Source organism: Acanthochromis polyacanthus, chromosome 13, assembly GCF_021347895.1.
Source record: "Acanthochromis polyacanthus isolate Apoly-LR-REF ecotype Palm Island chromosome 13, KAUST_Apoly_ChrSc, whole genome shotgun sequence".
NCBI classification, from domain to species: domain Eukaryota; kingdom Metazoa; phylum Chordata; class Actinopteri; family Pomacentridae; genus Acanthochromis; species Acanthochromis polyacanthus.
Window position 1 is genome coordinate 6,529,937 of NC_067125.1, and position 266,325 is coordinate 6,796,261.

Here is a 266,325-nt window from a genome sequence, read left to right on the forward strand (position 1 = left end):
GCCTAGACATGAACGAGTGGTAAAAGATTTAAAATTCCAAACTAGCTGAATATGAGTCAGCAGCTTTGAATTGATGTCAAAAAGGTTTTATTGAAGGGATGCAAGATACTGCATGTTGATATATATTCTAATTAAACTCCCTGAGATTTTGCAGCTGCCCTCCAATAATGTGACTCAGTGCCGATTCCTTCATTATTAACTTTAGGAATTAATCTACATTAAATAATAATCTTCAGGCATCTCATGTGTAGACATACTTAGATGTAATAAAAATATTTGGCTGAGCTATTGGAGGTTCTACAGAATTTTTCTACCACTGGAGGAACATCGAAGTAGCACAGAGCCAATATGAAATAGATTGGTATTTACCTGATGGGTAAATTAAGCACTGGTTCATTTCTAAACCGCTATTTTAACCACAACAGCTGCTTTCTGGTTAAAGCTGTTGTCACTGCTGGGTTGGCTTTTATCAAATTCATGAGTAAATGAAATTTCTCCATACAGTGTTGTTACTGTACACTCGAACTGTGTGAGTGCCTGTATACAGCAGTAGCTGCTGGGACCAAGGTGGAAGCGATTATGGAACAGGAAACAGCTATTCCATTTTGAAATGGATAGTCCTGGCCTTGTAGTGTACATGGAAAATATCGCTCCCTCACTTAAATGTTACCACATACTGCAGGCCAGCATGAGCAAAATAAATGTATATACATGCACATGCCCACATGAATAAATTTATGGACGTCGCTGTGTGTGTTTTCAGCTGTGTCTACTGTATGTTCTGAAAGAGAAATGGACTGTACAGAGGAAGAGGATGGGAGGGGGCAGTGGACGAGAAACAAGATATGAAGAGGTGGGTGGTATTTGGGTTGAGATGGAAATATCTCCCTCTTGTTTTCCTCTCTCCTCTCCCATCCCTTCCCTCTCTATCTCCCTGCGCTCCTCCCCTCAGCCGGCTGCTGAGAGTGCTCCAGGTGGCCCTCTGCAGAGCCTCGCTCAGAGCTGGACGGACGGGGCCTTCATGCCAGGCGCTACCTCGAGGTCAATGGGTTTGTTCTGGCAGGGCCCGCAGCAGTGAATGGGCATCATTACAGTTTCATTACAGCAGGAACTGGCTGGAATGAAAGCTGTAACATCCAGAAGAGCCCTTGCAACTACTTGAAAGCCAGAGGGGAGAAAAAGAAAGGCAGAGAGAGAGAGAGAGAGAGAGAGAGAGTAAAATAAATCTTGATGGGACGCGAGAAGGACGTCTTTTCAGGTATTACATCTGGAGAGGCCGGTTGGGGAAAGGACACTCAGTTTCTCAGGTGTGAAGAGGAGCAAAGTGAATCACAACACTTTGCTTTGTTCTGGCCCAGTTGTGGCCCACATATCACATTTACAGTGCAGAATGAGACACAGCTGGATCAGAACCACCACAGAGTTTAATAAGGGCCACCACCCTCAGGGGGTGACACATTCAAGGAAAAACCTGAATCCTTGACCCCTACAGTAAGGGGATCCGGTGGCTCTGTTCGGCTGTGTTGGGCTTTTAACTAGACTGGTTTGGATCCACGTCGAGGGAAAGATCACTGCAACTCAATACAAAGTTGTCCTGAATGAACACCTTTATCCCACGATGGAATATTTCTTTCCTGATGTTGGTCTCTTCCAGGATTACAAAATACCATCAATAAAGCCCAAGGGGTCACTGAATGGTTTGATAAGTATGAAAATAATAATGCTATGGTCATCACAGTCACCAGAAAGTTTATTAGTTTTTCCATACATTTGTAACAAGAAAAGCACCAAGGCTGCTCAGTTGTTGTGTGGTTTCCAACGACTGAAATCTTGAAAAAGTTTGTGGCAGAAATCAAGGCACTGTAGAACGTGGATGTTTATAGATGTACGCACAAACAAAATGACCTTGCACTGAACACAGACGTGTGTTATGCATGTTTACATTATGTACAGAATCACGTGACCTAAATTTGTAGTGGGCGGCGGGAGTTGATGGGACTCAGAAACACCCCCACAATTTAATCAGTTGTTCCTTGTATCATTTCATGGATAAGTCCCGATAAGTCTGCAGCGGTGGATTTGATGCCGTGCCGCTATCTAGCAATTATACAGAAATGTTTAACCCGTTGCGCTTCAGTTGCGCTTCAGTGTCCCGCCCGCGGTACACTTTGAGATCTCCATAAGCAGTTTGCTAAATGTCTGAAACCGCAAACACGATTATACAAACACTATACACCGATGGAAAGCTTAGATTCTCATGAATCCGCCGGTATAAACCACTTTCAGATGTGATTACCACAGTGGGTAATATAAACACATTTGTCTGACAAACAACGAATATTCATCCATCCTTTCTCTATACACGGCTTCAACGCACACAGCGCGACTCACATTTCTGGGTTCATTATTACACACAGATGAAAATATTCCACAAAAAACGGCCATAATCCAACCTTTTACATCCAGATGACACAAGCCAGTAAACTATTTTGTCCAAAACATGTCCTGAAGTCGGTATAAAATCCACGAATAGGTCGTTTTCGAGGAAATGCACCTCGTGATGCACGTCCAATATTCCCTGTATTTCTCGTCATATTTTTATTTACAAATAGAATATTAGCGATTTTTTGTACTGAAAATGGCTGGAATTGACTGCAGCTTAAAGGGTTAACAAACCTGTGGATCCAGACTATAAGCCGCATCACTGCCAAAATCTGATCACTTGTTCCTTGTGTCATTTCTGACCTTTCCTGAAATTTTCATTGAAATCCATTAGACTGTTTTTGAGTAATGTTGCTGACAGACTGACAAACAGACAGACAGATGGACAAACGTACACCGATCATCACATAACTCCTCCATGTTTCTTTGCTGAGTAATAATAATTAGGTCTGAAACAAAAAAAATGAACTTTTGTTCGTCGAAACACTTTTGAAGGTTTTCACTGGGATCTATAGCTCAGTGTGGAGTATGGGTGATGCAATTTAGGTAACCAATGCTAGAACAAGACAACTTACCCCAAAAACACACCAAACAAGTGGCACAGAGTGTTGATACAATAAGCTCTTAAAGCCTGCCATTGTAGTGAGAACTCAGTGCTATCTGCTAACTCTCTACTGCATCAGAAACATGCTACCACCATGCAGTTATAATAACTTTTTTCTGTTTTCCCTTTATGAACTGTTAACTCTCCCTTTGTTGTTTGCACTGCACAATATTTCACTAAATATTGAATGAATTGTTTACCTTTTATTTTGAGCTTTACTTGTCTTGTAGCAGCGAATATCATTTCATAGATCTGAACTTAAGCTACAATGTTACTCTTCTGAATCTGCTGAATTTGATACACTAAAGTAAGTATTAAATTTCTTAAGTTTAAATGAAGTGCCTATCAAATACTTTAAGAGCATGCCGTCAGTACTAGTTAAACGACTGTCAGACGAAAAAAAAAGACATTTACATTTACAAAGTGCGATGTTAGCGAGAGCCTCAAAATAACCTTTATTAATCAGCTGTGTGTCTCGATGTGTTTTTGCGATAAGTGGCCCTAAATGTTGCCAAGTGCTGCTCCAAGGGAATGTTTGGATTCATTGGCTTTCTCTGTAATTTCCTAAGGTCGTCACCTGAATATGTGAAGTGCCTTGAGAGGACACAAGTTGTGCATTGGTGCCATATTACCAAAACAGAACTGAATAAATTGCAATGTAGATTATGTAAAGTGGTGTTGCTTCAGGGTTATGGAAATCAGGGTTAAAATGTGTTATGCTAATCTCTGTTGCAGAAATGTGCATCTGTAAGTAATTTACTTGATAATTCACTGTATATATCACTTTTGAAAATATTATGACTTTAAATGTGCAATATATGAGATGTTCATTTTAAATATTGCACTGATATAGCAGCACACAGCTAACGGCTATGTACAGATGCAGAGAAGTGTTAGCGTCCTTAGCACACAATGCAGTCCACTGGCGTCCAGCCCAGTGGTACGTGCATGTTAGTGCATGTGAGTCCCTCCTTTTGAAACTGTTGACCCTCCTTGTGCTTAGAAACAGACTTTGAATGACCTCACACCCGCACTGGAAATGCTAAAGTACAATTTACAGCATTCAGTTGAAGCTCCAAATCCAAAGAATGTAAAATCAAAGTATTTAATTTATGTTATTTGTTTCAGTTCAGTGCGAGGACCGTGCTGCCGTTTTGCTGCCCTCCTCCTCTTCTATCGCACTCTGAAATGCCTGTTTTGCTGTCAACAGCTGTTTTAATGTTGCAGTCCATGTGTCTGTGAAATCTTGTTTCCTCTGTTGGGCGTCATGCTCTCACGGTGAAACAGACACAAACAGACCAGAACACAACAGACGTTACAGGACTGAAGGAGAGAAAGGTGAAGTGACAGTAAATGTTTGACAAATTGACAACAACTTGTTACAACAATTCAGAGAGTTGAATATTTCCATTGTGCTAATAGACGTATTTTACAGACATTATTAGATGACACTTCTCCGGAGCAACATGGCAGCCATGTTTATGCGCTGTTGCAGTGAACAGCAGCAGAGGCCTCCATGGGTATACATCCATGCACTAATGGAAAATGGCACTGTGTTTTATAAATACGAAAAAATAAAATAATAATTCACTGCTAGCTTAAGATATTCATTCATATTTTTTGTTAGTCTATAGACCCCATAGTGGGGGACTGTTGTGATCTTTATATTACAGGAAGCAGGAAAAAGCTCACGGTGAATCAGGCCAGGCAGAACTAAGGCTGAGTGCCAGACAGACTGCAAAAATATCTGTTCAGTCTGAAGGCAACTTTTAAAGTAAAATATGAATTCAGTGTGAAATCGTGTCTTTTTGTCTAAGGGACGGGACATGAAATAACATGACAATTCACTACTTCATTCAATTTATCCATCCGTAAATGTTAATCTATATACCTCGTGGTTATTAAAGTGATGGATAGGCGATAGAGCTTATTAAAGGTCAGAACATCTATTTAATATTGTAGTTCCTATGCAGTTCTTTTCTGGATGAGTGGGTACATTTGTGAATTTACTCTCATCTTTTGGGTAAATATATAAATGCATAACTAAATGCTTAAAGGTTCATACTCTATAGCATCTCAAGAGCGATGGTTGCATGAACTAGAGGTCATTCAAAAGCTGAGAAGCCAGATAACTTAACAAAATGCCAAGCATCTCCCGCTGCCCACTGTAATGTTTGTAATTTTTTATGTATTATTTCACTTTCATTGTTCTTGACTTTACTGTTTCCTTAATCAACCTACAGTGCTGTATTTTAAGAACTTTCATCAGCACCACTCATACTGTACCCATTACAGGAAGAGTCCAGGAGTCCTCATCCCCTTTCCCAAACCCTCATTTCTCTATTCATAAAAGCATCATTTTTGGTCCTTGCATTATTCAGTAGCAGAAAACTGTAATATCCACATGATATATAAAACAACTGTTGGCATGTGCAGACACAGTTCTTTTCCTTTTGGCAGGAAGTATCGTTTCTGTATTGAATATGCATTGTTTAATCTCAACCTTAACCTTTAGTAGTTTAGTTGCCTAACTTTACACATTACTATGACCCCCTCAGCTCCCTTAACTCAGCAGAGTGTTTTAAAATGTCTAAACATGATCATTAATAGCTTAAATAAGCTTTAATTGAGATTTTTCATTTTGGAGAGAAAATGCTAGATTCCCCAACAAATATATTTAGGTAATGCTAAATAGATAAATGGTCTTAGGAAACCATTTTAATATACATACAGTACAATACAATAAAATACAATAAAATACATTACAATGCAATACAATACAAGAACTTTATTATCCGAGAAGGGAACTTCAATATACTTACACTATTCAAAAGTGCTGACATCTCTGACCTACTTATTCATTTTGTTAAACACTTTGTTCAATCACAACAGAATTTACCTGCACACTGCCCAGACTAGGATGTGATGCCAAACTTTATATCTAAAATATATAAACTGTAAAGAGTGTATGAAGGGAGTCTGACTCACTGGAGGTGCATTACAGGTATAAAAGTTCCATTTCTTCTGCACATTTATTGCAGCTTTCTCCTCCTCTTCCACCACATATTGTTCAAAGGTTTTATGGCCAGACAATTTCACATTTTCCATGAAAACTCACACTTTTATCCATGTGCTAACATAACTGAACAAGGGTTTTCTAATCATCAATGATCCTTCCAGCACCATTACCTAACACAATGTAGCATTAGAACACAGGAGTGATGGTTGCTGGAAATGTTCCTCTGTACCCCTATGGAGATATTCCATTAAAAATCAGCTGTTTACAGCTAGAATAGTCATTTACCACATGAACAATGTCTACACAGGATTTCTGATTCATTTAATGTTATCTACATTAACATTTTTATTTTTCATTTTAATACCTAAAAGAAAATGCTTTTCTTTCAAAAATAAGGGCATTCTTATGTGACCCCAAACTTTTGAATAGTAGTGGATGTGTGTGTGTGTGTGTGTGTACTTAGATTTATTTTTAAAACAATCTGAGTTGTATTTACTAAGTGACATTCTGGTAGAACTTTGCATGCTATAAGGCAACCATGCAAAGTCACAACTGAAGCTGCGCTATAAAAAAGAAGCAATTTCCATACTGTTGTTGAATTAAAAGAGGAGAAAATCTGCTTCTACACAAAGACATGTAATCACTGTAGCTCATCATAATAACCTATTAATTATAATGAATAATGTATTCTGTAACATTTAGTACAAACTGCCAATTTTTAATTTCCTTACCAAATTTTTTTATTATAATTCCTTATAATATTTTTTTCAAATTGTCACATAATTTTTCATATGTTTAGAGCATAACTGAGAATTCAGGAACATAGAATTAAAGTAAAAAAAGACTTAAATCCCAGCTGATAATGCTTTCCTGAGCTGTAGACACAAAGAAAATTGTAGTACACACAGTGTCTGATATTTATTGCAAAATTCAGCCATCAAACTAACAACTGTTTGTCTCATGTTCAGCAATCCATTCCAGTTAATGTAGGAAGACAGATGTGAACATGGAAAACAAATCCAAAAATCAGAAAGTGAGCAAAGTTTAGAATTTCAAGGCATTCTGCTCACATTTCATCGATTCAAACTACTCATCCTTTAACTTAGCTTCAGTGGGAAAAAATGTTGTGTGATCAAAAATGTTTGTCAAAGTATAAAGAAGGAAATATTAAGCATTAAAAAAAGAAGGACAAATACATGTAAGCTGTATGTGAAACTTTAGGGAAGCAATGTCCATGATGCATAGAAGCAAAAACATGTACATTTCAGAAAGCACATTTCAAATATGTATCTGCAGATGTGAGTTAAAAAATGATATAAAAAAATTCAAGAAGGATAAAAGGCACGGTATAGTAATTTATCCATAATGAAGTAACTTGTATACATCAACAATAAATGTGCACTGGCCTCAGAATGCAGACATGGAGCAGTCAGACATGAAAACAAATCCACGAGGACAGATTCTTCCCTGGTTAATAATGTTTGCTACAACTAAAACACCTAAAGAAAAATCTGTGAATGCTGCCTTGACTGTCTGAGAAATTTAACTGATAGTAAATAATAAGAAAAGAACATAAATCTTGTGTGTGAAGCCTGAAGAATGTCTTTTTAGAAGTCCAACAATTCATTTGTTACTTCAGGCCCGAGGCAGACGGTTACCGGATGCTTCAAAATAAATACATGTTAACTTTGATAATAGCAGAAGTTGGCACAAAAGAGGCATACATTTTTATAGGTTTTGTTTTTACACATTTGAACAGAAGCAGAAGTTACAAACATTCAGCTAAAGTACAGAGCTACATACCAGCCATGCTGACTTCTCTTCTTTGCTATTGAATGGACTTCCAGGCCTTCGTGTCAGTTTTTTTAAAATCTGAAGTCATGTATTTATTCTGGAATATTTTTTTATGTTTAGTTTTGTTCAGATTTTTTTGACATATATAAAATATCCTTTTAATTTAGCTCAGAGTTTCAAGGGTAATTTTATTGTTTTAATAAATGTTTATACATATGACCCCTGTCTAAATGCATCTGTGTGTTAAAATGTCCTAATTGAAGGCAAAAAAAATTCCATTTAAATATCTACAAATACACATCATAAATTGCAGCAAATTCCCAACAAAAAGACATCACATCTGTTATGTAATCTCAAAGATTATTCATGGTTAAAAAAAGAGCCGAAAAAATCCTAAAGAGGATTTAAAGGTCCAATATGAAAAAGTCATAAAGATGAATGAAAAAAACTCATCCTTCATGTCCTCTGTCAGCTACTTACTGTCATTTTCCCCTCACGCGCCCATCCCTACCTCCCTGCCTCGCTCTTTCTCTCCCTCTTTCTCTCCCTGAGCCCTGTCCTCAGATGGCTTTTGGCCTACTTTCGGCTGCAGAGAACTCCAGTGTGTGTGATCCAAATCTCAGCATGGATTTACAGGCAGAGCGCGCAAGAGATGGAGGGATAGGGAGAGCGACAGAGAGCGAAACGAGTGAACAGGGGAAAAAAATCACGTCAAATGAGATAGAGATTCAGCTTTCCGCTGTCGGTATGTTCTCTCTGCCTCTGCGTCTTTGTTCCAGCAGTCGTGGTTGACATACAGATCTGATCAGCTTTTGTTGCGTGTTACAATAATCCTAATTTTCTTTGCTAAAATTCATTTGAATCCTCACTATCAGAAATACATTTGATCAGCTGATTATATTTGATCATTCCCCTTTGTGATATGAAAGCAACTGTAGTTGAACCACACAAAGTACTGATAGCTGGACTCAAATATATGATTGAAAACACATTGACAAAGCAGTACAACCAATTTAAACTTCTGCTGCTGTCTCAGGTTTCCTCAGACAATTGCTTTGCACAGTGCTGTATGCTTTCTATAATCAGAGGGCTCCACAGTGACCATTCACAGAGTCAACACACACGACGACTGCTAATAAGAATCATGTCGAGGTGAGAGATTTGGGAAATGGAAGTGTTAAGACAAAGTGAGATGCTGTCAGAGTACACTACATGCATGCTCTCAGTTTACTGCAGGCTAGCTCCAAGTTATAAAAAAATATGTGTAATTTACATCAGATAATGGTAGCAGGAGAGTTGTATCTGTAAATGAAATATTTATTTAGTTTGCTAGGTCTATAATAGTGCTGGTTGCAATGGGATAACCTACCTTACTGTTGTCGTTTCTTTTAAAGAAAGACATTCATGTCCATCCTCAATGAGCAGAAAGCTAAATTGTTCTTGAATGCTGGTGGTCAGTGTTGATAAAATATATTTTTACGAGCAGCACCAAAAACAGATGCATGTCCTTTGATAAAGAAGCATAAAAACTCCATTACCAATTTCTCACAGACTTACTTTACTTTATTCAAAAACTAAAACTATTTCTTTAGAATGCAAAACACATTCAGGATTTCCTTTTTTTTTTAGGACACATGTTTATTAGGAAGCAGGTAAAGTTTATAATTTATTTGTGTAAATTTACAACTCACAACAAAGACACAATCTTATTTTATTATTCTTTTGCAAATGCATAGCATGGATCCATGCTGCTGCCCGTAGCATACTGAAGACTTTAATATGCTCCTCTGTTTTATCCAAATCAAATAAGCCACATGCAGAAAAATTAACTGCATACGTAGTGTTAGCCAGAGCTACCACATATAAAGTACTGTAGAAAATGAAACCCGAAGTAAGTTCATAACATGATCCATTTATCTGCATTAGACTTCTTTTTGCATGATTGTAATCTTGATTTTGTGAAGAAACCGATGGACTAATACAACAAACCCGATGAATGAGCAAAAAACACACTGTGAACATTAAGTTTTTGTGCAGTAAACCTCCTCCTATCATAAACATTTCCCATAAAATGATGAAAAGTCTATCTTGGAAAAAGCAAAAGCAAATTAATTTTCCAGCAAGTAACCATATTGCAGTCCAACTACAGGACATTTTGATAGGATGTAGAAAAGGTGTAGTAGTCTTGCTCTTTTACACTCTCTTGCAATTTCACCTTTATGTTTTTTTAAATTATTATTTGTATCTCTGTTCTTATCACCATCTGATGTTAAACCAAAAGCCTGTTGTGGGAAGTCCAGGGGGTGCAGAGTAATTCCTGGAAATGTGGTGAATCACTGAGGTAGAGGAGGAAGGTAGAGGTTAAATAGACACCACAAAAAGTTGACATTTCATCTCAAAACAATTCCAGAAATTTAATCAGTGGGTTGATCATTTGCAACATTGTAAAAATCACCGTTGAGGAAATTTTCCTCTACATGTAGTACTGGAGGATTCTGAAATGTTAGCATGAAGTGTTGGCTACCAGATGTTAGCAGAAAGCCCAACAAATGTACATAATGCTAATATTGTAGAATGAAGCAAACCAGTATTCACTTAAATGACAGCAGGAGGTTATGTTTCCCCAAAATACTGTGCACTAAAATGTTACCATGTAGTGGTTCATGCATTGTTTTGTATAGTATTATGGCATCTACCACCAATTAACATCGTGCTCACAGAGAGGTTAGCATAGCGTGTACCATTATGGTCCAAATACAAACTGGAAGCCTAATGAACATATTGCATGTTAAAATTATGTCATGTACAAAATAGTATATACTAAAATGCTAGCATGTAGTGTGCTATCACATAGCACTGTTTATTACATTGGCATAATAATGTCATTTTGTGATGTTGCTAGTAGCACAGAGCCTTCTGGTACGGCGTATGCTAAAATACTGACTTGGAGTGTCGAGTATTATTGCGCTGCTAAAGAAAGTTTCAGCAAGAAGCCAAAAAAATTTGCTTGTGCTAAAATGGTAGGATGAATTAACATTTCCCAGATTAGTAATGTTAGCATGCAGTGCACCATGGTATAGCATTGTATATTTTGGTTAGCATAAAGCCTGCTGGATACTTTGTGCAAAGACGTTATCATGAAATGTAGCATTGCAATGTAAAGTGTGAAGAAGTCTATTAGACATAGTCTATGCTACAATGACAACATGAAACAATATAGTATGTACTAAAATGTCAGCATGCAATATGCATAACATAGCATTCTTTTATTTGTTGACATAATATCTCTTAATATTCTGTGTGTTACATTAGCATAGATGCTGAAGTGCCATTGATATTACAAGCACAGCACAGTATACTAAAATGCACATTGACACAAAATAGTGTAGTATAAAGTGTTCACAGAAAACCTAGTGTCAGCTAATGTATTAGCATGGCACAGTCATTTATTTGAGCCCAACTGGCAGCATGAAAGCCATTATGTTTAAGTTTTAGCATAAACCTAGAAATTATACAACATAGTAAATAAGTGTTAACATGAAGGGTAAATATGAACACTATGTGAAATACACAGTAGATCATATATCAGCATGCTTCAATGCTGTAAATAACAAAATGATAGCATAGAACCTTGGTGCATATCTTGAAAGAATACGAAACAAACACATTTGATTAATATTTTATTACATATTTTTGTATTACAAAGATATTTAAAATATTTTAAAAACAACACTTGCTGTTTCATAGTCAGGATGTGAGTGTGTGTGCACATCAGTACGCCCTGGTCAGGCTCAGCACACCACAGAAACGTGCACACGAGTGTGCATGGGCAGCTGAAGTTTGCTTCGGTGTGGTTGTCATATCCGTCTCATGTTCATGCACCGATCCCCGGCGTGTCCTGACCTGGTCTAACAGGCTGCAAGAAAGACAAAGACAAAGCTGTTGAGCAGCTGTTTCACAATGAATAACATGCACAGTTCAGAGCATTAGCAAAGCACAACGCAGCTACTGAACTTACTTCTTTTTCTCTTGTCTAAATTAGCGTGAACACATGTCGAGCAGTAAAAGTTGACTGTTGCGCTTGAAGCATAAAAGCATTTATGGATTTCTGCATGCTTAGGACGAAACAAATTAAATAAATATTTACTCCTAAAATAGGACTAATTACCATGACAAGTTCATTAATAATGTGTTAGTGTGGTACGGACAACAATTTAATAAATAACCATTCACAGCTGCATACATCCTGTTTTAAACAGACAAATTACTGCAAGTATACCAGAAGCTGACAACTTGTCAGCTGTCTTTATTAATATCTTTAGGTCCATTTACTGCCTAATGTCTTTGTGGTAAGCAGAAGAGATGCTGTGATATGTCTTGGCAGCAGCAAAAAAAAAAATCCAAAGAATTAGTTTTCAAGCTTTCAAAAGGTACAAAAATATCTCCAAAGATGAAATAAAAAGCATGTTGGTTGGCAAAATCCCACAACTCAGTGAGAGCTTCTATTAATAAGCGTGGCAGTTTAAAGAATTGACAGTCATGTGAAATGACAGCAGTAAGACTTTATTTAGACACCACTGTAAGACATCTCTATCTCAGTACCAGGCCTTTAAAGAGAGCACTGTACTGCTCTCACATCTCTGCTATTTATTAGAAGAAAAAAAAAGACCACAGGATCTGTACTTCACAAACTTGGTACATAGATTCATTTAGTTTTATGGTAGGTTTGCAATCCACTTCGTCTGTAGTTATGATCTCCTCTCATGGAGCTGTACATCAGGTTACATGTTAACATGACGTAATAAATGAACATTCAAACAAACAATAAAACCAAAATGACAAAGTTTTCATCAGAACAGTAATGAAATATGCAAGTGACAGTTGTGTTACTACTACATGTAATATTCAGGGTCATTGAGCTGAACGTTATGTCACAAGTGGATGGCAATACACAAAGTAAACAGATTCAGAAGGCAGAGGACACATGTGTCAATGAAACACATTAACCGGTGTGAAAAGTGTGCTTTCAGCTGTGATTTCAAAGCTGAGAGTGAATTTATTGATATGAGCTTGTTAGGCAGGTCACCGGATGTCACGTATTTTATGACGTCTTTCTAAAACGCAGGCAGGACATCAGTGGCTTCCATTTGGTTTCGCAGCAAATCTGCGTCTCATGTCAGGTACTGTGACCATCAGATCATGAACACAGCAATAACCTTGACCCCAACCCTAACCAAAATATTTAGCATTTACAATCAAATTTAGAATCACAAAAAAACATTTGTGATCCCACAAAGGGAGACTGAAGTGTCACTGTAAAAGAAAAAAGTGTTATACTCAATACAAGTGTCTACTGTACACGATATAAATGATGTTTGGACACAAAAGGCCTTTGCTTTTTGCTTCCAGCTTCCCTGGACCTCAGTGTTCGTGTATACAAAAGTACAGAAGGTACATGACCAGAAGACATGCAGCTACTGATAGGACAGCAGGATGAGGATATGAAGAGTTTGTTTGCAAAAACAGGTAACTCCGTTTTATAAATTTTCAGAAAACTGTTTTTTTTGTTTACTTGAGATAATAGTAATAATAATAATAATAATAAATAACACTAATAATTTATTTTTTCTCCATTTTGCCATGTATTTTTCCACTGAGTCAAATCCACTCAACTTCAGTTTGATTGATATCATCTGAAGTAAGCAATAAAATAAAACGTTTTCTGAAAACTTAGCAAAACGGAGTTGTCTGTTTTTACAAATGAACTCTTCATAGATACATTTGTAGTTATAATACAAAAAAGTGATTCCAGCTTACAGTTGTTTAAAATGTTACAAAGAATTAAATTTAAAGGAATGGTTCATTAAAAGCCAGAAAAGTAGTTTTATTTCAGCATCAAAATCAAAATTATGTCTTGCATTGTGTTGCTTTGTCAGTCCACATGTCAGCCACTTGATTTACCACTAACATTAGAAAAGATAATCAATTGCCTGTCAAACGGTTGCCACTCAGTTGACTACTCAATTACTCAACAAACCATTATTAAAGATTATCTGTCTCTGCTGTGCATCTGTGCCTTTACTATCTTTGATCGCTGTGACACTGAAGTTTACCTGTGTGGAATCAGAAAGTGCAGCTAATAATGATCGATTCATCGTTGTGTACAGTGCTAAAAAACTGTGAAAAATGCTTATTACTTCCCTGAATACAAAGTGAAGAATTTAATAAGTGAAAATAAAACAAAAAAGTCAGTTTTACAATTTTAAGAATGTAATTTCCATACTGTCACAAACAACCTCATGCTGCAGTAGGAGCCTCCACAACAGAAATAGCAGGTATGCAAATGATTGAACATCTTCTTTAAGATCCCAGATAAAGTCAAAGACTTCAATTCTGAGATTGCTTTTCTTTATCTCATCCTGATCCAGCCGCTGCGTGACTCTGCCATCACCATCAAATAGATTACTGATATCATCCTTCAAAAACTTGCCAGCTCAGTTGAAAAACAAAAAGAAACCAACTTGAAAAAGCCAAAATCTAATCGCCCTGTGCAGACACACATCTGCACAGCTTCCTGGTATCCAGGCTGCTGAGGCAGAAAATTACCCAAAATGTTAACCACTGCCAGCATGCTTAAGCTCTTTTTCCTTCAAAAAAATGAAAAAGAAACATAAGTGTGCGGCTTTTTTGGTTGACGTGGCAGCAAAGTGTTAAATGTTGACTCATCAGGGGATTTCCAGCTTGTCTTTAAGTCCAACGTGACCTGCAGCAGGATGACACTGAGACGGGCTCTGCCTCGGCCTCCAGTCATCAATACCTGGGCTTCTATTGGATAAAGAGAATAGGAAGAGTTTTTAGTGTGTGTGTGTGTGTGTGTGTGTGTGTGTGTGTGTGTGTGTGTGTGTGTTGCTGTCTCTCAGATTAATGAGGTTAGTATATAGTCTGGTTAATCTGCTGGTGTGATGTGGCTGCGCACAATCCCCAAGCTCCTTTAAACTGGCCTCATGCACACACATGCTCATACACAGACAAATGATGCTGAAAAATCACTCGTCCGCCCCACCAGCACATTTCAAACGGCCCAGATGGTAGACAAAACAGCATACAGTTTGGCAGCTGACACGCAGACTGAATGAAAAAACCAACAAGAAAAACAATGAAAGCACTGGATCTGCCCCAAATCCTAAATCTCTTAAAGTCGGCCAAGCTACAGTACCGAGAAGAGCCTCAGCAATTTCAGCTATGTGGTGAGTAAATAGGACCCAGGTGTGCAACAATTACAAAAAAATGACCTCCGCTGCTTTAGTGTGTGCCATAGGTAGTGGGCATTAGCCGAGGGAGGACCCACGTGGAGCTGCGACGCCATCTTGTTTCACCAACAGACTAGAAGGAAGGCGCAGTGAACCCCTCTGCAGTGAGAAGAACTGCTAGAGACACACAAACACACCATTACACACATGCTTACAGATACTGGAAGAAGCACACACGTGTGTGCTGACCAGCTCTGGTTATTGATGAGTGAGCTTCTCCCTCCTGCAGCTGAGAGCAGGCTGTGTGTCGAAGGGAGTGGCAGAAAAAACTGCAGAATGGTGACTGAACTCAACACCGAGGGAAACGTCCCTGCTGCCACAAAGAGACTGAGAGGGAGGCTCAGCGCCAGCCGTCTGTCGCCTTCGTAGAAGCTTTTTCATAACGTGCCAATTGATCTTTCCGATCAATAGTTTTCCTAATATTTGAATATAAGCGAACCCGATATCAGAGAACGTTTCCGCGAGGCAGTTTGGGCGTAACCCTGCAGCAACCCACCCTGCATACTCTCTACACTTCAACCTGAACTGAACTGTCACCCACTGAACTCCTTTTTGATCAGTCAAACAAGGTGTGTCCACTGCACCTTTCACAGTCCACCTTAACAAAGGTCCACCTTAAAAGCGATGACATGAATCAACAGCTGCCTGCTTGCATTCACAATCAAACGATGTGGGAAAAGCCGATATCCAGAGGCGCTAAAGCTGTATTTCATGAGTCTGAAAACTGAAACTGAAACCTACTTTTGGCTGAATCGCTGCATTGTACAGGAGCTTTGTAAGGAAGGTGTCATTCCTGACTTAAACAACTGAGGCTGCTGAGGAAAACCGTGCATCGAAACACGTTTGTATCCATATTTGATCAGATCTGATTTGATCTCGCAGGCTTCCCAGATGCAAAGCAGTCTAGATGATGTTGATCGGCCAATTATCTTTTTGCCAAAAATTTGAGCAGCATCAGGGTGATGAAGCAGCTTACTGCAGCGGGTACATGCCCACCAGTTTGTCTGTCTGAGTGTCTGTCCTCCATGTCTGCCTCAGCCATGGGGACACAGTGTACAGACAGCATTTGGAGCAGCTGAACAATGGAGAGCAAGCCTGCAGCCCCTTTGGAGCTTACCGGCTAGACACTAACTCGCTCCAGGTTACTGTTTGTTCACTGAGCTGAACAAATAAAAAACGATTTTGAGGCAGAGAGATGGAAGAAAAAGATAGGGACGAGGCTCACAGAGGCATTACATAAGAGAATTGCTAAAGCAGCAGATTAGCAGCGCAGAGGGGGTCCAAGTTAAAATCCATATTGGCTCATTAACAACAGGATGGAAGCATCTCCTGATCAGAGGTGATACACCAAGACCCAATGGAGCTTGAACACATCAGTGCATTACATCCAGCTGTTATCAGTATAATAAATGTCACTGAAGGCCAGAGGTAAAAGTGAACTGTCCTACAAGCGATTTTGAAAGAGACATTTATTGATCAAAACAAATGAAACTTTAGGATCACACTGATTTCAGTCTATACCATGGTCCCACATAAATCTTCTTAGGTGTATGATGTATGCAGTATGTGACACGACACAGCTAAAGGACCTTGCGGCTGGCTGATCCATGGCCACAAACATGACTAATGTAACACATTTCCATTTTCTAAAATTTTTTGGATGCACAAGTGCACGAAGTTTAGCATCCACTTAAATGAAGGGAAGCAGCCAAGAAGACAAGGTAACATCAATATCCTTGATACGCCCCATTAAAACCAGATATTAGATGCAGTGAAGTACGTGTGAAGGAAAAATATCGATGAATCACGCTGTCATAGAGCTGCTGCTGCTGTTAAAATGCGTGTCGCAAATGGATCTCAGGAGAACGACGACACTCCTGATAGCAAACTGCAAGGTGGAAAGACAGAACAGCATGGTAATGATCCCCCAAAACACCAGTTAGGCAAGAAAGAACCTACAAAGAGCCACCATGTGCTACTATGCCCAACCACATTGTTATTCAAGTCAGGAATCCTTGTTACTATCGTTGACAAGGTGTGCTGCCACTCTGGTTGCAGCTAGATACCACAGTCAAATCATTGGTTGCATATTCACAAGGACTTTTGAATCATGGACGGCAGCCATGAAGTCATCTGGCAGCAAAAAGCACTTTGGTTGTTCCCAGCGGATGTCTCTAGCTGCCCTACCAGTATTTTCCCACTGTCACCTATACATTGTGTTGGCATGAGTGAGTGAGCTTTAACATCGCCGAGGGTTCGCTGAGGTCAAGCACATAATGTACAGAGCTGTCATGGTTACGCTCTCAACATTACTCTGTGCTGCTCTCAAGTCATAAAGGCACACAGACATGCAGGCCTGCTGCAGAAACAAAGAGCTCTCACACTGACAGATGCTTCTTTACTTAACAGTGTCCACTGGTGTATGAAGAGGTTGATGTTATCACCGCAGCATTAGCATTATCTCTCATAAGCTACTGCTGCTAACCAGCTGTTAAGCTATTTCTCTATGAGCACAGAGCAGCAACATCTATTACTTCACCTTGGAGTGTGTAAGACTGCCAGCAAACACTGGTTTCCTATTAGCATTCCAACTGAATATGGTTTTAAAAGCTACCTGTGCAAGTAATCAGTAACTGCCAAAAAATGCTATTCCTTTGAGGTGGGCAGTCTTTTCAGATCATGTGACACACAGAAAGAGACATTCACATGTCTTACTTATGTGGATTTTAATTAAAATGCTACATTAGCATGAAGCCACATTAGGGACTTTCTATGTGACCAAACAGGTAGAAGCACATTCAAGGTTGACAATATATAATAACTGATATTTAATGGTTAAACTCAGGCAAATAATTAGCGTAACTGTTGTGTCGATGGTCAATACTGATGGACTCAGGCTGTACTGTGAAAGGATCCATCTACACAACTTTAACTCAGCCGGCTTTAGCCCTGTCACATGACCCTTAAAACAGGATTCATGCCGCTACGTCCTCATCATCCAAACCGCACAGGTTTCACTAGCACATGTTCACTGCTTGATCCATCATATGTGATTGAGCATGACAGTAATGCAGAAAGGTTTGAGAAACATCCAGGTGACATGTAGCCTTACAGCAGGGTGTGAACCAGGCTGAAAAGAGTGACACCGTGAGCGTACGGTGAACGCCTTAGCTCACTGCGCCATGGCCTTCCCCCCTCTGATCGCCATTGTTCGAGACAGGAGCGTGCGTGAGATAGTGTTGGCCGTGCATCCCTCTCAGCTCCCGAGAGCCTAACCCGTGGACATGAAAGCACAACGTCACAAGTTAGGGTCTCAGGGACGGCGAGAGACACATCTGCAAACTGACTCCCCTACCTCCACCACAGCTGCTTTCAGCCCTCTCTGGATTTCTATGTTTGCTACTTAGAAGTCTTGTATATTCCTGCACGAGAAAAGCATCCATGTACAGAACTGGTCTCTAAGTCAAATGAGGACTCGGAGCATGCGAGCATCTCCTACATACGGAGTGAGCTCAGCCGTACAGACATCAAACACACGCTCCGAAATGACATGCATTAACTGAGCATGCTTATTGCAACCTCCACTGTCCCCGTATGTCTTCGTGAACATACAACAAGTGCAAGCCTCAGCCAGACACAACATTGGCCAGCCCCCCCCAACTCTCCCTCTCTCTCTCTCTTTCTCCCTCTCCCCCTCCCCCACCTCAGCTGAACAATACAGCACTTTGAAAAATGCCTCCTGCCATCAGGTACAGAGCCTGCTGCTGTACAGTATGCTCACAGATCTCCCGCAGTCTCCCGGAAAATCAAAATTAGCCCTTCAACGCTAATTATTTGCGGCAGACGCACGAGACAAAAGCCCTGCATGGATGCATCAATTACAGCATCGAAATCTGAAGCTGGGACCGCACAGCGTCAAACAATCCATCTGACACGATGACTTGCACACTCGTCCGACTGACACATCTTTCACAGTGCAATAAAATCATTCAGTGTACGCTCAACGGTTACCAGCGCTCATCCCCGTTCAGCATGAGGTTGTGAATCCTCTGGAGAGGCTGCACGGAGAAAAAGACCGGCCAGAAAACAAAGCTCTACGGCTCCTTCATGCTACCATGGTGGTCTAAAGCTTAGGAAACAGATGGGGAGCTGAGAGGGAAGCAGAGAGGAAGAGCATTCGCTGGTATCGACTCACCCTCCCCTTCGGATCCAGGATGCCCCATCGCTCGTTGTTCTTGCAGCTCGCTGCCTGCTCAGGGAGGGGAAGAAAAAAGGAGACAGAGAGAAAGAGAAAGCTCAGATTTAAACTTACAGCATGGCAACAAGATTCCAGTTATGCTCAGAAGTAAAAGAAGGGATTTAAAATATTAAAAATGGAGGAGGGGAGGCGGCACGAGGAAGAGGCTGGTGTGTCCGGCGAGCTGCTCAAAGTCAGGTGAAATAAACAGCAAGAGAGCGACGGACGGAGACAAGAAAGATGAGTATGGGTGGTAGGACCAAGCCGGAATGAACCATGTGCATGCTCCCTCTCCCTCTAGCTCTTCGCTCTCTCTCTCTCCCTCTCTCTCTCTCTCTCTCTTTCACACACACTCACACACACACACACACAAACACTCCCAGAGCGAGAGCAAGCAGTCCAGGGAAGAGAATCGCAAGAGAGCCGGCCAGACGATTCCTCTTCCCAGAAATTGTAGCGCTGAAGGGAACTGATACCTAAAGGTCACACAGAACAGGTAGACAGCCAGGTAAAGAAAGGGAAAGTGACGGAGAGAGACGCAGACGGAGATGAAAGAACAGAGCTATAGCATCGAGCCTCAGAATCAGTGCTTGCAACCGGGGCCACAGTGCCAGTGAAGCATACCAGTATGCTGCCTCACCGACGCAAGAGAGGAGGGGTGAGAAGGGGGTGGGGGGGGTGTATATGGACACACATGCACACGCGCACACATGCATGTACTGCATGCACAAATCAATGACACACTCTTTTGCTGTTACTTGCACCCGAGCCTCTACTTACTTTGTATCTGAACCTACAGGTCCGAGGCAGGTTGGTGAGATGGAAGAAAAATGCACTCTCGCATTCTCTCTTTCTCACACACACACACATGAGCACACACACACACACACACACACACACACACACACACACACACACACACACACACACACACACACACACACACACACACACACACACACATGAGCACACACACACTCAAGTCCAAGTTAAAGGACAAAACGAATGCGCCTGCTGATCTCTTGTCTCGCTCCGCTTTCTGTCCTTCTCACCCTTTTCCCCCGCTTTGTTGTCTCTCTTTTTCAATCACATGCAGAGGTGGAAAGGAGGGAAGACAGACAAGAAAAAAAAAACACACACACCCCCACCCTCCTCTTCTCCCCACTACTTCAACTATATTCTTCATCTCAGTCTTTCCTCTTTTACCCTTTTCTTCCCCGCGTTGATCGGCAGGAGAAACATTTCTGAGAAAAGGAGAAAGAGGAGAGGGAAAGATCATCCATTAATTTGCCTCACAGCTGTAATCGCTTACAGCCAGAGGCCCACTTTTCCTCTGTATCAGACGAGAGGGAGAGAGAGGTGAGGAGGGAGGGGGGGGGGGAAGGTAAGGAGAGAAAGTAGTCCTCCTTTCGTTGTTTTTTCCACCTTGCTGTTGTCCTTTTTCCACCCAGAAAACAAATCCTCTCTTCTCTTCTGCTTGCATGCAAAAAACCCCAACAAAAAAATCCACTTTTCCAGTCTCTTTCTTTCTTTCTGTCCTCTTAATCTGTGCCTCACACGGGCCGACATCATTCAGACTATCCTTTCAGAAAGAGGAGAGGCCGACAGAGAGAGAGAGAGAGGGAGAGAGAGAGGGAGAGAGAAAGAGTGTGAGAGAGAAGGGGCCATAGAAACATTGCTACATGATGTGCTTTGGCTTATAGAGGCTACATTTAATCTCCACTGGCTCCCCCAGGCTTTGGTATAGAGAGAAAGAGAGAGAGAGAGTGACAGAGGGAGGGAGGAAGGAGAGAAAGAGGGGAGATGATGGGGGAGGGACAGATGGAGCGAAGTGAAGGAGAGTGACGACGTACAACCGACTGTAGGCTCAAATCAGCGACGGGGCCCAGAGAGACTGGGAAGGGGAGGGGAAAAAAAAGGAAAAGAAAAATCCCCGAGACCACACTGCCCTCTTGCTTTTCTTCTGCTCCCTCCCTCCCTGACTGACTGATCGACCAACTGTGTCTGCACCCCGGCTAATCTCCAATCCTCTTTGACTGCTGTCTGGCAGACGGCGCATTGTGCCATTTTTCTGTCTCTATACAGCTGCGGTTGCTGTAGAACGCCGTACATCTGGATCTACAGCACGCTTTGCCTCTGTGTATACCCCCCCACACCACAGCCCCCTCTGAAAAGCACTGACACTACCAATTTTAAAATCTCCCTGTTGACGCACACACACACACTCCCATTCATATCTAACCCCTAACCCTTACCCCAACTCTAACCTTAACCAGCACCAAAACAATGCCTAAACCTAAAGAAATGTTTTTGCACTTTCACATTTTTTAGTAACAACAACATGGCCAAGAAAACACTGTTGCCACCCATGGGGACCTCATTTTAGGTCCCCACCGTAAGACGAGTTCCCACCTATATAGCACAGAGTCAGGTCAAAGTCCCCACCGGTATAGCAGAAACAAGTACATACATACACACACACACACACACACACACACACACAGTGCAGCTATCCTCATTTATCACCTGCTTTGTGTCCAGATAGAGCCAGTCCTCGGCAAGGCGCTAATATTAGCCTGCTTTGACGGTGAGAGCCTGCAGCAGGCAGACAAAGGCTCACACACACGTGCATACTGAGGCATCCGTGCACACACATGAGCATGTACACATAGCTAGATGCCGTGAGTGCAGAAACAACACAGAAGTTTTTTATGTATGTGAAATATAGGTGATTACTTGGGTTAATTTTCATACAAATGGCCACAAAAGCCACTGCATGCACTTGGTGAACGATAAACTTTGCGTCCCGCTAAGTGACAGTTCGGGCGCCATTGATTTACCGATCCCATTTCACTCTCTTTAAGTATTCGTTATCTGCTGGTAATGGCCAGGAATCAGCATCCGGCTAGCCAAGTAGTACGTCAAGAGAGACCCAGATCTGTCACGCTGGAGCCCACGCACCCGAGAAAACAGCAGCAGGACTGCAAATAAGCACACAGCACCGGGTCTGCAGAGCCGGAGAGGTAGCAGCAAACACACACCATGGACGCCGGGCTTTGTGTGTGTGTGTGAGTGTGTGTGTGTGTGTGTGTGTGAGTGCATTGAGGCAGGGCAGGGTGACAATCAGGACACGCTAGCTGGACGGCTGAAGCTGTGCTGCTGCTGCTGGCCAGAGAGATTGATTGACAGCTGTCACATCTGACTGCCACATCTGTCACATCTGAGGTCACGGGGGTCATTGCTATGGCAACAGCAATGATAAAAAGTAAGGTTTGGGTTGTTCAGATTGCTGACGAACACTGACCAGATTTGTGCAGTAATTTTCATCATTATTATTATCATTAGAATTAGTATTTTATGCTTTAAGATATGCTTATAATGTTTTCTCTTTGTTTTGATCACATTTTTCACATTCTCAAATGAGACAAGTGTAAGAAATGTAACAGGCTGACTTATAAACAGAGTGCTAAACAGTCCTTTAAACAGTACCATTCGGCAGAGTAGGAATATCTACGAAATTGAGTGAAACAACATTGTGTATGTTTGGCAAACCCCCCCCCCACACACACAAAGGACGGGTAAAAGAAATGCTGTCTGTACTTTCAAAAAGCAGGGGAAACGAGGCCCCATAAAACTCTGGATTCTGCTCTGCTCGGGTATAATGCGTCAAAAACACACACATGTATGCACACAGTCACAGAAAAAACACACGTTCAGACATCTCACTAGCATTCTACCAAATCAATTGTTGCCAAGTCACCAAATCTGAGCCTCCCACAGCTGAACACTTCACAGAGTTGACCAACAGGGGGCAGTCTTTTGCTCCTCTACCTATTACCTCCTCTGAACACACATGTTGGGGCATAGATTGCCAGGCCTCAGTGTATGCTTCCTGTATAGTGTATAAAGGCCACTGCACACGTGCTGCTGCTGTAAATCCAGCAGAGAAGGACCAGCTTCATTACCACACTACTGCCAGGAGACAGAAGAAAGACAACGGAAAGAAGAGGCTCTGTTTGATAGTAACATGTCTGCTGGTAGGAGCAGACAGACATCGAGGGAAGAGACAGAGCATCAACAGTTGCTGTGTTTGGTTTCAGCAGGATTTCCCTTCAAATGAAAATCTTGTACGAGATTTCATCCGCAAGTTTCAAACCAGTCGGGATCCATTTTGAAGTGTGAGAAGCCAGTGACGTGCTGTATTATCCGAAAAATTATGTGTGCAGCGATTGTTCATTTTAAGTAGAATTTCTGTTCCTCCCTGAGTGTCACAATATTTCATGTGTCAGATATTATGACAGCAGAAGTTTCCACGCAGTCTGCATCTTCCGATAGGAAATATTGTGACAGTAATTGTTCACTTTGACAGCTGATTTAGCTGCTGGTAAACGGACTGGGATACTGCTGTCTGGGGCTCCTGTTCAAAACTCAAAGTTTTCCCCTTTTGATATCCTTCGCTATCACACAAACAACGAGACTTGAAGCAGCCAGTCTTCTTCTACACAATCATCAGCGCGATGAGGTTATTGTTGAGCGGATAATAAAACGTCGCGCCAGAATGGAAACCCACTGATGTTTTAGCGTAGTTAACAGCTCTCGCACGTCAGTCCTATCAGCTCTGCAACAACGCAGTGTGTCTGATCTCACACCAGCAGCACTCCCGACTTCAAATCAAACACAGCAGACACACACATGAACACACCTCTCACAGTTTAAAATATACAAAATAATATAGACATATGAAGACAGTAGCAACCAGTGATCAGCCAATGCAAGCTGTGGACCTTCAATACATAATTACGATATCATGCTAATACAATTATAATAGTATACAGCAATAATAATACAAGCTGAAATAATTACAGTAATAAAAATGAGTAAAATTGTGTATTAAAACAAAAATACTGAAAATTTGATCGTTGCAGTGTCTTAGATAGTGTCTTTGGATTTTGGACTTTTGCTCAGACAAAAAAAGCAAAACACTATCTTAAGCAATTTTGTGGTAATCTACGATTTATAGCAATAAAAAAATGCATCGGTAACGAAACAAATGACAGCGACGTAAATTAAAAGAGACATAAAGACTTCAGAGGGAGATCTTGAAGGCAACTCTTTTGAAAATAATTTAAAAACATAATTAAAGCTTGCAATATTCAAACTTCAGCAACGGAAATGTCAGTATCAGTCTGCCAGTGCCCTATAGATCAACCCATGATGTGCAGCCACACACGTGTTGTGCAGTAACACACAGACCCAAAAGTGCTGCTCCATCAGCAAACAGCCTGAAATGTTATTGACCACGGTGAGTGTACAGCGTCTCGCTTTAGCAGGCTGCCAAATAATAACAGTGGACTGTATTGATCCAGCTGTGCAGAGTGCCATGCGTACCTCAGGGAAAGCTAGGAGGTTGTACAGTTATCTCCCGGGGTGTAATTCTCAACTATACAACCTACTACCTCAACCTGGGAGCAAGCAGACCTGAGGGGTGAACATTTGAACCAGAACAGGAAGCTACTCTCGGTTCTAAAGAAATGTTCAGACTTCAAACTTGATGCTCTCTGTGGGTGACATCATCAGTCGGAGCAGCACAACTTTGTACCTTAGATACAGTGTCTATACACAAAGCAGATAAACACGTTTTACTCCAAAGCTTCTCCGAACTCTCTTCTGCTCGCTGACCCCCAAACACACACACAGGCACCCCACAAACCCACCCCACAACCCCCACCCAAATCTTGATCAGATTTTCTCCCTTAAAGTGCCCCTCCAGTCAAAAATGTGTTTCGCTTCTTGTTCCATGTGGCGGTTTGAGCTTCAGTGTGCAGAAAGCTACAGAGTTCACATCCAGCTGCTGATGGAGGAAGGTTTCTCTGTGCCCACCTCACATCTGGCTTTAACACGCATATATACAAGAGGGTTTTGTAACATCACAGCTGGTTTAGGAGCCAATTACAGCCCAATAAGGGACTTGAAGCCACCAGTGTACATATACTGAAGCCGTGTCCGAAATCACTAGTGCACTACATCTATCATTTTTATTTGGGAATTCTCAAAAAATCCACAATGGAACAAATAAAGTACCAGCTATGGCTTGTAGCGTCTTTTTGGTGACAACGACTTACTGCCGTTGAGTGATTTCACACACTAGACGTCTCGCTTTTGAGCTGAAAAACATTTGAATATTTATAAATTCTGAATTTTTCAATCAGAATCCCTGTGCCATTTAAACCTTTTTTTGTGGGATAATTAGATTTTTTTTTGTTTTTTAAAAAAAAACAGTACATCACATGAAAATCATATTTCAAAGCGGAGTATTTCATATGTCTTGGAAAATGTCTGGAGGGAATCTTTAAAGAAAAAGGCTTGCAGTTGCTCATTTTAAACTGTCAACATGTGGGAGGTAATGGCCGTTTGTGAGGAAACAAGCATTACCAACTGTCATTCGTATGCTTTCTCTAATTGGGCCGATGTCTACCTCATTAACACTAGAAAGGCCACCCTGCAGCTAATTGACTGCTGACTGAAAACGCTGTCTCCTTGTGAGTTTTCTGCAAACTAACATTTGGAATACACACAAGGAAATTAAAGCTGTAATTACATTTTTCCTTTTAATTGACTTCTAGTTGGCCTTCTCTTAACCCCTCAAAGTCCAATTACTTGTGCAGACAAAATGTGCAGAAAGCGTCGAGGACCTTAGAGAAAACCTGTCTCAACTTTGGGGCATGTGTGGGGAGATTTTTCTACTTAGTTACAGTGATGGTTGTTTGATGTATTTGGCAGAAGTTTGAAGTAAAGAGCAGGGATTTAAAGCACCCATTTTCAGCCAGCTACAGTTTGATCCCAGGACAGAGGAAGCTTTCTTGATCAGTGCTGCTGTCTGTGACAGAGAAACAGTTAATGAAGTTGGCTGGAGGAGCTCGTGAGCGGCCCCCGCTGCTTTTCGCTGATGCTGCTCGGGTTGTTGGAGCTGCACAGACGCAGACCTGTAGATACAAGCTTGTGGTGTCAGTTAACACAAGTTCGGATCTACGGGTTCGGGGCTGCGAGCAGATGACTTCACGAATCCATCAGCGTGACCGTACGGAAGAAATGAATGAGTATAGAAGGAAAGACTTTTTACAGAAGCTTTCTTTCTCTCTCTCTGCGTGTGTGTGTGTGTGTGCGTGTGCGTGTGGGGATATGTGCAACAAGTCTGATGGTTTCACGAAGCAGAACAGGAATTTAGCAACAAATAACAGAAAAGTTTGATTTAATTGATTAAAAACTTCAGACATTGACAGTGCTTACTGCTTTAAATTCAGTTCAGTTTGTAGCTTAAGATTCACAAAGATATCAATTTTATTTTAGTTTTGAAAACTTCATGGTGTGTGTATGTCAGCAGAAAACAAATAATACACTTCATTATTATTATACATACTTTTCCAGAACTCACAAAGGGCATTTTTTATCCACAACATAATAGAACATAATCACAGAGTCCACCAGTCTCTCCAGTACGAACTCCAGCAATTCAGCTTACTTTGATCCCACAATGCACCGCATCACAATACTCACAGGAGCTTAAATCCCCCTTATCAGACTACAGGTAGATACAATGCACTCGCTCTGACAGTCATTTCACTGAGTGATAGCTGAAAGAATTAAAGTGGCCTGTGGCTGAGCTCAAATGAGACAGAAATAATATCCGACGTTCCAAATAAATTATAAGAAAATTGTTTTTAGAAAACAGTGTTTTGGAGTAATGCGTCATAAATGCACGCGGATATATTTATAACTTTTTGGTGACATGAAGAATTGTGAGGGCAATGTAAATACTGCACAATACTGATCTGTTGGATGTTTGGCTTAGTTTGAATTTAGGCCAATTTAAATTTAAGATGATTTGAGATGATTGAATTAGGAATGATTTTAAAGGCTGCGGTTAATAGAAGGGGTCCAGAATAATGGGATAGATGTAATTTAAAAAGCAGAATTGTGTTAGCAAAACCTCACGTGCAACAGCTACAAATATATAAACAGAATTGTTAAATTGAATTTCTTTTTTTTTTTTAAATTGCGACAATTCTTTAATATTAAAACCAGTTCACAATCTTTTCACTGGACAGAAAAGCCACCCTCAAAGACACTATTTTTTTTTACAATCAAATATTAAAAGCACACAAAGGGCAATGTTTCAACAGCCTCCTGTCTAATGTTAATAGAGTTGTCGCTGCGCAGCCCAAGCAACAAAGTAAAACTTGTAAAACTCAGAGATGAAAAAGAGAGTGAGTGGTCCAATTTCAACTTTCAGACTCCATCTGAAGTTCTTTCTCCTTCTCTTCCCCCTGCCTGAATTTAAATGAGATGTCTGACTTTGAAGCTGTTGCCAAGTTGCTTAAAGTATGTCAGTGGGTCTTTGCCAGCGAGCTCAAAGACACCTTGAGATTGGCCGAACAAAGAGGTCGGCAGGGTCCGCAGCCCCCTGCCAGCCAGCGCCGCCACCGCTGCAGCAGTGTGTGTGTGTGTGTGTGTGTGTGTGTGTGTGTGTGTGTGTGTGTGTGAGTGTGTGTGAGAGAGAGGAAGACTCCAACCGCAAAACTAAGACCAGCTAAAGGCCACCACCTGCATTACTCGACATTCAGCTGCGCCAGCGGCCAAACCCAGCGGCGCTTCTTGATCATTCTACCCAGCAACAGAGGTGGTGTGTGTGTGGAAGAAAGGAAGGGGGTCAGTAGAGGTGAAGAAGTGAGAGGTGAGGAAGTGGCATGTCGTTAGCACTTCATAATATCACACAGTGTAAACAGATAGCCCCGGCTAGCCAACAGGTAGCATTCGGTTTAGGCCCCTTTCACCACAGCTAATATACAGTAAACATGACAGGACAGGACACAACCAGCAACCACACAGCTGAATATTAACAGCCACAAAGCAAAAGAAAGATGTTTCAGAAAGAAGCAAAGCTTGGAGCACATTGGTAGCATGATGACTTACCGATTTGCCTTTACGTTTAGTTTCCAAATGTTTCTTTGCTCTAGACTGCAGGGCCTACGGTGCTTTGGCAGAAGGTATAGGCAGTCATGTCCACTGTGGCCCATCGAAACAATCAAAAAAAAAATACAAAAACACAGCTCAAACATGCAACTACAGTAACAAAAACACCCCGAAAGGCAGCTCGGGGAGAGGGTGAGGAAAGAGTGAGACAAAAGAAAAAAGGGAAGAGGGAGAGAAACTAGTGAGGGGGAGAGAAGGAGGGGAGAGGAAAAAAGTAAACGATAACAGAAAAACATTCGTTTTTTAGGTGTTTTTACAAATTCGGTTTTCCGCGCGCAAGTAGTAGTAATAACTATGAATAAGCAAGAGGTAATCTTTCAGCCTGTTAATTCTAGAAGCTGCTTCCCTGCACTACGAGCAAATGACAAGCAACATCTGTTTGTAACACAGCCAAGATCCCAGCCTTACTGTAAAAAAAAAAAAAAAAAAAACGGAAAAAATTGGCTTGATTTTTCTCTCTTTTTCAGTCTTGAACTGCAAAACTCTCCTTGTGTCTTTGACTCCCTCCCTCGCTCAGCTGAATAAGGCAAAACAGAAAAGAGAAAGGGGAGTGTGGAAATTCGGCGAAGGGAAAATGCAGCCATGAAGCCGTCCTCCTGTCACCCTTGAACCTCTCCCCTTCCCTTCTTCTCCTCTCCCTTTTTTCCCTCCTCCTCCTCCTCCTCCCTGCACACTCCTTCTTCCTCCTTCTCCTTCTTCCCTCCCCACTCAAACGAAAGAGGGACAGTAGAGTCCAGGTATAGCTACTACTCACTCAGTCCTTCTCTTCCCAAAACGCCCCACTACTCCGACACATAAACACTTGGACGCACACGCACACACACACACACACACACACACACACACACACACACACACACACACACACACACACACACACACACACACACACACACACACACACACACACACACTTGTATCCTCGTCTCCCAGAGCGTCCCACACAGCCAGAAGCAGACTGACTGGCTTGCACGTACACACTCATTGATGCACTAACAAAAGTGCATATACAGAAATACACACACATACACACACATTTCTTGGAAAGCTTCCCTGCACCAAAAACAAATACCAATCTTTAGTTAGCCTCAGCTGCGAATAGAAAAGAAGGAGTCATTTCGGGACTTGGCTCTGGTTTACCGAGGCACAGATACAGACCATTTCTCCATATGCCTGCCTTTCACAGCTCGGGAGCAGCTCCAGATTTGACTGTATCATAATACTGCGAAAAATGTCCGCTGTCACTGATATCTTTTGATAACATCCAGCTCCAGTAATAGGACCGTGAGAGTGGCCGACATTCGGCAAACCAGAATTGCTGGACTTGTTTGTCGTGTTTTTTGTCGTTAACAGGTAAGGTGGTGTGGTTGTCCAAACGCTGGTGACAGCACACAAGTTCTGTTCCGTTATAGGACATAAGTGGGTGCCAAGTGAATCAATACAGGACACACAGACAAGGAGACAGCTTCAATTTTAGCTGCAGGAGCAGAGATACAGATACCCCACTGACAGACTGCAGGTTTACCCTGTTTTCCCAAATGAAATTCAGGCAGAACATGTACATACGCCCGAAACTGAACTCCAAAGATCCACAGAAAGCTGGACTCACTAAAATTAGCTGTTTTGCTCCCTCATGTCTTTGGTATTCTTTGGTGTGAGGCGTCACACACTGGCTGCTTTGGTGCACTGGGCATGCTGCATGCTGACATCACATTACAGGAATTCTGGGTATTCAAGTGTAAGGAATAGATCAACCCAAAATAAAATGCATCTACTCATCTGGGTAATTATGGATCTTATTGCAGTTATGGGCAGAGACCAAAGAGCTCACCAAACCTTAGCTAAACTACAGCCATTTAAAATTTAACCCTGCATTTAAAACTGTCTCAAGGCTTTAACTAAATGTTTGTTTAACCGTATGCCACATCCTTAAGGTTAGCTTGGTTTGCCATGGTAGGATCATTTTGCCGTATCTCATCATTATTCTGCAAACCATCCTTAATGTGTCCTCTTCCTTATTCCATTATCAATCCTCGACAGAACACATTTTTTATGGCAGTCAATTTTTGTCACTGAATCTTGGGTAGTTTTTTAAAATTCTGTGGAATTTTTTTTTTTTAAAGGGCCCATATTGTGGTGTTTTGGGGTTTTCCCCTCTGCTTTAAAGTGTCGTAGCTTATTTGTGCATGTTGATCTGCAAACATACAAAGTCCAGTGTCCCCGCCAAAGACAGTTATTTTCTCCCACATGTAAAACAGCCTCTTACTGGTCTGACACGTTTTGTTTTAACTCCAAGCTTTTCTTCCACTTCAACTTTTTGTCACAAAGCAACAAATTTGCAAAACACCTGCCTGTTAGGAGTCACACCCCAAAACAAAAAATTAGCGGCTTCCTCAAAGTCCGCAGACCACCCAAACCTACTGGTGGAGTCTGGGATTCATCCTTTTCCTCCAAAGGTATTGGATTAGAATCACTCAGCATCTATTGTCTAATCATTTTAGTTCTTTTCATTGTTGTTGTTTTTTAAGGATATCTGACTTGCTGAGGCCTGGACTCCACAAACCTCTGTAGAAACCCCTGAGGTGTTTTGTGCTATCAGGTAGCAAGATGTTAACAGTAAGCCCTTGAGGTTCTAGAAGTTGCATGTTCTAGAAGCAATGAATCTTATTCTGTCACTAGTCCAGGATTTGCCCTTCCTCAGACCACTGCTGAACAAGAGCAATCCACAGAGTTTGCTGTTTTGAAGGTGCAAAGAGTAGGGCTGGCCCGAATAGTGGTTTCTGGCCTCTGAATATTCGGGCCCTATTAAAGACGAATATCCGAATATTTGTTCCGCCCCTTAACGTCCGACTGGGGGGGGGGGGGGGGGGGGGGGGGGGTCGGCTTGTGGCGGAGACGGCCCGAATATTCGGATCCGTTCGTCTGGTCTCCCGGGTCCAAATTTTGCCTTCGTTTCGTCTTCAGTTAAACCGAAGAATTCCCAAAGAGCAGAGGTCTTCAGCATCTTGTCTTGTGTTGATGCAACGAAGTGAATCGTGACGTCGGAGTCAGCAGCAACCTGGCCATTCGGGTGGTGGTAAGAAACACGACGGGATGAGCCGATGTGGGCCGAAGGCGAAGGTAAGAGACGAGCTCCGAATATTTTCGTCTGGGGGGAGGAGGGGGTGATCACATAGACATACGTTTATATGTCATAGATATATCCAAATATTCGGATACCAAAATTAATATCCGGATACCGCTGTAGCGAACGAATATTCGGGATATTCGGGATATTCGGGTCCAGCCCAGGCAAAGAGCCAGTTGTTTGGCCATAACCTAGTGGACCTATCGCTGAGGTCTTTACACCTTCCCACTTCTCCAACATCCAGTATGCTAACTGCAAGAAATGACAGTTCAGTTACACATTACAGGATATTTAGTGTTAATCTGCTTCATGTGTGAGAGGTCACAATGTTGTAGTCTCACTATGGACCATGAAGACTTAATTTGAAATAATTAAACTTGTACTCAGTAACCCTTTTTATTGAGTCTGCATACTGTCTTTGTCTGGATTAAGATGTACATTACAGCTGAAACCTCAGTAATGATTCAGTCTTTTGAGGGCTTTCATGCTCATATTTCTTCATACTCAGCTGCTATATTAGCAGGTGTGTTCTGGTGAAAAGGAAGGGTGCATTTAAGAAATTACTCAGTTGGTCATAAGTCTTCCAATATCTCTGCTGTGCAAATAAAGAATAGTTATGATTAGGAAATCGCAACCATTTGGGTAAGGTTTGGGACACTGGTAAATAAAAAGGTGAAAGCTGACTACATTTAGTATGACTATGAGATGGGAGGTAAAAGGTGATGTACATCTTCATAATTTTGTCAGCTAACTTTTCGCTTTCACACATGCCCATACAAGTTCACTTCTAGCTTTCCAAATGGTGTGTACTTTGGTCATATCATGATGATACCTGAATAAGTCCGACACCCTGTAAAAAGGCTAAAGGATATGTTCCAAAGCTCAGGAATTAGGGTGAATGGTGAGTATGTAAATATTTAATGACAGACAGGTTCCCGTGGTCTAATGTGCACATAGTAGCACTAATGTTGAAAATATTCCCCCAAAACAGAGTCACCTTGGCTTACTTTGAATTGAGAGTTTTTATATTCAAAATTAGATGATTTGCAGGGCTCAAAAAAGAACAAGTCGTCCTCCAGATAACCAGGGTTGGACCACTGATTTCTGGACTTTAAGATATAGACTGCATTAATTTGTCACTTGGGAGATGTTTAATGAGCTGTTTGGAATAATTCAATAACCGCATTTTTCCTTTTTGGAACTTAAAGAGCGAGTTGTGAACAGAGAAACTTTTCTGATACTTCCACTCAGGGTGAATAGTCACAAAATCTTTACTCATGGGTACACTTTCTCTAAACAGTTTCCAAACGGTTACCTCTTACTGCCATCAGCAATGAAAATAAAACTAAGTAAAATACCAGGACAAATATATGAGTAGGAAACCAGGAGAGCAGCTGACCGACCAACCCAGGACTCTGTGTGAGGAAGCCTCATCTGTAGTCCATCCCTCAGTGGCCTTGACTAACTGACTCTGTTGCAACCTCTAGTGTAGAGATAACTACCATAAAGTTTCCTTCAGGGAATAAAAACAAATCCATGCCTTAAACTCAAAGTAGATCCACAATAATCTTGCTGTAATGAAATTTTACTGTGTCGAGCCTCTAGCCTGAGTCTGGGTTCATAAGATGTGTTTGCTGTAGTCCTCCTAATCCCTTCAAATTGCTTTTCATGCAGAAATGGAAGTTGTGTGGTGCCATTTCATAGATCATGGATTATGGGTTCTGCCTCAAACACACCTGATGAGTCCAGGTTTGAGTTATACTATCCTCGCTGACTGGCCTGACTGCAGCAGCTCTCTGCAGCCTGTCTACACGCTGCTTGAAATAAGCAGCATTATAAACATTAAACATTATAGCGTGATCACCTGAGCTGGAGCATCGTCCACCAAATTCGAGACTTCAGCAGTAATCCTCATTCAACTTTAAATTTGGGCAGCTTGTTATAATCTAAACTACATGCAAATGAGGACTGTATAAGAGCGCTGTTTTACATTTTTGTTGAAGTTTGCTGGCACTTTTTTCATGCAGCATGAGCGGCTTGTCTTTAGTGTCTTCAGGCACAGAATATCACCCTTTTCCAAAATTCTGTGTCTGTACCCTTTCCATCTTCTCTCCTCTCTTCTCTCCCTTCTCTCTCCGTCTGATATTCTGCTCACGCACAACTGCGGCAGCCCTCCTCCAATCGCTGGCATTAATCCACACCTCAGACCCCCCAGACACACTGTCTGCTCTCCCACAATGCACCTCAACTCCAAACTTTCCCAGACACATTTGGCCTTCTCTCTATCGCTTACCTCTCCCTCCCTCTTCAGCCCCTTTTCTTTCACTCGGTCTCCCCATGGCTCTTCATCATCCAGTTTCATTTGCTCTGTCTCTTTCTTTCTCAAACTCTCTAAATTTCCCCTTTCTTTCTCTCTATTCAGGACGGCCTGTCTGACAAAAGTATCTCCTAATCTTCCCCAGAGTCCATTTGACATAAAATGGCGGCGCTGCAACCGACCAATACTGCTCGTCCTTCCAACATTGGAGAGTAGAGCTAAACCCTGTCTCACTTGTTTTTTTGTAGTTTTAGAATTGAGATGCTCAAACATTTTCTGACAGAAACACCAAATACACCAGCAGCACAGATGTGGATCCAATTTGTCTTTACTGCACCAAACCTGAGTCTCTAGTTTTGCTAATTAGAAAATAGGTGTTGGTTGCATTTTTTCACACGTTGATCTTGTTTGGTGGTTTATTTTTTCTCATTCCCTTCAAATCACTAATTAGCCTAATTTTAATTGTTTAGGGTCGATATATAGATAGATGGTTGGCTGGATCTATATATACATAGAACAGAATATGAAACATCCGTGGTAATGGTCAACTTTTGAACTTTTGCATCAGCTTCTGAAGGAGTAGAGGTTCTTTTCTTTGCAATTATGCACTTATATTTAACAAAAATACATTAAAGTGTCGCAGTATGGAGACCAATCTCTTCACAACAGAACAGGACATTCAGCTAAATGCATGAAATCATTTCTTGAAATGGATGTGGTGATTTCAAGTACCAGGGCTTGTCTAAAACAAACTACAATACACTACAGTATGATTTACCGCATGTAACTTTTGGAAGGTGCTGAATGTCAAATGTTGAAATGAATTTAATGACTGAAGGACTCCTGGATGCGAAGAGAGGACAAGTAGACAACCCAGTGTTTAGAGTTTAAATGAAATTGACTGAAAACCCTAAACCAGAGCTCCAAATATGTATATTGTAAAGATAGAGATACCACTCGATTATTTAAAGGGGACCCAGATAAGAAAGTCATAAAAGCAGAAGAGCACCTGCTGAGGACCACCACAGAATGAACTCATTAATTGTTTTTCTAATCTTCGTTGGGATGCCAAGCTCCTTAACATTCTTCTACTGCACGGTCACTAATTTATTGCATGGTCACTAATTTATTCCTTGGCAGTCAAGTCCTAGGAAAGAAAAGACCCCTCTGCAAAGACCACTAATCGGCATCTGTTGGCTTGGACTGCTACTCTCCCCTCTGACAGTGTTTTCCTCATAAGGGTTTTAACATTTATCTGTGATCTCGTTTGGCTCCGGTCTTGGGAATCTTTCTGTTGCGCTGGGAAAAGACAAAGCTAAGAGGATTGAAATTGAAGCTGCAGGCAGACATGATTGGAAGGGTAGATAGAAACTGGAATGACTCAGTCCTCCTGGTAGATAGAGATTCATCCAAGACACAACTAATGAGGAATGAGTTTTATTTTATTAAGATGTGATTACGAGGGGACTTCCACTGACCACTTTGACTATACATTCAGTTCTCAGGTAGTTTGATGGCCAAACAAATGAGCACCATCTCCATTGGCCTGCTATATGTCACGGTAAGAAAACCAGTCCCAGCCAGGTGGAGGGAAAAAGCCCAGTATTCACATGAAATTATGTCCACAGCAGACAACTCTGCCCATGTCCTATGCAAATGTACCAATGCATGAAAAACCAAGCTGAGTGTGCTATATACAGCAAAACAGAATAAGGGTGCAATGGATGTAGCATGCAGTGTGATGGAGCTCTCACTGCATAGTTAACCACATCCCAATCAATGAAATTAGTGCCTTACCAGAACTATATCATAACTGTTGTTTTTATTTTTGTTGGCATTGTTGCAATATCAATCTGGCTCTCTACAATGTCTGCACATTCAACCTGCAGTATGACGAAGGAAAGATGGTGGTCTTGGCAAGTAAGGAAGAGTTTAAATGGTGAGGACTAGAACACTTGAGTCAGTGAGTCGGGATATTGACAAAATGGACTCACTGCTTGTCTCCATGTCCATATTTTTCTGCACAAGCAACGACTACTACGACCTGAGGATGAAGCAGATTAAAGTAACTCATGATAGCTTATGTTTGGAAAGATGTCAGGTAAGCTTTAGAAATGCAGACAAAAACTGCAACTCTTCAAACAGCACCGGTGCAAAATCTTACAAAGTCAGCCATCTTGCACAAATCAGGACTTTCCATTATTGTAGTGTAAATTTGACATGAAATGCAGAACTCATAATGTTAGAGACCATTATCTGGCATCAAGTTCTTACGGTCTGCAGAGAAAGAAAGTTTTATAAGACGAGTCTTTCTTTTCCACAGAAGACACCGACACTTAAAGCAAAGTGTCAGATTCAGCCTTGTCAGTCAAATATGATGTGATGTAAGCAATCTGAATCACATTTATTATAATGGAGGTGGATGATGGCTTCATGTCATCTGCATTTACCAAAAAGTCCACCCTGGCCTCGTATATCGGCAAACAGATTCGTCGGTCTAACCCTGCCGCCCAGCCTTTTGTTTCAATTCCTTGCCGTCCTTTTGTTTCCTGCATCGTACTAAACGCTCCCTCGTTCTCTCCTCTCCTCCTCCCTCCCCCCCGTCCTCACAATCCCTTTTGCCTTCCTCGTCTTTCTTCTTCCTCTCTCCATCTCCCCGCCAGCCACCCTACCCCTACCCCTCCCCTCGCTGTTTGTGTCCTCATCTGACCCTGCTTGGCCTGAATCACAGTCGGTGCCCATTTGGATCGGGCACAGCTGGTGCTGCCGCTGCCATTACCGCCACTGTCTACTGTCTGTCTGCTCTCTGTCTGTCCGACAAAAACGTCTCCATTATGATTACAGCCCGATTTCTCCCGCTTTCTTCTTAGCGCTTTGGTACACTAGTTTCACTTACCCCTGCATATTTTCTGTGTTGATTCCCTGTTGTATTTTTCTGCCACAATGACCCCGTCCCTCTGGGGTGGGTTTATCTTATTTGCTCTGCCATTCATTCAGGAAATTTGGAGAAATTAAAAAACAAACACAAAGTAAGAGTGGAATAATAAACACAAACGTGTCAGTCATTTCAGAAAAGGACGATACAAAGCCTGGATGGGAGGAAGGGGGCATCGGCGTTTCTCTCAGTCCAATCAGATGTCACGGGTCGATAAAGACCAGGAAGTGGAGGGTGCGTGTTTGCAGCTGATTGGACGGCACCGCAGCAATGGCTCACTTTGTGGCACTTGCCGATAAGCTTAGTGAAAGCAAAGGAGCAAAATCAAAGCCTGCTGTGCAGAGCAGAAAGCTGGAAGGAAGCTCCCCTAACACTTTTTGAAGCAGTGCTCAGAGGATCACGATAAGAACAATAAGTGTACGCTAATTGTTCTCATCAAATGTAGTATTTGACGGTGCATATGTGGAGTTAATGACATTTCTCTGTATAGATATAGATGATTATATTGTAGAACATTAATCTGTGCTCCTAATGAAATTAGAATGTTTAAGAGTGTTTTAGCTCTTCTTTGATTTAAGAAAGTGGTGGATTTGCTTTGAAAGTAAAAGCTGCTGTAAACTGAACCCTGCCCAGTCCTTGTTCAGTGCTCTTCCATATCTGTCAGGAGGTATCTACAGCTGCAGCCTGTTCGACATACTTTTTATCACATGCAGAAAACAGGGACCATTTGCTGGTAAATTACAACAACTTTGTTGACGATGAAACCCAAAGGAACAGCATGATTTCAGGAGGTTTGGAGGTGAAAAATCTTGATTTTTGCATCTCTGCACATCTGCTTGAAACAGAGATCAAGGCTTTCAAAGCACAAACTGGATAGTTTCATGGAATATTTAGCTTCTTTCACAATGGCCTCCAAAGAGAAAGAGAAAATTAAATAAAACAAGGGAAACAAATTGTTGCTGTGCAGATGAACTTCATGCATGGGGTTTCTACTTCAAATTCAAAAGAGAAATGATAACCAGACAGGCTTGGGGCTAGGTAATTCTGATTGTTTCTAAGAGTTTAAATGTTTTAGGTTTTGTGATATTTAGTCAACAAAATGCTTCCAAAGGTGACATGACATATTTAAAGCCGAGAAAGACGTTTTTTTAATCACAATTGGGCAAAGATTTCACACTAAGTTTTCAGGATTTTAGTTAGACTTCTGCACCTCCTCTCGGCTCCATTTTCACATTTTAAAAAATGTAGAAGATTTGAACTAATTACAGGAGTTTTTAATCAGAGCAGGTGTGATAGTATTAATAGACAGAAAGTCCACCATGAGAACAGGATGTGAAAATGTGGCATCATCATCTGATTTCCTTAGAAGAGAGAGGTGGACTCTATATATGTTTTAATTTGGCTATTCTTTTGCCTTTTTTAGATTTCTGCATACTGCAACTGTGATATTAGACAAGTTCTAGATTGAGTTTGACCGGCAGACGTAGTTTGGTTTGAAGTAACCTGATAGTATAACACTTTTAACACAGGTGTTAGATTTTTATAGTAATTTCATTCAAACAAAATGAGAACTAACCAGTTAGTGGTATCTGCCAAACTCTACCACCACGCGACCAAATCTGACAGTGGAATGAGACAAAGGCACTACAGTCAAAACTATTATTTGTTGCATTGAAAATCTTCTAAATTTCTGCCAGCAAACAGAACATATTTGTTTGTGGTCATAATTTTGCCTTGAGAGTAAATGCCTAGCCCCTTTGATGAATAGTAATTTGGGTATTTCACTTTTTTAATTTAAACTCTTAAAACTGGAGCAATAAATGGAGAAGAGCTCAAGTCAAGGTGAGTAAATTCACTGTTCACTCGATTTTGAAGAGATAGAAGAGACAACATTCTAAAACATTGAAAAATTATTTACCATTGTCTTACTATTGAAAAGACTGGTTTCCTCCAGAATGTGAATCCAGTCAACAAGAGAAAATGTTTTTCATGGTGTTATCATGTGAAGAACTGTACTGTTATTAATTATTATTATTATTATATGGTGTTGTAAAGAACCTCTTGCTTCAGTGTTCTGTGGCATCGCTGTGAAGAACCGTTTTTAGATCCAGTTAGCTCCTTAATTGTTCTGACTGCAGGACATCAGTTTCCTCGGTGGACAGTCACTTGGGTTATGCTGCCGCCAAACCCTTTGAATGCAAACTTTAATGCTATTTTCAGGAAGCAAGAAATCTGCCCATTCAGTAAGGTGCTAACAGTTTATTGAGTCTGCTGGTAGATGGAGGACGGTGCCTAACAGCCACTTCTGCCAGAGTATGCAGCTGATGACCGTCATTTATTCGCCTGACAGCAATCCATTTGGGTGGTTTCACAAAATGAAAAAGAAAAATACAAACAAAAAATATTACAACAACCTAGGTAAACAGGGATTTAGAAATTACAGCATTTAGTGTGGCCTACCAGAGGAGGACAGCAATGACTGGATAACAAGTGAAATTTCACCAAGAGACTCCACAGTATGATGTCACAGTGATAAAATTAGTAAAGTAACGTATTTCATTTCAGTCTGCAGAGCTGCAGTCCTTTGCAGACAAAGATTTGTGTAACTATTTGTCCAGCAGACATTTCAGGTAAATTGTAAGCTGTGATTGGGCAGCGAAGCTCACATTGCTGCGAACAAATCTGCCTGTGAGCAGAGTCATGCAGACCAGTGTTTGAGGCACACAGCTGCAGATGACCAATGAAATCCCAGGCAGAAATTTCACCACTGTCCAATCAGACAAGAGAACTTTGAGTCAACTTTAGAAGCAACTGCAGATTGGAGAAAAGTAGGAGGCAGATAAATACACCCTGAATGTAGCGTAACTAAGCATGGATGAAATGGACAGTGCAGAGCTGGACTCTCCAGGTTCACAGTCTGGCCTGGCTGCAGCCACACGCCAGTCTGCTGCTGTAACATACGGGGGCTACATTTCCAAAAAATAAATGCATAAAAATAGCAAGTCTCTGCCTGATATTTTAGGAGCTTCTTAAAATTGTATTGACAATGTTCAAATTGTTGCAAATCACACACCATCAGTCAGAAACACTGTTGCATTTGACTGCCAAAAGATGTGAATTTCTACTTGTGATTTATCCAATGTAGTAGCTATAATTGGAGTCTGTTAAAGGGCCAGTAAAGACCACTGACAACACCCTGTCGCTGCTGTCCAGACACGCAGCGATGACGTCAGGTTGCTGTGACCACACCCTGGCTTTAAGATGACACCTGCAACCACCGCAGGTCAACAAACATACGCTGCTGTTTCAATATTTTGTTGTAAATGCTTCTTTCAAATTTCTAAAATACTTGTTACTTGACAGTCCTGAATATTTTCATTTTCATTTCATTTTACTAACTGACAGGCTAAATAATGAATAAAAAGTTTCACATGGACTCTGGTGGGAAAATGCTCGAGAAGAAAAGTCAAAGCGTCACAGTTTGTTCATGTATAATCATTCCACAGAACAACATATGCAGTCAAACACCTTTTGTCTAAAACTCTGTCTTGCACACTTACTCCCACACTGCTTAAGCAAATGATAGTTATTTCAGCTCATGCATATGTAATATTCTTACACTGTTATTTAGTAAGCATTTCGCATGAGTTTGTAATTGTCTTTAGCAGCAGTTCTACAGGAACAATCAACATGTTGTAGTTAACTTAGGGTCTGTGTGCCAACTCCCACTGTTTAATTAACATTTGTAAAGCATCTTGATTTCTCATTCAGTAATTAGCTTTTGTGTACTACAGTAGATGAAAGTGGTTTTACAATGGGGTCCTGTGGGGTACAAGATACTTTAAGCAACTATGAAGCGAGATCATTTTGGCCACCTACTAATGAAGTAGATTACAGATTGGTCAGTGTTGATCACCTCTCGTGTGATGGTTTGAGACAACAATTAAAACTTATTTTCATTACTCATTAATCGACAACATCTCAGCAATTAATAAAATAATGAAGAAATGTCCATTAACAGATTTCCATAACACAAGTGGGCACACGGAAATTGATTTTTTATTTCCAACCTTTTTTGTTTTTTGAAAAATAACTGAAGTAATCACCCACTTATGCTCGCTGCTCATTAACTGAGACTTAACTGACGAACCAATTAAATGTTGAATTGTCTCAACTTTCCACTCATTATATTTTATTGCATAATAATTTTAAAAAAACAGTACACAGGGTGTTCACAGGAACACACCGACTAAATAGAACACAGTATTTTAAACTACGTGCACATCTGCATGAAAGTGTTTCATGACTCTTAATCTAAACTGTAAAGAAGAATATGGAATTTATAAAAGCACGTTTAGAAAACCGCTTAGTGTTTATCTGAGGGGAACCAGATTAAGAACTCATTTAACCTCATAATTACATGTATCAACAAGAAAAGAACTCAGAGAGGTCAGTACTCCTCCAAGGCTGCTCAGCTGTTTGATTTCTGACGGATGAAAATTTTAAACAATTTTTGCTCCGCAGCGGTGGATTTGTAGTAGGATCACAATCATGTGATTATCAGCAGGCAGCTGATGTAGTGTTCACTTGTCGTCATGGTTACAGCGATGTTGTGTCATTATCTCGCAATGATACAGAAATCTTTAACAAATCCGTGGATCCAGACTTTAAGTTGCATCACTGCCAAAATCTAATCACTTGGTCCTTGTGTTATTTCTGACCTTCCCTGCAAATTTCATCCAAATCTGTCTGTCCATTGTTGACTAATGTTGCGAACAGACAAAGAGACAGACAGACAGGCCAACACCGATCATCACAAACTCCATTGCGTTCCTTGGCAGTATTTTTATGCTGCTGTTGTTTGTGTTATTTTCTGATCAGATATATTGGTATTTAAACTTGGTTCCTATTTCTCCATGAAATTTAGCTTCATAACCATAGTAAAAAAGAAAAAGAAATTTACTGGTGTGGGGTTTCAGAGGTTTGTTTTTATTTGACGAGACGTTTTGAGTAGCAGAACTCGGGTATCATTGGTAGCTGTATTTAAGAGATTGCAAACAATAAGCAGGTTAAAGCACAGAAGTAATCACTCAAACCCAATTATAAGTTCACAAATTAGTTATTACTTTTGAAAATCTTGCATCTGATTTGTTTGTATTTTAGGCCAAAAGAAGCTGAATCCACTGAGACAACAAACACTAATTTTGGCTCCAAACTTTGAAGGACAAACTGATGAGTGCTTGAAGGTAACGCAAGTCAGTGTGCTTTTTCTAGAACTGTTTCTTTTTCAGTGTCTGACCTGGTTCCTTTGTAGATTTTTGCAGGATTCAGGAGTACTTGAAGTAACCCTGCCCTTTTTCTGTCCTTCTCTCTGTCTTCCTCCTCCTCCTCTCCTTCTCTCTTTCTGCCGTTTTCATTTACCAATCCCCCCATGAAGGACGGCCGCTGTGTGCTGACAGCCTGGCTGCCTGCCATTCGTTAGTCTGCCAGTCGATTTTTCTGCCACTCCCCCCTCAATACACACACTCTGCACCCGCCACACCAATACCCATCATGCATTTGTCAGACACTGTCTGGGTGCTGCTGTTGTTGCTGCTGCTGCTGCAGAGCAGTGAGATGAATACAAGAGAGAAAATCTGTGCTTTTGTTCAACCTTATGTTCTAAGATGAGATTTGATTATTGCTTTAGAGCTCTCTGGTAAAGATGCTGCCCATATCCAACATGGGTTACCTGCTGGTTTTCAGAAAAACTACATACTTATAGCATCTAAAACCTCTCTCACTAAAGAAAACAAAAAAATCCCACAGCAATCAGTTGCATTGGCATTCATCGGAAAATACAATGCGACATTTGGGCTACAAGTATGCTGACAAAAAATTCCAGTGTCTCTGGTACTGACCCAGACAGAGAAGCACAAAGAAAAATACGTGATTGTCAGCAAAGTGAGATGGGCATTCTTTCAATTCTACAGTTTACTAGAGTGAGCTGAGACAAGGTTTTCAGAAAAGAAAGCAATCCTTGAATGCAATCGCCCAACAAAGTGATCAAGAAGAGGGCCTGGCAGCTCTTTCCACTGAGAAAAATGGTGAGCCCAGTTTGTTGAGTATGTTTCTGGATGTCTGAGGCCGTTTTTGTCATAACTTATCAGGACTACTTGAAAAGGAATTCCTGCTGAAAGGTTTACCAAAGTTGATGGAACCTAACAGAGGTTGTCCATCCATAGAGCATCTGACAACCTTCTTACTACCTTCATGGCTTCCCCTTTTGTGAAACAAAACATTATGACCTTTGCGGTTCCTTGTGTTCTGTCAAAACAGGTCCAACATGCAGTGGCCTAAACTTTACAAGACCTCTGAAAGTGTCCTGTGGTATCTTGTAGTAGAACCATTCAGTTCTCTAAGCTGCATGTTGAAGCTGCCAACCTGCTGCTGGTTTGCGGTGTGTCCCTCCTCAGATACTATCAGTGGGAATTCACCACGGCTGGCTTTGGGTACCCTATAGTTCTGGTGAGGCTGATGATCCAGGCATCAGGCCAGAACAATTTGGTCTCTGTGTGGCCAGTAACTTAAACTACAGGTATGCCAATGGAAACACTTTAAAAAAAAAAAAGCTGGAATAGGCAGGGCTCGGTGGTTAACACTGTTGCCTTGCAGATTGAAGATCCTTGGTTTGCATCCTGGCCTGGGCCTGGGATCTTTCTGCGTGGAGTTTCCATGTTCTCCTGTACATGTGTGGGTGTTCTCCAGGTTCTCCAGTTTCCTCCCACAGTCCAAAAATATGCTGAGGTTAATTGGTGATTCTAAACTGTCTGTAGGTGTGAATGTGAGTGTGATTGTTTGTCTCTGTATGTAGTCCTGTGATAGACTGTTAAATGTCCAAGGTGCCTCCTGCTTTCACCCTAAGTCAGCTGGGATAGACTCCAGCCCCCCCCCCCCCCCCCCCCCCCCCCCCATGATCCTAATGAGGATTAAATGGTGTATAGATGATGGATGGATAAAAAAAAGGCAGTATTTAAGTGGGCAAAAATTCCTTACTAACCCTTCAGCATTTTCTAATTTAAGAGATGAGAGGCAACTAAACTCTTACAACTCCTGGCTTAGGCTTTAGAACATCTCAACTGTGAGGGGAGATTTTAGCCAATCACAGAGCTTTTAACCAATTGGACGATACAGTATAAGTAGCAACAAAGTGAGAAAAGAAAGTAGTTGCGTAACATGTTTGATGGATAACTCCAACTCAGGAGGTTTGAATTTCAAGTGAAGTGACAATGAAAATGCCTGCTTACTTCTTGTTGTATCTGCTATTAGATGTAGCATGTGTGCTAAAGGAAATTGTATTGAGTAGTAATCGCATCTTTGTGCATGTGAAGTGCAGGCTCTGGTGGTGGGCGGGGCTTAAAACTGATTTCTACTGACTACAGTTTTAACAAGAAAAACACTCAGAGAGAGCAGTATTCCGCCAAGGCTGCTCAGTCGTATGATTTCCGACGGCTGAAATCTTGAAAAAAATTGTTGCAGAAATCACAGCAACATATAATGTGGTCATTTAATATAGATGTACCCACAAACAAAATGACCTTGCGCTGAGCACAGGTGTGTATTATGCATGTTTACGTTATGGACGGATACTGAATCCTGTGACCTAAGTAGTTAGCAGCCAGTGGGAATTGATGGGACTCAGAAACACCCCCACAATTTAATTAATTGTTCCTTGTATCATTTCTGATGGATAAGTCCTGATAAGTCCTCAGCGGTGGATTTGTGGTAAGATCATAATCATGTGATCATAGTGTTCACTTGTTGTCATGGTGACAGTGACGCCGTATCGCTATCTCGCAATGATACACAAATCTTTAACAAATCCGTGGATCCAGACTGTAAGCTGCATCTCTGCCAAAATCTCATCACTTGCTCCTTGTCTAATTTCTGACCTTCCCTGAAATTTTCTTTCAGATCCGTCAGTCTGTTTTTGAGCAATGTTGCTAACAGACAGACAGGCAGACAGAGAGACAGACAGACAGACAAATCAGCACCAATCGTCACATAACTCCGCTGCGTTCCTTGGCATAGCAATTAGGCACACTATAATCAGCTGCAGGTTTATATAATCTGCAATTTTATAATCACATTGCTACATAAACACTAACTACACTATTTCCTGACTTGGCACGGAATTTTGTCATTGCTGAATGTTATCACAAAGTAGTTAAATCACCATTTCACTGTTAATGGGGCATTATTATTCATCGATGCCTTCTTAATGAGCAAAGTCTCTGTGAATGGCCTCCGTGGTGTATCCAAATCAGGTCTGCTTTAATCAAACTGTGATACAGTAATAATACAGTGTGAGACTTGACTCAAGTCTTGCCAGAAAGCCCTCCCTGCAGATCTGAATGGCAGAAGGCCCCAGGATGTGCTGGGAGGCTGTCATTACAGCAAAAGGGTGGCCGTTGCTAAATAAAACAAAGGAGAAAGAGAGAAAAAATAAATCACGCATGGACAGCTACTTATTTAGTAATGAACATTGCCTGCTGTGGGCCCATTCAGAAACACGCGATGATAGACATGTGCATGACTCAATGCAAGAAGAAGATATTAAAAAAGAAAAGTTACATCCGTTGTAAAGAATTTTGGGTCTAGTTTTAAACTTTAAACTACTTCTGAAAAAGATTTGCCAGGATGTGGTTAACAAATAGCATTTCATTATTATTGATATTATGTATACTCTGTCTGCCAACACTTGTTAAACCAAGCCTTTTCAAATATGATTTCCTGAACTCCAACATAGCTCTAGGCAATATATGAGGCACTGCGGCTCTGTAAGCTGGCAACACCATCAAATGCAAGTCTACAATGTTTAAATGTATGATCTAATCCAAGTATTACTACTGAAATCAATTCTCACTGCCTCCATTAAACCTACACTTAGGACAATAAAGCTGGCACAGACTGCTCGTTTTGCTCTACATGAAAAATACTGGCTGATAGAAGTTCAAAGCATATTATGTGCGCTTTAGAATATAACCATGGAGGTTGTGTGAGGACACGGCGTAATTTATGCTGCTGGATTGTGAGTGGAGACAGCCAGCCGGAGGATGCCTGGCCCAGAGAAGAAACATGCCAGGAATTTTAGAGGATGGCTCAGCAGCGACTCCAGATGTAGGCAGAACAGGAGGCTGCAGAACTTATAGAAAAATAAATATGGTGAGCTGAAAGGAAGGTGGAATAGGGATGCTCTCTGGTATGAATGGAGCAGATGATGGGAATGGAGAGAAAAGGAGACTGAGATTGAAAAAGGAAGGCATACTGGAAGTGAGGTAGAGCAGGGAGGTGGAGGAGGAGAGAGTAACAGAGGAGACTAGAGGAGCAGGTAGAGGAGGTAGGAAAGGAAAGCAGGAGAGGAGAAAAGTAGGACAGGTGCATCTAGAGTAGAATGGTGAGATGTGCAAACTGTTTCTTTACCTTTGACACAACAAACTGGACATTCAGTCTTACAGTTTTCCTTCCAACCGCCTCAAATCTACAAACATGGAAGTTTAGATAATCTGGCAAAGCTACTGGCTTTTTTTAATTTTACGACCTGTCTGTTTATCTGCTATCCGTTTCTGCATAACCACACCTTGGTTATTATTTCAGTAAAGTAGCCAGTAAAGAATTCTGTTCTTTTTGGCCGGTAATGCATCTCAAAATGTATCTCAAGTGCCATTACTCAGTGGCAATGCAGCTTGTCCTTTATGCAGCATAGCAGGATACAAAGGATGGTGAGGGATCAGGAGAAGAATGGGCTGGTCAGGGACTGCTGTATATTGCGACGTACACTACCATTCAAAAGTTTGGGCTCACTTAGAAATGTCCTTATTTTTGAAAGTAAAGCAGTTTCTTTTCAACAAAGACAACAATAAACTAGAAAAGCACTCAGAGAGTGCAGATCTCTGCCAAGGATAGAGAGGAAAACAGGAAACCCATGCAGTAAAGGATCATGAGCTGGAATCAAACCTGCGTCTCTGACACAGTTCTGTTTATAATCACCTTCTTAACTAGTTGAGCTATCTGGACACCTTGCTCCAATTTGTTGAACGACATACTAACCTATGATTTTTGGTTTGTCATATTTTGGACCACATACTAGAACATACTAAAAAATTCAAAGTGATCCAGAATCCAGGATCCTTTCCAGATTGCCACCAAAATTAAATCAGCTGTTCCTCTTACCATAGTCTACATCCCCTCCAAATTTCATGTGAATCTGCCCAGGCGTTTTTGAGTTATCTTGCTAACAGACAGATGGACAGACGGACAGATGGACACACAAACGCCGGGTGTCACATAACCTCCTTGGCGGAGGTAATAAATGATAAATCCAGTGTAGACATTGTTAATGTTGTAAATGACTATTCTGGCTGGAAACGACTGATTTTTAATGGAATATCTCCATAAGGGTACAGAGGAACATTTCCAGCAACCATCACTCCTGTGTTCTAATGCTACATTCTGTTAGCTAATGGTGTTGAAAGGCTCATTGATGATTAGAAAACCCTTCTGCAGTTATGTTAGCACATGGATAAAAGTGTGAGTTTTCATGGAAAACATGAAATTGTCTGGTTCACTCAAAACTTTTGAACGGTAGTGTAGATGTGAAGGTACAGGGTGACACAAAAAAACAGGAACTTTTTAACAATCCAATAAAGCCAAGAGTGATGGACGAAAAATATTTTATTCATAGTAATTGAAACCTCAAAACATGCCATTTAAGAAACAATGACGGAATTTTCATTTTTTTTAAATTCTTTTTTAAGATTCTTGAAATCTGCTGTTGAGATTCCTCATTGACCGTTGCAACATCTCAGCTGGGATACTGTGAATTTCATCCTGAATTCTCTGTTTTAACTCATCCAGAGTTCTTGGTCGAGTCGTGTACACTTTACTCTTGAGATAGCCCCAGGTAGATTTCAAGGATGCATTCGCACAGGAGGACGCCATCTACAGGAAGTAATTTTTAACAAGTGTTTGACACTAACGTGTCTATGTCCCCCGCCGCAATGTTTAACAGATGTTATTGGAAGAAAATGTTAGTAATAACAGACAATTCCTTCGTGAGATATGGCGCAGGCAAGGATTTCAAAGTCAGAGTCAACAAACGCTCGGTGGGACCTTGAAAATTATGCGAAGGTCACCCAAATTGACTGGTGTCAGGTGATCATCCTAATACATGTTGACATCAAGTTTGAAGAAGATCCGACAATTCCTTCGTGAGATATTGCGCAGACTCAACGGGAAAATTGACAAAAGCTCCTTGTGACCTTGAAAATTGTGCGAAGGTCACCCAAATCGACTGGCGCCGGGGGATCATCCTAATACATGTTGACATCAAATTTGAAGAAGATCCGACAATTCCTTCATGAGATATCGTGCAGACAAGGATGCGGGACGTATATACGGACGGACGGAGGTAAATACTAGGTCCCCCTTCCCCGCCACGGGGGACAAAAAATGAAAATTCCATCATTGTTTCTTAAATGGCATGTTTTAAGGTTTCAATTATTATGAATTATTATTGGCTTTATTGGATTGTTAAAAAGTTCTCGTTTTTGTGTCACCCTGTATAAAGACTTGAGCGAGTCTGACAAGGTCCAAATTGTTGTGACCAGACAACTGAATGGGAGCATTTCTGTAACAGGAAGGCTTGTGCTCCCGGTCAGTAGCGGTGATTAATTATGGACAAACTATTACCTGACGGCAAGTTGGTGGGGAATATACTGAACAAGTCTGAGCCATAGAAACTCTCTCTAACAAGACTTAAAGAAGCTGCTGCTTGAGTCTTGGTGCTGGATAACACAAAGATCTTCAGAGCTCTAGTCGAGCACATGTCTCAGTCTCAGCAGGTAAGAGCACGGCACACAAAGGACTGACAGCATATCAGGCAGGGGCGATATACCATACTGTCTCATCAGAGTACAGTCATGCATACAGGATGTAACCCACACTGACAGCATGATGTTGTCAATGTAGAATTAATTTGTCTTGAGTAGACAGTTTTTATTAAATGAAACAAAACAGCTATTCTTCTATGGCTGTGCCCTGCCATTGTCTCCGTGGGCATAGAAGCTGAAAAATGAGAGGTCTGGGCAGCCAACCACTGTACACAAGCTGTTTTGGCTTCAGGATTGTATCTATATACAGCTGGCTGGCAAGAGCTATCAGCATGGAGGGATGTCAGTGCTGCTGTCCAGTACTCGTGTAAGTCAAAGAAATCCAGTCAAAATGTTGGGAGTGAACAGGCAAACTGATACAATGCATCATACTGACCCTATAGCCAACAGTAATTAATTCTGCAATAAATATTGTCAATAAACCTTTCACACCTATCATTTCCAAGGAGAACAACGCTGACTGGATGACACACTTCTTCATAAATGTCTGATATTTGCCCTATATAACAGAAAGCCAATTTATCACCAGAGAACGTTCAACAACTGTACCTGTTCTCCAACTGTGGTGAATCATTTATCATGCAAAGTACTCAAGATCTTTGGTGCATTTGGCCAAATGGGAACACTGAGCACTTTATGTCATAGACGGATGATAATGGGTGAGGGAAGACGACAGAGGCCAGAGGGAGGAAGAGGAGGAACACTATAACACACTATAACATCCTCACAGTCATGGTTCCTGTGAATCTACACAAAACACTGAAAAGTGGCAGGGAAGATAACGGAGAAATGCAGTATACCTATGTGTTGCTCAACACTTTTATTTCATGAAAAGGACTGCATGGAAGAAGCAGCTATCCACTCAATGTGTAGCACTTGAGAGCACTGGCTGTCAACTGAATGATGTAAAGGTTAACACAACGTTGATGCTGTAGTGGTTGATGTGAATGCTGTTGACAAACTGAAAAAGGCTTGTTGTAAGAGAATGTTTAAAGTGACAAAAGTGCAAGGCAATGCAAACAGTGGTGGTCAAATTGAGCGATGAGATGCACATGTAGTAAGACTACAGACAGTAGCAATGGAGGTTGATCAAACCTTGGAGGCTGGTGCTAACAAATCCCACAGGTGTCCCAACAACCCCGCCTGTCTGCATCAAAGTAGTGTTGGAACACTACCCTCAAGAGTAGTAGTAAGTACGACTGTAGTCCTGAAGCCACTCAGGGAACTGAAATTAGCTAGAGCGAGGATAAATGCTTCTGAGTAAAACTTCTCATTTATAATAGTAAGAATGTAATTACTTGTTTAAAAGTTACACATACACGATCAGTCAGAAGTTTGGACATTTGCAATTTTCCAGACTGACTGACCTTTGGTTCTTAAAGTCATGATGGACTGTCATTTGTCTTTACTTAGCTGATTGGTTCTTGCCATAATATGGACTCTAACAGTTGTCAAATAGGACTGTCAACTGTGGACCAACCTGACTTCTGCACAACACGTCTGATGGTCCCAACTCCATTAAGAAGGAAAGAAATCCACAAATGAACCTTGACAAGGAGCACCTGTGAAGTGAAAACCATTTCAGGTTCTACCTCATGAAGCTCATGGAGAGAAGACCAAGAGTGTGTAAAGCAGTAATCAAAGCAAAGGGTGGCCATTTTTAAGACTCTAAAATATAAAACATGTTTGGACTTATTTCACACTTTTCTGTTTACTACATAATTCTATATGTGTTTTTTCATAGTTTTGATGCCTTTAGTGAGAATCTACAATGGAAATAGTCATGAAAATAAAGAAAAACATTAAATGACAAGATTTGTCCAAACTTTTGACAGTAATGCATAACCTGAAGGGATGTTAAAGCTAACTATTCAAGTGAAAACCTTCAGAACAGTTGGAAATTTGAACCATAAACTTCACGCCAAACCTCCAGAGCATTTTAGTTTTTATTTCTCCTACTTCTTTTCCTCCTCCAGATCTCAGTTCTCTCATTCTCGCCTCCATCCGGCCTCAGTGTGGAAGGTTTTAATATTTTAAATGGGACTAATGCTGGATCCTTATTGCTCCCCAAGAGGGCATGGGCTCTTAGTGCCCCCACCGTACACTGCTTCTGTGCTTTCTCTCAGGGAATGCCATTGGTATGAGGTAAGAAATCTTTGTACTGTACAACACCTTTGGGCCACACACACACACACACACACACACACACACACACACACACACACACAGAGCCACACACACACACACACACACACACACACACACACACACACCAGGTCACATGGCATCGCCGGGCTTTGTTTGTATTGTGAGCATTTTCTACCTCTTCAGAGCAGATTAAAAGAGACAAGTCCAGCCTTGGACAGTTCACACCAAATCCAGACAAAGGTTTAGTTTCACAGAGAGACAATGACTGTCGCTGAGATGTAACAAACCTTACATGGAAGTCTGCCTACTGAACAAAGCGTCTCAAATTCCTTTTGCACTTCACTGTCTGTCTATTTATTCATGTTTATGTGTTAAAGCAGGATAATTACAAATGAAATGAACTTGTCTGACTTTCCAGTTTCAAAATTCTGCACACACTTGACCAAAAACTTTACTGGGGCATCATTTAATGCTACAGTCACAAAATTTCCTGAAGCAGGGATTACTAAGGTGTAACATTATCTCCCAAAATCCTCATCTGGGCGCCAATTGCTCTGGTGGAACCACAATTAGGGGAACTAAGTTCCTCGTAGGGTCCTCACAGAAAGTTCTAGTGGTGCTAATTTGCTACATATTATGGCTAAAGTAATACTATTCAAAGTAAAAATAATGGCCGAATGACTGCTAGCTTCAAGTTGCTCTCATCAGTCCACCGGAAAATATGGGCTCAGTGGGAGAGTTAATATTTACAAGGATGTTTTACAAGGTAAATTTGGTAATGAGTGAAGCAGTAACAGATAAAAAATTCAAAGTAGCAACTTCTTTCTCTTAAATCGTACCCTGTTATTACTTACTCTGCATGATGGTTGGAGACCACAAACTGAACAATTTCCCCCTTTTCTTCTCAATTGCTAACAGGTGTTAGCAACAGTCAGTTAGTTTGGCTGTTTAAGACAAATTCTGAGGTAGGAGGACTAACTTTGGAGGCTTAAAACAACTCTGTTTTTGCACAAGTTCTTCATGTTACATTAGTCTAAGAGCAAAGTGACGGCTAGTTTAGCGCTAGCGATCTCTGACTGGAAAGAAATGCAGGCAGTTCAGATGAGGCAAGAAATCCATTCATTTTCAGGTTTGTATAAGCCAGCATTCAAAATCTAGTAATAATGTACTTCCAAGGTTGAATGCCTACATGTTGGTGGATCATGTGCAAGCTGTCAAGAATGACCCTGCCAAAAGTGTCACATCCATATCAAAAGACAAAAGAGATTGAGATAAAAAGCCAAACAGAGAGAGATTTCCAGCCATTCAATACGTTGAAAGTAATTTCCTTACCTTTTGTGTATCCACTCACAGGTTGTGAGCCCTCCGGAGTACAGTCTTCCATGAATAAAGCTGTGAAAGGAAGCAAAGTCAGAGTTAGAGCACCCAGAGAAGACACCACACAGGGAATCACCATTTTTGATTTGCTGTCTGAAATACCACAATCCGCTTTAATACCAAGAAATCTAATCACAAAAGTGGACAGATAGATGTGGATGGGCCAACCCTGGAGAGGAAAGGAAAGACATTTTGAAGAGTTTGGATGGAGGTCCTTAGATTAAACCTCCTTTCAGCTGTTTTGGAAGTACTTGACCTTCAATCACTGTGCAGAGCTCCAGCACACTGTTCACTTAGCTCACCACTGCCTCGATCAATTCTCAACAGGTTCAACAGACCTGCAGTCACTCTTTCATCAGAGCTCATTCAACTGCCACCCATAATCACACCGGAGAAACCCTTCAATGCGTTAAGTAGCAAACAGGGTCTGCTCTTCTTTCTACAACTGTTGTGGGCCAGGCAGTCAGGTCTATTATTAAGAATGCAATTCATATTCATTATAGAGGGAACTGGAGAGGATGATAATGGCAGAATGAGGAGGTTGTATTCACGTCACTCAAAAAGCTGGGGGGGGGGGGGGGGGGGGGTGATAAGGAGAGCAGATACTTTTATTCAGCTGTCCTCTGTGTTCTGCTGCATTTTACAATTTAAAAGCTGTGTTAAGCAGTAAAAAAAGTATTTTTTTTATCTTAAATGAAAAAATATTGTATCAGTTTTTGGGCAGTTAAAGAAAACATCGTTTGAAATCTATTATAGACTTGGGGTGGGAAGACTCAAAAAATAGAATTAATGGAGGAATATGTGTGTGTGTGTGTGTGTGTGCTTGTGTGTGTGTGTATGTATGGTATAATATGGATATTACATATTTATTATTTTATATTATCTATATTTGGTACCAGTCAAAAGTTTTAGAACGCCCCAATTTTTCCAGGTTTTTATTGAAATTCAAATAGTTCAAGTCCAATGAATATCTTGAAATGGTACAAAGGTAAGTGGTGAACTGCCAGAGGTTTTAAAAAAAGGTTTACCAAAACTGAAAAATAATGTGCATTTCAAAATTATACAAAAAGGTCTTTTTCAAGGAACAGAAAAGGGTTAGCAACTTAAAGCTGTTCTCCAACAAAGGAGGTTGATGAAGCCTTGAAAGTTGGTGATACTAAATCCTACAGGTGTCCCAACTTTTCTAGATTACTTCCAACCCCCTCTGTCTGCATAAAAGTAGCGTTGGAACACACCGTGGCTCCAAACCTTCCAGAGCATTATTAGAACAGTATTATACTGCAGAAAGTAGTGTGTTGATATAAAAATGGAGAGGAACAGACAATTAACAATAGAAGAGAGACAGACCATCATACACTTAAAATGTAGGTCTTTCCCTTAGTTTAACTGTGAAGAAAGTCAAAGTGTCAATGAGTACAGTTTTCTTCACCATTGAAAGGCTCAGAAACTGGAGGAAACTCTGACAGGAAGAGTTCTGGAAGACCCAAAGCCACAAAAGAATCAGAAGACAAGTTTCTGAGCGTAAACAGCTTGATGATAGGAGCTCACAGGACAACAGCTTCAAGCACAGTTTCATAGTGGTCATAGTAAGAACTGTGGAGACGTATGTGCGCATGCGCATGCTACTTTCAAAGTCATAGGAAATTAAATCTCCTCGAATGCCTTTAAGACTTGGCTTAGATTAGGTCTGCGGTCTGGCATTATGGCCGAGTGAGTTGTGACAAAAATAGACAGACATTTGTATATATGTATATTTGTTTCTTTAGAGTCTTATACTAGTATTAAGGACACCTGGATACTGGACATCAGCCATTCCCACGCTGACCCCATCCACACTGCTCAGCCAAATTACTAAATTGGGATGATGTCATCAAAGCTCACTTAACTGTGAGGGAGTTTTACAAGCATTGGACCTCCATGGTTTAAGAATTCCTAATAAAAAATGTAAAAAAAAAAAGAAAAAAGAAACAAACAAACAACCTTGCTTGCAGATTCAGATGTTCTGTAAATAGATGACTGTTTTATGATGGCTTTTTAAGGCTTTCTGTGGACGTCCACATGATGCCTAAACTTTGTGACTTTGTGAACTGTCCTCACTGCAACCACACCGACTGCACATACATCAGGAAAAGAAATAAAACAAACCCCTATTATATCCATGCATCTAGTCCACTGTCAAGTGTGTTCATGCTATTGTTATCTTTTATCATTCCTACCATATGGGCACTGCTTATGGGTCAAATTCTGGTCAGCATCATGACAGTTATGTTACATTGATTGAAAATGAAAATCCCAAATCCACCCATTTCCAACTGCTAACCTGGGTCAGGGTCACAGCAGCAGGGAATTTAATTTTGCATATTTGAGTCTACCTTATCTATTATTTCTCAGGATAAGCAGTGAATGTTTGAATAACAAGTACTATGAGTACTAAATGTGTTTCTTGTGTGTGTTATGTTAGCTGGACTTAACGTACACACAAAGGTTAAAAAGTTATTGGCAAAGCCTTACAGGACAACATTCACTGTGAAAATTAGATTGACACATGCTGAAGGACTACAAACAGTGTTTGTTTTGTCAGCATTACTGAACATACTTCACAACTGACCCTTGAAGTGCCAGCAACAATGATGTTGGATCCATAAAGCAGTGACCATTATATTAAAGCAGATAGAATGAGGACAAGACACAGTATGAATCCCGTATATTCAGGATCAAAAGAAAAACAGCAATATTTTTAGCTGTGATAAAAGAGCACCAATTCCATTACTGGGCTAAGTATAACAGGAAACAAACAGTCTTTTTATGCCTCTGTAGAACCTCTCATCTATTTTATATTACAAGAGGGCTAAATGAACTTTGCTGACTTTGTATTCTTACAAAAAAAAAAAAACAAGAGTGGAGATCAGCAGCAGCTTGCTTTTTGTGGTCCCCTGTCCCTTTAAAGACAATGACCTGACCAGCAGGGCAGCTTGGCTGGAGATGAGAAAGTAGTTATTTCCAGCACCCTCCTCATTTATTTGTGTACGTGTTTTAAGAGACCTAAAGCAGCAGGCTGGATGCCTGGGTGCCATGCTGATAAAGCAAGAAAAGGACTCTGTACACTTTACCCGGGCTCCTGAGTGAGTACAGGGGCAGTATGGGGAGGGGGCTCGGACAGGGGATCAGGGCTCTAAGCCAGACGGATACACTCGGGTGGATAACATGTCTTTAATGCTACTGATGGACTGCCCAACTGGCGCCCTGGCTAGCTGGCACCATGCCCAGCGTTCTTCCACTGGCTGAGCGGCTGTATAGTTTGGATGACTGAGACAGAGAGGGAAAGTCAGGGATGACAGACAGGCAGACCGCAGACAGACAGACAGACAGACAGACAGACAGAAGCCAAAGGCAAAGGCAAAGACAGACTACAGATGAGGAGAATCAGTGACTGACAAACTGAGTGGAACATAGTGGGGGCACATACCTAAACCCAGTTCACACCATGTTTAAGCTGAGATATGAGATAAAGTGATGCATCACGGAGGTAGCCTGTTCCATCAAATTAAAGTTACAGGAGACTGAATGTGGGCTGCACAGTGGTGTAGTGGATAGCACTTTCGCCTTGCAGCAAGAGGATCTCCGGTTCAAATCCCAGTCTGGGCCTGGGATCTTTCTGCATGGAGTTTGCATGTTCTCCCTGTGCATGCGTGGGTTTTCTCCGGGTACTCCGGCTTCCTCCCACAGTCCAAAAACATGCTGAGGTTAATTGGTTACTCTAAATTGCCCATAGGTGTGAATGTGAGTGTGATTGTGTGTCTGTATATGTAGCCCTTAGACAGACTGGCGACCTGTCCAGGGTGTCCCCTGCCTTCGCCCGAGTCAGCTGGGATAGACTCCAGCACCCCCCGTGACCCTAGTGAGGATAAAGCGGTGTATAGAGAATGGATGGATGGATGGATGGATGGAGATTGAATGTTTGACCTCTGATGTTTCTTTGAAATAATTTACACAGTGATGTTAAGAAAGGTATCATGGAGCAGGCAGATTAGTAAAATGTCACTATTACTGGGGCACTTCTCAGTGGATGTCAACCTACAAGATTTCCCAAACTTTTCTCAACATGCCATCTGCAATGATAGAATGTAAGAGAATTTGTGCAACTACTGTAGTTAGTTTCACTTCAAAGTGCAATCCCATTCTAAGTTGCTAAAATATGAACTTATGTCTTCTTCTTTCCTCTCCTTTGATAATTTCACAGTCTCTCTCATTCATCTGGCAATGCTTTGAAGGAACCAGACCCATATGTTGAGAACCAGTATACTTAACTTCATTGATGTTTCAGTGTTAACAATCAAATAATGGCACAGACAGTAAGAAATTGGTCAAAGAACAAGTACTTCTTTTCAGTACTGTAATACTTGTGCTAGTAATACTTTCTTACCATTGTTCTATTTTTTTTTTTTAATCAAGCAGTAAACGAGCTACAATCCTTTTTCCTGATTTGGGGTGTTGTGTAAAACCAATGTGTTAGAAGAGCGCATTGAGTCTGAGGAAGGCTACAGTATCACTTTCCTGGCAGATCTCATGCTTAATGTGCTCAGTCAGCCTTGAGCTGCAGTCTGAAATAACAAAACTGAGAAAAATTGGAGGGAAAATGCAGATTTCAGGGCTTGGAACGCCATGTATCAATTGACTCGCATTAAGTGAAAAGTGAACCAGTAAGGCTGACTGCAGCAATGTCAAACATTTCAGTTTTCATTCAGCAGAGATATGAGTTCTTCATGGTCCAATACTTATCTTAATTAACATGTACGAGTCTCTGCCTGTACTTAACATGGAGGTCAAAACCAGCATCACAGCGCTACTTTTAGGTTTTGACTTTAGTCAAAAACATCCATCCATCCTCTATACACCGCTTTATCCTCATTAGGGTCGCGGGGGGTGCTGGAGCCTATCCCAGCTGACTCGGGCGAAGGCAGGGGACACCCAGGACAGGTCGCCAGTCTGTCACAGGGCTACATACGCAGACGAACAATCACACTCGCATTCACACCTACGGACAATTTAGAGTACTCAATGAACCTCAGCATATTTTTGGACTGTGGGAGGAAGCCGGAGTGCCCGGAGAAAACCCACGCATGCTCAGGGAGAACATGCAAACTCCATGCAGAAAGATCCCAGGCCCAGACCGGGATTCGAACCAGGGATCTTCTTGCTGCAAGGCGAAAGTGCTAATCACTACGCCACTGAGCAGCCCTAGTCAAAAACAATTTACACTAAAACGGATAGAGGAAATATGTGAAATAGTTTAAAAGGCACAAATCAGGAACTTCCAACAACAATATATCAAGCAGCTCCCTCCATTTGTCTGGCTAGGGAAGGTGAATCAGGGCTGTCACCAGCTGGACAGGAGGGGTCAGTCAGGTGTCAGTAGCCAGTGTAGACATTAGGGTCACAACAGTACAGACAACCACAAAGATGTTATAAAAGAAGTTGCTGGTGTATGCCACGGTGAAACCAGCAGTTCTGACTAAGCACACATGTTAGTAAAACTTTGGAGATTTTGAGTTGTATTCTTTTTAGTGCTAACAAAGGAATGATTGCTTGTTTTGTTCAAGTCATCACTGGTTTGAATTCTCAGCCCTGAATCCTGAAAAACATGTAAATGTTATGCAATTTTACACCTCACACGTCATATCCAATGCCAACATCTGCAGTCAGTAGAGTAGCAGTGCAGTGTGTGTAGTGAGGCAGAAATTACGTTTCTGTTCTGTCACAGATCTGCATTTTTATCAACCACTCTTTTCCTAACATGTAGCAAATGTGTTCGCTGCAAAACCCTAGTCTGAGGCTATCCCCGTGTCAGGATTTTCAGAGTCAACTCAGAGTTAGCATCTGAGACCAAGTCTATGCCAGAGTCTGCAAAATCCACTAGTGAGCCTGTATCTCCTGCCTCGTGTCTCCGAGTTTTCCCTGGCTGACTTTTGTGCGTACATTATGATTTTAAATGTAAATGCATGTAATGTTTTAGGTTTTACAAGCACTGGAAAAATTGTGACTCTACATACTATAGATATCTTCCTACTTACATTTTTAATTTGTTTCCATAATTGTCGCCTATTTGCTGTGTTAACATGAGAAGAGCAGATTGTTTTTGACAGAATCTGTCAAATCTGACATTGAAATAAAGTGATTTCAATGAAATATAAATGTCTTCAGCTTACATTTGTTAAGAGCAGTTCATAGACTGCAGTTCTGTCTGAGGTTGTGTGTTGAGACTGGAAATGAGACTGTTGAGAGTGGACAGGAAACCAAAACAATGACCTGAAAAAGGCCAAAAGTCTGTGCACAGTCACATTTTAGGCTTCATCAGGACAAGGCACTCAATTAAACATTAGTTTGGTGAAATTTAGATGATGCTGGTGAGTAATCAATGGCCCCCATAGTGTGATGTGTTTTGTAAATAATCTTTCACTCTTATTTATTAGCTGAGGGTCTGGATATTCTCATCAAATTTATTTGTCTGTGTGGTCTTTGACAGATTATTGTAACCAAAGCAATAGTTTCTTAGTGTCTGTGTTGGTGGTTTCCTCAATGGGCAGGGCCACACTCCAATAACTCCCTTCTTTCCAAAATGTAAGCAGAGCATGTTTAGGAAGTCTGAATGGATTGAATATGAAGATACCTGCTGCCACAAATACCAGCGCACAGCTTCATCCGAAATTATTTACTCAAGACCAATCGATCAGCAGCAAACTTTATTTAAAATGGGCAGAATAAATACACTGCATACAGTTTGCTCTAACAGGACGGAGTGTTTATATTTGCAGGGCTCTTAAGGAAGTCAAGCTGTGTTTAGATTATAAGACATTTCAGCTGCAGCAGGTTATTTAATAAATAAACAGAAGGAGCTGTGGGTCTTAAATTCTGTTATGTGTTTGGTTCAACATCATTTGAGTGGTGTGGTCAAGCGCTTACTATATATTATTATAAACCCTCATCTCGAGAGTCTGCTTACTTGATAGAAACACAATTCCGATTGTTATTATTTGTGTTAACCCTGTGAGCCCTAGGCTACGTTCAGGGTGACTTCACTATCTTTACTTCTAGGCTCTTATCTAGGTGGTTAAAAGGATAAAAGGACTGCTCATTTATCCTGCATTTTGTTTTCACTAAAGTCTTGATGAGCGTGTCATGTGCTAACATAACTGCACAAGGGTTTTCTAATCATTAATGAGCCTTTCAGCACCATTAGCTAACACAATGTAGCATTAGAACACAGGAGTGATGGTTGCTGGAAATGTTCCTCTGTACCCCTATGGAGATATTCCATTAAAAATCAGCCGTTTCCAGCTCGAATAGTCATTTACCACATTAACAATGTCTACACTGGATTTTTCATTCATTTAATGTTATCTTCACTGAAAAAACTGCTTTTCTTCTTTCAAAAATAAGGACATCTAGAAATGATTATAACTTTTATATACCACCATGATACGATACGATACGATACGATACGATACGATACGATACGATACGATACGATACGCAAAATGATTTACGAACTTTGCTCAAAAACGGACCAATGGATTTGGATGAAATTTTCAGGGAAGGTCAGAAATGACACAAGGACCAAGTGATTAGATTTTGGCAGTGATGCAGCTTATAGTCTGGATCCACGGATTAGTTAAAGATTTCTGTATCATTGTGAGATAGCGGCACGGCGTCACTGTAACCATGACAACAACTGAACACTACGTCAGATGCCTGCTGATGATCACATGATTGTGATCCTACTACAAATTGGCCACTGCGGATCACGATATTTTTTAAGACTTCGTCCATCAGAAATTACACAGTAACTGGGCAGCCTTGGTGGAGTCCTGCGCTCTTTGAGTGCTTTTCTTGTTCAGTTTGTTTGTTTTGCAACAAGGAGCTACAGAAGAATTCCCAGAAGTCTCAGTCTCCTTTAGCATTTATGCAGAGAGAGATATCTGGCATGAATTTTCTAAGTCGAAGGCCAGGATTGTTTTGCGTGGTTGCACAAATGATGTAGTAAAACGGCCATTGCTTTTTTAATATGACAGCTGACTAATTTGTTTTAACTTTGCAAGGGTTTTAGACACAGATAGCAAAGGACTGAGGAATCCTTTGGCTCTTTGTGAAGCTCACAGATATTACTTTTGGGACTTCTGGTAGAAAAGTGGCCCAAAATAAATTATGTAAATGAACCTTGTCACAGCTCACCTGATTTGCATAAAGTCCCACAGAACAGCACCTGATGCCACACTGTTCTGACACGTTTAACATGTCTGCCACGTATCGGAGCACAAACAATTTCTGACGCTGAATTTGAAATGTTGGTTAAAAGTATTTTGAAATCCTGCAAGAGAAAAAACTGTATGAAACAAGGTAATTATGTATTTGTATTATATATTATGAATAATTGTTTTGTGGTTTTTTTTTGGTACAAATGGTGGAAACACTGAAAATTTAAAAAGTGTTTTCAATATCAGTTAAAAAATGTATAGTATGGAATTTCTTTTCAGTTCTTGTCTGAAATTTTAGGCTTTGTTTTTTTTTTTTTTTATAGGATCCAGAATGTATATTTATGATGAATTCTCAAATAAGGTATGTAGAATAAAGTCATTTGGATAAAATATCACACTAAATAGTAATGTGCCAACTTTTTATGCCATCCTGAGGAAAAGTATGTATACTTTTATGTGTCGTCTTAAAGTGTCAAGAAATAGGGTCATTATGGCCCTAGCGATGCCTGCACGAAGTGACACAAAATATATGTCATGCTTCTGGAAGCACTGGAATAGATGCTTATATGTTTTATAATTGGTTTGTGCTGTTTTTTTTAATGTATTGTTTTTATTGTCTGTGTACTTTGTGTATGGACCTGAGTCTGGAATAAAGTTTATTATTATTATTATTATGGCTTTCCGTCTATGATCTGGATAATTCCCCCACACATCACACATGAGCCAGACAGTTGGACATCCAATGATTCTCTCTGTGTTTACAGTTTCTGGCACTAAATATGCTGTAATTTTGGCACTGTTAAAGATAACATGGCTTTCGAACCCGCTGGTGGGTTTTGAGGCTCAGAGGTTTAATAAATAGTTACTCCAGTTTAATTTATAGCCACTTGACTGGACCTGCTGCGACCACTTCAAAAACCTACTCAAGTCACTGTAATAAACAGAAAGGCAAAGTCAAGTGGAAAATAACAGGTTGCTGCTGCTCTTTAGTCTCCTGCTATGGTGCTGAACGGAGAGTTCCTGTAAGGTAACTTCATAGCACAGCTTTTTCTTTTACTGTAATAATCGTTTCTCTCTCCACAGTTAAGAAGTTACCCAATTGCTGTCTGTCATCCCTCCATGTGAGTCCAACAAAACCTTAAAATTACATTTCCTATATTTGCATACATTCCTATTCTCTTTTCCTGTCAGTGAAAATGCTCAGAACAGTACCACCTTACATATTATATTGCACATTTTCTTTTTTTTTTCTCTTCTTAATTTTCTTCCTGCAGAAGCTTCAGATCAGAGAGGGTGGAGTGGTTAATAAAATATGGAACACACCATCTCCCTGAACTTAACCAAGACTGTATTGTTTTAACTATGACAACAAGGCGTCATTCTGACTCCAACCATAACCCCAAGTCTTTTTTGCGCTTAAACCTAATCGACCTTTAACCATAGCTGTGTAAGCTTTAAAAACAATTTTTTTGCAATGATGATTTTGAAAAATTTTGAAAGGCACTGATAAAAGAAGTCATTATGCTGATAAGGTCATCAGCTCATAACCTTGTCACGCAGTGGATTCACAGGTATTCAGGCCTCTCCACTTTTTGTACACTGTATTGTGTTGCAGATTGAATTTTAACTGGAAAAAGGCCATGCTTGCCCATTAAACTGTGAATATAAAGACAAAGTCAACACATTTTTTAAAAACTTAAAATCTCTAATTTCCAAAAGCATTCAGACCCTTTGCTTTGACACCCCAAACCAAGCTTCACCCTGTTTGCTTTAATTGTCCTTCAGACGTGTCAACAATTGTTTGGAGGCCACCTGTGGCAAACTAGTTTTCAGCTTCAGCAAATACCTTCAACCTTATCCACTACAACAGAGTGGCGAGTTTCAATCAAAAATATATTAAACCAGTATATAACGTTTTATCACTTTAAATTCTATTATGCCGTATAAAAGGAAAAGTTATTGGTACTTGAACACAGAAATTATTTTTTTGCCCTGAAGTGAACCTTCAGAGCAGCAGGCTCTTACAAAGGCAGGTCTTAGGTTCTAGATAGCTAAATTTTAGGGTCATGCTTGGATTTAGAAGCTGCCAGTGTCTGTGGAGGAGGCCTGAGAGGAAGAGGACAAATGCATCCCCTGAGCTTGATAAACACACTGTACGTTGGCAGGACCCCAACTGGCACTGCACGGACATGCTTTCTGCACTATGGCATATGCTAACTGCATGCTAGCAAAGTGACAGAGCCTACTAGCAGACTGCAATGCTTACTATTTATCGGAAGACTCACATGGGCTTAATGGAATAAGCAGGCCAGGACCTATTGTTGTTATTGTTACTGATGTGGGGTCATGGCATGTAGCCGGGCTGGTGTCTGTTGGGCGGTTGGGGCAGTTGAGAGGTGGCCTCCGAGCTGTTGGAGTGGCTCCGCCCAGATAGTCGTCCTATGCAACCCAGGGACTCAATACCTTTCTTTCCCCTCCTCACAGACCAGATGGAGACCATTACAGTGGCCTGAAAGACCTGAGAGAGAGCCAGAGCGAGCGAAAGTGAGAGAGAGATGTGGGGTAGGTGGCGGCGGGGGTGTCTCGCCTTTCCAAAATCTCTAATTACCACAATTGTTGAAATCTTTTCAGCCTGCTTTTTTCTTGCTTTTCGGATACAAAAAGCTCCCTCCCAACATGCACTGCAAGCCCTCCTGAGAATTCCTATAAGAGACCAGACTGTTTCACACAAGACAGAAAGACGGAGAGAGAAAAAGGAGAAACGCAGAGAAGGGAAGGAGAGAGGAGAAAAAAGCACATTAAAGATATGCAAATCCAACTGTCTGGGGTGAGGAGCATTAACCAGCGTTAGTAGGATAGCTGCCTCTATTTTTAGTGTTTGCCTGTGTGTGTGTGTGTTTGTGTGCACATGCATGTGTGTGTCTGTCTCTCTCTGCCGAGGTGTGTGATGACTTCCTTAAGCCTGGGCTTTCATGTTCTAGTGAGACAGTCTGGGCGTCGAGATATGTCGGCAGAAATATTCCGCCTAATTGAGACACTTCACAAATGAAGCTGTCAAGCCCGAGCTTCAAACAGAATACACAACAGCAGTTAAAAGAGAATTTCTAGGACAGCAGTGTGAAGGAGTGTCTTTCTTTCTACACAAGTACAGTGCATTAAATGATTACAGGTTAGTTTCAGGACAATCATCAGAGTTGCCAAGGATGTTTAAAAAAAAAAAAAAACTTTGATGAGAGTCAAAAATAGCAGCCATGCCAATCACGTCCTCATGAGATAAAATTAAATAAGTGAAAGGGAGGGATGCATTTAACTCATTTAGTGCGTACACATGCTTTTGGCATTACCCAAGGCCAATGTCGAACCCGTTCAGAGCAGAAAGCTTTCAGGTGATGTAATGCAGCGTCTGCCAGGATGTCGGTGTTTCTTCGTGCCTGGAAGCAGGACGTGTCCAAAATCCCTCCCCGGTTCACTCTTTCACTGCTCCCCATTCACCGGACACTCGCTGTTCACAATAGTGAGCGGTAAATACTTATCACAAGCCACGCATCTACAGTGCTCATAGCTCTATTGTGGATTTCTTTAGTATATTATAGTGGATTAATCTACATCACGAGTGTCAAACATACGGCCTGCAGGCCAAAACCGGCCCACCAGAGGTTTTGCAAAACATCAACTGCTAATTGTAAATTTGTAAAACCATAAATTTAAAACAGTTTCTAGATCTTGTCACTAAATGTTTTGTGCCTCTGTAGATACTCAGTGATCTGTACGTTTTAATGCAAATGTTTAAATGCTAATACTGCAGAAATGGAACTTATTTTTCACATTGTTCATAATGTTTTGTAAAAAGGTAGTTCTTTAAGTATGAACATTTTGTGAATGTGCTATTTTGCACGAAAACAGAGGGGAAAATTAGGAATAGTGGTTATTGATGGGTTACTATGCTGTGATTCAAGCGGTGCGACCCACTGGGGATCCAACTGGGATGTATGTGGCCCCTGAAGTAAAATGAGTTTGACACCCCAAATGTAAAATGTTAAACAAATATATGAATCTCATGAAGCTCATCCAGAGAATACCAAGAGTGTGTAAAGCAGGAATCAAAGCAAAGGGTGGCTACTTTGGAGAATCTAAAATAAGAAACATGATTTGACTTATTTCACACTTCTTTTACTACATAATTCCAGAGGTGTGTCCAAACATTTGACCGGTAGTGTACAAACAGACAAACAGAGACAAATCAGCCACTGCCTTGGAGGAATATCACTGTCTGATTGGATTAGTTAACCCATGTTAGTATATTGTGCTATGATGACGGTATCATTGTCTTCACTAGCATTTTGGAATTGAGCAGACTTAAATGCATCATTTTCAGTCTGGTCCACACCTCTTCATTTACACTGCAGCATTTTGCCAGCTTCAGATTGGCTGATTAGCTCAACTTGTCTGCGTATGTTCTGGGAAAACAACCATGTTCTCTTCATTGTTTTTCACATCGCTGATCTGCATCTCACTTAAGAACAAACAGAAGGAATGAGTAAGTCCCGGGATTAATGACGGCACTCGTTCTGAATCATCCTCTGTTAATGTTATCCGGTGATTTAGCATCTTCTCTTAAGTTAAAACCCATAGAGTAAACAGTATTTTAGCGAGAGTGAATCATCTTCTGAATCAGTTGAACAGCCACCTGCTCCATGGAGAGAACAGGTAGCTGTGGCAGGGACAGAGCTAACACTGGGTGAGCAGGACAGACAGAGAGCGAGCGGTAAATGAGAATGCTAACTGGACTTACTGGGGGAGGGTCATAAACAATGTGCCGATTTAGCCTTCTCCATTAACCTACCCACAGATGAAAATAGCACCTGTTACCATGGCAACAGTGCTTGGAAGACAGCAAAATTAATAAAAATTATAAAAATAAGACAAACTGGACTAACATGTATGTCTTTATTGCACAGTCTTTCCTAATTTTTATAGAGAGTTCTGTCATGGCAACTATGGCAAAAAAACAAAAACAAGAAGCTTGTGGCGCTGAATTTTCTGCTATACCTACGAGTGTAATGATTTTAGCTGCTAAAACTGATGGTTGTCACTGACTGAAACAGATGAAAAATGACTATGTTCACATTAAAAGAGGCACACATGTGTAGTTTAGTCTTTTACAATGACTTATACTTTAAAACGTAAAAACTAAAAATTTGCCAACAGCTCCAGCTACTGCATTTTTTTTTAACAACACTGACTCATGACAACATTAAAAAGATCTGTCAACAACTTGTTCTTTGTTTTCTGTGTGCAAGAAAAACTTTGTTATTCCAGAAGGACCAACAGCTGACCGTCTAAAGCCATCAGTTATGAACAGCATGACCTCCTGCGGGGTGTCCTGGGGTGCAGAGGATCATGCACATGTCATAAACTACAGTGTAGGAATAGAGTATAAGGCCTTTGTTGGATGTCACTTCCTTTCCTTGGTAATGTTTTCCATCTACTAATGGCAAGAATGCCAAAAACATCATCTGTGAAGCTTTTTGTTACTGTAAACTTTGCTACCAATTACCAAGATTTCATGTGATCTGCTTGTTTTGCAATTAGCATCTGCAGAATGTGCATTGTTAGACCTGTCAGCGCCTTGAACCCTCAGATTTTAAAGGCATACTATCTTTAAAAAAAAGTTGCAATGAGTAAAAAAGCAATCATCAGACTTTTGAACAGTCCTTGAAATAATACAATATGCAGCATACCGTTCAGTCAGGAAAACTATCTAAATCTAATTTTAAGACTGTGTAACACTGCACAGAAGACATTTTTAAGTTATCTGCACATTTAGTCTTGTCTGTGATGTTTCCATAGAGGTACAACACACACACACACACACACACACACACACACACACACACACACACTATGCTACTAGCAAAAGTTTGGACACACCTTCTCATTCAATGCTTTTTATTTATTTGTATTATTTTCTACATTGTAGATTAATACTGAAGATTAAAACTTTTCTGTTTACAACATTATTCCATATGTATTATTTTATACTTTTGATGTCTTCAGTGTTAATCTACAATGTATAGAATAATTAAATAAAAACCACTGAATGAGAAGGTGTGTCCAGACTTTTGACTGGTAGAGTATGCAAACCGCCTGGGCTTCAGCGGGTTCAAATAACTCCAATTTAATATGCAGTCTAAGTGTGTTTTGAGGTGGGAGTCAGCTGTCAGCTTAATGCCTGGCATCTCAGTATTAGAAATGAAGTCATTGTAGAAGTCAACATCGATGCTGCACGTAAGAAATTTCATTGTTTTTATGATACATGATGTGTTGTCAGACGCCAGCGTGCTTACATGATAAAAGTCTTATCATTCTGCATGTGGAACACAGATGACAGGAAATGTAGCGAAACAAATGGGATTCCTCCGCCAGACCGACAGTTTTCAAACATGTTTCTTATGTGAGAAACTTGTAAATGTTAACATGATTTGATCCATCTGGCTTCCCGTAATGCAGACGGCAAAACATCAGGTTACTATGACAGCGTGTTGTATCATGGCAAGCTCAATTTAGAAACAGCTGACCTCACTACTGAAACATACTCGTTTTTTATTTGGCTTTGTTGTGAAGAGAATACACTAGAGTCAATGCAAAATGCCTTTTCCTTCTATTGTGGTAACTAACTAATGCCTGGGTTAAGGATTTAATAGGCTGTAGTGGAAAAGTACAGATGATTGCATTAGTCTTTAATAAGCCAGTGCCATCCAAATCTGTTGATCTATTTCTTATTATTTCTACCTTCTTCTTATTTGTTGCTCAACTTGTCATGTCCATGCATGTGCCATACAGGTAGACGGAACAGTAGCAGAGCTTGTTTAAAAAAAATACAACATATTCTTTAGTGTCTGTAGATTTCCCTGTCAGGATAATTTAGCTGCAGGATACTTCAAGGCTATTTTAATTGAGAATGTTTCTCATTAATATGACTGACATACGCTTTGATTTCAAACATTGCATCACTTCACACCTTTACTTCTTTTCCATGAATCTCTCCAACAGAGGTGGAGTTCAAAGTGAGCATGGAGCCACAGTAATGGGAAATAAGGCAGGCTGAAATAAACCTGAATTACCCCATAGCAGGGCATGTGACTCATTTTAAACGTGGATAACGGCTTCCTGATCAAGACTCAAAAAGGAGCAGAACTCAGTCTGTTAAAATATGTTTTTTCTTCACAAAAAATGTTTCAAAAAAGAAAATGGAAAGAGTAACAGATTATGTTTTAACACAAGAACTGAAAGTGTCTAATACATGATAAAAGCCAGATGAATTATGGGTAGTATAGGATTCTTTTTTTCTTAAAATCTCTCTAAAGTCCCCAAACTTTACTCAAGTGCAATAGTAAATCAGTGAAGGAAAGCACAAGCAAGAAGTCAGTTTGGCATAACCAACTAGACTATTATTAAGGCTGGGAAACGAACGGGGAAACTGAACAATCTTGGAAAATGAAAATTGAAATTATGCAAATAGTTTCATTCAAATTAGTGTTACACTGCAAAAACTCAAAATCTCACCAAGTTTATTTGTCTTAGTTTTAGTCAAAATGTCTCATCCCACTTGATTTAAGATAAATTCACTTAAGTGACATTTCACAGGATGGAGGGACTTGTTTTAAAACAATGTATCTTCAATATCTTGTTAAGTCAAACGATCTTGAAATTATCTTGTTTAAACCCTCGTGTCGTCCTGTGGGTCAAATTGACCCATGCTACAGTTTGAAAATGTGGGATAAATAATATTTTCACAGTGAAAACTTCCACATTTCACACATTTCAACATTTTTGGGGAAATTTTTGAACATTTTTTTAATGGAAAAAAGAAATATTTAAAAAAAAATGTGTTTCTTTAAGAACAATCAGGAAAAAAATCAACTAAAATCCAGTGATTTTTGCTGGATTTTAGTTGATCTTTGTCTGAATGTTCTTAAAGAAAATGCTAGAAGTTTTACTGATAAATAACTAATCACTTTAGATATTTTTAGGATTTTTTTGGAAGATTTTTTTCATTTTTTTGAAAATATTTTTATTTTTTTTCCCTTCCCAAATTTGGTGATTGTTTTTTTTTTTAAATAAAACTTTTAAGAGAAGCTTTTAAGGAATTTTTGGAATTTTCTTCCTGAAAATTTTGCAAATTTTTTATAAATTTGGGGAATTCTTTTGCTGAATTTTTGGATTTTTTTCAGACAAAGAAACAATATTTTTTTTGGTTCCCATAAATGAGGACAACAGGAGGGTTAAGACACCTAAACTTGACAGTCCTGGTAAAACAGAGCTTAAAATAACTTTTCCCAGCTAATTGTAAGATCTTAATATTGTAAATATCATATCTTATTTCAAGAAATCTTACCAAGCCATTTTTCACTTGTTCTATTGGCAGGTGGGTTTTTTTTCCACTTATTTCAAAGTAAAAGTTCTTTGAAATAAGTATTTTTCTCTTGTTTTCAGAGAGGCTTTTTTCCTCAGTGTATACTAACTTCTTGTGCTGTGTCATACTTGTAAAATGCATTGCAGCTCTGTACACTGATTTGAAAGGCAGCCTTTGCCCTCATGGCTGATGGCTGCAGCAAGAGTTTGTGGCTACTGTGATGGAGGAGCATAGCAGCATGGAAGGTGGATCAGTAAAACAATATGCGAGTCTCTGCTCTGAAACTTTCATCATGAACTCTAATACTTGACTGCGTTTGTCAGTGCAGTCTTTGTTTGGACAAGAAGAGCCGAGCCCTGAGAACAGCAGGCTACTGAGGGCCTGCCGCAGAGTGTGATACCAATGGCTACGGATAGCATATGGCACTGGGAAATAGATACAACACAAACAAACACAGGACACAGGGATGGGCAGGCACAGATGATGGAATTACATAGACCTTATACCCCGTGTGTAGTTTTGAGTGTATGTGTGTGAACCATACATTAGGTGTATGTGCAGCTAACAGTGTCCACTCCGAGTGTCAGTATGTTGAAACTGTGATGTGTTAGACAGTGAATGGCTTCAACAGATGTGCCTGGAAGAAGAAATTCCATTACATTGTCACTTCCACAGAGCACATAGAGAACATGTAGACAGAGACAAGTAAAACATTAATGAGACTGTAACAGACACATGGGCCCATGGCTGATGACACTTGATTGCAGTTGTTAGCATCCAGTCCCTAATTTACATGCATAAGATGTGTTGAGGCATAAGAAGGTAATGGCCAATGCAGACAAAGAAAGTTATGATGGATGCTCCTCTGATAATCTCCTGCACTATTTACAAGCCTATCTTAAGGATCAGTAGCAAGGCCAATCCAGACATATAATACATCAATCAAACGGCCATCTTTAATGACTGACGTTTCACTGCATCTCAGCACCTGTAGTAGAATGCAAAATATTGCTGTATAAACATTCAGAATGATGCTTTTCATTTAGGTTGGGTTCACATTTACATCTGTTTCATCTACACAAACAATCTATTTTGGGATCTTGGTCTGAACTGATGTAGGGTCTAGATTAGTACTCCACCAAGGAACGCAGTGGAGTTGTGTGACAATCGGCGTATGTTTGTCTGTCTGTTCGTTTATCTGTTAGCAACATTACTCATAAACTGACTATAGGATTTGGATAAAATTTTCAGGGAAGGTCAGAAAGGCACAAGGACCAAGTGATTAGATTTTGACAGTGATGTCGCTTATAGTCTGGATCCACAGGTTTGTTAAACATTTCTGTATCATTGCTGGATAGCGGCACAGCATCACTGTAACCATGACAACAAGTGAACACTACATCAGCTGCCTGCTGATGATCACATGATTGTGATCCTACTACAAATCCACTGCTGTAGACTTATCAGGACTTATCCATGAAATGATACCAGGAACAACTGATTAAATTGTGGGGGTGTTTCTGAGTCCCATCGATTCCCGCCGCCCGCTGCATATTTAGGTCATGTGATTCGGTATCCGTTCATAACTTACACATGCATAACACATGCTTGTGCTCAGCGCAAGGCCATTTTGTTTGTGGGTACATCTGTATTAAATGGACACATTCTATGTTGCTGTGATTTCTGGTCATCAATAACTAATAAACAAATACTGCATTTCTAAAGAAAAAAAACATGCGGGATATCAACAAGTTAAAATCGGGATGGCTACAGTTGCCACAGAGGCACCCAGAGCAGCAGATACTGTTGCCAAGCAACACTAAACATCACCACAGGTACTGAAACAGTGAGTTAAAACCTCAGCACCAGCTCCCTCTGAAGAATATACAGCCCATGCTGACCACATCTTCCCTACAATTTTCAAACTTCCTTAACCTTCTGGTTTAGTTTTCTGTCACTTCAGACTCATAACTTTAAGAAAGCTGTTTTTAGTTCCTAACATGGGGTTTGGTTGTAGCATTTGGACTCTGACTTTGGCTACTTTCACCTTTGGATCTACCACCCAGTAGTTCTGAAACCCTGTTCAACCAACTCTCAAATGACAGTTCAACACTGGGTTTAAGCTGAATACATCTGTTTGATTCACATTTTTTGACTCTGATAAAGACACAGTACTTTGGAGCATTATTTGTTGGCACAGTTAAAGGCTGCTAGTTAATCAGGCTGTTCCAGGCCCATTTGCCCTGACTAAAACTTAGTTTTGGTCGGTTTGTGTTTCTTTGGAGTCTGCATGCTCCTAAAGACTGCCGGTAAAAGAAGCATCACTCTGTAATTCTGCTGTTCAACTGTACTGCCTCATCAGTATCATAAGTCGTAATCTTCTCGTTAAACTTCTCTGAAGTAAGTTCAGTCAGTTCAGCTGATCAGTTCAGCAGTTTTGAACCACTATTCAGTTTTGAACTTCAGTATTATGATCAGATAGCTCATGAAAAAGAAGGTGTGTCAAATTTATAAGACCCAAATTGCTTCAGCGTGTCAGTTAAATATTCAATGACCATTTATGTAAATCTAAGTTTTAGATTGAACTATCCAACTATAAATGACTCAGATCAGGATTCAGCCCTAAAACAAATGATCATAATATCCCTGCTGTTTACTTCACTTGATGGGTTCATCAAGTTTTTCTTCACTGTCATAATACTTCTGTGTTGTCAGTTTACACTTACGCACATGCTTAGTCAGTTTTCCAAAATATAAGCAATATATCCTAAAAACTGATTCATGCTGCACATAAACAGTGAAATTACCATTATCCTTTTTGTTTCTTGTAAATGGTTACACAAGTGAAGACGTTTAAAGTTTAATATGACATTTCCCAAGTTGCTCTGTGAAGAAAGACAATTAGAATGACATTCAAGGTCAAATTCTTTCCATTAAATCAGTTCACACCTTCACTTTGGACATCATGCCATATTTTCAACAAATCATCCAAAACTGACCTTTGAGGATTCAACCAGGAGAGTTCCAAATGTCAGTCACCTCAAACTGCTGTAAGCAATGAATGAGTGTTTTACTTCTGCTTTCCATGCCCATAACATAAAAGTTTGTAAAATGGCAGGAGCTCTGCTGCTTGAACTGGACCCAGTCCAGCTAAACTGATGCCAGGAGCTAAATCAAGTCCAAGTTAGTACATAGCCTCATTACTGATGTTTTTTCTCTGTTGTTCAAGAAACCGTCTGTATTTTTGTCTTCTGACAAGCCTTTCCTCATGCATTTTTGACGATCGAAATCAAATTGGAAAAAAAGCAAAACGAGTGGAGCTGTTTTAAGGAGCTGTCGGGAGAAGGATTAACATTAGCTGGAGCTGAAGTCTACTAGATCGTAGCCAGAGGAAAGAAAGGCGAGTGGGGTCTGACGAAAAGCAGGAGGCCCAAAGTCAGCCGGGCCTGGAGCAAAAGCTGCAATCCACAGGGACGCAAACACACTGAAGTGAGGCTCAATTCTCTCTTGATAAACAATGAGAAAGAAAACACACACATGTGGGCAGCACACATGAGCATACATGAAAATACATGCAGCACACACTGTTTGTGGAGGAGACACTGCAGCCACGGGCCTGTTGTACAAAAGGATCCTTTGTTCTATTACAGCAACACACAAACAGCATACACACACACAGAAGACACAAAAAATACAAAATAAAACACAAGTGCTCCGTGCATACCAGACAGAGCAGAAAGGCTGCAGGTTCAAGACAGTCAGGGACTGTTGGAAGTCTGAAAGTTGCATCTATCTCATACATCTGTGTTGTCTCACTGCAGTACATCTCCACTGCAGATCTCCTCCACATGTACCCAGTGTTTCATGTTGGAGTGTGTGTCTGTGCACAGTGAGATGGAGACTGTGAGTGCATGCTGTATATGTGTCGGGTCATCTTCCAGCAGCTTCTGTCAGGAGGTGAAGATGAACTGTTAGGAGAGAAGTGTCTCTCTGTCAGTTCTTCAGTACGGCAGCCTCACCCCTCTCCCCCCTGCTGCCTTACATCTCTCACAAACACTTCTCTCTGTTGAATTCTCACTGCAAACATGTAGACATCACAGGAATATACAGGAAAGTACAGTAAATCAAAATGCCACCACAGATGCATGTTTTCTTTCCTTTTGAGTTGGAAAAATCCGTCCTCTGAATGTGCATTCAGTGCCATACACTTAATCAATTAGCAAACAAGACCCCTGTTGACTAGACTGGCAGTCTCTGTGAGGCACTGCAGTGAATTCTACATTGGTTGCCAATAGGTGCGATCTGCCAGGACACCTGCCAAATTGCTTTCCAGTACATGAGGGAAGTCGACGCTGTTCACTTGGTTTCAGATTTTACGTATGCACATCTCAGTGGCAGCTAAACAAGCAACATTGAAGGTAGAACTCAGACGGAAACATCTACCGTCTCACCAAACTTAATTAATTTGCATCTCCATTCTAGATGTCCCTCTCCTCAGTAATATTTTCCTGTTCCTCCTGGAGTTCCCAGGCCTGATGAGATATGTATTGCTTCTAGCAAGTTCTGTGTCAACCTTGGAGTTTCCTCCCAGTTACACAAGCCTACAATTTTTTCAAAAGAAGGCACCCAGGAGGAGGAATCCTAATCAGATGTTCGAACCACCTCAGCTGGTTCCTCTTGACAGGAAAGAGCAGCAACTCTATTCCGAGCTTTCTCTGAATGCTCAAGCTCCTCACCCAGTCTCTAAGCCTGAGCTCAGCCACCCTGTAGCAGGAACTCATTTCAACCATTTCCACAACCTATTCACAATCTTTTTCTTTTAGTCACTACCTTGACTTAATGACTGCAAGTGAAGTCTTGAAACAAAATTGACAGTTAATCCAGAACTTTGCCTTCCAGCTCAGCACGACAGTCCAATGAAACGTTCACATTACTGCTGTCCTGCATCACACCATCCATCCATCCATTCTCTATACACCGCTTTATCCTCACTAGGGTCGTGGGGGGTGCTGGAGTCTATCCCAGCTGACTCGGGTGAAGGCAGGGGACACCATGGACAGGTCACCAGTCTGTCACAGGGCTGCATCAGACCATCAGGAATGTAATTTCTCCTAGCTTGTCTTAGCCAGAGTGACAGGTTCCTTCCACTCACTTCCTATTCAATCAGCTGTTCAGCTCGTCTGTTTCATCTGCAATTGTCAACAAGAGAAAGCAACAAATCCAACAACCAGATCAAACATAAAGGTGGCTTGTCCTTACTCTCTGAATACGGCATACAGGAATTAATATGCATAGAGAATTGTATTTACAGGGGGACAGCAGTGATATCACATCTCCACAAGTTGCTGCACCACTAGCTTCTATAAGTCTGTGTAATCTCAATGTGTTGATGAAGCAAATTGGTTGAGACGCATACTGTGTAACCGCAGCATTTCCCAGCTGGGGGACCTCTGTTGTATGCCATACCCCTCTCTGTATGGTCTTGTTTCTCATCTCTCTCTAGACTATGAAATCTGTTCTTGTTTTCTTTACAACTTTTAACAGTTTCTTGAGAGCACAGAGAAGACTACAGCTCCCACGGGACAAAAAAAACTACAAGCATAGCAGCATGGATAGCGCTGTCACTGTAACTTGGTTTCATCATTCATAAAACTCACCAGCGCTCTCCTCTAAAGTCATTTTTTCATCTTTCTAGTTGTCATCCTGTCTGCCATCAAAAACTTCTATAGTGGTTTGTCTTTTCCGTCCAGCTGTTACGACAGATATGTGAACTAAACAAACCCTGGACTTGTTCATGGGCCGGAGGTTAAACCATAAATAAGACTACTGAGACACCAGAGCTGATTGGCCTGTGGTGGAAACTGAAAGGATCTCTTCCTTTACATTTCGTGAGGGAAGTCCTCAAGTATTTCACCTGCTTATTTCACGACTCATTAGCATCTCTAGATTAGTCATCTTCATTCCTTCTTGGGATCCTTGAAAAAGGGTCCGAAAAACATAAATATTAAAAGATAGTTGGTTTGAATTGAAAAAAAATCTTGACATATGAAGAAAGACGTACACTACCGTTCAAAAGTTTGGGCTCACCCAGACAATTCCATGTTTTCCATGAAAACTCACACTTTTATCCATGTGCTAACATAACTGCACAAGGGTTTTCTAATCATCAATGAGCCTTTCAACAGCATTAGCTAACACAATGTAGCATTAGCACACAGGAGTGATGGTTGCTGGAAATGTTCCTCTGTACCCCTATGGAGATATTCCATTAAAAATCAGCCGTTTGCAGCTCAATCAGTCATTTACCACATTAACAATAGTTGGGTTTCCATTACAGTTTTTCGCAAAATAAAAGTGATATTTCCAAAATTTCGACAAAGTATATTTGCGCGGATTTTCAATGAGGTTGTCCCACGTCTGGAGTGTAATCCGGAAGTTCATCATCAGAGTTTTTTGAAACACTACAAAAAAGCTCCCCAAAAATCTGAGGGGGCAGCAGTTTAAAGGTCTGAAACCACACTAACACTTGTCATCAAATTCTGGCGCAAATATTATTAAATTCACAGCAATACAGACTGGGTACATATTGACCTCATAAAGTTCCAAACAAACTCAACATATCTAATGACTTCGTTCACCTCCTGACCTTTTCCAGTGAGCCACTAAAACTTTCAGCCAATGCATTTCTGGATGTACATGGCAGACTGCCATAAAATGTACTGCCATCTTGATCTTTATGACCCTATAACCTTTCCTTTTAAATTTTTTGCAGCGCAACTTGTAAGGCTGTAAAAACAGGAAAAAAAATGCATTCAGTCCAAAGAAGAGAAATTTGTAACGAAGCTTATAGTTATTTCAGCCTTTGGGACCATTTGATGCTTCATTTCAGTTTTTACCTTACTTTACATTTAGAAAACACAGAGATCACTGTAACTTTCTCAAGTATGCTGCGACAAAGACACAGCATTTTCTTTATTCATACTGGAGGCAACAAGCAGAGCAAGCATTCATCTCTGAGGTAAGAAGTAAAAGCTGCCTTGAATATGAACAGATGATGAAAGGAAACTATGGAAGAGGCAGCACTGGGTCAAGGCCCTGACATAACTGAATAGATGAGATGAAAGGCGGATAGAGCTAGCAAAATGTGTAAGGTCTACCAATTCAGCCACAAGCATGTAGAGGACTACACTCACAAGATGCTGGGGCTTTTCTGGACCTTAACTTATTAAATTATAATAAAAGGGTTTGAGCATGGCTGCACAGTGGATTGGTGGTTAGCACTTTTGCCTTGCAACTAGAAGATCCCCGGTTTACGCCCCAGTCTTTTTGGGATCTTTCTGCATGGAGTCTGCATGTTCTCCCTGTACATATGTGGGTTTTCTCTGAGTTCTCCGGCTTCCTCAGTCCACAAACATGCTGAGGTTAACTGGTGATTCTAAATTGTCCGTAGGTGTGGCTATAAATGTGACTGTCTGTCTGTATATGAAGCCTTGTGATAGACTGTTAACTGTCCAGGTGTCTCCTGTCTTCACCCTCAGTCAGCTGAGATAGACTCCACACACCATGACCCTAATGAGGATTAAGTGGTGTATAGATGATGGATGGATGAATGGATGTATGGTTGGATGGGTTTGAGCATTCATATATGGAGTGTAAATGAATTAGTTGTTAGCTAAGCATTTAAAACAGGCTGCCCATATAGATGCCAAACACAAACCTTTACAGAAACAAGAGTCACAAAGGGAATACATCCCATGTGTTTTCCTGCTCTAGCCATAGACTGTATATACTCTAAATGATGGACTGAGCAGGTCTGGACCAGCATTTTTTCAAATGCTCAACAGGTTGTGACTCCTCTGGTTCCAAAGGAAGTCTGATTGTATAAAAATCTATTAAAAAAATTACCCTACTTTTCAATGATCTGTTTGCTCAGTAAACATTGTCCGAATAAGTTCCTTGTATCAGTCATTGTTTTTCTTCCACACAGTATGATGTCCATCCAGTAAATTATGATGCCATCTGAAGTAAAACAGATGATAAAGCAGAGTACGTGTCAGGGTGTGGCTACCAAATCACCCTCTGTCCTTCCTACCGGAGATGAAATGACCAAATGTCAGATTTAAGGCTTCAAAACAATGGTAAAAGATACAATGGGTCGTGGTCACTATGTCTATCATTTATAGACCATCTATGGCTCTAAAGTTAGCAGCAACTGTCAGCATTTCCAGCTAGTAAGCAAGCATTGCTACCAAGGACAAGAAGCACAACTACATTGCAACAGCTGCATCACAGACATCTCCTCAACTGAACGCCTGGTTTCCATGTGGCAAGGAAAGGACAGGCACATCAGAGCTGTCACTTTATTTACAAGGACTGTTCACTAAATCATTTAATTTAATGTGATAGTCTATAATGTTGACAATTGAACTAACAATATTGATATAAAATATGCTAACTTAGCATACGAAATCTAATGCAGGTCAGTACAACAGCCCTGCCAGCAATTCTACTTCTACATTTTGAGTTTGTGTTGATATTGTCAGAAAGGTTCAAATTCTACCTTTTTTTGTTTATTACTGAGATCGTAATGGGTGATGATGGCATACAGGGCTGTGTTATATTTAATAGTATTAAAGCATAAGTGTTCCTAATAATTTGTCCAGCCCATGGACACAGAGCTGTAGCAATAGTACCAGTCTCATCTAACTGGGATAAATGGTTTTGCACTTGTATAATAAATAAAACCTACAAAGGCTCGTTTTATACTTAAAGCACTTACTTAACGTGCTAATATTGTATATTGTAGCTGTCCTTTGGCTGTCATAATGTCTAAAAAAAACAATGATTTTTCCTTCACAAAGCATTTTGGCACAAAAATATTTAGAAACCTCTCCACAGGCACAGATTACTGACACTTCATGTTTTCTATGTGCTTCTTCAACCACTGCACACTGTATATACACAAGCAATATCAGCGCTTTAGAAAATCAAATCAAATCATTGGAGCTTTTAGTCCCTGTTGGCATATCAAAATAGCACGAGCACGCCTGTGAGCTATTACTAATAATATAGATGGGATAATACATCTGGGAATGTGTGTTACTGACAATCAAAGAAAGAGCATTTACAACAGCAGTGAGGTAACGCCTCCCTGTCTGACTGTCTGTCTGACTCTGTCTGCTCCCCTCTCTTATTCTTCTTCTGCTTGCCCCACCCCATTCACACAAAATCTCACTTTCCGAAGGCATAAACACAGAAGAAAACCGTCTGATGTGCATGCACTCACATTTATATGAAAAGAAAATTTAATATGGTCACACACACGCACACACACATTCACACATACACTCACATCCAGTCCCTGGGCATCCGTTCTGAGTCTGTAATTACCTTATTTGACACTCAGTAGATGGCATTTGCTTGCATGCATTCACACCCGCCCACACAAACACACAAGCAGCAAACCCATATGCATCAAACCAAAGGTGCACACACACATTCACACTCTCTACCACACACACACTCCAACGCTGCATCCGTCCTTATCCACCAGCTCCAGTGTCTGAGATGTGAAGAGGACAGTTAAGGTCAGACAGACCATTAAAATTAAACAGTTGGATTTAATTATTATTGGATGATTAGCGTTTTACTGCTGATTGAGAGAGGTAGAAGTGGTCAACATAATGTGGTCTAATTCTGAAGTTATAATCCTTACGGTTTTTATGTTATCACTTGCTGTTTTTGATACATTTTATGGCTGGAAATGACCAAGAAATTACCTCTCTGTATCGGCTGGTATCACTAGTGAAGTATGTCTTGCACGTGCAAGACTATAAATTCATACCCACTCACAGCAAACGATGGAAACCTGAACTGGACAGGACTGGAAAGACAGAAGCTGGTGCATGGATTCATGTGGCACTGAGCTCATGTGACCATGACTTCACAATGCTCACTTTTTTTTTTTTTAAAGGCACTGAATGCTCTCTGTTCCACAGTTTGTTTGACTGAGTTTTAAGGCAAACCAGCTGCTCTTTTTTCATTACGGTTTTTGAGTTGTTGCTGTAGATGTGATTGCTGCCCCAGTTACCACCAGTAACCAGCGTCTTTAACCATTTGATGCACAACATGGGTCAGAAGTGACCCCAATCCAATGGAAAAGGGGTATCTCCTGACCCACGCTGCACATCGAAGGGCTACAGCTTGATGACATGAATTTCTGCTTGTGTCATGAACATGAGGAATAGTTACAGTACGAAACAAGATAATGGCATACAGTGTTAGTCAGTGAGCTGTAGAGGTGCTGATAAATCACCTTTTGGCAGGTGAGCTGGTTCGTCTGCTTCCACTACAAATGCTCCTGCAGTCTCTTGCGTCATAATTATTCTTTTCAGACTTCTTACACAAACTGAAAATGTGGAACCATTATTTTAATGCACTTTTATTACTAATTAATATAATTTTATTGCAGCATTCATGAGCTTTAAAAACTGCTCTGATCAATTTTCTTATTGCAACAAACATTCACATGATCCTGTAATGTGAAAAACCCAAAAAGAATTTTCATCTGCTGTATTGTGTTCTTCACTGTTGATGCTTCGGTTTTCCTGACTGCAACGTCCAGCCTCTTCAACCTCAGCAGACAGTGAGTTCAACCTCTGTCATCAAAAGAATTTATTTTGACATGAGTTACAGGGATATTATGCATATATAGTATAGTACAGGGATATTATGCATATATAGTATAGTACAGGGATATTACATATATACAGTATAGTACAGGGGTATTGTACATATATAGTATAGTACAGGGGTATTGTACATATATAGTATAGTACAGGGGTATTGTACATATATAGTATAGTACAGGGGTATTGTACATATATAGTATAGTAGAGGGGTATTTAGCTAAAAGTCGAAGACATGAGGAACCCCACATGGATTTAGTTGGTCATGCAGAAATTTCATAAATATGTTCTTATGTTTGGTCCATTTAAACTGCTGCTACTGCAGCTAATAGAACACAAAAAAGAAAACTGATCAGTTTATTTGTATTTATTACAAATAATATTCAATCAGTAACTTAGAACTTTGATTTGGACACAAAGTAATTTAAATATACAGAGTTTGATAGTTTTATTGTGCAGCAATTATCAATAATCAGCACTGATCAGTAAAATAAATATATTAATGCACATTTAACAGTTTTCTGCCAGCATTCCTGTCCTACAAAATTTCCAGTTGCAGTGCTTTTTATCATCGTGAAGTTTTATGTTACTCATTGTTCTCTCTGAAAAGAACCAGTTGGCAATCGAGTTAAACAGTCGTTAAGCTGTTTGTGTGACGAGTTTGAAGCAGAAAGTTTGAGTTAACAAAGAAATTTGATAACCGCCTTGATACCTGTTAACCCTGACAAGTTTTAGATTTGGTCGAGCCGATTTACACGAAGAAAGTCTATGTGACTGACTGCCATCGTAGTTCAGCCTCTGATAAACGCTGTAAACTCTAGAAAAGCTGTGCCGGTTCAAATAGAAACCTACATCCAAATTTAAAATCCCCTTATAGTTTTTTAGTTATATGTCCGGGTCTGTATAAGATGAAGTCTGGGTCCGTACTCATTTAGTGACCCGGGGTCTCGTATGCAGTGGATCAAATGAAGCCGCGATTCAGAGAATTTTATCTCGATTTTAACTCGATGAATTGTTTTAGCCCTAAAACATTTACCTTGATGGAAGAATGAGCAGATTCGGTTTTGAAGGTCAAAGGTCTTGTGCACCCTGAATGTGCAAATGATTAACAGTTTGCTAACTAGTACACCAGTTAAGTGTCAGTGTTCTGCTGCCCCCAAGTGGTCAAAAAATCAGCTAATGCAGCTTTAAATATTAGTGGCAATTAAATATTTATGTCAAATTACAGAAATGTTATGCATAGCTAAGGTTAAAGTATGTACATAAAAATTAAATGTATCAATAAAACTACTTTCACTGCATTGTCAGTTGAAGAGTTTGACGTGAGCAGGCTGGCTATTCAGCGTCGGCTGCTGCTTTGGAACGTTGCCAATCCAAGCACTGAGTTTGAATGCAGAATTTCCATTTCATTGTGTAATTTGCTTTTCATCATTTGGGATCTACATGTCAATCAGTGATTCATTCCTTCAGTTGTGCAAATTATTGCAGTTAAATGAGTCTGACTTCAAACTGTGTCTAATAATTTGGACAGCAAATCAGTCCATGTTTTGGCGAATCCCTTTCATATTTTAACCGCACTAAAGCAATACGATCAATGATTCAGCTCTTGACAAACACTGTACGTCTCCTCTGCACACACTCATCAGCGCAGAATTCATTTTCCTAAACAGTTTTGCATGAAAAGTTTGCTTCTTAACTTCTCGTGTTATTAGATTTGACTAGCTCATTTTTCATCTTGACAGCTTCATTAAAGCACCCAGAAAAGGCTCAAAATATGTGTGTGTGTGTGTGTGTGTGTGTGCGTGTGTGTGCGTGTGTGTGTGTGTGTGTGTGAGATTACAAATACAGTCTCCTCAACCACTTCTTTCAAGTCTGCTCGTCCCTGTCGCTATTTCGAAAGCAGTTTTTTTTCCTTCCTCTCAGTTTTTCTTCCGATCTGTCTCTCTCTCTTTCAATATCGCCTTCTTTCACAGCCATTGTCCCTTTTTCCTCCCTCATCCATCTCACCCTGCTTCATTACCCTTCACTCTTCCTATCATTTTCTCTACATTTTCACCCCTCTCTCCTTCAGCCTCCATCTTATCACTTATTCTTCTACTCCTCCTCTACGGTACTTTCTGTTTTTTTCACCAAAGGAAAAAAAAGAAGAAGAAAAAAACAGCACTTGTCTGCTGGCTGCCGGTTTGTCTCCAGCCTCTCCAAACCTCTCCCTGCTTTGGTATTGGCTGGCTGGAGCATCTGCTGTGTTGGTATTGGCTGGTTCCAGCAGGTGAGGCATAGCTGTGCCACTTAATCAATGCCCTGCAGTGGGGGAAGCATGTGCCAGACACACAGTGCAGCGGCAGCAGCAGCCGTCAGCATTGGCAGCTCTCCATGAAGCTGAGCATGGGGATGATATGACCTTCAGACGGCCAGGACCAGCAGGAGAAAGACACACACACATGCACACACACACACACACACACGCACACACACACACACACACACACACACACATGCAAGCTGCGCATATTTTCCTTGCCAATCACGCTCTTCCCCAAAATGTCTGCAGGCCACACCCAGCACTCTACCTTTCCACTGCAGAAGAGAAGGCTCAGCTTCTCACAATGGGACTGTGAGCCTGGCAAGTAGGCCTGGCCTTACTTTCTGAAGGTCAGGAAGGAGCTCAGGTAGCACATGCACACACACACACAAGCACAGACTGCAGAGGCTGCCAGATGAATACAAATGCTGTAAAAAGAAAAAAGACTTTAACACCAAGAAAAGAAATGGAGACTACAAGGACACCTGACCATGGCCTTAAGGTGTTTTTATACCTGTAGCTCTGCTCATTTGATCTGGACCGAGGGCAAAATATTACACATCTTAGCTCCCTTACTAATGTTGTCTGAAAGCACAAAGACCTGCAAATTGGTCACATATTGGCCTGTATTATGAGAAAAATACAACAGACCGCAGTTCAAACTGCTTTTCATTGTCTGATCTCCATATAATCTGCTCCATGCTGCTGCCGTTGTGGCTGTTCCCTCTCTATAAATGGGTTTTCTTGAACTGACTATTGTACATTTTTTTCTTATTATCCTTGCATCAGCTGTTTTGGATCGCAGCTATTTTTCATTGCTTGATATTTATTTTCAGATGAAATGTTATGCACTATTTCAGTTTTAGCATTTGTATTTCGTAAAGCCCATTTCAGACGTGGGGTACTGCAGCCTTCATCAGTCTGTTAAAGTCCCTGTTGATTCTACTCTTATAAACTCCTCTCTGTGTATCAGTTACATATTGAGAAGTTTTTATCTCGTTCTTTGTTAAAATGGCTTGAATATAACTCTTCATCGATGCTTGACAGCTCCGTCCCTGTCTTTCTCCCCACTCCCCATTGGCTGGAGCTCGAGCACACCAGCTCACCACCAACTCTGTTCAAACACTGTAAAACTACTCAGCGCTACACAATAACGAGTTAATACATTGGAGGAATACAGTTATACAGGTTGAAGGTGGGAATAGATGAAAAATGATACGGAAAAGCTCAAACTATACACTACTGTACAAAAGTTTGGGGTCACTTAGAAATGTCTTTGTTTTTGAAAGAAAAACAGTTTTTTTTCAGTTACGATAACATTAAATGAATGATAAATCAAGTCTAGACATTGTTAATGTGGTAAATGACTATTCTAGCTGGAAACAGCTGATTTTTAATGGAATATCTCCATAGGGGTACCTCATTGAAAATCCAGTGCACATTTTCAGCTACAAAAATGATTAACCATCGAGTGTTGGAATAAAAGCTTAGTATGACATACACTAACATTTAAAGGTTGGGATCACTTAGAAATTTCCTTATTTTGGAAAGAAAAGCATTTTTTTCCAATGAAGATAACATTAAATGAATGATAAATCCAGTCTAGACATTATTAATGTGATAAATGACTATTCTAGCTGCAAACGGCTGATTTTTAATGGAATATCTCCATAGGGGTACAGAGGAACATTTCCAGCAACCATCACTCCTGTGTTCTAATGCTACATTGTGTTAGCTAATGGTGTTGAAAGGCTCATTGATGATTAGAAAACCCTTGTGCAGTTATGTTAGCACATGAATAAAAGCGGGAGTTTTCATGGAAAACATGGAATTGTCTGAGTGACCCCAAACTTTTGAACGGTAGTGTAAGTAAACAGGATTAGCTCTTTAGGCTTGTCATGTAAGAATATCTGAAGCGGTGGTTTTGAGCTTATACAAAGCACTATATGTATAAGATAAAGTAAAAACTTGATTTTCATTGGGGAGGGTCAATGCATAATTCAGACATGACTTAATGTACTTCACAGCTTCTACTCGATTGTCAGAGCTGCAGCATGCAAACGACTAAATCTAAATCCACTGTGTTACAAATGATTTAACTGCTGGTTATAAACTGTGACTGTGAATGACAGTTTACCTTTCTAACATGAGGTGAGGACACCGTCTGACCTGCCACTAGATCTTCATCAATCCTGTCTTCATGTCAGGGATTCATATTTTTTAATGTGTAACTAATGAATGAAGTTGCTGTTGTTTTATGTGTGTAAATGCACTTTCTCATTATGGAGGCGTTCATCCTGCAGCTGTCTAATGCTGCACATATTCAATAAACTAAGACGAAAGAACCCTACAAACAAATGGAAATTCATCACTTCTGCACACCTATCCATTGATGCAACAGCAAGCAGTTTAGAATTGTACCATTTAAAAGTGATGTCTGACCGAGTAAGACGGATTTTTAAGGGAAAATGACGAGCGTTCATTCAGACATGAAACACGTTGTCTGCAGGATGTCTGCAGGTCTGAAAGGGACTTTAGTACCACATTTTTAGCGAAGTCAGATTTTTTGGATTCATGAGGAGCAGTACAACAGCATGGCTCATTTTTGTGTTTTCAAGTGTTGGAATGATAGGTGCTACATTCAGGACATCAGGAATCCAGTGAATGGTCAGTATATCCAGTGGATTGCCGAAGTCAGCATGTGAATTACTTTTGAATTAATAGCTAAGCTCAATAAGTGGGTGATTTGTCTTATACCATGATCCTGCCAGCCTGTCAGTGTCCACCACCAGTCTCTCATTTACTGCGACTGGCCTGTCAGTCGCTCAGTGAGCCTGTAAACCTCAGGTATTTCTGACAGCTGCCTTACTGAGAGAGATTCCCAGAAATAAAACAAATATGGACGCATCACATCAGCTAAAGACTGTTTTTCAGTGAAATTACTGTAAAGGGGCTGTCCAGTGGCTTGGTGGTAGGACTGTCACTTCCCGGCCTTCCCAGGATCTTTCGGCATGGAGTTTGCATGTTCTCCCTGTTCATGTGTGGGTTTCTACCATAGACTGTATATAAAGATGGACGTAGCATCTGGCTCCAAAACTGAAGCCCACCCGGAAGTGTCAAAAACTTGCAATATCCCGCCGTCCGCTAGGGTTGGCTCCAAAAAGCTTTTGCTCCATAGACCCCAATTCATCACCGGAAAAAATAAAATTTGATAGACTGATTTTCTACAGCTCAGGATTTTTTTCCCGTTAGTTTTCATGGTCAAAATGAGAGATCAGGTGGCCGATCTTAAAATAAATTAATACTGAATTTTAAATAAATTGTTAAAGTTGGCGGAGCCAGGGGGCGTGGCTATACTTGATTGACAGTCCCATAGACTGGTCCTGCCCCGAGTTGCTCTCCGGTCCAGCCTGTTTGATGACGCTTTTTACGTCACTGGCTCCAAAAAATCCAAAATGGCGACCAGGAAGTAGCAAAATCCGGGCTTCATTTTCTCGACGTTGAAACCAACGGGTGATGTCACGGTTAGTTCACGCCTGGTTTCTCCAGGTTCTCCACCCACAATCCAAAAACATGCTGAGGATAACTGGTGATTCTAAATTGTCTGTAGGTGTGAATGAGAGTGTGATTGTTTGTCTGTATATGTAGCCCTGTCACAGACCGGTGACAAGGTCCAGGTGTCTCCTACCTTCACCCTAAGTCAGCTGGGATAGACTCCAGTCCCCTGCGACCCTAAGGAGGATTAAGCGCTGTGTAGGTGATGGAAGGATTACTGTTAAGCCAAAATAAATATATATGTTGTCATGTTGTCTATAAGTAGAATTTGAATGCTGTACCATTCAACCATTATAAAAGAATCTTTCTCGTCTCTGTCATCAATCCTACATTACATCTACAGAAACTGTCAATTAAATATAAATCCATTCACACTCTGTCATTCAGGAGAGATGGGAATACATGCTGTAAAGTACACACACTCATTTTCACTCCTCTCTCACCCCGCCCTGCTCCTCCTGTCTTTAACACTCCTCCCACATCTTGTCCTCCCCCCTGCCCTCTGACCTCCCCTCACTCTCCCGCCTTCCTCTCTTCTCCTCTCCTCTCCTCTCCTCTCCTCTCCTCTCCTCTCTCGTGAGCCCTGTGCAGAGTCGGCAGGCCCCCCACGTCGCGGGTCTATTAACAGTCCTCGGTTCACTGTAATGATGCCTCTCCTTATGTCTGTGCAGCTGCTGCAGCGCTGAATGGGGAGGATAAATCTGGGATCCTCAACATCCACATCATTGTTTCACTGCCACTCTCTGCTGTCATGTGTGTCAGACAGAGGAGGGAATAGCTCCAGTCCACTCTCCCTCCTGCTGACCACTGGCTTCTGCTTTATAAAACTATCATACCAAGTTCACCTCCGACTTTCTGGTTCCAACAATCTTTAGAATTTTAAAAAAAGATCAAAAGAGTTTGGATTGCTTTTCACCATAAGAAAAACACGATTTCTGATAAAAACTTTGGTGGAATGAAAACAGTCATGTCAGTAATAAACGAAGACGCAATCACAAATCACAGAATTGGACTTTACACTGACAAGATAAGTGATTGGTTAACAAATATGTAAGTGTGATGGATTTAATGTAATCGCACTAGCCTGAATTATCAAGATTTCTTCTGATTCATGAACATAGAGAATTAGGGTCAATAACAAAACAGGTGAAACTGACAAGAATTCCATCTAAAGAAATAAAGAAAAGAAGGGAGATATTCTTGTGCTGGACTGATACTGGGTCACTTCCCACTCTGTGAGTCTATGAAATGCCTTTACAACAACAAACACATTGCATGTGTTTTTACACGGTTGTATCTGTGTGTACATTACGTGTCCATGTGTAATGGGACAGCAGACAGCTGCAGGGTCCACAGTCAGCTGCTGTATTTACAGGGTGATGACCACAGAAAGCTAACAGCTGCATCACACAGGGACACAAAGTGAGACGGACATCTTTCAGGAATCTCTTTGATTGTACCAGCGCTCAAAGCGGCTGTAGTACCTGATAGATGGTAACAGGAATTCAAAAAGCCTCCTGTAGGCACATAGAAGGCAGATAAAGCCGGAGTGACATCCGTAACATGCTCACCCCAGTCCTGAAGGGAATAAAGGGTTTCATATAGAGAGATATAGATTTTATTGCATTAATCAAATCAAATCAAATCAAAACTTTATTTATATAGCACCTTTCATCCATTTAAAATGCAACACAAAGTGCTTCACAAAATAAAAGAATAAAACAACAGAGAGAATAAAAAAATAGTGTAACCAACAATATATATACAAATATATACACACACATACACACATATATACATATACACAACATACAATGTATATACACATGCGCTCACACACACACTCACAAAACACACACACACATACACACAACACGGTGCTGAGACACGGCAGGGCACTGAGGTGCATATTCAGTAGATGCTGGTGATCTTGAATGGATATTTATTAGTGAAAAAGAATTGATGCTGAAGGCTGAAACCACGGTTTACAAAAATGAAAAAACTAAAATTATTGTGCTGGGTGTGCAAAACTTAGCACTTTCTGAAAAAACCTCATTAGCTACATACAATAAAATGTGAGGTGTAGGAAAGATCCTGCTTTTTCCGTGTAACTGTGCAAATGATTTTGGTACCTGAAATGAGGATGCTCTCAAACACAATTCACCAGATCGATTTTATATATCAGGAAATTAAATGACAAATGGTGCTGAGGCATCCCGACCCTAGACAGTCACATTCTGAGGGGGGTATGCCATCTGCTGCAGGACCACCTGACACCTCCCTGATGCTGCTGCACGACAGATAACAACTCAGATGTCTACAGTGCCTGCAACGTATGCACAGTCCTGTAATATTGATCTGCTGCACGACAGCACATGTTGTCGGAATTCACATAAATACCTGCTAAGGATTTTCACACTTAAGGCCACAGCTATCTTCCTGATCGATTAATCTTTCTTTGTTATCTGATCATTTGGTTGATAAAAAAAAAATTCTGAGGAAACAGTGTTATCATGTGGCTTGTTTTGTTCAAGCACAGGTGTAAATCATAGGACAAAAACAACTGTACTTGTAGAAAAAAAGCTCCTTACAGCATGCTTGTGTGGCTTACCTGAACACTTGATGGAACTGCAGTCATCCTTAATGTAATTAGTTTCATCTGAGCTTTTCCCGCTAAGGCAAATCAAAATGTCTGACAATGCTCTACTGATCACAAAGGTGCTGCCTGCACCCACAGCTGTTTTTACCTTTAGACTGATTAGATCTCTGTTCAGGTTGAAGGTGTTCGCTGTCTTGGTTTAATGTGTCAACTGCAAGTAAGTAAAGCTGCAATCGCATGATGTTTCCAGTCAGCTAATTGTTACTCGGTTTGCAGTTCACTTCTACTGCAGTCAATCTGACAGAAAAATTCAAACATGCATGTCAGCTCTGGTCAGGGTTTACCCGTGACTCCCAGCAGAATGTGCATAACTGGTTTGATTTTTAACCAACTGCAATCGACACAGGTGGAGCAAAGCAAAGGATGCAACAACCTTATGTATAATATTTGCATGAGGTGAGCACTGCAATCAAATTAACATGTTTGTTATACTGCAAAATGTGAAATTTTTAGTGTAGCAGTTTGCTGCCCTGAGGTTGTTGTTTTTGTGTACCGTAGTAAAGGAGACGTTAAAAACAGTAACACATATGCTACCGTTCAGAAGTTTGGGCTCATTTAGAAATGTCCTTTTAAAAAAAAAAAAAAAAAGCCGTTTCTTTAAATGAAGATAATAATAAATGAATGATAAATCCAGTCTAGACATTGTTAATGTGGTAAATGACTAATCTAGCTGGAAACGGCTGATTTTTAATGGAATATCTCCATAGGGGTACAGAGGAACATTTCCAGCAACCATCACTCCTGTGTTCTAATGCTACATTGTGTTAGCTAATGGTGCTGAAAGGCTCATTGATGATTAGAAAACCCTTGTGCAGTTATGTTAGCACATGAATAAAAGTGGCAGTTTTCATGGAAAACAGGGAATTGTCTGGCCATAAACCTTTGAACAATAGTGTATGTGGTGGAAGAGGAGGAGAAAGCTGCATTAAATGTGCAGAAGAAATGGAACTTTTATACCTGTAATGTACCTCCAGTGAGTCAGACTCCCTTCATACACTCTTTACAGTTTATATATTTTAGATATAAAAGTTTGGCATCACATCCTAGTCTGGGCAGCGTGCAGGTAAATTCTGTTGTGATTGAACACTGCGCTTAACAAAATGAATAAGTAGGTCAGAGATGTCAGCACAGTGTGTACACACCCACACAGTCCTGACATGAGGCCTAATCAGAAAGTCAGTGGAAACACCTGCTTTACTTTAGCTGTGTTGGACCTTCGTAGATATCTAAGTTACTGCCATGTAATACAGAGCAAAGTAGCAAATCCTGGCAACCACACACCTGGAATGCAATAATGAAAATCAATCAATCAATCAATCAATCAATCAATCAATCAATCAATCAATCAATCAATCGCGTTGCTATTCAGCGTAGGCAATCATTTCTCTCCATCTAATCTCTTGCTTTCTGAATTGTGACTGTTGCCCGTTCCATGTGTAGCCATGATGTCAGTCCGTCTATCATTTTCATTCTCCATCTGACTCGTCCTCTCTTCCCATTCATTTTTCCAGTTGTGACGATATATTCCAGGGTCTCTTTCCTCATGATGTGTCCAAAAATGTTGCTTGCCATTTCCTAATTTTGTTCAATTGTGCATAATTTGTGTTTAGTAGATTTAAAACATCTTCATTGCTTATCCTGGCTGTATACAATATATGCAGCATGTGTGTGTAAAACCGCATCACTGCTGCAGTGAGCCTGTTTCACATTTTATTATTTATGTTCCAAGATTCACATCCGTATATCAGAACTGGTAGGATGTAACAGATGAGTGTCCTCATATGGATGCTAATTGCTATGTTCCTATTTGTCTGTGTGCTTTTCATTTTCATAAATGCTGTTCTTGCCGTTCCTACTCTACATCTGATGTCTGTTTCACACCTCCCATCTGATGTCATCCATGAACCGAGATATTTGAAATGACACGCCTGCTTCAGTGTTTCTTGGTCTAATTCTATGTTACAGGTCGGGATGAAATTATCATTACTTCAATGTTCTTTTTCTTTAAAGACAGAACACTCAAGATTTTGGCTCTCTGTATTATTTATGAATACAATGGTTTGCAACTTTTCTTCACTGTTTGCTATCAGCACTGTGTCATCTGCATAGCGTATGTTATTTGTGTAATAACCCCTGATGGATACTCCCAGTAAGCCTTGTAATTTCTTCTGCTCAGTATTTTTTCTTATTTCAGCAGTTGCACTAGTGTAATTTGCAGGAGCAGACTGGAAGCATGGAAAAGGCTGCAAAGAATTGGACTCCATTAAACTACCGTGTCACTCTTCTAAAGTCGTTGTGTCTTCAGAAAATTGTTTATGTAAAATACATTTCTTTTGCATACACTGCTTCTAGACCAGTATGTGTGCATCAGGGTATTTCATAACCCGCAGAGCCATCTGTGTTGTCTGGCTCTCCTAATGCATGCCTTAGCACTACATTACAGCAATGGAGGTCTCAGTAACAAATCTCAGTGTGTAACACAGCCTGCAGACCACCAGCATTGAAAAGTCTGTCCTCCCCATCCGTCATGCTCCCGCCTACACAACTGCATACAGCACCCAACACATCACTACTTACAGACTACTGCCAGGTGTCACCTGTAGGTCCCAGTCTCATGTCCTGGCAGCTCCTGAGGACAGGGAGAGTAAAGACAGGTCAGTATCTAAAGTTAGTAGCTAAAGTGTTTACTGTCAAAGGATAATCATTAAGCCTTGATTTTACTACTTTACAGACAATAAAGACACTAAATTATTCCATACATACGCAATAGGTTATATAGTTATTTGAATTGTGCCCACTACTGCCTTTATAGTATAGTCACAGTCCACACAGAGACAAATACTGGGCTGTAGACTTAGAGATATTATAATTAAATTATTATATTATGTCATGCTAACCCTCATTTACATGAGGTATGGATGCCAATTCATGGTTTCTATGTGACAGAGGTAGAAATTGACAGCTGTTGTATCTTTACCACAGTAGGTACACATCGGCCTGTTACATAGATATTTACATTGTCTCTTATATCAAACACAGAAAAAAACACAGGAATTCTGTGGGTTTTTCTTAAAGGCTGTAACTTTGCACTCTTTACAGGATATAGCAGCCGGTTACAGATCAGACTGTTGCACCGTGTCAGTGGTTATTAGATATCTGCAAGAATTCCGACTTCCTACTGTGTTTGGTTGATGGCATGCATGTGCAGATCAAAGCACCTCAAAAGTTCTGCAGCGAGTGCTTCAATTACAACTCTATGAATTACGAATAAAGGCGTCCATGATGGAGAATCTCCTAGTACAGCTTCTACTCATAACAAGCACCATTTGCTCCCATCGCACATGTGCAGTTGGACAGTCTGCAGAGAGGTCCATGTGGACCCTCACTGACTTAGATGAATAACAAAATTTATGTTGAGTGTACCTTCGCTGAAACTTTATCCTGACTTGCCTTGTTAAGACCATTTATGATGTAATAAGTAAAGACAATAGAAAGACAGGTTTAGGAATATCTATTTATCGTCTTTTCTACAAAATTCCAAATAAAATAAATAAAATTGAAACTTAGGATGAGAAATGCGAAACAAGACCCCAAAGAGACCAAATTTATTAAGTTGAATGTTGATGAAATTTACATAGATAAATAATCTGAGTATTTGCATTGATGACATATTCTATCCCCACTGGAGGAACAGACTCCGGATCTAAATACAAAAATTTGCTTGATGAACGAAAGAACACACTTTGTGAACTCATAAATGTATATTTGAAATGGGCCACTAAGTTGCCAAGGATAAACTACATTCTGGGTGAAGTGTTCAACTGTCTCAGATCTCTAAAACTCCAGAGATCCTTAGAGCTCCTGTGTGTGTTGACTGGTTTGTGGTATTTTTGTTCATCAGTTTGTTTGAATTTGTTCAGGAATATACACCAGTGAAGCTCAGTATGTGATGATAAATCTTCAAAAGTGGGTCCAGCTTTGCTACTACACTTTCACAGCTCTGCACTGCATTAACATCTTTGCTTTGAAGACATCTGTTTGTACTCCACCAAGGAATGCTATGTGTGAAATTATGTGACGATCGGTGTTGGTTTGTCTGTTTGTCTGTCTGATAGCAACATTACTCAGAAACGGACTAAAGAATTTGGATACAATTTTCAGGGAAGGTTAGAAATGACACAAGGACCAAGTGATTGGATTTTGGCAGTGATGCAGCTTATAATCTGGATCCACTGATTTGTTGAAGATTTCTGTATCATTGCAAGATAGCACCATGGTGTCACTGTAACCATGGCAACAAGTGAACACTACATCAGCTGTCTGCTGATGATCACATGATCCTCATGTGAGCTACAAATCCACTGCTATGGAGCATGAATTTTTTTTAAATTTTCATCTGTCGGGAATGATACAACGACTGAGCAGTCATGTTGGAGTACTGCACTCTGAGTGCTTTTCTTGTTTCAGCAATGTTTCGATGTTGCATGTTCTGAACAAATGTTAATATTCCTTGTGTGAGAGCAGTTTGGGTCTGGCTATTCAGTGGCTTTTCAATTAGTTTGGTGGTTGCTTTTTGTAAGACTGGCCAACTACTGCTGCTACACCCTGCTGAGACCTGATCACAATATGAGATGGACCACCTCCAGATGCAGCCTGACAGGGGTGTTCCAAATGCAACGCACTGGGAATGCATTTACACCTGTATCAACATGTGCTTTTCAAGATAACATCCAACAACTATGTACGAGGTCCAAATACAGATTAAACATTAATAAAGATGTAAATGAGACAGGTTTTTTGCTACAGAGATGTTAGTGACAAACCAGTCCAATCTACTGACGGTGTCAAGACCAAGACTGATCTTACAGCGCTATGCAGACATTCCAGGCAGTAAAGATGTTAAGCTCCTTAACCAATATCGGATGCTGTCTGAAGCATGTCTAACTGTCCCAAATCCATTCACAGTGCACCAAAACAACACAAACCATAGTTACTGGATGTACTTCAGTTCTGAGAGCTCGTAGGAAATAGAGCAATGGACAGCTAGTTATGTTAGCCTATATCCTGAATATATAAATTATGCTGTTAATTGTGCTGTTAGAGAGGAGAGGATTGCTACCTAAATTATGGCCCTTACTTTTGAAATCATCCTGACTTAATGACTAAAACTTGTGCACAATATTGCATTATGTAGACGGTGTAGATGTGACTAATCTACTTTTAATGAAATAGAGCTTCTTCATCAGCTGCCACTGACACAGATCAGTCATGGCAGGCAACTCAGTTTTTAACACCACAGCCATCCCTGACCTCATGTGACCTTCCATAACAATAATCCCAGTCAGTTACATAAGGTACACAGATTTTAAATATGGGACAAAGAGATGGCTGGGATCAGATACAGGAATAAAAAGACAGGCAGATACCCTCAGGTATCAGAATTGGTAGTTAGAGACAGAGAAAGTTACATTTTCTGCTGCTGTCACAAATTAAAATAAAAGTGAGCTAACTATGGAAGACAGACAAGGCTTCACTTGGTGTTATTTGAAGGTCACCAGTAGAGACAAGTGGACTCATGACTGAGGCTGTTGTGTTAAATCACAAAAATAGCTGTAAGAATGAGCAGGGGAGGTAAATCAGGACTCCTTCATATATTAACATATGCACATGGCAAGGTGCCCTTCAGCATGGTGACTGCTCCTGCAGGGCTGCACAGCAACACATCATGGCTCCATTAGGCAGCCCCAGTGTGAATGTACGCAGATGTGAAATTGTGAAGCAGTACGCTGCCGGAAAAAAGCTGGGCATTTAGACAAATTTCACAGTATAAACAAAGGTTGTAAGAAAGAAATAATGTTAGTGTCTCAGTTCTGCTGATATTGAATGAATGCTTAGTTTAACATGGAGTTACTTTGTGTGTAGCGCTTTGATAATTCAACACACCACGGTCATGGCGGTGATGCTAATTGATTTCTAATAACAGACGGCTCCTCTGTGGAGCGCACAGCCTTTGAAATGAGTGCAGAGTCTTGTTTATCATGTGTACGAGAACCTTAATGAGGCTGATTACAGCCATGTTGCTGCTGCAGGCGTCAGCAGCAGCAGCAAAGAAACGGACAGGAAAACGACCGCTGGGTTCAGCCTCTCAGTCACATCCCGTCCCGGTGTATCCCATTAAAATATGATACATCCCATTGCATGCGCTCAGTCTACTCGGCTTAATTGCCATACGGTCCAAAGTTGGCTTTGAAGCATTTAAAGGTTGGCAGAGACAAAGAGGCAGTGGGGGGGGGGGAGAGAGAAAGAGGGTTCATCCTGAGTTTGAGCTCAGCTGTGATGTAACTGTGGACGATGGCTGTGCCGCAGTCAATTTAGGAGACGGTATCCTCAAACGACCTCAGCTCCCTCCCACCTCCCTCCTTTCTCTCTCTCCATTTCCTCTATCTCTTATTTTCGCCTCTCTTCGTGCTGGTGCAATTTATCTCTTCCACACCCCATCTTTCTTACATTTTTTTTTTTTTTGCTACAAAAAGCTCCAGCTACCCTTTCATACCCTCATGCAGGCTCTAATATTATCTCCTCTCCTCTCTTGCTGTCAGCTCGTCCATGCATCACTGCCTCTGCTCTCCATCCTGCCCAGCATCCCTCCTCTCCTCTCAGGCTGCAGCACTTACGCACATACATAGACGCACGCAGAAGATAATATCTCCCGTTAAATTCACTTCAACAGGACTCTGGCGGCGCGAAACGCGTTAGCACGTTGCAAACTGTCCACCCCCACAGTAAAGCTGCTTGTTGGATAACCTTACCGCTTTTAATAACAGTATATCCCCAGACGTATTTAGCTCTACTATATGTTTATGGCCCCTTCACACATCTCAACCTCTCCCTGCACTGCTCTCATCATCGCTCGCCTTTCCACTTGCCTCCCTCCTTCTTCATTTTCTTTTTTGCTTCCTTTCCAGCTCTCCTTGTGTCTGCCTGTCGATTCAGGGGTTTTGTGTGTGTGTGTGTGTGTGTGTGTGTTTACTGCTGTGGCTGCAGACAATATTGCTATTGCCAATTCACATTTAAGCTGATTATTTAGACTATCAGATCTTTTAAAACCCTACTGTGAATGTTGTGTAACAGCTTCATGTGTGTGCCCATACATTTATATATGTGAGTCTCCTCTCCTCTCCTTTCCCTGACTGATGGAGGGTGGGGTAATCTGCACCGGTTGCCATGACACCAGACAGCCCTTGCTTGGCGAAGGCACGTAGCTTCCTCTCTGCTCTATTTCCCCGGAGCCCTCCGCTCAGGAGCGTGCGTGCATCTGTGTCTGTGTCTATGAATCTGGGAGAGTCATATATGATGCACATGATGCACAAAGCTTAAAAGGAAAAAGAGCGAGGAGAGCTCATATTTACTGTCTCAACACATCAACGAGAGGCAGGGGACAAAGCAAACAGCACCTATCTAAAAGGCAAATAAAAGTTTTCAATGCAAATATTTTAGATAAACCTCTAAAAACAGCGTCATGGCCGGAAATTATGACTATTGCTGTTACTGTATGAGACATTTCATGAATTATAGTCGGCTTCATCCAGCCCTCTGTACGGCTGGACACCCTGGAACCCACTCACGGACCCCTGCACTCCCCTCAGCAGACGTTCACTACATGCGCCTACCACAAATCTTATTTTACGAACCCGGTCGTTTCCCCCTCTGACTCATTTTTCATTTTTATTCAGCCTCACTGTTGAGACAACTAGTTTTGAAACCTAAATTTCAGAGGACGGCTTTTTCAGACAGCACGGAGCGTCCCCATTCACCTCATACAGTCAGTATTGTCAGAATTAGGAATTAGGATATTTGTAATGACTTTCTATTATCACTCTGCAAACACGGGACAGGCAGCTGAAATATTCATTTTCATGCTTTTCCAAGTAACACACAGTATCCGCAATCACCTCCACAGAGTCAGTACTGAGTGGCGTTAAAGACTGGTACATTTGTTAAAGGTCTGCTTAATTCACTGCACCTAAAGAAGGATAAAACTTGTTTTTTTGATGTATAAGTTTGTGTAAGAATATCTGTCCTTATTTTCTGTTTCAATTTAATACTTAAGGTTTAACTCCTAGCTGTTCCAGACTTGATGCAATTACTTTTCTTAGTCCTCAAAAGGCAATCACAGTGTTTTGAACCACTCTCCTCACAGCTCTCGGAATCCTAATAAAAGTGTCCATGCCAGCTCCTATCCATCTATCTATCCTCCAGACTCCAGCCTAGATGAATAATTTAGCAGGCTATATTTCCAGCCATCTGCTTCCCTCTCTCTCTCTCTCTCTCACTCACATTGCTTTCTCTCCATCATTCTTCTTCTCTTTTCTCAGTAAAGTCTCTCGGATCAGATTTTGCTCCTTTTCTTATGCTGGCCTGTGGCTGGTGATGGGGTTCCACATGCAGAATCCAAATTAGAAAATGTATTTTTCATAATAATTACAGTTTTCCGCCCTGGCCACCATCCTTTTTACCTGCCAGGTGACTGACTGCTATATGATCCATACTACAGAAAAAATCAGAGTACTCAGGGTCAAAACAGTACGTGTTTACATGGGAGGTTGTCATCTGAGAATATGTAAGAATGCTGACGTTTAACATGAAAATGACTCCATAGTTGCAGCTGCCGAAACTGAAGCTCTTTGCTGGACAACAGCAGGATGCAGCCACCGACACTATAATGATCCCCAAAGTCTTTCTATGGTTAATAAAAGCCAGAGCGACCTTCAGAATACATACACATCCTCAATCAGATTATTAATGGTGATCACATCTGCAACACTGCCTGTCAGAGCCCAGCAGAGGTCAGCCAAGTTCCTCTTTCCTGTCAGCATAATGAGGCAAAGGACCACATGCTCCTCCACCAGCATCGCTTTCATTATCTGTGTGCAACAATTACACCGCCTGAGTAATTGATGATCCTCCCATGCTCGCAGCCACAGTATGAATAAGCAGGCAAGAATCACAATCTAAGTGAAAATGAACGCATAATTACATATGTAGCGAGCGGCTGATTGCACGGCGTCTGGGAGTGATGTAAGCAAATAAAAGGAAACGTCTGAAACGGCTGAGGAGAAGGCAGGACGGAGGAGACAGAGGGACAGTAGAGGTTAATGTTAATGGAAAGAAGATCACGAGGGAGAATCAAGTCAGACTAATGATGCAGGTGATGATGAGGAAGAGGAGGATGGAAAAGTTTGACTTTTTTCCCCCACAATATCATCCTCAGAAGCAGATTTTTAACTCACCCAGAGTATTAAAAACTCATGGGAGTATTCTTCCAGATCATGTGACCAATAGATCACAAAAAAAGCTTAATCACAGTGGACACAAAATGAATAAGCAACTAGAGATGACAGATCTTATAATACTACAAACATCTTTTTGGAACATTTTTCACGCATTTGAATGTACAGGTACGTATTACAGCAAAACCTTTAATTTATTTAAAGGCAAAGGACTGTTGACCCTGTTGTCCTTACATACTGATTGTGGCAGTCAGACTGCTTGTGAACTGTAGTCATCCCCCTGTTAGTTTGCTTCTGGTTTGAACATGTGTCTCCTTAGCAGTTTCAAACGTCATAAAGCGTACGTGTTTTGTATGATTGACCCTGAACTTGTGACTGACAGCAGATAAGAGCACATCCATCATTGGCCTTAATTTGCTCGTTCTATTCTTTGAGAGCAAATGTAGTTCTGAAGAGTACAAAAAAGACTTTTATGTCTTGTTCCTCAAGGAACCCTCTCTGGCTGAAAGCTCCCCACTCTCTTCCAAAACCAAACATTCCTCCTCGGTTAGTACAAACTGAAGAGAAGAGACTGAATAAACTGCAATGGACAGATCTCTTTTTCATATCTTATTGGACTTCATTGTTCTGCTTTGCTTACGCTGAGTTTGATGAGGTGAAGTGAGGTTTGAATTGTGTGTTTTCTCAAGTCGTGTTCTTAAACTGCCATGTTTGGGTATTGGTACTTGGTTTGATTATTTCCATTTTATAATAATACTCCACTACATTTACCTAGATGCTACAGTTACTTCTGAGGTTTAAAAATACACAGAAAGCCTATACATTCAGGGTTAAAGTACCCAGCAGTAGCTTATATGAAGTCTGGTGATTACAACAAGCTCATTTGAATATTAAAATGCTGCAAAGCTTTGATACATCAGTAATGAAAATCTGCTTATATGATACATGATAGACCAGCTTTATGATGGCAGATGCAATTCCACTGCCGAATGAAACTCACTGTGAATTGTGAGACTTAAAGGGCATTTTCAGATGCTGGTACTCCGAGTAAAGTTCTCTTTGCAGGTATACTTCCACATGGTGGGTACTTTTACTTCAGGAACAGATCTGAATAGTTCTTTAACAGTGATGCTCACACTGCTTTGCACATGCAGCATCAAACGAAATACAAAGCTGTAAAATAGTGAGTTGAAAGCGTAACGCAGGCCGTTTGCACTGATACTTTGGAGTGTATGGATTTGATTTGCATACTAAATTGATGTGCTATGACCTGAAAGAGCCCTCCACACACACACACACACAACACACATGCCACCTTCTCTGATCTATATTCAAGCTTTCTGCTGGCTGGCTGCTGACCCTGCTGGTCTGGTTAGCTGGCAGTCTGACAGACAGACAGACAGACTGGCGATAAAAACTGGCCGACTGGTTTGCCGGCTGATCCCGTGTAGCCCCTGCAGCACCAGCAGCGTCTATTACAAATATACAAACACTCTCTGATTCCCCAGACGCTCACATTCAGCGTGACCTGCGATGACCGGCTGCGTGTATTTATAATCTGCTCTATCCTGCGGCAATTAAACTCTGTGAACCTCTGCAAGGCTGAAAGCGCCAATGTCGGGGAAAACTGCAAGCAGCACATGTCAGTTCTGGCCATCACCTCGGTGATCAAACTGACGAGCGGCCGGATGCACTTGTAACCCCTCGCTTTCTGTTCTTTCAGACACCTCTCCCAGCACAGAGACGCTAAAGCTGCTGGCTCTCAGTATCTCGTTTCTAGGAAGTGCACTGTGGCTGAGGTGGGGTAGGGGTGGAGGAGGGGAGGAAAGTGGAGCACCGGGTGGGGGGGGGGCTCTGCATGTGTGTGAGGCTTTGCATACAATGGCGTCAGCGCAAGGTGTGTGTATTGGACATGATGGAGAGGTGTGCATGCAGAATAGAACATGACTGCAGCAGCAACATGCTCTCAGGTTGCTACCAGGTGAGTTCACCGCTGCCGCTGCTGCTGCAGGATTTCAGTCCAAATGATGTCAGTTTGGACTGTGATGTGCCAGTCAAGTCTGAAGTGAAGCAGACGTAGAGAAGATAGAGACACAACGCACCGCTGCACTGTGAAATGACTGCAAGGTAAAGTGGAAGTTGGGAGAGACAAAAAATGAAGAGGAGTTGTAGCGAGGAAGTCAGGAGAAGGGAGAGAACAAGGGGAAAGAAAATAGAGGCTGTGTGCTGGGGGGAGTCGAGGAGTGGCGGTGAGGGACAAGGACAAGGAGGAGAAAAAGGGGGAAGAAGAGAAAGGAGGAGGAAGAAGAAGAGGAGGAGAGAGGCGAGGAGAAAAAGCGATGCAAGGCGGGGAAAAATAGAGCGAGAGCGGAGGGAAGGGGATCTGGAGGGGAAGGTAGGGGGGGAGGAGGGGAGGGGGTCTGCTGCTGCTCCTGATGCCGGAGCACAGCGCGGCCAGGCTGAACCGAGTGAACTGCAGCGGAGGTCAGGGAGTCCAACATTCCTCTGGAACACTGTGTTTACACTGCGTAGCAGAGAGGAGGGAGGCTGGGGTGGGGGAGGGAGGGGGGTGGAGGGGGAGGCGCGAGGGGGACGACGCACAGGGAAGGAAATCATCTCCCGGAGACACTCCTTTCAGGGAGGGAGCGTGAGTGTGTGTGTGAGAGTGAGAGTGTGTGTCGCTTATCCTGTAGCTGTGTAGTGCGTTTCTAAAGCACCACAGTAACTTGATTCCAAACTCCTCTCTCCCCCCTACCTCCCCCTCACCCTCCCTCTCCCCCTCCATCTACGCTGTTAAAATCAGCCTTAATCTTCACCTATCTACGACGACCGAGGGCCGTCAGTGAAACCAAAGGCTTCAAGATGAAATTTGAAAACCTGACCTGCATGAATTATGTGTCATTTTAAAAGGGATTAATACCTATGAAAAAGCTGCTTTTTAATGAGAGGGTATTTGGGGTATTTAGAGAAAAAGAGCAGCTTTTTGTTGTCTCTTTATATTCATAAATGCTGAATATAAATGTAATAATACTGAAAAAGGCGTTTAAAAGTGGCTGAATTTATTGCTTTAATTTAGAACATTTAAAAATAGTAAGTAAATGACAATTACAATTCTGATTTTAAAGAAAAGAGTGAATTTTAGCAGCTCTTTATTGCAAAAACTTTTAGTGCATACCCTGTGTTTCCAGGATTTGCACGAAAAGAAGCCAAAATATTTTCCTGGACTGTTGTAATTTCCATTTTGTCAATAATAATTTAAATTACTACATATTAAAGTTGTAAATTGACCCAAATTGTTTTTACATTTAAAATGAAAAATATATGCGTAAAAAATAAACAAGATAGAAGTGTATGCACTTTTAAAAACTAAGACTGTTTTTGAGAAACAACACATATTTTTCTCAATCATTATAATTTTTCTCAAGTATTTTACTGCTGTGAATTTACTGTAACATATTTAATGCTCCACTTTTTCTTTCAGGACAACATTTGTAATTATCTGCAACAAAAAGAAGAAGACAGAAACTGAAAAACTAAAAACACACATTGTTAAAGATTTAAACACCAACAATTTGACTTCAACAACACCAACAAAAGTTGTGTCTGTAATTAGCAGCAAAGCGGCGAGCGGCCACAGCACACACTCCGAGCCCTGCAATCCCGTCCAGCCAGCTGCTGCACTTCAGCATTCATCCCACAAACACGTTTCCTTTCCCCATCTGCTGGTACAGCAGAGGAACTGCAGCAGAGCTCACAGCGCTGACTCCAGCCGTTTAACAGAATCACTCAAATCACACTGATGCAGTAAATCAATACACAGGTTGATCATTGGTTGTAAAAGATGTTCTATATTTGCTGATTAGGATCCAACTGTTGGCAACAATATAGAAAAGAAAGTAGTCAAGCCTGTGTCATTAAACTCAATTCAAAGCAACAGAAACCAGATTTCCTCCCAGGCTCGTCCTCATGCACGACTGTTCAAAAGTTTGGGGTCACTTACAAATGTCCTTATTTTTGAAGGAAATTCTTTTTTTTTTTTCAATGAAGATAACATTAAATGAATCAGAAATACAGTCTAGACATTGTTAATGTGGCAAATGACTGTGATACAATTTTGTAGATATCCAAGGTCCCCAGAGAAAGGTTCAAAGGGACTTTTCTTCTGGCACCAAAAGCAGATTATTGTTTGCAGTTTTCCAGTAAACAGTTTGGCATTGGATTGTCATACATTATTGTACAGACCTTCATGGTCCCCAGAAGACGGTTCAAATAAGACATTTGTGGTTTCCAGACACTGAGTTGTCATTTATTGTAACTGTTAAATGGGTTGCCATTCAAAATAACAGACAGTTATGTTCTCCTCTGTGATCACTTTTTCATCTAATTTCAAACATACCTTTCAAAGGTTTGGGGTCACTTAGAAGTGTCCTTATTTTTGAAAGAAAAGTATTTTTTTCAAGGAAGAAGACATTAAATGAATGATAAATCCATTGTAGACATTGTTAATGTCCTAAATGACTATTCTATCTGGAAACAGCTGATTTTTAATGGAATATCTCCATAGGGGTACAGAGGAACATTTCCAGCAACCATCACTCCTGTGTTCTAATGCTACATTGTGTTAGCTAATGGTGTTGAAAGGCTCATTGATGATTAGAAAACCCTTGTGCAGTTATGTTAGCACATGGATAAAAGTGGGAGTTTTTATGGAAAACATGGAATTGTATAGGTGACCTCAAACCTTTGAATGGTAGTAATGTCTCAGAAACAACTTAAAGTTTTTCCTATTTGTATGCAGCAGTATGAGTCTGGCTGTGATTCTCCACATCACTTTGATACTAGTGTTACTATTTGAATCAGATTTAGATGCTGACTATTCCAACTCTGTAAATATTTAGTGGGTTTTTTTTTGTGCCACTGAAGGAATTATCCCCTCTGGCATCAGTCAGAATGACATTTCAGCCAATCAAAGCTGAGCTGGAGACAATTGGCTGTCTGGGCTTTGGGACTGAATAATCAATTTGTCCCCAGACTGCTGCATAGCAACACTTCGTCGCAGAGGAGTAACGTATACAGCAGCATAAAGTTTAGAGATATGAGAGTCTTTAACTAGATTAAAACTGAAACCTTTGCCCTCTATTGCTTGTGCCCGACGCAGCAGGCGTTTCATTCCTCAATACTGTCAATGGACGGCAGCAGCTTCAGCTTCAATAGCCCGCTAATCATTCAAACACAGAGCAGATCAGCTACAGTTTGACATCAGTTGTCAACTCTGGTTTGTAGTCTCCAGTCAAGTCATGGGCTTGAACTTTTGTCTCGAAGAGCTGACTGTCATTTGACAACAGACTGACTGACATTTGACCAGGATTTCCCAAAACTTTTCAAATCGAAAGGCTGTTGCACAAATGCTCGCTGACAGCAGGAAGTCTTGCTACTGTACCCTTGCCAAAGCAAAGAGACGTCTACAGAGGACATAAAAAAATAGGACTTTCTGTAGGTGTGCTACTTCACTTGCTACTACATCATGAAAAGGAGTTTACATTATGCGATCATATGGAAACTCTAGTATCGTCCAGCAACACGACACCAGAGCAGAACGTATATAAACTAATAAAGCTGAGCGTTCATTCTAGGCCACTCTGACTGTCCAGGGTATCGGTTACTGTGTTAAGTGTCTCTGAACCAGAGAGCGCCAGGTTGTGGAGCTGTTACTGACTGAATTTGGGGTTGTTTTTTTTATGTAGAAATTTCAGAAACCCTAGTCAAATGTTTCTCAGGAGTGTAGATTCTAGCTATAATCCTGCTTAACCTGAAACACTTCAAACTCTTTACCAGTCAAGAGTTGACAGTTTGGGGGAATATCTAACTGTAACTATTTCTGACAGATTTTATGATTTCATTTGGGATCATTTTAAAAGTTAACCCTTACAAGGCCATGTTTCCAGAGAAGTACATATACTAAAACCACCTAATCCATAAAAACATGGATCAAGTCTCGCGAGGTCACATTGTCGTAAACGTTGGCCATTGTGAATTTCGGCCGTGGTATTACGGTACGCGGCCCCGATAAAAGCTTTGTAATTACGGCTTCGTTATCACGGCTCATACGGCTTTATCGTTTGAAATAAGCAAATTTGGGGCCAATGTTTATATCTTACCATTGGTCGACTTAAACATACGGGTGTGTACATATTTTATGTTAATTAGCGAGCAGAGAATGTTCGGTTTCGACTGTGTGTACGAGTAAGCGCGAACCGAGTATACTCGGTCCCGGCTTTTTAAGGGTTAAGCTTCAGTTCAGTTTTCTCTGTGAAATTTAAAATGAGATGTGGAGTTACCAAATGAACTGTCACACAAAGGAGGAATTTCTAAAAACACTGACACACAGTTCAAAATCCTGGGATGCAAAATGCACAAGGTTTGGCTATTAAATAATTAGACCAGGCTTCTGTCTGTATATGACAAAACCACGGAGTGATCAATGGATAAAAAGAACCCCTTTATTTTTAAAAAAAAAAATCTGCTTGAATTAAATAAAATTGAATTCCAGCATTACTGTCATTATTTAACAGCCGCATCGAGTAGATCCTAATTGCACTGTCTTGAAATGCAGTTTTGCTTTGAAATCAGATAATTATGAATCCCTATTACCAACATAAAACCGGTTTCTACATTCAAAGCCCAGTGAGGTCAGAACGGCCTGCAGCTACACACAGAGCTGGAGCTACATTCAAACTCTGATGTCAATTAAAATGTAAAATTAACAAATCAGTTGAGGGTTGCATAGAGAAGCTTATCATATGTGAGTTGTAATGTTATACTTTTACAGCGCTGCCATGGCTGCATAAGAAAAAAATAAAACCAAATTAGCACAAAATTGCTCTATTTTGACTACAGTATTTTGCAGTACTTTGCCACCAGATGTCTGCTTTCTGTACCACCCAAGTGTGAATACTGGTTGCAGTCTGGCTAATACTATGAAAATTGTCAGGCTCCATTGCATAAAGGTATGGAGTTATAAGCAAAATGTATTTAAATATGTGATCAGCTGGTGAATGTGTAGCTGAAATTCTTCGTCGTTTAATCCAGTGGCTCCCAGCCTACAGTAGAGGTCTGGTCCCAACAAAGAGTTACAAGATAAACAATGACTATTATCTCTGGTTTTTCCCTTGAAAAATGCTACTAATTTAGCTTTTGAATAACTATATATTCTCATGTAAAATGATTATCCCTAGAGCAAGTTAAAAGAAGAGAAGACAAGTGCTGCAAGTGGAGTGTAAAGTAAGCCGCTGGGTAAACGGAGAGAAGTAAAAAGAGCAGTGTATCCGTCTGAACTGCAGTAGAGTAAAATTACTCAGGTAAAGAGAGTACCTCGGTGTTGTACAGGACTTGAGAAAATGTAATTTCCGCATAATTTTACAATGTGACATCACTGAAAAAGAAAAAAAAAGGCACTTTATGCTTCCCTTGATCCCGATCTGTATGTGGCAAACCGCATGAAGGGACTGGGGCAACTATACTGAACTACCCCAAACTTTGCACCCTACTGGAGGCACCAGCACCCCCAGTGGGGTATTAACCACCAGTACCAGAGGAGGAGCAGATAGCGCGGTATGCCTCTGAGCTTTAAAACCGCCACGCTGCTAAACGGACGAACAGCTTCATGCCTGACATCTGTCGCATTTCCCTCTTTTCCTACATTCCCGTCCCTCGCACCGGGAAAGACTGCGGTGGCCCAGCGAAAAGCGCGGACATAGAGGAAAATCGGCGTTGATCGGGAGCGAGCCCACAAACAACAATGGATAGCCACAGCTTTGACAATGCCTTTCCAACCCTGACACCCGACTACCCCTCCATCCCACCACCTCCCCTCCCGAGAGCCAAGACCTTTGCTCTTTCTCCATGACAGGCAGCATTCTTTTGTCTGGGACTGCCAGACTCTGGCCGGACCCAGACAAAGGCAAGAGCAGAGAGGGGACAGAGAGAATGACAGAGCGGACAGAGGGGTTGGTGGAGGGGGGTGATAAAGGGAGGGATAGATGAATGGAAGGGGTAAGATCGGCAAACCGTGCTCACCTTTTGTCCGAAACTCTCTCCCTTTCCCTGTCTTTGTGTGTGTGTGTCATTCATTTTCCGAATTTTTGCACGGTAATCCAACAACAAAGTTTTTTTTTCCTTTCTTTTTAAAGTGAGGGTCGCGAACGCCCACAGCGTGATTATTATTAATTTGGCATGTTCATTTATCCATCGACTTTTCTGCATAGTGTCCCCCCCCCCCCCCCCCCCTCTGCTGTCTGCGGTGTCCAGCGCCGTCCACGCCGGTCCTGGTTGGTAATGGCATTAAGAACAGGAAAGGAGAAAGGAGAGGAGAGTCAGGTGATGTTGTTTAGTTGCTGGTTTCAGTACTCTTCTGTCTGCTTTGCCTCCCAGTTGCATCATCAAAAGTTTCCTTGTTCCCATTTAACCTTCCTTTTCTGCTCGCGTATACTTCCACTTTCAGTTCAAGTAGGTGAACAAGTTCAGCCGAATTTACGAGGTCAAAAGTGGATCTTTTTTAACATGTGCAACTGAGCATACGTGTCTAAGGACATCCAGCAACAGTTGAAAAACAACCACAAACACTGGGGAAAGGGGTTGAACTGAAATCATCTCGAAGAAACATTAAAGATCACATCCAGCAGTGTTTGAAGACATAAAAGGATACGTTACACTTGAATAATTACAATTTAAGCACGATATGTTTTTTCTTTTCTTTTCCTATAATCTTAAACATAAAAATCAAAAAGAAAATATGGTTTTCTTGGACCCACACATCAAATACTGTCTAGCTCAAACATTAAAAAGACACTGATTTAAAGACATTTAAGGTAAATATTAGGGCTGGACCCGAATATCTCGAATATTCGTTCACTACGGCGGTATCCGGATATTAATTTGGCTATCCGAATACCCTCCGCCTCGCCCCCCCGCCGGACATTACCGGGCGGAACAAATATTCGGATATTCGTCTTTAATAGGTCCCGAATATTCGGAGGCCAGAAACCACTATTCGGCGCAGGCCTAGTAAATATAGGACAGCCTTTCAGAGTATGACACAGCAGGACAAAAATGCAACTGCATGACTACATAGTGATTACACAATTAGCTACATGTAATCGAAACTGCTTGTTTTCTTGGATTAAAAATAATAATAACGTCTTAAAAGAAAAATAATGTTTGTCACAGAAGTATTTTACCTGTTCACTAGATGTTAAAATGAAAGAAAGGTTTTCGTGTGATTGTCAATCGAATTTGAACCAAACTTTTGAAATGTAGCACAACGTTTGAAACGAAACAAATGAACTAGACATATTTCTGTGACCTACTGGTGCAAATAGACTGTGTAATGTTGTCAGAAAGTGGCAGTATCAGCGTCGTTATACATTACTGTAATAATCAGAGTAGAAAAATCTGGAAACCAACCCAGTTATTTCTAATTGCTGGAACATGACTATAAAAACTGTTTTGTTTCAAATTTTGGGCTTTTTTTTTTTTTTACATTTTCTAATTTTAAATTTCAAAATGCCCATAAATATTTTATGGAAAATTACTTTTTGTGCTCAGAGACAGCTAAACCATGTGAATAGCTCTGTACAAAAAACATCTAAAAATCACACGAGTCAACAGAGCTGTATATTTAGCCAATAGCAAATCTAAATCTGTAGCAACTGGCCAGACACACAAAACAGTTCTCCGACTCTGACCAACATGCAGATGCCATCAGTTTTAGACTTGCAATCATCAGGAAGACAAAAAAAACTTGCCTTCAAATTACGGTTAACGTCGCAGGATAAATGCAGTAAAATCACAAACATGCCAAAAGTAAATTAACGCTTTCTGTCTCACAATATCCACACCAATCTTACACCAAATAACATGATAATAGAAGAAGTTATATAATTTAAATCCTTCGCTCACGCAGGTCCATAAACAAGAAAGATAGAGCAAAGAGGACAGTCATCAGAGGCACACACACCGACTCACCTATAATGAAAGAAATCCACGTTTTGGCAAAACCTCAACACGAGCTGAAATGTGATTTTGTGCTTCCAGCTGCTTGTAGGAGTCTTTCCTCTGAAATGGATAAATATCTTCAGCCTCAGACAGTAGCGGGTTCTGTAGGAGTGTCTCCAAACAGGGAGAGAGTTCTACAGATGTGTGGATGAATTACACAATTTGTCACTTACACGGGGACAGAATCAATCAGGATCTAACTTCAAGCCAGCCCGTGTGTCTGTCAGACACAGTTTATAAGTTACTGTTCAATCATTTGTTACATAGTTGAGTTCTCCATCACAGCTGTTGGAATATTTACATTTTCCAGTTAGTAAAAGCTAAATTTATTTTCTAAAGAACTACATATTTTTCCCAGTCTCAGCTAGATATTTGTAATTGTGATATTATGTGTATGGATGTTTACCCTAAGTGCACAGAGAATACAAACTGTCTAATCACCAAAGTAGCTAGAAAAGCATGGTGACAGGTAGTGGAGGAACTGCATTTGGTTGCCTCGCTTAGACAAATAAACGTTTTGGAGGTTTCTTCCTGCTTGAAGGAAGTTTATTGTTGTCCACAAGTGCTGCTCAAAGACAGCCACTGGGTTATAAGGTCCGGTTTTTACTGTATACCTGTATGTGTCCTGCAGATGACTTTACTTGTGAATCAGAACTATATAAATACATTTTAATTTAATTCCAATGACTACAATGCTCTGTGTTTTAATCATAACTAAACTAAGGAGTTTCCTTCCTATGGATGAAATAAGTTTAGCTTAAATTATTCATATTTCTTTTGTTGCAGCACTCTAAGGATCAATGATGTAAATTCCACATATAAACAAAAATATTAAGCTCATATGTAGGCTAAATGCTATTAAGATAAAACAATTTAGTAAGTAATAGCCTCTGCACCACAGTTGGCTTTTGTAATTTGTTTTAAAAAAAAAACTGTTTTAAACGGGCCATAAGTAGTTTTGCTCATACTTAAAAGTGTTACCCTTTTAAATGCCAGATTTTACTGCTGGGGAAGCGAACAAATTCAGATATTAACCATTAAATATTTGCTAAGACATCACAAAACTTAGCCTAATAAACTTTATACACATTTTTTTCAGCCTTACCATTAACTTAGTTTGTATGAGAAAGAAGGAGATGCAGGTAGAAGGCGTGTACAATTCTTCTAACTATAGAATCACTTTGTCTACATCACTGTGAGCTGATGTGGGAACACGTGTTTTCACCTGCTCATTAACATTCTCAAGTCAATCAACAGTACCATATAGGACCTGGGAAACAAGGCAGACACATGGGGTCCACAGAGTAATGTTATACCCCTAAGACACACACACACACACACACACCCACACACACACACACACACACACACACACACACACACACACACACACACACACACACACACACTGCATTGTCACCTCCTCTAGTACACCACTGACGGAAGACGCCCCCCCTCTCCCTCCTTTGAGCGTGTTCCAGCTCCAGGCTCTCACAGGGCTATAACTCATAAGTTGCTATAGTCGCCACAGTATACCGCACCTTCTGCTGGGGCACATATAGAGCACCGCAGTCAGTGTTTCTTAACGGCTCAGCAGAGAGGAAGCCAAGAGGAAGTGTGTGTGTGTGTGTGTGTGTGTGAGAGAGAGAGAGAGAGAGAGAGAGAGAAAAAACAGGCAGACGGACAGGAGAGGACGTTTTCCACTGAAGGCGGTAAAACAGAGACAGCAGCCGAGGAGAAAATGGAGTAACACGACACAATGAACGCGATGAACTTCAAGTGGAAAATGGCTGTTTGCAATTCATCATCTGAGATGGAAACCTTGTGATAATCAAAAAAAATATTAAATGAATGCAAAAAGCCGTGTTTATGGCATAGTCAGTTTTGCACTTCACAAAAAAATACTATACTTGCTTATTTTAATTCTGCAAAGACACAGTAAAAAAAAAGATGCATAATAAGGACAAAGAGAAGTAACTGAGGAGACAGAGAGATGCGCAGAGCAAAGATTTAGTAATGCAGTGAGAGTAAGATGTCTAAAAGAAGAAAAAATGAGAAAGAGAGAGAGAAAATGAGTTGTCTGGTGCCCAGAGGAACCGAAGAGCTGGGTACTTCTAAAGTCTTCACTTGTACAGTATGTATTATTTATGCTCTCCTCGGCTGCTCCCTGCCATGCTGACTGGCTGAACGGCTGCTTGGCTGAATCATGACTGGCTGAGCAGATGAAACACTGACTGACTGACTGCTTGGATGACCTGACTGACTGTGATGTGTGAGCTTCTGTAGCAAGTTGGTGCCTGCCTCACACTCACTCATTCGCACTAAAAGGCATTTGTTTGCTTCTGAGATTTTCTGTCAATCAATCAGATACAGGTGATAAAACAAACAATTCCTTATTTTCTGCATTTACTGTTTCTCCTGTAACACCATGAGATTTCCACTATGCATTTATGTCTTCTTACGCTTACTGTACACTAATGACAGAAATACAGACACGCATACAGACGCTGAGGATGCATACTAGGGTTTAAGCCCAGAAACGGGAATTCCAGATTCCAATGTCTAATTTGAAATCCCGATATCCTGTCATGGGAAAAAGGGAAAAAAATCGGGCGTGTGTTTGCTTCATTTTGCAACTGCTGCATGTACAAAAGTACCAAAAATGGAGACAAGCAAGATCACAGACTTTTCCAGGAATGTCCTGTCAGTGGCATCCCAATTGTGAAACTGGTACATTCTGTGTATGAACTTGAAGTACCATCGATGTATCACCATTATATTCAGTTGATAAAACTTCACATGCCTGTGTGCACAAATCACTTGCAGTAAGTTGCAAATAGACACCTTGTGACATCCTGTATACATTTAGCCAGCCTTGTAAGAAATGCCCTCTTGACAGAATGCCTCACCTGCTTGGGCCTACTTTATCCACCAAGGTGGGGATGAAGCCAAGTGCAAGAAATGTTCTAAGATCTTGCCGACGGCAGGGGACTCAACAGGAGGGCTGGTGGAACATATAGGGTGGGGAAGCAAAAATGTCCTATTGACAAATTTGAATGTCCTGCCCAAATGGTGAGGGTAATCAAAACGATAATTAAAATCGAAGTTCCTTACCTTTAACCAATCTTTTTAGTATTTGTCAGACCTTGGTGCATTGTGAAGTGAGCAAGCAACAAGCAAAATGCAATAGGGTTTGTGATCTCCTGGATGCTCAAATCCCTCAGAAGGACATTGCCAAGATTGTTGGCATCAGTGAGAGGACCATTCGCTGCACCCAGCATGCCAGACAATCCAGTTTGGGCCCCAAGAGATCTCCAGATGGTCCTGGGAGTCTTGGGCTCAGATGGCAATAAGATGCCCCCCTACTTCTTCAAGCCAGATCAGAAAATTGGGGCTGATGTGTACTAACAAAGTTCTGAGATACACTGCTTTGCTCTGGCTGACGGCCACCTATCCTGACAACAACTATGTGGGGCAGCAAGATGGAGCTCCTGCTCACACATCAATCAAGGTCCAAAAGTTCAGTGAGTAGAATATGGCGAACTTCTGGCCCAAAGGCATTTGGCCCCCGAGCTCACTTGATCTAAACCCCCTGGATTTTTTCTGATGGGGCGCCATTGAGTTGAGGACTAATGCCACCCCTCATGCCAATATGGATTTACTTAAGGCTGCATTCTCCAGGGAATGGGAGGCCTACCCCAAGGAAGATATCAGGAGGGCCTGTGCCTCTTTCAGAGGCTGTTATGAGGCCTTCATCATGGCTGCTGGAGGACATATTGAATAAACATGTTCTGAAAGCTTTAAATTTGTGTTCTTCAAGAAATCAGTTCAGAATTCCAAAGAATAAAAAAGTTATACCCATTTATAGTTGTTTTTACCTGACAGGACATTTTTGCTTCCCCACCCTGTATTAAGTTGGTTCATGGCGTGGACATAAAGGGATCAAGCGGGGAGGTCAATGCATCAACCTCGTAATATTCGCAACCTATGATGAAGCGCCAGGCGTTGATGGAGGCAAAAACAATTACTGGCTGAAATTGTGGCAGAGCTCACATCCCTAGACGGATTTTCAGTGCACACAATTTGCAACACTGACTACATCGATCAATGCAGAGTTCAAACTTTTTGACGGCAACAAGAAACTCACTCCCAATTTGGAATTCCTAATGCAGGCACTGCTAACTGCACCACAGACCTCAGTTGAATCAGAGTGAAGCTTCTCCTCTGCTGGGACCTTTGTGACCGAAATCTGATCAAGACTTGAGGATAAGGCTTTGAATGACCTCATATTCCTCAAGAACTACTTTCAGGCAATGAAAACCAACACAAAGAAGAATTAGGTAAAATCTTTGCACTGTTGTGCTTTGCAGCTTTGTGTATAGTATACGTTGCAACTGAATAGACCAAAGACATGTTTTATTGAAGTTCTAACTTTTCCTAAAGTGCCTGCACTTCCATCGTTGTCTGTTGTGTTGCTTGTGTTTTGCAAATTAAGATAAGTTTTGAATAAAGAAGTTGATTTCTCTATGAGTACTTGTTTGTCGGTTTTTACTCTTATTATTCTTTTCCACTTCATGAAGGCCATGTGCACAGCCCACTCTAAAATTCATGCCATCTTCCAGCAAATTCAGTAACTGCAATATGCATAGCTAACTACATACTAGTTATAGGTTGTTTGTTTTCTTTTTGCAAAGACTCGTTTTGTTTATGAGCTGTAACAATAGCATAAACTTACTAATTTCACTAGCCTGAGGTACCCCAGAACCTCAAGAATACTGCTGCTACAGTTTCTAGCAGCTGGGCTATATGAAGTTCAACAGGTGTGGGCTCACATTTGGACGAGGCTGGGGACAGAACTCTGATACTTCACCCTTCATTTGCTACCACACAAACAAAATAACCTTGCACTGAGCACAGGCATGTACGTTATGTACGGATACAAAATCGCGTGACCGAAATGTGTAGCAGGCGGCACGAATTGTTGGGACTCAGAAACACCCCCACAATTTAATCATTTGTTCCTGTCTGATTTCCAATGGAAAAGTCTCAATAAGTCCATACTAGTCGATTTGTAGTAGGATCTCAGTCATGTGATCATGTGATCATCAGCAGGCAGCTGACGTAGTGTTCACTTGTTGTCATGGTTACAGTGATGCTGTGCCGCTATCTCATAATGATACAGAAATCTTTAACAAATCCATGGATCCAGACTATAAGCTGCATCACTGCCAAAATCTAATCACTTGGTCCTTGTGTCATTTTTGACCTTCCCTGAAAATTTCATCCAAATCTCTCAGTTTGTTTTCGAGAAATGTTTCTAACAGACAGACAGACAGACAGACAGACAGACAGACCGACGCTGATCACCACATAACTCTACCGTGTTTCTTGGCAAAGTAATAAAACCCAAGTTGTTCAGTCAAGACTGAGTTTTTGCAAAACAGGAGATGCTGTGGCTCCGACTGACAGTAAAGGGATAAAGCTAAACTAAACTAATCCATTAGATTCCACCTAAAGAGGTAATTAAAGCTGTAGATCACAGTTTAATAGATGGTGTTTCATTAAGGCAGAAGGAGACTTGAAATGAAAGGCTGAGTAGTGATTCAGGGCCTTAAAACAGTGGAGGATATATGCAGATACATGCATACAAAAGGGACAAAATCTCATTATAGTGTTTACATGCTCTCCACTACACATAAATCATCTGTATTTGTCTCTGTGTCAGCAGAAAAAAAATATGCTAAAATGGGTATTGCATGACAGTGTTTAAGAAATTGGGGAAAGTTGAGGTGAGACTAAGAAAAGAAAGAGCGTGACGGTCCAGTGCAAATATTTGACAAAGCGTCGGTAGCACCGGTGCATGTAGGGGTACACTGCAGCTCTGCTCTTCTGATGGACATCTCATCTTATAATTAGAAACACTAATTAGTAGAATTATGCCACTTACATACAGAACCACGGCTGTGTGAAACCATCAGTTTTAAAGGCACAGCTGAAGATGATGACTGTCATCCATTTTATTTTTTGCACCGACATGACAAGTACTTCTCATTCAGTCCAGTTCCTTACACACTTTAAACCTGCAGCTTAGTACTTACGTGGTTATATGGAAATAAAGGGAGGCTTTTTGGGCAAATGAAGTAGGAAAAGGTTATTTTCAGTTTTCGCACTGCTGGAGTGAAACATCAGCACTGCAGAATCCCTCGTTATCTTCAAACACTGATCACCTCTTCAAAGTGTCTCGACTGACAGAAACCGCCAGCTTTATACTTTCTTTGCCCGCAGTGATGAGTAGTACTTTTTACCGCATTATATCAGGCCCCTGGTGTATCGTCTGTTATTTCAAAGTAGCATATATAACTGTCTTGTTTCATTTTTGTTTACACATATTCTGCATTATCTGACTCTGTGCATGCCTTGTGTTTGTTTTATTTTCTTGCTCTAGTTTGTAGATGGACTCTGATGTTTGACTTTACACATCAGTTCGCTTCCATGATTACGTGCTTCATGCATCTTATGTCAAACATAAAGAACATACTAAATTCCATATATGTTATAAACCTTATTTTGGCACATACAGAACCAAATGTAGATCAAAGATTAAGAGGCATTTCACATTTTGCCTGAAGTATGGAAAAAAAAAAGGGCCATCTTTCATCAGTCTTGCAAATGAATCGCTGAGCATGTCTAATAGATTAACACATTTAAATCTTTGAGTGGAAAATGATGCGTCTTCAAAAGCTCTGATCCCTGCACTTGTGCTCTTGAGATTCAGCCCAGCTCTACAGTGTGTTGTTCAAAAACAGGCACACTGTTGTCTTGCAGCAAGGTGACTAAAGCACTGCAATAATTAGCATGAGAAACCACTGAGGTGGCCATTGGGTGCTGATTCCATGCAGCGATGATCTGTTTCTAGCTGTGCCAAACAATCAATACTGTGAGATAAAAACAGGGAGGCCAGCTGCATGTGTTAAAGCATGTCTGCACTCACTTCACATGCCTGTGTGCATTTCCAATATTTGCACTCACAAAGGAAAATGTGTATGTACGTGTATATACAAATCTGTGGATCTCTTCTTTTCCTGTGTTAAAATATGCTACATCAAAATAATTTCTATAATTAAAGCAAAGCATTTATACCCACTGCAAATGTATCTAACATCTTTGGCCTGAATACATACATCTATCCACACTTTTTCTGGCTAATTCATTTTAAGTCAGACTTGAGCTTTGTATAAAATATTAGGAAAGTGCTACCAGACATTACAAGGGCCAGGTGCCAGGCAGAATTATAAAGGTTGTCCATTTCTAACACACAAGTAAAACTTAAAATTCTGCAAAATATTATACGTACCAAAGGCTACAAGATTATTCTATGTACCAAATTTACCTTTAGTAGCAATCTTTTGATCTAGCAAAGGGTACAATGTATACCTAACGCTATTGTCAGGTAATGCTTTTGAGGCATTAATCTTTATGAAATCTGCGTCAGCAACACAAATCTGCATTTCTGAGTTGGTGCTTATTTCACACATTTTGCCAGCCTGTATTGAAGAAACACACCCCCGCACTCACCCACCACCTGGATCCAACCTCTCCTAAAACCTCCTGCTGTCTGCCACGCCCTCCTAAACCCTTCTCCCTCCATTCTGCCATTATGTACAAAGTCCGGGTGGAGCCTCAGCCTCTAGGATCTGAAGCTCCCGGCAAGCCCCTCACATCACAGCATGGCTGCCCCACATTTCTCACACTTATCTGGGCTAGCTGAGCGCAGATGGCCCCCTGAGAGGGGTTGGCAGGGAGGCTTTAGGGAGGTCTGCTGCCCGCCAAAATAATTACCTGTCAGACAGGGCGATAGTTTGTGGGGGGAAGCGATCATTTTTACACCATGAAATAAAGTAATCTTGGGGATAGTCTACTTATCCCTCTTCTCTAGCCCTGCTTTAATTTACTGCACTCTCATTCGCCTATCTTCCTCATTGCACTTCCTCTTGCTGTGCTGGTCTCTCACATTTCTCCACAATTCATTACCAGCTGTCAATCATCTGTCCAGTCAGGCAGGCTTACACATGAAACACTCAAGCAACTACAGACACGAAGAATGATGAGCAAGAAAGTAAATAGGATACAGAGAAGCCCGATAAATGATCCCAGCCTCTTGTGTAATTTGAAGCAAACCTCACAGTTCCACTTACACCTTAGTTCATTTTATTATGATCTGAAATTCGAGTACATAAAGGAGTGAAAACATTAATTTCACTCTGCTGGTAACTTATTTTTGAAGGGCTGGTTATGTTGGTGAACACTGATTGCACCAACTTTACATTGCTAAAATCTACCAATTAGCAGAAAAGGGCAAGCGGCCACATCAATAAGGAGAGATATTTTGTTCTGGAGATACAGTAGTTTAAGACAGTTTCCAATGAGAACCATATAATGTCTTATTCCACATGCAAGCAGGTCGCCAAGGCTGATGCAGGCTCATTATTCACATGTTGTGAGCCTTGCTTTCTCATTATGTCTTTATTATTAGTGTAGTTATTGTAGATAAAATGACTAATTCTTTATCTCAACGCTACTTTTTTAGTTTTAGCCTTGTTTATATATATATATATCATGACCGCCTGCCTAAAATTGTGTTGGTCCACCTGTTTCTGCCAGAACAGTCCCGACCCATCTAGGTATGGACTCCATGAAGGTGTGCTGTGGTATCTGACACCAAGATGTTGGCAACAGATCCTTAAAGTCCTGGAAGCTACGAGGTGAGGCCTCCATGGATCGGACCTGTTTGTCCAGAACATCCCACAGATGCTTGATTGGACTGAGATCTGGGGAATTTGGAGGCCAAATCAACACCTCAAACTCATTGTTGTGCTCCTCAAACCATTCCTGAACCATTTTTGCTTTTTGGCATGGAACATTATCCTGCTGAAAGAGACCACAGCCATCTGGGAATACAGTTTCCATGAAAGGGTGTAAATGGTCAGCAACAATGATTAGGTAGGTGGTACGTGTCACAGTAGCATCCGCATGGATGGCAGGATCCAAGGTTTCCCAGAAGAACATTACCCAAAGCATCACACTGCCTCTGCCGGATTGTCTTCTTCCCATAGTGCATCCTGGTGTCATGTGTTTTCCAGGTAAGCCGACACACACTCATCCAGCCATCCACATGATGTAAAAGAAAGACCAGACCACGTTCTTCCATGCACAGGGGTCAGCATGGACACCCTGACTGGATTGCAGCTATACATCCCCATACACAACAAACTGTGATGCTCTGTGTATTCTGGCACCTTTCTATCAGAACCACCATTAACTTCTTCAGCAATTTGAGCAACAGTAGTTGGTCTGTTGGATCGGACCACATGGACCAGCCTTCAGTCCCCTCATGCATCAGTGAGCCTTGGCCGTCCATGACCCTGTCACTGGTTCACCACTGTTCCTTCCTTGGACCGCTTTTGATAGATCCCGACCATTGCAGACCAAGAACAACCCACAAGAGCTGAAGTTCTGGAGATGCTCTGACCCAGTCGTCTAGCCAGCACAGTTTGGCCCTTGTCAAACTCGCTCAAATCTTTGTGCTTACCCATTTTTCCTGTTTCTAACACATCGAAAATGTTCACTTGCTGCCTGACACATCCAACCCACTAACAGGTGCCATAATGAAGAGAAAATCAGTGTTATTCTTGTCTACATCTTCAAAAACATATGGCATACATAAGAAATGTGTCAAATGTCCACTGTAAAGTATCTCTGCATATTAATTCAGCTTTTGTGTTCTTGTTGACCTGCCGTGCTAATTAACTGAATTCAGTAACTTAAGTTGTTATTAGCAAACCTACCAGTTCTTGCCCCTTACGATAACCAGTACGATAACCACTGCTTCGACACCATCAGAGACAAGAAGGTCCTCACCAAGGATCTGGGAGGAAACTCGAAGTGCTCAGAGTTTACAGCTGATATCTGCCGTCTGATGGTGTCGAAGATAACCAGTACCAGATAGTTAACAAAACCTGTTAATACCCATTGGAAAACATAACCAGTTCTTGCCTGCTAGATAACATAACCAGTACCAATTAGCTAACAAAACCTGTTCCAGTTAGCTAACATGACTGGTTCATAGTACACCAGTTGGCTAACATAACCGGTTTTTACCAGTTGAATAATATGACGTAAATGGGGCTTTTTCCACTAAACGGTAATGCTTGTCCTCTGCAACCAGAACCTTACTAACAATCAGATATTTTTGCTTTTAATGTAATCATGTATTAACTACAAAATAAATTATAGTATCAGTTTAATCACTGAAATTGTCATCACTTGTGTGAACTAGCTATGTCTGTCATCTGTCAGCAACAATTCCAATGAATAAGCTGCACAAGACAGATGTCGAGGAGTAATTTCTAAATCACATGAAGTACCAGGTTATCCTAGTATCAAGCAAATAGGTCTAAAACTGAATATAATATTGCTAGACTAATATGATATTGGAACAAAATACAAGCGTTAATGTAGTGTAGTGTATTCTATAATTCTCAATACCAATGTCCTAAACTGGAAAAATGAGGACTGTGTTGGTCGGTTCTTGGGGCGAGGTATCACACATTTGAAGCAACCATCCTGAGCTGCCAAGTCAGAGTGGTGGTGAGTGAGGCACTGGGGGATGGAGGGTTAGAACCATGAAGGAAGAATATTCATTTCAGTCCATGTGCACCTCTCACACAGCATGACAAAATAAACATTGTGGTGCTCGGTCTCACAGCAGCATTCAGGGATAAATGAATCCATCTCTCTCCAGCACTCCCATGTCGCTCTGCTGTCACATCTATCAATGCAGCTTCCTCAGAAGGAGAGGTCTTTCCTAAACTTCAGATACTGGACTGGTCGGCCCTGTGTCATCAGGAGACACGGCAATGTACAGCTGTGTATCATCAGTGTAGTTATGGAAACTGATGCCGTGTCCCCAATGATGTCCCCAAGAGGAAGCATATAAATATTAAAAAGCATTGGACCTAAAATTGACCCTTGGGGAACCCCACACCTAATTTCATGGGTTCCTGAGGAACACGTATCCATACTTACATAAAAACATCGGTCTGTGAGGTAAGAAGTGAACCAGTTAAAAACAGTACCAGGGAGGCCAACCAGGTGTCTGAGTCTGCTTAATAAAATGTGATGGTCTACTGTATCAAAAGCACCGCTTAGATCCAGTAGATCTAATCTATTCCATTAATCTGATTCCAGTTTGGGTATTACCTGACCGGGCTTCAAGGCCTTTTATGAAATAGTTCCAACTGGGAAACTGTTAACCTGAACTACATTTTAATTTAATTTCACATATTGTATAATATATTTTTGTACTCAATATTCAGTGGAGAATTTCAATGTCTTACAGTTCACCATGACATTGTGTCAAACTCTGAAAATGTTGGCACGGAAATGGAAATACTGTAAGGGGGTTGGAGAAATCACAGACTTGGACTGAAAGTAAGATGCTGGAATGACAGACATCTCAAGGTCAAGGAAAGGAGTTAAAAGGGCGTTTTATAGGTTTGGAGATGGTGAGCACAGCTACACTAATAAAAACCATTTTCATTTAAAGCAAGAGCAAAGATGTAAAGCTGTCAAAGGCTAAATTAACGTAATATTATTTACTGGTAGAGCAGTTACATAGGCATTTATCATTCTGAAAAAAGGTTGCATTCCCTGCAGTTCAGCTTATCATTACAAAAAAACTGTAAAAAAACAAAACAAAGCATACAATTCTATAGGATCTATAAATGAAAGCAAAATCTAATATCTATTACCACTGTATTTGAAATGTATGTTGATATGTTGATGTTGATTTCTTTAATATGCATAATTTTATGTATGTCTGCATGCAACGTAAATGGAGGCAAGTCCATTGAATATACATCCACTACCCTTCAAAAGTTAGTGGTCACTTAGAAATGTCCTCATTTGTGAAAGAATAAATAAATCCAGTGTAGACATTGTTAATGTGGTAAACGACTATTCTAGCTGGAAACGTCTGATTTTTAATGGAATATCTCCATAGGGGTACAGAGGAACATTTCCAGCAACCATCACTCCTGTGTTCTAATGCTACATTTTGTTAGCTAATGGTGCTGAAAGGCTCATTGATGATTAGAAAACCCTTGTGCAGTTATGTTAGCACATGGATAAAAGTGACTTTGAAAATTCCTGGGTGACTCCAAACGTTTGAACACATTATGTACAAGTTGTTGTTTTTCAGGTTCTTTCTGTAAAGTACCCCATATTTTAAAGGTTGTAAAACTGAATCAGATGAGTACTGGTAATATAAGAGATGTCAGTTTTAGTAATGAAATCAGAAATTCTCACCAAACTCTGCAGGTACCCTCAGCTATGTGGAGCTGTTCCGTGTTTTAGTTTTATGAATTTGTTTTATGGCCTATAACTTTGTGGTGTATTCACACTGTCACAGAAAAACAGCTTTTTCATGCACTTCTCCATTATTGTCTATGTAACCAAAGAGCAGTCGGGAATTTGCTGTGAAGCTGCCCTAATTTGATACACCAAATCTGATCTGAGACATGTTTATTGATCATTAAATCATTAATTTAAAAAAAAACAAAATGCACAATCTTGTACGTTGTGTTGTTTGTACAAGACAAAAACTAATTTTCCATTTCCTCCTTCTTTGCCTGTCAGAAAGCATTCAAGACTAAGTTATTCTGAAACCTAAATTGACAGAATAAATTTTTTTCAACAGAAGTATTTCAAATATTGGAACATACTTGCCATTCATTCTATTTATTGTAATGCAACAATGAGAGCCTTGAATGAACATTATCATACAAAACATGACTTTTCCTTCACAGTTAAAGAGTCACCCAAACAGAAATGATCAAATTACTATGTTTGTTTTACTCATGTACAGTTACATTTTACACCATGTTCTCTCTTTTCAGTGTTTAGACAGAAAGTGCTTCTACACTGATTGAGTTCTACATACTTTCCGGTGTGATAGCAACTGCTGCCTGCTGTTAGACCTCCCCAGCCTTGCCACTGTACATATGATGACTTACTGAATATCTATGGGCATGTAGACTATTGTCCCCAGAACAACACAGATCGAGTGGGAGAACTTGCTGATGGCCAGTCTGTACCTGGACAGGTATGTTGCAACAACTCTGCAGATGTTGAGGACACTTGGAAAGTTCTTGCTCTGATTGTGAGTGCAGCCAATCACTACTGACTGCTGCCTGAACTGCAAGAATACAGTAAAAATACGTAGATTTTGTGTTTATAACTTGTTGTATGCCCCAAGAGGTGAATAATCAATCAGTACATGTTTATACTGCCATTACCAAGATAGGATTCTTTTTCTCTTTATCTTTTATAAAGTAAGGATCAACTCAGCAGCAGCTGTTATTTTGAAATCCATACTGGTGCAGGTAGTAGACAAGCAGCTCAGACCCTGGCATCTCCTATGGGATCTAGCCCTGAAGCTCCCCTGCTCAGCCCTTCACCCACACCACGTTCAGGATTCATGGGCGTGTAATCATATTTAACAATAGTGCTGGTTTACTTTTCTTTCCACCAGGAGTTGTGAGCGCCCTGTAATTGCTTCCATACTCCCCCTGCACTGAACAAGTGTAAATACATGAGAATGGCAGGTAGCGCGGGCTCCTCCTATACAAAACACAGGCTCCAACTGTAAACAGGATTTTTGTTTGAACCCCATGCACCCTCCACACTCCCTCCTGACACCTAATTTATAACGTGAGTGTCTGTCTCTCAGGAATTCTTTGAGAGGCTTGATGGATTTTACTCAGATCACAACTCCCTTTGCTAAGAAATAAACAAATATAATTGAATTATGATGCAAGACACCTATGAATTTTCCAACACACATTGGTCTTTTTTCTGTCGGTCTCAGGGCATGTTGCTGCTCTCTGAGGCCTTCAACAACATTAGTTCAGCTGTAAATAGCCGTCTCCTCTTTCCCAGAATTGCTGCCGTGGGTGGATGTTGAAAGCAGTTTGAAAAATGGCACCTCTCATTTCTTTGTTTTTCCTGAAACAGGACACTGAGCAGGAAAAAGTGACATAGTCAAGCAGACCGACTGCTTATGAGATGTGTACACCTCAGTCGGAGCTCAACATTTTTGCTGCAATTACCACAGTACTGAAATTTTGTTGTCATTGGATGGTTTTGATTTCCTGTGCAGCTGGAATAAATTTCCAAATAGAACCCACATGCCTTTACCACTCCACACACTGGCAACTTCAGGTGTTTAACACATTTGTGTTGCTAAAATCTTCTATAACTGTGACAAATCCAGCCCAAACTCGCGCTAGCACGAGGCACCAAGGACACAAGTGCATGTTTTTGACACTGGGATGGAGAAGTTGAATTCAAATCTCTGTGAAGAAAACAGACTCTCAGTGCCACTCAAGGTTACACACACAAAACGAGAGTCTCTTCATACAAATCCACTGCTAGTTTAACAAGGTCAAAACTATCTGAGACTTATCTACCCACAACCTTCAGTATTTTATTACTCCTGCACGGTTACTGGGCTGGAGATTTCAGGTGTAATTTGTCATTTTCAGGCATGAGTGAAAGAATAACAAACTGTATATGAAACGAGATGCATGATTAGAACATAATTCAAGAAAATCGCCCCTGATTGCAGGGCATGGCAAAGTGTTTAATCATGTTTACCAGGTCATGCTGGACGGAGCGAGAGGGTAACATTAGAGGTCTAACTCCAAACTGACAAGCCTCTTTCAAGCTCTAAATTACAAGCATGTAAGCCAATGAGATATTTCTCTAATCAGCAGCTTGGCTAACCACTACATCAACTATTTTCTGAACTTTTGGGAGCAATTTCTGCAAGTGCAGAGAGCAGTAAAAGGTCAGTGTGGTGCAGTACAGTGGGGCTGCAGAAAGGAGGAGACTTTTACTCATCACATTCTGTTCTGAAATGGATCTTAAACTGCAAAATCCTGTGTGCAATATGAAAGCAGTTTCAGTGTTATTTGGAAAAGCTAACAAATAATGTTGGTTGCGGCTCTCCAAAGGTAATGACAGTTATTCACAATGCATCTTGCAGAAAGCACCCTGATAGGCCATTTTGAGACAGTAAACACAAATTGTTCACAAGATCATCAGCAATCATGTCAGTATATCTGAAACTTATCTGCACTGATTGAAAAATGTATTTTGCAAATCCAAGCAACACAAACCAAATACTACTCTCCTGAAGTAAAATTGTAAACCTTGGTAAATCACATAAAATTGAAAAATGTAGAGATAAACACGAGCTCATGCTCCACAGAAGAGGACAAGGAGGTGCGTTTTTTGAAGGTCTGTCCTTTTTAAAAGTTACTCAGCCAGTCCTCGGCTGGTGTCGAAGCCTTGGGTCTGCTCAGATTTCACGATATATTGGTTTGCCAACAGAGACGAGGTCTTTTTCCCTCAAGGTGTCTTAGTCTATAAAACCTGCGATAAAGCTTGTTTCACCCTGCCCTGAGGCACTGCAAACACACAGAACAGTTCAACTAGACTGCTTTTTAATTAGTGCAAATTCAAAGACATTGTGTAATATTTCACAATTATCCCTCACATAGTCTCACTGGAGCATATGCAATGAGGTGGAAAGTATGGGTGCTGGGGTGGGTGGACGGGGGGAGTTCAACTTCAAGAATTTGTGTCCTTGCTCTAGTCTGCAGTTAATGCTGGCTTTCTCTTGGCCAGGTGACTTGGGATGGTAATGCTAGCTGGTCTGCCTGAGTGAAATATCTCAGCAGCTACTGGGTTGACTGTGGTAAAAATTTTGTAGATATCCAAGGTCCCCAGAAAAAGGTTCAAAGGGACTTCTGGCACCAAAAGTAGATTAATGTTTGCAGTTATCCAGTAAAACAATTTGGCATTGGATTGTCAAACATTATTGTACAGACCTTCATGGTCCCCAGGAGACGGTTCAAAAAAGACATTTGTGGTTTCCAGACACTGAGTTGTCATTTATTGTAACTGTTAAATGGATTGCCATTCAAAATAACAGACAGTTATGTTCTCCTCTGTGATCACTTTTTCATCTCGTGTTGGTATCAGTTTCAAACATACACTACAAAGGTTTGGGGTCACTTAGAAATGTCCTTATTTTTGAAAGAAAAGTATTTTTTTCAAGGAAGAAGACATTAAATGAATGATAAATCCAGTGTAGTCATTGTTAATGTCCTAAATGACTATTCTATCTGGAAACAGCTGATTTTTAATGGAATATCTCCATAGGGGTACAGAGGAACATTTCCAGCAACCATCACTCCTGTGTTCTAATGCTACATTGTGTTAGCTAATGGTGCTGAAAGGCTCATTGATGATTAGAAAACCCTTGTTTGTGTGAGTTTTCAAGAAACTGTCTGGGTCCCAAACTCTTGAATGGTAGTGTATATTTGATGTGATTTATTACCTTCAGATGTTCACATGCTAATTGAGGAAACTAATATAGGAAACTTTTGGAGTATATCATCATTCTGTCATTGGTTCAAAGCAGCACTGTGGCTAAGTACAGACTCCCTGAACCACCGCCATGTTTATAGACTCTTAAGTCTTGATTACACTCCAGGTGCAGATGTCACAGATGCTCAGTTATACTATTACACTACTTTCTAGTCTTCCCTAGTGCTCTTTGAGAATTTCATTCCATACACAAACAGTAGCTTGTATCTACACTGTTCTTGCATGCATACTGCTGCTGAGCACGTACACTACTGCCCTTTGTAGCATAGTTGCTGTGTGGACTGTCACCGTGGACATTTTGGGCTACATGAAAAAAAAATCCCACTAACCTCACACAAACGCTAAAAAACTTTCAGACACTCGCGAATGTGAAAATTGCACCACTGGCCTTAGTGTTGTTTAACTCAAACCATGGTCCTTCAAGTTTGCTGTGTCCCAAAACGTAATCTAGGGTTTTGCAGAATTGCCCACTTTTGGACCTAAAGGAAGAGTTTAGACTGCACAAATTTCCATTTGATTGAAAAGAATCGATTTCAGATGCCTTTTTCCTCATTTTAATCATTATAATTCTGTCATGAAAATTTGAAAATTGTATACTTATGGTATTTTACACACAATATGGTCTAAATCAAATACTAATCAAGTACTGGTAGCTTCCAGTCCAAAGGTTTGTGGTCTCTTTAACAGACATGCCAATCAACGCTCAATGGCACAGTTCCCCTCAGCTCTGGCTAAGTCTCAGGTTTACTAAGCCAACATCCTCTAACACCCAAGAGCTCTGGCCATACAGAGCCGTGGTTTACACCCTACACCAAGGCCAGTCCTGCCCAGTCTAGCACAGTCCAGCCCAAGGCCAGACTCACTGGGGAATTTCAGCTGAATTCAATTTCACCTCTGGCCTCTGTCGCGGCAGCTTGAGCCGCGGCTACACAAAGGGCCAAGTTTCACATTGAACGTGAGAACCCCCTCATCTCCTGACCCCTATTACCATATGAATGGACCAGAAAATGGAACGGAGAGCAAAGAGAGAGAGACAGGAGGGAGTGAGTCGAGGCGAAATGGCTCAGTTCAAAGCACTTTGTTAATTTCTCGCTCGCCGGGAGTACGAATCTGTCTCTTCATGTCGCTCTTAGGCAAACACGCATGTACCTAACGGGTCACTTAGAGAGGATACTATAGATGACCTGATGCTGTGAATTCAAACATCCAGCATTAGTCTCACTTACCTTGAGGCTGAGCATTCTTGACCAAAATCATGTAGCAGCATTACCAGTTGTAATCAACAAGAAACTACAGTAAAAACTCCAGCGCCTCAAGGATCAGTACCTTTTTGTCTGGTTAAATAGCCTCTGACTGGGACGACCTGACAGCCAAGTGATGAGGCCCTTAGCAGAGAGTCACTGGTCGAGTTACAGGCTGGCTGGACTACTGCTGCTCCTAACTCCCACACTTACTGTCTCTATTAATTGTCGGTGTCAAATAACGACATAAAAGACACAAAAATGAATCTTATTTACGGTCATCACAGCTGATGAGAACTTATTTCCCTTTAGCGACAGATTTTGTTCTTTCAGTATTTGTCCGTACTTTCCCAGTGTCACACTTCTCTCTTCGGTCATCACGCAATGCCAATGACGAAAAGAAGAATACGTAGCCAGCTTTCATTGTGGTGTGGTAAAGTATATTTATCTGCTCTTCTCCTGAATATTGGTGTGATAGAAGGCCTAATTATTGCCTTTACTGTAACTTCTATTTAAGATGAGAGTACAAAGACTAAGATACAAAGTCCAAAGACTGAGTTTTCTGATACACCATGTCAACATAAGCTGAACGGTCTGCTTAAATCCATTAAAACATATTTTCTTAAAACAGCTTTGGTTATTTTTTTATTTATTATTTTTTCATCTCTTTTTGGACCAATCATAAGGTTTTCTTTCATAAACTCTTCACAAAGAAGTTTGAAATATAACTGCTGTGTACTGGGTTATGAATATTTAATTGAGGATGTTTAAAATGTGTAACTACATTCATAGGGGCTTTTAAATCCATAATATATAGCCTTCGAGCTAAAATCTCGTTTTCCTGTCAATATTACTGGGACTTTTTTTTCTTTTTCACACAAAGCGATCGAAGAGAGATAAAAGATGGCGAATACTGGCAGAAAATATCAATAAGACAACAACTTTAGAAAAAAATATTTGTTATTGGCTTTCCAAAGAAATCCTATCGCTCAACATTTTAAAAAAGGAGCTTTTTTAGTCCAAACATAGTGAATGATATAGTCAGTATCAGCCATGTCCTCCTTTAACCCTGCAGCACAGATGGAGGACAGAGGGAGAGGTGAAAGTCAAGGCGTGGGGTGAGCAGGTGTAGAGATGAATAAAGGTGGTGGTGGGGAGGGGGGGTTAGAGCGGAGAGCTGTAAGAGGAGACAGCAACAGTCAGCACTGAGCCGAGCTGCAGGGTGAGCAGCTCGCTAACCTCACGTACAGTTACAGCATGGAGAATCTGACTGAAACGTGGTTTTATTGTGGGTTTGAAGCTAAGACAACGGTGTCAGACTCATTGTAGCTCAGGGGCCACATTCAGCCCGATGTGATGTCCAGTGGGTCAGACCAGTAAAATCACAGCATAATAACCTATAAACAACCACAATTCTAAGTGTTTCCCTTTGTTTTAGAGCAAAAAGTACATTCTGAAAGTTTTCACATTTAATGTACTATCCTTTTACAAAACATTATAAACAACCTGAAATTTCTTAAGGAAAATAAGTTCAGTTTCAACTATATTGTGCCTCAGTTTATCATTTGTGCATCCTACAGATCACACTGTGTCTGGAACTGAACAATATAATATTTCACAGCTTGCCAAGATCTAGAAATGATTTTAAATTCACATTCATTTCTACATCTGTGTGGTAATCCTGACCAGCTGAACTGACACCACACAAACTAAAGTAGGAACTATGAAGGAAAAGGTTAAGTTGTCCCCTGTCTTGCATGCATAAAAGTTGTGGCAGTGCATCAACAATAGAGTTCCACCAAACTAAACTCTGTCATACTGAAGCTGCTGACTAACATTATATTGCATAATGTTCAATGTCTAATTATTTTCACGTTAGGTATTCATTTTCATCCCTTTAATCTTTTAAGCTACCCTAACCCTCTGGCAGGCCAGTTTTGGCAAGACAAAGAAGCAGAAATAATGCAAAATTCCTCAATTATTTAAGTTTTCAATCTGCCTGAGGTGAGGAGGCGGTGTGACTTTCAGCACATGTCCAGGCTGCATGTCGTTTTAAAAGTGAGGCAGCCAGTGCTGCTCATCTTTGTCCTTCAGCGGGAGGCCACAGCTCAAGTGGAGCAGCCAGAGAGCGACACTTGATCTGTAACTGAGATAAAAAGATAAGGGACAGACACCGATGGGAACAGCACGTCAACGGCGTGAACACACCATATGTTCTTATAATCTCTGATCCGCAAGACAAGACCATCAAGTGCTTCCATTTCCACCCTGCAGCACCTCCTCTCAGCTCTTCTCCTTTATTTACTCTGCTGAGCTCTGCATATATACACGTCTGATGCTGAATGAGGATACATGAGGCACAAAGTCTCATCCAGTTAACGATCATAACAATTTTGAGGCAGGTGGACTGGAATGGGATGTGCCGCAATTAAACCAGGACAAGTTTGGAGACATCATTTTGCAGGCAGGAATGATTCTTTTATTTAACCATAAATCCCTCAATGCACATGCAATAAAGCAGCATCTGACTGATGAAGCAATGCATTTTCACTTCAGCTCACACATATCCCCAACAAAACCACAAATTTTCAGAAATTGTGAAAAAAAAAAAACACCCTTTTTTCGTAACAAGCTGGGAATTTTCTGGTTTTGCGACATAATGACGAAATTGCAGCCACACCTAAGTAAGTTAAAAGTCAGGTTCAGGGGTTACGGTCAGGTTTTGGTTTGCATTTCACTTTAATGTGAAAAAAATCGGATTTCCTCACAATTAAATAGCACCTGAATTATTGCATTTCTTGTGAGCTCTTACATTGATTCATATTTCTTACTTTTACAGGATTGCATATAACTGAAATAAATGCATAATGTAACAGTTATTAGAGATTCCGAGTCTACAAAGTTAAAAGCCCGGGAAGTCTATTTTTATGAAAGTATTAAACACACTTTGTGGTTTGCTTGATGCCGGCTACGGCCTGGAGGTCACACAGAATGCTGGGAAACAGAAATGGGTACAAAATAAGAGGCATATGAAGCTATTATATGAATATATTCAGCAGTGGATGTTGCAGCTATCTTTTTCTGCCGTTTCATTTCATATGAGGCAAAGTCATTTAGGCAGCACAGTGAGTGATCAGAGGCAGGGTGAGCAGCCAGACAGAGCTCTGCCTCGCCCCTCCTTCCTCCTCGTGCATCAGAGCCCGTGGTCATTATTGCCCTCCAGACTGCTTTTATCATCTCTATAAATCTCTGCCGGCTCAGACACGGTGTAATGAGGAGACCTGCGAGGCTGTCAACCTGCGACTCTCACCCCCACCGAGGCACAACGGAGAGGGCTGTGAAAAGAGGTGGAGGGAGGGAGGCTGACGAGAGGCACGCAGAGATGAAGGAAGAGAGGGAGTTAAAAGAGAGAGGGCAGGAGTGTCAGTTCTACGCACACACACACACACACACACAACCACACAACCACACGGCCTCAACATGATATTAGAGGCCGGAGTCAGTTCAGAATAATATTCTTTCAGATAAAAGCTTTCAGCACTAAAAGAAACAATCTCTGACACTCTCATATAACCGTCCGCTTTCCAATGACTGCATACATTTCTGCTTCGTTTACAACACACACACAACAAGTGAGTGAATCACAGGAGAAACTGGCAGCTCCTAAACTGACAGGGGATTTCTGAAAAGCGAGGTATCACACAGTATGACAGCTCATTTGTATTTAGGAGGGAACCGCTTTGATAAATCACCAGTGAAAATACTTAAAATTGCATTTGTTTTGTTTTTTTTTAATTGTGAATTCATACACTGAACAGACTGACTTTGTTTAGCTATTTGTACCCTCCAGTACTTGGTTTGTCTTGGTATTCAATTGTTTGTTCTCTCATGTCACTGGATTGTACTAAATTCATTCCTTTAATGTAACAGCTTGAAGCTTTACTCCGTCTGTCACGTTCACACAGCTGCTACGGACTGTTTGCTTTTAATACAGTTTCTGTCGGATCCTGGACTGAGATAAGCTTGAAGTCTGGGCTGTGAAAACCCAAACATATTATCTTCTCCTAAAAATATTTTATCAGAACAATGCTTTTAACTTTAGAGCACTTTCTGATTATATGACTAGCATGGATGTCAGCTAATAAAAACCTAAGTACTCCAGTAACACCAGAATGCAGCACATGAACAAGAGAGACTGCCAACCAGACCGTAAAAACACAGGCTAAAGATTACACACAAACTGGCAGTTCAGATTTAGAAACTGAAAATTAGAGGAACACATTCTCTCTGCTGACACTAATTGGGATGCATACTTGTGACTAAACAATGATCAAAGTTATATTTGAGATGGAGAATGTTAACTGATTTATCAGACATTCCAAACTGATCCTTTTATTTGTTGGTTAGATTAATTACATTATTAAAAGAATATTGTCTGCATGCTGTAAAACCGGAATCAGTGCGCATGTATGCAGCTTTGGAGGTAATAATTATTCCACCTGATCGCCTTTTTCTGTCTCTTCCTTTGCAGTTCTTGGTGTTGCTCTGCTGTGTTTTCCTCTCCAGGTTGTATTCACTGTTTTGTTGATTCCAAGCTGCCTCGCAGTGCCTCTCTGACTGCATCCCTCCTCACTAAGCACCAAGATGGCCGTTTTCTCCTCATCTCACACTTCCCTCCCCTTAGTCACCGTTTAATGACCGTTTAGTCTGGATTATCGGTTGACTTTACGTGTACAGTTTGCACACAGTGACTAAAAATGTTTTCAGCCATCTACTGTGGATTTTGGGGGGGAAAATCCATCATATTTTTAAACAGAATTTCTTGCACGTATTGGACTATTTCAAGACTGTTGTCATGTCTTTTAAAAGTTGTTGTATTTATTTAAGTGATAAAATTCAGACAAAATGATCAGTGTTGAAGTGGTAGTGCCGAAAGAGTCACAGAGCCAGAAACGTACTCACAGTGGTTAGATACAAAGGAATAAACAGCTTCAGTCAGCTAACACCGGGCTCTAAGAGGCCGTACTAGACAAAGAAATGCTGTGGCAGCAAGAACCTCTACTCAGTGTATTAACTTCAGTAAGAGTTTGTTGTGTTTTTTTATTACTGATTAACTTCACATCTCATTTTTTTTATTTTTTGTCGTTGCTGTCGGTCTAACAGCTGGAGAAAAAAGTTGGCCAAGCAGCTGCTCAGGGACCCCATCATGATTTTTGCATTAATAATGTATTAATATCGGCATTACTATAGTTTAGGAGCCAACTAATTATTGGCCTCGATTGGATCCATTTTTGTTTTTACTTTTCTTTACATTTTTCCCCCAATCCTTGATCAAATGAATTCTGTTAAAATGTTCTGCTTTGACTGTGAAGTGGCTGCTCCAGTAATATCCTGCCCACAGCTCCGTCTGATTGGCTCCTCGTCACTAACACCAGTCTGAGAGCACTGAAGAATAAATGCCAAGAAGTTATCTTTAAATTAATGTAATAAATATAAATAAACAAAGACACCTCAGTTAAGTTTTGTGTTGGAGTTGTCTGAATTTTAATTCCAAAATTGTTACTGCAAATATAAACTGGTTCCAAATAGAATGTATTGATGCTGCCGATTACTAACAATCAGTGTCAGTCATCTATTCGTTTTTATTTAGATTTTTTGCACTTTACAGACACTGCAACCTTACAGTAATCACAATAAAAACTGTTCAGACTGGACATTATTTACATCTATATGTATTATTTTTGATGCTTTTTACTCCAGCAATGTAACAACCACGACATGTAACATTCAAAGGCTTTTTCTTGTTTTTACTTTTATTCATTTGCACATAGAAACTTCAGTTTTAAATTTAGTAACATACATTGTGTTTTAGTGCTGCATTGTTGTATCATTTTTGTTCATACATTTTTTACAATGTACACAATATAAATCATACTTTCAATTTTAACTTAGGAATGTCCTGACTTTTTTTTTTCAGTGAAGGTAACATTAAATTGTTAATGTGGTAAATGACTATTCTATGTGGAAACAGCTGATTTTTAATGGAATATCTCCATAGGGGTACAGAGGAACATTTCCAGCAACCATCACTCCTGTGTTCTAATGCTACATTGTGTTAGCTAATGGTGTTGAAAGGCTCATTGATGATCAGAAAACCCTTGTGCAGTTATGTTAGCACATGGATAAAAGTGGGAGTTTTCAGGGAAAGCATGAAATTGTCTGGATGAGCCCAAACTTTTGAACAAGATTGCAATTTTAAAGTCCCATTGATTCTTTTTTTTTACTGCTATGTGCTCCTGCGAGGGCCTTTTTCGTCTACTCTCACTCGGTATACAAAAACAAATCCAGGAGAGTTATGTGCTGTGGTGAGGTGTGATGACAATCTGTGTTCCTAAAAACTGTCTCACCCGTCAAAACCCTTTAAAAATGCACTCACACTGACCTTGTATACCACGAATAGGTCTTTTTTTTTTTCTTGGAACTGCACATCCACAGCAGCTGGTTGGTGAAACTGCTTGAGGGAAAAGTAACAAGCAGCACCTGAGAGACAGACCAGCGCTGACCTCGGTGACAGTGATGTGTTTTTTTGTGTGCGTGTCAGAAAGAGAGAGATGGAGCGTGCATGCCAGATAAATCCTTCTACCGCTCTGCTCAGAGTGCTGTTTCTGATGTCGGACGGAAGAACCTTGCGTCTCTGCTGACGCCTGTGCAGCCAGTAAAGCAAATACGCTTTCTGACAGCTGATACATAGTATGGACTTTGACCCACGCTGAACCTCACAACAACAGCCCCGTCATCCAGCGTCAGCCCGGCGCTTCCTCGGTCCGGTCTGATGCCCTCCCACACTGTCAGGAGTCGTCTCCAAACCACCCACACTCGGTTATGTAAGGGGATAATCCTGCGCAGTCATTAAAATGATGCATGGCACTGGAGGTGTAGAGGCACATAACTATTTGATGCCTATGGTGAAATCAGTGCATTAATGTTTGATAATCATAACACCTGGCAGCAGATTAGACCTCCTTACACTGCCAAAAAAAATCCTCTTCTCACTCACCCCTTTGCAACCTGGGCTGTAACTAAACTGAAGAGGAATATTTGAAGAGCTGCAGCTCCTCTGACACTTTAATGACCCCTGCTTCTCCAGACTCCCTGGCTCTTTCTCAGACATCTCAATCACCTTCCTCTCTGGTTGAATAGAAAAAAAAACTCATTTCACATGAACACTCGCTGTGTGCCTCCTCCAACAGAAACAAAAAGGCAGCCTCTCCATCATCCGGCAAACCATAAGCTTGCCTTTATCTTCCCTCCCTCATTAAACTCTGAATAACTCAGCAGAGAGGCAGAAAGATGAGAGAGAAAAGTGATTGAATTCTGCTGGAGGAATAAAAGCCCCTTGAGGTTGCCATTTTGAATGTGTGCCATGTTGAACAGGCTGGATCCAGAGATGCCCGAGACAACGGGGAAGGGAAGAATAGTCTATAGACGGAGCTCCAGGCCGGCTGACCCACTGTAGATAATGTACCATGGATGTTGTGTCATTGTGCTGAGAGGCTGGAGTCATGATGATGACCCATCACGACCTCAGAGGGAGGCGGAGGAAGGAGCAGTGAAAGGAAGGTCAGGAAGAAATGGTGGCTCCAAACTTGATGTCTCTATTCACAAGCTGCACTGGCAACCTGGTCGCACTGAATGCAGCCCAATTATTTCAATACACCAGCAGTCCTGGGAAGGGGAAGACCGGAGAAAGGGGACACGAGAAAAGAAAAATGAGTTTGACATTCAGGCAGGCGGGCTGAGGGAGGTAACAAGTTCACGGCCCTTTCAGAAAACATGGCCGCCTGCTGTGTGATGGATCACGGAGCCTCAGATGGGCCATCAGGGGTAGGACACGGGGAGGAACGCATGGGAACCCAGTCTCCCAGGAAGAAGGGAGTCATCCTGCTAGTTAAATAAATGAACTCCTGATGTTCCGATGTAAGCTGCCTCTATAGCTTCTTGAGTTGCCCCATATGGAGCCACAATGCTGCCGCTAGGGAATGACAAGGCCGATGCTTGTGAGGCCTCTGTGCACACAATGCATGCACTTAATGCATTTCACGTATCTAAAATATAGATGTCGAAATGGGCACAGTAAAAATCCTGACAGACTTCAAAAACCTTGAATTTCCTGGTGAGCAACTCAATCGGACCTTTTATTAAGCCTCAGCACTCGTCTTTCAAACCTCATGTGACGCATGTTTTGAAAAGCTCCTCCACAGCCACAGAAAACATCGGTACATGAGGAGCATTAACCATGACGAGTAAATTCATGTCTGCGTGTGAAATCTTTGGAATGGCCATTGTTTAGGTTGAGATATTTTCTCCACGAAGGCAGTCACAAATGTTATATGTCATTCTATAATATTTTTCAAACTGGAAAAAAGTGTAATGATGTGAAAGGTGTTTTTAGTGAAGGCCTGAAAAGAATTACCAGCTTTAATCTGCAACATCTCGCAGTTTTATACTAAATTTCAGCTCATCGTTTGCCTCCATCTCGATTGTTTTGGCTCCTTCTCACTGATCTCATCACATCATTTGCTGCTGGCAAGGACACAGTTAAAGACTAGCTGGTGAACACAAAGAGCATTTAGCGGCTAAAGAGCAACAGATCTCTTTCAGGAGTTGGGTGAGACCAAAGGCAGTTAAAATGGACTGAATATTACAGCTAGTTTGCCAGGTGTCCAAAACATAGCAATGAATGACAGCAATGTGGCTTTGTAGGTGCTGAATGTGTAAATTGTTACAGTAGATGGATGCCTTTCAACACCATTAGCTAACACAATGTAGCACTAGAACACAGGAGTGATGGTTGCTGGAAATGTTCCTCTGTACCCCTATGGAGATATTCCATTAAAAATCAGCTGTTTCCAGCTAGAATAGTCATTTACCACATTGACAATGTCTAGACTGGATTTATCATTCATTTAATGTTATCTTCATTAAAAAAAAAAAAAAAAATCTGCTTTTCTTGCAAAAATAAGGACATTTCTAAGTGACCCCAAACTTTTGAATGGTAGTGGATGTGGTTTTAATATATTATTTGTTGTTGAAGAACAAAGAACTTTGTAGATCAACAAAACTGCCACAAAAATCTTATTAAAATGTGACTTAGTACTTTAAGAATCATCAGTTCATCAGCAGCATGGGCCATTTCACTAAAAGGTGTAGCCCTTAAACCATCTAAATATTGAATAAATAATGAAATGTGCTCTAAGTCACATATGAAACAAAGCATTTTCACATCAAGGAGACCTTGACAGTAACATTAGAGGCACATACACAAAAGTGGAAACTATTAGAGGCAGTTCGTGAATACGAGCAAAACTGAGGGAAACTCCCACTGAAACCATTACAATATGAGGATGGAGCAGAGTGGGTCAGCTACAGTTTGTCTGGTAGGACAGAGATGACGGCAACACTCACTACTGCTGTAAACACACCAAAGTAGTGTTTATCACCGAGAGGAAGGGGTGGGGGTCATTTAATCCTGACAAAACCTGACTTTTTCTCTCGCCACAAATGACAGAATACATATTTGTTAAACATACATTTTGGAAATATATAAATCGCAATATATTTAAGTGTATGTATTTATTATGTCGTATTTACAGCTTTGCTTTTGTGCTAGAAAATTATAATGTTTATTTTTCAGAATTTCCTGATATTTTGTCGATAAAAGAATCGATCCAGATAACAATTTTATTGAGTTAAATTAATTCAATCTAAAAATAACAATTAACCCTCTTTCTAACCTCTTTTTTGTCCCTCTTTCTAACTTCCTGATTTTATTCTATTTCTGTTTTTTTTCTCTTCAGCTTCTCTCTGAACCCTCTTATGTGATGTCATCCTTTACACCAGCTTTTAATTAGCTATCCATTCAGTACATTTTTTTCATTTTTTATGTTCTACCTGTCAAAGCACTTTGTGAATGTTCTTCCTAAAGGTGCTATGCAACTAGAGTTATTATTATTAATATTAATAATAGTCTATTATAAGCCTAAGTAGCTGCTTCAGGAGTGTTTGCCCAATAGAAGAAAACCTGACACAGAAAGCCATCGGAATACAGGAAATAAATGGAATATTAATAATTGCTACCACCACTACGGCTAATAAAAATAATCACAATAATAATAAGAAGAAGAATGAATATGATAACAGGTTGTAAATACAAAGCCTCTCTCCCCTTCTATACAGCTGTAGTGTCTGTGCTGTGTCCCACTTCCACAGCTCAGGAATAATAAACGCATCAACAACAAAGTCTCCTGGGAGGCCACTGCTGACACTTGGTTGTCAGTGGCAATGCATGCTGGGATAGCTAATGGGACAGGCCCTCAGGGGTGCCTCGGACCGAGGACAGCTGCAGACAGGTGAGCGGCCTGACAGCTTTCATATAACATAAATAATAATCAACAATAGCCTCACACTGGACTCCAAATAACAAACTGATTTCAGCTGTAAAAATGTCACTTTTACTATTGCTATTATTATCATCATCATCATCATTACTAGTACATTATTAATTATTATTATTAATAGTAAATTGGCCATCATTTAGCAGAAATGCAGAGTGAGCTGCATTTCTTTTAAAAAAAAAAGCTGTGTAAATCTGGTAAAATTCTCACAGTTAAATTAAAAAAATGGGAATTTTGCTGTGAAAAATACAATCCCAACAACCATGCTCTGCATAATGAACACCCTTTTAACGTCATGCATCAGAACCAGAACAACCACGGGAAAGAAGTTTTGTCTGCAATGCTTTAAAAGCCCCTTCACAAAAACGAATCGCGTCTTTGTGCCTCCACCACAACTCAGCCACATGTGAGTGAGAAGGAGTACCCAGCCTTCAGCACGTCTCTGTGATTTCTCCCTTATCGTAACCACGTGGCCACGTTCGTCGAGTTTGTCCTCCCTCGACACGTGCACGCATGTGAACATCTGAGCTGATCCACTAAAACACTTCCCATATGTAGTGCTGAAGGGAGCAGCTGGAGTTTCAGGACTTTCACTGCGGCGTGCCTGACACCGGCTGGATGGTGCTGGGAGGAGACGCTGTACTGCCTGTCAGTCAGCCGTGTTAACACAACTGCCCATGAGTACACACACTATGTTTGAAAGTCAGAAAAGCAGCACGTGTAAAAGCACTGAATGCGCACTAAAGTAAGCAGGAGTTTGCAAGCACAGAAAGCAAGTAAAGGGAAAGAGTCATGGAGTGTTTCCTGGGCACTGACCTGGACAGCATAGCAAACACAACGCCGGTCAGCCTCTCATCTTGCTTCTCTCCTCACGTTTCACACTCCAGCTCCCTCCTGACTGCCTTTTGAAGTTGGTCTCTCCGCTCTTTCTGAGGTAAAAGTCGTTGGCAGAGGAGGGAGTGAGGGAGAGGAAGAGGAAGATGGGGGTGAAGTCTTTCTCTCATGTCTTTTCTCCCTCCTCCTCCTCTTCTTCTTCTTCTTGCTCTTCTTATTTTCTTCACTTCCCCCTTGTTGCATTTTGTACTAGCTGAAATTCAGCACCTCCTCTTGCTCTTCCATAGCAAAAAATCTCTCCACACACTCACTACTGACAGAGGAGGGAAGAATAACATTGAGAGAGAGAGAGAGATAGAGAGGGAGAGAGAGAGAGAGAGAGAGAGAGAGAGAGAGAGAGAGAGAGGGAGAGAAAGTGGGAGAGTCAGAGGGAGAGAGCAGCAACAAAAGTGTGCTCAGTCACCTCGTCTCCCTCCTGTTCAAATTTAGAGGCTGGATTTCAGGCTGCAAGGCGAACTCTACTGGGCATGCCCACAACCGAGAGGCACACTTTGTAACACTCACTTCCTCTCTTGTTCTTGCCCCCCCACCCCCACCCCCACCCCCCACCCTCCTCCCTCACAGCTCTTTCTCTCCCTCCCTCCCCTCTCCCTATAGCTCTCAGTTCAGCAGGGATCAGGAATGCTGCTGCTGCTGCTGGTGCTGGACCAAAGTCCGCTCAGCTCCGAGGGGTAAGCCCCACACTACCGGAGAAACAACAAATCACACACAGAGAAGCAGGGCACTGGAAAAAGAAGTTTAAAAATCCAAGTTGTATCAGGCACATACACCATATAAGTCACTTCACTGCTAAAAACACCAGTAGAGTGGGCTGACTGCTTATTCTCAATCCATGTAATTCAATCATGTGCATATTAGACGCCTGTCTAGACTTCAGTGATGTAACATTTAATCCAAAATGTGTCACTCAAAATGGCAAAGAAATCCCAGTCAATTCTGATAATGAAATGTGTTCATGTGAAAAATTTGCTGAATGACTTCTGCTTGAGAGATAAAACTACTACATGGACCTCTGTGTTGGGCCTCGTCACTGGTCCACCGGTACACATGGTGATACCGCTGAGGCAGACACACACCCGACAGGTACGGGAGGTATGTGGAATTTGCTGTTTTAAACCTGCAAAGCCGTATTGTTATCTCCAGTCTTTGTACAGCGATATGTGACGTATTTCTTCAGCGAGTCAGCCTCGTGCCTGTGCTATCTCAGGCTCCCCACGCTGACCCAGATTCTCCCCAGCAAACTATCAGGACATTATGTATCTAAACCAGGCTGTGGAATGAGGACAGCGAGTTCAGGGAGCGACAGACGCAGAGTGAAAGGGAGACAGGCAGAAAGTTCCCCGGCATCCGTAGTGTGCTCCTCTAAAGAGACAAGGGACAGTTCATATTCAAAGCTGTTCTTTATGACCGCATAAAAGCTGCAAATTCAGGGCTAGATGGAGAATTTGAACCATGATAACAAAAATGATTTTGTAGCCAGAGCTGGGACTGAGACCTTCAGGACGCCTCTCTGTTGAGACAACAATGTAATCCTGTAGATGTCCTGAGCAGAGAGAAATCCATCTGGAGCATCTGAAGGGTGGAGATAAGAACCAGGTGGATGTGGAGGAGGAGCAGGAGGTCCAGACGGCTGCAGGCTTGACCTCAGCAGGTTAGAGGTCATGGGAAACAGCGGGTCAATACGAAGATGAGAGGTCAATGCCACGGCTGGATAAGCCAGAGCCGCATGTGCCGAGTTGATGGAAGGATGGGGGAGCGGGGGCGGGAGTGTAACGAGATCAAAATTAAAAGCTAGAGTCAAACAAAGGAACAGAGGGGCCAGTCAAGCTTGGAGGAGTCACAGTTGAGTTACACACGCAGAAATGCTATTGGTGTTGATTTAACTGTGGGCGTGTAAACATGAAAGAAATGCCAGAACGGCAGATTTATGACGCAGTAGTCAAGAGCTTAATACGTAACAAGGTAGCTTGGATAAAGTACCGCTGAAGCATGTCTAAAGGTTTATACCTGCTCTGACGCACGCTCACATCCTCCTTCTGGCTGCATCCCACCTGATATCTCTCCAGAACTCGGTGTCTTTTCATGTCTTTACGCAATCAGCCGTGCAGATGGAGATATGAACACGCACTTTGGGGCAGTCTCTCCTTGAAGGTATTCATCGTGTCGACGTCGGCTGTGCTCGTGAAGCCTGACAGAAGTGTGAAGAATGTCAAAAGAACACTAAAAAGAGATTCCAGCACCAGAAATAGGTTTTCAGGACACTATTAGATAATAACTTTTGCATTCTAAGGCCTTCATACTGTCTATGGACCATCTACTGTGGGTTTAAAGGGTTGCTTAAGCTAACAAGACAGCTTCCAATATCTCAGCGACAGTGTAGCCCCGCACTTTGCATTCACAGATCTATTCAACCTGTAACTGCTAGTCGGTTTGAAAACAGACAGAGGAAGGAAGCAGCCACACTCTCCGAATGGCACAGATGTGTGTTGTCTATATGTGCCAGAATAACTAAGACTTAACCCAGGACCTCTGTCAGGCTTGGCCCAAATAATACACTACCATTCTCAAATTTGGGGTCACCCAGGCAGTTTCATGTTTTCCTTGAAAACTCACACTTTTATCCATGTGCTAACATAACTGCACTAGGGTTTTCTAATCATCAATGAGTCTTTCAACACCATTAGCTAACACAATGTAGCATTAGAACACAGGAGTGATGGTTGCTGGAAATGTTCCTCTGTACCCCTATGGAGATATTCCAGTAAAAATCAGCCGTTTCCAGCTAGAATAGTCATTTACCACATTAACTATGTCTAGACTGGATTTATCATTCATTTAATGTTATCTTTATTGAAAAAAAATGCTTTTTTTTTTCAAAAATTGAATTTTTTAGTGACACCAAACTTTTGAACAGTTGTGTATTTATTCAGCCCAGTAGGATCGGTTCCATTTTATAAACTGTTGTCAAATCGTTAATTATTTAAGTCACGTCAAAGTAAATTTGATGTGATCACAGATTGTGGCACGTCACAGGCATTCCGGACAAAACTTGTATTTCAAACCTTGCATAGTGACAGATAATGCTGCTGCCAGTGTCGCCACCTATTTTGGAACAGTTAACAGCACGTTCACACTGTGTTCAAGTCGGTTTTCTGCTGCTCCCTCAAGACTTGAAGCCCCTTTGACTCAAGCAGACCTCCCATGCCTTATTGTTCTTTCCACTTGCTTGGATCAGTCTGAAGTTGTCTGAAGCTCCAGCTTTTAAACAAAAAAACACCTGAAAGAAAAAGCAATGTATGCCAAAGGCTGGATGATAAAACAGCACCCCAGTGGCTCTGCAGCTTATTGCCAAGAACATAACAGAGAAACCAGCCTTGACCACGTTAGTGCCTCAGCGGCCACGGCTGCCGACCACACCGGCCTGCTTCTCTTAGCTCACTGCTGACACATTAGCCCTCTCACCCTGGGTCTCTGAGGACCTGTGACCCCGACTATTGTCTGGCTCGGGTCTATCCTGGCGAGAGCCCCAGCGCCAAACAAAGCCATGTCATTAACTCTGGCTCGGCTGCCCTCTCAGCCACAACCTGCAGCCCCTGCAGCCTGTCTGGGATGAAATGAGGAGGGTCAGACAAACACGACGCACCGTTCATCAGCCTTAACCCCCTGAGGACCACCCGGCCACCACTCCCACCATCTAAAGAGGGCAGGGAGTCACAAGCTGTTTGCAGGCAATAGAAGAACAGTGTCCATCCACCTGCTCCTGTGCAAACGCGTGTGTGTGGTGTTGGTGAAGTGCAGCAAGCCAGCACTAAATGCATTGTGAGGGGGAGTTGAAAGCAATAATGGTGGCAAGGCAGTTGTTTGTTTTCTCATTCCCCCAGTCAATAAACCAATAAGAAGTAGCTAAAGAACACACAGACATGTTGAACTTGCTAAGCAGTGCGGTGCCTGTATGTCGCTGCTTTGCGCTGATCTTATATTACTGGTGTAAAATACGGAATGCATTCGCCTCACTAGGATCACTTTTGTAGTAGATGTGAAAAACAAAGCAATTAAAATCAATGAGAGCTCCTCCACCAAGCATTGCATGGTTTTATATTTTCATCCAGCAGCTACTGAGGCAGCAGAGAAAAAAAGTTTTACTGTTTTTATGTCATTAATGTTTCCCAAGAGGCAAATTTCAAATTATTGAAGAGCAAATGTGTACAGTGCATCTTCAGGCCTTGGGGATCAATTTTAGGCATCTATTAAAATCGCTATCACCAGGAGGTTTGTACAATCTGTGGATTTAGTGGCCTGTTCCTTTAATTAAACCAATTAGCTTGGGACTATGATCAGTTAAGGTTTGGAGATATATTTTTCCGCCAGCAGACAACATCCCCTAAATGGACTGAACTAAAAGCAAGTGGAGCAAGGACAAAGAGCAATTACGCCGTTCAGACTGGACTAATTGTAAGAAGATGTGAAATTTAAATAATCCTTCTGAAACACTTTCACCCATTGATAAAGCAATTAATTGATTTTGCAGACGTATTGGTCTGTTTTTTGCCAGGTGTTGATGGACGTCTTTATAGGCTATCAAATTGACAAAACGTTCGAAGCATCATTAGCAGTAAATATCTTTTTTTTTCCAAACTTCAACTGCTATCGGTAACGAGACATGTGACGAGGCGTGATGGAGGCTTAGCAGCAGTGTACAGGACTGAATGATAGCGGTGACTCGGGTGAAACGATCCGATATAAAGCATGTTGCAGCCAGTGAATCAAGGCTGCAGACTGTGGAAACTGCTAAGACAGGATGGAGGGCATGGCGCTCATGATTTCCCTCTTGTGCTCTGCAGAGGCTGTTAAACAGCCCGCACATGCCCAACAAACCCGCACATGGAGCACTAGCACCCCCATTTGGATCTCAGACATACTGCAGTCCAGACACTTTCTCCTACAGGGGGTTTGTGGTAACAGGTTAAACGTGAAATTACTTAAAAGTTAGTATGTATACGAGAACATGTTTGGCTTTGGACGATGCCGTTTCTGTAGAGTTCAACCACAAACCAAAAACGCAAGTCATTTCAGACTTCTCAAGAAAGCTAGACAGCAAACAAGTTTTCAACATTTGGAAGACCATTTTGCTGCTGTTTTGTCTGTCTATGCAGGTACCGCATCATTTTATTTTAGAAGAAAACAACAAATACACGGATTTATTTCAATATTAACTGAAAACACAGCAAATAAATATAAAATACAAGCTTCTGGTTTGCCCTAACAGCTGCAATTCAGAACAGTCCAGTGTTTTAGCCATCCCAGTGATGCAACGTTACAAGTTACTAAGACTTGCACAAACAAATCTTCAACTCACAGTCTTCCATCTGCACCGACTATGCTAAATGGTCCGATGCATCGCAAAACTTCCGTTAAACGTCTAAACCAGCTGTTGTTGAACTAAAACCAGGACAGATTCGGCAGCTTATTTCTCACCTCAAATACTTTCAGAAATGCTTTTCACTGAATTGTTTTCGTAATAAAAAAGAAAGTTTAAAAATGAGCCGCCATTTTGGTCCGACGTTTCTACTAAACTGAAGGTCTGAAGGGCTGTCACGTGACCGCCTAGTGGCCCAGTAGTGACCTGTCCACCAAGCAGGACAAATTCAGATACTCCACGTTTTCATGCGAGAATAAAATGGCCCTGTGGACACGTAGCTCTGAGCTACATGTTTTACACTGAGGTGGTACTGGATGCTTCAAGTCTTGCGGTGATAAGAAAATTCTTTGCTGCATAATTTGTACACAACCACGCTTTTATACAAGGCGACATGGTGAGGTTTATAAAAGAAAACTTTTCATCCAAGAAGCTCAATGGGGTCTCGTCTTCCTTCACTGTTTACCAAACTTTCTTGTGTGTGATACACTCAGGGCCTCCTGTGTATCTTCTTCTTGGCTGGCAAACAGACTTTAGGTTCATTACCGCCACCCACTGGGCTGGAGTGTTCATCAGTGTTACCGGTGTGCCAGAAATTGGGGAACTGAGAAAGGTGCAATTAAATGCATTTAATTAATTAATCAAAAGTAATACGTTCCCTAATAGTAACTAATAATAATAAAAATATATCTAAAAACATCTACAGCTCTGCCCTCTTCCCTCTAAACCAGGGGTGTCAAACTCAATTGCACTGGGGGCCAAAACTCAAAGCACACTTTAGGTCGTGGGCCGAACAGGATAAACATTTATTGAACACACTAAAAGTAAATGTTTTTGGAACATAAATAGGAATAAAAACAGACAAACTTTATAGAACTTGAAATACTTTGTTCTCTATCAAAATGTCTCTTGTCAAAATTATAAAAGTTAAAACTATGAAGATGCTGCAAAAAAACAGGAAAAAATGAAATAAAAATGATGCTTTTCTACAAAAGTAAAAATAACAAATCAAAACATTCAGTTTTCTTTGCTCTTGGGCCATTTTATAAAAACAAACTTTAAACATTTCCTTAAATTTATTTGAAGGACCTTCAGCAAAGGGCCATGAGCTGGATTTGAACCGCTGACCACTACGTATTGCTCCTGTTTATAAATTTATAAGTTGTCTGTTTAACCTGCTGAACTTCAGGGGATGGTAACTATTGTAGGTCAAGATGAGGACTTGCCGCTCCTGGTATTCTGGGAAACCTTGTGGGTTTTTTTTTTTTCCAATTTTGTTGTACCAACAACAAATTACATTTTCAGCTTATTCACAATTACAAATGTAGACATATTGAGGTACACACGATTGGTCTGATGTGTATTTTCATGTCAAGTAGTACAGCTATATTCATTTTCAAACAAATCAAAATACCAACTCTGCTGAACAGACTGTAGTTATCTTTTTTCACAGTGCACGAACTCACAAAATTCCTTGTGTAGCTCAAAAACTCTATTGAGAATCTTTCCTGGACTCAGCCAACACACCTCTGTATGATAAAGAATGTCGGCAAATTCTGAATCTATTTCTCACCAAAAAAATGAAATTGCTGGTGGTTCAAACCCTTAGCTTGGATAAAGTTTACGGTTTGCATTACAGTGCTCATTAAATGTTCCATTTTAACACTTTAGCACACAGTGTTTCCTGATGGATGATGCAGTGATATGCTGTCTACTCACCAGTACACTTCTCCTCCTGCATCTTTACTCGCATCCTCCCCACTTTTTTCACCGCACATCGTCGGTGCTCCATCTGTTGTAAGTCCAAAAACTTTGTCCCAGGGCAGTTTCACGTCGGTTACACGTTTTCAAAAAAATATTTTCCTGTCGTTGTCCCATGCATCGATTTAATGTCCAATATTTCCTCTGTAACGCTCAAATCGGAGTCCACTCCACGGATGAAGACGGCTAGCTGTGCAGTGTCCGTCACGTCAGTTCTTTCATCAACAGCAAGAGAGTATGCAATAAACTCTTTGCTTCTTTCAGTCAACCGTGTTCTTAAATCAGTGGCCATCTGACAAACCCGATCAGCAACTGTATTTCTACTCAGGCTTACATTTGCCAACATGTGCTTTTTATGTGGACACCTTCAGCATACAGTTCTTCAGAAACTCTCCCTCGGTAAATGGCCTGGTTTGGCTCTCTCTTCCATAAAGTTTCACTTTGTGTTTTCGCGCTGGTGAAAAACGTCTGCTGAGATGTCAGATTCTTCTTTAACTCTTCTACTTTCTGTAACTTCTGGTCTGCATGCAGGTTTTTCAGCTTGTCCTGATGTTTTGTCTCAAAGTACCATCTTAGACTAAATTCCTTAATTACAGCCACATTAGCTCCACAGATAAGACACACGGCTTTATCGACAATGTCAACATACATAAACTCAGCCTCCCATCGCTTTGAAAGGCTCCGTTTTCAGAATCAACTTTTATTTTCGCCATCGATAAGGGCTAGCTTTGACGTTACAATAGGGTTGCAGACAATAACAAACACTTGACTTAAATGATGTGGAAACGTTCCCAGCTAACCTATCATTGGGCAAGGCAGCTGTTGCACTGCATTATGGGATCTGTAGTTTGTGTGTTATCAGCGCTTCATGTCGTCGGGCCATTAACAATAATAATAGATCAATTTAAAATGATCTCGCCGGCCAGATATAATTGTATTACGGGCCGGATATTTGGCCTTGAGTTTGACACATGTGCTCTAAACCATCTAATAATGTTTTGTCTGATCAGTCACATGTCCTGTGAGGAGGTGCTAAAGTTTAATTTCCTCTTAGTTGACTTTAATTACAATATGTTGAAAAATTAGTGTGCAACTTTAGCCCAATGATGCCACAAAATACTGCCTAGTGCAGCTTTACAGTTAGGAAATAATCATGTCTTTTAAGTGTGGTGTGTGAAGTCACTGTGCTGACTCGAAGATTGGGTATTTTTGCAGCTGAAAATATAAAGTCAGTGGACATTTACTGATACTTTTAGCATTAACATATCTGCAACTTGTAGGCACAGAAATGCACAAAATTTCTTCATTATATATAGAAGTAGCTATTCGTTTAACCTGGTTGTTGCCTTGTTGACATCTTTGTAACAGTTGTTTATAAACAGAATTTTTCAGGGTTGATTTGAAACATTCTGAGATTGCTACAGCTTACAAAACAGTGGACAAAATCCCAAATCAGTGACAATAAAGCTTTGATCTGGACTGAATGAAAGGGTTAGAACCAGCGAAGTGACTCATAACTTGCCCCTCTGAAACAGCAAGACCCTGCAACCAGGAGAGCCGAGGAGAAGGAAGTCCTCGTTGAAGTTGTTAGTTACACCTGCTTTTCATGCTGTGACAAATCAAAAAGTTTGCTGTGAAAATGCCTCACAGGACCTTTTAACGAAATGTTTATATGCTCTGCACCTCCTGTGTAATTCTGCCAGGAGGATGAGATCCAGTTTAAATAACCTTCTTCCTTTTTATACGTTACACTGCCACTTTAAGCTCATACAGCATCAACAACAGCTCTTAAATGATATTAGTTGCAACTAATGAGTTTTTTGTGTTGGCTTTTGATCAATGAAATGTTAACGGAGGTCTTCAACTTTGTCTGACGAACAGTACAAAACAAAAATGTTTCAAAAACAGTCTGGAAGTTCAATTTTCAAACAATAAATAATCAGAAAAAATGACTCTTTGTGGCTCCAGTATTAATTAAATGCAGCAGTTCTAACAGATTGCTCTCATGTAAAGTGGCCCTGAAAAACATGCACTTCTTCTAGCTTCCATTTCACCCCATCTTCATAAAGCTCCCTTCAGGACCTTGAAATCAAACAGCCATGATCTTACCTGCAGTGTGTGGAGCTGGTGAAGCCCTCAGAGCCTCCTGTGGAAGCAGGACAGCAGCTCTGAGCAGCATCACCTCACCAGCTCCACTTTTATACTCTGGATCCTGCTGCACAGCGCAAATTGAGGGAATAGATTTCCAAGACAAAACCTGCGCCGCCATTGATCCGACCTTGAAAGAAATAAATAAATTGTCATCGATGATGCTCTTTGTTAATGCTGCTGTTGGCGGGCCAGAGAGTGATTCTCATCCGAACAGCCAACATCAATGGGAGCGCTATTAAGAGACACTCCTGTCATTACGCACAGAAGCTTATCAATTCCATGTTTCTGATCCTGCACCGCAGTCGATACAAAGAAAAAGTGGAGCTGCAGTTATTTGACGTTGCTGAGGATTGAAGTTCACCAGCTGATTGGTATGGACACATTCCTGGAAATTATGATGCACTCCAACTGCTTTTGATCATTAAAGCCATTTACCTGCGCCCAGACTATTGCACCGTCCACCAGGTGTTATCGGGATTCCAGTGCTTTATTGTTGGGAGGCTCCACCTTCTGTATTGGGGGAAAAGGCCACCATGATTATTCAAACGTCTTGAGGACTATTGAGCAGCGGAACCAGCAGCAGAATGGACCATTTGGGAGGAGGGGGAGGAGGAGGAGGAGGAGGAGGAGGAGGAGGAGGAGGGAGGGGCCCGGCTGTCTCTGGGGGTCCCGGCACCGATAATTAGCGATCAATCACGAATTAGTTTAAAAGCTTGAAAAGAACACTGAGAGCACTATTAGACTACAAAGATTCACTGCTCTCCAATAATTGCTTTGGATTTTTTGCAGGGAACCAAGGAGTCCAGTTTGTTTTATCAGCTGGATGTGATGACGGATCAGTGCAGATTAACACACAGCAGATAGTTTCAGTGAGACTCTCAACTGAACTATGGAGCTGCTTTTCATCTGCTGCATGAATCTCTTTCAGACGGCTAAGAACAGGCTGGGTTTTCTGGACAGAGCTGCAGCAGGCTGTGTATATGGGGAACCAAAAAAAGTTGCTTCTTCACATTTATTTTTAGCAAAAGTCACTAAAACCTAGAGAGAAACCTTGCCCTTACCTTAATCAAACGGTTGAAAACTGCCATTAGAAGGGACAGGGTCGTTCCAGAATGGGAGGACATTTGGGTTTCAAAATGCACAAATACTGCATTGGTGAGTTAAAGACTTGTTGCTATGGAAACGGCTCCACATTAGTTTAAAAATGAAGATAAATCATGAACCATCAAATCCAATAATCTTGACAATTTCAGTTACTTTAAAAGCTATCGGCCTGGTTGGTGAACCACTCTGAAGGATGTTGTTGTTTTGGTTTGGGCAGGTTTCAGCACCGTCTTTCTTCTGAATTCTGTGGCAGAATATTCACTTGTTTATTTTTTTCATAAAACAGTCAGTTTTATAAAATAAAACTGTCAGTGATGCCCAGAAATTCAGGTACATAAACATTATCAGAGTTCAGTCCTGTTGTGTGTCCTCTTGCTAATGAGTGGCTTCATTTACTGAGTTCACTCCATAGCTTAGGCATCATTCTTTTCATAGATGTGATAGATGTGAATATTTAAGTCTCTGTTCAGGATGAATCTTTCATATCTGATGCCACCAAGTGAGATCAGCTCTGAGAATTTCTCAACAAAACATTCTGCTTATCTTGGTGGCCGATACGATGTAACGATGAGTGCTGATACTTCTGCTTTGAGTTCAACAACAAGATACTCAGATGATGTAAATTCATCAAGGTCAGTGTCATTTCACACAAAATACAAATGAAATGGCTGCAATCTCTCCTGTAATGTTTTGTGTCACCCTGTCCTGATCCGTGTAACGCTGCTGTGGCCGATCACATCATGAACCAAAAAGATTTTTTATCCTGTGATCTGACATTCAGAAGAGCTCATTTCAGCTGCAGGGATTCAGTCACCAGAATAGAGACTGAATGTGGATGAACATTGATGACTGAGACATGTGTAGATGTTCTGTAGTTCCTGCAGCGTGTCTGACCATGGTACCGTTTGTTTCAGTCACTTGGATACAAACAGAGGTGGTATCTCTGGTCACACCTGAGTAATGATGTCTGTTGTTAGAGCTAGTCAATAAGTTCAAGCTGCCTGAGTTTCTGTATGGCAGATTTACAGACACTGGTAAAACTCAAGTTTATTCCTTGGTAACATGTTCACATGATGGTGTTTTTTATATGATAGAAGACGTAGAGAGAAGCAGGGATTTCATAGATCTGCAGATTCTAGAGGAAGCAACAGTGTTCAGTTACATTGAAGTCACTTTAGTCCATGAAGGGATATTTCTTTCAAATAATACATATAAAACATTAGTATACAGAGTTGGGTTTCTTTGATTTAAATGCCAACCACAGATGGAATGTCACTAATGGTTTCACTTGTGTCTATGGTGGGGAGACATACAAGTTATCTGTCTGTGTGTTCTGTCCTCAGTGCTTATCTTCATATGATTGCTTTGGTTTGGCATCCCAAGGACATGATATAAGTTGGCACCAAGTAGTCTGGATGTCTCCATGATTCTCATCAGGTTTTAAACAGCCTTTACAGTCTCAGCAGATTTTGAAATGATCAAAAACCTTATTGCCTGTATGAAGTACTCCGATGTCGGCCATGTTTTTGGACCACAGAGTCCGCTGAAAGATCAGATTCTTTTCTCCAAATCCAGTTGGGGCACAAGATGACACATTCAGTGATTTAAAGGTGGTTGATTTCTACACCTGCAGGAAAAAAGTATTTTTTGCAGCATCTCAGAGCCAGTTTTCTGTTGTAGACACAGTGTGGACAACAGTCCTCATATAAAAATATTCATGACTGTCCCAAAAGTTAAATAGAAGACAGTCGGTGCACAGGCTTTTTTATTTCCGCCCACCGTCTTTATGGAATGCTCTTCCCTCTGTCATTTGGCAAGCTTGCTCAGTAGAGGTGTTCAAAGCAAAGCTAAAGACCCACTTGTTCTCTGCTGTGTATGAATCCTAACTATGGGGTTCTTAGATATTGTTCTTATCAGTTTCTTAGCCATTGTTTTTATTTTCTGAGCCATTGTTTTTGTCCGTTATCATCTTATTGTATTTTATTTGTGGCTTGCTCTGTGAAGCACTTTGATTTGAAAGTGCTATATAAATGAAGTTATTATTATTATTATTATGTGTCTTGGATTTGTACACAGGATGCATCACATCACACTGGGGAAAGGGCTTTGTTTCTTTTTGTGTTACTGACTGTAACACTAATGCCTCCCACTGATGCAGAGAAATAACATCAGTTACAGACTGCTTAATGCTGAGAATATATCCTGAATGGTGTTACAGCATCTGACAGTGAAGCTGGAATACTTGCATGTAGTTACAGATTTGTAATGTTCTGTTATTGTTCAGACAGTGTTGGAGAGATGTTACAGCTCTGAATGTCGTGTCGTCCACTTTTAGTAAATGCATCTGTGTTACTCTACAAACTGAATGAAGTTGGGGGAACAAATCCACATCAAATATGACTTGAAATGATTTTTTTTCTGCTTCAGACCTTGTCTGACTAAATAGTTTATCATATGCTTTTATTTGCAGCCAGTTTTATGCATCATATTAAACTGTATAAGATCTGTAAATTAAGGACTTGTGAAATTTCTAGAAGTCCAAGGAGGGGGTTGCATGATGAGCAGGGGTGTGTTTGTGTGAGAGGAGCTGGGCTGGGTTTCTGTATCAGCAGCTATTTAACAGATGCTGACTCTGAGGATCATCAGTCAGTCATGGGTCGTCCTGGGATTCAGACGTGGACATGGGCACTGTGTGCCTTCTGGATGTGTGTGAGCCGAGCACTGGCTGGGCCGTAAGTTTATCTTTACTGTCTGAGGAAATAGCATAATTTGTTTAGTTTTTATTGAATGAATTTTTTAACTTAATCACATGAATACTGAGCTGAGGTTTCTTCCACATCAGAGTGAGAGTAACAGCTGTATATGTGTGAATCTGTGTGTCTGTAGGCAGTACATGGTGACGTTTCCTGCAGTCCTTGAAGCTGGAGTTCAGACCAAACTGTGTGCAAGTCTCATGCAGCCCAGCGAGACTCTGCTCATGACCGTCACTTTGATGTCGGAACGTGAGAACACAACTCTTTTCCAGCGGACGTCCAGCGCAGACTTTCATGAATGCTCTCAGTTTACGGTCAGCTCCTAACATTGGTTTTGATTTATGTGCTCATTTTCAAAAACAGTCTTTGAAAATGTCTTCATTCAAATCCAAAATTTATTCAGTTGGAGAATATTTTGGGGATTTTATAACATTTAATGCCAATATATTGATACTACTTTAATACAAAGAAAACAGCCGTGATTTTTTTGCTTTGCTATTGACTCTGTTGACTGTTGTTTAAATGATCTTTCTGTCTCAGACTCCTGCAGTGCTCAAGGAGGAGGTGCAGAATGTGGAGGTGAAGGTACAAGGCGACACGTTTAACTCAAGAGAGGTCAAGAAAGTCTTGATCAAAGCCTATAAACCAATGACATTCGTCCAGACGGATAAACCAATCTACCTCCCAGGACAAACAGGTAACAGCAGGAAGCAGGAAGGAGGAACATTTTGTTAAAGAATGCAACACGGATAACAAAGGGAATCGTAGTAGTAAATTATATTCCTTCTAACCTTCTGTGATTTGCTGAGATGTAAAAATGTGATGTAATCTCTTTGAATTTCTTTCAGTGCATTTCAGAGTGGTCACACTGGACACCAAGTTTAGAAATTTTGATCAGCTGGTGAGTGACTGAACCGTTGCTGTTTTAGAGCTCATTTACTAAGTGTTTGTGATAACGGAGCTGTTCATCATTTGTTCAACTCTGCTAGCTGGAAAACGTACATCAGCTGGCAGAGTTGAAGAGAAGTTATGCTGTTAAGTGACTGACATGGGAGATCAACGTAGATGTGCACTTTAATCTGAGCGGCGTTAGGTCTGCAATCAATCACCTGTTGGTCATTCCACCTCACTTCACCAAATGTCCCATGCCTGACCATCTTCAATTTAACAGATTTTTGTGTGCATTTACATCATGTAACTCGTTTGTATAATTCTATCAAAGCAGGGTTGTGTCTTTGAAGACCAGATGTTCAATTTCAGGACTCAAGCTACATATTTCTGAAGTTATGGCACCCCATCATCTTTAAGACTTTCAAACTCACAAAATTACAACACCTGTAGCCAAACATTTCACACATTTTACTTAGTAACATAGATATCCTCAGATAAGTAATCAGACAAATGTGAAATGGTAAGGCATGAACTTTTCTTAAAGTTGGTGAACTGAGGTGGATCAATAGTAGCCTACAACCAGAGCCTCTTCAGGTCAGCATTGACTGCACTGAAGCTGAAACAAAGGAAACTGTCTCACACAAACTCATTAAGACGCTGAATGATGAGAAAAAGATCAACTCTTCTGTCTTTTGACAAATCTCTGTCTGTCCTTTTTGTTTTTATTTGCAGTACAACATCATTGAGATCGAGGTAAGAAAACCATTTCTGCTCTCATTCTGCATGTTGACCTCATGCATTCTGTGTGATCAACTAAAATAAGTGCTTAGTTCAACAGCTGTGAGACGTGGATGTTGATTCTAATGTCAATATTTCACAGTTAGCAAGGACTCCTGTCACTGTTGAATATCCATTACATACTGGACTAGATTTTTTTACAGTTTGTCTTTCAGCTGTAAAGTGTCCATATTCTGCGTTGGGGTTTTCTCTCTTTCAGTGTGTTATGTAGCTGGTTTTCATTCATGTTAAAGTCTGCAAACTCCAGAATAGTCCAGAATACAGACCACATTAAAAGTTATTCTCTCCTGCAGAAAACACTTTTCTTTAGCTGTCTGAAACACCTTATTTGAATTTCAGTCTTTTCCTGTGTTACTTATTGACATCATCATGTAACACGTTAGCATAACGCCTGCCTAGTGGCTAGTCTGGCCCTCAAAGAACAAACTGCTTCCATGCAGTCCATCATCATTTCTTCATTTCCACTGCTTCTGTTAGAGCTACATCTCTGCCTACACTCAGAAATCTGGAGTTACTAACAAGCGTTACCTCATGTCAGTTGAGCCGGCTGACCAATCAGAGGAGACAAGGTTTTTCATGAGGGAGGCTTTACAGAGACGGGAGCTAAAAGGAAGTGTTTCAGACAGAGGCTGAGAAGACGAGCTGCAGCATGTCCACTATGAGTAAAGTATTGTGTGTGTTTGAACATTATAACATGGAAACATACACTAGTAGACCCTCAAATGTAATTTTGAAACTACAAATGAGCATCATATGGGTTCTCTATTGTAAATGTGTGGAATAACAACAGTGAGTTAATTCAACCTGTGTGTTACAATTCATTCTTGACTTTGGAAAAGCTTCCTGACTTAAAAGTTTAGTTTAGTTGAAATTCAGCCTTGCTGTCTCATCTGCACTTCTTTAGAAAGAGAAATCGACAGCAACAGCTTTGTATTTTCATCTGTATTCACAACTTCCCTGTTTGTGTCATATATGCCTGTTGCTTCTCATTGATTTCACTGAACAGGATCCTCATAAGAACAGGATTGGACAGTGGCTGAATGAAGCATCTGATGGTAAAATACTGCAGCTTTCTTACTCCTTGAACTCTGAGGCCCGTGAAGGATCCTACCAAGTCATCGTGTCCATTGGTGAAGATAAAATACGTCACACCTTCAAAGTGGAGAAGTATGGTACGTTTGGGATATGGTTTATAGGTGCCAGTTGTGTCCACTTATAATGAAGTACAAATGCTAACTTGAATGTTTTGTCCCCAGTTTTACCTAAATTTGACATAACACTAAATGTAAGTGAGGAAATAAGTGTTGGGGATCAAGAAATCAATGCTACAGCATGTGCAAAGTAAGTAAAAGGCTTTTTATGACAAAGAGAATCTAAAGGCCCAGTTTGAGACGTGAATAAATGATTAAGTGTTTCTTTTTTGTTTCATTAGTTACACGTTTAGACAGCCTGTGCCAGGATATGTCACAGTTCAGATGTGCCGACCTCTTAATCGGTATCTTTCTCGTCCTGGCCTCGAGGATGTAGAATTAACTCCTCCCTGTCACAAAGAGACAAAGCAGGTACAGTTTCTTTTCTTTTTTTCCTTATAATAAATATTTTAATTTAATTTTAAGATTACAGGTACAAACATGAGAACATAACAAAACATTTCCCTCACAGACATCAAAGTATTAAGGATGAAACATAGACACGTGCAAACATGCAGATGGCATACAACACAGGCGCAGAAGTCATTGTGCAAAGTAATACCTCAAGGGGCATCAGATACATTGACCAGGTAGTGGTGAGCTAAAAGTGGAGGTGCTCAGATATTTCAATCCATGCTAGTCCATATAGACCCCTCTGTAGAGCCTGGGCCCCGTCCTTGCCCATATAGCCCAGAAAAGGCTTCCACATATTGAAGAATTTAAATGGATTGTCTTTCAGCCAGAAGCTTTTTGCTTCAAGAGGGGCAGGTACAGTTTCTATTATTACAGTCTCCTCTTTCTGCTAAAGCAACGAGCACATAAAGCGGAAGCTATGTCAATTCATCATTCTGTACAAGTATCTGTACTAAACTCACCATTTAACATCACCTGTAATACGTATACTCTACAACTAATAAATTAGTGTCCAAGTCAGTCTTTGTTCCACCTACATAAATGACTTCTAACTTTATCTTCATCCAGAAACTCAGTCAGCACACTTGAGGAGATGACAAAAATGATATCACACAGACACTAACAGACCTGAGCAGACCGTCATGCATTTTCATAGGAAAGACTTACCCAGAAGAACATGAAGCAATCTGTTGAATTCTCCCACAGAGCTCTATGTTCCTCATAGTGACATGCATGATGACCCACAATCCCCCATTTAGCCGTCTAGCAAATGTCAGAGACTTGAAGGTCCTGGGTCCAAATCTCAGTCTGGGATCTTTCTCTGTGGAGTTTCCATGTTCTCCCTGTGACTGTGTGGGTTTTTACCGAGTGTTCTGACTTCCTTCCACAGTCCAAAGGCATGCTGAGGTTAATTAGTGATTCTAAATTGTCCGTAGGTGTGAATGTGTTTGTTTGTCTCTGTGTGTAGCTCTGTGATAGACTGGTGACCTGTCCAGGGTGAACTCTGCCTTCACTCTAAGTCAGCTGGGATAGACTCCAGCCCCCTGCTGCCCTACAGAGGTTATAACGGTGTATAGATCATGGTTGGATGGATGGATTATATTCCATGACCTCCATGTCACTCCATCTGATAGCTGAAAGTTTGCAGCTCTGATCTCTGACATAAATCCTGTATATTATTTTGTATCTTTGTGTTTTTTTCCTAATATGTAGGCAGACAACAGCGGCTGTGCCACTTTTTCCTTCAACATGTCAACTTTCACTAAAATTGCCGGAAAGGCATTAGAAGATGTGCTTGATGTCACTGCTGAAGTGGAAGAGGAGGGAACAGGCTAGTATTATTATTATTGTAATAGATTATTTTATTTAATCGATCACATTTCTAATCTGAAAGGAGAGTTACTGTTTCAAGACAATATTATGTAATTCAACAATCAGGCATTCAGTGTTGTAACATGGAGGCTTTTCATTTTCAGGTATTTTTCACTTCCAAAAGAGCAGAAAAAAGATTTCATATGTTATTGGAAGGCTGTCTTTCTTTGACACACCCAAGATTTTTGAGCCAGGATCAGTTGTGGAAGGAAAAGTAAGTGAAAGATGTTGTCTTGTGTTTTTCTGCATCATGTACTGCACAAAGCAGCCTAAACCATGTGCATTCTCAGTGATACAACTTTGTGCTTTCAACAGGTTAAAGCAGTTTACTTCAATAATACACCCATTCCTGACATGCCGGTGTACCTGTTTGAGGGTGAATCGTGGTCGTCGCGGCGACTGCAGAATCTCACCACTGACAGCAGTGGTGTTGCCAACTTCTCATTAAGCACAGAGAACTTAAATGGGGATATTCGCCTCCATGTGAGTAAAAAGTGGTACTGCACCCTAAAAAATGACGTTTCAGCAAAGAGAAATAAATGCAACAGTTATCATTTTATTTAAGACAAGTTTTAATAAAATTCTGTTCAACCAACAGACTACATTGAGTTTAGGGGTTAGCTTTTCTTCTGCAATCAAAAGTATTTTTAATTTAATGAATGTCAGCGTTATCAAAGGTTTTTAAGTTGACACATGAACAAAGTAGCTTCAAATAAGTTTCCATGTTATTTCAAAGAATTGTTAGTGTTTTTAGTGTATTGATTACCATAATAATGATCACATGTTGATGAGCATTTAAATAACTGAGTGGCTCCAAATAGACTTTGTTCAGTAGTGTTTTGATTTTCAATACTTTTTTTTTTTTACATTTTAGCACTTTTATGAAATGAATGAATTCATCAACAAGATTTTTGTTTTTGTACTACTTGTTTTTATTCTCATGTCACATTTTAAAATATTTGTGAAAACTTTGCTTTGGTTGAATTTAATTGCAAAAGACACAATGTTGAGTTATCAGGTTATCAAGCCAGTTTCATTAAAGCTACCTCAATCTGAATTCAGGTTTAAATGAACAGAAGCAGAAATTTGAGTTTAAATTCTACACAATATAGCAGCTGATGCAATTACCAAAAAATTCACATCATCCCAACTGATCAAAACAGTGTTTGAAAGCTAAAAGGTTTGTCTAGTCAGTAAAATACTGTTTTTATCTTGCAATGATGCATTTAATTAAGTGATCAGAATACATCCCTTCTACTTGTTTTTTTAGTCTGAAAGCTGCCATGAAAGTAACAACACAGACTAAAAACTAACTGTAGAATGATCTCTTAGTAGACTGCAACTGTTCAAGATGCTACCATTGTAACTAGTGACCATATTTAAACTGTTTGTTTTCTTTATCTCCCTTTTCCTCCACAAACAACCACTAACAATATTTCTTTCTTCCAATGTAGATAAGCAGCTCACCAACACTGGAGTACGTCCCATATAAAACTCCTTTCTATGAGTCTGGATCTCACACGCTGTCTATAGCCCGACCTCCATCTCTTGACACTAAAACAGTCAGCTACCTGAAGGTGAAGGCGAATGATGAAACACTTGCCTGTGATGCAGAGGCGGACATCACCATCCAGTACGTTGTAGTGGGAGAACGCCAGGACACTGTGGATGTCATGTATCTGGTGAGTTGGTTATCAACTTGTCACCGGTTCTCTCTTCCAGAGACAATGAACAGTTTGAAGATGTTTTTAACAAATGCTTTAATTTCATTTATTGACACGTAACTTTAATGAAGATATCCATTGAATTTAACTTTCATATGATCAGTGGGACTATTTTAGTGTGGAACAGGTTTATTTCTAACCTTTACCAGGACCTGCCAGCATGAAGCCTGGTTGAAGGCTGAGCAGAATGTGGTCCGGACCAGGTTTGGTCTGCAGCATAAGTTTAGCATTGTGATCTAGTCAGGTTAAAACAGAGACGCCTCGTGACGCAGAAAACTCCGGTTTTATGCTCAACATACCTGGCTTAGTAGAATGCCTACGTCCCTCAGCTGTTCTTAAAAAGTGTCCTGATATGTGTGCAGGGCTGCAGCTCCTACAGACACAAATGAGTTTACGGCTACATATTAGCACAACAAAACAACATGTAGTAACAGGATGAGAATAAAAAGTTTGTAAATCGGGTGACACGTCAGCAGATAGGCTACCCGTTGCAACAAAGTATCAAACACAGGCCTAAATAACTTCCTAAATGCGGGATAACAAGATATGGACTAGAACAGCGTCGTATTTTGTGGGAACGAAGTAATATTTCGTGTGCACGTTATAACTATGTCATGGCCACAATTTATTTATTTTTTTACCATGTCATCAGAGAGGCTCCATAATTTTGTACTGATGCAGCATTATTTTTTTTATGTTTGCATAAGGTAGAAAATAAAGAAAATGAGATTTTGCATAACATCCTACTGTTGGGGATTTTCTTTAATCTTAATTTCATATCGTGAGTATTTCGTATCGTGAGCCCTGTTTCGTATCGTTTCGTGAGTTGACCATTTCGTTACACCCTAGTCACACAGAATACAGACTAGAGTGAACAGGACAACTAAACCTTCAAATGGGTGGGCAGAATAATTACACCAATACAGAGTTAACCAGAATGAAGGGTCTAACCCACGGAAGGTACTACCTATGCAGGAGAGCAAAAATATAAGAATACTACAAGGGAATACTATGGCAGGAAATCTACGCTACGTAGAAACAAGAATCTGAGGTGCTCTGCTAAACGGGGCGGCTAAACAACCCTAGGAATATCCTAGCAAGAAGATACAACAACTACAAGTACTAAGCAAGGAATACAAAAACAAACAGGAGCTGTACAAAGCGGCATAGCAGTACACGACTATACCAAGTACGCAGAAGCAAATACAATAATCCAAATCTAACAATACACAACAGAACTACCAGCGTGGCTCGGGATTGGGGACTTAGTTGACAGGTAACCGAGTGGGAAACTGGGGAAGTCGTTGGCAGGTGCAGACATCGGTGGTGGTGTGGCACTGAGTGGAGCAGAAGGTGGCGCATGGTGGCCACAACTAGGTGAGGCGTGAATGGTCTGAGACGGGGAAGGATCTAGGAGACAGAGTGGCAATGGATTGATGTAGGCTGGTAAAGGAGCACAGAACAAGAGTTAGCTGAAGAATAAATCACAAGGAGCTGAATTGAACAGACAGCAGAACAAATGGTTGCTTGCTCACAGTCCGGCAATGAGTTGAGGACTGCTTTTATGGCCGAGGGAGTAGATTGCCGAGGCACTCCCACCTGCTCAGTCCAGATCAGCTGATTGCAATTCAGAACACCTGCCGCCTCCTGCTCCAGCTGCACCTGCCAGTTAGATTCAGGAAGGGAAGGGAAGAGTACTGCCACTATCTACAGGTGCGGGTGTAACACAGCCTTACAAACCAGTACAAACATGATGGATTCGTTAGCAGACTACTGGAAATATCAGAAACGTTCACAGCACAAGAGTGTCGCATTTCTGTTATGAAACGGTCTCTGTAGTTGAAAAATGATTGTTTACGTACTCTGACATTTAGTACTGTTTGTTTTTGTGCCACATTTTAGTCTTGTCTCATTTTTCTATCTTTAATGTTGATATCATATCGGTACTTGGAGGCCAAAGCCATCTTTTCGTACGGTTGCCATGGTTACAGGTGTTATTCTCATCTATCGTGAGCTTAGTGGAAAATGCTCAGTGTCCAAATTCCTCTGCAATGATAGAGCAGACAGATTTTCCTCAGCAGATCCATTTGTTATTTAAAAAGTCTGAACCGCTCTGTCACTGTGTCTGTTAGCTTAGCATTAGCATTACTGCAGCTACATGCTCTCTCCACTGAAGTGCAACACCTGATGTCACAGATGATTCATTTTCTTGTTCACTGAAGTCCTTTTTAGTGCCTGGTCTTAGCAGCATGAAAGATATCCGGCTGAAGATATCGTAAATATTTCATCCTCATCAGTTTTGCTCATACAGCCATGGCCATAAGTTTGGACACAGCATGACTTACTATGTCTGTTTTGATGTCTATTACAGAACATAACTAATATTTTTTGACAGCACCAATTTAATTAGTCAACAAATCAACAAGGGATATAATATTATCAATAAATTCCAACAATTGGAACAACTTTGTTCCCAAAACATAATATTAGAAGAAAATAACAAAAAAAATGCAGTATTTTCACAACCGAATTTGATGAGAATAACAAAATGACACCAAACTCGTTTGATGGTTTTTTTAAATATGAAACTTAATGTAGTTCTCAGGAGTTGTGTACTGTATTGTAAGTGACAATTTTGTGGTATTTTCTAAGATTCACAAGCGTCATGGTACTTGTGTCCAAACTTATGGCCATGGCTGTAGACTGAAACACATGACACAAACTGGCTTGAGACAAACTCCGGACTGTTTCATGTGCACAATCTCTCAGATTTAATAATTTAATGATCGAGCTGGTTAAAGAAATAATACGTTTAGTGAAACCAACAACCTCAGACAGATCAAGTTAATACCTGATCAATGGACAGAAATGAAGATGTTACCAGTCCATTCCTCATTCTATGTGTCATTTTCTCTCAGGTCTTGTCCAGAGGAGCCATCGTCAGTCAAGGACATAAACAGGTTGAATTGAAAAATAAACAAGGTGTGTAAAGATTGGCTTGAAATTCCAAATCTTTGACCTGTTAAACTGATTTATGGAAGCAATTGTGGAAGATGACTGTTCAAAGTAAAGTGATGTGTAATATTTGGCTTTCTGTTCCAGTGGATGAGGGTGAGGTGTCCTTTAAGTTGCTGGTGTCTCCAGAGATGGCTCCAGAGGTCCAGATTGTGGCTTTTGTTGTCCTCCCCAGTGAGAATGTGATCGCCAACAGTGCCGACTTCTCCACTGAGAAATGCTTCAGTCACAAGGTCAGTGTGGCACCGACAGCACTGATGAGATTTAGGTATAAACACAAAGTTGATTTTAGCTGGTGATACAGAAGATTAATATCTTACCATTTATTGTCTGTTGAAGTACAAATACTTTCATTCAATTTTGAAGTTTAACTGTTGGAGCTAAATTTCATAATTTTTGATATTTATGCAGTTCCTTTCACTACTAAAATCCACAACGAGTATCCTGACTCCGGGCTGGTTGGGACTGTATGAAGTGCAACTGAGACAGCATCCTCTATAGATCTGTTCATCTGATACACAAACTAATGTCTGTCCAGATCTGTAGGGATGCTCTCTTGATATGCGCAAACACCATCTTCTCAAAGCACTCCATAATGACCTGGGTGATGGTGACTGGGCGGTAGTCATTGAGGGTTGTAGTGGCAGACTTTTTGGGCACAGGAACGATAATGGTCGATTTGAAACAGGTGGGGACTGCAGGTTATTGTAGGAGAGGTTAATGATCATTATGAACACTCAGGGAGCTGGTCAGCACAGGTCGTCAGTAGGCAGCCTGCCAACATTGCTGTTGGATGTACCAGAGAAGTAAGCAGAACATTTGACCACGCTCTCTGTAGCAGTTTGTCTGTTGAACTATGTACTGACCAATAATCTGCCCTGAAGACGCAGAGCTCAACTAGTGTGTTGTTGCATGCATAAAAGTTAGAACTTATGGCAACATCATTAGTTTACATCTGTACTAATAAAGTGTGACTGGTTTGATGTGTTGTGTGTGTGTCAGGTGTCGCTGGAGTTTTCACCGTCCTCAGCTGTCCCAGGAGAGGACATCAACATGCAGTTGATGGCAAACCCAAACTCTCTGTGTGGTGTGAGCGCCATCGACCAGAGTGTCCTCATCAAAGAGCCAGGGAAGACTCTGAATGCAGAAAAGGTAACTGCTGGTGTTCACCACAGATAAGACAAATGAGCCCCTTTCAGACATGCACTCCTTCCTGATGACATCATCTGAACTTGTTGGCCTCATGTCTGAATAAGCACTTCGCTCACTTTTCCTTCAAGGTGTCAATTCATTAATTACTCATAATTCTAAATAAACTTTGACATGGAGACAGGATGGATCAGAGTCGAACAATAAATCACACTGTGTTCTTTTCTTCACCTCAGGGAGGTGAGCTGGCACAAAGGCACAGTTTATCAGCTGCAGTTCAGTTATTATTGCTGTTATTAGTGTATTTTATGTATCGTACATCACTTGATGTTCTTGTCCAATCTTGTATGTATAACAAATGTCAGTTTATATCTTTGAAACTTTTTTCTTTTTCAGATATTTAGCTTGTTGCCTGTCAGGAAGGCAACCTTTATCCCATATCAGGTTAAAGACGCCACAGAATGCCTGCATGTGAGACCAAAAAGATCCATTTTTCCCTTTCCTGGTCAGGATACAGACGATGCTCACACTGTGTTTGAGGTAATATACAATACGAACGATAGATAGATAGATAGATAGATAGATAGATAGATAGATAGAAGCCATCATTACATGTGACAGTTGAAGTTGTTGAACCTGTAATGAACTTTCTGTTGATGTTTCTGTTTTGTTGGATTGTCTAGAATGTAGGACTGAAGGTGGCAACAAACTTGCTCATTGAAATACCTTCATGCCTCCAGTACAGAGGAAGAGAATACCATCATAACCGCTTTGGTGACTTTTTTTTGTTACTTGTTTTGATCCGTCCAGTGCCACATGCTTCATAGTTACTGAACTTAAAATGTGCTTTCTGGTCTCTGTTTCTGGTAAAAATGTTTCCTTGTTTCTGTTCAGGTATTGTTTCAAGGAGGCGAGGCTCTTCAGCACCCATACTGGAAGCAGCACGTGGAAAAGTTGCTGCTCCTTCTTCTCCTGATGCTGCACCAATAGAAACAGTTCGCACCTTCTTTCCTGAGACTTGGATTTGGGGCCTAGTGGAAGTTGGGTGAGCTTGAAATGAGGCAAAGTCAGAGCACCTTTGAGTACATTCATGGTCCCATATGCACTTCCAGCTTTCTCATTGAAGACATAAATGTAATGAAGGTAATTTTGGTCAGCCACTGAGACGTTGACTTTTAAGGATGTCTGTGATACTTTGGGAAACGTATAAAATATTCTAGAAATGGTTGCATATGGGAAAAGGTCTTTGTGCATCATGTTCAGAATTCTAGTATTTCTTCATATATGAGAATTATTGCCCGAATTTCTTCAACAACATGGAATTGTACTACTTTCTGAAAACACAGCAGGATATTCTCAGGGCACAGTAATTCACCGTTAGATTTTAACAAATCTGTTTTTTATAAGGATGCTTCACCATCTGACTAAATGTGTTTATGTGTATCTGCTGATCCAGATCATCTGGAAAGAAGAACGTGTCCCTCACTGTCCCAGACACCATCACCACCTGGGAGACAGACACTTTCTGTTTGTCTCCTCATGGTTTTGGTTTGGCTCCTCGTAAACAAATCCCCGTCTTCCAGCCCTTCTTCCTGGAGTTCACGCTGCCCTACTGCATCATCCGGGGGGAGTGGTTTGAACTGAAGGCAACTGTTTTCAACTACCTGTCAAGCTGCATCATGGTAACAAATCATTTATTTTGGTCTGAATGTTTTTGGCAAACGCTCATGAAGACACATGATGATAGAGTGTGTTAGCATACTGTCAGTGCCAGTGTTAGCATACTGCTAATTAGCATCACACACAAAGCACAGCAGTTAGCTTAGCAAGTATGTGTTTGTCATTAACTGAAGTGAGCGGCAAACTGACTCAAACATGAAAAGCCAGAGGATCACCCAAGTTCCAGATGAACCAGTGGTGAAAATACATTTATGTACCAACTTTCATGTAAAATCATCCAATATTTAATGCCATTTGTGATTCATTTTTCAATTGTGATTCACCAATACTTATATACTGTCAGAGCTTCTGTCCTTCCAGAGGAATGAGAAAATTCTGAAAAGAATAATGATACAGAAAGTTCCAGCCGGCAAGTTAACAGGGTACAAGTCTGTAAATCTGAATGCATGTTTCTGCAGTGTGAAGTTAATTATGTCTTCCAGCATATCAATCCACTATACGGACATGTTAACATCGTAGATGGGATAGGAGGAGTCTTTAAAGTACACAATGACTTTAACACTCAATGACTGTGGTGATGTTCTACATTTATGCTGTGACTTAAGTTTGATTTATTGTATTATAGAAGTGTTTAGTAATATATTGTTGTGTTTGTTGAACAGCTCAAAGTCACACCAGCACTCTCCTCAGATTACACCCTCACCCTCCTCCCTGGTTATGAGTACACTTTCTGTCTGTGTGGCAATGAGCGCAATACCTTCAGGTGGATCATGAACCCCACAACCTTAGGTGAGTCTCAGCCTTTAATCCACCCTGGTGTGAAGGTTTAAAAGAGTTTGGGTGGAAGAACTGCTGCCTCTCTTTTCCCAGCACATCTCTTTCTCATTTCTGTGAAATCAGTGAGATTCGTCTAAGCTACAAAATGTGTTGATACTGGAGTAATTTCCAGCGCTGATCTTGTTTAGGAGCTGTGAATGTGACTGTGAAAGCTGAGGCCGTGACATCTCCTGATTATTGTAACAATGAGACAGTGAGCGTCCCAGACAGAGGTCGCATCGACACCGTCTCTAAATTTCTCATAGTAAAGGTTGGTACCATGTAAATCAAATGATATATATATATATATATATATATATATATCTTTATATTTCAACATTTTGTCTTACATGTTCAGGGGATTTAATAAGGTTTGCTTTTACTCATAAAATTGACGGAATCTCATCATAAACATTATGTCCCTTTGTCAGGCCCAGGGAGTTGAGAAGACAGATACGTATAACTGGCTGCTCTGCACCAACGGTCAGTATGATTTACTGCAGACATGAGTGGGGGGGGACCTGCAGCAAAGGGCCATGGGCTGGACTCCAACCTATGACTACTGAGTCGGGGGACTGTAGCTCCTGTTTATGGGTCACCCACTGGCCCATCAAATACTTAGAGAAAAGAGACCCAAGTGCTAGAAGTCTGAAGACGTCTACGTCTACTACTAGACGTCTATTCTCTGATAGAATAAGTGATGATGCCTAGAGACCTCTCACTTTGTTGGCGTCTAATTATCAGTATGGCTGTTTACAATTCATGATCCATTGGACATTGCTTTATAATTGACTTGGATAATTGTCTCTGTCTTTACACAGGAAGAGCTATCACAGAGGAAATAGAGCTACAACTCCCTGAACATGTGATTGAAGGATCTGCCCGCGCTTTAGTATCAGTCCTGGGTAAACTGAATTCATTTGACCTTGTTTAAGCCAACCAATCTATAACAAGTTAAACAGGCTCCTTGAAGCTGTTCCTGGAAAAATCCAACAGAAATATACCATTTTTCGCAAACTGATGTTTCCTTAGAGGCAAAAATAAGACTCAGAATGAACAGCAGGATATTATATAATCTTATGATGTGGTTTACACAACAGGACACAAAAAATAGCTAAGAATATTATTCCAAACTTTACACTAATGCCTTTAAATAGTTTTTTTCTCATTTTTTTTCTGGCCGCACTTTTTTGTCTTATTTTCTAAAACATATTAGTTAGAATACACTTTGTTGTTTTCCATATTTACCTTTGAATAAATGTTCCCAGTTCATAAAAATGTAGCCTGCCTTAGCCCGTACTGTGCCCTCTTGAAGGCGCTACAGATGCATTAAAGCGAGCACAAACAGACTTAAAAACAGCTTCTTTCCGAGTCATCACCACCTTGAATGCTCACATGTCCCATGTCCAACACCCAGGCAACAATATAATGTAAAATGTGCAGTATACACCACTACCTCATTCACTTTGCTATTTATATTCAACTGTTATTTAAAATATATATTTGGAAATAGACTGCTTTGCACTATTAGATTTTCTTGCACTGAAAAGGAGAAGCTTTCCGTTATACACTGTATAATGACAATAAAACATATTCTATTTCATTCTATTCTAAAGAGGCAGAAATTAAAAATGTTTTTTATCAGATTAATTGATTAATCAAAAAAAATAATTGACTAATTAATCCATTATTAAAATAATCGTTTGTTGTAGCCCGACTCTGAATACATGGATTACTCTAATCCATTTCAAATCACAGACTGGGTTAGTTTTATCTGCTGTGTCTGAGTGATTTGGCGTTTTTGTACAGGTGACATCCTCGGCCGGGCCCTGAAGAACATAGATGGTCTTCTGAGAATGCCTTATGGATGTGGAGAACAGAACATGGCGCTCCTGGCCCCTAACATCTACATCCTTCAGTACCTAGAAAACACAAAGCAGCTGACTCCAGCCATCAGAGAGAAGGCTTCCAACTTCCTGACCAGTGGTGAGTCGGACAGTTAAAGCATTCAGGACAGTCAAATCTACCATGTGACAGTCCTATAACAGCGCTCATGATTCCAGTTAATGGCTACAGATGGTTCCAATCACTGCATTTCTTATTTGTGTTTGTTGAATGTCATTCCTCCTTGCTCTCCATTCATATCTTTTTGCTTTTCTTTTGTCAGTCAATGGCCCCAAATTGCCACCAATTTTTCTTTACATCCACGGACAACAAAAACAAATCAGCTCAGAACCTACACTTATCAAAAATTCTGCTAATCTGACAATGTGTGTCGGTAATGTCCTAATTAGAGTGTTTCTCTTGTCACACAGGCTACCAGAGACAGCTAAACTACAAACATCAGGATGGTGCATACAGCACATTTGGTGCAGGAACAGGAAACACTTGGTGAGAAAACTGCTGATCAGTCATCCATTACATTACACAGACAGACAGACAGACAGACAGACAGACAGACAGACAGACAGACACAAACACACACACACACACACACACACACACACACACACACACACTCCTGATGCTCTGTTTCATATTTACATAGTACCTCGGAAACAAAAACAATTATACCAGTAGGAGAGACTGTGATAGTGACTAGTGATACAAAAGATAAACAATTGGTACAATAATTTGAAATAAGAAAAGTCATGCACCTAGTGGTGTTGACATAGATGTCACTGATTGTGATGAGCAGTCGTGACAGATCTACAGTGTGTTACTTGAATGAATGTATTCAGTTACATCCAAACACTACTGGTATTGCTAAAACTGCATGAAGTAGCTGAACTTACAACCTTAAGTATAACTTGTGTTCATTACTCAAGGGATATGAGTCTGTATGTGTATTTGTAACTTTATGTTTTTCCTTAGGCTGACTGCTTTTGTGGTGAGATCTTTTGCCAAAGCTAAATCATTCATCTACATTGATCCCACAACGATTGAACAGTCCAGGAAGTGGCTGGAATCAAAGCAACAAGAAAATGGGTGTTTTGAACAGTCAGGAAAACTTTTCAATAACAGAATGAAGGTAAGATGATGGTTGCTGTCGAGTTTGTACAGAACAGAAATGGTCATTTTCACAGAGGAACATCTTGCTGTAGAAGAACCTGAATCAGCTCCGATTTCATTCATGGATCTACAGTAAATAACACCAGCCTGGATCACAATTACAATGTGCAGGCAGTGATTTTCAGCATGAGCTGATTCCCTCTCAAGGTGTCTGTGTAGATAGATGTTCAGTCCTCCAGGTCATCATGGTGATCCTAAGTGCTTCAGTAGAAGGCAACTGGACTTCATTTAGGTTCTTGAAGACATTTTACCTCCCATCCAAGATGGTTCCTCGGTTCTAACCAGTGTATTTACAGAGGGACAGACCATCTGTGAAGTCATCTGTAGGTTTTCTGAGCAGCTGCTTTTAAGCTCAGTGTGGTGATTGCAGATGTTGCCGTCTTAGCAGTGCCTGACTCCTCATAACTCCGGGATAATTCAAGTATGAGCAACTATGTGGCGTGTGAGTGGACCTGAGGTGTTCATACAAATGTCTATGAACTATGGACTGTCCAATGACTGCACCCCTTTATTGTACATATTTTTGAGAATTATTTCAAAATAAATGGGTGAGTTCTGAACAATCAAGCCTCTGTACTGTTGTGAAGAATGGGGAACATAAGCGAATGAGGTCAAAACACTTTTTGAACCCGGCTGTAAAATGTTTATACTGCTGTCAAAGTGGAGTAAACCTCCCCAAGTGGACATTTAGGAAAATGCAGATTTTGGTACATTTCATTTTTCAGCCCCAGAAGTTGCAGCTTGGATCTGATTCAGTGGTGGGGAGTCCCAGATATTTCTTGTCACGCTCCGCTCACAAAAGTTCAGGCTTGTAATGATCTGAAACCCAAAATTCATCCAGTTACCTTCTACTGAAGCAGTCAAGTTAGATTTTGCAGGTTTCAGCTCTGTCAACACGACTTCTTTTTTTCTTTTTTGTTTTTGTCTGCATTTATTCTCATTGTTTAACTCCACAGAAGGGTGTCGACATTTTATGAGATTAATGCATTTTTAGTCTTGCAGCCAATTATTTTAATATTTAGTGTATGCGTGTGACCATCACCAGCCCTCCCTGAGATTCTAATATCCTTTATTAGAATTCGCTATTCAGAGCCAGGGAGGGCAGTGCTACATCTCAGTGATGTGCAGGGGAAACAAAGGGTGGACAGGACAAAACAGGACGGACAGGGATAGGAGCTAGCAATCGGTGCTATTACAACTGAAGAGTGTCAGGTGCTGTGTTATTCTCGACTATTCTCAAGGCAGGGCCAAGCTGACAGAGTCAACACGACTTCTGACTGAGCATGCAACAGCTTTGTAGGACTCGCAAAGTTGTTGCAAGTCTCTATCATCTGTGAAACCAACTACCGCTCTTTGCAATATGCATTAAACAGTGTTCAATATGACTCTTGGGATTAAGTCCTTGAAATCAGCAAATACACTGATGACAAAGTCTGCACGATGTTCTCTGTACAGGGCGGTGTGTCTGATGAGGTGACTCTCAGTGCATATGTCACTGCTGCCTTCTTGGAAATGAATGTGTCTGCAAAGGTGAGTAGTCTAGAGGTACAGGTCATCTGTTGGAAAACAACACAGGTAACATTATTTTTTCAATCATTTATTCAGCAAAAAATATCAGTAGATGCAGCATTTGTGTTTCAGTGGCCTCAACAGCTCGTATTGCCCCCTTAAACATAAATAACTTTGTACAGATGTCCGCTGCAGGCTCGTTGACATTTTTGACACCTCTCAGACAAAATCCCTTCAGGTCCAAGATGCTTGAGAGTTTTCTGACTAGTTTCAAATGTCCTCGCAACAATCCGGTGAAGTGTTTTATTTTGTACTGGCCCATTTCAGAAGTCACTTCTTCTGCAAGCTGCCCAGTCCCCGTTAGTGTAGTGCTGTCACCATCATCCATTGGAGCTCTTTGCCAAAAGTTTCCTGGAATATCAGATTTAGTTACCATAGTAATCAAACACAAAGTCAGCACTTTAATTCACCCCTTCTCTGCCCTCAAAGATTGAATTAAGTTTCCTTTTAATCCGTTAAAGAATCCTGTGGTGAAGAAGAGCCTGTCATGTCTCAAGGAGTCCATCGGTAATTTGAGCAACACCTACACCACAGCTCTGATGGCGTACGTCTTCACCCTGGCAGGAGACATGGAGACCCGTGGTCTCCTTCTGGATCACCTTGACAAGGTTGCAATCAAAGAAGGTAAATTATCCTCATGCAGGAAATCTTTCAGGCTTTGTTCCTGTGACTGGAACTTACTCTGTGTGTGTTTGTGGATGGTTGTTTTTAGGGGGTTTCCTGCACTGGTCTCAGAGATCAGCAGAAACATCAGCCTCTCTGTCTGTGGAGATCAGCTCCTATGTGCTGATGGCCAAACTCAGCGCCTCCCCGACTAATGAAGATCTGGGCTACGCCTCGGGCATCGTGAGGTGGTTGACGAGGCAGCAGAACTATTACGGAGGCTTCTCCTCCACACAGGTACTGCACAGCTTGGATGGCCAAAAGCAGGACTTTGATGTGTACAGAGTCTGAGACAATGAACAACAATGAAAACCATGTTTATTCACCTGTCAGAGACCAGTTGAAACCCTGAATGGAAACGTTGCTGGCCTGTCTTGTGGTGTCCAACTAGCTCCAAAATGCCAAGTATTCTTGAGAAACTTCCTTTTTTAATGTAGCTCTCAGTTGATTTAGTGATCTTTTACACATTTTACGTTATGAAATGGTAGCTTTGTCTCAGTCTAGAAACTAATACTCTCATCCTTCTATTAATCAGAAATTGTATTGGTTTGACAGAACAGCGGAGTTACCTCATCTTTTCTACTTGATGCATCCAATATGAGACTTGCTCTTATTGTCAGAGAAAGTAGAGGGGAAGACAGGGAACCAGACAGGACATGTGCAAGAGTTGACAATCTGGAAGAGTGAGTTGGAGCCAGGTTTTTATTGTGTGTGTGGTCATTTGTGGCAAGTGAGCCGGCCTCTGCTCGGGTGTTCACATTTACTGTTGATTCAGCAGCAGCTCACCGAGACCAGGAGGAGGGAAAGGAGAAGCAGAGACTGTCAGCTGATCAGGGGCTGGGGCAGGGATCCTGACACATCTACAATGTTTACATTTGTTTGAACTTACAGTGTTAATAGCAGCTGCTGATTTGTGTCTCTGTGTTGTAGGACACAGTGGTGGCTCTTCAGGCTCTGGCTCTCTACGCCACTCTGGTGTTCAGTCCTCAGGGTTCAAGCACAGTGAAAGTCCAGTCTCCCAGTGAACAGCTGACGTTTAACGTGAATCAGGACAACAGACTGCTCTACCAGGAGAGAATCCTGCAGGACGTGACTGGAAAGTTCAGCCTGGAGGTGGAGGGCACCGCATGTGTTTCAGTGCAGGTCAGTGAACAGTAGACTCACATAGCCAAACCAATCTCCACAGCACTAGGTCAGTGCTGGAGAATGGACTGACTGAACCTCATTATCATTCTGCTCTGGCTAGTTTGTGTCAAATAGTGGGACGTGTCCCCCTGGGAGGGTGCAGAGGCATGGCAAGAGGTGTGTGTGCAATTAGGAAAATATCCATCTACGTGGAACTAATTTGCTGAAATAATAAAAATCCTGCTCAAGTTCGGGTACCGATAAAAGATTGTCGACAAATACATTTTTTTTAATCGGGCCTGAAGTAACTTATGAGGGGTCAAGTCAGGGTTTTTCCATGATTCTGAGTTGATTGTTAGCATTTCTATTTCACCACAAACACTCCATTGTGGAAAAAGGCCACACTCACTTTTACATTTACATACAGTGCCTTGTGAAAGTATTCGGCCCCCTTGAACTTTTCAACCTTTCGCCACATTTCAGGCTTCAAACATAAAGATATAAAATTTTAATTTTTTGTCAAGAATCAACAACAAGTAGAACACAATCGTGAAGTGGAACGAAATTTATTGGATATTTTAAACTTTTATAACAAATAAAAACCTGAAAAGTGGGGTGTGCAATATTATGCGGCCCCCTTGCATTAATACTTTGTAGCGCCACCTTTTGCTGCAATTACAGCTGCAAGTCTCTTGGGGTATGTCTCTATCAGTTGTGCACATCGAGAGACTGAAATTCTTGCCCATTCTTCCTTGTAAAACAGCTCGAGCTCAGTGAGGTTGGATGGAGAGCGTTTGTGAACAGCAGTCTTCAGCTCTGCCCACAGATTCTCGATTGGATTCAGGTCTGGACTTTGACTTGGCCATTCTAACACCTGGATACGTTTATTTGTGAACCATTCCATTGTAGATTTGGCTTTATGTTTTGGATCATTGTCCTGTTGGAAGATAAATCTCCGTCCCAGTCTCAGGTCTTTTGCAGACTCCAACAGGTTTTCTTCCAGAATGCTCCTGTATTTGGCTCCATTCATCTTCCCATCAATTTTAACCATCTTCCCTGTCCCTGCTGAAGAAAAGCAGGCCCAAACCATGAGGCTGCCACCACCATGTTTGACAGTGGGGATGGTGTGTTCAGGGTGATGAGCTGTGTTGCTTTTACGCCAAACATATCGTTTTGCATTGTGGCCAAAAAGTTCAATTTTGGTTTCATCTGACCAGAGCACCTTCTTCCACATGTTTGGTGTGTCTCCCAGGTGGCTTGTGGCAAACTTCAAATGAGACTTTTTATGGATATCTTTGAGAAATGGCTTTCTTCTTGCCACTCTTCCATAAAGGCCAGATTTGTGCAGTGTACGACTGATTGTTGTCCTATGGAAAGACTCTCCCACCTCAGCTGTAGATCTCTGCAGTTCATCCAGAGTGATCATGGGCCTCTTGGCTGCATCTCTGAACAGTCTTCTCCTTGTTCCAGGTGAAAGTTTAGAGGGACGGCCGGGTCTTGGTAGATTTGCAGTGGTCTGATACTCCTTCCATTTCAATATGATTGCTTGCACAGTGCTCCTTGAGAGGTTTAAAGCTTGGGAAATCTTTTTGTATCCAAATCTGGCTTTAAACTTCTCCACAACAGTATCTTGGACCTGCCTGGTGTGTTCCTTGGTCTTCATGATGCTCTCTGCACTTTAAACAGAACCCTGAGACTATCACAGAGCAGGTGCATTTATACGGAGACTTGATTACACACAGGTGGATTCTATTTATCATCATCAGTCATTTAGGACAACATTGGATCATTCAGAGATCCTCACTGAACTTCTGGAGTGAGTTTGCTGCACTGAAAGTAAAGGGGCCGAATAATATTGCACACCTCACTTTTCAGTTTTTTATTTGTTAAAAAAGTATAAAATATCCAATAAATTTCATTCCACTTCACAATTGTGTCCCAATTGTTGTTGATTCTTGACAAAAAATTAAAATTTTATATCTTTATGTTTGAAGCCTGAAATGTGGCGAAAGGTTGAAAAGTTCAAGGGGGCCGAATACTTTCGCAAGGCACTGTTCAAAGTAGCTTTTATTTCACATGCTTACTTACAGTTTTTTCTCATTCACAATGCCAGAGGCTTCAAGAGTCATTGTCTATGTCTTCTTCAGACTCAACAACATCATGACTGTAGTTTCTACATGTAATGCCTGAGATGCACGTGACCCCATTCTTCTTGCAGCTGCACCACTGGTTGCTGCAGTCTCCATGACAATTACAGCTTGTGAACTTCAGTTGCTCCTCAGGAACCAGAGTCAAAGAACAAAGCAGGCCAACCTTACAGCGTTGTAATTCATTAATGAATGGCCTTTATAACTTTCTACATATTCTAGACATATCCACATGTTGTTGTATCGACACTAAACTGTGACTCAAGCAACTATTTTCACTCCTTAATTAAATCGCTGGATGCAAGATAAATTTTCTAACGTACTAATTTACATCAAGCTTTTAAGTTGCTGACATTATTTGGTGGATTCTGTTGATCTAAGATGTTGGTCATTCCACCAGTTTAATATTGTGTGAAATTTCAAATCAGATTTCTGCCTTAAAAATTCAAATCGAGGTAATTTAATGAAATTGGCTTGATAATTTATTGTTCTTCACATTCAGGTTGTTTCTTTTTTTAATCCAGAATTTTTTTTTCAGTGTACAAGTGACTGTTACTGTGGGTTTTTTGTTTTTCAAAATAAAAGCCCTGACTGCTATTCTTGTTTCTGCTAGCAGCAAAGATACATTTTCTAAATATTGATGCTGAAGAATCCCCACTGAACTTTACACCTCTGCTTCTCTGCTTGATGCTTTTGTTCACTTCTCACAAATCTCAAACCTTTCTTGGTTTCCTGCCTCCCAGATTTCTCTTCTCTACAACATCCCACCTCCTGCTCAGTCCAGTAATTTCAGTGTGGAGGCTACAACAGAGGTCAACTCCACTGGGGTCAGACCCAAGTTCATTCTGAAGCTCAAAGTCCAGTAAGTAGTCAAGAAACAGGATGCAGATGAGATGGAGGAATTCAGTATCCACCAGTGAGCACCAGTTGGTGGATTAAAAAGCCTCTTTTCATACAGTCCATCAGGTAGCATCACATTCTTGTGGTTCCATTACAGATACAACGGAAAGGAGAGCAGTACAAACATGGTGATCCTGGACATCCAAGTACTCTCTGGATTTGTCCCAGACTCAGAGTCTTTGAAAAAGGTGAGCTCTCACAGTGACTTTCACCTAAATAAAATTGTGGTGAGAATGTGGCATTTATGCTGACAGTGATGATGAGAATAAGAATATCATCTCCTCACAGCTCAAAGATGCCGTGCTGGTGGACCGTGTTGAACAAAAGAATGGTGGCGTTCAGGTGTACATTAGAGAGGTGGGAGAAATCCACAGTGGAGAAATCTACATGATGCTCTTTGAACTTGGTGCTGATTGTGTTGTCTGTTTTTTCTGTCCTCTTCAGTTAGCACAGAGCACACCCGTCTCCTACACCTTGGAGCTCAGAGAGGACATCCCAGTGCAGAATCTGAAGCCTGCTGTGGTCAAGATCTATGACTACTATCAGCCAAGTAAAACCGGCATTCCTAAACCACATTGAAATGTTTTGAACACATAGGCAATCTTTTACTAATACTTTTTCTTTTCCTCAGGTGACCATGCTGAGACAGAATATGCCTATCATCAGAAAGGTAACAAACTGAAATCACATCACAACATTTCTTCAAAAATGTGGAACAATGCATCATTTTTTTTCCTCAATGTTAAACTCATGTCTTTAGTTAACACTAAGAAATCTGCCTAACATGCATGCACTGCATTTTAAAAATCAATTTAAATTTTTAAAATTGAGTTCAAGCAAAGAACTAAGGTCATTCTTGAGTGAGTTATTTATTGTTACTTTCTATTCTTTTCTCTGCAGCTTGAGGAGAGACGTGGGATCAGTCCTGAGGTCATCACTGAATCCAGTACGATGTTAAAACCAGCATTTCATTAAAGATTCAATTTCAGTACATTGGATATCTCATTAACATGTACAAACAGTGTAACGTAATTGACTGTTAGTATTCTGTCACAAACCCCACACAGCGTTGTAACTGCTGTTGGTGTTCAACATGAACTTCAAGCATCAAGAAAAGACACAAATAAATAAATAAATAAATAAACAAAATCATCTGATCACTGTTTCTCCACCACTTCATCTGCCAGTACAGTTTGACAATTTTACAGTTCTTTCCTTGCTTGTGTATTTTATCCACCAGCCAGAAACAAAGTTATGCAACCAAACTTGCGCTGTAGAGTTTCAATATGCTCCATCAATAAATATAAGAGAACCACTTCCATTGGCAGCCATACATGCCCACAACATTATACTACCACCATCATGCTTCACTGATGAGCTGATATGCTTTGGATGAAGAGCACTTTCTTCCCTTCTCCAGACTCGTCTCTTCCCATTATTCTGGTACAAGTTGATCTTCATCTCATCTGATCATAGGATGTTGTTCTACAACTACACAGGTTCTTCTAGACGTTTTTTTTTTTTGACAAAGTCTAATCTGGCCTTCATGTTTTTGAGGCTCATCAATGGTTTACACCTTTTGGTCAATCCTCTGTATTCACTCTGGAGAAGTCTTAGTTGTTGACTGAGACAGATATGCCAACTTCCTGGAGGTGTTCTTGATCTGGTCAACTGTTGTGAGGAGGTTTTTCTTGACCAGGAAAAGGTTTCTTCTGTCATCCCTACACTGGTTTTGCATGGTCTTCCAGGTCTTTTGGTATTGCCTAGCTCACCAGAGTGTTTCTCCTTTTTAAGAATGTACCAAACAGTTGATTTGGCCACACCTAATGTTTTTACTATCTCTGATGTTTTGGGGGTTTTTTCAGCCTAATTTTCAGCCGAGGAGAACAGATTTTTTGGGGAATTCCAGACCAGACTGTCAACCAAGTAGGCCTACCCCCTCATGGGACTACAGCTTGAACGCTTTATATAAAATTCAACATTGATTTATTTTCAGATCAGCCACCTAGCAATAGAAAAGCAGTCTTTCGAGTTTTCGTTTTTGCCGTGTAGAACTGGAATCATGGCGCTTTTTTGAGTGAGAACCTGGTTACAAAGATCCTGGAAGACTTCATCAGGGAAAAAGTGCCCCATGTCAAAAATGTTTTTTTTATTTAATTTTATTCAATTTAGTTATTTTTATTTGTAAATGTGTGTTTGTTTGTTTTTATGTCCGGATGGGGTCCATGACCTGACATATCACTTCCCCCATTGGGTCCAATTTTTCCTGTGGGGCCCACGTTTTGGATCCCACAGGCACAAGCATTGCAATCAATAGAAAATGTTCTCCTGATATGCCTCGTGTGATTTTTTTGAAAAAAAAAAAAGGACCCCATGGAGTCAGATTTTTCACAAAGTGTGTGTCGGACAGCTTCCCGAGTGGTCATTAGTGGGTACTGCAGTGTGCAAATCTGCACCAGTGGAGTCCTTAATGGAGATTGTGTGTATGTGTGTGTGACAAAAAAACTTCATATTTCATAAAGATTTATGTATTTTCAAGTGATGAAACTCAAACATTATTGAATTACTTTGCCTAAAATCAATTCGGGAATTCATTTAATCACTAAAGCATCCTGTCAAAGCAGTCAATTCTTTTTATTTGCAGGATTGTCACAACCTGGCTCAAAGGAAGGACAAAAGATGGAGATGACTCATGACATGGGAAGTCAGGTCATCAGTAGTGGGTGCAGTGAATGGATGTGTGATTATGCGTATGAGAGAACAAAATAGCTCAAAACAAATCAGACAAACCAGATCACAGGGAAACCAAGAGGAAATAGAGGATGAGCACCATTTCCAGCTAAAACACCAGTTTATATAGGAGCCAACCCAGGTGTCAGCCATCATGTCCAATGAGCCACTCTCCCAGCTCCTAGCAACCAGCAACCAGCTGAACAGGAACAGGTCCTCATGTATTAGCCACAAAACAGATCACACAAACCATTATATCATATCAAACAGTCCGTTCCATTTGATAACCAACCCATGTAATCCATCACCATTTTCATTTTCCAATCATTGCCCGCCTGCCTGCCTCCCCAAAACCTGGTCACCAGCAGTAAATTCATGCCTCTCTGCTCTACGGTCAAACAACCATTTCATTTTCTTCTGGGAGACTTGTAGATTTTGTTTTGCGAATTCTCCCGCCTCACAGTCTATGCCTGAAACCATTGACATAAGTTATCAAATTCTGTGGAGGGTCTGTCAGCTTCCACTGATCACACACCACAGACAAAGGACCACGGACAGTATGTGCAAAAACGAGTTCATTGGGACCAAATCCTGTACCTTCTTGAACAACCCCTCTAGCTGCCAACAACAACCACGGCGAACCCTCCTCCCAGTCTGCCTTCAACTCTGTGCAGTAAGCACGCAGCAACGATTTTAAATGCTGATGAAAGCGTTCAAGAGCACGGTACTCTGAGGCCATGTTGTGCTGTACTCGGAGTTGTTGTAGAACTTGTTTAAACAACCGAGATGTAAAATTTGATCCCTGATCAGTCTGTATTATTTTGGGGATCCCAAACACAGAAATGAACTGTCTGAAGGCCTTGACTACAGATTTTGCTGTTATGGTACGTAGTGGATAAGCAACCGGATAGCGAGTTGACTGAGACATTATCGTTAACATGTAAGAGCAACCTGATTTTGTTCAGGGCAGAGGGCCCACGCAGTCAATGATAAAATGCTCGAAGGGGCTGACTCACTGCAGATATTGGATACAAAGGAGCAGGTTTTATAGTTTGACTAGGTTTGCCTGTAACCTGACAAGTGTGACACGTCTTTATAAATCCAGAGACATGTTTCAAACGGGGCCAGAAAAAATGCTGAAGCACCTGAAAATATGTTTTCTTCATGCCCATATGACCCGTAACGTTATCATGAGCCATCTGAATAACTGACGTCCTAAATTTTGATGGCAGCACAATTTGCACAACAGGATCACTAGCGAATGCATCTCCATAAGGAGTCCACATCCTGAGCAAGAGGTCATCCTGAAGAAAATATCCCTGCTTGGCTTTTCTAACCTCAGACATGGGCAAAGCCAGACTATACAAGTCCTTCAGAGATGGGTCCTCCCTTTGCTCTTTCATCAACTCTGAACGAGAAACACAAAGATCAGCTGGCAATGAAAATGCAAACTGTTTGAACTCACAAGTCTTGTCTGAATCCACATCATTAACAGTACAAGCAGCAGTCATAGCATGAGTTACAGCACAGACTGTAGATACAACTTGCTCTAGATCATCCACCTCTTGTGGTTTCATAGTACAGATTCTCAAACCTACTTGGTCAGGTTCCAGTACCTCATTCGGATCAGGAAGTGAAACACCAGTGTCTGAAGTTTGTATGGACACTGATGTTTGTACCCTGTCTGGTCTCACATCTGCCCACACACTAGCTCCTGCCAGGTCATTTCCCAAAATAATATCTACTCCCTCCACTGTCAGTGCCGGACGAACAGCAACCTTCACATCCAACCAATTTTACCTTTACCATGCTGTTGCAACTTTGGGGATAAATAATCTGCTGTCTGGGATTGGCCCCTCTGGTGCCACTCACCAAAAATGCACTTGTGTGTTAACACATATTCATCAACCAGCACAGCAGCCTTATGTGGACAAGTCTTCCGCCAGCCCCGGAAACATTGACGATAATCTTCAGGAACTAACTCATATGCCTTCAGGACAGCTGCTTTAACAGTCTTGTAATTTTTACAGTCTTTAAAGGAGAGAGTGGAATAAACCTCTTGTACCTTACCTGTAAAGACACATTGCAACATTAAAGTTCGCTGCTATTATGTTTCACCCCCTCCCCCCAGGTCTCAGACAAATTAAATAAACTAAGGTTATTCATGGGTGAAACGAACAAAAACTGCACAAACAAACAGAAAATGGGGTCTGTGGTCTAAAAGGTTTTCTCAAAGGGGATAGGGTAGGGTTAAATACCACTATCCCCCACTAAATCTACCAAATGTGGTAGAAAAAACAAAAACTGAAACCCCTCAAAAGAAAAAACATTCTCTAAAACAAAAAGAAAGAAGCGCTGGGTTCTGGGCATTAATGACACAAAGACATTTAGGTTTCTGTAGTGATGTTACGCTCGAGCCAGTTTGCTCGACACAGTGCCGAGCTTTTGAAGCGAAAGTGTTCCGAGACGGTGTTTCGATCCCTGCTTCAGCACGCCCACGATCACGTGACTATCGAGAACGAGGCCTCGTTACGTCACATCACGTGTCGCGGTGCTTCGCGCAAACTTTGAAGGGGTGGGACATTTCAATCTGTCCAGGTCTTAAAAGGCATAGGGGTCTGATTCACTCCTCAAATTGCGGGTTTTTGAGAGGAGATCCCGCTAGTGCATTTGCCATTTGTCATTTTGAGAGAAGTTAGGGAGAGTATACATTTAGTTAGAATTTAGTTTAGATATATCTAGTTGCATTTCATACATTAAATAACACACAGATACATACGCATAGATTCACTCATACACAACACACATTCATTCATAGAAACACATTACACATATATGCACTCAAACATACACATATAACGTTTTAAAACATTTATTGCAAGTACAAAGCAGTGTGAGACAAGCAGTCCTGAGGCTTTTTCAGTTTTTTCCACTTAGATGCAGTTCTGACACAGGACCAGCAGATGTGACTCTTCTGGTTGTGTCAAATGCTTCGAAGCAGTGTGTCATTCTTGAAGCAGATGTGTCAAAGCGGTTCATTGCTTCATGAAGCTTCGATTTCACCATCACTAGGTTTCTGGAAAGAAGGCTGACTGATGGTGTCAAACCTTCCAGGTCGCCTACCCACAACCAACTGAGCAGCTGGGAGATCCCTCCTTATATCCCCGCCCAGCTGACTGGCAACAACACACAGCCGAGCTCAATCACACAGGTGCAGCAGATTGAGCCTGATCTCAGAGTCAGGCTGTGAACTTTCTAAGGCAGAATGTAATTGTAGCAACAGACAGCATCTCAGCTTCAAAGCATTCAGTCAGGAAAATCATGCAGGAAAAACGATTGATCAGTTTCTGCCAGTTGAATAATCACATGCAGGGAACTGGTAGGACAAAAATACATGCTTATAGTGCACTGGTAAGGTCCATGTAGTGGCTGTTTTTGATCATTTCATATATTCTTAATGAGCAGGTGGATTTTCCAATTCGTTATGGAATTGTAGGCGTTCCAGTTTGTTATTTTTAAAAGAACTTTAAGGATTTTTTTTCTTTCCATATTGGTTCTGAAAGATGAGACTCATTGACTCAAAAGCATTCCATGACAACATGGAGTTAATGCCACATGACCAAAAGCTCCGCATCAGGACAGGTACTGAACTGATGTTCCAGACAACACTTTGAACCTCTGCATTGGTATATTTTTATATAATCATTGTCATTTTTACTAATCATTGTATTCAAGGATCAACAAGTACAGGCGATGTCAGCGTTTGATGGTGGATTACAATGATATTGCAACAAGTGGAAAAATCTTTTTTCGAAAGTCTTTTAAAACCGGTCAGGTAAAGCTGTCAATACTTTTTTTGTCAAGAAATGCTACAAAACAAGACAACCAGCTGTACTTTCCAAATAACCTCCCATGTCTTTTCTTTTTTCGTATTAAATAAGTTATTTTTTAACAAATCTTATTGTTAGCTATTTAAACTGAAGGAACAATGCTCCACGAACAAGCAGGAAGTGAAGACAGCAGCAGTAAAGGCCTTACAGATCATCACCAGCGACCAAACCCAGTGTCTGGTGATGTCTGTGGGTTCAAGACTTCAGACTGTCACTGACTGCAAAGGATTTGCAAGCAAATATTAAAAGTGACAATTTTAATTATGATTATGCTAGTTTGTCCAATTACTTTTGGTCCCATAAAAAGATGGCGGGCACATAATGTATTTCTTACACCGTTCACCTGATTTGGATGTAAATACCCTCAAATTAAAGCTGAGTCTGCACTTAAAGTACATTCTTAATGTTTCATTTGAAATCCATTGTGGTGGTGTACAGAATCAAACATTGTGTCAATGTCCAAATATTCACGGACCTGACTGTGGAAGATTTAACAGTTAAAGAGCATGCTACTATTGACTATGACTGTTTGCTAATATGTTACTCTGTTAACTGACTAATCTAAAAAAGTAAGACATTCTTCTTTTGTAAGCATATTGAAAATCTACAGCACAAGTTTAGTTGCATAACTTTGTATCCGGCTGGTGGATAAAATACACAAGCAAGCAAAGAACTGCAAAATTGTAAAACTGTACTGGCAGATGAAATGGTGGAGAAACAGAGACCAGTGTTTAGGAGAGCATTCATATAAGTTTATTGTTCATTTTGCTTGAAGTTCATGTTGAACACCAACAGCAGTTACACAACTGTGTGGGGTTTTTGACAGAATACTAACAGCCAATTATGTTACACTGTTTGTACATGTTAATGAGATATCCAATGTACTGAAATTGAATCTTTAATGAAATGCTGGTTTTAACATCGTACTGGATACAGTGATGACTTCAGGACTGATCCCACGTCTCTCCTCAAGCTGCAGAGAAAAGAATAGAAAGTAACAATAAATAACTCACTCAAGAATGACCTTAGTCCTTGGCTTGAACTCAATTTTAAAAATTAAAATAGATTTTTAAAATGCAGTGCATGCATATAAAGACCTCTACACACCGTGCAATTTTATCAATGTTATAAGTTCACAGCTTGCTACACTGTACGACATGAATCTAACAATCTTTGGGTATGACGTGAAGTTTGCTCTGTGCAGATTGCATGATGAAAATGCAGCTGAATCACAGCCTACCATGTATGTGAGTCGACATGAATGCGCAAGAATAAAACGTCACAAGCATGCACCGTCCATCCATGAAAAATAAACAACTGAAGCATAAACGGAGCTCCTACAATCACATGGAAATCATCAACGGAGCCCTCAAGCTCGTGACACTTATGTGTTTGTGTGTGTTTGCTAGCAGCTAGTGTTAGGTTATTAACCTGGGAGCTGCAATTCCGCTGCTACATTCTTCTATGCTTCGTCTTTTTTTGTCCGGCTGTAGTACGAGCTGGAGGACACGTCAAAAAGGCTTCTGCTGCCACAACTCTGCTAAGCTGTCTTGTTTGTTTAAATCCCAAATATTTGTTTTGATGTGTCTAGCCACTGTCGCTGCAAATCACCTATTTGGGTTTAGTGTCACAGTTCTCTCATGATTGTTATCTTTCGTCTGGGATGGCTGAAAATCACACAGTGTGTACAGACCTTTAGACAGATCTCTCAGTGTTAACTGAAGACATGATTTGAACATTGAAGGAAAAAATTACGCACTTTTCCAAATTTTCAAAGAAATGTGATGTGATTTCAGTTTGTTACCTTTCTGATGATAGGCATATTCTGTCTCAGCATGGTCACCTGAGGAAAAGAAAAAGTATTAGTAAAAGATTGCCTATGTGTTCAAAACATTTCAATGTGGTTTAGGAATGCCGGTTTTACTTGGCTCGTAGTAGTCATAGATCTTGACCACAGCAGGCTTCAGGTTCTGCACTGGGATGTCCTCTCTGAGCTCCAAGGTGTAGGAGACGGGTATGCTCTGTGCTAACTGAAGAGGACAGAAAAAACAGACAACACAATCAGCACCAAGTTCAAAGAGCATCATGTAGATTTCTCCACTGTGGATTTCTCCCACCTCTCTAATGTACACCTGAACGCCACCATTCTTTTGTTCAACACGGTCCACCAGCACGGCATCTTTGAGCTGTGAGGAGATGATATTCTTATTCTCATCATCACTGTCAGAATAAATGCCACATTCTCACCACAATTTTATTTAGGTGAAAGTCACTGTGAGAGCTCACCTTTTTCAAAGACTCTGAGTCTGGGACAAATCCAGAGAGTACTTGGATTTCCAGGATCACCATGTTTGTACTGTTCTCCTTTCCGTTGTATCTGTAATGGAACCACAAGAATGTGATGCTACTATGCTTTTAAATCCACCTGCTGATGCTCACTGGCTGTGATGAAGAACGACAGGAAAAGACCTGCTCAACAGAGAATTAAGACATTGGCCAATCAGACGCCACTGTGCTCTGCTGCTCTGCAGAGGAGAACTCTCTTTCCATGTTTGTGGAAGTTTCAGAAGAGAATGTTTGCTGGGATTGTTCAGACATATATTTGGTACTGGGTGTCATTTTTCTCTGCGTGCGTGCATTCTACCGGAAGGTTGAATATGCTCTTTGTCTACATTTATAATGATAGTTGCATGCTTATGCAGTGTTGTGTACTTATTGTTGGCTTCTTTCTATTTTTTTCTTGTTTACAGAACCACACATAGAGACACATCTGTGTAACCTCTGTTACAAATTAATAAAAGAGAAAAAAGGAACACCTTGTATTTCATTCGGACCGATGCCCCCCTGGCGGCCACAACCCTATTGACCGGTGAAAATTTATACAGTCTTTGAATCGGCAAAACACTGGAAGATTCTAAATTCCTCCATCTCATCTGTATCCTGCCTCTTGACTACTTACTGGACCTTGAGCTTCAGAATGAACTTGGGTCTGACCCCAGTGGAGTTGACCTCTGTTGTAGTCTCCACACTGAAATCACTGGACTGAGCAGGAGGTGGGATGTTGTAGAGATGAGAAATCTGGGAGGCAGGAAACCAAGAAAAGTTTGAGATTTGTGAGCAGTGAACAAAAGCATTAAGCAGAGAAGCAGAGGTGAAGATTTCAGTGGGGATTCTTCAGCTTCAATATTTAGAAAATGCACCTTTGTCCGCTGCTAGCAGAAAGAAGAAAAACAGTCAGAGCTTTTCTTTTGAACAAAAACAAAACAAAATAAAACATAGTAACAGTTATTTATACACGAAAACGATGTTCTGGGTAAAAACAAAAAAACAGGGTCAAACAAAACAACAAGAAAATAGTTCTTGTGTATATTAATATTGTTGAGTTATGACAACTTCTGATGAAACTATGTTCAACCAACAAATTAATTAGGTTTGTTGAGGGAATTGCCTCTTCTATACAATCGGAGGCAGTTAAGTACAGGGTGTCCCAAAACATTTGACATAATCTCATCACCGAATAATTTGTTTCAAATTTGTTTGCCCCTTTTGCTCCAAAAAGTGTATGGATTGGTTTGGCTACATGAGTCTACTGTTCACTGACCTGCACTGAAACACATGCGGTGCCCTCCACCTCCAGGCTGAACTTTCCAGTCACGTCCTGCAGGATTCTCTCCTGGTAGAGCAGTCTGTTGTCCTGATTCACGTTAAACGTCAGCTGTTCACTGGGAGACTGGACTTTCACTGTGCTTGAACCCTGAGGACTGAACACCAGAGTGGCGTAGAGAGCCAGAGCCTGAAGAGCCACCACTGTGTCCTACAACACAGAGACACAAATCAGCAGCTGCTATTAACACTGTAAGTTGAAACAAATAGAAACTCTGTAGATGTGTCAGAATCCCTGCCCCAGCCCCTGATCTGCTGACAGTCTCTGCTTCTCCTTTCCCTCCTCCTGGTCTTGGTGAGCTGCTGCTGAATCAACAGTAAATGTGAACACCCGAGCAGAGGCCGGCTCACTTGCCACAAATGACCACACACACACACACAATAAAACCCTGGCTCCAACTCACTCTTCCAGATTGTCAACTTTTGCACATGTCCTGTCTGGTTCCCTGTCTTCCCCTCTACTTTCACCTTGGCCAGCCACTGCCTGTTTCTACTACCATGCAGACCAAAACCTCCAGACTCTCAACTAACCTTCAGGTTTTCCTGCCAGTCCATTCCAGGCCCAATCTGCCAGCTAAGTGTGCCGTGTGTTTTGTCAGTTTTTATTCCTTGTAGCTCTCCTGTGAGTTTAGTGTTTTTGGTTTTCTGTGTTCACGTCTCTCTGGTCAATTTGGCCTTTAGTTTAGTTTGCTTGTTTTCTCATTTGTCCTAGATCATTGCCCTGGTTTGTTTAGCCTACCTTGTTGGATTGGTTTATAGTATTTCCTCCAGTTATTGCACATATTGTTAATAAACACCGTGTCACCAAGCTTCTGGTCCATATCAGTGTCTGTGTTTGGGTCCACTCCAAGCAAACTCTGACAATAAGAGCAAGTCTCATATTGTGAGACATGTAAAAAGTATTTATTCCATCAAAGTACTGCAGCACAGATCACATATCAGTTTTGGGAATGCAGACAAAATTTTCATGTCGTCAGATTCAAATATCTCTAGTCTGCTCAAGTCATTGTTATTGGTTTAACACATTTAAAACAGCTGTTGTACTAAAGTGTTTTCCAGTGTAGGATCAACTGGAACCCAGTGGAGCAAATATTTTCCCTACACCAGTAAAAAACACAAATAAATATGTGATAGATGTTACTAATTAACCAAACTAGTTCAAATATTGGAAGTGTTAATGTCCTCTGATTTGTTTGTACAGATGGTCTGGAACACTTCTGTTGTCCTGGATGCATCAAGTAGAAAAGATATGAGGTAACTCCGCTGTTCTGTCAAACCAATACAATTTCTGATTAATGGAAAGGTGAGAGTATTCATTTGCAGGCTGAGACAAATCTACCATTTCATAACGTAAAATGTGTAAAAGATCACTAATCAGCTGAGAGCTACATTAAACAAGGAAGTTTCTCAAGAAAAGTTGGCATTTTGGAGATAGTTGGTTTTCAGAAGACGGACCAGCAAAGCTTCTGTTCTGGGTCTCAGCTGGCCTCTGACAGGTGAATAAACATGGTTTTCATCATGTTTGTCTCACACTCTGTCCACATCAAAGTCCTGCTTTTAGCCATTCAAGCTGTGCAGTACCTGTGTGGAGGAGAAGCCTCCGTAATAGTTCTGCTGCCTCGTCAACCACCTCACGATGCCCGAGGCGTAGCCCAGATCTTCATTAGTCGGGGAGGCGCTGAGTTTGGCCATCAGCACATAGGAGCTGATCTCCACAGACAGAGAGGCTGATGTTTCTGCTGATCTCTGAGACCAGTGCAGGAAACCCCCTAAAAACAACCATCCACAAACACACACAGAGTAAGTTCCAGTCACAGGAACAAAGCCTGAAAGATTTCCTGCATGAGGATATTTTACCTTCTTTGATTGACACCTTGTCAAGGTGATCCAGAAGGAGACCACGGGTCTCCATGTCTCCTGCCAGGGTGAAGACGTACGCCATCAGAGCTGTGGTGTAGGTGTTGCTCAAATTACCGATGGACTCCTTGAGACATGACAGGCTCTTCTTCACCACAGGATTCTTTAACAGATTAAAAGGAAACTTAATTCAACCTTTGAGGGCAGAGATGTAGTAAATTAAAGTGTTGACTTTGTGCTTGATTATGGTAATTAAATCTCATATTCCAGGAAACTTGAGCCAAAGAGTAAAGAGTCAAATGTAAATCCAAATGTGTGAAAAAAGCAAACACTACTCAATCAACAGTGTCTTTAATATTTCCTGACTGTAAATATGAATATTTTAGGAAACAGGAAGAAGCCATAGATTGAAAGGATTCAATAAAAAAAAGGAAAAAATAACTGATGATTTGTCTAAATCTTCTAAAGTTGTTTCCAAGCAATATAAAGAAACTATTTGAGTCTACTCACCTTTGCAGACACATTCATTTCCAAGAAGGCAGCAGTGACATATGCACTGAGAGTCACCTCATCAGACACACCGCCCTGTACAGAGAACATCGTGCTGACTTTGTCATCAGTGTATTTGCTGATTTCAAAGACTTAATCCCAAAAGTCATGTTGAACACTGCTTCTATGCATATTGCAAACAGTAGTTTGTTTCACAGATGATAGAGACTTGCAATAACTTTGTGAGTCCTGCAGAGCTGTTGCATGCTCAGTCAGAAGTTGTGTTGACAGAGGTGAAACCTGCAAAATCGAACTTTACTGCTTCAGTAGAAGGCAACTGGATGAATGTTGGGTCTCAGGTCATTACAAGCCTGGACTCATGTGAGGTAGGAGTGACAAGAAATATCTGGGACTCCTCACCACTGAATCAGATCCAAGCTGCAACCTCTGGGGCTGAAAAATGAAATGTACCAAAATCTGCATTTTTAAATGTCTACTTGGGGAGGTTTACTCCACTTTGATAGCAGTATAAACATTTTACAGCCGGGTTCTGAAAGTGTTTTGGTCTCGTTCACTTATGCTCCCCATTCTTCACATCAGTACAGAGGATTATTGTCCATAACTCACCCATTTATTTTTGTAATAATTGTCAAAATATATAAAGCAAAGGGGTGCAGTCATTGGACAGTCCATAATCCACAGACATTTGTATGGAACACACCAGGTCCACTCACACTCCACATAGTTGCTCATGTTTGAATTAGCCAGGAGTTATGAGGTGTCAGCCACGGCCAAGACGGCAACATCTGCAATCACCACACTGAGCTTAAAAACAGCTGCTCAGAAAGGTAGTGTCTGCAGATACGGACCGGTACCCGTAGCCTGTGGGCTACGGATACGGCACTTTCCATTTGCCAGACAGATACAGACCCGTACGCGAGTCTCGCGAGTCAATAAGCTGCTAACCACTGCAAACTGTTGAAAGGTAAGCAAAGGTTAAGGTTAGGGTTAGTGTTCGGGTCAGGTATAGGGTCCGTACCTGTAGTACCGATGCCACGGGTCCGTATTCCAGCGTCTACCGGGAGTCACATGACCAGATCTCGCGCATCTGATTGGCAAATGGAAAGTACGGGTCCGTACCTCTAGCAACTACCGCTCAGAAAACCTACGGATGACTTCACAGATGGTCTGTCCCTCTGTAAATACATTGGTTAGAACCGAGGAACCGTCTTGGATGGGAGGTAAAATGTCTTCAAGAACCTAAATGAAGTCCAGTTGCCTTCTACTGAAGCACTTAGGATCACCATGATGACCTGGACGACTGAACATCTATCTACACAGCAGTGGCGGCTGGTGAAAAAAATCTTGTTGGGGCTGGTGTGCCAACAGATTTCCCTGCCTAATCTAGCATAAGCATTCAAATGAACAGTCGGAAAATGACTACAGGTCCACAATAATAATTTAATTTCAGTTTCCAGTTTCACAGAAGAAGTAACAATTTACATACATATTAGACGTTATGCTATCAATGTGGGCTGAGTTATTTTTGAAGAGAGAATGAAAGAGAACATTTCCTATAAAAATGTAACATACAAAGAATTGAGAACCAACCAACCAACCCACAACTATATTTTTATTACATACTGCCCATTGAATTAAAATAAACTTAAAAGACACTCTGTCTCTGCTCCTGTGTGTCTCTGTTCCTCTGTGAGTCTCTGTTCCTGTGTGTCTATTTTTCTGTGTGCATGTGTTTGTCTCTCTCTAGGTTTTATTAATACAAGAATCTTCTCCCTCCTCTTTTCCTCCCGATGTAGGACGGAGTCTGGGAGTCGCACTACGAAAAAAAACTATCGCTGGCTCCTCAAGTAGCTCTAGCGATCATAAACGTTCACGCTTTTTACGTAGCAGTTGGGGCGACGTTTCCAGTGCCCCATCGGCGTTAAAATTGGCGACGCCGATAGGCCAATTATCAGTAATTTTCCCCTAGCAACCATAACCTGATTGGCTATTTAGCTGCAGGTCAGGGGCACTTTGCCGAGCGCCCCGTGGGAGAATGACATACGGTAGTTCGGCGGAAATTCGGTTGTCGGTTGGTGTTAATGTTGTTTAAATGATTTAAAATACATGTAGGCACACACATACTATTAAGTAAAACTGAAGCTGATTAAAAAAAAAATTTAAAAAAGAATTTAAAAAAAAGAATCCCCTCCACAGCTGGTGGGACGGCGCCCCAGCGCCCCCTATGGGCCAGCCGACACTGCTACACAGACACCTTGAGAGGGAATCAGCTCATGCTGAAAATCACTGCCTGCATGTTGTAATTGTGATCCAGGCTGGTGTTATTTGCTATAGATCCACGAATGAAATCGGAGCTGATTCAGGTTCCTCTACTGCAAGATGTTACTCTGTGAAAATCTCCATTTCTGTTCTGTGCAAACTCGACAGGGACCATCATCTTACCTTCATTCTGTTGTGGAAGAGTTTTCCCGACTGTTCAACACAACCATTTTCTCGTTGCTTCAATTCCAGCCACTTCCTGGACTGTTCAATCTTTGTGTCATCGATGTAGATGAATGATTTAGCTTTGGAAAAAGATCTCAACACAAAAGCAGTCAACCTAAGGAAAAACATAAAGTTACAAAGACACGTGCAGACGTACATGATGCTGACAAAAGTATTGGGACACCCCTCCAAAAAATTGAATTCAGGTGTTCCAATAACTTCCATGGCCACAAATGCATAAAAGTAATCACCTACACATGCAGACTGCTTCTACAAACATTTGTGAAAGAATGAATCACTCTCAGGAGCTCAGTGAATTTAAGTGTGGTATTGTGATAGGTTGCCATGTGTGCAATAAGTCCATTTGTGAAATTTTTTCAATACTAAATATTCAACTGTCAACTGTCGAATAAATGTGGAACAACAGCAGCTCAGCCACGAAATGGTAGGTCACATAAAATCACAGAGCAGGATCAGCAGATGCTGAGGCACACAGTGCATAGAAATTGCCAACTTTCTGCAGAGTCAGTAGCTACAGACCTCCGGACTTTGTGTGGACTTCAGATTATCTGAAGAACAGTGGGTAGAGAGCTTCATGGAATGGGGCGAGTAGCTGCATCCAAGTCTTACATCACACAGTGACTTATAAACCATTGGATGTAATGGTGGAAAGCAGCTGCCACTGGACTCTAGAGCAGTGGAGACATATTCTCTGGAGTGACAAATCAGGCTTCTCTGTCTGGAAATCCAATGGACAAGTCTGGGTTTGGCGGTTGCCAAGAGAATGGTACTTGTCGGACTGCATTGTGCCAAGTGTGATGGAGGGTGGAATTATGGTGTGGGGTTGTTCTCAGGGGGCTCAAGTCCAGTGAAAGGAACTCTTAATGCTTCAGCATACCAAGACATTTTGGACAATTTCCAACTTTGTGTTAACAGTTTGGGGATGACCCCTTCCTCTTCCAACATGACTATGCACCAGTGCACAAAGCAAAGTCAATAAAGACATGGATGGCAGAGTCTGGTGTGGAGGAACTTGACTGGCCTGCAAAGATGTCCTGACCTCAAACTGATAAACACCTTTGGGATGAATTAGAGTGGAGACCTAGAGCCAGGCCTTCTCATCCAACATCATTGCCTGACCTCACAAATGAGCTCTTGGAAGAATGGTCAAAATTCCCATAAACACACTCTTAAACCTTGTGGACATCCTTCCCATAAGTGTTGAGGCTGTTATAGCTGCAAAGGGTAGGCCAACTCAGTACTAAACCCTGTGGATTTCGAATGGGATATCATTGAAGTTTATGCACGTAAAGTTGGATATTCCAATACCTTTGGCAATACAGTGTATGTCCCTTGAGAATTGAACATGAAGCATACCTAAAGTTTTAAGTTAAGCTATTTCATGCATTGCACAAATACATTCACTCAAGTAATGCACTGTAGAGCTGTCACGACTGTTCAGCATAACTGGAGACATCTACGCTGACATTAGTATTTTTCAGTGGTGCATGACTTAGTACTATTTGCTGTAGCAAATGTAGGATGTAAAAAGACAAACAACAACAAGAAGCGTCTTTGTAGCGGCTCAAAGCTTTTCTTCGTTATTTTGATCAAAGGTCTACAGTGTAATCAGGCTGTTCCAAGTGAATTTCTGCACTCGTACAATATACCAGAAGACATAGCAAGGTCACCAGGCTCTCCATGGATTGCTATCAACCCCAGCAGGTGGTGAAGACACAAAGCAGAAGCGAGGATACCAGTCCGGTCTACTTGCAAGGCAAAGGAAACAACCATACAAAGTCCCACTACCAAGCATCTTTCTGACGAATGGTGGATCGATCACCAGCAAAATGGACGAACTAAAACTACAAATCTCCACAGACAAACTCACACAGGACTGTTGCATTCTGGTTGTAATGGAGACTTGGCTTCACTCACTCATCCCTGATGTTGCCATGGAACTAGCAGGAAGAACAGTGTTTCATTGGCACCGAGATAAAGACTCCAGTAAAAGCAAAATACTGGGATTATGCATTTACATTCACAACAACTGGTGCACTGATGCTAAAATCATAGACAGCCACTGTTTTCTCATGTTTTTGGAGTATTTCACAGTTTACCTTTCACAATAATTTACTATTAGTATAGTCACAGCTGCTTACATTTCACTGGTTTGCTACTACAAGCATACTTGCACAGTGCCAAAACCTCTCAACAGAACACATATCCAGTGGCAGTTCAGATAGCTGACACATCAGATGTTCCACTAGAGGGGAAAAACACTGCATAAAGCCTTCCAGGGCTTCCAGACCAAACTGGGGCCAGCTAGCTCAATCAGAGGGCTCAGGCTTGAGCTAACCCGTCAATATATTCATTATGGTCTGCCCAGCAAGCAGCGGGGAATTCAACCAGTAAAGTCATTGTTGGACTCAGACAAAGCCGGGTCCCTCAACTCGGAGAGGAGAGGAGAGGGTTGTGTGGTGTGGCTATGGTACCCAGCACCTTTTCCAGAAACATAACCTCTACAGCAGTGGTCGGCAACTGGCGGCCCGCGGGCCAAAACTGGCCCGTCAGGAATAATACCTGGCCCGCCAGACGATTTTGAAAATTTGATTTGGCATGGAGCCAAGCCAGTCCGTCACCGCAACACCAAACTCGCGTGGTCGGCTGCTGCCAGGCATTTCCGCGTTTGCACTACTGGTCGGACACGGTTGTGCCAGCCAGATTTCAACAGTGTGTGCAAAACGTGTGTGTCTCGGGAGTCATTTTTAATACATCTGTGATCAGAATTGAGACGTGTGTCCCAAGCAGCGGCAATCAGCTGTAGCCGCTTGCGGTATCGCCAGCCACACCCCCACATTGCTGGCGTGCAGCAATGATCACACGTTAACGTGCGCATGAATGGGAGGCCATTATAAGTCAATGGGGAAATTAGATTACACGTCAGGCGCGGTTTGCTGCACAGGCGTCAAAGCACGCGTGTGTGACACGTGCAGCTGATAGCTGCGCACGCTTTTAGAATCGATTCTGACGCCATAGCGTGCGTGCGTGTGTGCATGCGTGCGTGCGTGCGTTTGTGTGTAATGTATGTGGATGACTGATCAGCAGTTTTCTCACCAAGTGTTTCCTGTTCCTGCACCAAATGTACTGTATGCACCATCCTGATGTTTGTAGTTTAGCTGTCTCTGGTAGCCTGTGTGAAAAGAGAAACACTCTAATTAGGACATTACTGACATGCATTGTCCAAACAACAGAATTTTTGATAAGTGTAGGATTTGAGCTGATTTGTTTATGTTGTCTGGGGATGTACAGAAAAACTGGTGGCAATTTGGGGCCATTGGCTGACAAAAGAAAAGCAAAAAGATATGAGTGGAAAGCGAGGAGGAATGACATTCAACAAACACAAATGAGAAATGCAGTGATTGGAACCATCTGTAGCCATTAACTGGAATCATGAGCACTGTTATAGGACTGTCACATGGTAGATTTGACTGTCCGACTCACCACTGGTCAGGAAGTTGGAAGCCTTCTCTCTGATGGCTGGAGTCAGCTGCTTTGTGTTTTCTAGGTACTGAAGGATGTAGATGTTAGGGGCCAGGAGCGCCATGTTCTGTTCTCCACATCCATAAGGCATTCTCAGAAGACCATCTATGTTCTGCAGGGCCCGGCCGAGGATGTCACCTGTACAAAAATGCCAAATCACTCAGACAAAGCAGATAAAACTAACCCAGTCTGTGATTTGAAATGGATTAGAGAAATGCATTTTTCAGGGAAATTCTCCAGCATACAGGTGGTCTAACACAGGTCAACATATTCAGAAAAAACAGTTGGTCGAGCACAAAAATGCGCAGAATTACTTGTAATTTTCTCTATACGCCATGATGATTGTAATAATCGTAATTTGTTTTAATAATTATTCAGTGTACATCAGATTTCAGTACGGGAGGAGAATATGAAGTTTACTGTTCATATTGTGACTAGACTTTCCAATGACACTGTGTTTTTATACAGGGTGTCCCAAAAAAAAATGTATACACGCTTCAAATAATTGTAAACTAGTTTTTTATTATTCGTTTAATTTTCAACATGTAAAAGAATTTACAAACATCATTCTATTGTTTTGTCACCGCCTGTTTTCAAACTGATGTCCGTTCTGGTCCAGACACTGCTGACAACATGAAGTGATGGAATAGCACACATCATGAAGCAATTCCCTTGGGATTTGCGTGCATTCACGTTCAATGGTTGCTCTCAATTCAGTGACTGAATGTCTGTTGCTTTTTTTTGTTTGTTTTTCTGGGGATTTTTTTGCGGTCACAGTTCGAGGACAAAAAAGGGAGATTTGTACAGAAAGACATGATCACCACCTGATCTCACCTGCTTCCAGCTTCTTCATCATCCCACAGATCCTTTGCCTATTGTTTATTTCAAGATGACTTTTTTGACATGGTTGCTCTCAATTCAGTGACTGAATTGAGAGCAACCATTAAACGTGAATGCACGCAAATCCCAAGGGAATTGTGTATGATGTGTGCTATTCCATCGCTTCGTGCTGTCAGCAGTGTCTGGACCAGAACGGACATCAGTTTGAGAACAGGCGGTGACAAAACAATAGAATGATGTTTGTAAATTCTTTCATATGTTGAAAATTAAACAAATTATAATAAACATCTAGTTTACAATTATTTAAAGTGTGTATACATTTTTTGGGACTCCTGTATAGTGTCGCCACTATAATCAACACTAATTTATTGTAACTGCTGCCTGTAAATTCTGGTAATTTTCGGCTTTTAAAATTTATTAACTGTGAATTACTGACATACAGTGGTGGATAAAAGTTTTCAGACATCCCTTGCATTTTTGAAATATAGCATTAAGAATTGCTCTCAGGTTTCAGCCAAAATACTAAATAAATCCTTAAAAAGCCATTAAAAGCGTAAAATTGATTGGTTCCTTAAAAATCCATAAGAAATTTGGAGTATTGGATCATTTTGGTACCAGTGATCCACTAATGAAGGTCGTACTTTTTATTAAAACAAGGAAGTGGCAGGCTCAAGAAGCCGTCACTAAAGCTGAGGCATGATTAAGGCGACTAAGGCACTAAATACTGGTAGGCACCATGGCAATGGGAAGAGCAAGTCTGAGTTGTTTTCCGAAGCCACGTTACGATCTGACTTGTGGAAGCGCCATCTGATCCAGGACAAGATTCAAGCAGAGGTGGAAGAAGAAAGCTACAGCTAGATCGCAAGCATGTCCAAACAAGGAGCGTGGACCAGGTGGAAGCATGCACATTCCGACAAAATCACCTGGGCAGAGCTCTGGAAAGCAGAACCATCACGCATCAAGTTTCTCGTCCAATCAGTTTACGACATCCTCCCAAGCCCGGCCAACCTGCACACCCAGGCCTTGGTAGACACTCCCGAGTGCAAGCTGTGCCAGAAAAGGGGCACCCTGGAGCACATCTTGAGCAGCTGCTCAAAAGCGCTAGAGGAGGGGCGGTACCGCTGGCGCCATGACCAAGTTTTAAAAGCTTTGGCGGACTCTATCTGCACAGTAATCCAGAACAGCAAGATCCAGGCAGCCCCCAAACAGTCAATCACTTTCATTAGAGCAGGGCAGAAGGCACAACTCCATCAACCTAGCTCTAGAAGGGGGCTCCTCACCACCACTCGTGACTGACAGCTTCAAGTCGACCTTGGAAGACAGCTAAAATTCCCAGCCATCATCACAACCACTTCACTTCGCCCAGACATGGTACTAACGCCAGAATCCACCAAGCAAGTGGTTATCCTGGAACTGACTGTGCCCTGGGAAGACAGGATCGAAGAGGTCCAAGAGCGCAAGAGGACTAAGCATGCAGAGCTTAGCACAGAGTTCTGGAACAACAGCTGGAAAGCCCGTTGTGAGCCAGTCGAGCTCTGGTGCCATGGCTTCACTGGCCACTCATTGCTGCCAGCCCTTAAACTCCTTGGAATTTTAAGGATTGCAATTGAAGAGAGCCATCAGGAACATCTTCAAGGCCACAGAGAAGGCCTCACAGTGGCTGTGGATCCGTAGTGGGAATCCGTGGAGAAACTCGCCACTCGGACACAAGCCAGGGACTGATCACCCCCGGCTGGGTCACCCGGGTGAGGGTGTACAAGATTAGAGACCCGAAACATCCTATGACCCAAGGTTCTTCACTGACGATGACGTGTCCGAGTAGCACCAGAAGGTGTATCCAAACTATGAAATGCATGTACCTCTAAAACACTTAAACTATGAACAGTAAGGGCGAAGGCAGGCTAAATTTTTAGGAACTGGGAAAATTTATTTAAAGCTAACGATGTTAAAAAAAACATGACAAAGTGCATTCTACTGAATATAGAAAACAAGAGAAAAAATGCAGTTAATAGAAAAAAACTTATTTAAAGGCATTAGTGTAAAGTTTGGAATAATATTCTTAGTTATTCTTTGCGTCCTGTTGTATGAACGACATCATAAGATTATATAGTAGCCAGCTGTTAATTCTGATTCTTATTTTTAGCTCTAAGAAAACATCAGGTTTTACAATATTTAACAGTATTTTGGAAAAAATGTACATTTCTATTGGATTTTTACAGGAATTCATTGCAGTGATGGCTTCTAGGAGCCTGTTTAACTTGTCATAGGTTGGTCGGGTTAAACAAGGTAAAATGAATTCAGTTTACCCAGGACTGATACTAAAGCGCGGGCAGATCCTTCAATTACATTTCCAGGGAGTTGTAGCTCTGTTTCCTCTTTCAAAGTGTTTCCTGTGTAAAGACAGAGACAAATATTAAACAGAGAGAAGCTCCAATACAAGTCAGTTATAAAACAAAGTCCAATGGATCATGAATTGTAAACAGCCATACTGATAATTAGATGCAAACAAAGTGAGAGGTCTCTGGGCATCATCACAAATGTTTAAAGTAATTACATCTAAAAGAAGGTGATAAACCTCTCAATGAACTTTTATGAATCATACAATGTACTGGACCTCTTCAGACTTCTAGCATTTGGGTCTCCTTTCTCTAAGTAGTGACAGGTCAGGGTGTCTGTGTAGCTCAACTGGTTGAGTGGGTGACCCATAGACAGGCGTTATATAGCCATCCATCAATCCATTTTCTTCCGCTTATCTGGGGCCGGGTCGTGGAGGCAGCAGGTGTAGCAGGTCACTTCAGACATCCTTCCCCTCGCGAGGCTTTCCAGCTCTTACTGGGGGATCCCTAGGCCAGACAAGATACATAATCCCTCCAGCGCATTCTGGGTCTGCCTCGGGGTCTCCTCCCAAACGGACGTGCACGGAAAACCTCCAGAGGAAGTCTCTTCCCGAAGGGATCCGAGTCAGAGGGTCAAACCACCTCAACTGGATCCTTTCGACATGAAGGAGCAGCAGCTCAACTCTGAGCTCCCTCCACATGTCTGAGCTTCTCACCTTATCTCTAAGGCTGAACCCAGCCACCCTAAGGAGGAAGCCCAACATAGCTGCTTTTATACACGATCTCATTCTTTCTGTCACTATCCAGAGCTCATGGCCATAGGTGAGGTTTGGACTATAGATGGACTGGTAAATTGAGAGCTTCGCCTTACGGCTCAGCTCCCTCTTCACTACGACAGTTCGATACAATGCCCACATTACTGCTGATGCTGCACCAATCTGCCTGTCCATCTCATGCTCCATTTTCCCATCACTCGTGAACAAGATCCCGAGATACTTGAACTCCTTCACTTGGGGAAGCAACCCCCCACAACCCAAAGGGAGCAATCCACCGGTTTCCGGCAGAGGACCATGGCCTCAGACTTGGAGGTGCTGATCCGCATCCCCGCCACTTCACACTCGGCTGCAAACCGCTCCAGTGCTGCTGAAGGTCACGGTCCGAGGAAGCCAACAGAACCACATCATCTGCAAAAAGCAGAGATGTGATCCTGAGATCCCCAAACCAGACACCCTCCTCTCCCCGACTGCGCCTTGAGATCCCATCCATGAAAACCAGGAACAGGATCGGAGACAAGGGACAGCCCTAGCGGAGTCCAACGCCCACTGGAAATGGGTTTGACTTTGTGCCAAGTATGCAGACACAGCTCTCATTTTGGTTGTACAGGTACAGAATGGCTCGTATCAGTGAGCCCGGTACCCCATACTCCCATAATACCCCCCACAGAGCCCCTTGGGGGACACGGTTGTAGGCCTTCTCCAGATCCACAAAACACATGAAGACTGGCAGGTTGAACTCCCATGACCCCCTCAGCAGCTCCGCAAAGGTAAAGAGCTGGTCTGCTGTTCAACGACCGGGATGAAATCCGCATTGTTCCTCCTGAATCCGAGGTTCACAATCAGTCGGAGCCTCCCTTCCAGCACCCAAGAGTAAACGTTCCCAGGGAGGCTGAGAAGTGTGATACCCCTGTAGTTGGCACACACTCTACGGTCCTCTTTTTGAAAATGGGAACCACCACCCCGGTCTGCCACTTCACAGGTACTGTACCCGATGCCCATGCAACATTGTAGAGACGTGCCAGCCAAGACAGTCCAACATGTCCAGAGCTTTCAGCATCTCAGGGCAGATCTCGTCCACACCTGGTGCCTTGCCACCAAGGAGCTTCTTAACTACCTTGGCGACCTCTGCTATGGATATGGACGAAGATTCCCCTGAGTCTTCAGGCTCTGCCTCCCCCACAGAGGACATGTTTACGGGGTTCAGGAGTTCCTCAAAGTGCTTTTTCCACCGCCCAACGATATCCCTAGTGTAGGTCAGCAGTTCTCCACTCCAACTGTACACAGTCTGAGTAAAGCCCTACCTCCCCTTCCTGAGGCGTCGGACGGTTTGCCAGAACCACTCTGAGGCCAACCGGAAGTCCTTCTCCATAGCCTCCCCAAATTCCTCCCACACTCAAGTTTTTGCTTCTGCGATTGACGCAGCTGCCGCCCTTTTGGCCAACAGGGTACCCTTCGACTGCGTCAGGACACCCCCCAAGCAAGCCAAGCCCGAAAGGCATCCTTCTTCAGCCTGACAGCTTTCCCCGGGTTCTTGGGTTGCCGCCACGACAGGCACCAGTGACCTTCAGGCCACAGCTCCTAACAGCCGCCTCTGCAATGAAGGCTTTGAGCATGGACTACTCAGACTCCACATCCCCAACCTCCCCCGGGATGCAGGAGAAACTCCTCCGGAGGTGGAAATTGAAAACCACATGGTAGGGCTGGGCGATATGGCCAAAAAATAAAATCTTGATTTTTTTTAGTCATCTTGGACGATTACGATTTTAATCGATTTTTGTTGTTTCTTTGCAGTCTGTTTGCCGCACTCCCGTAGCTGCAAGCACTCTTCCCATTCTTTAGGCTGCCTCTGCCGGAGGTGCTGGAAGAGGTTAGTTGTGCTGCTACTCTTCGTTTTCACAGTACTTTTGCAAACCTTGCACATGACTGTAGTTTGCTCTGTGTCAGTCTTGTCAAAGCCGAACCACTTCCATATAATCGATGTAACATGAGGCCCTTTTCTCGCGACCAACTCTTCGTCTGCTGTTGTGTCCGCCATGACGGGGGTGTGAGTGTTTTGGCGGAAGTAGATGAGAGGCGGAAGCAAATGCCAGTGCACAAATTGTGAAAGGCAGAAGGAGAATCTGTATTGTTATATATTTAAGCTTGCCTCAATTTTACGATTTGGCAAATTTTCAAATCATCAGGTTTTAAAAACACGAATTAATCAAATTAATTTGATTTATCGCCCAGCCCTACCCCACGGACAGGGTCTTCTGCCAGATGTTCCCAGTTCACCCTCACTACACGTTTGGGTTGACCAGGTCTGTCCGACAGCCTTCCCCGCCACTGGATCCAACTCACCACCAGGTGGTGATCAGTTGACAGCTCTGCACCTCTCCTCACCCGAGTGTCCAAAACATGTGGCCACAGGTCTAATGATACGACTATGAAGTTGATCATAAACCTTTGACCTAAGGTGCTCTGGTACCAAGTACACTTAAGAGCAACCTTATGCCCAAACATGGTGTTTGTTATGGCCAATCCATGACTAGCACACAAGTCCAATAACATAACACCACTCGAGTTCAGATCGGGCAGGCCGTTCCTCCCAAACACTCCCCTCCAGGTTTCTCCGTCATTGCCCATGTGAGTGTTAAAGTCCCCCAGGAGAACAATGGAGTCCCCAGGTGGTACCCCTTCCAGGACACGACCCAGAGACTCCAAGAAGGCTGAGTACTCCGAACTGCTGCTTGGTGCATAAGCACAAACAACAGTCAGAGTTTTCCCCTCCGCAACATGAAGTCGCAGAGAGGTGACCCTCTCGTTCTCCAGGTAGAACTCCAACAAAGCAGTCCTCAGCCAGGGGCTCGTGAGTGAAGTAAACAATACTGACCTTTGGGGCAGAGCAGCCAGCTATGCGTCTCGGTCATCTCAACTCCCTCAGCCTGACAAAGGGACATAATGTTTATTTTGAGATTCAGAGTCAACTTTATGAGTAAAAGAACAATAATAAATCCACTGCACATGCAAGAAAAATGGTTCAACAGAATTATTTTAAAAAATAAACTCATGAAACAGGCCTGGACAAAAATGATGGTACCCTTAATATTTTGTTGCACAACCTTTTCAGGCAATCACTGCAATCAAACCATTTTTGTATCTGTCAGTGAGACTTCTGCACCTCTCAGCAGTTATTTTGGTCAACTCCTCATGAGCAGACTGCTCCAGTTGTCTCAGGTTTGAAGGGTGCCTTCTTGGCTGTTTTTAGCTGTGTGTTTTGGGCCATTATCCTGTTCCAAGACCCATGACCTGTGACTGAGACGAAGCTTTCTACATTGGGCAGCCCATTTCTATCTAGAATACCTTGATAGTCATGAGATTTCATTGTACTTTGCACAGATTATAGACACCCTGTACCAGATGCAGCGAAGCAGCCCCAGAAAATAACAGAGCCTCCTCCATGTTTCAGAGTAGGGACAGTGTTCTTTTCTTCATATGCTTCATTTTTGCGTCTATGAACATAGAACTGATGTACCTTGCCAAAAAGTTCCAGTTTTGTCTCATCTGTCCATAGGACTTTCTCCCAGAAGCTTTGTGGCTTGTCAACATGCAGTTTGGCAAATTCCAGTCTGGCTTTTTTATGATTTTGTTTTGTCTCCCATGACATCCACTTTGGCTCAAAAAATGACGGATGATGCGATGGCACACTGATATACCTTGACCTTGGAGTTTTCCTTTAATGTCTTTAGAGGTTGTTCTGGGCTCTTTTGCTACCATTCGTATTATCCGTCTCTTTCATTTGTCATTAATTTTCCTTCTGCGGCCATGACCAGGGAGGTTGGCTACAGTCCCATGGATCTTAAATTTCTGAATAATATTTGCAACTGTAGTCACAGGAACATCAAGCTGCTTGGAGATGGTCTAAAAGCCCTTATCATTAATATGCTTGTCAATAATTTTCCTTCTAATCTCCTGAGACAACTCTCCCAATGGCTTCCTCTGGTCCATGTTTAGTGTGGTACACACCATGTCACCAAACAGCACAGTGACAACTTGTAACCCTATAAATAGGCCGACTGACTGATTACAAGTTTGTAGACACCTGTGATGCTAATTAGAGGACACACCTCGATTGAAGGTGTCCCTATGGTCACATTTCTTTCAGTCTTTTCTGGGGGTACCATCATTTTTGTCCAGGCCTGTTTCATGAGTTTATTTTTTAAAATAATTCTGTTGAACCACAGTTCAAAAGCAATGTCATTCATTCATTGATTAATTGTCATAGAATTTTTATTTATTACTACTTTTGTCAGATTCAAATTATTTCTGTGACCATTGTGGGGTTTTCTTTCATTAACTGAGGGGTACATATTACCATTCAAAAGTTTGGGGTCACTTCGAAATGTCCTTATTGTTGAAAGAAAAGCATTTTTTTTACAGTGAAGATAACGATGAATTAATCAGACATACAGTCTATACATTATTAATGTGGTAAATGACTATTCTAGCTGGAAACGACTGATTTTTAATGGAATATCTACATCGAGGTACAGACATTTCCAGCAACCATCACTCCTGTGTTCTAATGCTACATTGTGTTAGCTCATGGTGTTGAAAAGCTCAATGACGATTAGAAAACCCTTGTGCAGTTATGTTAGCACATGGATAAAAGTGTGAGTTTTCATGGGAAACATGAAATTGCCTGAATGACCCCAAACTTTTGAAAGGTATTGTGTTACATATATGGTACCAACCTTTACTATGAGAGATTTAGTGACCGTGTCGATGCGACCTCTGTCTGGGACGCTCACAATCTCATTGTTGCAAGAAATGTCAGATGTCACGGCCTCAGCTTTCACAGTCACATTCACAGCCCCTAAACAAAATCAGCGCTCTAAATTACTCCAGTATCAACACATTTTGTAGCTTAGATGAATCTTACTGATTTCACAGAGATGAAAAAGAGATGTGCTGGGAAAAGAGAGGCAGCAGTTCCTCCACCCTGACTCCATTTAACCTTCACACCAGGGTGGATTAAAGGCTGAGACTCACCTAAGGCTGTGGGGTTTATGGTCCACTTGAAGGTCTTGCGCTCATTGCCACACAGACAGGAGGTGTACTCATAGCCATCGGTGAGGGTGAGGGTGTACTCTGTGGAAAGTGCTGGAGTGACTTTGACCTGTTCAACAAACACAACAATATACTACTAAACACTTCTATAATACCATAAATCAAACTTAAGTCACAGCATAAATGTAGAACATCACCACAGTCCTTGAGTGTTAAAGTCATTGTGTACTTTCAAGACTCCTCCTATCCCATCTACGATGTTAACATGTCCGTATAGTGGATTGATATGCAGGAAGACATAATGAACTTCACACTGCAGAAACATGCATTCAGACTTACAGACTTGTATCCTGTTAACTTGCCGGCTGGAACTTTCTGTATCATTATTCTATTCAGAATTAGTTTCTGGTGTGAAACGTGAATTACTCCAATATCACAACTTGTTACTGTGTACCGTCCAGTAGTTTAACAACTTCTTCTTCTTTGTCATGTTTCGTCCTTTACAGGGTTGGAGGATATGGTAGTTCTCCACGTACTTCTATCTTCGGCTGTTCTTACTGCCTCACTGTACTGCATTTCTGTCCACTTCTTTATATTGTCTGTCCACATTGCTCTTGGTCGTCCTCTTTTCCTTCTTACATCTATTCGTCCCTCTAATAATATTCTTGATATGTTATTTTTTCTTATGAGATGACCAAAGTACCTGAGTTTTCTGAGTCTTAATATGTGCTCTAATTGTGTGCTCTTATTTTTTATGTTGTTTAAGACTTCTTCATTTGTGATTTTATCTGTCCAGGATATTTTCAGCATTCTTCTATATGTCCACATCTCAAAGGCAATAATTCTTTTCATGATGTTATGTGTAATGGTCCAGGTTTCACATCCATATAACATGGTTGACCAAACATAGCACTTCAAAATTCTCTTTCTGGTTGGTAGTCGTAGATTTTTATTTGTCAGAGTGCTTCTCATTTTGATAAACACACCCCTTGCTATTGAGATCCTCCTTATAATTTCATGATCATTCTTTCCATCTTCGGTTATCTGTTGTCCTAAGTATATGAATGTATCCACTTGATCTATAGGCTCTAGACATATGAATTCTTGGTGATGGGCAGGTCTTTGATATTACCATTGATTTTGTCTTTTTGGCATCCATTTTCATACAGTAGTTTAACACCCTACTGAATTTTGACTGATGATTGTGTCCTCAAACCTAATGCTGTCAGTTATCACCAGTCATATCATGTTTCTTGAGGTTTACTACTGAGGATGTGTTCTGTAAAAACTGCATTCTCTAACAAGTGCCATTGCCTGTAGATCATAATATTGTGAGTCTTAAAGCAGAACAAAGCTGGTTTTTCCATATACAGCTCTCTTAGAGTCTCCTGGAGGCTGTGATACGTCTCTTTGGTCACGTTATTCACCCAGCTAACTCTCGTAAATACCTGCTCTGTTGAGGTTTTTCAAACCTAAACCAACAGGCTGTTACAACCTTAACTCATCACCATAAAAGACCTAACTTTTAATATCTAACAGCTTAATTTACATAAGATACAAAGCAATTCACCGGGTAGTAGGGGAATGGAGAGCTGCAGATGATGTGTTGGTCAGTGCATTGCCTCGGCTCCCCCAGATAATTTCCTCTGTCTAACCCTGAACCCTACACCAGGAAGGGATGGATGGAGAGACAGGCAGGGACTTCATAGATCTGCATGGTCTATAGACAGCAGTCACAAACAGTGTAGAGTAACACTGAAGTCATTTAAGGCAGAAAGGGACTGTTTTCATGGAAAAAAAAACCTTCTAAATAAGTAACTTTAATGCACAGATATGAGATATTAGGAGTTTGATCAACAAGTATGGAGGGAAAATTTACAATCAGGACTTGAAGAAATTTGAAGAACGGCACTGTTGGTCTTAATAAATTATTGTCTTTTAGTATAGAAAAGTAGACTGAATTGTCTGAAGGTGTATTTTGCAAAACCACTGCGTTCAAAGTCAGATATGAAATTATCAGGTAAAAAAAATTACACAGTTCTACAATTTCATTGAGCAGAATGACCTTGCTAATTCAAGACTGATAAGGAGAAAATATCACCATTGGTCAATAAAAATAACTACCGGGCCACCACAGTGAGAGCAGACACAATACTCTGTTATTATGATGTTCTCTGTAATAAGATGGAAAAAAATGCAAACATTGTCAGAAAGATTTAGAAAATATCCGTTTGTTCCATTATCTCCGGCTCTGACATTTAAGGTATTCATCCATTTAATTCGGAGTGAAATCATTCATGTTCATCACTGATCAATCTCAAGCTAATGAATAAAGTCAGCTTTTTCTCATTCCTCTGGAAGGACAGAAGCTCTGACAGTACATAAGTATTGGTGAATCGCAAATGATAAATTAATCACAAATGGCATTAAATATTGGATGATTTAGCCAAGGCAAGGCAAGGCAAGTTTATTTGCATAGCACCCTTCATGTCCAAGGCAATTCAAAGTGATTTACATAAAACACTAATAGCATCACAGTGAGGTGTGGATAGTTAAAAGATACCATGCAGGTTTCATGCATAGGCGCATGAGATAAGAAATGTTTTTAACTTGGATTTAAAAGTGTCTACATTTGGTGAAATTTTAATCTCCACTGGCAGTTTGTTCCACTTGTTTGCAGTGTAACAGCTAAATGCTGCTTCTCCATGTTTAGTCCAGACTCTGGTCTGGACGAGCTGACCTGAGTCCTTGGATCTAAGAGCCCTGCTAAGTTTGTATTCTCTGAACATATCACAGATGTATTCTGTGTAATGGCATTAAAGAAGCAAGCATTCCTGATTATAGCATGTCCAATAATTAACCCTCATCAGTACACCTGAAGTCCATGCAGACCCCAAGTGTATATAACTTGTCATATTTTTTTTATTTGCAAGTTGGATTTTTCATTCCTTTTAGGTCGCTGTCACGCACATAGTTGCCATCACATACACCAAAGTTTATTTGATTCCAACCAGGTTTGTGGTGTGTATATATTTAAAAAATCGTTTGGGGTCCATGTGGACCCCAGCCAGACTGTCCATCCATCCATTATCTATACACCGCTTAATCCTCATTAGGGTCACGGGGGGCTGGAGTCTATCCCAGCTGACTGAGGGTGAAGGTAGGGGACACCCTGGACAAGTCTCCAGTCTGTTACAGGACTACACAGACAGACAAACAATCACATTCACACCTACAGACAATTTAGTATCACCACTTAAGCTCAGCATGTTTGTGGACTCTGGGAGGAAGTTGGAGAACCCTGAGAAAACCCGCTTATGCACAGGGAGAACATGCAAACTCCATGCAGAAAGATCCCGGGAAGGCCGGGACACGAACCGGGGAGCTTCAAGCTGCAAGGCAAAAGGGCTAACCATCACACTACCGTGCAGCATGCAGTGTGTGTTTTATTTAATTTAACATTGTTTTGTGAACTGATGATTCAAGTGTTTTCTGCTGGACCCATATTTCCACTATAAACATCATTCTACTATCGCGGTGTCTGCTTGGACCCCAGTGGCAAAGACGTCAGTTTTAATCAAAAGGGCGATATATATGCTATTCTCCTATGAACGATTACTATCTCATTACTTTGTACCATCAGAGGTATAATGACACATGTTGCATGATTCTGCACCAAAAATCACAAAAGTATGAAAATAGTGAAAATGGTGTTGCTCTCATTTCATTTTCTCTTGAATAAAAACATCATAAGTCAACCAAGTTTCATTGTTTCTTTCATATTTGTATCTACAGACTACACACGTTTTAAGAAAATATATACTGAGAGGATATGAACAGGTACAGAAATGTGAAAAGATGGAATACTACTGGGATCCAGCAGGAATCCATGTGTACAGAATAATAGCAGCATTTCCTCCACATTCATTTAGGAGTGGCAGGCTGCCATTCCTAAATCCTAGCCGCCGTTCCTTAAAATTTCTTTCTTTTTTAAAATTTTTTTTTTTGTCGCAAATACACCACCGACACCTCTCCACCTTCACAGCAGAGTCCTGCAATGTGCCGGGTACTCCCAAGTACGAAGGTAAACTACAGATAACTATCTTGCTCGGTGTCTACTCTTTGATACACCGGTTTAATACAACATTAATTACTCATGAGAGCGCAGCCTTGAAAGTGACATCAAGTCAAGCACCCAGGCAACCAGGTCATAGAGTCAAAGGAGGGTCGTTTGGAAAATAGGACAGCGACTTACCGGAGAAAAGTTATTAGCTAGTAACTCATAATAGACTTTTCAAGTTAAACAGGCATTCGCAAAATGTTGATGGCCAGCTAACATTACGTAAAATATCGGTAGCTTCAGTTAATTGGGTCCGGTGCCAATTCAGTGTCGCTAAAATGAGCAAACTAATTGATAGCATTAAGTTAATATCTACACGCAGTGATGTAACTCCTGACTGCATTTTCAGATGACCTTGTTCAAATTAAAAAAATTTTTTTTAAATGTTTACATTGAGGGCTGCTCAGCGGAGTAGTGGTTAGCACTTTCACCTTGCAGCAAGAAGATCCCTGGTTCGAATCCCAGGGTGGGCCTGGGATCTTTCTGCATGGAGTTTGCATGTTCTCCCTGAACATGTGTGGGTTTCCTCCGGGCACTCTGGCTTCCTCCCACAGTCCAAAAACATGCTGAGGTTAACTGATTATTCTAAATTGCCCGTTGGTGTGAATTCGAGTGTGATTGTTTGTTTGTGTATGTAGCCCTGTGACAGACTGGTGACCTGTCCAGGGTGTCCCCTGCCTTCGCCCAAGTCACCTGGGATAGACTCCAGCACCCCCCGCGACCCTAGTGAGGATAAAGCGGTGTATAGAGGATGGATGGATGTTTACATTGAGCCATTAAAAACCTAATTTCAACTGGCTATTCATTAAATAGGTTGTAAACGTAAAATCTGTTGTTAGGTGTCATTTGTTCACACCGCCACGACTCCCAGAGAGCCTGCCGCCACTGCTGAAAAAAAATCCTTTCAGGAAACACTGAGCGGGTTTTGCCAAGTGTACTGATGAGGGTCAATGTGCTGAGAGGGAACAGTGGGCAGGGTGATGGAGTGTGAGGACCGCCAGGGCAGGTTCGCAGAGGATTGTCTGTCTCGCTCTGCATGGACAACGATTTACGTTGCAGAGTCTGCACAGGTGCGTGGTGACGGAGCGTCTCAGCCCAGGGAAAAGGTCCAGAGTCCTTCATGACAGTCTCTTTCAGCATCTTTGAGGAAGATTAGCAAGATTCCTGATCAGTATAAGTGACAGGTGGAGCAGAGTCAGCCGAGACATGAGGAGCCTCCGACAGGGTGACAGTCCACTTTTCAGCTGACATCATAGGCGACCTGTTTACAGTCAGACTGAGTGGAGGGGGAATGCCGCAGTGAGCGGGCCCAATGTTGTTCTGAGGCCACAGGCTATGGGGTAAACTGCACACATCTCGGCTGTGAGAAGGAAGCATGGCATCTGGAGCTGTGGTTACCAGGTGGAGCATACAGTTTGGACACAGCCGAGGGGACGCCACCATCGGACTCGGGGGAAAGGAGGAGAAGTGAGGACCGGCGAGTGGAGGAAAATTCTGGTCATCCAAGATTGAGAACCTGTTGGTCAGCTGGAGGGCCTTAGGTGAGAGAGGAGAACAGGCAAGTCTCCCACCCTGTGTACCTTTGTGAGCCAAAATACACTGCTCTCCCCGGCTTGGAGTGGAGTCGCCCTGAGCTCGGGGCATAGCACCCATCACGGCCCAGTGGTCAGCAGAAGGAGCAGTAGATTCTGGACAGGGGACCGATAATTCTAGTTCAGTAGCAGCTGTGGTAGAGACACCAGGACCCAAAATGATCAAGGAGTCCAGGATCCTCTCATGTTCTCTGATCTGGTACAGGATGGATATTCTCCCTTCCAGCTTGGAGATCTTCTGGGTCAGACGGAGACAGCTGTCACATCCGGATGGTGAGGTGAGTGGAGGCATGACTTGATACAGCTTATGCTAGCTAGCTTCGAGCTTTAAGTCAATACAGTACTCAAACACTTCAAAACTGAGTTTGCAAGCTGTAATAACATACAAGCTACACTGACAAAACACTGTCAGTGTAAGACATATGGGATCAAGTCTTGTCCACTTTCCAAAGCCACTGTTACGGGAGCAAGAAAGGCAGCTCGGTGTCGGTGTACCGCTCTGATGACAACCAGGGCGAAGTGGAGAGAGGTGGATCCCTGGGGCAGACAGGGAGGCTCCCCACTGCAGGCCTTTGGTTGTCAGCTAGCCAGCAAGGGTAGCAGGTTAGTTCCAAAATGTTAGGTCCAGAGCCTAGCGGGTTAGCTCCAGAAGCTATCTCCGAGCGACCACTGTTGCAGAAAACACGAGCCAAAGTTTGTTTAAAGTCTGACCATCGCAGTCAAAAGCAGTGCTGTAGTTCCTGCTCAATGCTGCAGAGCAACAGGCTGCTGTTGCTCGTCAGCAGTTTGTTTAGCAGCTAGTTGGCAAGTCAGAAACCAGCTTGGCAACTTAGTGCGTAATCCAATCCACTGTCGAAAGCCAGGCAGTGGTCATATATTTACCAAGGGTCTCAGCAGCTAGTCCAATGTCCTTAATCCAAGATCAGTGGTCGATAAATCCAGAAAATGGTCAAAAGCCAAGCACCAAAACACACAGAAACATGAAAACACAATGTGCCAACTGTTCAAACTGCACCGGAAGCAGAAGCTACGTCAGCGTCTCAAAGATTTGCCAGACATACATATTTATTGGTACATAAATGTATTTTCACCACTGGTTCATCTGGAACTTTGGTGATCCTCTGGCTTTTCATGTTTGAGTCAGTTTGCCGCTCACTTCAGTTAATGACAAACACATACTTGCTAAGCTAACTGCTGTGCTTTGTGTGTGATGCTAATCAGAAAATGGCAGTATGCTAACACACTCTATCATCATGTGTCTTCATGAGGATTTGCCAAAATGTGTCGATCAAATCAAATTATTCATTACCATGATGCAGCTTGACAGGTAGTTGAAAACAGTTGCCTTCAGTTCAAAGTGCTCCCCCGGATGATGGAGTAGGGCAGCGTGAGCTCCAGGAAGAAGGGCTGGAAGACGGTGATTTGTTTACGAGGAGCCAAACCAAAACCATGAGGAGACAAACAGAAAGTCTCTGTCTCCCAGGTGGTGATGGTGTCTGGGACAGTGAGGGACACGTCCTTCTTTCCAGATGATCTGGATCAGCAGATACACATAAACACATTTAGTCAGATGGTGAAGCATACTTTAAAAAACAGGTTTGTTAAAATCTAATGGTGAATTACTGTGCTCTGAGAATATCCTGCTGTGTTTTCAGAAAGTAGTACAATTCCATGTTGTTGAAGAAATTCGGGCAATAATTGTCATATATGAAGAAATACTAGAATTCTCAACATGATGACCTTTTCCCATATGCAACCATTTCTAAAATATTTCATATGTTTCCCAAAGTGTCACAGACATCCGTAAAATTCAATGTCTCAGTGGCTGACCAAAATTACCTTCATTACATTTATGCCTTCAATGAGAAAGCTGGAAGTGCATATGGGACCATGAATGTACTCAAAGGTGCTCTGACTTTGCCTCATTTCAAGCTCACCCAACTTCCACTAGGTCCCAAATCCAAGTCTCAGGAAAGAAGGTGCGAACTGTTTCTATTGGTGGAGGATCAGGAGAATAAGGACCTGCTCCCCTTAAGCCAGGATTTAGGAGACCAGGAGACCCTGCTTCATGCACTGTCTTCATTCTGGCCACTGGATAATTGTAGGCAATACCACCACCTGAAAAGAAACAAGGAAACATTTTTACCAGAAACAGAGACCAGAAAGGACAAAAATAAATATTTTAATTTCATTAAATATGAAGCATGTGGCACTGGACACATCAAAACAACAAGAAAAAAAGTCACCATAGGTAGGATAGTACTGTCTTCCTCTGTACTGGAGGCATGAAGGTATTTGAATTACCAAGTTTGTTGCCACCTTCAGTCCTACATTCTAGACAATCCAACAAAACAGAAACATCAACAGAAAGTTTATTACAGATCCAACAACTTAAATTCACATACACACTACCAGTCAAAACTTTGGACACACCTTCTCATTCAATGGTTTTTATTTATTATTTTACATATTGTAAATGAACACTGAAGAAATCAACATTCTAAAAGAATACATATGGACTTACGTTGTAAACAAATTAGCGTGAATCTTCAGTATTAATCTACAATGTAGAAAATAATACAAATAAATAAAAGCATTAAATGAGAAGGTGTGTCCAAATTTTGACTGGTAGTGTGTGTATATATATATGTATATATATATATATATATATATATATATATATATACATACAAAGAGAGAGAGAGAGAAAGAGATATTTTATACAGTGCTTAACAAATTTCTTAGACTCCCTGTCATAGAAACAGGAAAACACAAATACTGTAGAAAACTGTTAAAAATGTATTTTTTGTATTGTTATTTATCAGGCAAATAACAAACTGGAGCAGCTAAATAGTCCTTATTCACATATATTAACCAAAATCCTAATATTTTGTATGACCTCCTTTGGTCCTGATAACAGCTGCATCCTTGCTGTCATTGTTTTTTATGGACTTTTCAACAATCTCATTTGTTATTGAGTTCCAAATAGTTTCTAGCTTTTCCCAGAGACTTGCTTAGGATGAATCTTTCTGTTTTTAATTCAGTAAATCCCAGATCTGTTCTATAGGATTCCAGTCTGGGACTTTGACTTGGCCAGTCCATCAGTTCTAGTACTCCAGATTCTTTTTCTTGGTCCAGTCGTATCTGCACAGCTTTGAAGCCTGCTTGGGGTCATTGTCTTCTTGGGCTATGAACCCACACCAATCAGGTTTAGTCCAGAAAGTATTCCATGATGTACCAACATGTTGTGGTAGACCTTCTGTTGATGATACCATCTATTTAACTAATTTGCCCATGCTGTTTCCACAAATACAACCACAGGCTACAATGGAATTTCCACCGTGTTTTACTGTGGGTGCAGTACATCTAGCGTCAAAACGTTCTGTAGCTTTCTGAGGACAAAACGCGATGATGCTGACCGAAGACTTCAAACTTGGACTTGTCTGTCCAGATACCTTCTTCCAGCCCATCTACAGTCAGTGTTTGGTGCTCCTTCGCAAATTTAGGCATTTCTGGACGCTTACAGCCTCAATAATGCTTCATAGCAGCTATTCTTCCCATTAAACCTTGTTCCTTCAATCGTCTGCTTATGGTCATTCTGGAGACTTCTCATATTCTGATCTGGAAGCATTAATCTCTGCTGAAGATCAGCAGTGGTTATTCTGTCTTGAGTACTTCAATGTTAAGGTGTCAGATCTGTTTCAGTTAGCTTTGGCTCTTCCTAAGCACACTTGTAAGTATGCAGTTCTCTGCTAATCTCGTCCACGTCCATACTTTGATCAACACAGGGGGACACTTATGTCTTCACTGTTTGTCCTAACGACCATTCCAGTTCATGAAGTGGTTAATTCAGACTCTGTCTTTCTCAGTGAGTCCCCTACGCTTCACTTTGAACAGGAGTGAGAAATTTAAACTGAATTCACCATTTTTTAACTAAATTTACCAAAACATGGAAATTCTATGAGAAGTCAGGACGATTATCAAGGAATAACATAAAACCCACAAAAACAAATTCAAGTTCACGAATGCAACAAATAACCGTATTTGGCATCTCTGTCAAAAAATAATAATGTGCTATACTATGTTTCTGCTTGTTGTAACAGTAAATTTGAGAATCATGGATAACAAAAATTATATTTAGCGTTGAATATATCATTGATTAAAGAGCTTGACATACTGATTGACCTTTACAGACAACATAAGAATTAAATAAATATTTGGTGTAATTTAAGGCAGGGTGGGAAACACCTTAGACTGGTTGGTGGTCTAATGAAGGTCTCTCTAAATACATTTGTTAAGTACTGCATATCACACACACACACACACACAACCACACACACACACACACAACACACACACACACACACACTGTATATTACCTTGAAACTGCTGGAAGCATCGTTTATGTCCTGACCAGGATAAGGCAAAATGTATCTTTTTGGTCTCACATGCAGGCATCTGTGGTCTTGAACCTGATATGGGATAAAGGTGCCTTCCTGACAGACAACAAGCGAAATATCTGAAAAAGAAAATATTTCACAGCTATAAACTGACATTTGTTTGGACAAACATCAAGTGATGTACGATACATAAAATACTCTAATAAAACAATAACAATTGAACTGCAGCTGATAAACTGTGTCTTTGTGCCAGCTCACCTCCTTGAGGTGAAGAAAGAACACAGTGTGATTTATTGTTAGACTCTGATCCATCCTGTCTCCATGTCAAAGTTTATTTAGAATGATGAGTAAATTAATGAATTGCCACCTTGAAGGAAAAGTGAGCCAAGTGCTTATTCAGGCATGAGGCTAACATGTTCAGATGATGTCATCAGGAAGGAGTGCATGTCTGAAAGGGGCTCATTATCTTATCTGTGGTGAACACCAGCAGCTACCTTTTCTGCATTCAGAGTCTCCCCTGGCTCTTTGATGAGGACACTCTGGTCGATGGCGCTCACACCACACAGAGAGTTTGGGTTTGCCGTCAACTGCATGTTGGTGTCCTCTCCTGGACAGCTGAGGACGGTGAAAACTCCAGCGACACCTGGTGGAGAGGAGGTCGGACATACATCACTGTGGGAAATACAGAGCTGCACAGAATATGCATGGTTGGAGTTGTGTGTGTTCTTTAAATGCTAAATGGTTGTATTTATATAGCGCTTAACATGATACATCTCACTGACCCATTCACACACTGATGGCAGAAACTGCCATGCAAGGTGCTAACCCCAACCCACCAGGAGCAATTAGGGGTTCGGTGTCTTGCTCAGGGACACCTCGACATGAGCTCAATAGGCCGAGGATCAAACCGGCAACCTTCCAGTTACAAGACGGCCGCCTTACCCACTGAGCCATGCCGCCCCGGTTGTCAACAATGTTGCAACCTGTGAGTTGTCAACAATGAGTGTTTGTGTAGAGTTGTATTCTTGTGTTGGAGTTAAAATGCTTAAGTACATTGCAGATCTTGTCTTTGCCTGGTTTATCTTGCTGTTAGGTTGTAGCTCATCACTACACACAACTGTTAAGTAATTGTGTGTAGTCCTCTTTGTAACTAATTGTACGGCTGTAACTGTTAGCTTGTGCATTTATTTAGATTGATGGGCTAGGCTACAGAGCAGTTTCAGCAGAAGAGCAACATATTGTGTTGTCTTAGACCAGCAGACGACAGTATTGATTGCATTATGGTTAAGTGTCCACAGTTAAAGCAGGAAGAAGGTTCATGGTCCATGTTATTGAAGTTACCGATTACCTGGATGCAGTTGTTATTTCATTGTTGTTACTATATACATATAAAGGGAGATCATCTCAGTGTTTAGAATTTGGTGTGTGTCTCTTTGTAGAACCACATTTTACAACTTCGACTGAAAGTGTTACTTCTGAAGCAGCGCTCAATAAAGCTGTCAACTACAGTGGATCTCCTTGTGTTTCTGTACGACACTTGCAGTGGGACAGACATATAACCACCTCAACATTGGATAGTGATAAGATCCTGAAATCACTATAACAAATTGGTCCTTCGAGTTGGATTGCTGACTCACTGCAATTAATTATGTAATTCGAGGAAGAGAGTTACTGGGCATGTCAGGAGGCCTTTCTACCCTCCCTGTCCTTTTAAGAGACTATGGCCTCGGTTATGAATGGCCAAGAAGATCAGCAATGCCCACATTAACAGACACTTCCAGAGGAGTATCGAAGTCGAGCTTGACAGGACTCAGAGATCCTCACAGTCAGTATCCCCTACCCTCCCAGCTGAGTTATTGGATGTCTGGATGGGACCTCAGAGACCGATGGGACGATAGGATGGAACGACTGCAGGAAGAAATACCCAGATCGCTCTTTTCGAGTCCATGGACGAACTGAAGTTACATAGTGCAGAACTGCGGCAGCAGTTAAGGGATAGTGAGTACAAATTGGAGAAATTTCAACAGCATACAGCTAAGAAGACAGAGCAGCTGCGTGCACAACTCAGACACTTGAGCAGCATTTTCAGCAGCTGGAAGGTTCTCATCAACCGCAAGCTCAGCAACTGCACATAAAAGATGCAGCAGTGAAAGCAGACAACCCAGAGATTTGACCCAGAAATTTGCTGAATTTCTGCTGCACTTAAGCTGAAATAAGCTTAAGTTTCCTGCTGAAATAAAGGCCTAAATTGAACTTAAATACAATTTAAGCCTGTATTTAACACAAATACATTTACAGCACTGTGAAGTGTTGTTTTTTTGCTCATCCCAATCGGGGTCAGCCATAGTACAGTGCCCCTGGAGCCGGAAGGGTTTGACCCTCTGACCTCCTGATCAGTAGTCCAGAACTTCACCGTTGTGCTACTACTGCTGCCCCCTAACACCTCAGGACAAGCCAAACCTGGTGCTATGTAGGGAGAATATGAGGACTCTCCCTGCTCAGAGCGCCAGTTTCCCCGTCCCCCAAGAGACTCCACGCGCTGGGAGGAGAAGAGTGCAAACCTGAGAGAGGCGCAAGTTTACCTGGTTCCCAACGTTTGCAACAGCAACAGTGTAGCAGTTCACATGACAGCTCATATCTCCACAGAGAGGACACCATGCAGCCAGGTGTTGCCCTCCACTAAGCCAGGATCACTCTGCTCACCACCGGTATGCCAGGTACCGCTCTCCAAGTCCTGCTGGTCGTTGGAAACAGTATTACAGAGGCCCTACTATCCCAGATCTGGTGCACCCAAATCCACGTGAGTTTGCAGTGTTGAGGACTGCACTGGATAACACTCTTCCAGATGATGCAACAGAACACTTCAAGTTCCAAATACTGGTCGATCACTTGAAGCTTGAGGAAGCCTTGCTAATAGAAGATTTCTACTGTAACTCCAGGCATCCTGACACTAATACAATGGCCGCCCTGCACCACCATATGGTCAGCCTCACCACTTGCCCCTACAACATGTTGCTGAACTCATGGATGTCCCACTGTTACGTCAGGGGACACCAAAGCATTCAGGGTGGTTGCTTTGAAAGTGCGCTCACTGGTGAGTGTGTTGGCACAACTGAGGAGGAAAGGATATGTTGAATTAGAATGTGGGTGCTTCCTAGGGAAATTGCCGCATGATATGAGGTCCAGTTTTCGGCAATACATTCATCCTCTACACATCGCCATCCCCACTCTCAATGATTTCTCGACTGGCTCGAGCATGAGCTGCAAGGTGCAGATTGATACCACCAAGGTTCAGTTCTAAGAGAAAGATGCTTCAAAGGAGAGGGACAGAAAAAAGTCTAACAGCAAGACGATTGCCATCCTGCTGAACACTGAACAACCAGCAGTCAGTCCTTCCACCATGGAAGCAACCACAGCTTAAGGGAAGAAACATGCCTCGTCGTACTGTACGTCAGGATTTCCAGGTTCTTCGAGGTGAGACTATATCCTTCAGCATCTCCACTGCCTCGCAGCCTAAGAGAGTATCCAAATCCAGCAGGCATTCACTGCCAAGTCGCTGGGTTTCGCTGAACATGCACATCCTGTGAACGCTCTTAAAGAGAAGTATCATGTTTATACCTAAATCTCATCAGTGCTGTCGGTGCCACACTGACCTTGTGACTGAAGCATTTCTCAGTGGAGAAGACTGCACTGTTGGCGATCACATTCTCACTGGGGAGGACAACAAAAGCCACAATCCAGACCTCTGAGCCATCTCTGGAGACACCAGCAACTTAAAGGACACCTCACCTCATTCACTGGAACAGAAAGCCAAATATTACACATCACTTTACTTTGAACAGTCATCTTCCATAATTGCTTCCATAAATCAGTTTAACAGGTCAAAGATTTGGAATTTCAAGCCAATCTTTACACACCTTGTTTATTTTTCCAATTGAACCTGTTTGTGTCCTTGACTGACGATGGCTCCTCTGGACAAGACCTGAGAGAAAATGACACATAGAATGAGGAATGGACTGGTAACATCTTCATTTCTGTCCATTGAGCAGGTATTAACTTGGTCTGTCTGAGGTTTGGTTTCTCTAAACGTATATTTCTTTAACCAGCTCTATGATTAAATGATTAAATCTGAGGATTGTGCACATGAAACAGTCCGGAGTTTGTCAACAGCCAGTTTGTGGTCATGTGTTTCAGTCTATGAAGTAAAACTGATGAGGATGAAACATTAACGATATCTTCAGCCGGATATCTTTCATGCTGCTAAGACCAGGCACTAAAAAGGGACTTCAGTGAACAATAAATGAATCATTTTGTGACATCAGGTGTTGCACTTCAGTGGATGAGAGCATGTAGCTGCAGTAATGCTAATGCTAACAGACAGAGTGACTGAGCGGATCAGACTTTTAAATAACAAATGGATCTGCTGAGAACAACCTGACAGTTTATACAAGTTCAAACTGAAACCATTCATCATTTTATCTCAAAAACTTTTCATCATGTCTTCTTGTTAATATATTAGTTTTGAGTTCTTTTGTTCAGACATCAGGTGACAAATAGATGTTAACTGTATTCACCTGATGTCCTGAACAAAAGAACTCAAAACTAATACATTCATCAGTTTATCAATTAACATGAATTGATCATTTAAGCATTTGAGTCTGCATTTGTCACCATTTTCTGATTTTCTTTAACACAAACAATAAATAGAAAATAACATTTTAAATAACCATTGGTTTTGTGTAAAATGATTCAAAAATAGTTCCACAATCAAACCGGATACAATAGGAACTCCTGCTTCTATACATCTGCCAATATTAATCTAATTATGTAATATGTAGTAGTGTAGCAGTCACGTGGGTCATTTGTCTGCACTGAGTACTTTGACATTTTGTACTTTTACTTTAAATTTTCCTTGCAGGATTGTTCATGTAACAGAGTACTTTCACAATGAAGTACTTTTACTTATGTAAGGTGTGAATACTTCCTCCACCACTGATTAGAAACAAATAAACCTCAATGTTGAAAACAGAATCAAACAGCTTGAAAAATCACTAATTTATAATATTGCATGAGACCAGTAGGCTTCATGCTGGCAGGTCCTTGGTAAAGGATAGAATAAACCTGTTCCACACTAAAATAGTCCCCACTGATCATATGAAAGGTCAGTTCAATGGAAGTCTTCCTTAAAGTTATGTGTCAATAAATGAAATTAAAGCATTTGTTTAAAACATCTTTAAATTGTTTCATTGTCTCTGAGAGAGAACCAGTGACAAATTGACAACCAACTCACCAGATACATGATATCCACAGTGTCCTGGCGTTCTCCCACTACAACATACTGGATGGTGATGTCCGCCTCTGCATCACAGGCAAGTGTTTATCGTTCGTTCACCTTCAGGTAGCTGACGGTTTTAGTGTCAAAGATGGAGGTTGGTATATAGACAGTGTGTGAGATCCAAACTCATAGAAAGGAGTTTTATATGGGTAGTACTCCATTGTTGGTGAGCTGCTTATCTACATTGAAGAAAGAAATATTGTTAGTGGTTGTTTGTGGAGGAAAAGGGAGATAAAGAAAACAAACAGTTTAAATATGGTCACTAGTTACAATGGTAGCATCTTGAACAGTTGCAGTCTCCTAAGAGATCATTTTACAGTTAGTTTTTAGTCTGTGTTGTTGCTTTCATGGCAGCTTTCAGACTAAAAAAAAAACAAGTTTGAAGGGACGTATTCTGACCACTTAATTAAATGCATCCTTGCAAAATAAAAATAGTATTTTGCTGATTAGAAAAACCTTTCAAATTTCAAACATTGTTGTGATAAATTGGGGTGAGATAGCATTAATGAAATTGGCTTGATAAATTGATAACTCAAGATCAGCATTTGTCTTTTACAAATAAATTAAACCAAATCAAAGCATTTGGGAATATTTACTCAGCCAAGGAACAGTGAAGTCATGTGGCGACCGGCGTACGTTGTCTGTGAATCCGTCTGTCTGTCTGTCCGTGTGAAACATTACTCAAAACAGACTAACGGATTTGGATGAAATTTTCAGGGAACGTCAAAAATGGCACAAGGACCAAGAGATTAGATTTTCACAGTGATGCTGCTTATAGTCTTGATCCAAGGCTTTGTTAAGGATTTCCCATTGCCTGATAGGCCATAGCTGCCGGCACTGCGTCATTGTAACCATGACGTGAACACTGTGTCAGTTACCTGCTGACGATACATGATTGCAATCCTACAATGCAATGACCATGATTTCTGAGTTCGGAATCAAACAAGGAACAAATGATGAAACTGTGGGGTGTTTCTGAGTCCCTTCAATTCCTGCCGCCCGCTACATATTTCGGTCATGCAAACCCCAGCCAGACAATGGTGAAGCTCCGGATGTTTCACAAAGCCTTTATTTATGTTCAGCCATCGGCCTTATTTTAAACACAAATTCACCTTTCTGTCCTTCACTCCTTTCTTGTCTCCATTCCAGCTGCTTCTAAGTTTAGACACATCCTTTGCTAGACAGCAACAGCGTGGAACCGTTTCATCTTTCATCTTTACGCAAATTTTTAGACTTTTCTGCAGCGTCTTCGACATGTCAAGAAACCGCTTCATAAATAAACACTTCCTATGCCACTGGAATGGTGACAAAATAAAAGCCTGTGACATTAAAAATACGCATTCAAAATAAAAGCATGGATCGAACTGTTATTTTAACGCTAGCAAAAGAAAGGCTTGCCAAAAGTGATGAACTGCTCAGCAGACCTTTATAAGAGTAATTTACACGCAATTTGTTGTCCGTACATAACATACACATGCATAACACATGCCTGTGCTCAGCGCAAGGTCATTTTTTAATAAAGATTTCACCCATCGGAAATGATACGTCAGCTGAGCATCTTTGGTGGAGAACTGCACTGTCTGAGTGCTTTTCTTGTTTAAAACGTGATATGAGGGAAAAAACAGCAAGTAGTAGAGAGGAAAAAATCTTGTTGATGAATTCATTCATTTCATAAAAGTGATAAAATGTAAAAAAAAAAAAAAAAGTATTGAAAATCAAAACACTACTGAACAAAGTCTATTTGGAGCCACTCAGTTATTTAAATGTTGATCAATGTGTGATCATTATTATGGTAATCAATACACTAAAAACACTAACAATTCTTTGAAATAACATGGAAACTTATTTGAAGCTACTTTGTTCATGTGTCAACTTAAAAACCTTTGATAACGCTGACATTCATTAAATTAAAAATACTTTTGATTGCAGAAGAAACGCTAACCCCTAAACTCAATGTAGTCTGTTGGTTGAACAGAATTTTATTAAAACTTGTCTTAAATAAAATGATAACTGTTGCATTTATTTCTCTTTGCTGAAACATCATTTTTTAGGGTGCAGTACCACTTTTACTCACAAGGAGGCGAATATCCCCATTTAAGTTCTCTGTGCTTAATGAGAAGTTGGCAACACCACTGCTGTCAGTGGTGAGATTGTGCAGTTGCCGTGACGACCACGATTCACCCTCAAACAGGTACACCGGCATGTCAGGAATGGGTGTATAATTGAAGTAAACTGCTTTAACCTGTTGAAAGCACAAAGTTGTATCACTGAGAATGCACATGGTTTAGGCTGCTTTGTGCAGTACATGATGCAGAAAAACACAAGACAACATCTTTCACTTACTTTTCCTTCCACAACTGATCCTGGCTCAAAAATCTTGGGTGTGTCAAAGAAAGACAGCCTTCCAATAACATACGAAATCCTTATTCTGCCCTTTTGGAGGTGTGAAATACCTGAAAATGAAAAGCCTCCATGTTACAACACTGTGAATGCCTGATTGTTGAATTACATAATATTGTCTTGAAACAGTAACTCTCCTTTCAGATTAGAAATGTGATCGATTAAATAAAATAATCTATTACAATAATAATAATACTTGCCTGTCCCCTCCTCTTCCACTTCAGCAGTGACATCAAGCACATCTTCTAATGCCTTTCCGGCAATTTTAGTGAAAGTTGACATGTTGAAGGAAAAAGTGGCACAGCCGCTGTTGTCTGCCTACATATTAGGAAAAAAACACAAAGATACAAAATAATATACAGGATTTATGTCAGAGATCAGAGCTGCAAACTTTCAGCTATCAGATGGAGTGAGATGGAGGTCATGGAATATAATCCATCCATCCAACCATGATCTATACACCGTTATAACCTCTGTAGGGCAGCAGGGGGCTGGAGTCTATCCCAGCTGACTTAGGGTGAAGGCAGAGTTCACCCTGGACAGGTCACCAGTCTATCACAGAGCTACACACAGAGACAAACAAACACATTCACACCTACGGACAATTTAGAATCACTAATTAACCTCAGCATGCCTTTGGACTGTGGGAGGAAGTCAGAACACTCGGTAAAAACCCACACATTCACAGGGAGAACATGGAAACTCCACAGAGAAAGATCCCAGACTGAGATTTGAACCCACGACATTCAAGTCTCTGACATTTGCTAGACGGCTAAATGGGGGATTGTGGGTCATCATGCATGTCACTATGAGGAACATAGAGCTCTGTGGGAGAATTCAACAGATTGCTTCATGTACTTCTGGGTAAGTCTTTCCTATGAAAATGCATGAGGGTCTACTCAGGTCTGTTAGTGTCTGTGTGATATCATTTTTTGTCATCTCCTCAAGTGTGCTGACTGAGTTTCTGGATGAAGATTCTGTCCCAGAAAGTGGCAGTGCTCTCCCCCTTCTTCACTGTGTGTTTAATTGGCAGGTGTAGCTGGAGGAGGAGGCGACAGGTGCGCTACATCTGTAATCAACTGATTGGAGCGAACAGATGGGAATGGTTCAACCACTCTCTGGACCATAAAAGCAGACCTCAATCATGAATTGACATCAGAATGTAAACAAGCAATCATTAGTCTGCTCTCTGTTCCGTTCAGCTTCCTGTGCCTAGTCCTTCAGTTAACGCTCGTTTTGTGCTCCTTTTTCTGTCCTGGGCTTTCACCTACTCAAAACCACTCTGTCAACCCGCCTCAAGCCTCAGCCATCTGTTGCCACTCTGGAGCCTTCCCTCTTCCAGACCATCCATGCTACACCTGGTTCTGGCCGCCATGTGCACCTCACGCCATCTCCTGTTCCTACCCACGCCAACCCACCATCCTTCTCTGCACCTGCCGGCATCTTCCCTAGCTCAACACTCAATTCCCCGTCAGCTAAGTCCCCAATCCTGAGCCAGGCTGGTAGCTGTAGCATTTATTTATTTATTTGGATTATTGTATTTACTTCTGGGTATCTTGTAGATCATTGTGCTTTATTGGCTCCTGTTTATTAGCATTTCTGGTTAGCATATTTGTTAGTCTCTCCTTGCAAGAGGAGGACTAGAGTAAGTGTCGCCTTGTTTAGCGGGGCACCTCGGATTCCTGTATACGTAGCGTGAGTTCCGCTGTAGAATTATTTACCTGTACCCTTTGTATAGTAGCTCTCCTGCCTCGGTATGACCTTCCGCTGGTTAGCTCTCTTGCCTCTGTTGAACTGTATAAATCCTTTACTGCCCTTGTAGTGGGTTCTGTTCATGATCTATATGTATTTGTGTATGTTGGCAGGTCGCCATTTTCGTAACACCTTGTATTCCACCGCCATCCAGTTAGAGGGTTTCATTCAGTGGTCAGTTTTGTTGTTACAATTGTCACTTCCATTTGTAGTTCCTGTTTTGGGATTTGTAGTCCTGTAGTTATTGCTGTAGATTTTGTAAATATACATTTTAAACACTGTAAATATTGTGAAACTGTAGCAGATTCAGCCCATGAAGTTAGAAGTCATTTACGTCGGTGGAACAAAGACTTACTTGGACACTAATTTGTTGGTTGTAGAGTATACGTATTACAGGTTATGTTAAATGATGAGTGTTGTACAGAATGATGGATTGACATCGCCTCTGCTTTACGTGCATGTTGCTTTAGCAGAAAGAGGAAACTGTAATAATAGAAACTGTACCTGCTTTGTCTCTGTGTGGCAGGGGGGAGTTAATTTTGCAGCCCCGAGTTCATGAACATAGAAATGGTGAAAAGGTCGGCACATCTTTACTGAAACAGACCCTCGCACAGGCTGTCCAAACGTGTACCTAATTTTTATAAAAAAAGAAATGATTAACCATTTATTCACGTCTCAAACTGGGCCTACTTTAGATTTTATTTGTCATAAAAAGCCTTTTACTTACTTTGCACATGCTGTAGCATTGATTTCTTGATCCCCAACACTTATTTCCTCACTTAAATTTAGTGTTATGTCAAATTTAGGCAAAACTGGGGACAAACATTCATGTTAGCATTTGTACTTCATTATAAGTGGACACAACTGGCACGTATAAACCATATCCCAAACGTACCATACTTCTCCACTTTGAAGGTGTGACGTATTATCTCTTCACCAATGAACACGATGACTTGGTAGGATCCCTCACGGGCCTCAGAGTTCAAGGAGTAAGAAAGCTGCAGTATTTTACCATCAGATGCTTCATTCAGCCACTGTCCAATCCTGTTCTTATGAGGATCCTGTTCAGTGAAATCAATGAGAAGCAACAGGCATTTATGACACAAACAGGGAAGTTGTGAATACAGATGAAAATACAAAGCTGTTGGTGTCGATTTTATCTTTGTAAAGAAGTGCAGATGAATTTCAACTAAACTAAAACATGACTTTTAAGTCAGGAAGCTTTTCCAAAGTCAAGAATGAATTGTAACACACAGGTTGAATTAACTCACTGTTGTTATTCCACACATTTATTGTCAATCATGTTTGCTGCTGCTACTAGACTTTGTGATGATTTGTATTTGTCCTAATAGAGAACCCATATGATGCTCATTTGTAGTTTCAAAATTGTATTTGAGGGTCTACTAGTGTATGTTTACATGTTATAATGTTCAAACACACACACCACTTTACTCATACTGGACATGCTGCAGCTCGTCTTCTCAGCCTCTGTCTGAAACACTTCCTTTTAGCTCCCGTCTCTGTAAAGCCTCCCTCATGATAAACCTCGTCTCCTCTGATTGGTCAGCTGGCTCAACTGACATAAGGTAATGCTTGTTAGTAACTCCAGATTTCTGAGTGTAGGCAGAGATGTAGCTCTAACAGAAGCAGTGGAAATGAAGAAATGATGATGGACTGCATGGAAGCAGTTCGTTCTCTGAGGGCCAGACTAGCCACTAGGCAGGCGTTATGCTAACGTGTTACATGATGATGTCAATAAGTAACACAGGAAAAGACTGAAATTCAAATAAGGTGTTTCAGACAGCTAAAGAAAAGTGTTTTCTGCAGGAGAGAATAACTTTTAATCTGGTCTGTATTCTGGACTATTCTGGAGTTTGCAGACTTTAACATGAATGAAAACCAGCTACATAACACAGTGAAAGAGAGAAAACCCCAACGCAGAATATGGACACTTTACAGCTGAAAGACAAACTGTAAAAAATCTAGTCCAGTATGTAATGGATATTCAACAGTGACAGGAGTCCTTGCTAACTATGAAATACTGACATTAGAATCAACATCCACATCTCACAGCTGTTGAACTAAGCACTTATTTTAGTTGATCACACAGAATGCATGAGGTCAACATGCAGAATGAGAGCAGAAATGGTTTTCTTACCTCGATCTCAATGATGTTGTACTGCAAATAAAAACAAAAAGGACAGACAGAGATTTGTCAAAAGACAGGAGAGTTGATCTTTTTCTCATCATTCAGCGTCTTTATGAGTTTGTGCGAGACAATTTTCTCTGCTTAAGTTTCAGTGCAATCAACAAAGACTTCAGTTTTTGCAGTGATTTAACATCAGCAAATACACTCACTGGCCACTTTATTAGGCACACCTGTTCAGTTGCTTGTTAACACAAATGTCTAATCAGTCATTCACAAGCAGCAACTCAGTGCATTTAGACAAGTTTAGAAGTGATCAACACTTCTAAACTTGGTGTTCAGTGTGACCACTCTGTGACCACTCTAAAATGCACGTGGTCAAGACGACTTGCTGAAGTTCAAAGCAAGCTTCTGAATGGGTAGAAATCAGATTTAAATGATTTGGAATGTAACATGGTTATTGGTGCCAGACGGGCTGGTATGAGTATTTCAGAAACTGCTGATCTACTGGGTTTTCACACACAACCATCTCTAGGGTTAACAGTGAATGGTCTGAAAAAGAGAAAATATCCAGTGAGCTGCAGTTGTGCGGATAAATAATGCTTTATTGATTGCAGACTGGTTGGAGATGATAGAAAGACAACAGTAACTCAAATATCCACTGGTTACAACCAAGGAATGCAGAATATCATCTCTGAACCACAACACGTCCAACCCTGGAGAAGATGGGCTACAGCAGCAGAAGACCACACCAGGTGTCACTTCTATCAGCTAAGAACAGGAAACTGAGGCTACAATTCACACCGGCTCAATAAAAATAGAAAATAGAAGGTAGGAAAAACATGGTGCGATCTGATAAGTCTCCTTTTCAGCTGTGGACTTCAGATATTATGGTCAGAACTTGGTGTAAACAGCCTGAAAGTATGGATCCATCCTGCATTGTATCAACGGTTCAGGCTGGTGTAATGGTGTGGGGGATATTTTCTTACCACACTTTGGGTCCCTTAGTACCAACTGATCATGGTTTAAACTCCACGGCCTTCCTGAGTATTGTTGCTAACCATGTCCGTCCTCTTATGACCACAGTGGACCATCTTCTGATGCTACTCCCAGCAGGATAATGCTCCATGTCACAAAGCTCAGATCATCTCAAACTGGTTTCTTGAACAAGACAATGAGTTCACGGTACTCCAATGGCCTCTACAGTCCCATCTTTGGGATGTGGTGGAACCGGAGATTGGCATCATGGATGTGCAGCCAAAAAAATCTGCTGCAACTGCGTGATGCTATCATGTCAATATGGACCAAAATCTCTAAGGAATGGTTCCAACACCTTGTTGAAAGTTTGCCATGAAGAACAAAGGCAGTTCTGAGGGCAAAAGGATTCAGGTGTACCTAATAAAGTGGCTTGTGAGTGTATGTAACACGTGACATGAAAAAAAATTCAATAAAGAATCTGTAATTCACATGAGAAGTTGAGGGAACAATGTTATACTAAAGTCTGTTATACCTTATGTTTATCCCTACAAAAGTTACTTTCTGCAACAACAAAAAAACATGTTGCAAAATGACCAGCGCGAAGGGTTGAAAGAATTACAAGGTCAGCAGAAAAGTTTGAACTCAGCACAGGCAGGCTGACATGAAGAAGTCCTGGCTGTACTATTGATCCTTTGACAGGAGCTGATTGATTTTGGACATAACATAGCTCAGGTTAAAGTGCACACCCATGTCAGCTACTTGATTGTACAAATTCTGTTCATCTCTGCTGGGTGGTGCACATTTCCCAGCTCAGTGCCACACAAAAAAAACAGGGAACTCCGTTTTCAGAAAACTCATTTTTTTATTGTTTACTTGAGATAACAATAATAATAATAAGAATAACACTAAAAATTATTTTTTCTCTATTTTGTCATGTATTTTTCTACTGAGTCAAATCCACTCAACTTCAGTTTGATTGATATTATCTCAAGTAAACAATAAAAAAGTTTTCTGAAAATTTATCAAAACGGAGTTACCTGTTTTTGCAAATGAACTCTTCAAATAGAAACACTAGAGTTCAGTCACTCACCCGCTGATCAACACTTCTAAGCTTGGTGTCCAGTGTGACCACTCTGAAATGCACTGAAAGAAATTCAAAAACATTACGTCACACTTCCATGTCCCATTAAATGACATAAAGTCACAATTACTATAATTTACTATTCCTTCTGTTATTCGTGTTAAATTCTTCAAGCTCACTTTCCTGTGCCACTTTAAAGTTGGTAGTTTTATGGTTGTCAATAGCTGTCCCTCAGCATCACAGACATGGACATGCATCCAGTAATATTCTAGATGTCCTGTGAATTACTGAATACACATTTATACACCCTAAGCCTTATATATATATATTTTTTTTTTTTACATTGTTCCAGTTTTCAGTACAGTGTGAAGTGAAGCTCTACAGTTTTAAACAAAATCTGGTTGCAGCTTCATAGCATGACTTTACAATGACCCACTGGTAGACAGCATGTTAGCAAACTGCTCTGACAATAATCCATTAAACATAATGAGCTCCATTTCTTTAGGACAACCATTCCAGCATGTGGACGGTTGAAATCAGGAAGGTAAAGGTGACAGAAACCTAGGGGACAGAAATAACTAAGTTGTTTCAGAAACGACTTTTTCACTTTACAATTTTAAGTAAAGCACTTCTTTTGCAAATGTGTTGTTTTGGGCTCTAACTACCAGTTTTACTAACTTCAGCAAAGCATGCTGGAAAACTTTTGTCCAAAAATACTTAAAAGAATGTGTGCAGATTTACTTATATATACAGTAATTTTACTGTTTATAAATAGACTTTTGAAAAATATATTGATCATATGCACAACACATCAAATATTGTGGGAATTCATTTTCTATCCTCCTGCTGCGTGACTGTTTCTTATTGTTTATAGAAGAGAAAATCTGTCTGTATGTGGTGTGCACCATCAGCATCACATATCATCAGCTCAGAGTTACCTGTTTGTCCTGGGAGGTAGATTGGTTTATCCGTTTGGACGAATGTCACTGGTTTATAGGCTTTGATCAAGACTTTCTTGACCTCTCTTGAGTTAAACGTGTCGCCTTGTACCTTCACCTCCACATTCTGCACCTCCTCATTGAGCACTGCAGGAGTCTGAGACAGAAAGATCATTTAAACAACATTTAACAAAGCCAATAATGAAGTAAAATACCACGGCTGTTTTCTTTGGATTAAAGTAGTATCATTATACTGGTATTACGGGTCATAAAATCCCCAAAATATTTTCCAACTTAAAAAAAAAATGTATTTGAATGAAGACATTTTCAAAGACTGTTTTTGAAAATGAGCACATAAATCAAAACCAATGTTAGGAGCTGACCGTAAACTGAGAGCATTCATGAAAGTCTGCGCTGGACGTCCGCTGGAAAAGAGTTGTGTTCTCACGTTCAGACAACAAAGTGACGGTCATGAGCAGAGTCTCGCTGGGGTGGGTGAGACTTGCACACAGTTTGGTCTGAACTCCAGCTTCAAGGACTGCAGGAAACGTCACCATGTACTGCCTACAGACACACAGATTCTTTATTCTTTATTCACAGGATAGCCCCTTGAGATGAATCATCTCGTTTTCGAGGGGGTCCTAATCATTAAACAAAATAATAAGACAGAGACAGTACATGCATTGCACAGTACAGACTGTAACAAGTGAAAAACAAATAAAATAAAGTTTTAAATTTATCCAACACACAAGCAGACACCTACCACACACAACATACACACCATGCGTATAAACATTCACACACTCACACAAACTCCCACGGGGCTATTAACTCTCCTCAAAGTTAACAAAAAAATAATAATAATAATAATAATAATAGTAACTGAATTAAAAAAAATAGGTTAGTACAAAAAAAAAATACACATACACACATACATAGATAAACACATTCAATGAGCAAAACTAAATTCAAAAACAATTACAAACATTTTGAAAATATTGCACAGGAGCATTTTTAAACAAATTGAAGGACATTATAGAGCGGACAGAGGTAGGAAGATCATTCCAATCTGAGGAATGGATTCACACATATACAGCTGTTACTCTCACTCTGATGTGGAAGAAACCTCAGCTCAGTATTCATGTGATTCAGTTAAAAAATTCATTCAATAAAAACTTTATAAAAATAAAAATTACAAAAATAAAAATGATGTTATTTCCTCAGACAGTAAAGATGAACTTACGGCCCAGCCAGTGCTCGGCTCACACACATCCAGAAGGCACACAGTGCCCATGTCCACGTCTGAATCCCAGGACGACCCATGACTGACTGATGATCCTCAGAGTCAGCATCTGTTAAATAGCTGCTGATACAGAAACCCAGCCCAGCTTCTCTCACACAAACACACCCCTGCTCATCATGCAACCCCCTCCTTGGACTTCTAGGAATTTCACAAGTCCTTCATTTACAGATCTTATACAGTTTGATATGATGTATGAAACTGGCTGCAAATAAAAGCACATTATAAACTATTTAGTCAGTCAAGGTCTGAAGTTGAACACAAATCCTTTCAAGTCATATTTGATGTGGATTTGTTCCCCCAACTTCATTCAGTTTGCAGAGTAACACAGATGCATTTACTAAAAGTGGACGACACGACATTCAGAGCTGTAACATCTCTCAAGTTTGGCACTTTTCCTTCCATAGTGACCCATTGTAGAACTGTAGTCTGTAACTAACATTACTTCAGTGGGAGGCATTACTGTTACACTAAGTGCAGTTTTGCAACAATGCCCTTTACCCAGCGTGGGATGTTTGCTTTTGTCTGCAAACTCATCTTAACCTTCTTACGGGGGCCAAAGAAAACATGTTCCCCAGTAAGTAAACTTTTGTGTCGTGATAGCGTCCTCAAACATGACTCATGTATTACAACACAGTAAGAAATGTGCTTACTGTTTGAACTTTCATTCACATCAACATTTCTCACATACAGACATACACATACAGAGTGACTTGATCTTCATTGTAAGGATAGATATGTTTGAAATGGCTGTTTTCAGGTAGAAACTTGACAGTAAACACAACAGATGATACTTTTACCCACTGAAACACTGGCATCAGCTTCAGGAACAGAATCAGTGTTACTCTGTGTGGTTTGTTCAATCTTGACCTTTGACCTTGATTTTTGTGCTTTTTACTGGAAGAGGAGCTGTGTTTGATGTCTCTACATTTTGGGGAAGGGAAAGCTTGAACACAAGAATGTGCAAAAGTAATTACACAGCAAGACAACCTTAAGGCATAGGTCAAAAACTGACACCACAACAGCACTTTGATGGCGAGAGTTTGAAAGTTTTGGTCAGAGACTCTTTATTTCACCTGTAGACAAGTGGGGATTTTTGACTTCGAGTGATGTCAGTAGGGGCTTGTTGAGGAACATTCACGTTGTTCTGTGGACACCAGCAGTGAAGAATGGTTTTGGTCCTCCAGTAACGTCTGTAGGTGCTTAATAATTTTTCTGTGCACTCCAGAGTAAAGTGAGAAAAACACAGTTTTTAAGTTGGCCCTAACTATCACACTTGAAGGGCCAAAGCTTTTGTTTACAGTGAACACCTCCAATTACACAGAAGACTGTATCATGACTGACTGTGACTTTACTTTAAGACGTTCACACATGTCTGGAGCTATTTCGAGTGAGTATACAGTAAATTTGCCCAAGCGTTACAGCGGAATTAAGGAAGGGGAAAAAACGTGCGGTCCATGTAAACCGTAATTCGGAATTAATATTTCCATGTATACTCGAAGAACAAAACTTTAATTCCGAATGAGTTAATTCCGAATGAAAAACTCCATGTAACCGTGGCCAGTGAGCTTCAAAACTTCTTTTGCTCACACTTGAGTGACAAAGTGGAAGTGAGTTATTTTAGGAGTTGATGAGTACCAAGCAACATGACAGTAAGAATCTAGTCACTGACTTTTTTGTTCAGCCTGATGTGCTGAATATACCTATCAAATTTAGTAACTGTAGGTGAAACGTGTTTGATGTTACAAATTCTCCAGGTGTTGCTATGGAGCCATTTTGGCTCACACCCATGCAAGTGATGGAACCAGCAGATGCTGAATATGTGTTTCTGTCACAGACTAAAAAAGAGGTTGAATCAGAAACAGTCAGTGGACATAAGATCAAAAACATTCTCATGATGGTTTCATTTATCCGACATAAACACTGAACTGATTGAGTTTGTCCGTTATAAAGACTGAGTTTTCCATCACAGTGAACCAAATATTTGTTGTTTTGGACTGTTGCTGGGACAAAACGAGATATCTGAAAATGACACTTTCAACTCTGACAAAGTAGGATCAAGATTTTATACTCTTAGTTGATATTTAAAATTAATTAAATAACTAATAGTAAAATGAAGAATATAAATCATTCTAAACTGCTGCATATTATAATTTTTTATTTTGGGAAAATGTCAGTTCCAAGAACAAGAACGCGAAGATCACGTCCGTCAGAATTTTGCAGTGAATTATTCCGTTAAGTGATTTTTTTTTTTGTTCCACCGAGGTTTAAAATCTGCAACTCAACATTTTTCTGAAACAGTCAAAGGTCTAAAACATCAGATTCATCTTAGAACAAAACTAAAACATGATGTCTGACCTCAGAGTCTCCAGTCTGCAGTCTGGATTCTCCAGAAAACCACACAGATGTTTCACTCCTGAATCCTTCACCTGGTTGTTACTCAGGTCCAGATGTTTCAGATGGGAGGGGTTGGACTTCAGAGCTGAGTTCAGAGAATCACAGCTGATCTCTGATCACCTGCAGTCCCACAACCTGAATAAATAATAAAAGATGTGAATAAAATCATTGACAATCCATCAGATGTGTTCAGGTTCTGAATGTGCAGCTCAACATTACTTTGTCCTCATCAATCAGCTTTTCTCCAAAACCAGCAGGACTTTGTCCTTCTGTTATTGTGGATCATCATCATGTCAGCCTTCTACACACATCATCCACATGCCAGCACATGTTCACTGTTCAGCAACCTTCATCCACCTATTCATGTCCACACATCAACTCATTATAGGATCAATACGATACTGATACACCTGCAGATATGATTGATCTGTCTGTGTGTGTGTGTGTGTCTGTGTGTGTGTGTGTGTGTGTGTGGGGGGGGGGGGGGGGGGGGGGGGAATACAGCATATGCTTCAGAATTGACTGTAAGACCTGATGGAAATTGAGGCTTCTTCACTCCCATACATCCCTCTGAACTAATTTCAGCAGTTTCTACATCTACACCATCAACATGTCTTTTACATTCCATTCCAACTAGACTGTTCAACGATGCTTTACCTTTAATTAATTCTTCAGTGTTAGATCTGATTAATCTCTCTCTAGTAACAGGCTGTACCACAGGCTTTTAAGGTTACTGTAATCAAACCTTTACTTAAAAAGCCCACTCTAGATCCAGATGTTTTAGCTAACTATAGACCAATATCCAATCTCCCGTTTCTCTTTAAAATTCTGGAGAGAACAGTTGCAAATCAATTATGTGAACATTTACAAAGGAATAGCTTGTTTGAAGATTTTCAGTCAGGCTTCAGGATGCATCATAGCACAGAAAAGGCTCTGGTGAAAGTTACTAATGAGCTTCTCATAGCGTCAGACAATGGACTGATCTCTATACTTGTTTTGTTGGACCTTAGTGCAGCGTTTGACACAATCGACCACAAACTTTTATCACAGCAACTAGAACATTCTGTTGACATTAAAGGGACAGCACTGGACTGGTTTAAATCCTACTTATCAGACAGGTTCCAGACTAAGGTTAATCATGGAGTCCCTCAGGGTTCTGTCTTAGGACCGATACTGTTCACATATACATGCTTCCTTTAGGCAACATTATGAGGAAGCACTGTATTAATTTCCATTGTTACGCTGACGACACTCAGTTCTATTTATCTATGAAGCAGATGAAACTAATCAGCTAGCCAGACTGCAAGATTGTCTTAAGGACAGCAAGACCTGGATGACCTGTTATTTCCTACTACTAAACTCAGACAAGACTGAAGTCATTGTATTTGGCCCCAAACATCTTAGAAACTTGCTTTCAAAGCATATAGTTACTCTGGATGGCATTACATTGGCCTTCAGTACTACTGTGAGGAACCTCTGAGTTATCTTTGTCCAGGACATGTTCTTTAACTCACACATAAAACAAATTGGTAGGACTTCCTATTTCCACCTGAGTAAAATTGCAAAAACCAGAAACATCCTGTCTCAGACTAATGCAGAAAAACTAGTCCATGCATTTATTTCCAGGCTTGACTATGGCAATTCCTGACTATCAGGTTGTCCCAATAGCCCTCTGAAACATCTACAGCTAATCCAAAATGCTGCAACCAGAGTACTGATGGGAGTTAGCAAGAGAGATCATATAACTATCATATACTGGTTTCTTTTCAATGGCTTAGTGTTAAATCTGGAATAGAATTCAAAATCCTTCTTCTGACATACAAAGCTCTGAATAACCTATCTCCATCATAGCTTAAAGATCTGATAGTACCATATTATCCTAGCATAACTCTTCGCTGTCAGACTGCAGGCTTTGGGAGACAGAGCCTTCAGTTATCAGCTCCTCTCCTGTGGAACCACCTCCCAGTTTGGGTTCAGGAGGAGGACACCCTCTGGCAGTTAGTCTTTACACATCTTTTTCTGAAATTGGTTTGTATACTTTTAATGTATTTTTAACATTGCTGCTTTTTATTTTTTTTTACCAAAAAATTCGACGTAAAGCTCCATTTTTGTACTGCTTTGTAAAGAAAAAGCACAAGAAACGCCAGCCAAAATGGACTCCAAAGTGCGTCAGAACTACCACTGTGACTGCGAGGGCGCCATCAGTCGGATGGCCAACAAGGAGATGTTTGCTTCTTTCAGTAGTTTTTCAAAGGAATTTGAAAAACTAAGTTAACAAAAAGGGCACTTGTAGTCTTCCAAACTGCCCGTAAAAAGGTAAAATGATCTGCATGACATTTCACTAAAAACAGAGATAAAACAGCTCCCATAACTAAGTCATTTGGCAACACTGGATAATCAACAGATTCTGACACTACGACCTAGTGCTGCATCCCTGCTCAGGGACGGAGACCCATGAACTAATATCAGAAGGTATCGTCCGACTTTATTTGCTTTGTTTTAGTTTGAATGAAAATTTAGTGTTGGGTCCCATCGATCACAAGCAGCCAATCAATCCTGCAATGATTGTATTTTGTTACACTATTCTGCCGGCTTAGTGGTATAATTGCGTTGTGTGTTTCGGCAACAGAACATTGTGTTGTAAGAGAAACTGAGAAACGGAAAATTAGAGAACACACTGACTTTTAAGTTAATATTCCTGTTTATTCTTTCATTGCAAGTAAATTAACACTTTTATTTGAAGACATTTTGCCTGTGTTTATCATGTCAAAAGCCAATACACCTAATAATTTCTAATATTTGCATCTCCTAATGTTGTGGTGCATCTTGGAACAAGACTACTAAAGTGATTCAAGATTATAAAGCTAATCAGAAATACCATATTAAAGTTAGTAGGAATAAAGAACTCAGACCTTTGTCTACTAGAATAGAGGGGAGGAGGACTGCATATGTATTAATTTGTACTGTATTAGTGCCATGTACACCATAAACTGGCTGCAACCTAGATCGTGGCCACCTTTCGCCTCCCAATTAGTGACTGTAAAGAATTTGAAAAGAAAAATAGATATTTCCTCTCTACAGTGCAAGTTTAGTTGCATAATTTTGTTTCTGGCTGGTGGATAAAATACACAAGGTAAGTAAAGAACTGTAGAATTGTAAAGCTGTACTGGTAGATAAAACAGTGGAGAAACAGAGACCAGTGTTTAGGAGAACATTCAGATGATTTTATTTATTGTTCATTTTGCTTGAAGTTCATGTTGAACACCAACAGCAGTGACAACGCTGTGTGGGGTTTGTGACAGAATACTAACAGCCAATCATGTTGCACTGTTCGTACATGTTAATGAGATATGCAATGTACTGAAATGAGATCTTTAATGAAATGCTGGTTTTAACATTGTACTGGATTCAGTGATGACTTCAGACTGATCCCACTTCACTCCACAAGCTGCAAAACAAAAAATAGAAAGTAACAATAAATAACTCTCAAGAATGACAGTAGTCCTTGGCTTGAACTCAACTTAAAGAATTACTGGTTGATTTTTAAAATGCAGTGCATGCATGTTAGATCTCTTGGTATTAACTGAAGACATGACTGTTGTGGCCCCTGGTGGCTTTGTGCTTTTTGTTTTTATGGTGGATTCTTTGTGGCCTCTCTGTGGGGAGATGACTGGTGTGGACTTTGGCTGATGGCTGGCTATGGAGCATGCTTCAGTCCCCACCCGTCTGTCATCTTGATTGATTGGCCTCAAATATGGTAACCCTGACAGCTGAAATTGGGCCAAGATGTACAGCAGGCACAGATTATCAAAAGTTATGGAAATTCTTCGCAAAAGTCTGACTGGGTGGAAATAGTGACTGGCAGAATTTCGACAGTTCGCCATGACACAGGAAATGTAGTGTAACCTGGCCCTGTACATGCTCCAATCTGCTTCAAACTTTACATGTGTGATCAGAGTCTGATCCCTGATGAATGATATAGACCAATATACAGTCACAGTGATAGCACCATCTGTTGGATGGAGAGGAAGTGCTGCACATCTAGCCTGTACGTGCTCCAATATGCCTGAATCTTTACATGTGTGATCAGAGTCTGACCCTCAATACATCCATAGGCTAAAATACACTGTCAGTTGCAGCACCACCTGGTGGACATGCCTGGATTTGCCTGGACACGAGGACCTGTTCAATGAGGCTTGCAGCTTCAGTTCTTTCTTGCACCAACTTTTGAATCGCAAATTTGAAAGCCTGAAACTACTCAAAAAACACGTGAAAATGTGCACACATATCGGGACCAGCGAAAATTTGATCATTTAGGTGGAATTGCATGGGTGCGTGGCAAAACTGCTGAATAGCGCCACCTGGAAAATTTCAAAAAAGAACTATGGCCAGTATGCATCACCTGTCCATCCATCCATAATCCGCTTGATCCTCATTAGGATTGCAGGGGGGCTGGAGTCTATCCCAGCTGACTTAGGGTGAAGGTAGGGGACACCTGGACAGGTCACCAGTCTATCACAGAGCTACACATTTACAGACAAACAATCCCATTCACACCTACGGGCAATTTAGAATCATCAATTAACCTCGGTATGTTTTTGGACTGTGGGAGGAAGCCGGAGAACCTGAAGAAAACCCAAGTATGCACCGGGAGAACATGCAAACTCCATGCAGAAAGATCCCGGGAAGGCCGGGACGCGAACCAGGGATCTTCTCGCTGCAAAGTGTAAGTGCTAACCACTATGCCACTCTGCAGACCCACGCATCACTTAGAGCTATGAAGTGTGACACACATATGTAACACACCAAGATGCACAAAAAAGTCTACGGTAACAATGCCCAAAACACAACAGGAAGTCAGCCATTTTGAATTATTTGTCATATGTTGGATGATTTTGGACCAATTTTGCACATTTTAAAAAGCTCTGAACTCAAACAGGGTAATCCAAACAGAGCTGAAATTTGGCCAGGATGTACACCAGCCATGAGTGACCAAAAATTATGAAAATGCTCTCCAACAGTCAGAGGGCATGGAAATGGCATCTGGCAGAATTTCAACGATTCGACATGACACAGGAAACGCAGTATAACCTGGCCCTGTACATGCTCCAATCTACTTCAGACTTTATGTGTGTGATCAGAGTCCGGCCCTCAACACATCTATCGTTCAATCGACAGTCAGAATGATAGCGCCACCTGGTGGATGAACAGGAAGTGATGTATAACTAGCCTGTAAACGCTCCAATCTGCCTGAAACTTTGCATTTGTGATCAGAGTCTGGCCATCATCACATCCACAGGCCGAGGTACACTCTCAGTCGCAGCGCCACCTGGTGGACATGGATGCACTTACCAGCAAGGATGTGATTACCCGTTACACACTGCTTGCAGCTTTAATTTTCTATTGTTCTTTTGTCTTAACCAGTTTTAGTTGGTTCTTTTATTTAGTAACACCCACCAGCCCTATTCTTTGTACTATTATTACATTTTCTCTTGCTACTTATGTCACTAGCCAATAAATTGCTTCACCAAACAAAGAACACCGAGCTTTATGTTCTTCCTTTTGTCCAAGCAAAGCTGGTATGTAACAATGCATTTAGGGGAAAAAAAGTCAGCAATTAAATGTTTTTTGAAAAATTTTGTGGCGCGAGTGTTTTTTACCGTGAGGACAAAAGATATATTCTGTCTCAGCATGGTCACCTGAGGAAAAGAAAAAGTATTATTAAAAGATTGCCTATGTGTCCAAAACATTTAAAATGTGGTTTAGGAATGTTGGTTTTACTTGGCTCGTAGTAGTCATAGATCTTGACCAAGGCAGGCTTCAGATTCTGCACTAGGATGTCCAGTCTAAACTCCAAGGTGTATGAGATGGTTGTGTTCTGTGGTAACTGAAGAGGATAGAAAAAACAGACAACACAATCAACACCAAGTTCAAAGAGCATCATGTAGATTTCTCCACTGTGGATTTCTCCCACCTCTCTAATGTACACCTGAATGCCACCATCCTTTTGTTCAACACGGTCCACCAGCACGGCATCTTTGAGCTGTGAGGAGATGATATTCTTATTCTCATCATCACTGTCAGAATAAATGCCACATTCTCACCACAATTTTATTTAGATGAAAGTCACTGTGAGAGCTCACCTTTTTCAAAGACTCTGAGTCTGGGACAAATCCAGAGAGTACTTTGATGTCCAGGATCACCATGTTTGTACTGCTCTCCTTTCCATTGTATCTGTAATGGAACCACAAGAATGTGATGCTACCTGATGGACTGTATGAAAAGAGGCTTTTTAATCCACCAACTGGTGCTCACTGGTGGATACTGAATTCCTCCATCTCATCTGCATCCTGTTTCTTGACTACTTACTGGACCTTGAGCTTCAGAATGAACTTGGGTCTGACCCCAGTGGAGTTGACCTCTGTTGTAGCCTCCACACTGAAATCACTGGACTGAGCAGGAGGTGGGACGTTGTAGAGATGAGAAATCTGTGAGGCAGGAAACCAAGAAAGGTTTGAGATTCATGAGCAGTGAACAAAAGCATCAAGCAGAGAAGCAGAGGTGTAGAGTTCAGTGGGGATTCTTCGGCGTCAATATTTGGAAAATGTATCTTTGCTGCTAGCAGAAACAAAAACAAAAAAAACAGTCAGGGCTTTTATTTTGAAAAAAAAACTCTACAGTAACAGTCACTTGTACACTGAAAAATATATCTGGATAAAAAAGAAACAACCTGAATGTGAAGTACAATAAATTATCAAGCCAATTTCATTAAATTACCTCGATTTGAAATTTTAAGGCAGAAATCTGATTTGAAATTTCACACAATATTAAACTGGTGGAATGACCAACATCTAAGATCAACAGAATCCACCAAATAATGTTAGCAACTTAAAAGCTTGACCTAAATTAGTACATTACAATACTGATCTTGCATCCAGACATTTAATTAAGGACTGAAAATAGTTGCTTGAGTCAGATTTTAGAGTGTCGATACAACAACATGTGGATATGTTTACAATATGCAGAAAGTTTTAAAGGCCATTCATTAATGAATTACAACGCCGTAAGGTTGGCCTGCTTTATCCTTTGTGAATTTAGCATTTTAATGACACCACTTCCTGTGTACAAATGTTCCACCAAAACACTACTTTACAGGGGACTCTTTGCTGCATCCTGGACTCAGCACCACTGTTCCTTCTAAGCTGTGCATGTGTGTAATTGCGCACTGCTGACACGGTCTCTAAGCACAGAAAATCTGCGCTACGCACAAAAAAATTCCAGCCTAAATTGAAAATAAAATAAACACATAATTCATTCTGTGCTATTTTTCAATGTGAGTCAGTGAGTGACTGGTGACTGGCTGCTCCAGCCAATGATGTGATTCACATACGTATTTACGCAGCTAATCAACGTCACTGACAGGCGTCCTTATGTGCAGCCACCGTTGCTATAGCTAGCAGAGCGGTGTGGCCGATGTGGAGTGAAGACACGCTGATGATGCTAAGTGCTGCTTATGTTGACCCTTTATAATCATGGCAAAACGAACTGGCAGTGGCACATCCCCTCACCAAGCCAAAGTAAAAAAGAAATGCGAAATCTCTTTTACGATGGAATGGCTGTCGGAGTTAGGGTTGCCACCCGTCCCTTAAAATACGGAATTATAGTCCTTTATTTGACAATTAATTGTTGCGTCCCGTATTGATTCAATGTCCCACACATGTCTGTCACACACTCATCAAAACGGTATAATGAACAAAATAAAACACAGGAAATATTAAGGGCAGCCAGTTCCATCTTCGTAGGACCTATGTAACGAGGACCTGATGTGAGGTCCAGCGGATAGACTTCTCTGTGTGCCTGGTCCTATGGTCTTGTCTCTGGTTTCCTGGCTACACACGCTGCTGCTCCCACGTGTTTAAAAATGTCTACACCCGAAACTCCACCACGTCAAAGAAGCAAAAACGTTTGCAAATGTACAGATGTAAGTGGAAAGACGAGAACCCCTGGCAATGGGTATAAGGTAAACTGTGTTTTCTGTTGCTCATAGACTGGCTGAAGTAAGGCAGCATCAGCAGACCAACATGTAAGAAACATGAAAACAGTGAGAACCCAACCAGCAGGTCACAGTTTATCATTCCCAATCATCTCCTGAAATCAATAAGGGACATCATGATGTGATCAACTGGATTTCCTTCAATATCTGGTTGTGAATTTACCAGAGGATGCTTATAGTCATCCTGATGTGGCTGTAGACTTTACAGTATTTTAGTGAGTCAATAAATGCCTAAGTAGTTTTTTTTTAATGCTTTTTAGTTTTTAACAAAAATGTATTTATTAGCCTAAATGAAATCAATAAATGGTCTTTGCTTATCTAAAGAAAACCTCACTCAGAACTCGGATATGTTAACAGTACTAAATTAATAAATAAATTCATGCATACACACATAAGTTAATACATTAACTGTGTTAAGATAGGATTTCGATTTAGATGAAAAAAAATATATATCTGTAGAGAATTCCTTTGTCCAGTATTCTGCATTCAGTTGTTTATGTTTTTGCAGAACTCAGTATTGCACACAGGTTGGTCATTACATTTTATTAGTATGGTTTCACTGTTTGAAAGGATGCCACTTCTTTTCAGACAGAACCTGTGATCATAAAACAATACAAAACTCTTAGTTCCGTGTTAATAAAGCACTTGAAGCTTTAAGTATGGCAAAACGCTTTTTTCAAAATTAAATATACCACTCCTTGAGTCATAGTGGCCCCAAGTTCAGTAAAGTTGGAAAGACATTCAGAGATTCAAATTTCCAGCATCAATAACTCATTAGACATAGGTTGTAAAAACATAAACAATGCCTATTTCCCATCGTTGTAAGGCAGACAATGTCCTCCAAGCCCAGTTTTATCAAAAGCAGCTGTCTTTCAAGCTGCAGAAATAACATTGGTGTCTATGGAGTGAACAGGGACCGTCTGCAAATTGCAAAACCGCTGCAACAGCAAAGAGAGACACAAATATTCAAAAAATTCACTCTGATACACTGTAGTGTCACCAAAATCACTGCAGCCTTCAACTGGCGCCTGTTGACAGTGTTTTAGCAGAAATGTAAATGCTGAAGTTTGATTCTTTTATTAAACCATGTAACTTGGATGGATGCGATGCTGGCGTGACCACAGTGCACATGTCTGATGTTGCTCACAGTGGTCCAAGGGAACGCTCAGGGAGTTTGTGTGTTTTCTCAGACTCATGAAAGATTAGAGGGAACATTGCTCAGCACCACCCGACATGAATGTGATTGGTTTACAGAAACACAAACTAGCCAGAGCAGAGCGATAATGAGGTTCAGTCAGACCATTCTCCAGCACTGACCCAGTGCTGTGGAGATTGGTTTGGCTATGGGAGTCTACTGTTTACTGACCTGCACTGAAACACATGCGGTGCCCTCCACCTCCAGACTGAACTTTCCAGTCACGTCCTGCAGGATTCTCTCCTGGTAGAGCAGTCTGTTGTCCTGATTCACGTTAAACGTCAGCTGTTCACTGGGAGACTGGACTTTCACTGTGCTTGAACCCTGAGGACTGAACACCAGAGTGGCGTAGAGAGCCAGAGCCTGAAGAGCCACCACCGTGTCCTACAACACAGAGACACAAATCAGCAGCTGCTATTAATACTGTAAGTTCAAACAAATGTAAACATTGTCAGGATCCCTGCCCCAGCCCCTGATCAGCTGACAGTCTCTGCTTCTCCTTTCCCTCCTCCTGGTCTGGGGGTGGAAGTGAAGGAGGATCCGAATATTCAATTCATTCTATTCAATAATCTCAAAATAAATATTCGTATACCACCGTCACAAACAAATATTCGGATATTTGAATCCAGCCCTATTTGTAGGCAGAGACAAAGCTACCATTTCATAACGTAAAATGTGTAAAAGATCACTAATCAGCTGAAATCTACATTAAACAAGGAAGTCTCTCCAGAATAGTTGGCATTTTGGAGATAGTTGGTTTTTACAAGATGGACCAGCAAAGCTTTTGTCTCACACTCTGTCCACATCAAAGTCCTGCTTTTAGCCATTCAAGCTGTGCAGTACCTGTGTGGAGGAGAAGCCTCCGTAATAGTTCTGCTGCCTCGTCAACCACCTCACGATGCCCGAGGCATAGCCCAGATCTTCATTAGTCGGGGAGGCGCTGAGTTTGGCCATCAGCACATAGGAGCTGATCTCCACAGACAGAGAGGCTGATCTTCCCGTTGCTCTCTGAGACCAGTGCAAGAAACCCCCTAAAAACAACCATCCACAAACACACACAGAGTAAGTTCCAGTCACAGGAACAAAGCCTGAAAGATTTCCTGCATGAGGATATTTTACCTTCTTTGATTGCAACCTTGTCAAGGTGATCCAGAAGGAGACCACGGGTCTCCATGTCTCCTGCCAGGGTGAAGACGTACGCCATCAGAGCTGTGGTGTAGGTGTTGCTCAAGTCACCGATGGACTCCTTGAGACATGACAGGCTCTTCTTCACCACAGGATTCTTTAACAGATTAAAAGGAAACATAATTGAACCTTTGAGGGCAGAGAAGGGGTGAATTAAAGTGTTGACTTTGTGTTTGATTACTATGGTAACTAAATCTGATATTCCAGGAAACGTTTGGCAAAGAGCTCCAATGGATGATGGTGACAGCACTACACTAACGGGGACTGGGCAGCTTGCAGAAGAAGTGACTTCTGAAATGGGCCAGTACAAAATAAAACACTTCACCGGATTGTTGCGAGGACATTTGAAACTAGTCAGAAAACTCTCAATCATCTCGGAACTGAAGGGATTTTGTCTGAGAGGTGTCAAAATGTCAACGAGCCTGCAGCGGACATCTGTACAAAGTTATTTATGTTTAAGGGGGCAATACGAGCTGTTGAGGCCACTGAAATACAAATACTACGTCCACTGATATTTTTGATAAATAAACGATTGAAAAGTTAATGTTACCTGTGTTGTTTTCCAACAGATGACCTGTACCTCTAGACTACTCACCTTTGCAGACACATTCGTTTCCAAGAAGGCAGCAGTGACATATGCACTGAGAGTCACCTCATCAGACACACCGCCCTGTACAGAGAACATCGTACAGACTTTGCCATCAATGCATTTGCTGATTTCAAGGACTTAATCCCAAAAGTCATTTTGAACACTGTTTAATGCATATTGCAAAGAGCGGTAGTTGGTTTCACAGATGATACAGACTTGCAATAAGCAGTCCCTCCAGGAATTCGCGATGTTGCGATCACGCGAATTCACACGAAATCAACCAATCTCCGCGAATTTTGCACGGCCTTGCAATTTTGTCCAATCACCACAACTTTCCCGCAATTTTGGCCCATCTCCCGTGAGTTCCACCAATCATAGCAGCTCCCAGTGCAAACGTAGTGGTTCTTCAGTTCTGGTGGTGGTTGGTGTTGCCTCTGCTTTTAACCTCTGTGAGGTGTGGTCAGTGCTATTCATATTCCAACGACCATTGCCAGGACCCGTCTGGCCCCTCAACAATGGTCGTTGGGAGTATCAATGGGGGTCATTGAAATGGGAATTTCACAAATGTCACTAAGCCCTCGTATGCTAATGGTGGTCATTAGTATGAGCCACTTACCATGAGTCAATCTGCTGAAAGAAGCCATCCATGTCAAAGTAGAGAAGCCATCTCTGAACGGGGAGGGGGGGGTTCTGCGACATCATCTTTCGCCGATTTACAATCAGGTCCTTTCAACACTCCCCAAAAGAACTACTCAGCAGATTGACTCATGGTAAGTGGCTCATACTAATGACCACCATTAGCATACGAGGGCTTAGTGAAATTCGCATTTCAACGACCCCCATCAATACTCCCAACGACCCTCGATGAGGAATATGAATAGCACTGACCACACCTCACAGAGGTTAAAAGCTGACGCAACACCAACCACCACCAGAACTGAAGAAGCCTCTTGGATGAGAAGTGAAACGTCTTCAAGGACTTTCTTGAAGTCCAGTGGATTGATTTAAACAACTTTGGATCAACAGCAAGATGCTCCTCAGTGAAAATGACCATTTCTATTCTGTACAAACTCGACAGGAACCATCATCTTACCTTCATTCTGTTGTGGAAGAGTTTTCCTGACTTTTCAAAACAACCATTTCCTCGCTGCTTTGATTCCAGCCACTTCCTGGACTGTTCAATCGTTGTGGGATCAATGTAGATGAATGATTTAGCTTTGGCAGAAGATCTCACCACAAAAGCAGTCAGCCTAAGGAAAACATAAAGTTACAAATACACATACAGACTCATATCCCTTGAGTAATGAACACAAGTTATACTTAAGGTTGTAAGTTCAGCTACTTCATGCAGTTTTAGCAATACCAGTAGTGTTTGGATGTAACTGAATACATTCATTCAAGTAACACACTGTAGATCTGTCATGACTGCTCGTCACAATCAGTGACCTCTACGTCAACACCACGAGGTGCATGACTTTTCTTATTTCAAATTATTGTAGCAATTGTTTATCTTTTGTTCTTTTGTATCACTCGTCACTATCACAGTCTCTCCTACTGGTATAATTGTTTTTGTTTCCGAGGTACTATGTAAATATGAAACGGAGCATCAGGAGTGTGTGTTTGTGTGTGTGTGTGTGTGTGTGTGTGTGTGTGTGTGTGTGTGTGTGTGTGTGTGTGTGTCTGTCTGTCTGTCTGTCTGTCTGTCTGTGTCTGTGTAATGTAATGGATGACTGATCAGCAGTTTTCTCACCAAGTGTTTCCTGTTCCTGCACCAAATGTGCTGTATGCACCATCCTGATGTTTGTAGTTTAGCTGTCTCTGGTAGCCTGTGTGAAAAGAGAAACACTCTAATTAGGACATTACCGACACACATTGTCAGATTAGCAGAATTTTTGATAAGTGTAGGTTCTGAGCTGATTTGTTTTTGTTGTCTGTGGACGTAAAGAAAAACTGGTGGCAATTTGGGGCCATTGACTGACAAAAGAAAAGCAAAAAGATATGAATGGAGAGCAAGGAGGAATGACATTCAACAAACACAAATGAGAAATGCTGTGATTGGAACCATCTGTAGCCATTAACTGGAATCATGAGCACTGTTATAGGACTGTCACATGGTAGATTTGACTGTCCTGAATGCCTTAACTGTCCCACTGACCACTGGTCAGGAAGTTGGAAGCCTTCTCTCTGATGGCTGGAGTCAGCTGCTTTGTGTTTTCTAGGTACTGAAGGATGTAGATGTTAGGGGCCAGGCGCGCCATGTTCTGTTCTCCACATCCATAAGGCATTCTCAGAAGACCATCTATGTTCTGCAGGGCCCGGCCGAGGATGTCACCTGTACAAAAACGCCAAATCACTCAGACACAGCAGATAAAACTAACCCAGTCTGTGATTTGAAATGGATTAGATAAATACATGTTTCAGAGAAATTCTCCAGCATACAGGTGGTCTAACACAGGTCAACATATTTAGAAAAAACAGTTGGTAGAGCACAAAAATGCATAGAATTACTTGTAATTTAATCTATACACCATGACAGTTGTAATAATCCTAATTTACTTTAATAGTTAATTATTGTATACTAGATTTCAGTACGGCAGGAGAATATGAGGTTGACTGTTCATACTGTGACTAGACTTTCTAATGACACAATGTATTTATATAGTGTTCCCACTATAATCAACATTAATTTATTGTAATTGCTGCCTGTAAATTTTGGCAACTTTCTGCTTTTAAAATATGTTAACTGTGAACTGCCAACATATTCAACAAATACCAATGTGTCTTTAATCTTTATGATCCAGAATTGAAAAATAAAAATTGATTAAAAAATGCTTGTACCTCTAAAACATCTAAAACTATAAACAGTATGGGCTAAGGCAGGCTACATTTTTATGAACTGGGAACATTTATTCAAAGGTAAATATGGAAAATGACAAAGTGTATTCTAACTAATATGTTTTAGAAAATAAGAGAAAAAGTGCGGCCAGAAAAAAATTGAGAAAAAAAATATTTAAAAGCATTAGTGCAAAGTTTGGAATAATATTCTTAGCTTTTCTTTGTGTCCTGTTGTGTAAACCACATCATACGATTATATAGTAGCCTGCTGTTCATTCTGAGTCTTATTTTTGCCTCTAAGAAAACATCAGTTTGAGAAAAATGGTATATTTCTGTTGGATTTTTCCAGGAACAGCTTCTAGGAGCCTGTTTAACTTGTTATAGATTGGTTGGCTTAAACAAGGTCAAATGAATTCAGTTTACCCAGGACTGATACTAAAGCGCGGGCAGATCCTTCAATCACATGTTCAGGGAGTTGTAGCTCTATTTCCTCTGTGATAGTTCTTCCTGTGTAAAGACAGAGACAATTATCCAAGTCAATTATAAAGCAATGTCCAATGGATCATGAATTGTAAACAGCCATACTGATAATTAAGACGCCAACAAAGTGAGAGGTCTCTGGGCATCATCACTTATTCTATCAGAGAATAGACGTCTAGTAGTAGACGTAGACGTCTTCAGACTTCTAGCACTTGGGTCTCTTTTCTCTAAGTATTTGATGGGCCAGTGGGTGACCCATAAACAGGAGCTACAGTCCCCCGACTCAGTAGTCATAGGTTGGAGTCCAGCCCATGGCCCTTTGCTGCAGGTCCCCCCCCCCCCTACTCATGTCTGCAGTAAATCATACTGACCGTTGGGGCAGAGCAGCCAGTTATACGTATCTGTCTTCTCAACTCCATCAGCCTGAGAAAAGGAAAAAACGTTTATAAGGAGATTCACAGTCAATTTTATGAGTAAGAAAAATAGTTTGCTTGTATATATATATATATATATATATATATATATATATATATACAGACATACATTAGGGCTGGGACTTTGACGCCTTAATTTCGATTAATTAATTACAGCTGAAAAAGTGTGTTAAAAATAATAACGTATATGTATATTCATTGATCTAACTGTCAACCACAATTTTATTTGAATGGAAAAACTACAGTTATTGTGTCAAATATTGCTATTTGTCAGAACTGCAATTATTGTGATTAATTAATTACAAAGCCTGTAATTAATTATATTAAGTTTTTTAATAGCATCCCACCACTAACATATACATACACATATACACACATATATATATATATATATATATATATATATACTGACAGTCAATAGAAACTTTGAGGTAGAAATGTACAGAATTCTACTTGTAGGGGGGTTGTCATTATTCATTGTGGATTTACTGATGATCTAGTGCCCTGGTAGTTGAGATAATGATGAGTTGTCATTTTGTCATGATTCACTGCACATGGGTTGGTCACTTTGCAAAAGTGAACCAAATACACACCAAGCAGTACTCAGTGAGTATCTGCACAATTTGAGAATGAGTTCTGAAGGCCTATATAAAGGCCCAAAAAAGGCCACCATTGTTAGTCCAGTGAACAGCATCATGCCGCGTCTATCACATGAACAACGTCTCCGGGCACTGGGTATGGTGGAGGCCGGTTTGAGCTACAGTGATGTAGCCAGGCGTATGGGCTGTTCCCAACCCACAATCAGAAGCCTGGTCCAAAGCATGCGCCGACGGATTGCTGCCTGCATCGAAGCAAATGGAGGCCATACTCGGTATTGACTGTTGTGACTTTGTGTTTGGCAGGTGCCGTTTTCTTTTGTGAAATTCTTTATTTTGAAATCATTCTAGCCAATATGCTAAACAAATGATTCATATGAAGAAAATCCAGTTTCGGGCTTCAAAATAAAAATTATGTTGAAAAATATGGTCTCAAAGTTTTTAATGACTGTCAGAATATATATATATATATATATATATATGTATGTATGTATGTATGTGTGTATGTGTGTATGTGTGTCTGTGTGTGTAAAATTTGGTTTACATGGTACCAACCTTTACTATGAGAGATTTAGTGACGGTATCGATGCGACCTCTGTCTGGGACGCTCACAATCTCATTGTTACAAGAAATGTCAGATGTCACGGCCTCAGCTTTCACAGTCACATTCACAGCCCCTAAACAAGATCAGCGGGGGAAATTACTCCAGTATCAACACATTTTGTAGCTTAGACAAATCTCACTGATTTCACAGAAATGAGAAAGAGATGTGCTGGGAAAAGAGAGGAAGCAGTTCTTCCTCCCTGACTCCTTTTAACCCCTTGACGTCTATTATCGTGAATTTGCATCACACCACTTCCATGCAGACTGCAGCCAAGATAGCATATCCATTCCCACAATGCCAGTTTCTTCATATTTAATACGTAGCTACCTCGGAACCTTTTGCACTCACTGGTTTCTCGTAGGACTGGTCGGAGTGGGACCTAATTTTTATGTATCTGTTATTATTATTATTATTATTATTACATATCTGTTCAATGTGTAACACAGAAATTAAAAATCTCCATTTATTTTAGCATCAGCTGGAAAGCAAAAACATGCAAAAGTTGTTAAAAATTTTATAAATAATAATTTCTATAAGTAATAATAAATAATAATTTAATAATAATAATAAATTCAGGCGTCAAGGGGTTAGCTTTCACACCAGAGTGGATTAAAGGCTGAGACCCACCTAAGGTTGTGGGGTTCATGGTCCAGCTGAAGGTCTTGCGCTCATTGCCACACAAACAGGAAGTGTACTGACTACCAGGGAGGGGGGTGAGGGTGTAATCTGAGGAGAGTGCTGGAATGACTTTGACCTGTTCATCAAACACAACAATATATTACTAAACACTTCTATAATACAATAAATCAAACTTTTTTCCATATACAGCTCTCTCAGGGTCTCCTGGAGATACGTCTCTTTGGTCACGTTATTCACCCAACCAGCTCTCGTAAATAGCTGGTCTGGTCTGTTGAGGTTTTTTAAAACCTAAACCAACAGGCTGTTACAACCGTAACTCATCACATAAAAGACTTAACTTTTAATATCTAACAGCTTAATTTACATAAGATACAAAGCAATTCAGCAGGTAGTAGGGGAATGGAGAGCTGCAGATGATGTGTTGGTCAGTGCATTGCCTCGGCTCCCCCAGATAATTTCCTCTGTCTAACCCTGAACCCTACACCAGGAAGGGATGGATGGAGAGACAGGCAGGGACTTCATAGATCTGCATGGTCTATAGACAGCAGTCACAAACAGTGTAGAGTAACACTGAAGTCATTTAAGGCAGAAAGGGACTGTTTTCATGGAAAAAAAAAACCTTCTAAATAAGTAACTTTAATGCACAGATTTGAGATATTAGGAGTTTGATCAACAAGTATGGAGGGAAAATTTACTATCAGGACTTGAAGAAATCTGAAGAACGGCACCTTTGGTTTTAATAAATTATTGTCTTTCAGTATAGAAAAGAAGACTGAATTGTCTGAAGGTGTATTCCACTACAGGGGGAGACTTGATGTTCTCTGTAATAAGATGGAAAAAAATGCAAACATTGTCAGGATTTGCAGGTGGCCAGAAAGATTTAGAAAATATCCGTTTTTTTCCATTATCTCTGGCTCTGACATTTAAGGTATTCATCCATTTAATTCGGAGTGAAATCATTCATGTTCATCACTGATCAATCTCAAGCTAATGAATAAAGTCAGCTTTTTCTCATTCCTCTGGAAGGACAGAAGCTCTGACAGTATATAAGTATTGGTGAATCGCAATTGAAAAATGAATCACAAATGGCATTAAATATTGGATGATTTTACATGAAATTTGGTACATAAATGTATTTTCACCACTGGTTCATCTGGAACTTGGGTGATCCTCTGGCTTTTCATGTTTCAGTCAGTTTGCCGCTCACTTCAGTTAATGACAAACACATACTTGCTAAGCTAACTGCTGTGCTTTGTGTGTGATGCTAATTAGAAAATGACAGTATGCTAACACACTCTATCATCATGTGTCTTCATGAGCATTTGCCAAAAACATTCAGACCAAATAAATGATTCGTTACCATGATGCAGCTTGACAGGTAGTTGAAAACAGTTGCCTTCAGTTCAAAGTGCTCCCCCCGGGCGATGCAGTAGGGCAGCGTCAGCTCTAGGAAGAAGGGCTGGAAGACGGTGATTTGTTTACGAGGAGCCAAACCAAATTCAGGAGACAAACAGAAAGTCTCTGTCTCCCAGGTGGTGATGGTGTCTGGGACAGGGAGGGACACGTCCTTCTTTCCAGATGATCTGGATCAGCAGATACACATAAACACATTTAGTCAGATGGTGAAGCATACTTAAAAAAACAGGTTTGTTAAAATCTAACGGTGAATTACTGTGCCCTGAGAATATCCTGCTGCGTTTTCAGAAAGTAGTACAATTCCATGTTGTTGAAGAAATTCGGGCAATAATTCTCATATATGAAGAAATACTAGAATTCTGAACATGATGCACAAAGACCTTTTCCCATATGCAACCATTTCTAGAATATTTTATACGTTTCCCAAAGTATCACAGACATCCTTAAAAGTCAACGTCTCAGTGGCTGACCAAAATTACCTTCATTACATTTATGTCTTCAATGAGAAAGCTGGAAGTGCATATGGGACCATGAATGTACTCAGAGGTGCTCTGACTTTGCCTCATTTCAAGCTCACCCAACTTCCACTAGGTCCCAAATCCAAGTCTCAGGAAAGAAGGTGCGAACTGTTTCTATTGGTGCAGCATCAGGAGAAGAAGGAGCAGCAACTTCTCCACGTGCTGCTTCCAGTATGGGTGCTGAAGAGCCTCGCCTCCGACTAAAAATACCTGAACAGAAACAAGGAAACTTTTTACCAGAAACAGAGACCAGAAAGCACATTTTAAGTTCAGTAACTATGAAGCATGTGGCACTGGACGGATCAAAACAAGTAACAAAAAAAAGTCACCAAAGCGGTTATGATGGTATTCTCTTCCTCTGTACTGGAGGCATGAAGGTATTTCAATGAGCAAGTTTGTTGCCACCTTCAGTCCTACATTCTAGACAATCCAACAAAACAGAAACATCAAAGAAAGTTCATTACAGGTCCAACAACTTCAACTGTCACATGTAATGATGGCTTCATCTATCTATCTATCTATCTATCTATCTATCTATCTATCTATCTATCTATCTATCTATCTATCTATCTATCTATCTATCTATCTATCTATCTATCTATCTATCTATCTATCGTTCGTATTGTATATTACCTCAAACACAGTGTGAGCATCGTCTGTATCCTGACCAGGAAAGGGAAAAATGGATCTTTTTGGTCTCACATGCAGGCATTCTGTGGCGTCTTTAACCTGATATGGGATAAAGGTTGCCTTCCTGACAGGCAACAAGCTAAATATCTGAAAAAGAAAAAAGTTTCAAAGATATAAACTGACATTTGTTATACATACAAGATTGGACAAGAACATCAAGTGATGTACGATACATAAAATACACTAATAACAGCAATAATAACTGAACTGCAGCTGATAAACTGTGCCTTTGTGCCAGCTCACCTCCCTGAGGTGAAGAAAAGAACACAGTGTGATTTATTGTTCGACTCTGATCCATCCTGTCTCCATGTCAAAGTTTATTTAGAATTATGAGTAATTAATGAATTGACACCTTGAAGGAAAAGTGAGCGAAGTGCTTATTCAGACATGAGGCCAACATGTTCAGATGATGTCATCAGGAAGGAGTGCATGTCTGAAAGGGGTTTTTATTTATCTTATCTGTGGTGAACACCAGCAGTTACCTTTTCTGCATTCAGAGTCTTCCCTGGCTCTTTGATGAGGACACTCTGGTCGATGGCGCTCACACCACACAGAGAGTTTGGGTTTGCCATCAACTGCATGTTGATGTCCTCTCCTGGGACAGCTGAGGACGGTGAAAACTCCAGCGACACCTGACACACACACAACACATCAAACCAGTCACACTTTATTAGTACAGATGTAAACTAATGATGTTGCCATAAGTTCCAACTTTAATACAAGCAACAACACAATAGATCAGATCATTGTTCAGTACATAGTTCAACAGTTAAACTGCCGCAGACAGTGTGACACCTACAACTGTCACAACTGTACAAGTATTTTATGTACTTTTTCTCCTTAAGAGACACCATATTTTAATATAACGCTGCCACAGTTTTACCAGTCACCAAGGTGCAGTTTCTTAGTTTGACCACAAGGGGAGAGTCTACTGAGGTGAGCACAGGTTGTGTTATGGCAGTGCTCAGACAGAAAGCAGCCTGCTAAGTAATGACACCTGAAGTCTCCTGTCTCCCATTTCTCCTGCAAAAAACAGCTTAGTAGTGAGTTTCAATTCATCACTATGCATTCCTACAGACTTAGCAAATCTGTATGCCATGTGATGAAGTTTAGAGAAGGTTTGGAGAAAGAAGATCTGAGGGCTTTATGGTTGCCTACGGCTACGGCTTTGCTAGCTCCCCTGTGAACGAAGTAACAAAATGGTGCCCTGTAAGATATTTTCGTGCATTTTAACAGTAGCTCCTTAACACATATGCCCTTGCTTAAGAGTTTTTATGTTAAGACTGTATTTGAAATGTAGGTTTATGAGATTATTTAGTTGTTGTTAATAGTGCTTTACGGTTGTGTTTATTAATGTGTTTATGAATTTTGTAAATAGGTTCACTTGTGTTTGTAGAAAAAATGTTCAAATGGTAGGAACAGTGTTAGAAACCATTGATTTATGCTAATATGCGGCAGCAACGACAGTGAGTGAGAGAAAATAGAGACTTTGGAGTTCAGTAATTTCGGTCTGCAAAGAGAGCAGTTTGAAGCTCATGTAAAATGTGTTTTGTGTTTTCCCAGCAGTTTGAGTATGTGTTTATGTGCTGTGATGATAACGGGACATTTGTTATAAAAACATTGTGGGAAACAGACATTTTTTATGTACATTATGACAAAGACATAAGTATAAAATCTGTTTAATAAAGACAGAGAGCGGCCAGCTCAGTAATGACACTGGACATCTCCTGTCTCCCTTTTCTCCTGCATAAAACAGGATACATCTTCTGTCAACAGGTAACTTGTCTGAGGCCTGTAACAACAGCGTAGTCAAGTGTTCTGCTCACTTTTCGGGCACATGCAACATTATCATCCATTCCACGTGAGTTGGCTGACTGACCTTACCCTGGATTTGTATGCCATGGTTTCAGAAAGTGAACATGCTGTACCCTCAACATGAATTAACTTGTGAGTAAAGTAACCAGAGAGACTGCACACAGATTGCACCACCACACCACAATGCCTCTAGAGCATCCATGTCAACTCACCTAACCATGATCTGTGTGCTGTCAGCGTCACAAGTGTGAGAAATATTTGTTTACAGAAAATGATTCAATTGAGTAATAGAGATTATCTGTGGATTTCGATAAATGCCGACTATGAAAGAAAAAGTCTGAAAATGTAGACGCTTTGTCAAAATAGAATTTATGGAAGAGCCGTATTGGATTGCATTAGATTGTACAGTTATATCTCAAACAGTGAGGCTACATTTAATGTTTCTGATACATTTTATTTTTCTATTGGAGATAACTAAAAGGGTTAGGGTCAGTCACACTGACCTTGTGACTGAAGCATTTCTCAGTGGAGAAGTCGGCACTGTCGGCAATCACATTCTCACTGGGGAGGACAACAAAAGCCACAATCTGGACCTCTGGAGCCATCTCTGGAGACACCAGCAACTTAAAGGACACCTCACCCTCATTCACTGGAACAGAAAGACAAATATTACACATCACTTTACTTTGAACAGTCATCTTCCACAATTGCTTCCATAAATCAGTTTAACAGGTCAAAGATTTGGAATTTCAAGCCAATCTTTACACACCTTGTTTATTTTTCAATTGAACCTGTTTGTGTCCTTGACTGACGATGGCTCCTCTGGACAAGACCTGAGAGAAAATGACACATAGAATGAGGAATGGACTGGTAACATCTTCATTTCTGTCCATTGAGCAGGTATTAACTTGGTCTGTCTGAGGTTTTTGGTTTCACTAAAAGTATTATTTCTTTAACCAGCACTTTTATTAAATTATTAAATCTGAGAGATTGTGCACATGAAACAGTCCGGAGTTTGTCAACAGCCAGTTTGTGCAATGTGTTTCAGTCTGTGAGTAAAACTGATGAGGATGAAACATTAACGATATCTTCAGCCGGATATCTTTCATGCTGCTAAGACCAGGCACTAAAAAGGACTTCAGTGAACAATAAAATGAATCATCTGTGACATCAGGTGTTGCACTTCAGTGGAGAGAGCATGTAGCTGCAGTAATGCTAATGCTAAGCTAAGCTAACAGACAGAGTGACAGAGCGGTTCAGACTTTTTAAATAACAAATGGATCTGCTGAGGAAAATCTGTCTGCTATATCATTGTAGAGGAATCTGGACACTGAGCATTTTCCACTAAGCTCACGATAGATGAGAATAACACCTGTAACCATGGCAACCGTACAAAAAGATGGCTTTGGCCTCCAAGTACCGATATGATATCAACATTAAATATAGAAAAATGAGACAAGACTAAAATGTGGCACAAAAACAAACAGTACTAAATGTCAGAGTACGTAAACAATCATTTTTCAACTACAGAGGCAGTTTCATAACAGAAATGCGACACTCTTGTGCTGTGAACATTTCTGATATTTCCAGTAGTCTGCTAACGAATGCATCATGTTTGTACTGGTTAGTAAGGATGTCTGGTTCTGTTGTCACTTTACTGTAAAAGCACTAATCTGACCGTACTGAGATCCTGTAGCACTAATTCTGTTCACATCACTGACACAAGAGGAGAAATCACTTTCAAATATTCTGAGCTATAAATCTGAAAGAAACTTCTTTAAGTTTCAACTGTTGAAGCTATAAGTTACTTTACAAACTGAGATTTTTGCACTCAAAACATAAGAGGAACTTTTACAATATGATGTTTAGAAATGATGGAAGCTACCCGACAGTTTATGTATTCAAGCTAAAACCACTCATAAATTTATCAATGAACATAAATCAACTAATTAGCCAACTGACAGGGAGCACTGAAAGGGACAGAAAGAGACTGAAGAGACTGGTCAGGAGCGCTGGTTCTGTCCTGGACTGTTCCCTGGACTCCATAGAGGAGGTGGCTGAGAGGAGGATGTTGGCAAAGCTCACATCCATCATGGACAATCCCTCTCACCCACTGTATGACACTGTGGGGTCTTTAAACAGCTCCATCAGCAGCCACCTGAAGAAGGAGCACTATCACAGGTCCTTCATCCCATCTGCTGTAAGACTTTATAACATCAGCATCACTGGCTGATGCTAACATAAACTGAACTATGTCATATCATCTTAAGCCATGGGAAAATCTCCCAAGCTTGCACTGCTGGCATTTTTTTTTTTTTTTTTGCACTTTTACAGTTACATTTATTCCACAAGCCACTTTACGCTGATGCCACTCATAGTGTAGTAGTACTGTATTTATTCATTTCTTGTTATTCATTCTTGTATATATTGAACATATTATTGTTACTATAATTATTATCATTACTGTACACATGGTTCGTGCTGCTGTGAAAGATGTTTGCTGGTGTAACACTGGAAATTTCCCCTGAAGTGGGGAGTAATAAAGGATTATCTTATCTTACCACTTACCACCACTGATGAGAACAAATGAACTTGAAAATCACTATTTTATAATATTGCATGAGACCAGTAGGCTTCATGCTGGCAGGTCCTGGTAAAGGATAGAAATAAACCTGTTCCACACTAAAATAGTCCCACTGATCATATGAAAGTTAAGTTCAATGGATATCTTCATTAAAGTTATGTGGCAATAAATTAAATTAAAGCATTTGTTAAAAACATCTTCAAACTGTTCATTGTCTCGGGAAGAGAGAACCGGTGACAAGTTGATATCCAACTCACCAGATACATGACATCCACAGTGTCCTGGCGTTCTCCCACTACAACGTACTGGATGGTGATGTCCGCCTCTGCATCACAGGCAAGTGTTTTATCGTTCGCCTTCACCCTCAGGTAGCTGACTGTTTTAGTGTCAAGAGATGGAGGTCGGAACATAGACAGTGTGTGAGATCCAGACTCATAGAAAGGAGTTTTATATGGGGGGTTCTCCAGTGTTGGTGAGCTGCTTATCTACATTGGAAGAAAGAAATATTGTTAGTGGTTGTTTGTGGAAGAGAAGGTTGATAAAGAAAACATTAAACAGTTTAAATATGGTCACTCGTTACAATGGTGGCATCTTGAACAGTTGCAGTCTACTAAGAGATCATTTTACAGTTAGTTTTTAGTCTGTGTTGTTACTTTCATGGCAGCTTTCAGACTAAAAACAAGTAGAAGGGACGTATTCTCATTCCTGAATTAAATGTGCCATTGCAAGATAAAAACAGTATTTTACTGACTAGACAAACCTTTTAGCTTTCAAACACTGTTTTGATCAGTTGGGATGATGTGAATTTTTTGGTAATTGCATCAGCTGCTATATTGTGTAGAATTTAAACTCAAATTTCTGCTTCTGTTGATTTAAACCTGAATTCAGATTGAGGTGGCTTTAATGAAACTGGCTTGATAACCTGATAACTCAACATTGTGTCTTTTGCAATTAAATTCCACTTTGTGAATATTTTAAAATATGATGTGAGAAAAAAAACTAGTAGAGAGAAAATATTCCTGCTGCTGAGTTCATTCATTTCATAAAAGTGATAAGATGAAAAAATATTGAAAATCAAAACACTACTGAACAAAGTCTATTTGGAGCCACTCAGTTATTTAAATGTTGATCAATGTGTGATCATTATTATGGTAATCAATACACTAAAAACACTAACAATTCTTTGAAATAACATGGAAACTTATTTGAAGCTACTTTGTTCATGTGTCAACTTAAAAACCTTTGATAACGCTGACATTCATTAAATTAAAAATACTTTTGATTGCAGAAGAAATGCTAACCCCTAAACTCAATGTAGTCTGTTGGTTGAACAGAATTTTATTAAAACTTGTCTTAAATAAAATGATAACTGTTGCATTTATTTCTCTTTGCTGAAACGTCATTTTTTAGGGTGCAGTACCACTTTTTACTCACATGGAGGCGAATATCCCCATTTAAGTTCTCTGTGCTTAATGAGAAGTTGGCAACACCACTGCTGTCAGTGGTGAGATTCTGCAGTCGCCGCGACGACCACGATTCACCCTCAAACAGGTACACCGGCATGTCAGGAATGGGTGTATTATTGAAGTAAACTGCTTTAACCTGTTGAAAGCACAAAGTTGTATCACTGAGAATGCACATGGTTTAGGCTGCTTTGTGCAGTACATGATGCAGAAAAACACAAGACAACATCTTTCACTTACTTTTCCTTCCACAACTGATCCTGGCTCATAAATCTTGGGTGTGTCAAAGAAAGACAGCCTTCCAATAACATATGAAATCCTTATTCTGCCCTTTTGGAGGTGTGAAATACCTGAAAATGAAAAGCCTCCATGTTACAACACTGAATGACTGATTGTTGAATTACATAATATTGTCTTGAAACAGTAACTCTCCTTTCAGATTAGAAATGTGATCGATTAAATTAAATAATCTATTACAATAATAACAATACTTGCCTGTCCCCTCCTCTTCCACTTCAGCAGTGATATCAAGCACATCTTCTAATGCCTTTCCGGCAATTTTAGTGAAAGTTGACATGTTGAAGGAAAAAGTGGCACAGCCGCTGTTGTCTGCCTACATATTAGGAAAAAAACACAAAGATACAAAATAATATACAGGATTTATGTCAGAGATCAGAGCTGCAAACTTTCAGCTATCAGATGGAGTGAGATGGAGGTCATGGAATATAATCCATCCATCCAACCATGATCTATATACCGTTATAACCTCTGTAGGGCAGCAGGGGGCTGGAGTCTATCCCAGCTGACTTAGGGTGAAGGCAGAGTTCACCCTGGACAGGTCACCAGTCTATCACAGAGCTACACACAGAGACAAACAAACACATTCACACCTACGGACAATTTAGAATCACTAATTAACCTCAGCATGCCTTTGGACTGTGGGAGGAAGTCAGAGCACTCTGTAAAAACCCACACAAGCTGGGTTTCCATTACAGTTTTTCGCAAAATAAAAGCGATATTTCTAAAATTTCGACAAAGTATATTTGCACTTTGAAAGTGTTTCCATTGAAGGCTGTTCTGGCAACTCTCGTAAAATATCATCCCGCGAGATTTCGATGTCAAACCCTTTCTCCCTCATTTCCGCTTCTGTCTCCCTGTGGACAAACCGGACATGACACTATGACCACTTAGTGCTCTGCGAGTCTCTGTACTCCAACAAAAAAAACACTCAATCACATGAATGTGGCTTCAACACTACATCTCCAATGCCTACAACTTTCCTGGACGACACTAAAAGCTCTCTCTACGACAGGGACTGTGGCTTTCCCCTGAGAACTTTTGTACTTGTTAGAGGTTGGAGGGTAGACTAATGAAACTAATTAAAAGGAACTGTTGGGATCATAGCAGGACACTTTGTGCTGAAATTTTACACGTGACACTCGGTTTTGAAAATAATCGAGGGACTGTGTCATTTTTTTCTCTCTCATGGTTACACACTACGGAAAGATAATTTCCTACCACTGAGAATCAATCTAATTAGATATTGCATTCCTCTGCTGTTTGCTGTCTAGTATGGCAGTGATGTTTTTCTCAAGAATAATGGCAAGAAAAGTCTCGGTCTCCTCTTCTGTCCACACGTACCGCGCCATGTTTACTCCAAGAGAACTGGTCATGTGACCAGGTATGTCACGTCCGATGATGTATAATTGTGGAAAAAGTGTTTCCATTGCACTTTTGCGATATTTTTCAATATCGAAACGTCTGAAAAACCACCTCATGAGAGCATAAAAACTTTTTAGCGATATTTTAGTCCTTTTACGAAATTCAGGCGTTTCCATTACCAGTTTTTTATTGCGCTATTTACATTTTGCGCATATCTAAGGGTAATGGAAACACAGCTACATTCACAGGGAGAACATGGAAACTCCACAGAGAAAGATCCCAGACTGAGATTTGAAACCAGGACCTTCAAGTCTCTGACATTTGCTAGACGGCTAAATGGGGGACTGTGGGTCATCATGCATGTCACTATGAGGAACATAGAGCTCTGTGGGAGAATTCAACAGATTGCTTCATGTTCTTCTGGGTAAGTCTTTCCTATGAAAATGCATGACGGTCTGCTCAGGTCTGTTACTGTCTGTGTGATATCATTTTTGTCATCTCCTCAAGTGTGCTGACTGAGTTTCTGGATGAAGATAAAGTTAGAAGTCATTTATGTAGGTGGAACAAAGACTTACTTGGACACTAATTTGTTAGTTGTAGAGTATACGTATTACAGGTTATGTTAAATGGTGAGTTTAGTACAGATACTTGTACAGAATGATGAATTGGCATAGCTTCCGCTTTATGTGCTCGTTGCTTTATAAAGAGGAAACTGTAAAAATAGAAACTGTACCTGCTTTGTCTCTTTGTGACAGGGAGGAGTTAATTCTTCATCCTCGAGGCCAGGACGAGAAAGATACCGATTAAAAGGTCGGCACATCTGAACTGTAACAGATCCTGGCACAGGCTGTCTAAACGTGTAACTAATGAAACAAAAAAGAAACACTTAATCATTTATTCACGTCTCAAACTGGGCCTTTAGATTCTCTTTGTCATAAAAAGCCTTTTACTTACTTTGCACATGCTGTAGCATGAATTTCTTGATCCCCAACACTTATTTCCTCACTTACATTTAGTGTTATGTCAAATTTAGGCAAAACTGGGGACAAAACATTCAAGTTAGCATTTGTACTTCATTATAAGTGGACACAACTGGCACGTATAAACCATATCCCAAACGTACCATACTTCTCCACTTTGAAGGTGTGACGTATTTTATCTTCACCAATGGACACGATGACTTGGTAGGATCCCTCACGAGCCTCAGAGTTCAAGGAGTAAGAAAGCTGCAGTATTTTACCATCAGATGCTTCATTCAGCCACTGTCCAATCCTGTTCTTATGAGGATCCTGTTCAGTGAAATCAATGAGAAGCAACAGGCATATATGACACAAACAGGGAAGTTGTGAATACAGATGAAAATACAATGCTGTCGGTGTCGATTTTATCTTTGTAAAGAAGTGCAGATGAGACAGCAAGGCTGAATTTCAACTAAACTAAACTTTTAAGTCAGGAAGCTTTTCCAAAGTCAAGAATGAATTGTAACACACAGGTTGAGTTAACTCACTGTTGTTATTCCACACATTTACAATAGAGAACCCATATGATGCTCATTTGTAGTTTCAAAATTACATTTGAGGGTCTACTAGTGTATGTTTCCATGTTATAATGTTCAAACACACACACTACTCATACTGGACATGCTGCAGCTCGTCTTCTCAGCCTCTGTCTGAAACACTTCGTTTTAGCTCCCGTCTCTGTAAAGCCTCCCTCATGAAAAACCTTGTCTCCTCTGATTGGTCAGCCGGCTCAACTGACATGAGGTAACGCTTGTTAGTAACTCCAGATTTCTGAGTGTAGGCAGAGATGTAGCTCTAACAGAAGCAGTGGAAATGAAGAAATGATGATGGACTGCATGGAAGCAGTTCGTTCTCTGAGGGCCAGACTAGCCACTAGGCAGGCGTTATGCTAACGTGTTACATGATGATGTCAATAAGTAACACAGGAAAAGACTGAAATTCAAATAAGGTGTTTCAGACAGCTAAAGAAAAGTGTTTTCTGCAGGAGAGAATAACTTTTAATGTGGTCTGTATTCTGGACTATTCTGGAGTTTGCAGACTTTAACATGAATGAAAACCAGCTACATAACACAGTGAAAGAGAGAAAACCCCAACGCAGAATATGGACACTTTACAGCTGAAAGACAAACTGTAAAAAAATCTAGTCCAGTATGTAATGGATATTCAACAGTGACAGGAGTCCTTGCTAACTGTGAAATACTGATATTAGAATCAACATCCACATCTCACAGCTGTTGAACTAAGCACTTATTTTAGTTGATCACACAGAATGCATGAGGTCAACATGCAGAATGAGAGCAGAAATGGTTTTCTTACCTCGATCTCAATGATGTTGTACTGCAAATAAAAACAAAAAGGACAGACAGAGATTTGTCAAAAGACAGGAGAGTTGATCTTTTTCTCATCATTCAGCGTCTTTATGAGTTTGTGTGAGACAGTTTCCTTTGTTTCAGCTTCAGTGCAGTCAATGCTGACCTGAAGAGGCTCTGGTTGTAGGCTACTATTGATCCACCTCAGTTCACCAACTTTAAGAAAAGTTCATGCCTTACCATTTCACATTTGTCTGATTACTTATCTGAGGATATCTATGTTACTAAGTAAAATGTGTGAAATGTTTGGCTACAGGTGTTGTAATTTTGTGAGTTTGAAAGTCTTAAAGATGATGGGGTGCCATAACTTCAGAAATATGTAGCTTGAGTCCTGAAATTGAACATCTGGTCTTCAAAGACACAACCCTGCTTTGATAGAATTATACAAACGAGTTACATGATGTAAATGCACACAAAAATCTGTTAAATTGAAGATGGTCAGGCATGGGACATTTGGTGAAGTGAGGTGGAATGACCAACAGGTGATTGATTGCAGACATAACGCCGCTCAGATTAAAGTGCACATCTACGTTGATCTCCCATGTCAGTCACTTAACAGCATAACTTCTCTTCAACTCTGCCAGCTGATGTACGTTTTCCAGCTAGCAGAGTTGAACAAATGATGAACAGCTCCGTTATCACAAACACTTAGTAAATGAGCTCTAAAACAGCAACGGTTCAGTCACTCACCAGCTGATCAAAATTTCTAAACTTGGTGTCCAGTGTGACCACTCTGAAATGCACTGAAAGAAATTCAAAGAGATTACATCACATTTTTACATCTCAGCAAATCACAGAAGGTTAGAAGGAATATAATTTACTACTACGATTCCCTTTGTTATCCGTGTTGCATTCTTTAACAAAATGTTCCTCCTTCCTGCTTCCTGCTGTTACCTGTTTGTCCTGGGAGGTAGATTGGTTTATCCGTCTGGACGAATGTCATTGGTTTATAGGCTTTGATCAAGACTTTCTTGACCTCTCTTGAGTTAAACGTGTCGCCTTGTACCTTCACCTCCACATTCTGCACCTCCTCCTTGAGCACTGCAGGAGTCTGAGACAGAAAGATCATTTAAACAACAGTCAACAGAGTCAATAGCAAAGCAAAAAAATCACGGCTGTTTTCTTTGTATTAAAGTAGTATCAATATATTGGCATTAAATGTTATAAAATCCCCAAAATATTCTCCAACTGAATAAATTTTGGATTTGAATGAAGACATTTTCAAAGACTGTTTTTGAAAATGAGCACATAAATCAAAACCAATGTTAGGAGCTGACCGTAAACTGAGAGCATTCATGAAAGTCTGCGCTGGACGTCCGCTGGAAAAGAGTTGTGTTCTCACGTTCAGACATCAAAGTGACGGTCATGAGCAGAGTCTCGCTGGGCTGCATGAGACTTGCACACAGTTTGGTCTGAAGTCCAGCTTCAAGGACTGCAGGAAACGTCACCATGTACTGCCTACAGACACACAGATTCACACATATACAGCTGTTACTCTCACTCTGATGTGGAAGAAACCTCAGCTCAGTATTCATGTGATTAAGTTAAAAAATTCATTCAATAAAAACTAAACAAATTATGCTATTTCCTCAGACAGTAAAGATAAACTTACGGCCCAGCCAGTGCTCGGCTCACACACATCCAGAAGGCACACAGTGCCCATGTCCACGTCTGAATCCCAGGACGACCCATGACTGACTGATGATCCTCAGAGTCAGCATCTGTTAAATAGCTGCTGATACAGAAACCCAGCCCAGCTTCTCTCACACAAACACACCCCTGCTCATCATGCAACCCCCTCCTTGGACTTCTAGAAATTTCACAAGTCCTTCATTTACAGATCTTATACAGTTTAATATGATGCATAAAACTGGCTGCAAATAAAAGCATATTATAAACTATTTAGTCAGACAAGGTCTGAAGCAGAAAAAAGTCATTTCAAGTCATATTTGATGTGGATTCGTTCCCCCAACTTCATTCAGTTTGTAGAGTAACACAGATGCATTTACTAAAAGTGGACGACACGACATTCAGAGCTGTAACATCTCTCCAACACTGTCTGAACAATAACAGAACATTACAAATCTGTAACTACATGCAAGTATTCCAGCTTCACTGTCAGATGCTGTAACATCATTCAGGATATATTCTCAGCATTAAGCAGTCTGTAACTGATGTTATTTCTCTGCATCAGTGGGAGGCATTAGTGTTACAGTCAGTAACACAAAAAGAAATAAAGCCCTTTCCCCAGCATGATGTGATGTATCCTCTGTACAAATCCAAGAAACATGAATATTTTAAATAGGGACTGTTGTCCACACTGTGTCTACAACAGAAAAAAAATATTTTTTTCCTGCAGGTGTAGAAATCAACCACCTTTAAATCACTGAATGTGTCATCTTGTGCCCCAACTGATTTTGGAGAAAAGAATCTGATCTTTCAGCGGACTCTGTGGTCCAAAAACATGGCCGACATCGGAGTACCTCATACAAGCAATAAGGTTCTTGATCATTTCAAAATCTGCTGAGACTGTAAAGGCTGTTTAAAACCTGATGAGAGTCATGGAGACATCCAGACTACTTGGTGCCAACTTATATCATGTCCTTGGGATGCCAAACCAAAGCAATCATATGAAGATAAGCACTGAGGACAGAACACACAGACAGATAACTTGTATGTCTCCCCATCATAGACACAAGTCAAATCATTAGTGACATTCCATCTGTGGTTGGTATTTAAATCAAAGAAACCCAACTCTGTATACTAATGTTTTACATGTATTATTTGAAAGAAATATCCCTTCATGGACTAAAGTGACTTCAATGTAACTGAACACTGTTGCTTCCTCTAGAATCTGCAGATCTATGAAATCCCTGCTTCTCTCTCCGTCTTCTATCATATAAAAAACACCATCATGTGAACATGTTACCAAGGAATAAACTTGAGTTTTACCAGTGTCTGTAAATCTGCCATACAGAAACTCAGGCAGCTTGAACTTATTGACTAGCTCTAACAACAGACATCACTACTCAGGTGTGACCAGAGATACCACCTCTGTTTGTATCCAAGTGACTGAAACAAACGGTACCATGGTCAGACACGCTGCAGGAACTACAGAACATCTACACATGTCTCAGTCATCAATGTTCATCCACATTCAGTCTCTATTCTGGTGACTGAATCCCTGCAGCTGAAATGAGCTCTTCTGAATGTCAGATCACAGGATAAAAAATCTTTTTGGTTCATGATGTGATCGGCCACAGCAGCGTTACACGGATCAGGACAGGGTGACACAAAACATTACAGGAGAGATTGCAGCCATTTCATTTGTATTTTGTGTGAAATGACACTGACCTTGATGAATTTACATCATCTGAGTATCTTGTTGTTGAACTCAAAGCAGAAGTATCAGCACTCATCGTTACATCGTATCGGCCACTAATAGGGTGCATCAAAAAAAATTAAAGTTCTAAATTTGATCTGTCTGATACTTAATTTTGTTCCACTTGGTAAATAAAGCTTCCTTTAAAGATAATAAATTATTCACATGAACTGCAATTTTGAACTGCGTAGTGTAGTAGATCTTTCGAATTATTGTATTAATTTGTGTTCAGAACACATTAAGATGATGAAAACTGGTAGTTTGAAAATCAAACAGAGCAAATAATGTGTGCAGTTAGAAATAAATGACAAAATAAACTGTGGCAGGGAGCAGCATGTGTGAACTATTGCACTGCCTGTACAGTGGGAGGCAAAAGGGGCGAGAGGGACAAGTGTGGGCACGCCGCTGGTTTGACTAAATGCTTTGCCAGAGGGCTTAAGTTTCTGTATGTGTGTGTGTGTGTGTGTGTGTGTGTGTGTGTGTGTGTGTGTGTGTGTGTGTGTGTGTGTGTGTGTGTGTGTTTGGTCAGGTGCTGGCTATACTTGTGGGGACCAAATGTCCCCACAACTGTAGGAAAACCGAAAACAATGTCACTTGTGGGGACCTCATTTCGGTCCCCACAAGTTTAGACAGTGTTTTCTTGGCCATGTTGTTACTGAAAAAAGTAAAAGCACAAAAACGTTTATTTAGGGTGAGGCATTGTTTTGGTCTGGGTTAAGGTTAGGGTTAGGGGTTAGATATGAATGGGGGTCAATGGTAAGTCCCCACGGGGATAGCAACCCAAACCTCTGTGTGTGTGTGTGTGTGTGTGTGTGTGTGTGTGTGTGTGTGTGTGTGTGTGTGTGTGTGTGTGTGTGTGTTGGGATTGTTTGGTGAATCGGGGATGTACAGAAAAAGTGGATATCAGATCTCCTGCTTGTGGTTTTGCCGTCAGCTGCTTTTCTTTCGGAAGCTGTGTCAAGTGAATGTGTATGGGAAGTTTTTAAAGGGTAACGGGAACAGACTTTTTAAGTGTGCCAGTGTTAACCTTCACTTGCTATATGTACAGCCATGGCCATAAGTTTGGACACAAGTACCACGACGCTTGTGAATCTTAGAAAATACCACAAAATTGTCACTTACAATATACTTATGTTCTGTAATAGACATCAAAACAGACATAAGTCATGCTGTGTCCAAACTTATGGCCATGGCTGTATATTGTAAGTGACAATTTTGTGGTATTTTCTAATATTCACAAGCGTCATGGTACTTGTGTCCAAACTTATGGCTATGGCTGTACATTTCAAGTCTCTGTTACACAACACAGATAATTCATTTGTTTCAAAGTCACACTTTCATTCAGTGATTAACTCGGAGAGCTTATACTTTAAGCAAAAATTCAGTTGAAGTCAGACATAATGGAAAGTATAAAACAAGTGATATAAATTTAACTGGAGAAAACACCAGCTAACAGTTAAATTACCTCCAAAGTACATCTTAACCAGCAAAGTACATCTTAACCAGGAGCTAGGCTGCAGCTAATCGAAGTAGCTCTGAAAGTGCATAAAAATGGAAAAAGAACAATTGTCTTTAAAATACGGAAACACAACTGACAGGTCTGCTAATCAGCAATATCTGTTAAACTCTTTATAAATCCAACATTCAAGTCACTGGGATAACTTGATATTTAATTGCGATTTTGCACGGGGCTAATTAGCTTTTAAGCTAGCGGACGTTTGTGCCGCTAGCGTTTTAGTAACGTCAGTAGGATTTAATATGGAGCTAATTAGTATCAGCTGGACAACTTTCAGACCACAGTTTACTCCACGTCTCATGCTGTAAACTAACTGAACTCACCAGTGCAATGAACTGACACACTGAAGACCGACTCAGTGTTTTACTGGAACAAAATGTCATAATTCTCTGTACTCACTTAAGAGGACTGGTTGCTACTTTGGCATTTAACTTTAATGCCTTAAATGGCGCAGTCGACTGTTAGGAGACTGAAGCATCTGATTGGCCAAAGTGAATGTAAACTACTTTGCATTATTGGCTCGTTAAATCTTGGACTATATTAATGAACTGTGTTGTTTTAGGTAATATTAAATATTCTTTATTATATTATTTACTTTTGCTCCAAATCAGTAAAGTCATTTACGTATTCATTTTTGTTTTGGTCTTTTACTCACTCTGGGCAAAACCTTTCTACTGTAAAGCCAAACACATCCAATGCAAGACCAACTGAGAGTCAGAGGTGTCTTTGAGCTGAACTAATGAGCTGTTAGGTTCTGGTCAGTGTGAGATAGGGTAGGATTAAGATTGGAAAGGACATCACTTGAAGGCTACAACCAGACAGTGTTTTGACTGGGTTCCTCGGCTTCTTCAGAGTTGTTTATATGTTGTGGAGGACCATAGATTTCAGTAGACTCGATGTCCTCAAAAGATATCTCTGTTTTGAAATTATTTCCTTGAGCATGTCCTTAAAATTCTTCCCACTTAGTTTGGCTATACCTTTGAGATTTTTCAGGTGGAATTTAAAAAAAAAAGGATAATAAAAATAGAAATATAAAGACAATTAAATAAGAAGAAATGCGCTTATAAATAAAATGAAACAAATAATGTGGCAATATAAAGCAATAATAATAATAAAAAATGAATCCATAAAAGAAAAGGCTCATTAAAGTAGAAACATAAAGACAAACAGACAAAATAACAACAGCAAAAGAAATATGTGCAGAAAAATGTGTGCAATAGGAATGTCTCCGGTGCAGAAGGAATCTCGAGGAGAAACATGGTGGTGGCAAATTTGACGAAAGAACTTTGTTTTATTAATCTTTTCTTTTCTGGATTATTTTTTATAATTAATATTACTTTATATATCAACATTACTTATTGTTAATTTTATTTATTCTTCTTTATACTTACATTTTTATTGTATTATTCTTTTATAGATTTATTTTTGTGATTTGGCACTCTCACCCATAGACATAATAAAGAGTAGACGCTGCTGGGAGTGCTGCGCAGCGAGAAATACGGCCGCCATCTTGGTCCGGTCACCCGCTCCACTCAGCGCTGTTTGACAGCGCATTTAATCCATCTTAACTCTGAATATTAAACTGATTTTCACACATTTTTTATTTTTATTTTTTTGCTGCAAACGTCATACATGTAGCTATGATACAGGACAAATGCTTTCGACGTATTTTAATATCCATAGCGGGAATAATAGATAATAATAATAATAGGTAATAGAATATTCTGATATTAAGCTCGACTGTAGACAGGTATTTTGCAAACACTGTAAACACACACACTAATATATGTTAGAGAAGCAGATAATGGCAGTAAAGTCAATTATTTTAATCATTTGAAGAGACAATATATGATCACACTATATATACATATATAAACAAAATACTGACTAATGAACACATATTTCTACATAAAACAATAGATAGAAGTTATATATCAGAGAAAATGAATATATATATATATAAATCATAGATGGACTATCAACATCATTCACACACATATATATATATATATATATATATATAATAGATAAAAGTTATATATCAGAGAAAATCATACTACATATATAAATCATGTATAGAGTATCAATATAATCAATAAATCAGAAAACTGACTAATGTGTTCATTAAAAGCAAAAGCTTTTTGGAGTCAACCCTAGCAGACGGCGTGATATTGCAAGTTTTTGACACTTCCGGGTGGGCTTCAATTTTGGAACCAGATGCTACGTCCATCTTTATATACAGTCTATGGTATCAGCAGAGAACTGTCTGTGGTTTATGAGTCGCTCTGCACTCTGTGGTTTATCCTTCACTTTCACTCTCTTACTTCACACATTCCTCTACCTCATAAAACATAAAGTCCTATTAGATTTTTTTTATTTAATTTATTTTTTTTAACATACAATTATCTTTGCTGAATTTAGGGCTGATGAGGCATTAGTTTCTGTAGATGGTGCTGTTGTATTGTTGTACATCACTCACTCTTCTCACTATTTTCTTGCCATAAAAAGTCATAAGTTGGGGTAAACTACAGACAAACATGAAGCTTTTTTTCATGCCTGCTTTTATACCTGCCCTGTTTTGATTGTTTTTTACTTTTATTTCATTCCTGTAAAATGTATTTGAGTGTCCAGAAAAGCAATATACAAATAAGATATATTATTATTGTTATTATAGGTTGAGAAAGTACTTTATTATCTCCAGGCACCCCGTGTTACACATTTAATTTCTTGGGTTAGCAAAGTTTATACTCAACATATTCTAAAAAGTAGAGGTCACTCGTGTTGAGGTATGAATTCTAGTGTATGATCTAAAACTAACCTCAGTGGTATATAAATAATGCACTTTAGGCTGTTTATTAATATACAACAGTGTGTAGCATTATTAGTATTTGTTCTATCTGCAGCATGTTTTATTCCCACTTCTATTTTGTAACCTTTAGAGAGAATATTGACTTTTTCTGACCGGCAAAAACACACACAAGCTCAAATTTCTAAATATTCCATCCTTACATAAAGATTGCTTCAGTACCACATCAGACTTCTCAGACAAAGCCTTTTTTACAGCAGAAATATTGATTTGCTACAGCAGGAAGCACACAAGTGCTACTAATCAAATTAACAGCAGTGAGTCTTGACCAGGGCTCCTTATACAACAGGGGGGTACTTGGAAAGGTTGTAGAGTAGCTCAAATAATTAGATTTAACATCCAAATTATATTTTGATGTAAATATAGATACATATTCGCTCAGCATGGCAGCACATGTTGTGTTGGAGAAGGCGTGTAAGCAATCAGCAAAGCCGTGTCAAAAATAGCTGCAATATGTAGCTTATAATAATGCAAAAACTTTTCAAATAACCAGACAAATGTAATGGATGTTCTGCCATTCTTCCGAGACATGTTTTTCAGTAGTTCTTTGCTGAAGGTTGTGTTGCTCAGCCTTTTTTTCTTAAAATACTGAAAAGTGTTCTTCTAAATTCAAGTCAGGAGACATACTTGGCCAACTCAGTATGGATTGTTATTATGCTAAAATATTTCTCTTCTTCAAGCTTCTGTAGACTGGGATTAATCTTACCAGCCAGTATTCTTCATACATTCACAGGCATTTACGGTGTCATCTATAAATGTCTTCTCCCCAACGCCTTTTGTACTCATGCAGCTCCATGTGTCAGTCCTTCACTGCTGCTGTTATGCATTCACCGTGGTTCACATCAAATATGCTGGACCTCATTTAAGCCGAACAAATTAATCTAGGCCTCATCTGACCAAAGATCTGGCATCTATTTATGTTCCTCGGCAAAATTTCATCTGTTTTTTCTTGGACATCCATGGATAACTGCTGCACTAAGTGTGAAACATCTGTCTGTC

At 40.8% G+C, this 266,325-nt stretch overlaps 3 protein-coding genes and 1 long non-coding RNA gene across 4 annotated transcripts; 1 reads left to right on the top strand and 3 right to left on the bottom strand.

Annotated features, from left to right (window-relative positions):
* Nucleotides 1-10,241: 10,241 nt before the first annotated feature.
* On the bottom strand, nt 10,242-137,085 carry LOC110963839 (uncharacterized). The gene is made up of 5 exons (XR_007945738.1): nt 136,512-137,085; nt 90,720-90,771; nt 52,226-52,285; nt 19,365-19,418; nt 10,242-14,684 (listed from the first exon to the last, which is right to left on the bottom strand). It is a non-coding gene; the product is annotated as an uncharacterized LOC110963839 (long non-coding RNA).
* A 12,516-nt stretch (nt 137,086-149,601) lies between these two features.
* LOC110945545 (alpha-2-macroglobulin-like) lies at nt 149,602-173,344 on the top strand. The gene is made up of 36 exons (XM_051957549.1): nt 149,602-149,753; nt 149,908-150,088; nt 150,315-150,471; nt 150,623-150,675; nt 151,398-151,418; nt 152,470-152,635; nt 152,720-152,804; nt 152,896-153,025; nt 154,280-154,397; nt 154,543-154,652; nt 154,754-154,921; nt 155,893-156,120; nt 159,081-159,144; nt 159,265-159,410; nt 160,180-160,329; nt 160,723-160,866; nt 161,010-161,100; nt 161,221-161,371; nt 161,783-162,008; nt 162,669-162,795; nt 162,972-163,093; nt 163,254-163,309; nt 163,648-163,727; nt 164,632-164,808; nt 165,138-165,213; nt 165,697-165,853; nt 167,350-167,424; nt 167,925-168,087; nt 168,176-168,363; nt 169,057-169,269; nt 172,142-172,260; nt 172,396-172,486; nt 172,587-172,655; nt 172,743-172,848; nt 172,930-172,968; nt 173,199-173,344. The coding sequence occupies exons 1-36, from the start codon at nt 149,674-149,676 to the stop codon at nt 173,201-173,203; spliced, it is 4,332 nt and encodes a 1,443-aa protein (XP_051813509.1). The 5' UTR covers nt 149,602-149,673; the 3' UTR covers nt 173,204-173,344.
* Nucleotides 173,345-179,803: 6,459 nt separating this feature from the next.
* On the bottom strand, nt 179,804-252,473 carry LOC110965900 (pregnancy zone protein-like). Its single transcript, XM_051957539.1, is given in 29 exon segments — nt 179,804-180,585; nt 180,723-180,761; nt 180,843-180,948; nt 181,036-181,104; nt 181,205-181,295; nt 181,878-181,996; nt 182,520-182,732; nt 184,163-184,350; nt 184,439-184,601; nt 184,949-185,023; nt 187,391-187,547; nt 190,550-190,625; nt 190,937-191,113; nt 194,122-194,205; nt 197,800-197,851; nt 199,661-199,782; nt 199,959-200,085; nt 206,998-207,047; nt 207,050-207,222; nt 207,626-207,806; nt 207,935-208,022; nt 210,068-210,180; nt 210,183-210,207; nt 210,583-210,701; nt 210,704-210,731; nt 213,742-213,831; nt 250,058-250,113; nt 250,234-250,297; nt 252,306-252,473. Coding segments are annotated over 29 exon segments (3,018 nt in total). The 5' UTR covers nt 252,459-252,473; the 3' UTR covers nt 179,804-180,565.
* Nucleotides 215,465-226,123, bottom strand: LOC110965899 (alpha-2-macroglobulin-like). The gene is made up of 12 exons (XM_051957544.1): nt 225,962-226,123; nt 225,102-225,282; nt 224,719-224,875; nt 223,790-223,842; nt 221,734-221,754; nt 220,471-220,636; nt 220,303-220,387; nt 220,080-220,206; nt 218,024-218,141; nt 217,767-217,876; nt 217,498-217,665; nt 215,465-215,602 (listed from the first exon to the last, which is right to left on the bottom strand). The coding sequence occupies exons 1-12, from the start codon at nt 226,039-226,041 to the stop codon at nt 215,483-215,485; spliced, it is 1,386 nt and encodes a 461-aa protein (XP_051813504.1). The 5' UTR covers nt 226,042-226,123; the 3' UTR covers nt 215,465-215,482.
* Nucleotides 252,474-266,325: the final 13,852 nt, after the last annotated feature.

What these genes read in the sequence shown, in the direction of transcription:
- LOC110945545 (XM_051957549.1), top strand. Translation starts at nt 149,674, where the DNA reads ATGGGTCGTCCTGGGATTCAGACGTGGACATGGGCACTGTGTGCCTTC. An exon ending in GTCACAAAGAGACAAAGCAG is followed by an intron (nt 153,026 to 154,279) that starts GTACAGTTTCTT and finishes CCTAATATGTAG; the next exon opens with GCAGACAACAGCGGCTGTGC. An exon ending in TGGGGCCTAGTGGAAGTTGG is followed by an intron (nt 161,372 to 161,782) that starts GTGAGCTTGAAA and finishes CTGCTGATCCAG; the next exon opens with ATCATCTGGAAAGAAGAACG.
- LOC110965899 (XM_051957544.1), bottom strand. Translation starts at nt 226,041, where the DNA reads ATGGGTCGTCCTGGGATTCAGACGTGGACATGGGCACTGTGTGCCTTC. An exon ending in AGTGGAAGAGGAGGGGACAG is followed by an intron (nt 217,877 to 218,023) that starts GCAAGTATTATT and finishes TTTCATTTTCAG; the next exon opens with GTATTTCACACCTCCAAAAG. An exon ending in ATGGGGATATTCGCCTCCTT is followed by an intron (nt 215,603 to 217,497) that starts GTGAGTAAAAGT and finishes TCTTCAATGTAG; the next exon opens with ATAAGCAGCTCACCAACAAT.